The 288,358-nt window shown below is 41.7% G+C and overlaps 8 protein-coding genes and 1 long non-coding RNA gene across 17 annotated transcripts; 2 read left to right on the top strand and 7 right to left on the bottom strand.

Moving 5' to 3' along the window:
- Positions 1–52,718: 52,718 nt before the first annotated feature.
- On the bottom strand, positions 52,719–53,224 carry CARTPT (CART prepropeptide). The gene is made up of 3 exons (XM_065657399.1): positions 53,081–53,224; positions 52,914–52,997; positions 52,719–52,826 (listed from the first exon to the last, which is right to left on the bottom strand). The coding sequence occupies exons 1-3, from the start codon at positions 53,222–53,224 to the stop codon at positions 52,719–52,721; spliced, it is 336 nt and encodes a 111-aa protein (XP_065513471.1).
- A 6,662-nt stretch (positions 53,225–59,886) lies between these two features.
- Positions 59,887–95,386, bottom strand: MCCC2 (methylcrotonyl-CoA carboxylase subunit 2). The gene is made up of 17 exons (XM_065656285.1): positions 95,227–95,386; positions 90,842–90,908; positions 87,748–87,832; positions 87,416–87,517; positions 86,735–86,862; positions 84,121–84,233; positions 78,501–78,614; positions 74,632–74,696; positions 73,598–73,697; positions 72,572–72,667; positions 71,272–71,344; positions 70,992–71,068; positions 68,867–68,933; positions 68,442–68,598; positions 67,560–67,674; positions 66,205–66,290; positions 59,887–60,309 (listed from the first exon to the last, which is right to left on the bottom strand). The coding sequence occupies exons 1-17, from the start codon at positions 95,365–95,367 to the stop codon at positions 60,192–60,194; spliced, it is 1,704 nt and encodes a 567-aa protein (XP_065512357.1). The 5' UTR covers positions 95,368–95,386; the 3' UTR covers positions 59,887–60,191.
- Positions 95,387–96,172: 786 nt separating this feature from the next.
- On the bottom strand, positions 96,173–152,275 carry BDP1 (B double prime 1, subunit of RNA polymerase III transcription initiation factor IIIB). 5 transcript variants are annotated; one of them, XM_065656616.1, is made up of 42 exons: positions 152,103–152,275; positions 147,573–148,125; positions 146,821–146,924; positions 145,793–145,852; positions 145,287–145,430; positions 144,272–144,405; positions 143,182–143,276; positions 142,536–142,590; positions 141,719–141,862; positions 139,491–139,778; positions 138,985–139,159; positions 137,138–137,297; positions 134,448–134,524; positions 129,807–129,951; positions 129,564–129,640; positions 128,818–128,977; positions 128,100–128,179; positions 126,672–126,903; positions 126,001–126,188; positions 125,062–125,278; positions 124,387–124,568; positions 123,637–123,838; positions 122,011–122,126; positions 121,230–121,449; positions 120,516–120,700; positions 119,397–119,613; positions 118,151–118,368; positions 116,784–117,180; positions 113,482–113,598; positions 113,156–113,192; positions 111,257–111,340; positions 110,392–110,623; positions 108,938–109,095; positions 108,152–108,293; positions 107,382–107,568; positions 106,148–106,205; positions 104,440–104,629; positions 103,024–103,240; positions 101,246–101,288; positions 100,025–100,319; positions 98,935–99,175; positions 96,173–98,585 (listed from the first exon to the last, which is right to left on the bottom strand). In XM_065656616.1, exons 1-42 carry the CDS (start codon positions 152,273–152,275, stop codon positions 98,457–98,459), a joined length of 7,128 nt encoding a protein of 2,375 aa, XP_065512688.1. In that variant the 3' UTR covers positions 96,173–98,456. The 5 variants fall into 5 exon arrangements, with proteins under 5 accessions (XP_065512688.1, XP_065512692.1, XP_065512690.1 ...); XM_065656620.1 differs by having other exon boundaries at positions 113,500–113,598; XM_065656618.1 differs by having other exon boundaries at positions 138,985–139,156.
- A 2,231-nt stretch (positions 152,276–154,506) lies between these two features.
- LOC136001873 (small EDRK-rich factor 1) lies at positions 154,507–160,778 on the top strand. Its single transcript, XM_065656579.1, has 3 exons — positions 154,507–154,625; positions 159,643–159,751; positions 160,266–160,778. Exons 1-3 carry the CDS (start codon positions 154,619–154,621, stop codon positions 160,336–160,338), a joined length of 189 nt encoding a protein of 62 aa, XP_065512651.1. The 5' UTR covers positions 154,507–154,618; the 3' UTR covers positions 160,339–160,778.
- On the bottom strand, positions 158,930–161,835 carry LOC136001874 (uncharacterized). Its single transcript, XR_010607858.1, has 2 exons — positions 161,331–161,835; positions 158,930–159,425 (listed from the first exon to the last, which is right to left on the bottom strand). It is a non-coding gene; the product is annotated as an uncharacterized LOC136001874 (long non-coding RNA).
- A 45-nt stretch (positions 161,836–161,880) lies between these two features.
- On the top strand, positions 161,881–167,329 carry LOC136001784 (survival of motor neuron protein-like). Of its 4 annotated transcripts, none has more exons than XM_065656432.1 (9): positions 161,881–161,943; positions 162,017–162,088; positions 162,173–162,298; positions 162,590–162,763; positions 163,180–163,323; positions 164,342–164,413; positions 164,930–165,040; positions 165,943–166,023; positions 166,104–167,329. In XM_065656432.1, exons 1-8 carry the CDS (start codon positions 161,905–161,907, stop codon positions 165,997–165,999), a joined length of 795 nt encoding a protein of 264 aa, XP_065512504.1. In that variant the 5' UTR covers positions 161,881–161,904; the 3' UTR covers positions 166,000–166,023; positions 166,104–167,329. The 4 variants fall into 4 exon arrangements, with proteins under 4 accessions (XP_065512504.1, XP_065512503.1, XP_065512502.1 ...); XM_065656431.1 differs by having other exon boundaries at positions 162,590–162,790; positions 167,142–167,329; XM_065656430.1 differs by having other exon boundaries at positions 162,590–162,790.
- Positions 167,330–168,043: 714 nt separating this feature from the next.
- NAIP (NLR family apoptosis inhibitory protein) lies at positions 168,044–186,322 on the bottom strand. Its single transcript, XM_065656726.1, has 15 exons — positions 186,236–186,322; positions 184,097–184,676; positions 181,042–181,141; positions 180,479–180,560; positions 179,550–179,601; positions 178,943–179,062; positions 178,304–178,403; positions 177,925–178,000; positions 176,750–176,807; positions 172,472–174,592; positions 171,681–171,848; positions 170,492–170,653; positions 170,290–170,376; positions 169,465–169,629; positions 168,044–168,654 (listed from the first exon to the last, which is right to left on the bottom strand). The coding sequence occupies exons 2-15, from the start codon at positions 184,674–184,676 to the stop codon at positions 168,290–168,292; spliced, it is 4,236 nt and encodes a 1,411-aa protein (XP_065512798.1). The 5' UTR covers positions 186,236–186,322; the 3' UTR covers positions 168,044–168,289.
- A 1,032-nt stretch (positions 186,323–187,354) lies between these two features.
- GTF2H2 (general transcription factor IIH subunit 2) lies at positions 187,355–201,420 on the bottom strand. 2 transcript variants are annotated; one of them, XM_065656937.1, is made up of 15 exons: positions 201,149–201,420; positions 200,973–201,050; positions 199,990–200,026; positions 199,286–199,372; positions 198,452–198,502; positions 197,950–198,004; positions 196,104–196,209; positions 194,987–195,077; positions 194,742–194,829; positions 194,084–194,191; positions 192,831–192,894; positions 191,859–191,962; positions 189,813–189,915; positions 189,463–189,502; positions 187,355–189,053 (listed from the first exon to the last, which is right to left on the bottom strand). In XM_065656937.1, the coding sequence occupies exons 1-15, from the start codon at positions 201,202–201,204 to the stop codon at positions 188,934–188,936; spliced, it is 1,188 nt and encodes a 395-aa protein (XP_065513009.1). In that variant the 5' UTR covers positions 201,205–201,420; the 3' UTR covers positions 187,355–188,933. The 2 variants fall into 2 exon arrangements, with proteins under 2 accessions (XP_065513009.1, XP_065513010.1); XM_065656938.1 differs by lacking the exon at positions 189,463–189,502.
- A 6,879-nt stretch (positions 201,421–208,299) lies between these two features.
- On the bottom strand, positions 208,300–215,589 carry MARVELD2 (MARVEL domain containing 2). The gene is made up of 6 exons (XM_065657576.1): positions 214,261–215,589; positions 212,515–212,547; positions 211,249–211,385; positions 210,203–210,374; positions 209,741–209,791; positions 208,300–208,993 (listed from the first exon to the last, which is right to left on the bottom strand). Exons 1-6 carry the CDS (start codon positions 215,380–215,382, stop codon positions 208,871–208,873), a joined length of 1,638 nt encoding a protein of 545 aa, XP_065513648.1. The 5' UTR covers positions 215,383–215,589; the 3' UTR covers positions 208,300–208,870.
- Positions 215,590–288,358: the final 72,769 nt, after the last annotated feature.

Genomic DNA, 288,358 nt, shown 5'->3' with positions numbered 1-288,358 from the left:
TTAGGATGAGGATGAGGTTAACAGTGTTTTCACTGATGTGTTTTAACAGAAGCGTGTCACTCACTGACCAGTATCAGCAGCTCCACAGCTGTCCGAATGCTTTTTATACAATTGCTTGCATGGAAAGTAATGTTTTTAAAATATTTGGCATTCAAGTCACTTTCTGAAATACGTTTATAAGACAAAGTATTACTTTTGTTCTCTTAGCCATTTGGAACAAAACAACATTATGTTTTGGGAGAGCAGAGGAATGACAAATGTCAGCAATGTAGTATCTTAAATCGTATGACTTTCTCTATTAAATATGCTTTCAGTCAGAAGTTCATAAAAGCAAACCATAGGAGTGACCCTTCTGTACAAAAAAGTGCACTTCTGACAGCACAGAAATACTTGCAAACTCAGCCAGTGCTCCCACATGATAGGTGACTTTCCATGCTTTTATTGCAATTGGACAAGACCCATTTAGGAGACTGATTTTGAGAAAACCATTTTTCCTCAAATAAAAAGTGAGCATTTCTCAGAGGAAACCTCCCTTCAAAAGGGTGGATGATCCAAATATCTGATATAGACTTTAAAAAAAATATTAAAAAGAAAAAAAATTGGCCACTTATATCTCCATGCTCAAAATGGTGAGAAACTACCTGAGTACAGATTAATCATCAGTTAATGTCTTGAAGCAAATATTTTTCTTCAAAAGGACTGTAAAAGCACTGATGGTCTTTTACTCCCTATGTTGTTTCCTCTGAAGGTTTAAATCCTCCACTTGACTACAAAATTTTCTCAGAGATCTCAGAGTTCACTTATCTATGACTACACTTTCCCAGCTTTTCCTAAGCAGAGAATTTCTTCATTCGTATTCCCCAAGTACCGAGCAGCACTGTGTAGAAGTCTAACAAGTTGAAGCACTTAAATTTCAAAATTAATACAACTATTAAAAATGCCAGATTTGACCAACCATTTTTTTGACAGCAAAGCACAAAATATGCCCCAAAGACTTGGTAAAAGGCCTTTGTACACAAGTCCTCTCAGGTATGATCACAAAGATGTCTATAAATCCAATTCTGCTTTAGGCATCATGCTTAGTAGTTAAATGGAGTTTTCACAATATTAATTTGCTGTTACTTTAAGGTCCTTTTCTGTGTTCAGAGACATGCAAAGGAATTTTGTTGTAAACAGAACAAAACCCACATCTAACTCAAACAAATGACTAAATAAAAAACCTAATGCCAAACAATTCATCAAATTTAATGTGATTTTCAGGGCAATATAGGTGATTTAGACACACTACCCTTAATTGAAAAACACACTAAATGACCCCATTATTTCCAGTGTGAGTGTTTCAAGACATCTTTGAAAATCTCTCTGTCTAGTGTAATCTGAAAGTCACTACTGAACTATTTTTGTTAGGTGCTGCATAAAGGAATTTACTACTGAGAATTATAATAGAGAGTAAAAGCTAAACAAAATAACACAGGCAGCCTTACTATTGACCTATTAATCTCCATTTCTGATGCATTGCTTGTATCATTTCTACAGGACACACAAATGATATGTCACTGACTGTGTATAACTCAAAACATTAATTGACATGCAGAACAAATTCTAGCTACAAGCAAAGGAAACCAATAATGCAGGAACAACTGATCTCAATTCGTATTGGCAGAAAGTTGACTTGTTTGTCATTCTTGGGTTTGTTAAACAAAGTGAGACCAAAATATGTTTAAGAAATACTGCATGTATAGCTGGTTTACGTAAGGTATTTCTCTTGTTCGAAATTCATCCAGTCTGACCTTGTAAAATATTAAGCATCTCCTGTTGGCCCTAAAACTTCTTTTGTCCTGCAAAAATTGTTAAGGATCGAAGGTGTTCAACATCCAGCCAAAAAGCAGCAATTGTCTTTCAGCATGGGACATCATTTCACAGATTGATGAAAGCATTTCCCAGTTTTACAGAATGTGCTGTTAATAACCAAGAGATGGTGATGAGGACCGCAGTTCTGCCAAGTATACTTTCATTTCAACTGGTAGTTAAACTTTATGCATTTCCACAAGATCCATGAATGCCAGGTTACAACAAAAATATTTGGAAATAACTGACCCACTTTGTTAAATTGTGGGCCTGATCCTAATTTTGAAACATTTGATTTTATTAAACTCGACAGCAAAGGAACTGCAAAAAAAGGCTGCTGTATTGAAGTGCCCCAAGACAAAGCCTTTGGTTGGATAAAATGTACACACAGCTGAATCAAGCGCTCCCTAACAAGCCATCCAAGCTGAGAAAGAAACAAATATAGGCATTAAATTAAAAAACCAAAACCAAAACCAAACCAAACCAAAAAAACCCCACACGAAACAAAAAAACTCCGCAACTTATTCTTTATGTTATCATTTCTATTAGTAAGAAAACACATTACTGTTGCATGAACGGGAACAAAATCATCCATTTTCTTCAAGTAATTCTCATCACTTAGAAGTGGTATCTACAACACTTGAAATATATAGATCCTAATTCCGTAGTCTTTATGAAAATATTACTTATGATTCATTGACAGCTCTAGAGACTACATGAATAAATAGTTATAGGGGAACGATAAGCAGGATTTGATCTGCTTCTCCAATACAGAAATCTTTCAGACACTAGTGACAACATCCTTAGGAATATTTCCTATGGGATATGATATTAACAATAACCTTAAATCTCAGATGAACTTGACTCTAGAGAAAACAGGAAGGAAATAGAAAACCCCAAACTGAAAGTCCCTCTGATAACAAGTTATCAGATAGACGATGTTTATTATTACGAAGGGCAAACACACCAACAGATGTGCAGATAAATCTTTTCCAGAAAATTCTAAGCATAGCTTGATATGTTAAAATAATCATGTTTAAACAAGTCTTTTCTCATAGCTACTGTAAATGAAAGAACGATTATGTCCTCCAACAATATTTAAACAACTTGAAACCATATTTGTTACCCTAAAAAGCAACAAAATCTGGGTTATAAAGGAAAAATGGCAGCAAGTTAGGGTAAGGCAAGAACTACACCATGTTTTCTGTAACACAAAAACATGTGCTGTAACCCATATGTAATAGAAAACTGGGAAGATAAATACATGTATCACCCACTTCATATAATGCAGGAATGAGGACTTAAATAAGGCAGAAGAGAGACTCTGGTCTTCCTACTAGTTGCCGTGTATTATAGAAGATGAAAATCACACTAAGAGTGGGGACAACCGATACTTAAATGAGTTGTAAATATGTATTTAAAATATTCCACAGGAAAAACCTATACCCCTGGAAGCACAGAGGACTTTATTACCTCTAATTGTGTCTGGTGGTTCAGTAACACCAAAAGAAAATGACAGTAATTTTTTTGCTTGTTACTGCCAGAAGGAGTTAACTAGAAAGAACAAAAAATTGTGAGACAGCTCCATTCCTCCGTACAGAGAGTGTGCGAGCAGAGCCACACTGTGAGGAGCACGAACCACGCTCACTGTCCCCAGCTGAAGTCACCTCAGAGGGCTTGGCTGTGTCTGCTGTTTGGAAGTGTGAGTAACAGATTGCCAGTGTGGGGAACCTATTACAAAATAAAGTAGGGTTCACTCTGCATGTACCAAATTTACCCTGGAATGGGTCTCAGTCAGGTTTAGCTCAGCCCACGGTTATGGTGCGCTTACAAGAAGAAATCGATGGGTGCCCTTGTGGGCAGATAGTAGGGAAAAACTATTCCATAGAAGGCTGAAACGAGATCCCTGACCCCATTTACTCTAATTTGCAGTTTCCAAGGAAAGGACTGAAGAAGCCAGCTGTCTTTCTCACACCAAATGAATCTGCTGCTAAATGCGAGAGTCCTCCTCAGCTCCAAACTGCCCCACTTCACTCCTTCCTCTTGCTTCTCGGCTTTGCGCTCCAAAACTTGTTCAAACTTCTTTATATGCCTTTAGGATTGCATAAGGAGAAAAGCTTTAAGTGTTTTTCTCCCTGGTTTTGAAGAAAATAGTTTCTGATCTTTGTCTATCTGCTCACGGGTGTTTGTAAGCAGACAACAGGCACATTGCAAAAAAGCTGGAGTGAGAGGAACCACAGGAATATCCACTGTGGTCTTCCAGAATCACTCTGAAGGAGAGTAGCACTGTTCAGGCCTGTAAATCTCCAAAACTACAAAAATCTAATTTTCTCGTTGTGTTCTGCTTTTTATAGAAAGCTTCAAGCCTAGAAATACATTAAGAAACAAATAATCAAAATTCAGTAGCAGACAACAGCAACTTATTGAAGCCCCAATCTTGCTCACAAATGCATCCAGCAACTGCTTATCGTAGCAAGTTGCTAATACATTATAATCAATTGAGAATTAACTAATTCTTCTAATTTTTTCATCTAACCTGCAACTCATTACACCTTAAGAGCTATTGACAATACAGAACTGTGTTTACTTTTCATGTTGATCCCTAATAATGGAAGACACTGGGACACTTTGAAGACAAAACTGTGGCTAAATTGATGTGCAGTTAGAAATTTCTAATGGGGCTTTAAAATAAGAAGGAGAAGCCAGGTGGGAGGAGGAATACCTAGGTATCTAGTCTTTCCAACCAAAACAAGATCATAAGGATCATGGATGAAGAAGAAAAGATTATTTATGGCTAGTATCAGAGCTAGTGGTTTGTTAAAAAGCCAAGAAAATGAAGCGAGACAGAAAAAATAGCTTATTTGGCAACAGAGAACATGTCACAGAAACCATGAGAAATTACGAGGATAATGTTAAGTGCACATTTGTATATTTATATTGTCTTTCACATTTTCAGATCATACTTCTAGTTCCTTTCCTTTGAAAAAATTTATTCTTCAGTCAATGGGCTTTCTTATTAAACAAATTACTGTGTTGTTTCACACAGGCTTTTCTCTATTTATTAATACAAAAGAAACCCTGAATTTAATTTGTCATCAAAACTATGCTACGGTTAAACAGCGTTCATAATGGATCAGTGTACTTCTAATTGTTCCTGAACACCCACTAAAGCAAGAATGGCAAATAAAGCCACAATACTTCTCCAAATAAAAGCCTTGCTACTTTAGTTCTGCTTATCTAAGAGAAATCTGAGACTTGTATGGACTCCTTTCATCTGTGTTTAAATTAGAGCATGTGAGTGGCAACAAATATATAGGATGCAGTCAGGCTCCAGTGTTGTCTAGAAGGTTCACACAGATTTACTTTAACTAAAATAAACCATGAGCATCTTAACTAAGCATCCTTTGATTCCTAAAGTTATAACACATTGTGGACTGATTAAGCCACCAGATGCTCCTGTCTTCCAAGATTTACAAATAAAAACACTTCATAAAGGAGAAAGGTAGGTTTACTGCAATTATCTTGCATTTTTATACAGCATATTCTGACAGCCTTTTCAAACGATCTGTGAAGTCCAGCTACTCAGTTCTCATAGCTACTATGCAATGAAGATACACCAAAATATTTTCTAGGTTACAAAATGTGTCTAAGTGTCTATGATATATTCATATTTGAGATACATCTTGACTGCTATTGAATTAGTTTCTTTGTTGTAATCTTAGAGTGTCACCCACTTTTGTGTCAGACCTGGTACACTATTTGAAGCAGGTCTTGAAAGCAAGCTGGCTGATGTTTATGTATCAGACATTCATCCACCATGCACCTTTGCGAATGGAGTCCACAGTAAATAAAAGAATGGGTTTTTATTTCTTCCATACTGCAGCTGAGAATCCAAAGCTATAGAATGACTACACAGAATACAGGCAAAAGCATGTCCAAAAAGAGTATTTCAGAACAAAGTAATACCTCAATCAGTTGAAATAGATCTCAGATTTCATAAGGTCTATTGATTAGGGAAGTGGATACACTTTACCTAAGTATCAGTGATGCAGGGGCAATCCTGCTATGACAAGTAGTTCTGCTCTCCTTACACCTCTGCAATACTTTAAAAACAAAAACAAAACCATTCAAAGAATAAGAGATGCATATGTGGCATACTGATAGTTATTTCTACCACCAAACTTGGGAGTGGTTACAATCCTACAGATGTAATCTTTCCATTCAGTGATACAAGTTCTGTGAATGTTTATTTTGGCACTCACCTGTGGAAGCCACATGGACAATGAAAAATAAAATTACTTGCTCCCACAGTGGGTGTGTATATCATGAAATCTGTGGATACCGGTTAAAAGAGATTGCAAAACACTCTTTTATATTCATGTTGAAGGCTATGAGAAAGTGGTAGAAATTTTGATAATTTTTACTGTAAAATTTAAATCTTGGTGGTTTCATTATGATTGAAATTCTACTTGACACATTTACCATTACAGAAAAGTAACCACTTTCAAGAAGTTATAGAGGCAGCATTTTCAGGGGTGCTCAGGTAGTCTGTGGCTATCCCAGATAAGATTGTACAACAGCCTGTCACTGGAAGCGAGGCAACCAGTCAGCTCAATAGTATAATTAGTCCTTGAGATTAGACGTAAAATCAGGCCTTAGAAGCCATATTACTCCATTTACCATTGTAATGTCCAGCAAATTGATCCCATCTCTCAGAGTAATTGTCAAAAGTGCTGTGACCCACAGACGTAGCTCCATGCCTGACAGGTTCTGAAACCGTCAGTGCCATGTGTAGGATCTTCGCCACTCATTTTAACGCACTGTATCAGCATTTCCACATTCTCCAAAGCAAACCAAGTTGTGTTGGGCAGGGTTTGTGCATCCACATCCCTTAAAACATCTGCATACCAGTGGCAGCAGTAGCATGAAACTCCTGCTCTCCGACATCCATGTAAATATTCCTGCAGCAGCCTGCACCGCACTCTGCGCTGCAACAGTCGCTTTGGAGCAGCACTCGGCTGGGAAACTGAACTCAGGTGTGTCCGTAGGCGCCGCAGTGACCACAGTGCAAACACACCCACCAGCCCGTCTGAAAATGCCACTGCCACTGAACTAATTGACAGGCTCCACCTGAAGCAAACAGAATTGCACCCTGAAGCATATGACAACCATATTTATTATAAGCCAGGCAGCTTTCTTAAGAATGCTGGCTGCAGCACATGCACACAGTGTTCAGGCCCTGCCTTTTTCTTTTAGACTTTTAAAAACAGAGAGACAGTTTGTTAAGGCAATATCCTCGAAACTGCTATTAACAGTTTTATAAACATCTGCTTCCTTTAAGACTTTACAGAATAATCTAAATAGATACGGCACCCATATTGTCTTATAAATGGAGCCTGCTTTCCTAACAAAATTATATCATTGAAATAAAAAACCTTCCTTCACATATAATGGTGAAAGCTCACCCAGTACAATTTAAAAAATCCTATTCTGATCATTCTTATTACCTCATTCTAAAGTTTTCTTAAAGGCTCTAATCCAGAAAACACATATGCATATGGCTAGCTACATGTATGTGTGTAGTCCAATTAAATTAAATATGTGCTTAGACAATACAATTTTTAAATACTGGATCCGTAAAATGAACCCTAGAATAGCATGAATAAATACTATAGCACTAGTTCTGTTCCTGACCATCCAGGTACAGGATATTACTAGGGCATCAAATTAAAACAAAACAAAACAACCCCACAGTTTATATGATCTATATTCTTTCATGTCTACCTCTGTCTTTACCAATTATTATAGTCATACTGTACAATACCACGCCACCCTATAACTCAAAAACCTTTCTGTACCAGACAGCTCTGTTCTTACAGAGTAAAGATATGAAGAAACTCTGGGCTAATATTCTGTGCCTTTTTGCATTGAGATCTCACATTTAAAGTCCCATATTAGAATTTAAATATATAACCGTATCACTGTAGAGTAATCAATTCCACAGTCTTTGGCAAAATCCTTACTCTCTGAAGAGACAGAGTAAATGCATAGAAATAAATGTATCAGGACTTGTAAAGGTCTGCTGCCTCAGATTCCAAACAAAGATTTTAGGACAAGAGCCACAAGCATATATAGAAGGAAAACAAAGAAGAGGGAAATAATCTGTTTGATATTTCACTAAAATAAATGAAAAAATCTGAACTTGCTTTCTAATTTCTTGCTTTTTTAAGTATCATACTTTTGATATCGTGCTCCTACTAAGTTACAAAAGATTACAGAGTGAAAACAAGATTAAACAACCCTCCTGACTCAGTGCCTTTGCAGGGCTTTCAGAACGTACCTCCTAGTTTGGACATCAGTTCTCTGACTCGCTGAGCAGCAACAGGTTTTCACCCTATGTTTTTTCTGTTACACATGCCGAACTTTAATAAATATGCTATGAGGAAGTCTATGAATAAACACAAGCAACTAACGAAGCTGATCCAACGTCACTACAGCTTAGGTCTGTGAGGCTACGGAGGGGTATACGTGGTTGCAGGACTGATTCTGGTAGCTCATTCTGCCACATCTGAACATCAAACTGCTAACTGAGCTTTCCCAGCCTCTGCAACAAACCTCGGGTTTGCCTGCACAGACCTGAAGCTGTTCCCAGCCATGACGTTCTCTCCTTTCTGTGCAAACACAGAATACTTTAAATCGGCAAAGATGCTTGGAGACATCGGTTACGACGGTCTGGCCAAAGACCTGAGATCCGGCCGTTCACAGCCAGGAGCAATGAACAAATCTGAGGAACTCCTCAGCACTAATAATAAAATTTGAACCCCCCAATGCCAATCATCCAATTACAACTCAGTCTATGAGACCTGAAATTTCAGTTAGCTGCACGCCCATGTTTTTATTCAGCTCTAAATTAATTCATTACTCTTATTAAAAATATATGAGATAAGGTAGGAACCAGTCACTTATAAAGCCACAGCTATAGGAAGAAAACTTTAAAGGGAGTAAAGAAGAGAAAGGGAAATTCTAGCTCAAGCATGCAATCCTAACTGCCCTGTCTTGTCTTTTCTTTTAATACTGGCTGGCTACAACAATAATATAGCAGGTTCTCAATGAGATGAGACAATCTGAACTCTCAAACAACACTAACATATTGGTAAGAAAGAAAAGGATATTTCTAAAGCAGTGCAGATGAGGTAAAGTGATCTGACACAATACAACCTGCCCAAAGAAAAAAATTCGAAGTGTGAGTATTTTATTTCTTGTAGCAAGAGCTTTGCCTCCATGATCCTTTGCAATGCTTCAAAATCAAGCAAAAAAAAAAAAAAATATATATACACTTCATACATATTTTATATATACTTTACACATGGCCTTATATAGTTTAGAGATACACAGACATGCTATTGAGAATAATCTTGCTCATTTGTAGGCACCAAATTTTGACACTGACAAAAAGATCTGCTGTAGATGTCACAGTGGAGGGCTCCCAAGCTATTTTTCTTTTATTCATTCTTACAGACAAGCGTGTCAATAGTCTGAAATGACTATAATTTTCTCAACTGAAGAAGTTCTTTATTATTTTTTTGTCTCTTTATCAACACTCAGAATATGCAAGATAATAAGTTGTTTCAAAATAAAAAATATTACTTCTGTTTTACAAAAACTATACAAGAAACCTAGAAATCTAGTACAAACATATAGAAAGTTTTGTCTCTTTCATTTCTGTCTGATAGAGTCTGCCCAAGAACTGATATCTAGAGACTGGACAGCTCATTACTGACAATAGGCCTGGGATGGCAAACAGCTGCTGTGTTTTCTTCATGTAGGGCCAATAGAAGATGCCCCAGCTATTTGGAAATGAACCATTCCTACCAACAGCAATAAAAAAATCTTAGGGGAAAAGGAGAGCTCAACATTAATTGAAATGATGAACTGACTAGCAAATGGTCATTAATTGCTTCCAGAAAGCCTAATTCATATTCAATTAAATTCAAATGGTGCTTTTGTACTAGCTTCACAAGATAACAACAGAGTACAGTAAAATACTCCTACTTCTCTCTCCACCACCTAGAGGTATTGAATACTCTTTTTAACTATTTTTAACTGATTTGTCTCTAACAGAGTGTTGTTCTCCAAAAAGTGTGTTTTAACTATTCCTCAGATGCCTCTGATTAGAAACTTTATCTATCTCAACCTGTTTTATCAGATCCAACACCTATATTAAACAAACAGATACAATTTAGACTGACTTTTTAAAAACAGCCTTATAAATTGAATGTGCAAATGTACAATAAACTTGTAAGCCAGATAATAAATTTATTACATTCCAACTGCATACAAAATAAAGATTTTGTTTATAATAGCAGCTGGTCTTCAAATGTTCCTCTCTATACAAATTTACTTCAGTTACAGACAGTAAATAGCAATTTATAAATGCATTTTCATTGAATGCCTGTGCTTTGCATGACCTTTCCATGCCACAGTGAAACACCTCTTCTTCACTAGGAATGGCTAATACCTGACTAGACAGAGAAAAATCTCATCAAAATATGAGAGTTAATTCAGTGTCTTAAAGCAAGGGTTCCAAGGAAACAGATCTAAGCATAAAAACAATTAGGTAGAATTATACAAGACACTCACGCTGAAAATTTAGAGAACAAATAATTACTGCTCCAATCTACCAGAGATAGCTAGAGAAGGAAGATTAACTTACACTTAATTAGCTTTCATGCTTTTAATTTGAATCACATATCCTTTTCTCCTGAAAAAGGAGAGTTCTATAAGCACACAACAGTTATTCAAACATTGCAGAAGGGCAATGAAAGTTCGATTCCAATGCTGCAAAGTATCTCACCTGCTTCTGTGCAACCATCAAAATACAGAGCTAAATGCAACCCTGTGTGTTACTTCTCATGGATGTACCTTCCTGTTGATACTTTGAGGACAGAGTTGGAGGGAAGGGATAAACACCGCCAGCTGTGCAAACCCTGGGGATCCCCAGAAGGAAGAACTGCTGCATCCATGGGCAACCGTCTCCTAGATCCACTGGCCATGCCATCATTCTGCTCCTTTCTTTCTACAACATGTGAGTCCCATACAAGACAAGCTGCCACTGCATAGCCTGGCTCCATTCCCTCATTTCTGACATTGCTGCTTCCTGTAACAACATCTGCATAAAGCCCCCAAGGAGAGGCAGCCCCGAGATGCAAAGAAATTTGAACTGCTTTTAGTCTGCCAGACACTCACTGCACAGGTATGGAGGGAAAAGGGAGACTGATAAAGCATGGATACTATGCTCAGGCCTTTAAAAGCAGACAAAGTCTAACATAAGCAGAGATGGTAATTTTGTCCTATAACTTATTTGGTCAAAGGAACAGAAGAATCTTGCATGGTATCCTTCTAGGAACTCTTTTCCTGATTCAACATGAACAAGACTTCCCAAATTAGTGATACTGACAGGCTGATGGAGTCCATGCAATTAAACCAAGTGATTTGGCTCAAAATCTAGTACCATCTTTTTTTTCTCAAACCAGAGAAATTCCACAGATGTCTCCCATATTATGGTTTGCCTCACATCAGTAGAGGCCTCCTAAAACTGCCTCTGTCTGTATAACCCACATGACAATGTCGCTCAAGTAAGGGACATCTTTTCTAAACCTCAGTTTCACTTCCATACAATTCAAAAAAATCACTGACCTATCAGTCTTATTCAATCATCATTCTTATCCTGTTGCTTGCCTTCAGTGGTCATCGAGTGCAGATACAATTTCACAGTAGCCGTGAAATCTCACTATTCATATAAGGATCGAACATGACTCACTCCACCCCAGAACTTCTGTCCCTTAAGAGCACAAGGCTGGGATCTCTGTTTTAATCCAGAAAATATAAATGACCTTTTTATGACACTGTATGTCCTCACCCTAATTAACTGTGTTCTCTGACCCTAAGCTTCCTCATTGGTAAAATGAGGCCATAATACCTACCTGCTTAACGACACTTGCCAAGGACTTTGTGAGTGCAAAGTTCTAAGATCAGCCAGCAATACAGGTGAAAGAGAAACTGTTGCCTCTGATTCCAACCTTCACACTCTGGGCTCTGGAACTTATAGCAACTTAATTTTCCAAAATTGCAGAAAACCAATATTGGAATTTTACAAAGACCTGGATAATGAAAACTTAAGTAGATGGAACCATTTGATCATCAGTCCAGTACTTCACTTCAGTAACTACTCATGCCAAGCCCATATGAACAGATATTTACAAACATATACATGCACATAAACATGTATCTTTATTTCATGACATACTGTGTTGTAACTTACATATCTGTTCCATATGCAACACACCAAGAATTTATCAAACTTTAAAATAAGTAAGCACAGAGCTGGGGTTCTTCTAATAAAGTAGACCTGTGGAAATGGTAACCCACAAGTTCCTCACCGAAGCCTGTGGGGAAGCTAATAGATATTCTAGTCTTGCTTTGTTGGAGAATTTCCTCTTTTAGTGGTCAGCCTCATACACACTGTTATTACATTTGACATATCTGCAGTCTCTCATAATGCTTCTGCAGGTGTACAATGAAATATATATTTATGAAGGTTTTGTACTCTTAATGAAGAACAATCTGGTAGTTGTGAAGGAAAAATACCTGCCACTATTAATACGAATAATAGCACAGCTTATTTTGACCTCATTGAAATTCTTCACTTTTTAAGGTAAAGCAGGATAAAACCAATGAATGCTAAACACTGCAACCCTTAGAAGAGGCAAAACACTTAATGAAGAGCATTAATAAAATATGCATCTTACCAGAGTGATATCTGTAGGATTTCATCTTCACCTGAAATGACATAGGTTCTCCAGTTTTCCTCTGAACACAGAAGTAGGAGTGAAAACAGCAGAGAAGCAGCCAGCGTGCCTGCTGGCCTTGCATCCTGTTCCCCAGATAACTTATACTACCATTTCTCTCACAAAGCCCAACAGAAGATGGTTATTTTTTTGACCTCACAGAGGTCGAACCTGCTAAAGCAGGTGCTTCTTTCTTCCTTTGGGTCAGCTAGCAGCGCCTGCAAGGCTAGAGACAGAACTGCTACCCACTAAGAAAGTGCATGTCCCTCTTTAGCCATCTCTGCAGAGTAGAGCTGGCAGCTATTCCATCCATGATCTCCTAGCACTGGGGAAAGCACTGATACCTGTTCAGGGAAGCTTAGTGACCCACTTGAGGGACCAGACAAGTCCTTACGAGCCAAAACCTGGGCTGGAATCTGTCCTCCATTTCTGGCAAGAACTCATTGGTGCTTCTGCAAAGACCCTAAATTCCAGAATCCACAGGTTGCTAGTCAAGTTTGGAGAGCTTTTTTTGAGGAATTTATTTCCTACATGAAGGAAATGCTTTCATTTTAACAACTTCTGTTCTTTTATCTACGTGGCTTTCTAGGTCTTGTGATATTTTAAAGTGCTAGAAATTTTGTCTGCTTCAGGTATCCACTAAAAAAGAAAGGAAAAACTTCACTGCATTTCTTCTGCCATGCAAAATTTAGTAGTCTGACTGTTAATGGTGCTTAGCTGTTGACAAGAGAACTGCCTTGTATTCATTGAAAGAGTTGGTTGGAAAACTGGTTCTATTAGCTGTTCCCCTGGTAAGAAGCTCTTCATTTTTACTGAAAAGCAACCTTTAAGAAATCAACTGCCACTCCACAGTCTGGCAGCATGTTCATTCAAGTTTTAATACTGTTACTGTGACAATTAACCAACTGGAACATTGGTCATTGAGAGGTAGCTGGTATGTGCCTTTATCTTACAGATGAATGAGCTAATTTAGCAAAGAATGTCTCTTTTACACAGAAAGGAAGGAAGGACAAAAGAGTATCAAAGAGCCACAGTCAAACAAATATTTTACCGAAACAGATCATATGGGCTTGAGTAACTCTCATGCTCTCTGCACCTCTGCATGCACCTTCTAGATTTCCTGATGAAGATCAGGAGTTTGAAAGTTACTCACTTTCTCTTGAACTCATTTCTTTTTGGCATGTCTGCAGCCTCAGTGGTCTGTCTGAAGGTAGTGAAGAAGAGAGGTGGGTTGGGGCAAAGAAACAGGGCAGGCAAGCTGGCAGACAGGATGCTTCATGCTGTTTCTTATCACTCAAAAAGGCTTACTATTGCCTCAAATTGGACTAGCATTTCTACAGAACTCAGAATTTCTGGTATAGATTTGAGCATCTCTGCATCTTATTAATGACCTGTCTATATCATGCTTTTTATCACTCACTCTTTTTCCCAACAAACAGGAAAAAAAAAAAAAAAGTGAGATCTAAGAAAGAAGTTAATTTCCGTAAACCAAGCATTCTAAACATACAATCTCCTACACTTCTTTGCTAATTCAAAGCTTTCAAAAATCCTAAGTCAATTTTCCCTTCCCCCTGCAAATCATGGGGTTAGGTTGAAAGAGCTCATATAAGATTAAAGAAACTGTCTTTTCATTCTAAAGAAAAGCTCTCAGTAATTTTCAGTTTTCAGACCTGAATGCTTTAAGAATCCCTTAATATAGGAACACAGTTGGCTACAAAAATGGTAGAATTTTCAGGTCAAAAAAAAGATAAATGCTCTTAAAAAAACGGAATTGAAGCTCTAAACAAATAGGAATTTTTGATTCTCTGATAAAACTAATCAGATGTTCCAGACAAACGGACAATTTTAATGAAATATATCATTTAATCACATGCTGAATTTCCTATCAAATTTAAAGGGGAAGTCAGCCCTGACTAGAGAGGGTAGAAGTAGAAGAGATGGGAGCATCATGGTGCTGTTAGACGTTTTATTATATAAGCGTTCTGTACCATCCTGGGCTGCCTCCTTTCTTTCAAAGACCTGCATAAAATAAAGTCAGACTATAAGTTTGCTTTGTGTAATTTGTTGGTAAAACACCTATTTACAAACTGCCAGAAAAGAAACTGCAGAATTTTTCCCACCTCCTCTATGCTTGCCTTGAGCATGGGGCAATAACTAAAACTTATGAGTTCTGAATGAGACCCTCACCTCTGTTCTCACATTGCAATGTTGATGGGAAGGGCCAGAACAGTGTAAAACTCCCACTTTTGGCTGGCATGACAAGCTAGGTATGGCTGACCTTGTGAGTGGCTGCCCCTGGACCATCTCAGATCTTGATGCACAAGAGATGGCTTACTGCAGAGAATCCAGCCAACCAAGGGAGAGAGCTGTAATTCAAGATACCATCCCCTCCGCTGTCCTCACCCCCCAGAGGTTTCCAGATTCTACCAGGGAACTTTTTTGTCTCCGAAGCAAGTCAGCATACAGGGCATGCAGCTACCTGAGCTGAGCTGTCCCCCTCTCCTGGGCTGCTTTGTTTTGTTTCTGACAAGCGAATACAGAATTTTCTTTTTGGAGCTCCTTGCCCAGCTGCACTCCTGACTTGTTACACAACTTCAGTCAGCTCACTGAGCCCGTTTCCTACCTGCAAAACACGGGTGATGGGTGACATTTCAAACAAACGTTTGCTTCAGTGGTCATGTCCTCGAGTAAAAGCAGTTGTATGGGTGCAAAGAAGGTTGCATTAATACACACTCACCAAACCTGGAGACTGAAATTTGAGTTTTAGAGCTTTTACATACAGCAGAAAGAGCAAGAAGGAACTATGTGCAGTATTTCAATCCACACAATGTATCTCAAGATAAAAGCTTCTGTCAGTGGATTTGTAGGTGCTTCTAAAAATAAAGTGGTTTGGACAATTATGGGTTTGAACATAAGGTGGAGATACAAGGCACTCAGTTTATTGACATTTGTTGAAGGCAAATGTAGGTTTTCAGCATAAAAATAGTTATCCTTTTAATATATTCTTTTCGTCCTTTCTCATTTCATCTACAATTGTTAAGTAGCCTGAAAGCTTTCAAGTTTTGCCAGGTGGGGAGAAAGACATACAGAACTGAGAGCAGTTTTATTTTGGGGTTTCATTAAGATACACCTTAAAAACATTTGAAAGGTGGGAGAGCTATGCCGTCACGAGCTTCTGAAACAAATCCAGAAAAAAAAAAAGGCATTCCTGCTCAACAGAAATGTCAGAATAATTACTTTAAAACAAATATTTAGCTGATGTCTGCAAACCACTTTGTAATCCCTAAGGCATCATCTTATCCTATGAATCAAGAAGGACATATACCCCAAATTTTACTGCAAGATAATAAGTAGGTTTAACTGGACTAGCCATTAGTATCACAGTATGAACGGACAACATAAAGTGGAATCTGCCATCAGTTCCTGATACATCCTGATTCACTAAGGGTAAACAAAACTGTGGGAAATAAGATCAACTTGATACACCCCATTTTTCAGCCTTGTGTGGTTGTCATTGCTTTTCTCTTCTTATTCTGCAATAAGCTGAGTATACTCAACCATCTTTGCAGAAGCTAACTTCCCTTAAGATTAGAAGACTGTTTGGCATGAGCAAACACTGCCGAACAGTGCTTGGTAGTCAGCAGAGAGGTGGCAAGAGGACAGTCTGGTTTGGTGGTTTCTCCAGCTGTTCTCTTCAGTTGTTCCTACTCTCAATTATTAAAAACAAAACAAAACAAAACAAAACAACCCCAAACAAACAAAGAAAAAACCATTGCAAAAGGACACCACAGTTGCAGCCCTACCCCCATGACCAGGATATTTATGGATGTGCTGGTTTGACTGAAAGTCAGTTAATTTTCTTCATGCAGTTAGAAAGCTTTCTTTTTCATAGCTAGCATGGTCATTATTTGGACTTAGTTTGAGAACAAGAGATAACAGCCCAGCACAGAGTTAATGTTTTTAATTGCTCTGGTCTGAGAACCAAAGACATTCTGAGTATTCTGCCTACAGATGTGAGGCAGCGAGGAGGGGGGGCATGGATGGGGCAGAGCTTGACTGACATCCAGACTGATCAATGACAGTATTCCATCCCATTAGCATCATGCTCCAGATTTAAAGAGAGTCGAGATCTTCTGGTCTCACTCACATTCTCTCTTTGCTCTCTTTGTTGGAGCCAGGGGAGTTTGACTGGGGACGTGTAGTTCCGCCTTTGGCCGTTTTGCAGAGGCCTCTGGGCCTTTCTGCCTTTTTCATCTTTTCTCTCTCCGGGATCGGCTGTTGGCACCAGGTGCTGCTTCCTGGGACTGGCTGCTCGGCATGGACAGAGTTTGTGAGGAATTGCATTGAGTATCTTTTGTTATATATTCTATTTCTATTTCTGTTTCTATTATATATATATATATATATTTATTTATTTATTTACTAGTAGTGTATTAGTATTTAGTTATTTTTTTAAACTGTGTTTATCTCAATCCAGGTTTCTCCCTTTCCTTTCAATTCTCTCTCCTATTTGGGGGGTGGGAAGGGGTCAGTAAGCAGTTATCATGGTTGTACTGCTAGCTCGGGTTAAACCACGACAATAGAAAACTCCTCTAATGTTACTTCTAAGGCAAGCAACTGCTGTGTTTCTCACGAAGTTATGCTGTGTTAATCATGATTGGAAGCAGAGGAAGCCTGCTCAATACACGTGAATATTGACCACACCATGCAAAACACCTGAGCAACAGCTCCCACAGTCAGAAACGTCAGCAGTAGTTTCGAACTAGACTGAACTGGGTTGTAATGCACTGACACAGGTTAAAAGGGATTTTGCATGTGCTGGGGCGGTCTGCCCAAGCCTTGCTTGGTCATGGAGTGATTTGATGAGGGACTGCTTTTGCAGCATATACGTGATTAAGACCGGCATAACTTTACGGCTGGTAAAAAAAAAAAATCTATGGCCAGTTGTTTTGCGAAGCAAAAAGCATGGAACTAATGGCTATCCTGGGTCAGTGAAATTTCCTCTGGAAGACCACTGAACTATCTCTTACAGAAGGCATTGAGGAAAAGCAGTCCACATGTGGCATGACTGAAAATCCTCTTACCAAGGCACCTGAAGATTTTATCTCATTAGCTGCTCTGTCAGTTTTGTGGGTTTACAATTGCCTTCTTTTAATTTCAAAAGAATGTTTCAAATTGCTGTGAGAACACTGTACAAAAAAGCATGGCACTATGCAATTAACTGTACTATATACAAAGATTTGATAAGGGTACAAAACAGAATGGGAATAAAGAAAACTATATTTGCCTAACCACTGTTTTATAATAGCATGTATTGGAAGTAAATGCAGTTAAATATAGAAATTAGCATGATTTTTAATTAGCAGCACGATTCTCTTTAGTCTATGCCTGCGTACTTCTTGGAATGAAAGCTCAGAATTGACTATCTCAAATGAAAGTCTTCCTTTGAAGGGCACACTTTGATTTTTTTTTTTAGCTTTTCTGTATGGCATCTTCTAACCCAAACTTTCCAACTCAGACTGTGAGTAAAACACCAACAGAGGGAAATCATAAGGGTTCCCTTTCCATGGGTAGCAGGATACAAAACCCACCTGTCTCTCTGCTCCACTCCACAGACATTCACTAGCTTTATTCTCAAGCAGCCCAACGGATTACTTAAACAATTGTACCTAACTTTTAAAAAATTATTATTATTTTTAATCTTGCATTTTGCTGCTTCTTTTCAGCCATGACAAAGAGCTAAGTACAAAAATTTGTCCGCATTTCCCAACTGTACTGGCAGGTCTGAGGAGAAACGGTTTTTTACACGTACAAAACTTAAGACATTTGAGTTTAAAACAAACAAACGATGTGGCCACTTTTACTACCGCAAGAACTGTAGAAAGGAGCAGTGCTGTTGATATTCTACATAGGTTGCAGTATCTTGCTGGTTGCCCTAAAAGAAACTGAAAGTGGCAAAAGCTGACGAACACTCAACATTGGAGAGATTGTGCTTGAGACCTTTGCTATTTGAAATTGTACCTGTAGTTGAGAGTACGCGTGTTCTTGTGCATGTGCATGTGCACACTGCCTGTATGAGCAGTTTGTCAGCCCACTAAGGCACATCTACTCCATCGGCTGTCAGGTGCTGTCGCACAGGGTGCAACATCTGTCCCAGGTGCTGTCTCACAGGGTGCAACATCTGTCCCCAGCGCAAGCCCTGAAGCCCGAACGCCTGTTGCGGTGGCGTTTGCGCTCGCCCGCGGCCCCGAATGCCCGGGGGACCCGCCGGCGGGCAGGGGAGCGGGGGACGGGTCCGCGGCCGGGACCTGCGGGATGAAACGCGGTGCCGGTGCGGGGCTGGGTGTCGCTTCTCGGAGGACGGTGCTTTCAGGACGAGTCTCCTCCGTGGACCCCGTTTTAGCTCCACGGGAGATGTGACACGGCGCACGAGAGGTAACACCTGGGGACGCAGTGCGGCTTACGACGAAAAAGCCACCAAACCGGCCGGCGGGAGCGACCGGGGGCGGCAGGACGCGGCGGGGGACGCGGAGGAGAGCGGGGGCAGCCGGAGGGGCGGAGGCCGAGACGGGGCCCGGCAGCCCCTCGCCGGCCGGGCCGCCCGCCGCGCCCCCGCCCCGTCCCGCCCCTTCCCGCCCCAGCAGCGCGAGGCGTGTCCCCCCCGCGGCCGCGGGCAGCGCGCGGGGCCCGTGGCGGCCGCTCCCGCGCGGCGGCGGCGGCGGCGGCGGCGGCGGCAGCAGGTGTGCGGCGGCGGGGGCGGCGGCTCTCCCGGCTCTCCCGGCGCTCCCGGCCGCCGCGGCAGGTACGGACGGGGCCGCGCGGCGGGGCCGGGGCGGGCGGCGCTGCCCACGCGGGGCGACCGTTGGGCTTCCCTGAGGGGGTCGGGGCCGCGCGGAGCCGCGGCCGTGGCGGGCGGGAGCGGCCGCGCTTCCCGCGGCCACAGGCGAGCCGTGCGGGGAGCCCCGCCGTCGGGCGGCCGTGCCGGAGGCCGGTTTGGTTTGGAGGGCGAGGGGCGCGGTGTCTCCGGCGGAAGAGCGGCCCCGGCGGGCCGGTGACGGCCGAGACCCGAGCGCCCCTTGTCAGCACCCGCGGCCGGAGGCGACGCGAGTCGAGGTCTCGCTGTCCCGGGGTCACCGGGGCGATCACGGGCAGCTCCGGCGGGGCCGAGGTGCGTGGGGAAGGACGCGGGTGTCCCCGGGCCCGCCGGCGGCAACGGCACTCGGGTCACAGAATCAGAGAATGTCGGGGATTAGAAGGGACCTCGGAAGATCATCTAGTCCGATCCCCCCGCCGGAGCAGGAGCACCCAGGTGAGGTTACACAGGGGTCCCCGCCGCGGGGGTGGTTCCTTTCACCGGCCGAGAGTCAAAGCACTAAAAGTCACCTTCCTGCTAAAGAGTAATTGCGCTAACGTGAAACGGGTATTGGGTTAGCTGGGATGTGCTTCCAGGGGGAACGGTAAGGATTAAAGAATTAGTTTATCTTACACAAGGAATGGGAAAAGGGGTAAAGCCGTAGCCAGACCCTGCCGTGGTTCTCAGGTCTGGTTTAAGGTAAATGCCTTCATAGGCCAGCTATCATATTTTACGGCTAGCTGCTCATAAGACGTACTGGTTCGTCTCATACTTATGTTTAGCCCTGTGCTGATCTCTGAAGTATCTCTTCCTACAGATACTGTCAGACATAGAAGTTATTACTCACGCGAGGGCTCCTTCGTCATATTTAACCAGATCCTTTCACTCTTATGCTGAGAGGTCAGGCCACAATACAACACATTTCTGAAGGCTATGCTCTTACTAAGCAAAAATTTGTAAACAATACAAAATTTTGCTCTTCCCTGCTGTTCTTTCTCTGTATATACACTTCTTTTGGTCAATTAAGTACTTTAGTAAAAATTTTCAACATGCCTGGTTTTTTTTGTTGGTTTTTTTTTTTTTTGCAAGGCAGTAATTATTCTGTGTTAGTGTGTTTGAGACATTTTTGATACAGATTGCCACTGTCGTCTGCATCAGATGACATCTCTAATTCAGCAAAACGGTGGCAGAGACTATGGACCTGCAGCCCGTGGTTTGCTGAAATCTTTGATTTTCGTTTTCTGTATCAAGGAGGAACCCCTGAAGGCTACTGCAGTGTAATGTCATCTTCCACCTTTCCTTTGGTAGTACCTCGGTTGAAGTCCACTTAACTTAATTTTTCAGAAGACTTCTTAAAGTCAAACAGTAGCACCGAGATGTAATCGTTTGCCCTGCACGTGTGCTGAGGGACACATGGTTTTAAGAGGGGATTTATTTACAGATTATTTCAAGATAGAACTTGTACTGGTAATTAATAAAATACCTTCTCAATACATTTTTAAAAATAAAAGATTCCTGTAACTTCTGACACTGAGGAGCATCTAAGCCTATGTACAGTAGGATTATGTACAAACAGGAGAAAAAATAAATAATACTTTTATACAACCTAGCTAGCCAAAGTCTATTCTGAACAGGCATTATTTTTAACTCCTTGGTATTGGGCATCCTGACTGTAAAGCAGGTATCGTGGTTATGTGTAGCCATGGATTTTTTTTACGGCTTCCTGCATCTGGTCTGGGGAGGAGTAAAGAAAAGGTAGATAAGCAATTATGATTGTCCAGTTTCTGATTGAATCCTTGATTTAACAAAACTTTGCTTCATAGGGAATGAGCTTTACACCTTTGAAGTCAAGTGGAATTTTGCTATTGAGTGAAACAAGGTAAGTGTTGTCTTCAAGGCAGTAGTCCGCCCCTTGTAGGCAATAGCTTAACAGTGTGTAGAAAAAGAGAAATCTTTAAGTATACTTGTAGCTGTAAAAGTTGGCTACAACCTAAATGTTAAAAGGAAGTGCATTAGCATGACAATTGACTTTAGATTTTGGAAAAATCGAAGAGGCTGCTCTAAATATTTGCAGCACACTCTGGAGTTACAGAATAGTTTCTAGCCTAGGAACAGAATCAGGATTTTTGCTTTATGGTAGTGCATGTCGGTGTATTGGGATGCTCGGCCACACAGCAAAGAATGAGGCTTTGCTGTCCTGAGCTACGGGAAGGAACCCTGTTCTGGCTCAGTTTGAGCCATCCCTTGTCTTGAAGGTTCCCTTTCTTTGTGTTTGATGAAAATTATTCCAAGAAATGAAGCAAGCTGCCCTCTTTTTGGAGGCTTTTTACAACTCCAAAATCTTGTACACAGGAATGATGTTTGTTCTAGTGTGTGCAATTTTATTTATTTATTTATTTCTTGGTGCAAGAGCATTGCACGAAGGAGCTGTGAATGGAAGGAGAAAGCACAGGGCTGGAAGAAATGAAATAAATTGTATTTATCAGTAAAAAAAAAATTGTGTAAGTCCTAATTGTTGTCTTAGTTAGGCGTTCCATTTCTTGTGTTATTTCTATTTATCTCAGCAATCCATGTGGCTTTCATTGTGTCTGCTCAGGAAACCACTAGTTAAGCAGTACTACTTCTCCTTAGAAATCAATAGGGAGGGCAGTCAAGTTCCTGCCAGAACAACAAGGCGCTGCATCCCCTCCCATGATGTAAGAAGTAATGTGTCTGGAGGATGAGAGAGTTACAGGATGGGCAGAATTAAGGAATCTAAGCAATGTTTTGTTCTTGACAACTCAAACCCCACAATAAAAGTACAGTTCAGTGGAGAATAATACTGTAGGTTTGGTTGCTCTTTGAGGGGTTGAGGGAAGAAGACAAAGGAATTTGCCTATACAATATATGTGAATTTAATGTTGGGCTCAGCTCAGAATAGCTCTGGCCGTCTCTTCTGCGTCTTGGTCTTCCCTTGCTTGTTAGTGATGCTGCACAGTTGGCAAATGAACAGATGCTGTGAGAACCTTCCATCAGAGGAAGGGTTAGTGGTAGGAGGAATGTCTTTATGGGAAGGAGCTATGAAAAGTTTGAGAACAGGGCAAATGAAGGAGTAAATCTTCCTTCTCCGGATTTTGTCTTTTGCTGCCTGTTTTCAGTGTAGTAGATATATTGAGACAAGTTTTAAAAGTCAGATGCTATTTTGTTTTGGAAAAAAATAATATCTCTCTGCTGTGGCAAAAAACCAAACCAAACCAAAAAACAAAAAACAAAAATTGTGACTTGCAAAGGCAAGAACTGCTGTTAATAAATAACAGCATTTGTGGCACAGTCAGAGTCGTTTTATTCCTGCCCTGGATCTGTGCACATGCATTATAAGCCTGTATATGTGTTGGCAAGCTTGAAATTGCTACAAATTGGCTTTTTTTAACCTATTAGAGTCCCACCTTAATTTGATGAAATAATTATTCTCTATTTTTTAGATGTCACTCACCTGATTTATTTAATCAGGTTCTGGTTTTATTTAATTTTATCCGTTGTGCACCAAAGACCATCTTTAAGATTTCTTCCTAATTGTACATGTAGTACAAACATTATGTGTTTCTTCTGAGTGTCTCATAACAAGCTAATCAAATTTCACAAGACCCACCAATCTTGGGTAGATACTATGGCAGATATGGTCAGATACTGTTAGTTCTGGGTATCTTAACTGGGTCTGCAGCAAAACAGAGAGCTTCTCACACCTGTTGTTCTGTCTCTGTGTATTTCACCCTGGCTATTCAGAAAAGAAGCGGTAACAATTAGGAAGCATTTGCAAATAGTTTGAAAGAATCCCTGCTTTGCGTAGATGTAGGCTTGAGAAGGAATTCAGATTGCCAAGAGGTCTTTCAATGTCTGTACAGCAAGATATTTTTTTTCTTTCCTCCTGCTCTTACACTTAATTCACATATACCCTGCAACTTCTGCAACAAGCAGAGCAAAGTCTGTCGTTTCATGTACCATGCTTACTGATTTTCCAGAACACAGTCTTTTGAATGGACTGTACAAAGTAGAAAACTTTTGAAAAGACACTATATGAGCATATAGCTAGGAACTATTCTTAATACAAAGACAAATTTCTTTCTGAAAGTCAGTGAATTAAAAAAATAAGTTCATATTTGGAAGAAAATAGCTATCTGTTGAGATCTGGTCTGGTAAGGTACTATGCATCAGTCATTTCCACAGACTTGGTTATCAAAAGGAGTCCTCCTGACATTCAGAGGAATTGAGCCAATACCCCATGTAATAAAATACGAGAAGCAGTTGTTCTTACAAATAGTATTAACAAATTTTCAAGATAACCAGGAGGTGAAAATTACAGAGGGTAAAAAAAGTACGGCCATATTTTAAAAACTGAGTAAACGAGCAGTGAACTATTAGTCTCTGGATGCATTTTAAAGCTTCTTTGAACAAGCCAACATTGGCACTTAAAATTAGTAAAAGAGAAAAAATCAAACCCACAAGACCAGAGTTTAACATCAATATTTATACTATTTTAAGTAGACACAGTATTGATGATTACTAGTAAGATGTCTTTTTTCTTGAACTCATGACTACAACACAAAAAGGGTGTTTAGAAATCTATTAATGGAGATCCTAGGACCACCAAATCCTGGTTTAATTAACTAGTAGAATTTGAAGAGAGAGAGAGAGAAGAAAAAAAAAAGCTATTTCTTCCCATGACTGTGCACACTTCTATGATCTGCTTCAATACATGATAAAATTATTGAGAAAATTTCTATCCATTGCGGGTTTTCTAAAAACATAAAATATATGCCTAGAATGACTCTTTTGTAGGTTTCATTCTTTTATCTCAGAATTTAAATATTCCCATAATGGTAACTCCCCTAATTTCAGAAGAACCAAACAATGACTAAGTCAATATGCTTCTGTAGATTTACTCAGGTAGACTTAAAAAGAAAAGATAGCTCCACATAAGCAATTGAGTACCATGGGATTACTTTCAAAACCCATTTAGAGGCTAACATTCCCTGGCAGAGCTATGTAGGCTTTCTCCAATGGGTGCTGTTTTAGGCAAATCATTCTGTTACTGGGTGTGACAAATGAAGCAGTTAATTAACTGCTAAAACATTATTCCATTATTCTGCCAAAATTAGTCATGCTCAGAAATGCTCTGGAAAACAGTTATTGAGCATAAAAATCTTGTCATGTTTCTGAAAAAGTAAGATAAGAAGAAAAAGTAAGGTTTATTACATCACTGTGTTGGTCTTGACATCACTTGCCTCTTGGAGGTGAGTTCAGCAGGTCTTCTCCAGCAAGGACTTCCCAAGGAACCCTCCAGTAGAAATGACTGATTGTTCCCTCTGGCCTGTTGCATCGTAGACGGGATTCAGTGCATATATCCACAAGTCACACTACTTGTGTTCCTCAGAAACATGTTCTTTAGGGGCTGCTGGGTTTAACCAGTTGGAGAGAGGGATTGGTTCTTTAACTTGTTCTGCATGAAGAACCAACATATATATTTTTTTGCTAATCATGATGAACCTTTCCTTTCACTATGATTCTGCTTCAGAATTGGCAAGTTATTAAGCTATATCTATTTCCTTTAAAACCTCTATGTTTAAACAAGCAAACAAAAAACCAAAGCAAACCCCCCCACAAAACAAAACCAAAACCCAAACCAAAACAATGACAGGAACTCTACAGAAAATACAAGAAAATGCACAATTCCCACAACAATTTATGTGTCTCCAGCATATCATCACTGATTCACTTAAATTTTCAATAAACAGTCCTATCTTTACTGGCAGTATCTGAAATGTAGGTCATGGAATGAGTGGAGAGAAAGGCAATGCTGCAGTAGACATTGGACAGCTTTCTATGCAGTGAATTGAAGAGGTTTGAGGCTAAAATTGAAAAACAAAACTTCCATAGATTGGCCTGGAGCAGGATTAAACCATATTTAGAAATCGGAAATCCAGATCAACCCCAGTTAGTTTGCAAATTTATTTTCAATAAAGGTATTCTTGAAACAGTAGGGAGCTTTACTTAGTGTTTCTTAGACCTACTTAGGAACAGGCTGCCCACAGCCAGCTATTTTAAGAACATTTTAAATTGCAAGAACACATATGCAAGACATCTGCCCCTGTAACAAGTTACCCAGGAATAGTAATTAACACCTTTCTTTAAAGTGCAACAGAGAATTTTGGAGAGATAGGGTCAGAAGCAGTAAAACTAAACAGCAAAAAACACAGAATAATCTATTTCGTAACCAGATTAATTTTTAAAAAGTTGGTTGCAAAATCATTAATGAATATTGATGTGTTTTCAAATCTCAGACTCCTTATAGGACAGATAGATGTCTGTGCCATCTTTGCATTCATTTGTAACAGAATGCAGTTCTGGAAGTCCCAGTCTGTGAACCAGAAGAGGTGGCAACAATCATTTATCTGGTGGGTAGTACAAACATGATTCACGAATGCTATAGCTAATATGAAACTATCATTATGTGAAGGTAACTTGATGTATATTGTATACCAGCCTGAGGACTACACTGCAGTAGCTTTCCTGACAACTTCAGTACTTTCCTATGTTCAGGAATCAGTTTCTGGTTTCTATACTGAATGGAAAAAACAGGCTGAATAATTTGGACGATTGACAGCCTGTGAGCTGCAGAACAATTTATACCTCTTATCGATGTACCTGATTTGTATTTCCAGATTTAGTCCTTCATTTGTTAACTGGGGAGGAGCAGAAGGCCAATAACTAATGCCACTATGTGCATGCACGTCTTTTATAAATGCCTTACAGTACATTCCAAGTGAAACCCACAAGGTAGAAATAATAAAAGGCTTAGACATTCTTAACAAATTACTGTGTTCTTGGCTTTATATGTCTTTTGTTAGTTATCACAGCCTATTTGTGTGAGAGTGGTTTGGTACACATTTGATTTGCTGTTCGGACCCAGTTGAGCGCTTAGTTCAGTAGTGATACATTATGGTGTAGTTAAATATAATTTTACACACCAAAGCCACTGTCAAGTATCTCACCATGTCCTGTGGTCATTCAGCATTTTCATCCTACACCATCACATATGAAGTGGGGATTTTCTTTTTTAGGACAGCAGTAGTAACGAAGTTGTTTGGATGAACAGGACAATGTGGGTAACACTTTCATGTTGCTACAGCACATTCTAGTTTTTCCATTGTGCCTTGAGAACTGCTTCATCTGAGTCTATTTGAACAAATAAAGGAAATAGCGAAAGCTGTTTCTTTGCCAATAGGGAATATACAAGTATGTAGCTGGCTTACATTTTCACAAAACAGCATTTACCCTTGTTGCTCCACCTGAGTGTTATCTCTCATTTATACCAAACTTTGTTCCCAGCTGAAAGGAAAGATGATTATCTTGTCAGCAATGAGTAGAGAAGCTATCCATTAGATCCCCTTCACTGTGGAAGCCTGTACTAGCAGTACACAAGATACTCCTGAAAGAAAATCACACCCATTATTTTCTTTATTAAAATGAGTTTTCCAGGGACAAAGCTAAATTTAAATGAGGTTCTAAAATGCACTGTTCCTATTTAAAGGTTGTAGAATTTCCCATCATCACTGACCTCAGTTCTAGCAATTTATTTAAGATACATTTTATTGCATTTATAAGATACATTTATTGCTACACATTACCTCACTGACTTAATCAGTTCTCGCTGGAGAAAGAAAAATACTCCGAGAATCTGAGCTGCTACTTTTTTTTTTTTTCCCCTGTGAATCTGTTCATTCCCATGACATTCTAATGCCTCACAGAGTGTGCTGGAAGGACAGAATTCGCACAGGGGAGTGGAATACTGTTACCTGATTGTGGTTTCATTCATGTTCTGCCTTCCAAACATAAGCATTAGTCTGTCCTTGCTTCCAACCAGTCAGTGGCAAAACCTCATTTACACAGAAGGCTGAATTCCCAGCTGCTAAATAATTCGGGTGTTCAGAGTTTTCACGTCCAGTAAGGAGATGTTCATATAACACTGATTCAGAATTCAGATATAGAGTTGAGAAATCTAAGGACTCTGTATTCCAAAATTCTTCCTACTGTATCCATTTTTTAATCTTAAAGAGAGGCAAGAAATTTTACATAATTGTGATAAACATCTTTACCAGATTTACTGATGGCGGTCATCACTGTGTTTGATCTTCAAAAATTGCTGATTGAATTTTTTAGAAGAATATTTTTATGCCAACTTTCTTGCTTAGTCATGTGATTTACTTTACTGGTATCTCCTATACATTTGTAGTTCAATTTTGGATAACAGGTATGATGACTTTCTAGGTAAACAAAATTAAATATCTGAAAGTGTAGTATTATTTTTAACTTTTAAAAGTTGACACAATGAATGGACTTTATATACAAGTTGAAAAGTTATTTGAGGAGCTGCATCCGTCACCTGCAGTGAAGTTTAAAACCCATAGATTCAGTCCAAGTATTTTTTAATGCAAAGGCTGACATTAAGATCACAGGGATTTCTTTTATAAGTAAGGAGTATGGGAGTATTGGACTATCTGTAGCATGGGATATTTTGGCTAGTTATATGTGGTGCGTTCCAGTTCTAGCTAATTCCACTGAAATTGTTTTTCTTTCTGCCTAATTCATAAGCAATATGGTTCAAAGTTGTTCATGTTGCAGACTTTACCACTGAAACATGCAAAGTCTATTACTTAATTCAAATATTGATAAAATGTGTATTTTATTCATATCTGCATGAATATGAATGTAAGTGAATGAAGTTAAACTGAAGTTACATTTTCTTTAAACAAACTCACAGGACAGTACTTTTTAAAAGTGAATAGTTAGAAACAGACACCTAAGTAAGAGTCAGCTTATTCATTATCAGATGAGGTCAGGGGTCCTCACCTGTCCAAGTTCAGTGCTGTGTAGCTAAATGCTCAAACCCACCCAACTCATATACCTCAGTTCCTTGGTTCTGGGGCCACCTTTAAGATTGCTGATTCTCCCAGAGCTTAGAATTCAGCAAAATCTGATAAACCAGGCCTCCATGGGATGCTTCAATCTGGGATCTTCCAGATAATCTCTCATTTTGAAACTACACATTTTTCAGTACCCAGAGAAAGATAACATTTCTCAAAAGGCACAGTCTATACTATGTATCTCTGGTATTCCCACAACCACTCACAAAAAGTTAGATATTTTTAAGGACAGAAATTACAATGTAAAATAGACTAGTTCAGCTCTTGAAATAATGTCCATTCCAAAAATCAAAGGAGCTCAGACTAAAGTTTTTAAAAGCAATTCTAAATTTTCTTTAGCTTCAGCTGAATAATTATCAGAGAGATGGGTATATTCATTTATGAGGAAAGATCAGAATCATCATGCCTTAGCCAATTCCAACATGGAGATGTGAAGATATAGAAAAATTTGCACAATCAAATATATACATATATTATTTTTAAATTTCATAGATGCAAAAGCAAGACATACCTAAAAAACAAAACCCAAAGCAACAAAACAACAAAAAACCAAACCCAAACAAAACAACAAAAAAGGCACACATAGACCTAATAGGCTCAATTCAAACCCCACAGAAATTAACTGGAATCTTTTCATCAGGCTTCATAAACTGGTGAATCCTTTGAGACCATGCAGGAACATGATGTAGATCAGTCCCTGGAGTAATCTCATAGGTGTTGAGAGCAGGGGAATGAAAACAGGTTTTTTTTAAATTTAGCCTGAAGAATACCCATGGAAAACTTAGTATGGAAGAATCCTGCAATTGTTCTATTCAGTCAAATCCAATTAGAACTAATAACAGTTTATACTGCAATAAGTGAATAAATATTTCTGGATTAATGATTTATACAATTCTCTATGGCCAAGTAATGTGGTGTGAGGGAGGAATATGTATGAATCCTTTTTTTCTTCTTTTTACGTTAAGAATACCTAAGATTTCCACAACTAGTATGTTGATCAGTATGTTTTTCTGTTTCCAGCTGCTGCAGAAAACTTCTAATGCGAACTGTGATTGTAGAGTCTGATAGAAAGTGGTTGCCTGCTCATTCTTTTCATCTTCTTCCTGGTACAGAATGTTTTCAGATTTTCAGCAACCTACCAAACATTCTTTGGGAACCAAATCCACAAGAGAGCTGCCATGTCTTTGGTCTTGGTCTCTTCACAATTTGGAGCACCTCCTCATTGCTTAGTCCTTAGGATTTAGAGTGTGACTCCTCAGTAGTGTTGTGTGTGCATGTTCTTCATTTAATGGGAAAAATGTGCTTATTCTTCATTTAATGGGAAAAAATACTTTAGCCAGTGCAATAAATAAAAATTAATTAAAATGAAATTAAGTCAATTTATGAGAGACTCTTATCTTTAGAAATTTCAGGCTTATTCTGAGGAAATTAGGCATAGTCTCCCTATAATTAGTGAGAAAATATGCTGAAATGGATAATGCATGTCAGAGGCTGCCAAAATACTTGTTTTTGAAACAAAGATCCTTCAGGGAATGTCCCAAACTCCCAGTTTTATGGAACTTTAGAATTTCTTTGCAGACCTTTACATTACCAGGCCTGCATAATTACAGGGATTAACCTGTTCCCCTAAGGGTGCCTGCTCGCTCGTGATGCTTCCCTCACACACACACTGCTAACACCAATGCAGATACTGGTTCTGACAGTGGGAGCCCTATCATAGAAGCAGCTCCGAGCAGCTGCCAGCACTTTAAATATTGGTTGTCTAAACCTGCTCAGAGCAGGTCTATACACAATAAGCAGGTGATGCTGGGGGTTGGAAGGCATCTTTGCATTCTCTACTGCAAAGTTCCCAGTGAACCAGTATCAACAATGGTTACTTCTCCCTTCCTTTCTCACCTCCCAAAAGCTTAGCCTGCAATGTTCATGTAGAATTTTGCCTTTATTTCAAGATCTTCTTATATCTATGGCTTTGTTTCTGCAAGGTGCTGATTCTTCATCTGATTCAACCATTTTTGCTGTCTCTTTTCCCTGCCCCCTTGTTTAAGCATGTTTGAAAACTGTGAATCTGAACGTGGGACAGGCTTCAGTGCATCAAATGAAGTCAGCCTGTAGCCTGTTTGCTTTCCTCTCTAGCCATACTGAAGAGAAGTTGTGTACTGCTACTGAACTTTAACAGATAGAACAAATCAAGTTAGCAAATCGTTAATAGAAATGGACTGCCTGCATTCCCCCATCCACCTCTGTTTTTATCAGTTACAATTAAACTTTCTACTTAATCAGAAAATAGTTCTTTCAACAGCTGGTTTGCTTTGTGCATTTGACGGCACTTGATGTATTGCCAGGTAGTTAATCTGCTTGTCTTGTCAGCAAGTAGGCTCTATGGAGGAATCTATAAAATCTGGAAAAAACATTAATTATGTTAGATTATTTACAGATTCCTTTATTCGTTAACAATAAACTTTGTCTAAAATGAGCTGTGGCAGCAAAGGTACTTTATCAGCAGATTGTCAGAATTGCCCTGTCCTGCAAGCTACTTATGGTAGTTCTGCAAGCTTTATACAGCTCTGCTTTCAGTTTCAGCAATGGATTTTTCAAATTCTCAAATGGGACGTTAACTTCCAGCCCATTATTACTGCAAAGCATGGCCCTGCCAGTAGTTTGAACTGATTAGATTTTGGGTTATCACACCATGCCAAATCCAGACTCTTTGGGTTAGTGGCACAGCTAGGATATGCAGCTTTGAAATAATATCTCCCTTGGCCTAAATCCAGTTTAAGCTGCAGTTCATACACTGCCCTCCAAAACAACAGGCTTTGTTAGGACAGAAGTGATTGTATGAGACATCAGATTGGCAGGTCAGAGAACATCGATGTTAACACACCCTGATCTTGTCTGCTGACAGTGCTGTTTAGTTTAATTCTTGTTTATTGTATGTCATGTCAGAGTACAAAAACCCTTTAGTGATGCCAGTACACTTACATGCAAACATTCTGTGGAATCAGATTGCAAATATAGGCAGTTTTCAATTCAAAGAAGTCTTGGAAAAAACTTTTGCTTAAGCAAATGTAGAGGTATTGCAAAAGTTTAAACATAACCATGCTCATTTATAAGAGATCTATAAGGTAATGGTTGTATATCAACATACCTGCTTCAAATATTTTTATAACCTAAATTCTAAAGACAAGAAGGCATAGCAAACACAAAATAAGCAAGTAAACATGTTTTTCTGTATATCCTCAATTTTTATGAAATAAACATTTTGAACTTACAAATTGCTTCCCATTTTGAAGAACTGAAACTTTTTCCCATCCTGAGATACAGTAACTTGAATGGAAAATTCTAGTGGAATTCACTGATAATATTTCCAAATGGTCGATTTAAGAGCTTTTCCTTAAACTGGATTTTAAAATCATTCTGAGGGAACTCTTTAAAATCTATTGTCATTCACATCTTCAATTCTGCACTGTTTTCTTACAAGAGCATTGGTGGAAAAACAGACTTCCAACTGTCTAAGACAATGGCAGCTTGCATGCTAATTGTAATGTTAATTAAAGACACAAATGTTAACAAGGACAACAAAAGGTGTTCTCTTGTGGTATTTTGAAATGTGATTAAGTGCTTAGTTCTGTAATGGTTTCTATTCTATTTATGTAATATGGAAAAGTTGCCCTTCCTGTCTTCACTTCCCTTTTTGGACAGTTAAATGACTTGATCATTGATAGCATAGTAACACCTGAAGGAGGCTACGCTGTGCAACAACCACAACTTTGATACGGTTTACCAGAACACAGCTTCTTCAAGTATTATTTACAAAATATTATGCTACTAGGGTGTCTGGTAACCATGAATTCTCGTATTTTGTTAAAGATGCTGTAGCCAATGTAAATAAATAACTTCTCCTTTGCTTTTCTTATCATCTCCAAAAATCCACTAGTAATCTGAGGAAAAATAAAATGAAATAAAATTAAATTAAATAAAGAAAAAGCGCCAATGCTGATATAACATTAAGATGTCAGGTTTGAATACCGATTTTAGAAATGAAAATTAAAGGTACTGTTGACAATTCCCACAGTTGACAACATAATCTGTTCAGTAATGCATGTTTGGTGTTGTAAATGACTGACCTAGTCAACATATTCCAGATGCAGTTATCAAATGTCTTTAAACATATTAGACTCTTACATTTCAGTTGTGACATTTTGACTACTGTACAGCACCACGTACATGGTAACAGAAATATATTCAAATATCTTCTCCATCACCCCCATCTCCCTCTTGTTTAAAATAAATTAAAAATCCACAAATAAACAACCAAACAGCAGAAGTGTGGCATTGTGGGCGAAGTAAATTGCCTGAGACTGTCTCTGGTTTTGTAACGACTACCACTTTCTTCCCGAAAATCTGTCTCCTTGGCAAACTGCTGCCCAAAAATATCCCTCTGATTTGTGCAAATGGGAATAGGTTACAAGAAGGTGGCAGTGTGATTTATAAGTATAAATGAAGCTACTCTTACGTTTTTATAACAGCAAATGTTTGTGTTTTAAATCTCTTCCTCTGGCATTTTTTTTTTATTTAGGTGAATCTCAGACGAAGATTGACGAAATCCAGAAAATTAGTATTAAAAATAAAGTCACTTGAGAATACGCTTCTACTACGGTATATAGGATACAGCTCTAGATTGACCATCCTCCCTCTTGGATTTTATTGATATGTTGGTAAGGAAAGTCCTGAATACATTATTGCTTTAAGAAAAATAGTTAAGCAAGCACTGTCTATCCTCTGCAACTGTTATAGGCACAGAATTAAAAACTGGGGCCTTTGTCAGGGCTTTTTTTTTTAGATCTCATAGCCCGAGGGGTAAAAACCAACTCACATTGGATTACTGTACACTGTACTGTGAGATTGATATTCAGATGTTTTACATAACAGTGTGAAGCTTCTGCCTAAATTTTGGGTTTCTATTTCAGATCAAACAAATCACAGTAAAAGATTATACAATTCCCTTTCCAAGAAGTTCCTTTATGCAGAGCTGGAGGGGAGGCAAGATGTTGGCATAGCTGTTGACCTAAAAACCTGCTATGCCAACATATTGTCATCTTTCCTCTCTGTCTGCGGCAGAGGGAAATTCTACATTGTAATGGGCATTTGGAACAGCTTTAATCTTTATAGATAACTTGAAATGCCATTTCTGTGGCCCCACTTTTGAGTCAATGTGGCACATGTTTATTATTAGTTGTATAACTGCCGAAGGAAAGACAGAACTTGAAAGATATTTCTCTTGCTCAAACAACAAACAGCTTAACTTGCTCTGAAAAAGTTAGTGTAGAGATGCAGTAAGAAAGCAGCTGGGGAGGCCTGGGGAGGCTTTGGGGGAACAGGAAAAGAATTGAATGTTTCACTGCCTGACCTGTACATGTTTGCAGAGAGATTATGAGTTGTTGGTTAGCAGCCTGCATAGCAGTAATTCCATTTACATGATTTTTTCCCTAATTCTGATTATATAATTCGTGTACTTTTAATGTTTGTACTTAATGTTAAGAGCAATGCAGTATGGAGTTTTGAGCAATGAGAATACAGCGGTAGTCAAAAAATGAATGAGCATCCACTAAAGAAATGTTGTAGCTGCATTTCACTGATCTGTTTCCAATGCTTAAATAAGAATAAAAAACCAGTAAAACTTGATCTTGAAGAAGGTCTTGTGATCGCTGTACAGGGTACCTGAAGAAAAATGTAAATTACATGAATGATGAAATTGCTACATGTATTTATTCTACAAAAGCGGTTACTTCATAAAATTAGAGTTTTGCTTAGAGAATCTAAATCTAGAGTCTTGATCAGGAGTAGTAGTGCTACTGCCAAAAAAACCTAAAAAACCTATAAACAAAACCCAAACAAAATAAAAGCAAACAAACAAAACACAACAACAACACAAAACCAACCAACCAAACAAACCAACCCCAAACCAAAACCCAAATACATAATGAAGCAGAACTTTATTCCAGGTTGGGTACATTTGCAGTAGTCCTTTTATACTCAGAACTCTTCCTGTCACTCAAGTATTGAGTTTGACCTGTATATGAAAAAAAAGAGATAAATCTTTTATGACTAGATTGTTTCATTGTCAGACCTAACTTTGGGTTAGTATCTGCACCCACCATAACAAAAGGATTACAAGTTCAATGTTCCTATCACTTTCAGCTATCTACTATTCAATTTTATTTCTTCTCTACACTTAAGCCATATATCTTCAGTGGGAGGTCATGCAAGTAATCTATCAACTTCTCATTTTAGTATTCTAATGCACTCATGATCACATAAGGCAGCAAACTAAATATAGTTGTATAAAATTCCATCATTCTTGCAAACATTCAGAATTCTCTACTGATCCACGCTGAAGTTAATCTGGTGTATATAGAACAAGGCCTGAAGGCCAAACCATGTTACATTTACTTTCGTTCTTGACACAGGATGCAGATACAACTAAAAATTCAGCTCCCCTCCTGCCCAAAGCCTGCCACGGGTCCACAGGGCAGCTGTCATATTTCTTGTGGTAAGATGACGTCTTGCTCTCTAACAGCAAGTAGCATCCCATTATTTGAGTGCCTTGCTTGATGTTACTGGACCTTTTATCAGTGGTACTGTTCTGATAATAAAATAAATCCTACTTGATTTTCTGAAATGAAAAAATGCTGGGAGGCTATCGAGGCAATCTAATCTGTTAGAATGAATTAAAGATAAATGGAGAAAGGCGTTTGATATACGAAAACAATAATAATCTGGTCTTCATTTTAGTTGCAATCAAGTGTTCAAGTAACTGCTGTAGAGACAGTGTTTTCTCTAGCACCTCACAAGCACAGGTGACCAAATGCTCATTTCTGCAAAGTAACAACTCTTCCTTCTTAAAACTTAAAAGATAATTCGGACCTCTATATTACTGGCTTTTAAATACTGTGTTTTTCCTGGAGCTTAGTGAAATTTTCTGGAGTAGCATTGGTCTTTACTTTCAAGGGAACAAGTTTAAAGCATGTGTACACAATGTTCCAGTCCTAAGCAAATTATACCACCAGTGTGATATCTGAATGCTCACAATAGAACTGGTTCCACATTTCTCTTGCATTGCCTCAGGATCATCTTAACTCTGAAAATAACAGAGTGGGTTATACTTTGTACTTACTAATGCAAGATTTACTTGCTTATCCAATATCACAGACCTGCTGTCTGCATGTTTTCTTACTTTTTACAGAAATTCTGTCAAGTTCAGGTAAAATACACCCATTTGAAGATTGCATTATCCTAAATGTGAAGGAGGTTATTAAACAGACAGTGTACACTTTGAACTTAATAAAATTTCACTCCTGCTGTCTTCAATAGATTCAGCAGAATTTAGGCTTGGTATTTGGTCATCAAAACAAAAAATTATTATCTTTTTGGTAGTTTTCTAATGTTTAAAAGATTAAGCTTTTAAAATTTTAAGCATACATTCATTTTTCCAGCATTCATCAAAACCAAATGCTTCTCTGTTTAGAAAACACATTTTCTGTGCTTTCCACAACAGCTATGCCTTACAGGAGCAGCATACAAACCCAGCACAATGCTGTTGACTCCTGTCTTAGGCCAGGGAATTACTATCTGTATGTCTGGCAACTGCAGATTTGCAGAGAATGTACTTCCTTGCTGATGATTTTCTAGGCAATACCTTTTTGGTTTTGTTCCTAATAAGCAGTGGATGTAGAATGCAATACAAGCACCAGGAAATCCCAGTTCTTTAATAACCATCTAAATAACTGGTCCTAGCTCTTGCAAAATAAAAATTTCTGTCTAAAGGATAGTTTGCATGTCCTAAGGCAGTTTTGGTCACAATTCTTAAATGTGACATATACTCACAATATTTTTCCTTTCCCCCCTTTTCTCTAAACTTGCAAGATTTTCAAAAGTTATTTGTGCTTTTTTCAACTTCTGTTCACTAAACATGTGACACTGCAATGGTTTCTGTATTTTTTGTATCATTTTAGGTGCAGATAAAAATCTTTAACTCATAGCACCAGTTAAGAAAGTAGTTGTTTTGTTTGTTTGTTTTTTCCCCCTCTGTGTTGATTAAGAAGGAAGAAGTTGTCTTACATTTGCATACTAGTATTTCATAGATGTTTCATGGTAGGCCTTTCATTTTGAGCTTTGTTTATGATTATGTCACTGAGCTGTATAGTCTGTATTATGATAAAGTGGTGACCCTCAGAATAGTCTTGCAGTTGTGGGCAGGCAGCCTTCTTTCATTCTGAAACTGCTTCAGAGCCTTAAGTCTGTTGTGTGTCACCTCACGAACCAACAAAATTAGAATAGGTCTCAAAAAACTGCAGCCAAACCCAAAATCCCAGAAAATCACAACTCCAAATTTAAAAGCAAAAAAATAATGTAATTCCATTTGAGAATCCTCAAGTATTGAGTAATAGGTCAAAGACAGACAGGTGAGCTTTTTCTTTTCAAATTTGGAGTCACATTTAAGAAAACAAACCACTCCATGAATCAAATCCTCTTTGACCCGCAAACATGTTACTCCTACCTTGTAACTTCAAGATGTTAAAAAAGATGATTCCAGGTAAAACAACCCAGGCAAGATGTACTTGGATCTGTACTGACATGCAGACTGTAGTTTTCCTATATCCTTCATTCTGAAAAATAAGGCATTTCATCAGCAGATCATGAAGAAGTTTTGGTGTGGGTATTGACTGAATGGACTAAAGCCTTAACCAGTTAACTTGCAGTATTCATTACAAAAGACAGCATATCATATGACATTTTTGTTGATAATCTGACATTATATAATATTATACATTCCCAAAGTTTATCAGAAGATGCAGCTGTTCAGGTATTTATTTTAGCTTGTTAGGTATTTCCTTTTGTATGCTGCTTTAAACCGGATTTCATTCCAGTAAGAACAGACTGGAAACCAAAACTAGCATCTTGTGAAGCATTCAAATTTTTTTAAGGTTTGCTGGACTGGGCCAAGAAGTTCAAATTTTTTTAACATTCTGAAAAGTTTTGACTTGGGATTTCTGAAAAATTGTGTTTCAGCTGCACTGACACTTTTTGTTTCAGCTCAAATTTTACACAGTGCAATGTTTTAGTAATACACTTGTAGAGCCTAAAGATCTGAGCCTAAACAACACTGAGCTTATCCTCAACAAACTACATAGAAATAAGCATATTCTGTGAAAAGAGATGAATTATGGCAAAATCTTATTATATCTGTGCTATCATAAGAAACATACTCTCTAGAAGTGCACATTAGGTAAAGGAGAACTGGTTTACTTGTTTTGTGCATGTATAGATTTAAAATGTATGTTAAAGGTCATCTGATATGTTCAGAAGAATGATAAATGGTGCAGAAAAGAGCTGAACGAGAACAAAGAAAATGATACACGTGTTTCTTGCCAAATACAAGACTGGGCAGAATTATAAGGAAGAGGAAAGCAAGGGCCTGGGGTGAGATTCTGACCTTGCTGTTGTCAGCAAAACTACTGTTCCATCCTTGTTTAGGAAGAAGATACAGCCATGGAATTACGTTTGCTGTTAAGGAGGTCTATTTAGAACTTCTCTTTCATGATCTACAATCCTTAAAAATAGTCAGGTATTGTGCTTCACTTATCATCCTAACAGAGATTCCTTGGCACTAGCACTTGTACGCTCTCTCCCCTTTTGACACAGCAGTAGAGGGAACTTGGAGGCCTCTTTGTGTTGCCAGAGAAGGAGAGAATTCGTCCAAGAAGGAGCTGGGGAATGCAACACATAAGCACTTCACCAGGAAGACCAGTGGGGGACTTGCATTAGTCATCAAGATTCAAGAGCAATTGGCAAGCTTAGCTGCAGTGATCATGGAAATATGTAAACACAGGACAAAGGTTGTCCAAAATAGGAAAAGGGGGGTGGGAGGGTGGAGAGAGCAGGTGAGAAGGAAAAGGTAATTGTGAAATAGTAACACAAAGTATCTTCAGAAATAAGAGGAAAAGGATGCAAGAAACTTTGTATCTCCAGTGATGCCCTTACCCTCTGGGGTGAACTCTATCAGATTTAATGTGACTACATGTTGCAGAAAGCATTGATTTTATTCTCCCTTGCTACCACAATTGAGACATGCAGTGAGGTAAGAAAAGGCACAGAAAAAAGGTTTCAGTTCTTTCATACTTTTGTAATCAATCACGGCACAAATGAAAACAAACTGTTCGTTTCAGTTTGTTGTCTTGTCTGAAAAGTAGCTGTCAAAATTGATCTGGAAGACAAAGGCCTATCCTTTTCCAGGGGGAGATTATAACTCTTCTCTCATAGCACACAGATCTCCTGTGGAAGTCAAACCAAGAAATGCTCCTCAAACAAAGCACTACAGTGAAAGCTTTTAGTCAACCATTGTTTTCTTCTTACCTTGTGATTTTTTTCAGTGAATGACAAAGATTTTGTTGGCCTGTCATAATGAGTGCAGTTGAAAGTACAGAAGATGACAATGTGATGTTATACCTCAATTAGATATATCAATTTGAATCTAGGTTGGCTGTTGGTAACAGTTTTTTAAAACACTCTCTTTCATAACCAAGTCATTTCTTAGATTATTTCCAGGAGCATACACATGCTAGTACTTGAAGAATACTCAGTTTTCAATAGCTCTGTTGACAAATATTCTCCAGCATTAAGTATTTTGGATGTACTTAGAAGCAGTTTCATTCATGGCTTCTGCCAGCTCCATAAGAGCATGTCTGATCTTTAATCATTCAGGGATAAAATGCAGTATTTCTGATAGATGGTTTTTACACTGTTAACTGACTGTTATGATTAGTTACCTTTTCAAGTTGTGGGAGCTCACTTTTTATATTCATTGCTGCATTTGTGTTCTTTCAGAGCTGCAAAGTTTTCCAGTGCTGAAGTACATGCCTAACGGAAGAGTAGGTATAAGGAAAATTGACATAACTGGGTAGGAAATGGAACAAAACTGTCTACTTATTGCCATTCAAGGATGAAAAAGTAGGCTTACTTGGGAAAGACAAGACAAGATTAGTAATGGAACTGAAGAAAGTAGTTCTGTTCACCCAAGAACAAGAAGGAACTGGAGGAAAGTTGGCATGTGCAGAGGGAAACCTAATTCAAAGCTCTCTCCTTTTCCATCACCTGATGAAACTTACTTATGTCTACTGCTGACCTGTGTGCATGTGTGTATACAGAAAGGTTTAGTGATTAATGCACAGGTAGGTATGTGTGTGTGTACACAGTAGTAATTCTGAAATAGCTTGGTAAGCATCTACTTAATGTATTCTAAAATTAACATAGCACCAAGTAATTATTTAGTTAACTTTCCATCCAAAATCAGTCTTGAATCATAATACACACAAAAAAGCACAAATATCTCTTTCATTCCCTTACACAGCACAAAAAGGAGTAGCTACAATTTCTGTGAATAAAGTCAGCATTTCTTACACCCCTGTTTTACAGGCAGAAAGCTGGCAAATAAATTCATATAATTCATAAGAAATTATTGTTAAGAGCAGAAGAAATAGTTCGTGTCTATGTCTAAATGCCTCTTGTTCTCCTCAAAGTGTGCATCTGGACTAATTTTAATTAAGGCAGTACCTCTTCATGCAAAGTACTGGGTTTACTGAAGTAACCATCAGCTGGATGGTTGCTAATCTGGGCTCCTGCCTACTCACTTATACAGATATCTCATTTTCAGGCATAATATCCATAATGCACAAAATTGTTGTGATCATTGCCAGTTGCTAAACTATTCTCCAACAAAATCCCAACAAACACTATGCACACTTCACTGCTTCCATCTTCTGCTGAGTTTATAGAACAGGATGCAAGAATTCATCTGTATATTTAACAGTCGTTGGATGAACATATTCTCATAATGAGATCATAAAGCAGGTCAAAAGGGAGCAGAAAAGCTCATCCAGAATTTGGGTGGCATGAAAAGTCTCCAGTGCAGTGTTACTTCTGAGCAGCGGTGACTTTGCAAAAGCCTCATATGGGAGAGATCTGCAGCCACTTTATCCAAATGTTCAGACCTGCTGTAATGATGCTACAAGATCGCATCCTTTTTTGATACTACTGTTGTTCACTTTGGACAGGGAAAGGATGAAGAAGGATGTAAACAGTAAAGACATAATGTCTATAACTTCACTACTGTTAAGAAAGCTTATTTGAGTGACTGTGCTTTCATGCGTACTGCTTACTTAAATCGTGTCTCTTCAGTTCCCAGCATACAGCTCTTTAGGGCAGCATATTTCCCACTAGCTTTTCCATTCCAAAACTGGGACAAAGTTATTTCCAAAAGCAAAAGTCTCCACGGAGTAACCAGCACCCTCTTTCGTCCATGGTGCACAGAGGCCAAACCCTGCGCTGGTAACTCTGGATAACTCCGGAACCTCATCCACTGTTTAGTGCACTTTCCCCTGCCCCAAATCTGACACGACAGCAGGAACCTGAAGGCTCACACATGTTCCTCCAATAGCTGGCTATTGCCGAGACAGGAAAGCAGTAATTAGCACAGCTATATGTACCTCACATGTTAATTTTAACAAATACCATCAGAAACCTTTGATCTGAACAACTTTTGCCCTAGTATTTCCTTGGACCTACCACGACCTTTCCAGAAAGCATGGAAGTTTCTCAAAAAGGAGTTTTCACCTTGTCTTCAACAGAAGTCAGAACATCCTCAAGGGGCTCTGCAGATCTCCAACACTTTGTAAATTGCACAAGAAAAGGTGCAACAGCAATGAAATGACAGAAGTAGATGTAAAGCAGAACAAATACAGTTTGGTTAGGGTACAGCACTAGTATCTGAATAGAAGCATAACTGATGCAACTACCAGTGGATCAGTTCTCTTATTTCAGAAGGGAAGAGAACTGCCAGCCCCTAAATTGTCCATAAATTGAAGATTTTTTTTCTGTTCTGATTACTTCATACAGAAAATCAGAATTGCATATTGTAAACAGTTCTCTGTAGAAGCTACCGAACAGCTGTAGAGGTTAACAGAGAACTGTGTACTTTTGCAGCTTTTCAAAATCCTCCTACAGAATTATGTAGCTTGTACTGTTCCTATTGCACAGGAGTGATTCTCCAAGAATCCTCCATTATGGTCACCATTTTCTGTTTAATTCTATGCGTTTCTCAATGAACAAGGAAGTCAGGCCAAGTATTTTGCACATGCATATAACCACATTTATCAGATTTGTATTAATGCTTATCTGTGTAGATTTATGTTACCTTTCCTAGCTGAGTCTTGAATAACTTCCACTTAAGGATATTAGTAAAAACAGGTAAATTTGAATCAAATGTAAATTCACAAGGTGCAGATATAAAAAGATGCATAAGAGTGCAGTAGGTGAGTTGAATACATATTACATATATTCTAAAGAATATGAGAAGCAACAATACCGCTACAAATAAATGAGCTAATCCATCTTTGGTTTAGCAGCTTAAGAAGAGTTAGAATCACGATCTATTGGCTATAAAAAGTAGCTTGAATAACATAATACCTAGATTGTATTGGTCTTTCCTTCAGGTGAGTTTAGTACTACAGTTAAAAAAAATCTGCCCAAATGCAGAAAAATATCCCCCCCTGCTGGAGTTTGTACAGATGACTTAATTTCATGAATACAAATGAGACGTGAGGTTATAATAAAACTACATCTTGTACAGCATCCTCCATGGATATGGCACAAAAAAAGTTATAATGTCTCATTTGCCTTTATGCTTTTCATTATATTATTAATTTTAGTTGCATTTAGTTTAATACATCACTCCATTGTCATCATTAGTGTCATCTCAATGATCTCTGTTTGGCAAGGATGTGCACATTGGTCTGAAGTGTTACGGGTTTTATGGCTAAATGCAAGCAGACAACAACTGCCAATTTCATTACCCAAATTCACAAACAGAATTCAACTACACTTTAAACAATTCTGTAGATTAAAGAAGACTTTATTTTGGCATGGAAGATACGGAACAGACTTTTCAATGCTTAGTTATTGCATTTCTTAATTAACGCTGTGGGGCGGTTTCTTCAATTCCTTATAGATATTATGAAAAGGTGATAAAAAGAAAAAAAAAGTGGCAGATTTGTAAAGGACAGTTCTAAAAACGTGTTGCAAATATTCCTAAACTCACTGACTATTCTGAAGGTTAAAAAAAAAAAATAACTGAACAAATGTGTAATTGGCCTACAGATCTTTTTTGGACAAAGTAGATAAATTTCTAGATGATATGGCACAGAAGAATGTATCTGAAAATCACATGCCATTTACTAAATACTGTGGAAATTCAGTCAGCAGAAATGTACTTTGACCAGACCAGTGCACAGAGTCATGCCAGAATTCCAGCTGCAGAAGGGAGACTATCAGTGCATCTAGTGTGACCTCTAGCATGAGTAAGACTGTGGTGAGGAACAGTATGGTATAAGGTATTTTCACAGAATCAATCATTTGGGCTGGAAGGGACATTCAAAGGTCATCTAGTCCAACTCCCTGCAATGAGCAGGGACATCTCCAGCTACATCATGTTGCTCAGAGGCCCGTCCAGCCTGGTGTGGAATGTCTCCAGGGATGAGGCATCTACCACCTCTCTGGGCAAGCTGTTCAGTGTTTTACCACCCTCATTGTAAAAAACTTTCTTCCTTATATCTAGCCTAAATCTCTCCTCTTTTAGTTTAAAACTATTACCCCTTGTACTGTTGTAAGGGGTCCTGCTAAAAAGTCTGTCCCCATCTTTCTTATCGGCCCCTTTTAAGTACTGAAAGGCTGCAATAAAATCTCCCTAGAGCCTTCTTCTCCAGGCTGAACAGCCCCAACTTTCAGCCTGTCCTCACAGCAGAGCTGTTCCAGTCCCCCAACCATTTTCATGGCCTCCTCTGGCCCCTCTCCAACAGGTCCATGTCTTTTCTGTGCTGAGGGCTCCAGAGCTGGACACAGGACTCCAGGTGGGGTCTCACCAGAGCAGAGCAGAGGGGCAGAATCACCTCCCTCAACCTGCTGGCCACGCTGCTTTTGATGCAGCCCAGGATATGATTGACCTTCTGGGCTGCAAGCGCACATTGCCAGCTCATGTCCAGCTTTTCATTCAACAGTACCCCCAAGCCCTTCTTGGCAGGGCTGCTCTCAATCACTTTGTCCCCCAGCCTGTGTTGATACTGGGGATTGCCTCAACCCAGGTGGAGGACCTTGCACTTGGCCTGGTTGAACCTCATAAGGTTCACATGGCCCCACTTCTCAAGCTTGTCCATGTCCCTCTGGATGGCATCCCATCCCTCAGGCATGTCAACTGCACCACTTGGCTTGGTGTCATCCATGAAACTGCTGAGGGTGTGCTTGATCCTGTGTCATTGATGAAGATATTAAACAGTACTGGTCCCAGTATGGACCCCTGAAGGATGCCACTTGTCACTGAACTCCATCTGGACATTGAGCCATTGATCACTAACTTCTGGATGTGACCATCCAGCCAGCTCCTCATCCACCAAACAGTCCACCCATCAAATTCACACCTCTCCAATTTAGAGAGAAGGATGTTGTGGGGGACTGTGTCAAAAGTTTTATAGAAGTCCACATAGATGACATCAGTAACTCTTCCCGTGTCCACTGATGTAGTTACTTCATCACAGAAGGCCACTAGGTTGGTCAGGCAGGACTTGCCCCCAGTGAAGCCATGCTGGCTGTCTCAAATCACCTCCCTGTTCTCCATGTGCCTTAGCACAGCTTCTAGGAGCATCTGTTCCATGATCTTCCCAGGCACAGAGGTGAGGCTGACCAGTCAGTAGTTCCCGGGGTCTTCCCTTTTTCCAGTTACCAGGGATTTCATATGACTGCCACATCTCAAATTTCAAGGAGAGGCTTTGGCAACTACATCAGCCAATGCCCTCAGGACTCTGGGATGCATTTCATCAGGTCCACATATTCATTTGTCTTCTTCAGATATTCTAGAAGTGTGGTTTACTTTCTTAATTTGGAGACCAAGAGAGGTGATGACAGTTCTAGAAAACAATATTCCTTAAAGCTACTAAAGTACCATTTTTTTGCCATTAAACCAAGCCACGGGCACAAAAAAACCACCAAAGAACTTTTACAGAATCTAACATAAATTTAGAGGAACTAAGTGGATTTCTAACAAATTTTCAACATCTAGGATTTTTTCCACAGAAGTTCTTAGCCCTGATTTATATAGTTAAAAGGAAATGTTGTGTGTCATATCTAACTACCATAGTCTGTTGTTTAAAGGCAGTGCAAAATTATTTTTTTTACTGACACGGAAAAAATATGCTCGGCTATTCAGCTTCGCTCCTTCAAGTTAATCTGTAATTAGGAAATTGCTTCCGAAGTACCTACATTGTGCGCAAGTCCTCTGTTATTTAGCATAACAAATTTTGCTTTCATATGTTAAAAAGCAGTACAGAAAAACCCACAACTGGTATGTGTTAACCTGAGTAATCAAAGGATACATTCATAATGTAGTATCTTTAGAAAGGTAGTCTAAAGAACCAAAGGAAAGAAAACACATTTTGAGGGCAAGAGGTGCGATTTAACAAGGAGAAGAAGGGCTCTTTGCCAGAAAGCTTGCAGAGAGATGCCTGTCAACAGCTGGCTCTGCCCAGACTCAGGCCAAGGTTCACAGAAATCGGCAAGAGAAGAAACTGGTCCTCTTGCTAAGCAAACCCCTCACCCTAAGGGAAATAGTCCCTGTATAATGATACAGGAGGCCTTATTACGCTCTGAAGTACAGTGGCAGAAATCTAGACCCTCCGTGCTTTTAGAGCATTCAGACCAAAAACACAGTTGGTGTCTGAGATCAGGCTGGGCCATGGCACTGGTACGGCTGTGTGGACACCATTTTTCTTGGCTGAAGCCAAGATGCTGCTTAAGAGGAAGCCACACTTCCATTTCTGCCCAGCTCAGGTGGGTGGGAGACTGCGCTAGCCTTCCAGCCACTGGTACTTACCTCAGGCAGTCCCTGAAACACACCCCCATAGTTGGGTACTTAACGAACTCCCCCTGGCACAGAGGTGATGTGCTGTGCTGTGGTTCACACTCTGGCAGACCACAAGGTTTGATGCGCACCTGGCCTAAACGTCCAGAGGGCATGCTCTCAGCCCCTTGGTAGCTGCACAGAGTGTGATGTCCCTATCTGAGAGGGACAGGGGTAACTGGGCAGTTACAAGCAAATGCTGAGGAGACTGTGAAAGGTGGCTGCTGATACGGTGAGTGCTGTGCCCTGGATACGTGTTTTTCGCAAAGGGTGCAGAGCTTCCACCCACCTCAGCAGCAGCAGGGGCGTGTTGGCGTCTGGCAAAAAAGGCAGTGGGTTTCACTCCCCTGCTGCAGAGGACACTGGGCTCCTGGAAACACCAGTTGCTGCTGCAGGTAGAAACGCAAAGCAGATGGAGGTGAGGGAAGAGCAGGATGTCTTTGGTCCTGTTCACTCTTTCCTTTGATCTCAGAAGCACATTTTGATTTGCTCACCTCTAAGAAAGTCCTTTTTATTGCTTTTGTAGTCATTTCTCCTAACAAGGTAGGCAGGGGTTAGGAGGGAAACCATGTAATAACATAGCAAAACTATAATAGCAATGTGTGTGCATATGTCAATCAGCCTAATATAAAGTATAAAAACTGGATAACCAATAAAATGAACTTTTAAGAGCGCAATTGGCTTGGGCTGGCTTCAGCCCACTTATTCCTACCTAGTGACTGGGGATACCCATCTCCAGCCTCCACTGTCTTGATGGCCTCCCCTGAAATCCCTCCAGTGTGTCAATGACTTCTGTGTATGGAGGCCCAAAATGGGCACAGTATCCAGGGGAGGTGACTCACACTGAGCAGAGGGGGGTAATCCCTCCTCTCGCTCTCTGAACTGAGCCCTGTTCACAGCGCCCTGGGTGCTGCTGGCGCTCGCTGCTGCCTGGGCACGAGGGTGTTGTTCCCTGCTGCTCAGTGCCCACCAGGGCCCGTGGCCTCATCCACGGCGTACTCCCACCATGGCCAGATCCTGTGCCCGCAGTAGGGAGTTATTTCTCAACACTGAAATTAGTAGCGGAAAGGAGAACTACGGCTTACAGAAAAGCAAGCACCTGCCTTCGCTTCACACCGAACCTCACAGCGGAGACTCGGCAGGAGGCGCCAGGAGCCGCCGCGGCCGGAGCCGGGGAGGGAGCGCAGGCACTTCCTGCCGCCAGACAGATGTCCCGCCTCCTTCACGCACCTCTTCCGTCGTGATTGGCTGCCAGGCCCCAGCGGTACACCAGCACAGGAAGTCCCGCCCCGCCATGCGCAGAGAGCCGCCGTTCGGTCCGTTGCGGCTGGCCGGGCCGCCGCTGTCCTGCCCTGCGGGCGGCTGGGAACGTGAGCTGCGTCCGTGCAGGAGACAAGGTGCCTGCAGCACAGGTTTGAGCTGCCTGCAGGAGAGAGGGCTGGGGACTAGAGGCCCACTCCTGAGCTGAAACGGGTCTCACACAGGTGTGTGAGGGACTGGCGGGGGGCAGAAGGCCCCAGGTGAGGCTGCTCGGGTCCCTGAGCCCCTTTTTGTGCAGCCTTCCTTCCCAGCAAAGGAAGTCCTCACACCTTGCAGAGATCTAGATTTAAAGGTGACTTGCTGGGAGTTGTAAGGGGCCACAGATCCTCTAGCAGGCAAAGTGTAGCTGTGTGCTCCAACTGACTTTTTTGAAAAAAAAAAAAATAAATCCAGTCCCCAAAATCAAATAATCCAGCCTCCCGTTCATCACAGTGAAGCTCATCTGGATGAGAGACAGCTGCTTGTTGAGAATTTTATGCCATTACAACACTGCCACCTCTTGTTCGTCTGCAGATTTTATTTTGCTCAGCACCAATCTGTGGTGGATCCACCACCAGCACAAAGGCATAAAGCCCCCGATAATGTTAAACTGAAACCTTACAAGGAATAGCAACTGACTGGATGCAAATGTCATGTACTTCCATACAAAGTGCAAGCAGGCAGACAGCCTGGAAACAGCCACAGACATGTTGTAGCAGTATTGACTGGTACATTCACTCTTCTCTGTAACTCAAAGAATGAGGGGCCAAAGGAAAGGGAAAGAAAAAAAAAAGACAGCCAAAAATCCCAGAACACCAGCAACAGTGAAACTCACCCCAGCAGAAAATGTTAGCGGGTTTTTTCCAGGGAGTGTGAAATGTACCATGTTCATGCAACACTGTCTCCAAACTCTGAGACTTCTCCTGATGCAAATCAATTGCCGTGTCAGTATTTGCCCCAGATGCTGCCGCCCAAAGTTGTACATTTTACTGATGTTTGTTAACGGAGAGCAGCAGCTGCTCTGCCCCCGGCTCCCGCCATGGACAGCAAGTCTGTGAATTGTGTGGAAACCTCCTGCAGAAGACTTGGCTGCAGATGAGCAATGTAAGTTGATCATCTTTGAGTTTCTGATTAGGTGGTTTCTGGGAAGAGGTTCAGGTGTGAAGAAAGTGCATCACACTCTGTACTAGCAAGTACAACATGGGAAGAGCCCACAGAAAGCTGGGAGAAGGACAAACAGCACAATCCAGCTGGGCCACTTTGTCTTCCTGCTTGCCATTCAACTAGCTCATTTGGTTGGGGTTAGACTAGTGACAGAGATGGGTTTTCTGCATGGGTTCCTTGATTTCTAGCGCTATATTTCATTTTTAGTTTCTTCAGGTGGATTTAGAGATCAGTAACAAATAATACCACCTTGAATTTATATTTTTCCTGTGCTTTTTCATGATGTCTCTGTGTTTCAGCCCTGGTGTGTACAGTAGTTGAGCAGGGATGTAATGCATCTAGTCAGACCCAGGTACCTGGTGGCTGCCAGAAGCCTCGGAGCCCAGGCCCACAGCAGTGATCTGTGTTGACCAGAAGCTGCTGGTCAATTTCCTGCATAGAAAGAAGAGACCTGCCAGTCAGCCTCTTTACACATCTCTTTCCAGGTGGAGGATCCAATCAAACACAAAATTATGATCTTAAAATGGAGTTACTAGCAGGCAAGCAGATACCATTGGTTGAGACCTAATGAGCTGACACTTCGGATGCCTGGGGTTTTTTACTTCATACTCAACATATACATTATTTCTGAACCACAGGATTGAGTCCAAACTTTCTTACAGCTGTCTCTGCTGTTTAAACCCAATATGAACCCTCAAAAGCTGTAGCGCTTGTTTTGGGCGCACAGCTAGGTGCTGCGTAGGGCCCACTTTGGAAGGGTTATCATGTTCCCTCGCCCCTTCACTGCTGTTGACAAAGACAACCTTGCTTTCTGTTCTCATAGGTGCCCCAATCCAGACTTCTTTCTCCAGACTTCTAGTGTCAGCAAAGGCACAGTGTATTCCAAGAGGGCTTATTCCTGAATAGTCTTTCCATGACGTGTCGGAACCATGGCAATAGGCACTGGTCTGTCCTCAAGCTGCTTAGGGAGGCTGTCCCCCTTTCTGCTGCCTCCAAAACTGGCTTCATGTTTCATCCAGCAATTTGTTGACGAATATGTCCTTGATATTGATCTCATCACTGACCATGTACTCTGGGTAGGAGCTGCTCTGCACCATCTCTCTTTCTTTTTGGTGGGTAAAAAAGTGATACTTGCAGAACCCAGACCCTTTGCAAAGGAGATGTGAAGCTGAGACAGCTACAAGACCGTGTTAAGTTCCTGTTGAGCTGCATGGTCCTCAGCTTTGTGGTAGGACACAACTATTCCACTTGGGCCAAGAAAGCCCATCCTGGTGCGTGAGGCTCTTCCTCCCCAGGGCATTTCCTTGTGTTGAACTGCATGGTTCACTTTGAGCCATTGTCCAGGTCATTAACGATGTTAAATGCTACTGACACCAGTGTTGCCCCTGGGGTACACCACTGACAGCTGGCCCTCGGCTGTCCATCTCCCACAGCACCTGCGGGTCCATCCTCCTGGGGCTGCTGGGGGCTGGGACCATTAGGGGCTGTCCCAAAGAGTCAGGGCAGAGCCTCCCAGCCAGACCCATCCCAACCCCAGAGAGGGAGCAGGCAGGTCAGGAGGCACCAGGCACCTCCCCACGGATGGGGATGGTCCAAGGCCAGGCTGGCACATCAGCCCACAGGGTCCGTGGCTGTCCAGGACTGGACTGTGGGGAACTGGAGACCAGCACCCTATAGCATCAGTGGGGCATGGGCTGAGGGCCCCAGTCAGGGCTGAAATGGGGTACTGAGTGATGGGCAGGGCAGGGAGAAGCCCTTGGGGGGCAGGAATGGCCCTTGGGGCCCATGGTTGCCCTTGAGGACATTACAACCTCCGGTTCAAACACTGGAGACCCTGCCCAGAGGTACAGGCATTTTTCTGCCTCCAAAACACCATGACAGAGTGCGTCCAAACCCCTCAAAAGGAAAGGTGAAATCAAGAGATCTTTTAAATGAGAAACAGTGTCATATTGCTGATTTTAGAAGTGAAAAGATATGTAACTGCCAACTCTATCCTGGCTGTTATAGCAGTGTTTTCCCTCCTCATCTGCTTTTTTCAATCTTTACAGTAGAAATAACTGTAATGTAATGTAAGTGGTCACGAGCATAATCAAAATTATAAGAGCCCTGGGGCTGGTGCACACACTCTTGCAGAGAGTATTCTTATAATGACAGCATCATGCAAGTGAACCATAAATCTCAGTTTCCTAAAGTTAAGTCTTAGATTTGTAATTTTGACCTTTATTTAAACCATGTTTATAATTTTGAGTACTATGATCAGGCAAAACAAGAACCATAAAATCAACACACAAGCTGGATCATTCTGGATGTATTTCAGTCCAGTATTTCATGTTTCAGTCCAATTTTGTGTAAATAAACATTCAGTAAAAATATTACATGTTGGGATGATCTATATTGGACCCACTTCATTGAGATGGCTGTGGTCCCTGGGGCTGAGGGGACCACCAAAAAGGAAGCCTGTGCGCTCCATTCCTGAAAGCATCTTGCACCTAAACATAAGTCATTTTCATTGTAGGGACAGGGGGAAATGAAAGCCAGATGCTACAAAAAATCATTATTCATCAAGAAATCAAGAGTAAATCCCTCTACAGTGTCTCTGGGAAATACCATAAAGACATCCAGAAGCAGAGTTGCCAATTTACAAAACGTAACACGCGCCTCCAGCCCTGCGAATGCACTATCACACCTCTCCCCCGCAGGCCAGCACCCACCCACGGGCACAAAAATTACAGTCACAGCTGGTCACCACCTCTGCCTGGAAAATCCTGCTGCACCATCCCTGCTGACTTCATATCCCTTACTCTTTTTAAAGTCCTCCCTGAATAGTGTTCCCACCTTCTGTGTTGTGGCTCCTGCCCTACTTTAACACTCCCTTCCTGCCCCCACCCCTAACATACACCCCCCCCAGACTGGTGCTACCATGCCTGTGCACAGCACCTCCAGCCCTGTGGCCCCATCTGCTCTACCAGTCTTCACACTCTCTGAAAGTTTCCAGCTGCGGTTTATTTTCTTTTTCTCTGGGCTAAGAAGCGCTCATCCCTGTTCTGGATAGAAAATAAAAATAATAATTAAAAAAATAATAACAACATCAATAATAATAGTAATAATGACAATAAAACAAACAGTGTCATGTCTCTGCTTGCAGTCAGTATTTCTGTACCTGTTTCATCCAGGCATGCTCACATTCTCTTACTGTTCAGGAGTAAAGCAAGTGCCTTACAGAAATCTCTGTTGTTACAAGTCTCTGGGTTTCTCACCTAAATTTGTGCTCTCTTCAGCACCAAATATGAAGCCTGTTTGGAGGAGTGCTTTTCCCCCACATCTGCCTTGGCCCATGCAGCCCCTCATCTCCCTGCTGGTAGAAATCATCACTCATTCTGGCACAGACACCCACAGATTAATTGTGACACAGGGAGAGGTGAGAAGTTCCTTCAGTGGTCCCTCTTTTATGAGAATGAAAGGCAAAGGAGCAAAGATGATCCAGCCCACGGTGGTTGCCGCCCTGCATTGCATCCCCCAGCCTGGTCCCTGCAGGCAGGGTGAGCCCTGCCCACTCCCAAGGGAAAACCCGAGGTCCAAAGTGTCTGCACCTGTCATGGTCCTGCTGGGTGCCTGTGGGGCAGGGAGCAGCCATTGTCCAACCAACGCCAGAAGAAATGAACCTCAGTTTCCAGCCCTGTCCTGACCTGGCCGCCAGCCTGGCTAAAGCACACAGTAGCACAGGTGGTTGCAATTATTTTGGAGTAACCCTCAGCCTCTCCCTCTGAGTGCCAGGGATTCCTGTGTGTGAAATTACAACTTCTTCTGAAACACTGTCATCAGAACAGTGACTTTATTAACAGAGACAAACAAAGGATTAAAACATGTTATGAGTTTGCTGAAACACACAGTGTACCTGTGGAGGATGGACATACTTATGTACATCAGTTCATTGTAGAAACGTGAGCAATTTGGTGTAGGTGACTAGGATATCCCCTGGTAGTTTGCAACGGATCCAGACAGCTTTCTCTCCGTGGTGGCTCTGGTAAAGCAACCGATTTCCCCCCAGCCCACCCCCAGCCAGGCTAGTGCCGGACCCCTGAACGCCCCCTGGTATCTCATGCGGGCCTTCTCCAGCGCAGAGTGAGTACGGTTGGACTGAAGCCAGTGGTGCGGCTGAAACCCGCCGCCGGCTGCCCACTGCTCCCTCTGGGCTGTCCCGAGTTGGGCCCTCTCAGCTGCGGGGCAAGAAAAAGGGGGTCAGGGTGCTTTGAACACATCTGCCCCACCCCCCCCACCCCCACCCCCCCCGCAACCACCCGGGGGATCCCCTTGCGCCGGCACCTCCGGCCGGCGGCGGGCGGATGGTTGCCGCCTCGGGAAGGAGCCGGGCACCCCGGGGCATGGCACGGGGCCAGCCCCGCTCCCGGGCACGGCTCGGCACGGCTCGGTTCCGCATCGGTACAACACTGCAAGTCCCGGAATCGGCACCTCTACTTGGCAAGGCACGGGCTGGGTTTTTCCTGGACGGACAAAATCAAACAGAGGAGGAGGGGAGGGAGGGGAAGGGGCGGAGGGGAGAGAAACAAAACAGCTCCACGGATGTCGGATGTCACGGACGGCGTTACACGGGCGATGCGGGGTCTTCTCGCTGCGTTTCTCGGGCGGACGAGGCGCGAGAAGTCGCCGCCGCAGCCCCGAGCCGGCACGTCGGGGCGGGGAGACATCGGCGCCTGCGCTCCCGGCGGCGTGTCCCCGGGCGGCCCCGCTTACAGGCACTTGAGGAGGAAGGAATTGCACGAAGTCCCCCGGGGGCAGTCGCAGAGCTTCCCGATGCGGGCCCCCTTCCTCACGGCGCACTGCTCCCCGGCGTCGCACTGCGGGCAGCGGCAGGCGGTGAGGGGGGCCCCGGCGGCGGCCACCCCGTCCCGTCCCGTCGCGTCCCGCCCCGCCGAGGCACTCACCATGGGCACCTGCCCGAACTTCTTCTCGTAGTGCGGGACCCGCTTGCTCTTCAGCTTCTCCAGCACCTCCTGCAGCGCCTCAATCTGCCGAGAGACCCCAACATCCCGCGTCAGGCCGCGCCCGCCCGGGCAGCGCCCCCGACCCCGGCCCCGGCCCCCTGCCCCACCAGCTCCTTCTCCCGGGAGGCGCCGCCGCCGCCGGGCAGACCCAGGTCCCGGGCGCGGCGCGGCGGGGTCGGCCCCTGCCCGCGGGCGCCCAGCAGCAGCGCGGCCGCCACGGCGCAGAGCGCCAGCGCCCGGCAGCTCTCCATGGTGCTGCCGCCCCGCCGCCGCCGCGCCCCTTTATAGCGCCGCGCCCGCCCCGCCGTGCGTCAGCGCCCCCCGCCGCCGCGCCTCGGGCCCGCACGGATCGGCACGGCTCGGATCGGCACCGCGCGCATCGGCTCCGCTCGGCGCGGCTCAGTTCGGCTTATCACACCTCGGCACGGCTCGGCGCCTCTCTCCTCCCAGCCGCCCGGCTTTGCCCCAAAAGCTTTCCCCCGGCACGGCTCGGCCTCTGTCCAGCCCGGCTCGGCACAGGCAGCAGAGCCGCCTCTGAGACTGAAGGAGGGGAAAGCGGCCCGGCCTGCCCGCCCGCCTGGCCGCACACCCCGAGTCCTGTCCACGGGGAAGCGCTGGTTAACCCATGTTGTCCGAGAATAAGTGGGAGGCCCTTCTGTCACCCGTGGGGGTCGGGAAGGAGGAGGGAGAGGGGGGCCGGTGGACACTCATAGAAGCGAGTGGAGGTTGGGCTGTCAGGGACACCAGGTGTGGAAATCAAGGCAGGGATCTGAGAGGAGGGAGAGCTAGTAGCCCGTGGGCTTAAGAAAAGCACAATGTGGTGGGAGGAAGAGCTGGGGTGGAAGGATTAACCTGAAGGAGTCAGGTAAGGGGGGGAAGATAAAGATGGTGAGCAACCAGCTGGTGGGGATGGGATGCTTGAATGAGGACAGGTGGGACTACCAACAGGGCGGGAAGGCTCAAGGCCATGGAGAGCAAGGTAAGAATCAGCGTCAAAAGGTCAAAGTGAAAAGTAATTGCTGGTGCTTGGAGCAGAACTGTGAAAAGGTGCTTGAGGGCAAATTATTGAGCAGCTGCTTAATGAGTGTCATCCGTCCTGTGTGTGGAGTGAAGCCACCTCCTCTTGCGGAAGGAAAAAACACAGTTGCCAAAAGGAGACCTAGTACCAGCACACTCATGTGTGTTCAGACCTTCCTACTGATGCTTGGCTCTGCAAGCTCAGTGGCCTCATGTTCATTAATGCTGTGGCTGAAAAGTTCCCTGGCAGTGCCAAACCTGCCTAGGCCTCATGGCCATGGTGAGGGTAGGAGGAAGACAGGAGCCGCCTCCCCAATAAGAAAAGCAGTGGCACACCAAGGAGAGCACGCAACGTGAGGGGCAGCACTCAGCCCTCTCCAGGCTCATGCCTGTGGGCCAAGGCTGGGGCAAAATGGAGAAACTGAGCAGCAGCTTTGCTGACATGAGACATTTGGCCCTCTGGCACAATGGTTGTGAGGGCAAGGAGGCAGCAAGCAGGGTCGGCCCATGAGGATGCTCCACTCCCAGATCTTTGTGCTTGGGGGACACTGTGTTCCTGCCCTCCAGCCAGCAGCAGCAGGAGCTGGGCTCAGTCTCCCTAGGTGGAAGGAGAAGGATGAATTTGGAAAGCCAAAAAAAAGCTGTTTAAAGAAAATTAAACAGGCCCAGGAACCTATTTTTCCAAACTGGAAGGCAGTGTTTAAAGGGACCAAGAGGAGTGTGGCTTAACAAGTAATTTTCAGCAGTACCACTATGCCTGGGGCAGTAAAAATACTCTGATCTCTCTACCAAGTTGCTTGCCTCCAGAGCTGTGTGTTCACCTCTTGCTGTTACCTTCTCCCACATGCTCCTATTGATTATCACACGCAGCAAAGGTCTCGTTTGTAATTACTGTTTGGAGTAGACATCCTCTTGTGTGTTTGCACGAATCCTCCCATCTCCTCTTGCCACAGGGAAGGTTGAGATGTCGGATAGTCTGGCAGTGAACCACTCATAGTGAATCCCACATCCCAGGCTAGAGCAAAAATGCAGCTATATGAAGTACTGGAAATGATGGGCTTGTGGAGAAATAGCACAGGCTAAGAAGAATGCAGCACTTCACATGGAAAGGCAGATATATGGGCTATTCGCTTCAAAAGCAGTGTCTGTGAAGCCTGACCAAAAGTTCAAGCCATATTTTATAGTATGAGGATTACTCATGCCATGCTGAAAACACCAGAGAGATGCTCAAAAAAACCCACTGTCTTCTTTCCAACTTGCACTTCCATGTGAAAAGCTGAATTTGTTAGTTCCCCCAGTAAAATGATAATTGAATGTGGAGGCAATTACAAATTTTTGTTTCCAGAAGTCGTTATATCTGACTGGCCACAGACACCCACAGAACTGTATGTTTCTGTGCCCGCTGCTGTCTGTATCACACTGTCTCTGCAAACATCAGTCCCTTTCTCCCTGTTCAGCCATTCTTGCAGACTTTGTCTCCAGCACCCAGGGGTAGAAAAAAGGTCGTAGGATGCAGGATAGCTGAATAGTAAATAAGAGCATCAGAAGCTACCACGCGAAGGAGCAGAACAGGGTTGCAGCATGAAAACACAAAATCACTGTTACAGCTGCAGAAAGGCAGGTACTTTTTGACAACTGCACCAGTAGCTAATCATAAGACAACCAGCTATGAAATTAGGGGAGTCTGTGGGACTAGAGTTCAGCTCCACACAATCTACAAGAAATGCCATCAGACCTTGGGAATGGACATCTCTGTTGTAGCTATGCATTAATTCCAGCTTCTCAAAGTTAACTTACTTTCTCCATATAACTGTTATTGCAGATAAGGTACAAACAGGACACAGCTGATGTGCATTAACATCTGTTTATCAAAAGGACAGGTTTTTTGCTTTTCATAACCACACTGTTCCATCAAGATCAATTAATCTAATGTACTTCTAGAAGTGTGAAAATAATGGAGATGTCTGTTGATGCTGGTGTCAAAGTAATGGAGTATCCATTGAGCAGTTCTGAGGCATTTATGCATTCTAGTTTGGGCTTGACGTCTACACAGAGTTGGATGGATTTTATGACTACTAGACCACAGAGATTAGCATGAAGCATTTGTTCAAGTGCTCTACTGAATCAGAGCCATGAAAGTGGACATCTGGCTTTAAGTGATGCTTTAAGGCTTTGCTGAAAACCAGCGGGCTTTTATAAGTGCTTATTGAATTACCTTAGTTTATAAACCTCAGTTAAAAAAAAAAAGGCAAATATAATACACCATCATTGGTTTTCTGAATCAAGACATTTCTTTGGCTGAAATCTGGAACAGTGAGGAAAATCGAAGACAAATTAGGGTTCTGCCACATTTGAAGCAATAATAGAGTCTAGAGGCGTACTTGAAAGATAAGACCTGTTTCAGCAGGAGACACCAATTCATCTTGATGAGTAACAGATTGGAAAAATGCCATCTAAATAAAAGATATATTCTCACAAGAACAGCACATACACAAATGCCAACACAAACTTTGAGGCTACAAACTCCCCATTAAACTAACCCCAAAATGGGTGGAAGAGGGGAAGGAATGGGCACCCAATAGCTTATCAGAAATTACATTTACAGCCTCTCCGTTTCTGCAGGCAGAGCCATTGCAGAGGCTGCGCTTTAGCCACGTCTCATTTCAGCCTTAGAAGCAGCCATGCAAGCCTCAAAATGACTGTGTACCAGAGGCTCTGCCTTGATGTTCGCGGCACAAACTGCCACTGATTTTGGTTGATGACAGCTTTCAGTGGTTCTCCGCAGGTTCCTAGGTGCCATGACAATAAAAAAGACAATGGCAACAGGTAGGTTTTTTTTATGATCCATCCTGAATTCACTGTCTCAGCCCAGGTAATTTGAGAGGCACTCTTGGTTCCTACAGCAGTCCCCAGGGACATGATGAGCAGCTCAGGCCACCTCATTCACAGCTTCCCACTTCCTTCTATGGAGGCATTTGAAAACACCCTCAAGGCCACAGTATTGACCCTTTAAAACTCCTTGTACTCAAATGCTGACCTCTCTTAACCAGGCCACATCCACCTACCAGAGAGAGCTGGAACTTGGTAACCTTGCCTTGCCACTGCTCTGAGGCAGGAGGGAGGTGTACAGCTGAGAAATCAACCTCCACGATGAGACCAGACAGGATCAGAAAGGTCCCCTGGAAGCCTAGAGCAGTGAGTTCAAGGTCCTGGACCACCACAGCTTGTGCAGTTGATATGGCAAACCCGTACTTCCCTTGTTCCTTAACTTCCATCTTAAAAATCAGCGTCATCCTAAGTATCAGCCTTCCCAATACGTAGAGATTAATGGCTGTGAGCTGCTCCAACACTACAGTGAATAGGTGACACATTCCAGAGGTGGGTAGGATGTCTTGCAATAGTCACCCACGGCTCTAACATTGCCTCTGCTGTCAGGAATCTTGTGCCCTTGAGTGGCAGTGACCTTTTATTTAGGTTTATTTAATATTACTTTCATTAAACATCCAACTGGTAGAGTAATAGCAATGGAAGTGAGAAGGACTATGTAATGGAGTAGCGCTCCAGCACAAATATACCTACTAATGTCACCAAATGTGATAAGAGCATAGGGTCCAACTCCTCACTCCTAGTGGTCCTCAGAGAACAAAGTGTTTCAGCAAACCTCTGGGCAGCAAGAGGCCATCCCTGCCATCAGAGTGCCATCATGCACAATATGCATTGCGTACAGACAGCACCTACATAAAAAGCACAGCACATCGACCTAAGAAAGCTTTTCCAGAACAGTCTGCTATGCCGTGGGGGAGTGGTAACTGCTACTGATTCCTAAAATCATTTTTACAGCGAGGGTCCTGCTCTGCTCCCCTAGCCAGAACATGCTGATAGGATGCTAAGACCATGCTGATGAATTTCATTTGTTTAGCAAGCTTCCAAAGATAAATATTACTAAGGCAGAACATTCTTATTTATTCAGAGACATGTTTTGATTTGGCTTGCACACGTATTTAGAGGAAGAAATTTTGATAACTGTAAATAACTGCCCTTTCAGATGTAGCAAGCGATATGGAGTTATCATTCTCAGAAGCACGAATCCTCCCAAACGTATCTACTTCCATTATCTATATCCCAGAATTATGTGTGACCGTCTCCAACTCAGAATGATTTCATTACCAGTCTCATGGAAATAATATATTCAAAACAGATATATTATTCCCAAGTGACCAATTTTCTTAGCAGAAAAAGGCAGTTTTCCTCATGGTTTTGGGAGTAACAGAATGGGGAAAGCGTCCCCCATAATTTAGAGCGGAAATACAACCGGTGCCTGAAATGGTTACTCAGCTGTCCTAGGAGAAAATATAGAATGTTTCATTTTATTGGAAGTCATTAATACCAATTATTTCAGGGTCTGAAACCTTTGTTCTCCCTGGTTATATTTTATGTATACATATGTCCTGATTTTGGACAACATATTTAAAAGTAGAGTATTTTTAAAGGCATTTCAGAAGTCCAGCAACCATAAATAATGTCACTGTACTTTCAGGATAAAGAAATCCTGGGGCCATGTGCAACACTTTTACAAATTCTCACTGCAGTGAGACAAGAACAAGAATCAGTGGCCCAAAGGCACAGCTCTGTGCCTGGTTGATATTTACTACAGTATTTAAAACTATTACTATATTTAGTATACTAAGAACATACATGTGAGCACAGCAGTGAGATTACAGGTGTGCAGACCTACAGAGGTAATCTTTCTAGTGGTGCAGAACAAACCAGGTTTTGGATAGATTTCTTCTCAGCAAAATGTGAGAAAACTGGTCTTTTGGTGCAATCTAGAGGCACACCACAGACCCCACAGCTCAACATAATGCTGGGCTCTGCATTCTACATTGAAAGTTCCATTCCAAACAATTTTGTTTTCACTTTTCCATCTGCCAGGGGTCAGCAGCTAGCAGACCTTCCTTCCGCCTCCTGGCTTCAGGGGGAACTCCTCTGCCACACAAGTCTAGTCTAGGAGGACTACAGCTAGCGTCTTACCCAGGATAATTACTCCTATTAGCAACCTTTCTCCTCCCCACCAGCCAGCGCAGGAGGGTGCCTTCCCCTGAGTACATTAGCTCTTCTTGGAGTTGATTCTCAATCAAGAATACTTCTGCCATTTAGCAATCTTTTCTAATGTTTATCTGGACACCTGCAGGGCAAAACTCGATAAAACCACCTTCTCAGTCCCAGCTAGCACTGCATCGAATAGGGAGGCCGATACTCAACATGCCAGGTGTTTTGCTTCTACAAGGTGCAATATTTCTGAAGACAACAAATGAAATCACAGACACTGAATTATTGAAAAGCATCACATGGCAAACTATGATAAATAAAGAAGATTAATTAAAGCACACCAGCATCTCAACAGCCCCGGTCAGTGGGATTCAGGCACGTGCCCTGGGGTGAGGCATTGACCCATGTAGGCAGAACACCCTGTCTTTGTGAAACTAAAATGGCCAGGGTGACACAGCAAGATGTTGCAACATCTTGGCTTTGGAGCCAACCCTCATCTTGAGACGTGCTATCGGCAACCTGCAGCTCCCACAGACATCCACATAGGCTCTTCCAGAGAACGCTGTGGATCCGTCAGGTTCTCATGTTGTTCTGGCTTCAGGGAACCACACAGAAGAGCAATGTTTTTTGGATGAAAGCCAGAGAAAGGCCAAAATTTCAACAACTGTGTGAAATCTATAATTTCATGCTGTGTTGAACTCTGCCTGCCCTTACAGAACATCTCTTCTTAAAAATTATTTACTAGCAAATGTGGATTTTTTTTTAATTGCAAGAATATTTTGCATTTATGTGAGACACACAAAGAACAACTAAAAGGAGCTGATAAGAACTAAATATGTAGCTTTTTTTTCAGATTTATTTATGTAAGGATAGTATCAATAGTTTCTCATTAAACATTAAACACAGCACTAGAAGTTGCAGTTTATTCATGCAATGCAGTTTTATACAAGCACTGTGACTGATCTCAAATCAGTATCAAAATACCAAAACACTGTGTGATGATTACTCAGTGAAAATAAATAATTAGGACATTTCCACTAAAAATAGCATTGTAGAAATCTTTATTTTTAATCACCTCAACACTGCAGTTAGTTTGATCTCCAGTCCCAATTAAAATACACAGAGGTAATTCTGATGAGTGTACTTTGAAGTTTACATCCTGAAAACCCCGAATTCTGTCTTCTTCGTAGGTGCATTTAATGCTGCACTGAGACTGAGGCCCAAAACCAGTCTTGTGTCAGCTGGATCAATAATTCCATCATCCCATAATCTAGAAAAAAAAAGAAACCAAACAGTAATAACGAATTGAAACTAACATATACAGCAGGTAGATTTTCAAGCACATGAAACTGCAAATAGTTATACTAACAAGAGTGGAATACAGAGCTAAATTATACTTGAAGCCATGGAGTTAATTCACCTTAACCATCAATGCAATAGACTTGTGTATGTTATTCTGTGGAATTTGTCTTCTAGAACAAAGTATAAATTTTAGATAAATGAACAACATCAGGTCTACGTATTTTAAGTCAGATTCTTCATACGTGTTTTTAGTATGAAATTATCACCTTAAAGTGACCATTTTTGTTATTTAATATTAACATGGAAAATGATTTTTTGTCAATGACCTATCTTTTTCTGTTAAGAATGCTGGTATTTAAAGGACTATGTCACATCATTCTTTTATTCAGGTTAGTTCAGCTGTGAGATGAGAATAATATAAGTGTTTCTTCCTTCATCCTTAAAAGAGCCAAGCAAACTACAAGTATTTCCAGTATTTATTGTATTTATTTTTTCTGAAGTAAATTTCTAAACAACTGTAATATAACATCCTCCTTAAGGCAGGGCTAAAGCCAATTAAATTATGAATGAGCCAACACCAAATTCTCAAACTCACACACACTTGTGAATAGTGTCTTTGATATTCATCCAAAAATTAAAGTACTTGTGCCATCAGTTCTCAATGACAGCGCCATCTACCCCAAACAAAATCTATATCAAAACCCCCAGCAGGCCACGAAACTGTAAATATTGTATAACTACTATCTCCTCACCAGGATATTTAAAGAAAATACCACACTGCTCATTGCAACCCAAGTCTCACTTAAATAAGCATTCATTTTAATCAGGGTGTGCAAAACAAATCCACAGTATCTTTGGTTAAGAGTGATGCTCCTCCTCCATCCCATCTTTCCCTGGAAAGACTTGTTTTGCATTATTTTTTGAACTTACTTCAGTGTTGGATAATGTTTAATTATTTGTCTGTAGAAAATTTAAAAATATGAGAAAGGGTGATGAACAGGGAGCTAAGACTGACTCTACCAAGAGAAAGCATAGCCATTCCTTTCTAACTTAAGTTTCCAGCTGAGAATTTCCTATTGTTTCAAGATTAATTAAAAGAACCCCTTATTAGACAGGAAACAATGTATTTTGCGCTTTTCTCTACATACTAAACGTGCCAACCTCACTTTCAAAAGAAAGAGGACTGCAAACTGTATATAAACACATGCTGATAAGCTCAAGGTAGCAGCAGACAATTCTGTTTTCCATCTTTGCCTTATTTCACTGTTTGCTGTGAAAGTAATATTTTAATATGATTTGATGAATGTTAAGAGACTGACAACATACGCTTTTTACTTTACAACAAATACATGTATCAATCCTAGGACACACAAAGTGGAACTGCAATAAAGTACACCTGTAACAAGATGAGGCACAAGGGTTCAGACTCAGCTTAGGAGCCTGTTCTCCAACCAGCACAGAGAGGAGAAAGAAGAGACCCACCTCAGAAATAAAGTTCCGCTACAAATGTGTGTTTTCATGGTGCAGCTCCCCAAGTAGAGGAGACTGTTACCCTAAACTTTGCACAAGAGCACAGCTGAAGTACAAAAGGAGAAAGGGGTTTAGAGAAGGGAAGACTTTGCTGTTAATTGGGCAAAGTTATGCTGTTTTTTTGGGGACTGAAAACAAAAGCTTGAGTGCTGTGGCACTCACTGACCTGGCTGACCGGTTCCAATCAGCACAGAAAGTCTGGAAAGAATAACTTATTTCAAGGGAAAAAAACCTCGAACCAAACACAACCAACCAGCCAACCCAAACACACACACCCCAAACCAAAACCAAACAAAAAATCCCACAAATAAAACAAAAAAACCAAACTATAAACCCAAATTACAAATATAAGGAAATTGTAGCTCTATGTAATCTGTTCTCATTTGAGGATTCTCAGCATCTCCTTTCTAGTGGGCCAGTGAGCCATGTGTTGGAACATTCTAGCAGCCATGCTTGCGTCTCCACGGGAATGGTACTAACAGCAAATCCTGGTGCAGAAGACACACACGAATTGTCCACACCATATTCTGCAGTCTGGTTCCTGTGAACAACTCCTCTCTAATTGTAGCTTTCAATTCTAAGTAATAACTCATTAAAATATTTTGGCATATTTTAACAATACTCCATTGAAAAGAGACTCAGAGTTAAGTGCTTCTTACCATACAGCAAAACCAACTAGAAGCTTTTTTGTTCCAAGTAACCAAAGTCTCACTGAGAGTTACTTAAGAGTTGTTTGAATTATTGTGTTTTTCCTCAAGATAGTGGTTAAACTTGTTCATATAATCTAGCATGACAGAATGGCCAGGACACAATATTTCCTATACTTGCAACATCATGAAGTATTTTAAATTCCAGAGTTCAAGGCATATGCTTTTCTTCCCTTCTTCTTGTATTTAAGATCTTGGTTTAGTTTTGATGAATACAGTCAGATGAATTCGCTGAAGCAATCTCTTAGTTTTCTTACGACTGTGAAATGCACAACTGTAGAACAATCTCAAACACAGTAATATCTATTTTTACGCAAATTTGGTGGTTTTTTGACTGCTACAGGATTTTTTGCTCTGCAGATAAAGTTTTTGAAATGAACACTTGCAATTAACTTTCTTATTTAAGAAACACATTGAAACTGAATGGAAGAATTCATACTTCTTAAAAGTGTTTAATAAATCTGTTAAGGGCCTGGGGAGAGCGAGGATGAACTGAATCAAAAAGAATCACCAATGTAATATGGTCCCTTCCAAGCTGCAAATGCACAGTGACCAACACTGGAATAAACACTTTCAAAAATGAAGCACATTTTAATGGCAGATTTGTTTTTTTGTAACCACACAATTAATTTATATTGACAACCACAAAAGTTTTATGTTGGATGGAAGTCAAGCTTCTTTCATGTGGTCACCTCTGGCTTCTGCTTCTCTTTGTTTAAAGAAAACTGCATTCTCCACTGGGATGTAACATTAATAATTAAACTATCTATTAAAACTCCATTGCTAGAACATGAGTCACATCCACACTCATAAAATATTTGTGACACAGACACTATGAGTAAAAGAAATGAAGTTCCCAAAAGCAAAATGCTCATATAATTTGTTAAGATGCAAACCGCTGAAATCCTTTTAGAAACCTGTAAGCAGTCATAACTCATTAAAAAGGGTGCTGCCTAATGACTGTCGTTAATTAAGACTGCTCACTATGAAAGGTTCTAGTCAAATAATTGATTAAAGTTTGATTAGAAAATACAACTGTGGGGAACAGTACTGACATCCTGTACATATAACAAATTATAATTTATAAGCAAAATTATATAAGCAGAGTAAATAGGGATATTTGCTTGTATTTTAGGATCATTAGGGCATTTTTCTTCTCTTTCATTATTACGGCTAAAAGCTTGATTCAAAGCCTAATGTAGTCAACTGGAAGGGTCACATGAATCTCAATGAACATCAAGGTTGAGGCAGACTGGTCCCCTTGTCCTATCAAGCAGACAGCGAGAGGAAGCCTCTGAACTGGCTGAAGCAATACAGACAGCAGTCTTTCTGTCCATCCGTCATTCTTGCCTCTCGGTAACGCAAAGCTGTTTATTGGAATTTTCTTGTTGGTCTTTTTGGTGAAGGGATCTAGTCAGCATCTGACAAAACCAGAGCTGTCCAGATTCAGTTTCAATACAGCACCCTGACACTTGGTCGATGGTCAATTGTTTTTTTGGTTTTTTTTTTTACCATGCCTGAGACCAGACAGGAAGCATCCTTTAGAGCAGAGACAACAGGTTACTTCTCCCTGACCTACAACGAATGCTTGCCAATAAGCAGCTGCTGATGTAGGCTGACAAATGGGCTGGCTCCAAGGTGCAAGGTAGCTACATCCCTCCCTCAAGTACACTGCTTGCTGCAAAGACTGTAACCCTGCTTTCATCTCTTTGTTTCTGCTTGGGCAGCCTACTCCAGGGTAATTAAAACTTTTGAGCTATCAGTCTGAGATCTTGCTTAGGAATTAGCAGTAAATGAAGGAACAAGGCACGCGCATGATAATATTGGCAGGAAGGCATGACATCAGGGCAGAAAACATATGAATATCTACCGATATACCCAATTATCTCTACAGGACAGCAGAGAGCAATTAAGAGCTCCTAGACAATGCAGACTGCACCTACATGGATTGAAGAGAGACAGAAAGCAGCCTGGACTGTCTTGACCTGATTCAGTCAAACGCTGTTCTCACAAGCACTCCTGTGTGGAAAGGGGCATTTTGCCTTCATTACTTTTAGCATTGCTTTTTAGCAATGAACCTCAGCAGGATTTCAGCTCTGACATCTGGCTTCATGTCTCAGCTGTGCTTATTAGCTTGAGTGCAGCATCACATTGAACCCAACCCCAGCCAGCTCGCATCTGCGCACGTCCACTACCCCAACACAAAACAGAGTAAAAGCTACCATTATCCTCCTTCGAATCATGATAAACAATTCACAAAGGAGCTCACTGATGCTATGCTGCTGGTGTTACTGCTGTAACAGAATTGTCACACCTGAGATTAACCAGGTATCAAGTTAGACAAAAAGGCCCCCAAGCTCCTTCTCTTATTGGCACCTCTGTGACTCTGACAGAGTATCTTGCACCCATCTGTTCACATAGTTTCTGCCCATGATGCCCACACCAAATTTCATCATATCCCAACCACTCTGCACTCAGTTTGCTTCCAGACTTCCCAGCTTGCAGGTAAGAAAACCATCAGTAATTCCAATTCAGCTACACAAAAACATACATACAGCAGACTCCATAGCTGTATGAGACTAATATTCTTCCTGCAAAATGAGAAGCCATAGAGGCACACCTCTATGCTATCCTCTACCATCATTAGCAGGTGAGAGTCTGAAGAATTAGCTTTTGGACACTGCAAGCAGAAAGATGTGCAGGAAGATTAGTACAGACAGGATGAAACTGATGCAGAGTAACAATCAGAGGCCATGAAAGCCTCCAAGGTAGTTTCCAGAGGTAACACTCCAGGATGCCACCTTGCTTCACTAGCCTAACTAGTTCCTGGGCATTTACTAATATTCCATAAACCTGAGCACAAATTGCTGCAAAAGACTTATCAACAAACATTAATATGCTGCACCCATCAGATAATGTCCTTCCCAAATTGCTGTCATCCAACACACCATGTACCAAGATCATAACTAGAGATTTGCAAATGGCTTAAGGTCTCTCTGAAAGTTGTGCCAGGGGAGGTTTAGATTGGATATTAGGAAAAAATTCTTCACGGAAAGGGTTGTCAGTCATTGGAACAGGCTGCCCAAGGAAGTGGTGGAGTCACCATCGGTGGAGGTGTTTAAAAGAAATTTGACGAGGTTCTCAGGGACGTGGTTTAGTGCTGGGGTTAGGTTAGGTTATGGTTGGACTCCATGATCTTAAGGGTCTCTTCCAACCAAAATTATTCTATGATTCTGTTCTATGAAACTTCTTTACCACTGGCCTCTTCCATTTGCAGAATCCCACTAAAATGACTTATTCTGAACACACGTGCCTCAACTATAAAACTTACCCTGAACTTACCCAGAATAAAATACACAGAATATAAACTCCACGCTGCCGTATCATTACTTATGGAACTAGCAGAGTAATTCCTGCAAGTGCATGCCTTCTGAAACAGTACATGCCACCACGTCTCAGAGACAAGACAGGCAAAACATTCATTTGAAGCTCATTGTGTTGTAGTGCTGCACATCAAACACTATCTTTCTTCCACATTGCTTTGTTCTGCTGTTCTTCAATACTGATATTTAGATGTTATCTCCTGTGATTACAATTAAGTTTTGGAAAAGTCATTTATATGTTACCTTGCACTGGAATAATAGGGATTTCCTTCTTCCTCAAACCTCCTAATGATTGGCTCCTTCAAAGCGGCTTCATCTGCCTCTGATAACTAAAAACCAAACAAATAAACAAACACAGAACAGGTATTTGTTAATATTTTCTTCCATAATGACAGCAGTGCTTTATATGCAGCATCAAACTAGAAGAAACTGTCTAAATGACCTCCCCAAAGTTTTTCCCCCTTTCTACACACAATTATCAATTTAGTGTATTTGACAATGAAATACCACTTTTCAACATGGGTAGGTGGGAAAAGGAGAGTAAAAATGTACTTAACTAAGTATAAGAATAATTGAGGATTAGCATCTGAAAAACTACTGAAGCTCCTGTAGTGAATAAACCCCATTCTGAGTTGCTTTTGGGCAAGATTTTTTAACAAAACAAGTCTGTGCTATTCTAACACTGGGTTTCTCTATGATCCAGAGAGGTCACCACCATAATTCAGAAAATTTTCAAGTTTCTAGCACATCTTACTGACATTAACTACAATTATTTTTCTCAAACTTCTTTTGGGGTATCATTCTGTCCATCTTAGCAATCTGGGAAACTAAGACAGAGGGAGATGAGGGTGAATATATTCTATCCACAGAAAGTCCAAGTAAAGTGTAGAAAAAAGAACTGTTGAGATAACATGTGCATGCAACTCCATTATTCTGAATAACTACTCATAATAAACACAAGCAATTTGAAGACATCACAATAAAACCACTTCTTACGGGACCAAGGCATCAGTATAACTCTAAACCACATAATTTAAAAAACACAGCAGAGTGTACAGAGAAACTGGAAAAGATTATTAAACAAAATACCACTAATTTTCAATTAAAATATTGAAATGAGCCGAAATCTTTTCCAAGCCTCTACAGACTTCTGCTGTTTTAAGTTTCATAATTCTCAGTCACTGGATAATTTGAAGATCAGCTTTCTATAGAACTGCCTACTTCAAAAATAATTGGAAAGACTTTTTATTTTTGCATATTTCTCCTCATACTACCAAACCAGTGAGGATCCCTGGCGGCTCGTCTTGGGCAGAACTAATGATCTGGTGCACAAAATACAAAGAGATGATGATATGAGAAATACTCCTCTTTTTAAGAAAAGGTAAGAAATGTCATGAATGATCTTCACATTTAGAAGATGTAAACAATAACGTTTCACAACTGCTTCACGTTTGTCAATGCACCAGGTGGCATGTGGAGAACCACAATGCATTGTGTCTCTCCCTTTGTAATATCCTTTCCTAGCTCATGAAGTGTGCAACTCCAGGGAAAAAGTAAATTATAATGACTTTACTGCAAATGAAAGAAGACAGATGTACCTGTTGTCCTTCCCTTGCTTTTTGGTCCTTAGCTATTGTAGCTAGAACAGTTGCAGCTTGTTCCCCTCCCATCACCGATATGCGAGCATTTGGCCACACATAAAGAAATCTTGGACTGAAGAAATATATATTAAATATTAAGACATTGCCTTATTTCCTAGTAAAGCACTAATTCTTACTCAGCTAAGAATTCATTTTTATGCATGACAATCTTACAATGTATTGGTTTCTAAAGAATGCAAATTAACATATTGAAATGCTTGCAGTATTGTATTTGAAAACGTGAAAATTCTGCTCATTTCCTATATTCAAGCACCTTATAAGATATTTCTCTCTTTCTTGAGTCTCTTTATCCCCCACTCCCTCAGCCCCACCCAGAACTTTTCGCTTTAAAAATATCACCAACAACTTCAGTTGTATCAGGGACCTTGAAAATGAGAAAAACATTTATGTGAGTCATGTCCAAAGGGTCAAAAAATAAATCCTCAAGGGTTCTGAAAACATTACTCATAAAAACAGGCTCAAAGTGAATAAGGATTTTTTACAGAAGCCAGTACTCTTCATATGAATGAGAATAAAGGACCAGCCCATACTACCTAATGATGGTTTAGGACTGTAAAATTTCTCCTCTGAGAGCAAAAATGGGAGAAAAGCATGTCAGCACATTTACATGTTAGAAGATCTCATTCGTCACCTAATTCAAGTTTAATCACGAGCCTATCAACCCCTACAGGTTTGTCAGGTTATTTCCTTATGACCATATTCATTCTGTTTTCCAAACAGCACAACTTCTGCAAGAATTTAGTTTTTCAGAGTGGTACTTCAAGTTTATGTTCTCTTAACTTAGCCTTATCTCCTGTCATAATTTGAAGTAACACTTACCTATATGCTCTTCCACACATCCCATAGTTTCCAGCTCCATAAGAACCACCAATAATCACTGTTATTTTAGGTACATTGGCACAAGCTACAGCAGTTACCATCTTAGCACCATCTTTTGCTATCCCTCCAGCTTCGTATTCTCTACCAACCATGAAACCTAAAGAATTACAACAAAAAAAGGCTCACTAACTTTGTATTATTATGCTGTGATACATGTCACACTATGTGCCTATAGCACATGCAGAAAAAAACAAAGAACAAATCACAAGGCAAGGCCTTCGCCAGCTGCTGACAGGCTGATTTCAGAACAGCCTGAAGATGTGGGCAAAACAAAGCACACAAGATGATGTCTAAAAGTTACAGCCTCAACAGTCAACAGCAAAGCCTACAACATAACGAAACTTCAAAATATTGAGCTTATTCACCTGTAATATTCTGCAAAAACACAATGGGAATATTTCTCTGGCAACACAACTGGATGAAATGTGTACCCTGTGGAGATGAAAGGAAAAAAAAAGAGTAAGCCATTAAAAGTTAGATCAGTGAAGCTACCACTATCCACACTCTTGAGTCTGTAACAAGTCTCCTTCCACTGAAGCCCATGGGAGTATTTGCACCATGAAATGCGGTGCTACTGCTTCATCCAAAGTCAACTGCAAAACACACACTCATTCTAGCAGAAAAAAAATTCCAAAATGTGTGAGTCCAAGAGTAAAGCAGAAATTATATCATTAAAAGCATTCCTGCTGATACTGAAAAGCTTAACTGTTTTGACTCAGCCAATATATAGTTAAACCACAGACAGCTCCGTTTCACAGTGCAGTGTCTGACATCGAGTTCTGTAAGACTGTGTCACAGAAATTAAGACAGCAAAACAGAAAAAAAAATCTCCCCATCTCCTGTACAAAATAAAATTATTCTCTGAAACTGGAAAAGGCCCACATACATTATTTGCTCATGGCCCTGCTGATTGCTGTAACGCCCTTTCCTTTTTCTGAGGGCAGATGCCCTCTCCCCATGCTCTAGAAAAAGACAATTTTCATGGCAAAGATACAAACAGTAGATTCTAAGCTTCTGTTTCAACTCTAAATCTAAAAAGCTCCTCAGGTTATTTACACACTGCAGGCAAAAAAAAAAAGGTATGTAGCTGAGCAACTGACAAAATCCTCCAACCTCTTCGCAACACAAACCCAGCAACATTTACAAGAAGGAAAAAGGGAAAAATCATAAACCAATCTTCAGCTGGCTTTTTCAGAGAAGCACTCAAAAAGTATAGTGATGATCATGCGAAAAAGATGTTTCACAATTCATTACAAAAATGCAAAAGAAAACGAAGGAATACTGTCAGATTATGATGCTTACAGAAGCAACACCATGGACAAAGGTCTCTCTAGAAGTGAAACAAGTGAAACTTGATGATCTCCTTTTACGGTACTGATCTGACAGTGGAAGTCATCAGAGGAATATTCCTTAGATATGTTTTGATTGGTAGGAAAAAAGTTGCAGCACTAAAATACCAAAAGTATTAGAAATACGGAAGGAGTTAATTTCAACTTGGAAATAACTGTGTTAAAACAAATGCTAGCCGAAAACAATATCACTTACTGCAGTGCTCCAAGTTGAAAGGATTCCTTCAGTACATGAAACTCTATTTTGTGTATTATTTTATTACAGCTCTAAATCAAGTAAAATTACTTCCTTTCTCCAAATCTCCCATCAAGGCTTCCTTTTTCCTATAGATTTTCAATACCAATTTCCTCATCGTTAGTTTGAGGAGCCTAGAACAAGGCTCTGCCAGAACAAAACTACCATACATAACTGCTATTACAAAAACTTCAACTGACAGTAGTTTCTTTAAAAAAAATAAGGAACCAAACCAAACAACATATAACAAGGTAAGTAACCACTCTGCCATACCCAGAAACTCTTCATCACCAGCAATCCCCAAAGCCTGATCTGTAAAGCACTATTAACTTCTAATGAAATCACAATATTCTATCGAAGATGCCCTTTAATTCACAATACGTATTTAAGTTCACGGAATTTATGAGACTGCATGTTTTCACTCATTAAGCCAGGAGCTGCCGTGGCAAACTATGAAAATTAAATCTCTGGTAAACCAATGAACTCAGTACTGGAATCCAGGTTTGAAATTATCCAGTTATTACAAAAATAACGATGTGATTTATTGTAGTACTTAAGAGCTGAGAGGTTAGCAATTTTGACTTATAGAGTATTTTATGCAATCAGCATGGACTTTTCTTGTAACAGCTGTAAGTTTCAGCATATACTATTTCAACTGTGTTGTAGTCACACAAGTTCAAATGCTGTTTGTCTAACTGTATCTTCCTATTGACCTATCTACTTCATATCAGAAAAATCTACAGAACACTGTTTCTAAAATACGGTCAATTATTTTTACAGCTTAATAAGCTACTTCATATTTACATGAAAAATGTGAAGCCAGTCCTCTTTCATTATTCGAAAAAGTTTCTCATTTCGAGAGCAAGCTGTTCACCTAAGAACAAAAGAAGCTAATAATCTATTTACCTTTTTTGCTGACTCTGAGAAAAGAACTCCATTGTTTCCAATAATTCCTACTGGATAACCAAATATTCTTGCAAATCCTGAAGGAGAAAGATAAGATAAATTTGTAGATTTTCACGTACGTTTATCTTATAGCATATAAAGGTATCACTTTCTCTTGGTAACAGATACTGCTATGCTTTTGAAGAGAAATGTTATTAAAAATATCAATGGGTGAGCCAAACAGAACGAATCTAACTATAAAAACCAGTGGGAACATATACAGAATTGTATTTTCAAATACCTGTAATTAAAGTATCCCCATACAAGGCTTTGAATTCATCAAATTTACTTCCATCTACAATTCTAGCGATGACCTTCAGAAAAAAACAGAAAAACAAAATGAAAATCCTAATCTTTCATAGCTTTTATTTTTTTTAGAAAGAAAGACTGTGCTAACATGCTAACATACAGCTTAAAAATAAATGCTTTCCATCTAGTGAAAATCAAGCATCCCACCATATTAATAGGTTGCATGGCAGGCAAAGTCCATTTACTTTTTAAAGTGTGATTTACCTACGTGTTTATTAAAAAAAAGAATTTCAAGATTAAGAATATTCTAATCAAACAGTTTAAATTATACAGGAACAAAGTTTTCCTGATTCATTAAACTTCAAAGAAAAACTTCTACCTCTGGTTATATTAAACATTAATTAATAGGCTCATATTTATAAAGAGAAAAACACATACAGCCATGAGTCACTTTCTTAGAAGTAAGTTTATTTTCAGCTTTGCTTAAATTTATGACATACAAAGATAACAAAGATGTGATCTGAGGTTTCTCTGATATGCAAAGGAGCCATTTTATAAAAATATAGACCCATAGCTAGCAAGACTTTTGCCAGAAGATATTTACTTCAACTTTAAAAGAACATAAATCCAACCTATTACAACTTTCAAGACAGTAGCGTGATACTTGATAAAAGTGTTCATCTTTTTCGCCCTTAATGCAAAACAAATCCTACTAATTTCTAACAAAGTAGTTTAAGAAAGATACATACTAAGACTCTTCCTAAAATAAATACTTGGTTGGTAGTGAAAAGGGCTCTGAATATGGGATATACGCAAAATATGACAAAGGATGGGGTCTTGGATGAAGGTACAGAGGCAAACAATTGCACTAGACCTGCAGTAGAGTACAACAGTCTCTATATGTGGCTAGGAGAGCACTGAATTGTTTGGGGTGCTTATACTCCATAAATCTCTAAATATTTGATATTTACTTTCACAGGATTAACAGAAAATTGTCCTATCACTCGGCAAGTCTATCTCCCAGCAGCTTTTTCAGAATGCTGTCAAACTCTCATCCTTGCTCATCCTTCTTAAAAGTATAACCAAAAAGCATTACATTTTCAACACGTCATTGCCATTGCAATGGATCCACTGGACAAAAATACAAAATAATGCAGTACAAGATTTTATGAAACTTAAATATTTGCTAGATACCCCAAATCAGATTTCTGTAGACAAATTATGACAATATAAAGAGTGATTTCCTACAAGGAAATTGTATGGGCATGCATATCTTGCATTTAGACTCATACCTCTTTGACATCAAAGTTTCTTTTGAGCTGGTCACCAACTATTCCATATATTTCATCAGCAGGAAATAAAGGCTCTTCTGATGGTTCTACAGTCACCTGTAGCAATTTAACAAAATAATTTACACAATAAAGGAATTATTAGTCTACACTGTGAGTTAGAAAACAGAACAACAATTAATTTGCCTACTGCATTAAGCACAGTCTTCTCTTCACCAACCACATCAAAATGCCTACACTGGCTTGTCCTCATTTTGCATAAAGATCAAGTTTCTTAAACTGAGGGTTGATAACACTTTCTCACTTACTGTTATCTTTGCTTCTACTTCTGCATTTACTTCTATACAGGCTCCACTTCTTTCACATTATCAAAAATTAAGCATGTTCTCCCCTCTGCCTACTTTCCCCATGCCCTATTAGGCAGGTAGTACTCTGAGAAGATAATGAAGATTTCTGCCATGCAACTGAATGCAACATCTTGCCTTCCTGCAGCTGCTGAGCTTTAATCTTCAATTCAGCCTCCCATGTCTCCTGCCAAAAAGAGTTAAAGCCAATTCCTCCCGCATATGCTATCCATCCTGTTTTCTACAAGGAATTTTTAAATCAATACAACACAATGACATGACTTTGGTCTATCTTCTCAGTTTTATACCTTTAATTACTAAATATAGAAAATGTGTTTTCAATTAGTAGGTGTCTAATTTTAAGTCCATGGGAATGATCATGTGGGCTCTAAATTAAAATTAACCCAGTCTTGCAAGGTGCTTATCTTAAAGCGCAATTCTGTGATTCTGAAGCATTGTTGTAGTTGCTTCACTCTTGCATGTAATCCCTGTAATTTTATAAGGAATAATGCAGTATGAATATAATTTCAGAACCAAAACATTAGAGAAATCTTTAAGGACAAAATCCATAACTTCCATTTTCAAAGTGTCTAAAGTCAGAGACAAAAAATGCATTGTATAAATCAGGTGAAGAAAAGCATTCCTAATTTAAACAACGCAGTTTTTTCAGGTTCTATGCACTTACATCTACTTTCTTTTGGAGATTTAAACGTCTTACTGCTTTCCTTGCTAGATGAAGTGCATGATCGTCATCCAAAGCATAATGATCTGTTACACCAGATTTTCTGTATATAAATAACAATAGCAATAATAAGACTAAAAAAAAAATCTGACAACAAAAATTTGAAGGTTTAAAAACTTTTAAGACTTAATTTAAAAGTTTTACATTTATCTTTAAAATATCAACACCACAATACAGCTCTCCATGTTTTGTTATGAAATTACTTTTAAACTAAAACTCACACCTGAACTTTTCTTTGAAAGAGCACATTCAGGTTTTCAGACATGACATAAAATAGCAACTTTAGGAAGTAAAAAATCTAAATGAGAATATAAAAGACACCAAGCATTGTTCAGATGGAAACTAAAATTCATTTGAAATTATAAAAACCAGTATGTTTAGAAAAACATGATAAACTGCCCTTAAGAATAATTCTTTATTCATGTTAATTGAAGTAAAAATTAAGCATTTATTGTACAGTAATACCTAACTTATTGTACAGTAATACCTAATTTTGTTTACTATTCTTTTCATCTGTGAACTAGAAAGTGCATAGAATTCTTTGTTTTCATAACAAGTATTCTCTTAAGAAAAACTAGATACTTTGATCTTGTTTGCAGTAACTTCTGATTGACAGTAAGAAAGATACAATCTGCAAAATACGTTATCTTTCTCCATGTGTATTATTCTATTAAGACTCAGTATTAAATAGTACAGAAAACTCCTCCATATATGTGATGCTGCAGTACATTAGCTACGTATTTCAAAGTAGTAAATGAAGGAAACAAGATCCAAACTAGAATAATATAAGGTAACTATGCAACTCTAACAATAAAATGATTCATCAGAACCAGATAAGGACACAAAAAAACTTAATTTTCAAATTCTAAACACAGTTTTAAAAAAATATAAGATAAATTTAAAAAATAAAATAAAATACACCCTACTAAAGTCTAAAGGGTGGAAGAAATTAACTCTGGAAAAATATTTCTTTAAACCTGCAGTGAAGATCTGCCCCTCCAAGGTCTTCTGCTGATACTTCTTCACCTGTTGCAGCTTTAACCTACCACAAGAAAATGAAAATGAGCTTTAGAGTTGACAGTTGTCTTGCACTAATATTTATACTGGCTTAGTTATAGTGATAAAAGAGATATTTGAAAAATGCTTCTTCATCAATAATATATCCTCAGTTACTCTCCCTCAGGGCATTTAAATTGTGACAACACAGAATCTTGTCAAAATTACTTAACTTCTCGGACTTGGTATCTTTATACATAGTTTTTATTGAGTCTTTAAGAGTCTTCACTTACTCTTATATTTATTGCTGTGTCCATTATTAGTGTGAGTATACTTACATACCCTTTAGGTTTATGAATATGCATTTTCACAACAAAAATTTTTAGCAGCCAACAAGCAATTTCAAACGTGATACTTTCCTTCATTGTTTCAAACAAACCTCAGTTGAAATGCTTTGAGATGCTTTGACTTCGCTTTCTCTACACAAAACTCTTCTAATCCTAACCCTAAATGTTACCACTGCTGTGACACTTTTCTTCTTACTATTGAGATCCACCTGTTCACAAAGTCATTACTCCTCACATTTCTAAAATGAAGGCCAAAGAAACTTGCACTTTAGACTTTGGACTGTACTGAAACTCACTTTTTTTGGTGTACGCATCCCAAGACTAATTATAACAAACATCAGAGATTTTCTTTCACTTCCTCAGGATGTTTTGTTTTAGGCTGGTGAGAGATAAAATCCAATCCAATTTTTTTCATATACGAAAGACATTTTGGGGAAGAGAGCATACTCAACAATGGCTACAATATCTGCTACAACATGGAATGGAACTTTCTATGGGAGTCTGAAGTAATTTTGATGCTTACAGAAAGGCAAGCAAAATGTTTTCAGTGAGAATATGAAAAGCTCTACTGAACAGAAAAGCCGACAGGTAGTGATATTAAAGTTTGAAGTATACGCACAAAGATACGGATCATTACATCTGCAGGTTGCTAAGGAACAAACTAAATCAGAGGATAGTTGTGAAATCTTCCTCTGGAAGCGGTGAGAAGTTTTCATCCTTTCTAACCTCATGACATTCTTGCAGTCTCTGACTTGCCCAGCCAAGTCTTTCTCTGAGACCTGACCAAGGCCACCCTTTGTCAGCTGCCTACCCTGGCAAAAGTCTCCTGTGCTACATCTCAGTGATACACATGTATGACCTAAATTCCCTTGCAATGTTAAACAATTACCATTCTCTTAGAACAAGAGAGTTTGGTTCCCTTTTCTTCAGCTTTCTAGCCAGCTTCCTTGGTAGCACTGGGTGTTCACTGCCTTATTTTGTACGTGCTTAATGCTGGAGCTTGAAAGAAACTGGCTTTGAGTAAGCCCTCCAGAACACATTACTCAGTGCACCCAAGGCGTTTCCCAGAGTCTGATGAACCTTCCCAGCTCTAACACAGCTCCAGGCAGAATCACGCAAGGTACATAGCACTCCCCAGCACTCTTGCCAATGGAAATGCCATGTCAGAAGAGCTGAGTTTGCTCAGGTCTTTCAGATTTACTAACTGAGCTTCTGCAACGAGTTACTCTGAACTTGAGCAAGACCCAGAGGTAGTACCTCCACTTTATATGCCACAGGCTCTGAGCTAGTGAACTGTGCTGGACCTAGAAAGAGTTTGTACTTAAGACAGTTCAGGTGTTCCTGCAACCAGGGCAATTATTTGTAACACAATGACCAAGCTAGTAACAGTCTGATGTAAAAGTTTCTTTCACTATACTAATTTCCTTCCTCAATAAAAAGATTAATGAATCACCCAGTGTTACTGACTCAACTGATACTATTCTCAAACTAATATCTTCATTCATATTTATGTCACTTTTCACCAAGAAACTCCTAATATCTAAATTATAGTGACGAATTTACAGAAAATTGCTTAATTTTGAGAGAGGATTTGTCTTTGTTTACCTATAAACAACAAGCTGAAAAAGACTAATACAAGATAAAAAGGAACAGAGACCTAGGAAAAACATTTGGAACAACTACTGCCAAAGAAATTCCCAGAGACAAAGAACTTCTAGAATTTTAAATTCTAATGAGCAATAAATAAATCGGCATTAAATTACATAGTTGCTATTAATTATTTAATCTGCTTTTGCTGATTACTTTGTTCTTCCTGTCAACTTGGAAAGCCTCCACTGAAATAATAAAATACTTCGAGCTAAACAAGTTATCTTATTATGGTAGAAAACAAAGTATCTTTGTACTTATAGGTGTGTGTCACTGCAGCTTTCAACATGCCAGTTACATTATGAATTTATTTAAGATGTTCTGGAACAGTAATTAGCATTTACCAGCCATAAGAAAGTATGTCTGTGTAAGTGAGGGGACTTTTTTTTTTTTTTTCCCAAGCTGCACAAGAATTTAAAATCCATCTATAGATGGACCTTCGGAAGACAAAAAAAGGATATAAAATGCTATATTCACTTCTAGCATCAAGATGACACAGTGGGGAAAAAAACCCCCAACACTATAAAGGAAAAGAACAAAATGCAAAAACAAACGGTGGAAATGAGAGCAGTGCTATACAAGCAAACACTAAATGATATCACAGGATAAGTTTTTCATGCTTTTAAGGAAATTAATGCAATCACGCCTTAGGAACTGGTCAACAAAAAAATCTGCAGTGGTTGTCTTCCTACAGTTTATGGGACCTGCTACATTTTCCCAGTATCTTAAGTGGTGGAAAGAAGTGACTTCCAGCAGACATCTCCTCCTCCGTTGCTACAGGAACGGCGTGGAGCAGTGTCTTCTTTAACCATGTTGTTACAGGGCAATTTCTCCATTTAGGCCTGGTCAAGTTGGAAAGACTTAATAGAAACACTTGATTTGCACTTGGCTTTGTCACAGGAGGCATGCCTAAAAGTTCCCAATAGACTCTAAGCAAAACAGAGCCGACATACTGCCTCAGACCAGTTTGTTCAATGAGACAAATATCTGACTGCTTCAAAAAAGTTTATCCAGTCAGACTTCACTGAGACCAAAATAGTTGTGCTGGGTACTGCCTTATCTGTTAGCTCTAACGCTAACATAACATCTACTACTGGAAATTCCTTTCTTCTCATAAAGCTTGTGTGAAGTAAAATAATCTCTGTCAGCAAAGATTATTATTTGTATTGGTATAAAACTGAGCCTACGCTAGGACATAAACTGGTATAGATTTTTTTTTTTTAAATAAAGCCCTCTCCAGCACTCCCTTTCCTGTTGAAGCCAAGAAACTTTAATTTTGAAACTGTCATATACTGCAATATTTTGCACAGTCACAAATTCCACTGAGTTCCACAATAAAGCAAGTTTTAATTCAGAGGAGTTCTTCACATTCGTTTCCTTAGAAACAATTTCCTTGCTAAGAAAGTAAGAGAATGATTACTAACTCCATCATAAGTGCATCTCCTTTGTCTGTAAACTGACATTAAAAAACAGCAGATCAGTCCTGCTTCTAAAGTTCTGTAATCTTGACTCTGAGATATAATATACATGCTTGCCTTTTTTTAAAATTTCATATCAAACCTAGAGACTACATAATTGAATACAGAAAGCATTTCTGTCATTCAAAATGTGCACAGCAATCTGAAAGGAGTAATAAAAACACCTTAAGAAAAGTCTGGTTTACACATACACCTCTAACAGACAGAAAAGATTTAATTTAGGATATAAAAATTCAGATATGCTTAAAAACTGCAAACTAATCTACTGAATATCTGGAAATATCTCACCAAGAAACATCTCAATAGTTTAAGCTGTAGAATTGTCAGCAGCACAATTTTTTGGAGAAGCTATGTTACTAGAAATTTCCGTAGCCTTACCAGTGGTGGACCTCCCAAGAATATTGTTCCCTGTTTGCCAACAATAATACTTTCATCAGCCATCGCAGGCACGTATGCTCCTCCTGCTGTACAGGATCCCATTACTACTGCTATCTATTGGGAAAACAAAAACCACAAGCTAATTAACTGTCCATCCCTTAAAATGAGCAAATGCACATGCTACTATTATATATTGTACTGATTTTAATACAAGTTCTGGGAGAACACTGCAAAATTATTTTGCCTAACAGAGCGAACATTTAATTTATGTTTTAGCTTTTCTTCAGAAGAATAGGGAATCTCTCTAGTTTTCAACAGTCTTAAACTATGATCACCAGGCCACCCTGCAGGAAAATTCATATATGAAGTACCACGTGCTACAAATGTCAAATGCTTGAAGAGGTGCATGTTCTACCATTAAATTTGTTTTTACTGAAGAATGGTAAAAGGTTGAAACCTAGAGGCTGTTCCTGGTATTTACCCTTAAGTCAGAGATTCAGTTGTTGCTTACTGACATAATTTCACCAATGTTAACATCCTCTGAAGAAAATTCCTCACATCTACCAGTGTGTAACTTCAGTTCTTCGATGGATCAACTAATTAATGCTGCTCCTTCAAGGCATGTTGATTATCTCATTGTAGACCTTAGCATGAATAATCTCTGCTTTATCCTTTTGCCTAATTTTGAGATTAACATTTACCCAATGAACATTTTCTACCAGTAGTACTTTGATGACACTTTTACAAAACCAACTTGACCCCAGATATGATGAATACTGTAGCAGTATATGATCATGAAAGTGAAGTTTCTCATTTAACTTCTCCTTCAGGGGAGCTCCTCCAAAGACTCGTTCAAAAACCCTTGTAAAGCAGAAGAAATTGAATACTCATATGGAACAGGCAGACAATAAGAAACACTTTCACAATCATATAAAAATTTAAAACAAAAAATAATATTACCTTTTGTTAACTTTGTTTGGAAATATTTCTAAAGTGACATGAAGAAGTGTTATGTTTCAAATGATAATTTAATGTTTGCTCTTAAAAGAAAACAGCACACAGAAATAAAACTTACAAATGACATTACCTGGATCTAAAGCAGCAGTAAATGAACTATGTCAGCCTGCTACCATTAAATCAAACGGCTTTTTCAGCAAACAGTTTTCAGTATGCTAAAAGTCACATGATTAATTTGCAGTATTTCAGTTGTGCATTTAATAAACACCTCCTGGTAAATACAAATAAAGCAAGCCTCTAGAAATGGGAGAAACTTGGGGGAAAAGTTACTTTTTCCAATACATAAATTGGAATATGTACATATTGGAAAAACCAAAATCTGTCAAATAGCACAACCTCAAATTCCAAACTGGTCTGCTACCTCCTGACTTCATTCTCTGAACTATTGCACAGGAAATTACTTAAGAGTGCAATAAAAATGAACAGTTCTGAATGCACACACAGTACTTCATGCCCACTGATCAGTTCACCATTGTATCCATGCAGCATATGAGTGTGAGAGAGCTTAGGAAGCAGCTAATGAGAAGCTAATCACAGCTTTCTGATTCAGAGCGATACAGACATCAGTGCAATTTAAGGCTGCAGTAGGAGTATAATTAATTAGTCACAGGTAAAAGTGGAGGTGGAAATTAAAAGCACCATAGGCAACTGGAAAAAAAAAAAAAGGCAAAAAACCAAAAAGCAAGCACTTTAGGGGTAAAATTGAGAAGGGCTGGTGAACTGATGAAACAGACCTTCAGGCAGGCCACAGCGAAGAACAGCAGTTAGAAAACAAACAGCATCCAGTCTTCAATGACAGAAGAATTAACCAGGATGGATATCAGAGGGAGCATAATCTCCTAACATCATTTCCTAATGAAACATTCTCTCAGACAGGGAAGATGATTCTAGCTACCAAAGTCTGTTAGCACAGAATCAATAGCAGATTTACAACTGTTAATAGTGCCTTTTTGAAATGAAACAAAGGATAGAAACACCTCCCAAACAAAAAATATCCACATTACATCCCATAACGAAGGAAACACTTCAGTAAAACATTTTTCCCAGTCTTCCATAAATATTTTAAATTAAACTTTCACCTGTTTAATACCAAGAAAATTAAACTTTCATTAGTGTCATACCAAACAGAAATGTGTTTTATTAAAAGGCAAATCTTTCTTACACTTACGTTTTTTACTGTATACTAGTACAATGCTACTCTTAATACAACACTACATGGTAACCAAAATAAAAACAAGTTCAGCTTTATAAGGAACTTTACAAATACGTTAAAGTTGTTTCAAAATATTCAGGAAAACACCAGCATGACTTTAGGGCCTGGCGTTTCTAGAAACATCAGTAACTTTAGTCTTGCTAACTAGGTTTACGTATTCATCTTTGGCATAACATATAAAGCCCACTGCTGCCATACCAGATAATGATTGGGGTCTCTAGCAAAAATAAGGTTTACCAAAACTTTCCCCCAAAATAAAATTCAGTAAAACAGCCCTCTGACTGTCTCCTTTGACAGCTGGTGTTCCACAAAAATGCTGGGACCAATTTTATCCACACATATAAATCTAAAGTACAACCCAGAACTATGAGTGACTCTAAAGGATGGCCAGCTTGTAAACTGTTTTTCTTTCTTAAATGTTTTTCTTCTAACTAATAGTACCTTTCCCCCGGAGATATAGCTATTCACTGCAATTGCTCCACTTTTATTGCTGGAAACAAAAGAACTGCAGAAGCTAAATTATATCAGACTTTCTAAGGAGATTTAGTGTGGTGTTGGAATCTTTTGCCTTGAATTTCTCTGGATGCAACGGATTTTAGGATTCTTTGGTAGAGGAAAAGATGGTTGAAGACTTGAAGTCCGTCTTGCTTCCAAAATGTCCCCAAAAGCTTTCAAGGTAACAAATGTAGTTTCCTCAGAAATCAAGCAAAGCCAGTAACTGCCATGTTAGGAGGAGTCAGAAGGAATACCATATCCTTGACTAGCGCCTCTGCTTCACACAGAAAGGAACTATTAACTTCTACTTCCTCCTTTTGAACTGGGAGATTCAAACAAGCACAGCTTCTCACAAAGAACAAATAAAAATGGTTCCAGCCCAATAATGCCTCTCAATGACAGATCACAGAATCACAGAATGTGAGGGACTGGAAGGGACCTCAAAAGATCATCTAGTCCAATCCCCCTGCCGGAGCAGGAACACCTAGGTGAGGTTACACAGGAAGGTGTCCAGGCGGGTTTTGAATGTCTCCAGAGAAGGAGACTCCACAACCTCCCTGGGCAGCCTGTTCCAGTGTTCTGTCACCCTGACTGAGAAGAAGTTTCTTCTCGAATTTAAGTGGAACCTCTTGTGTTCCAGTTTGCACCCATTACCCCTTGTCTTACCATTGGTTGTCACTGAGAAGAGCCTGGCTCCATCCTCCTGACACTCACCCTTTACATATTTCTAAACACTAATGAGGTGACCCCTCAGTCTCCTCTTCTCCAAGCTAAAGAGACCCAGCTCCCTCAGCCTTTCCTCATAAGGGAGATGCTCCACTCCCTTCATCATCTTTGTGGCCCTGCGCTGGACTCTCTCCAGCAGTTCCCTGTCCTTCTGGAACTGAGAGGCCCAGAAATGGACACAATATTCCACATGTGGTCTCACCAGGGCAGAGTAGAGGGGAAGGAGAACCTCTCTTGACCTACTAACCAATCCCTTCTAATCCACCCCAGGATGCCACTGGCCTTCCTGGCCACAAGGGCACAGTGCTGGCTCATGGTCATCCTGCTGTCCACCAGGACCCCCAGGTCCCTTTCCCCTACACTGCTCTCTAACAGGTCATTCCCCAACTTATACTGGAACCTGCGGTTGTTCCTGCCCAGATGCAAGACTCTACATTTCCCCTTGTTATATTTCATTGAATTTTTCCCCGCCCAACTCTCCAGCCTGTCTAGGTCTCTTTGGATGGCAGCACAGCCTTCTGGCATATCAGCCACTCCTCCCAGTTTGGTGTAATCAGCAAACTTGCTGATAGTACACTCTATTCCCTCAAGATGTTGGTAAGAATGAAGAAAATAAAGTCCTGTTTCCACTTTACATTAACGAAGAGTTTAACAGTCATGTATGTCAAAACAATATGGTGGTGAAATACTTCCGTGACAGTACTCAGATGAAACAGCAAGTTAGCTAAACATTTACTCTGCTTGAGGTTCCAACATCTATTTCTAAGCCTAATGTTCTAAAACAATTTCTCTTCTCAGGTGGAATATCCTGAAAATTTCCTTCACCTTCTTTCTTCCAGCCAATATGAAGTAATAGGCATTGAACTGACAACTGCACCTATGAGCAGGCTCTTGAAAATAAGGTAATTTAGTAAAAACACTAGCTCTCTGCTCAGCAGTTAAAAAAAATCAAAGATGTTAGGAACTACTGGAAAAGGAATAGAAAACAGAATAATGTATACATTATGCTGTTACATATATATCTCCATCATTAGTTGACATATTGAGTAGTGCAGTCTGGCTCCTTCATCTCAAAAAGACATAACAAGACCTGGGGAAAGATTTACAAAAGATAAAGTAGGGCCATCAAAGGTATGGAACACTTTCTGTAGGAAGAACAGCTAAGCAGGCTTGAATTCTTTGGCCTGCAAAGGGCAGTGAGAGGCAGGTATATGAGAGGGCTACACAACCATACAAAGAGGCTGGGAGACGACTGACTAGATAGCAACTCTGTAGGAATGATCTGGTCATAGGCTTTCCTGGAGCGTTCCTTTATTTGGAAAAGGTTATCTTCAAAGACCATGGACTCATCCACACTCTCTGGCAGCCTCTCACAAGCACCTGCCAACAATTCCCCTAACAAGTCCAAGACTACTCTCCTGAAGTCCAGGGTCTTCATCCTGCCACCTGCCTTCCTCACCTCTATTGGGACTTTCACAGCAGACTAGGCTGCCACCAGCAATCTTATCCTCAAACAGTTTGACATTCTTCATGAGTAACAGATCCAGAAGTGCACCTCCCCTAGCACACCACCTGCGTCAACACACTGACCCCAACGCACTCCTGAAATACCCATGACACAAAACCACTTTTAAATCCAGGAACTGTGACTAACAGTAATTCTACGCATCATTAATACATTAGAAAAGAACCTGATTGTTAGGATAGTTTTGTCATATAGCACATCAGTGTATAAAACAGATCTAAAAATATATGCATATCGCTGTTAGTAGAAAGTATGTCTCATTTACTAGCCATCATCAAAGGGGTCCTCACCTTTACAGTGTTGATGCAGAATAACCAACTGTTCCAAGAGATTTCCTAGTGCTTCTTCACATGGCCCTACATACCATGTTGTCAAGTCCCTTTTCCTCCCACTCCAAAACAGGAGCAGGTAGGTCATGTAATTAACACTAAGGCCAAGAAAGAAGACAGCTTCTTCAAGACTGTAATGGCTTTTTGTGGACAGTTGTTGTGTTTACAGTGCCTCAAATCCCCAGACTGGGCCATCAGGTCAGCACAACACAGCGTGGCCAAAAACAAAGCATGGGCAGGAGCCCTGAAACCAGATAAAGGCAGCAACCATAAAACCTAATTAGTACATTTCATTCTTAGGTAAAAGCAAATTACCTGTGGAATTCCTTGTGAGGACATGATTGCTTGATTATAGAAAATACGGCCAAAATGATCTCGATCTGGAAATACTTCTGCTTGCCGAGGTAAATTTGCTCCTCCTGAATCAACTAGAGTGAATGAAAATATTATAGCATGTCTTTGAACAGTGTTAATATAGTTGAGTTCTTGGTAAAGTATCTGCACGTTACTTAGAATATATAGCAGTTACCATGATTAATTCTATATGTATTTCCATGAATCTAGGCATATTAGAATATTCTTCTTGGAAAAAAAAAAAAAGACAAATAGTAACACCTCTCTCCCAAATAACATCGCTCCCAATCATTCTAATGGAAAATAAATTCAGATGTGCTTAGAGATGCAATCATACCTCCCTGTACAAACTTCTAAGCTCATCTTACCACAAAACATTTAAACTAAGAACACTTTCAATGTACAAGTTTCACCCAATTCTTTTATTGCAATTCTGTTACAAGCTACAGAAAAGTGTGAGACTGACCACCGAGTTCAAGGAGTATAGTATGTGTACTTTCATACCTTGATTATACAGACATACTGAAGACCTTACACTATCTTCAGGAACCTTCATTTATTATGTTTCCTTGCCTTGTGATGTGCCCTTGAGCTTACAGATCTGCAGCTACTTCTCCACTCCCAAATAATGAAAATACATCACGTAGTAAGACTCCAAGGAAGGACAGAAGACTAGAAGGAAATGCACAGGGAGGCCAAGCATCTCTGAGAACTCTGGAGCCTGCTAATTACTTTTTACCCACAAGCAACAATCCACACGCACATTTTCATGTTGCACAACTGCAGCCAGTGAAGCCTTACACGCAGCTTTACAGTGAAGCAGGGTTTGATTCTTTCCCTCACCCTTGCAGAACCGCTCTTCCAAACCAGAATCAACTCCAGCACCAACCCGGTCAACACACCAGTGTTGTGGAACGGGCCATCCCTGAACATAAAAGAAAACGCCCAAACCAGTGATGGACTCAATGACAAATGGCACCAGGTCTCCACATAAGAATTAACCCCAAGGCAGCTTGCACTGTGGGAAAAGGCAGTGCAAATGGCATGAAAATTACATGGTCAGCAAAGTGCTGACTGACTACAAAGCACTCCCTCTTGATCACACAACTGAAATGAACTGAAACAAGCCCAGGTACAGAAACTGCAAAGGTAAAATAACTCACCAGGTTAGAGTGACAAGCAGTATATATATGGGGACTACACATCTAAAAGGTGGAATAAAACCCCCAAACTTCCGTTTCAAAGGCATACTCTATGTCCCACAGTTCCGTAAGACGTTAAAACAGTAGAATTACACATAATTGCTCACTGACAGCTCACTAAAAATGAGTTGTCTGAAGAGAGAGAAGTGGCTGATAATTCAGACTCAAAAAATCATACTCTAGTTTTGCAAGCAGCAAAACTAAGTTTCTTCTCTTTTCTATGAGTAGGCCAAAATTTAGCCTTCCCCTTGCCTCCAAGACTCTTTCCACTGCAGTATAGCAATCTCACAAAGTCCCCACCCACCCTGTTCCTGCATCCACCCCACCAATACTTTAAAGTTCACACTTCCCCTAATCTTTCTTTCAATATTCTTTGCATGCTTGGCCTGCCAGCAGGGCAAGGAATTACCAACACTTACAGTGGCCAGGAGCCACATTTATGTTGACTGTTTAACTAGTACAAGCATCCCGACTGGCAAACCAGCTGCTATGTAAGCTACTAAGCCAAGCAGAACAGGCCGGGGCTAAACCACTCTATTTTTTAAATGGAGACAGTAATAGGGTCTTTCTCCTCTGACGCAAAATCCACAGGAATACACACTCTCTGTCAAACTGGCTAATGGTTTCAGAAGTTATTAGATTGGGAACTGAGACTAAAAGACATACATCGGCAGAAAGCTCTTGTATTTGTACAAAACCAGGCTAAGAAAATACTACCCGTAATATACTAAAGACATTTGACACTCTGATCTTACACTTTAACAAAAGTATACCTAAGTAAAACTTATATGAAGGTTTGGCTAAATACTGATGTAATAGACTAAACTCAAAATGCAAAATAATACACAATGCAATTTCTGCTTCAGTAAAATTCATCCCAAATTGTAAAGATCTGTTGGTCCAAACTATTCTTGACACTTTTGGCACTGAGACTTTTTTTATCTCTTTGGTATGTTATCTCAAACAACTACGCGCTCCACCTGCAGAGTAACTTCCTGGTTTTTAACTGTAATTTGAATTAAGACTGACATTATAGGATGGACTGCTCAAGCATGACAGAAGGGAAAGGGATAAGAAAGAAGGGATACTGTGGCATAGTTACATTTGTATCTTATGAACTCAGCCCTATAGGAGGGCAGAAGATAGTGCTGAGAATGGGTACCCTCCGGTTAAAACTTGTCACCAACCTGTAGAGGTAACACAGTATTGATGAAAATACATTTGAATATATGTGTCTAGAATACATACCTGCTTAGTCAAATGTAGGGACACATCAGTTTCAAGAACATTTATCTAAAGAAGCAGTCTCTTACCTAAGAGATCCTGAACTCTCCTTAACAAAGAACATTTGCTATTTCTGCAATGGGACTTACCCAAATATATGCAAGGGAGATGATTTTGCATTGCAATTTCTTGAGCACGTAAATGTTTCTTAACAGTGATGGGATAATAGGTACCACCTTTGACGGTTGCATCATTAGCAACAATCAAGCATTCCACCCTAAAAACGAAGCAAGTTTATGAGAGAGGAAACCACTTCTAATGAGTAAGTATGTTTGTTGGATAAGAACTACAACATGCCAAGGATTCTCAAAAGGAGGAGGAGCCCTCCTCCCCTGCATTCCCTCAAATGCACGTTGTAACAGCAGCCTCAACACTATGACATCCTGTTTCCCAGTTCCTTAACTCCCTAAAATAATATTGAATTTCAACAATAGTCCTGGAGGTACTTCTAGTGAGCAAAAGTAATCCTTAGCCTAGAACACTGCCCTGTTTTTTGAGAACTGTCTTACTGATGCCAAATGTTCTTCCTTCACTGGACGTCAGAAACTCTATGAGTGTTCTGTTTTAATACGGGATATGCTAACGAAAAAAAATGTAAAACCACTTCCTTACAGCTAACACTGAACAAATTAAGATACCAACTTCGTTGATTTTCTGGGCGTCACAAATGAAACACTAAAAATGCTAATAGCTTAATACTGGAAACTGAACAAAATTATACCTTCTTCCTTTTCATATCATCAATAATGCAGACCACTGGAATCTCTCACCCAGATACTCGTCCAATGCCTGTGATAATGCCTCCTGCCGGTACCTCTTCATTACCGTACAACTGGTAACCTGCAAACTGGGAGAACTCCAAGAACGGAGACCTGAATAATGACAAACACAATTTTAGAAAGGAAATGGCCACATTAACCATTGAATCTCACTTAAAAGGTTAATTCTTTTTTTGAGAGATGAGTATTTCAAAGAACACTTCTGTAAAATTTCAACTGTGTTACACATCAGTTTTTATGGAAACTAAAGAGAAAACAAGCCTGTTGAAATGCTTAACTGCAAAAGAGAACCTAAAGTGTTTCCAAAAAAAGAAAGTACCTACCCGGGATCAATAAGCCTATCAATTCTCTCTCTGGGTAACAGCTTTCCTCTTGATGTATGAAGCTTACGAGCTTTTTCTCCACCTCCTGTGACACGGTAGTAAATTGTTAGATTTACTAAGGACACAAATAAATAAATCATCACTTATATTAAAACTCAAATGAGTTCACAGTTCTTGAAGTATCGACCTTAATAATTTAATAAATAATGGCTTCCACTTCAAACAGATTTAAGGTATTGATAAAAATTATTGCTTTTCTGAATTTACTCTATTTCCCCCCTCATTTTTTATAGTTAGTCTTGAGGTAAAGATTTTAATAAATAAAATTGTCTGAAACTTTCCCCACTGCTTGGCAATGAACAGAAGGGCTAAAAACACAAACATACAGACAAAAGCAAAGCATAAGGATCTATAAAAAATACTATTCCCCAAAATTGGTTCAAAATAGCTGTGCTGAATCCAATTCTGAAAGATCCAATACAATTTAGATTCATTTCCTTAGACCACTCCACAACTGTAAGCAGAGTTCAGACACACAGCATTTAATATCAAGTTTATCTTTGCCTCATTTCAACCCTTTATTTGAGGTCATCCTAAATCATATATTTTGCTCTCTAGAGCTTTGTGTCACTCAATAATTAAGATTTGTTGACACACCTCAGCCTCTTTATAACAACAGCTTATACAAACATTGTCTCTATGTAGACAGATCACTGATCCACCTCATCACTCTGAAATTGTCTCCCCCATCCAAAATAAAGAAGGTGTGATTTTGCTAACATTTCTCCTGGGACTTCAAGATTTCTTTGTCAGCCAAGCATCAGTGAAACGGAGCTTTTAAGCCTACCTTTCAAGCCCTTTCTCTCACCTCCTTCCTTGATCACTACACACATCATTTCCTATCTGTTAGGCACGACAGAAAGCCCACTATTTATTTCTGATTCAGCCTGTTCATCAGGTCTGTATATCCAGCCAAAGTCGCAATCTTGTAAATTCTTTCTGTCCAAGTTTCTTAAGATACAACCTCTCACATCCACCCACAGAGCTCACACTCTCATCCAAGTTCTCAACATCCCACATTATAACCACAACATTTTCCCTGACCTCCATCTTCCCTTTCTCATTCACACCAAGTGACGCTGCAAAAGTCGTTTTGCAACCCTGTGATATTTGTTAGCTCTGTGCGCTCCCCCTCTTCACACACTAATTTAAATGCTTGCCCTCCAGGCCCCGTAGCCATTCTATTGGACATTTCTTGCCCAAGATCAAGACGTTTGCTTTACCCTACGCTAGTCTCCATTCTGTACACTGAGAAGCAGCATCCCTGACAATGAAACCAACTTGGAGGCATTTAATTTGAAATCCCAACTTTAATTTCTCCTTTACAGTAATGTCTATAAAAACTTCACTGTGACTGCTGATGTCCTATGATTGCTGCCAGTCACGGAGACTAAAAGTATCTCAGTTGCTTCTTGTGCTTGCTATCAGAAATCCATCTGTTGCAATTCATCATAGCCCGTAAATTCTTTGGGGCAGGGACCATCTTCCTGTTTCACAGCCAAGGATTACTCAGAACAGGATATGGGTTCACAAAAGCCCTACTCACTGAAGTAACAAATAAAGAATGAAGCTTTCATTACAAAGACAAGAGCTCAAGAGGTTTCATTACTCAAGCAAGAGCTCAGCCTCTGAGAGACGGCTCTTAACAAATAATAAAAAGATGTTGCACTTATTCTTCAAAAATATTCAACATAAGTACCTGATTCTCACATATCTAAATGACAGGCAAAGTAATCTCAATCGACGCAACTCACAACAGTGTATTAACATCCTGGTAGAGCTCCCTGAAAGGGAGGAAAGATGAGGGCCATGTTCTTGTGCTGTTACCATGTAATAGGCAAGAACAGGAAAATGTGCAGCAGTGAAGACAGCCGTCAACTTTAGTTCATGTGCCACACCGGGAAGTGCTGAAAAGTCACTACATCCATAAAGGACACAGGTAGCCCATGGGTTTCAGCATCTCCTCAGGAAATCCTGGAGTTTTATTTCACAGCAAGCAAGCAAAAACACTAAGCACAAAATATTAACTGTGCTCCGTTCCAAAGTTGTAAAAGAAAGTGCATTACATAAGAAACAGTGTATGAACAGACAAATGGTATCATGATCGACATAAGAAGAGGAGAATTAAAATTGCACAGTTAAGCATTTATAAACCATTTTCATTTTATTTGCCCCATTAATTATAGTCAGCTGTAATTAATTCAGGTAGTCTTACAAGTCAAAAAGATGAAATACAGATTTCAGTCTTTTAAACTATTACAGACTTGCTTTTGTTTGCCAGCAAAACTACAACTAGGGTCTTTGAAAATCCTCTTTGCAAGTGAAGAGACTAACATGCAACTTGAACAGAAACACATTTGCCAAACCAATTTGTTATAACAGCAAGCAGCAGTGGATGAAGCAAGGAAGCAAGTGAAGTGGAAAGTGTATCAGTAAAAGCCTTTTAGTAATAATCCTATCTATTTTTAAAAATATTGCCGTTAGAAATATGCATTCAACTGATTACTTAACTGGTTAAAAATTAACTGACTCTAAATATCCAGTTTTTACTATCTACCAGCTTACTTTTTGCCTCTCTGGCAATGAAATTAATCTTCTGTTTGACTAAATCAGCCTTGCTCTCATTTGTGTCTACTTTCAGTGATTGACGGATTTGCCTGCATTAGGATATTACCCTGATATTCAACTGGCAAACAAATAAATATGTTAACACACTAGATACTGTGGTAAACAAAGACATGTTAATGGTATGGAGATTTTTCTTAGCTAGCCCGAGTTACTTACAAAAAAAATTGATTTTGAACCAAGTTAGCTTGGATGCAAACCTTTTAAGATTTTCAGGTGACAGATAGTAAATCTAGATTTAAACAGAGGAGCTAAAATTTCAATACAACTACTACAATCCAGCAAATAAGTTGTACCTAAATGAAACGATTAATGAACGTACAGCTATAGGGGAAAATAATCCAAAGAACAAAACTGTTTATTGGACCAAATTAAACAAGTGTTCTGAAATCTAGACTATCACACTTACCTGATCTGATTTTTTCTGCTTGCTCTTGGAGTTTGGTTACCAGTGCTTTCATTCGTTCATAGTTTTCCTAAGTGGGGTATAAACCAGCATTTTAAGTTTAACCAAGAGTGACAGCGTTATTTTTTAATAAACACACACAGAAAGTAAAAGATTTTTTTATCTTCCAAATTTCATTTTACCTTATTAAATATTGGGTCTGTATTGTCTTTAAAGTAATAACATCTTTACCTATGTATTTGCTTTCCTCAGGCATCCCAAAGCATTTAAAAAACATGCTTCATAAAAACTCTTGAGTGTGTTAGGATTGTAAAAGACTAGTTCCAAATTTAGTAAACAAAACCGGAATTAGTCGTAACAGCTGAAGTGCTATTTTTCAGGTTTTGTTAATTTTTTGTTACAGGTTTGTTTGTTTTTTAAATCTAATTTTGTAAAAAACATCATGTGGATTCAAATTAAGTGCTGCTATATCTCTTGCAACAAGAGATGAATGACCTACAACAAACTAGTTTTGGTAAATACTTTTTACATTCTTGTTGTTTAGGTAGAATGTAAAGATAAAACAAAGCTTTAAAAAACCCAAGAAGTCTGGTCTTCCTGCCCATATGCCTCTTAGAAAAACAAAGACTCTTCGTTTTGAATATGAGTGACCCAGTATTGAGTTCACCATTTCTGTCAGAATTATCCAAAACTCTGTGTGCTCATTACAGCAGGTTTTTGTTGTAGTTGTTGTTGGTTTGGGGTTTTTTTACCATTTCTTAGGAATTAAAAGGTATTAGTCAAGCTTAATTATTAGGTTTTTTGTTTGGTTTTTGTTTGTTTGTTTTTCCATACACAGTACGATGTTACCTCTTTGAAAAGTGTAACTGTAATAAAACAGCATAACTGCTGCATAAGAAAATCATACTGCCTTGTCTAATTTTCATTCAGAAGATGTTAGCCTATTTTGACAGAAAAAACAACTGCTGACTATATTTGGATTTGAACACCCAGAACTAAGGTTTCTCCTACAAGCAACGAGTGTCGCAGTCATGTTTGTTCAGCCTCTCTTAGTCACTGAAAGGCACCAAGATGCAAAGCAGGAAGAAAATAAAACCACAGGCATCTCTCAAACTGTTTTAGCTGAGTAGTAAGCCGCCCAAAAGAACACATTTCTCTCCCCTTCGTAATTGCTACAAATAGATTAAAAATACTCTACTGAAAGGTAAAAAACTTATCAGGTGAAAACAGGACTCAGCAATTTTATCAGCTCATACGGATAAACACGTAGGGCCAGCATTTAGAGGTTGCCCAGCACGAGCAAGGTGACATGGTGAAGGACCAAGTCCAACCCCTGTGTCTCTGTGGCTTCTGGGAAGGATTCCTCATGTTCTAACAAAGTCTCCGCTGCATTGCGGCTCACAGCCTGCGCCTGCTTGGATTTTGTACCACCCCATCCCTAGCCAAAACCTAACACATCCCAAGGTACCAACCTCGGTTAATGAAATCTCTCTGATGCGTGGTGCCACCCTGCAGCCCCTCACTCCTGAGGACGCAGGAGGTCACCAGACTTCTGCACCTCCTCCCCTCCTTGTGAGGTTATATCAGTATGCCCACCACATTATTCCCTTCCCAGCCTATTTCTTTTGGTGCCTTAATCCTCCTCTCCCTGCCCCACCCACAGCACAGCTCCAACACCTACCTCTACAGATGTGTTCCTTCCTCCTAACCTGTGAAATCGCACTGCAATGACCTACTGGCAGTTTTACCACTGTCACAGCATCTTGGAAAGCAAGAACGAAACAACCCACATCTTGTCAATTTGGTTCCATTGTTCCTAGGAGAGACTATGTCGTACCTACAGCCACACGTAGGACTGAAAAAACAAAATCTGCTTCTAATCCTTTCCAAAAGACTCTGTTTACAAGTTAACATTTTTGCCCTGTGAAAAATTTGTAAAGCAGCCATTGTAATTTCATACTTTTAAAAATTCTGCAGTTGTCACAATGCCAGATTTATTTTATGTGTGTGTTCAGTTTGTCCAGCTGATTCATTTCGCAGCGTTACACAGAATATTTTCGGTGTTTCTCCCTGTTCAGTCAGCCTGTTCTCCCTAAATACACTCACCTTTTGCACACAGGACTGAGCTTTAAACCTCATCTTTAACATTGGAAAAAAAGCAGATAAAAATGGCAGAAGATATTAAAAGGGGCACAGCAATCATACTCATGGGCTTGTTTATTAGATTCTGAATTAACTCACCGTAGCTACTTTAGCTGCTCTACATGAAAAACTGTGAAAGGACTTTTTAGATAATTATAAAAACATTGTACTCAAATATCTGAGTTGCTTAAACTCAATTTCTATCCTTATTTTTCATGCCTTGAACCAGAATGCAACATCATTATACTTCACAAAGGAAAAGCAAAGATGCCTTGAATATTATTGTAGGTTTTGAATACACAGAGAAAAGGTTCCTCTCAGAACCAAACATGGTAGTTCTACCATAAAAGTGTGGGTTCTTCGTTAATTAATGAAAAAAAGGACAGTGAAGTGATTCCAAGTTCTTTCTGGAAACTCGCCCTTGCATCTGTAAGTTCTATAAAATTCTGCGGTTAATGAGGGTTTCCATAAACTTTAAAGCAAATTAAGAGGCAAACCCTACAGCTTTACCTACAGTAATCCTACAGTTACTGCACGAGCTAACTGAACTACTGCTACACTAGCAATGCGGCTGTAAGAGCTAATCCTTGGAATCTTTACACAGAATTTCCTTTATTTCCCAGAATTTAGATTCACTTATTTTTAAATTACATTTTAACCTGTCTGGTTTGAAAGACAGTTTACATTATAAAGGCCAGGCTGTCTAGCCGAATTCACAGCCAGAAATGCAAACATCAGCTACAGAAGGCAAGACCTTCATCACGTACTGTTATGCCTTCATGTGTTTGCATTGTTATTTCCTGTATTACTTTTACTTCAGATGGTTAAGTGCCTCACAGTCGGAACCTCAGCTCTTTGTGTCTGTAAAGCACTACGTGCATTTGCAGTGCTCTATAAATTATTCCTACCAAGTCCTAATACAATTAGCTACTTTACCAAGCCTTGCTTTTGAGACTGAAAGGTACACACATACAAATGCAAATCCAGCTAACAGCCTAGCTGAGTAAACACATCTATTTTTCTTGGTATGCAAAATATGAATATGCACACACATATATATACACAAGCTTTGTATGCATGTGCATACATACCTATATATATACACACAGATACTGAAATTTCACAGAAGTTTCAGTCACCTAACTTCTGCCCCGAAATTTAGTTTCTGTAAAATCAAACACAGAACCAAAAGAACTATTTTTGAGAATATATGTTGTTGCTTCACCTGCTGTTCTTGGAACAAATTTGAAACCAAATGCATGCCCTCCTACCAGCTTTGGTCCACACCTAAAGAACTATGTTTTTATCAGCCTCACTGTAAACATGGTTTCTATCTTGAATATGATGTTACCAATGCCCCGTTAAAAACAGAACAATTTACACCACATACAACTACCGCTCATTTCATTAAGACAACTGAATTCCACCTATCCCTCCTCCTCCTCCTCCAAAGATGATTCTTTCCGCTGCTGTCCTGGTTTCTGGACGCATGCCCATGACTTTGTAGAACTGTTCTGCCTGTCTTCAACTCAGGAAGCAATTTGCAAACCCAAGAAAATTTCCGACTTAGAAATCATCAACCCACAACCTCCCTGTCTCCACTTCATTAGTAGGGTATCGATCTGCTCTTCAATGCCGAAAACGCAGCAATGGCTGGCACTCCGATTAAAAAACGTAAAAAAATCCATAATGAGGCAGACAATGGTACAAACCCATGTTCTTCCTATATGGTCCCTCTGCGCCCAGCCTGAAGGGAACAAACACAACTTGGCCTTTCAGAAGGGTGCAAGGGGGACAACACTGTCAGCCCGGGCCCGCTCGCAGCGCGGACACCGCAGGGCGCTCGGTGCCGCTCGGTCCTTCCACTCAGAGCCCGGACCCCGAGTGCTGTTTTTTCGCTCTCCCGCGGACGGCCCCGGGAGTGCACCCCGGGCCCCGCAGGCCGCACCTCACGGGTGGGGCCTGCCCTCAACAACCGGCAGGTTTGTCTCGGCGGAGGCTTGCAGGCGGCCGAGCGGCGGGCCGGGGCAGGCGGGGGCTGTCGGCACCGCCCCGGCGGGCAGGGGTGGGCAGGGCCCCGCCGCGGCCTGGCTACGGGATGACCAGCCCCTGACTCCCGCGGCTCCCCGGGGCTCGGCACCGCTGTCCCCAGTCCCGCCGGGCGGGGAGGCGGCCCCGGACGCCGGAGTCTGTCCTCCGCGGCCGGCGGCCCATCGGGCGGACGGAGCCGGGCCGGCCCGGCCTACCTGGTAGAGGGCGGAGCCCGCGTCGGGCCGGGACCCCACCGCCGCCACCGCCTCGCCGCGGTACGAACGGGCGGGCGGGGCGGCGGCCGCGCGGCGCAGCAGCCGCCACGGCGGGAGCAGTAGGCGCGGGCCCAGCAGCATGGCGGCCCAGCCCAGCCGAGCCCGGGCCCGCCGCCGCCGCCACTCCCCCCGCCGCAGCCAATGGGCAGAGCGGGGCCCCGGGGCCGGGCCGCGCTGCCGCGTCCGTGCCCGCGCCCCGCGGTGTCCGCCTGGCGCGCCGGTCCCGCCAGCCGCGTCCTGGCGCTCGTCGGGCGGCTGCTTTGGGAGCTGGGCTAGGAAAAGGCAAAGGCCTTTCTCGTTACGGGTCGGCGTCAGCGCCGCCCGACCGCGGGCTCTGCCCCGTCCCCGCAGCCGCGGGTGCAAGAGGACGGTGCAGAACTCCCGGCCAGGGAGACTTGTCAGCACGCTTCGCCTTTCAGATCACAAGTGCAACCCATTGCCGTTCTTACACACGGCGGCCTTTGTCATTAACCGCAAAACTGCTGAGATGCTACAGTAATAGTGGCGGATTTCTTCTTTTTTTTTTTTTTTTAAAAATCCTAAGCTCTTTGCTTGAGAGTTGCTTCCCCGTTTGAAAGCTCTGCTATTTTTCAGTATTCCAGTTTTATCTTGTTTTCAAACAAGGCTATAGTACTTACAGAAAGCTAGCACTGGGAAGCCAGATACCAAGTAAGTTAATCTCTATTCTAAAACAAAACCAAAACCACACAAACAACCAACAACGCCCGTTACAGCGCACTCACTCAGCAGCCACCGCACCCGCACACCTCTACGCATCCAGCGTTGCAGCCGAGCTCCAGCCCTTCATTTAGACCACTTTTAAAATTTCTATACCTATGAGCATTTTAAAAAATGCAACTGATATTCTAAGAAATGGAAACGCAGGTAATATAAAATAATTTATTAACATAATTTACATACAGAATATGACTAGTTTGAAATGGAAAGCTTACGTGCAATGATACAGGGTGTCTGACTAAGCAAAGCAGCCTTCTACTAAATCTTTGTGAAAATGCTAAACTAATAGGCATTCAAATTTCATCGATCTTTTCTTGCATCCTTCACCATTACAAAGCTTTCATACACAGAACACAAAGTTTTCTTATCTCTGTTCAAATTAATGTTCCTTAAAAAAAGCCTCTAACAAAGTGCACGTGATTTACTCCAGGGAAAAAATGTGTAGCCCCAATTAACAAGGTAGATAAGGCACCTTAGATCTTAGTAATGAAGTATTTTTTTTCCCTTGTAATATGAATGCAAGTTAAAATGTATGCAACTAAATGTAGAATGGTTATCACCTCAGAAAGTACTTAGGGATATTATTTTATAGCCACTCCCCACAAATTTATTTTTAGGCTCTATCAGTGCAAATTATTTAAACATGCCACATGTATCAGGAACTAAACACTTGCATACATAAAATAATATCTACAAGATATACAATACATGGAGCTTTATGTATAGATTAATCTATTTCATAATGTTTACAGTAAGACAATATTTAGATGAACATTTCAAGTTAAATGGGATTAGGCAAAGCACAAGACACTGAACAGAAACTGGTGGTGTGGTTTGGTTTTGGTGGTGTTTCGTGGGAGGTTTTTGGGGGGGTGTGGGGGGAAGGGGCTGACTATGCTTTCAAGGAAGTTACTTTACACTGGGACTGTTAGTCTCTTTTCCACCCCCTCAAAAAGATATGCTGCTAATGACACTCGATTGACAGAGACCTGCTAACATAGCAATGTGCAGTAAGAGTAGCTTTTCTGTGTATTTTTCCTTATTGACAAAATTCTAAAGGCTCCTTCAGAAGCCTTGCCAATAACTTCTGAAAAGGCAGTCTCAAACTTCATCAAGTATTTCAGAATTAACTAGATACTCATATGAAAATATTTGCCAGTAAATTATTACCCAGTCGAAAGGTGAAGACAGATTTCTTGAGAGCATAACAATACCATTTAAACATCAGTTTTACTTTCATAATAAATCGTTTGCTTTGAAAAGGTACCTGCTGGATGGAATTAAGTAACAGGAGGAGAAAAAATTAAGACTATTTAAATCTACACACTCATTTCTGTGTAAGAAGGAGTTTCAGAATATTGAATCTTTCAGTGACCACCTGACTTTGAGACCACATGAACCTTGTTACCTCATCAAGACAATCTTCTTGATAACGCAAGTAAAAAATTAGACTAAAATCTAAAACTACGCAAGCATTTCATTGCGAGTGCAACTAGACATGCAACATGATGAAAACCATTCAAATTCAACTGCTCCAAAGTAGCCAAGCCTCGAAGCAACCATATGGTATAGGCATGGTTTGAATCCATCTCTTTGTGCTACTTTGCACTAGGTAAAACAAGATATACAAACACCTACATGTAAAACCAAAGAAAAGAAGTGGTATATATCCCCTTGTTTTCAAATTTAGATGGACATTAGCACTTAGATGAGGACTCATTAGCCTCTTCTTCCCACTCCAACAGGACAGCTGCAAAGATTAACATTGTGTAGCATCTTTTAGTAAATTGTGTTTTTCCAGTTTTCTCAATACATTTTTAAGGAATTAAAACCAGGTTAGGATCTTTAATTTATGTAATTAAAAACTCTTACAAAAATACATAATTTGGAGATACTAATAAAAATACCTGCAGTGCTGAACATACATATGTATTTACTACACAACTTCCAGTATTTGCATCCTGATCTATAGAGATTACACTATACATGAAAAGTCCATTTCTCCTTCTAACACACTAACATAACACACTTCACAAAAAGAAGTAAAGAACTTTTACAGCCAGTACCACAAGCTTTAGCGTTACAATTCAATGGGAAACTTGTCACAAGATTAAGCATTTCTTCATTGCACTTTTCTGGAAGACAGTCATACATCCAACATCAGTGTCCAAACAAGTGGAACTGTAAGCCAGCAGCCACTGGTGTGGTCCAATGACATCAGTGTCACAGTTTAGATTATGTCAACATTTCAACATTGTCAACATATCCAGGCTACTTCAGAAGGAATCCATTTCATTTCTATGAAATTTATTAACAACAGCTTGGCTGACATAAGTGTGGCATAATGAACATCAGAACAAATCAGAACTTTAAAAAAATACTATCTTCTTGTTGCAATATAGCCTCAGATCCTTGTTTTTTATAAAGCAATGTTATTCTGAATCATCTACTTCCATAAAGATGTCGCTGAAAAAATACTCAGAGATTCTAGTTGGCTCCTCTTCTTTCTCTTGATCTTTAGCACAAAGGGGTGGCTTCTCAGATGGCTTGTTACTTGGAACCTAATAGAAAAAGAAAAGGCTGCTCTTAACAGTCTTAATCTGTTTTGTGTGTGAGTGTATGTGTATATGTGTGCATATACATATGCACTTGAGCTTCCAATTTAGATAGGAAGTTTAGATAAAAAATTCAGTTTACTGGAAATGGGAAACAAATAGATACATGTGCAGAGAAAACACAACTTCGTTCCCTTATACGTTTCCTAGACATGCACAAGTCAGGATTTATTAACTGGAGCAGATAGGTTTCTCAAACATTAACACTACATGTCCACCTATGCCCTCCTGAAACAATTAAATCAGTGTTCTTCACATCTCAAAAATGCAAGGGCATTCAAATGTAAATACATACCATAACTGCAGCATCAGCAGCTACATTCTCACACTCCACAGATGATGATGTGCTTGTAGAGGGAAGGGAACAAGATTCCCTATCAACCTTAGTGGATGGAGTGGGTTTTTTTAGACTTCGCTTTGGAGTCACAATCCGAGGTTTTTGGATCTTTCCTCTATTTCCTTTGGTATCTTCTGCAGATTCAGAACTACTTTTTTTGCAAATTAAAGATAAAAATCCCAATGGTTTTCGTCCACCCCTGTTCAAAACACACACAGTCAGGATGTCACAGGATTGCTCCATAAAAGGAAGCTTTAAATAATATTACAGGAGTCCAATTCATTGTACAGGAAACAAACAGATGTTTCTGAGATCTAAGAAAATTCTAAGAATAAAATCCCAAAAAGTAATTCTGATAAAGGCTTTTGTATTACTGAATAGTCTGGTACTCTTGACAATCTCCAACACTGAGAACAGGTACAAATAACCAGTTCTGATACTCACACAAGCAAAATGAAAGAGTAAATTACAGGATCAGAAAAGACCAGTGGAGCACCACAATCAAAATCAGTGAGCGCAAGAGCAATAAAGAGTCAAACAATTAAACATTACAGAAAGGTATATGAGAAAAAAACACAGATCAATAGATAAGAGGAATATCTTCTAAATTGTCAAGATTGAAACTCCTTTGGGGAAATGACACATCTTAAGTTAGTCCTAAAAATCCAGTGTGCTGAGTACTATACCAGTAACAAATCTTATTGGCAGAAGGACAAAAATCAAACAACAATTATCTTAAGTCCGTATCATAGGCAACAGATGTCTGCCTCACAAGAGGCATCTGTCAGTGTCTAAACAGACATACCATACATCAGTAGTGTCCTTTAGTCAATCTGCTCATTTAATGAATAAAATAATTCAAATTACAAAGCAGTCAGTTTGATCCTTTCTAATTGCTGAAGAGGACAGACACCGTAACTCAGCCATGTAGGTCACAAACAACAGTACTGCCATTCTTGTAAGACTAAGTGGAAAACAGATATACAAACTTCAATACGGAAACAAGGTCTTTACAGAAAAGGCTGACAAAACATTGTTGCATAAATACCTGAGTAATGGAGCTTTTGAAGATGATGCTAGGCTTCCAGTATGTTCTAACTGTCCAGATTCATGCACATCCCCCTGCTTTCCTTCTCCACTCATTTCTGCTTTTCTGTTAGATGTTAAACTAGACATCGCGTCCTCCTCCTGTGTGCACGCTGAATTCTCAAGTGGTGCTTTCCCTAAAGACTCCAAAGTCTCAAGTGGTCTTCTCTCAGCCAGTGGTGACATAGACTCAGAAACCAACACAGAGGGAAGTACTTCTTCCTTTGCTGAAGCATCTGTTTTTTGAAAAAGATTGTCTGTAAAAGGAATTGAGAGTCATTTAAGGACTTCAGTTACTTTACTTCAATGAAAACACAACAGCCCAAAAGCGGAATGTGATGTTATAGAACCAGAATGTCCTGACTTGGAAGGGACCCACAAGGATCATCCGAGTCCGACTCCTTGTCCTTACATAGGACAACCCCAAAATTCACACCATGTGTCTAAGGGCGTTGCCCAATGTTAAGATGGCTTGTACCACTATAACAGAAGGGCTGAATTTTTGTTCAATTTTTTTTTGTCATTTTACTTTTTGAAGTCACCACTCCATGATTTACTTTTAGTCTGTAAGATCTTACAGCTAATACGAGGAAAAGCAGGTAAAGTGTGGTTTTACAGTACCCTCCTCATCCATCATTTACAACACACCATAGAACTTAGTCAAGTCATCTAGCTGTTTAAGCTACTAGAGTTTTTCTTAAAAGTACTTTTTCAGGACCAAAAAGTAGTTCTCTTTGATTCTTCAGAGGCGGATTAAGCTTTCGAACAATTACGTATTTTTTTAAGACAAATACAATAAAATATATTATTTTGGCATAGACTAGTTAAAATGCCAGTTCATACATTTGGCTATTAGCACTCTCCAAGAGGTGGAAATATTTGCTTAAGAGAAGGTATAATGTTTAGTCCAAAAACCTGCCCAAATTTCACAAATAGACTAGCTACAGCAATATTTTTAGAACCATTATTAAATTAACAGCCAGTTATGTAATCCAACACATCTAGTTTATAGCAGAAAACATGGTATGGAAGTATTAGGATATTACCAGGAAAATTTTTTTCTATTTTTATGTTAGATAGCCTCAGACAGGACTATTCAGCACAATGACAACCAGTATTAAACTGTCATGTATTAAGCATTTACATTCATTATACTTTGTTTTACAAGTTTAAGTTTACCTACCAGAAGCTATCTTTGGAGTATTTGTGGATTTAACTGAACCACCCTGTATTTAAAAAAAGAAAAAAAGAAATTATCTCTCTCAATATAGAAGAGACAATTAAAGTTGATAAAGTCACAGAATCACAGAATATGACGGATTGGAAGGGACCTCAAAAGATCATCTAGTCCAATTCCCCTGCTGGAGCAGGAACACCCAGATGAGGTTACACAGGAAGGCGTCCAGGCGGGTTTTGAATGTCTCCAGAGAAGGAGACTCCACAACGCCCCTGGGCAGCCTGTTCCAGTGTTCTGTCACCCTCACTGAGAAGAAGTTTCTTCTCATATTTAAGTGGAACCTCTCGTGTTCCAGTTTGCATCCATTACCCCTTGTCTTACCATTGGTTGTCACTGAGAAGAGCCTGGCTCCATCCTCCTGACACTCACCCTTTACGTATTTCTAAACACTAATGAGGTCACCCCTCAGTCTCCTCTTCTCCAAGCTAAAGAGACCCAGCTCCCTCAGCCTTTCCTCATACGGAAGATGCTCCACTCCCTTCATCATCTTTGTGGCTCTGCGCTGGACTCTCTCCAGCAGTTCCCTGTCCTTTTTGAACTGAGAGGCCCAGAAAGGGACACAATATTCCAGATGTAGTCTCACCAGCGCAGAGTAGAGGGGAAGGAGAACCTCTCTCAACCTACTAACCACCTCCTTCTAATCCACCCCAGGATGCCATTGGCCTTCTTGGCCACAAGGGCACAGTGCTGGCTCATGGTCATCCTGCTGTCCACCAGGACCCCCAGGGCCCTTTCCCCTACACTGCTCTCTAACAGGTCATTCCCCAACTTATACTGGAACCTGGGGGAACCTCCTGCCCAGATGCAAGACTCCACATTTTCCCTTGTTATATTTCATTAAATTTTTCCCTGCCCAATTCTCCAGCCTGTCCAGATCTCGCTGGATGGCAGCACAGCCTTGTGGCTTGTCAGCCACTCCTCCCAGTTTGGTGTAATCAGCAAACTTGCTGATAGTACACTCTATTCCCTCACACGTGTACAGTTCTAAGAACAGAAGTGATATAGAAGACAACATCTTCAGTACAGTATAATTCATCACTTATCTCCTCAGCAGGCTTTTCCAGGTGTTCTTATGACAAATGACTCAAGACAAGGATGTCAAGATGAGAGATCAAAGAAGGAAGAGGATTGTTATGCAGTCCTTCCTAGAAAAGCTCTACACTACACAATCTTAGCCTACTCACAAAAATCAGTGGTAGTCACTGCCACAAGCTTGGTCATAAAGCATAGAGGGAAGCTGGAAACAGGCTGGCCAGTTTTTATTCAAAGCTGGTTCTTTTAAACTAATACTCCATACGTTAAAAAATGGTAGGAACATATCTAATAACCTCATGTAACAGAGACCATGAGGAATCATAACATTGTACAGTGAACCTAAACCATCTGCTAATCATCCAATATATATCCAGACTTTCCCCTCCTGCAATGTCATTGCCAGAAAGGCCGTGGTGAAAGAAGCAAATAATAAATATTATCAGTTTGCCTACTAAGAATCCTAATAAAAAATACCGGAGAGCCTACAGATTCTCCAGAAAATTCATACTAACTCAACAGCCCCAAAACTGTTGCAGAATTCAAAATAAAAAGCAATCTATGGGTGTCGATTTTCATTTTAAGTTGTACAGACAGTACATTTTTCAGCAAACGACACCATTAAACAATAAACATAATTAAAATGCCTCAACACTATGCCTAAAGAATCACTTACCAAATTACAGTCTTACCTGACATGTGGTTTCCAAGTTACTTTCCACTACAACAGTAGACAGAGTTTTCTTGGCAGAAGGAAAATCATTCCCTTCAAGCTCAGCAGCTGACCTTTTCTGAGTTGTCTGCAAATTTGGAGCAGGCTGTACTGATGGACTCTCTAATTGTTTGGCTTCCATACTGCTGTTTAAAGGTGCAGCAAATTCATCAGCTGCAGTTGTCAAGGATCCAATGCTGTTTATATATAAAGTTGTTATTGTGACTGTACAAGAAACCAAACTTTATTTTGTATAACATTTATGTATTAAAATGACAGATAGATCTATGGTGATACTCTTTCTTGCTTAATGTCGATATGAACTTCAAATATGCTATTTACTACCAAAAAATATTTTGCTGTGCTATCTTGAGTTAGAGAATTGAGGTTTTCTAGTCAGAATTGAATCTAGTTACCTTAGAGGCTGTTCTATTTGCACTCCACTTGATATTTTCATAAAATGTAAAAATACGACAACTGATTAACTGCCCTAGAAAATCCTAAAGTTCAGTATTACTTCTATGTGCAGTTGGGTTTTTTCCTCCCAAACTGACCAGGAGATTTAGTTCAACTGTAATGCTGAAAAAACAATTTTGTTACATTGCATTGAGTACTTCTTGTAAAAGAAACTCAATCCCCTTTGTACTGCAGTACTGCAAAACAGCTATTATTCTCTTCAGTAATTAATTTGTTTGCTTTTTCAGATCTTCTACCTTTTGAACATGACACAAACTCAAGAGAACGGTATCTGAATTTATGTCCACTGTTTATTGTGTTCTCTCTACACTAAAAATTTGGAAAAGCAATTAATAACTAATTTACAGAACTGCTAAACTACTGTAAAAATGCAAAAATGCTTAGATTTTTCATTTTAAGTACTTCTCATTCTAAGTATCCAAGGTAGAATAGACTCAAGCTGGACAAATGACTGCTACTAAAAAGGAAGACTTGCTCTAAAGCAGGGATGTCAAACTCATTTTCACTGGGGGCCGCATCAGCCTTGCAGTTGCCTTCAAAGGGCCAAATGTAATTTTAGGACTGTATAAATGTAAGAGTATATACGGTCCTAAAATTACATTCAGCCCTCTGAAGGCAACCGTGAGACTGATGCAGCCCCCAGTGAAAATTAATTTGATGCCCCTGCTCTAAAGGATAAATCCGAATTAAGGCTGACACCAAAATCCCAGCTAACTGAAACGCTAGCTTAAAACCACTGATGAGATCTTTCTCAAGTCTGGTTAGAGCCCTTTTCACTTTCTTAATTCTCTGACCAGTCTGCCAAAATTATTTCCTCTTGGATTTCTTCTTTTGAGAAGTTCTAATCTGTTATGTACATTCAGGGAATAATCAAGGTTCACAAGAAGTGTTTCACTTCGTTCAAAAATAAAGCATTTACCTTTCCACTTCAGTCACACTTGCTTCGCTTGCATTTATTGGGCTGATAAGTATTGGGGCTGGTAGTAATGGTTCTGAGGCTTGCTCCAGCAAAGCAGATATATCAAACTCTTTTGAGTCAGCTGGGATTTCCACCAACGTTAAAATGAATGTCTGTTCCTCCTCTGGACATCTATGATCATTGTTCGCTACTATAATTTTTTCAGGGAAATATAGAAATAACAAAAATCTGTTATTTGCATTTGAAATTACGCAGTTCTCTCCCTCACATAATTAAATTTTAGGCATTCATTTCTGCATGGAAAAAGGCATTGAGGATATTCTTGAGACAATATGCTTCCTTTCTTCTTAGATGGGATACGCATTGTCACCCCCTGGAGCCTATCCATTGCAGTGGAGTCCTGATTACCACTCAGAATGAAGAATATTAAAAATGCCTAGTAGCAATGGAGCCTTTTAAATGGGTGTTCTACTATTAAAAACCATTTGCAGTTTAATTAAACTTGTGTAATGGTGGTCAAATGGCCATTTGTCTTTAATTGCAACTGTCAGGTATCAAGAGTTATTTCTTTAAATGGCAGGTGTCTGCTGTTTTGACGGTAAACATAAGGATTTTTCCCCTCACTGCGGACTTGCAGAAGAGGACCTGAGAAATATAGTCTTGAATTTAATAAATGAAAAATATAAATAATTTAGTCAAACGGGCATTAACAGATAACTGCCAACTGCCATTCATTAGAATGAATTTAAGGAGAACATTTGCGAAGTTTTCAAAAGATGGAAAACAACAGTGCTGTTCCATTACTTAAGGCAGCTCTCATTCTTAATGATGTAAAGCTGCTGTTATTCCAACCCTAACCCACTTTTGTTCTTTATCTAATTAAAGATGATTTAAGATGCTCTGTCCCAAGATTATTGGGAGCGCAACAACAGATGTCTAAGTAGAAGTATTGGCCCTTTCTTTTGCACATGCTCAGGAGTTACAACTTTGGATGGCTGTTTCTGTGTAAAGTAAGTATTCTGGGCTTCTGACACACCGATTTTCCCGTACCTTGGACAAGTATTGGTCACAAACCAGCTCTGTTGCAATTTGTTTTAGGGAAAAGCAGCCATCATCTTTATACCTTTCATGACATCTAATCAGTTAGGAGTTAATCTGCTGACTCACTACAGCTAAAGAAAGTCTGGTTGTCTTCCTTTTTCTCTTCCCCTCTTCTCCCTTCTCCCCCGCTTCACACTTGGGACAGTCCAGCCCTCCCACTCTCACAGATCCGAGACTGGCATTCACTTGACAACTTTATCAGCCACTGTAGCTCACTAAGCCAGTGGAAAACTACACATTCTCTCCCTTTGTCATATTCGACTTTTGAAGGATGACTCAGAGGCTCATAAAGGTCTCTAACAAGTGCTAAACCTAGCACGAGAGAAGCGCCAGGAGCTCATAGCAGGGAGGAGAGAGCAAGTTTCCCTTCCACTGATATTGAACCAGGTGCCATTCAAAAAGTTCCAAAGTCTAATTTGTGTTAATGAAATGTAATAAGAGGCTAGGGAGGGCCATGGTACTGTGCTGTGTGTCATTATTTTTGTTACTGAAATAGACTGATTAATCATGTCAATGAAAACATTTTAATTTTTTTTATTCATCTTTGCCTAACCGCAAGATACACAAGTGTTGGCTTTTGCTAACTTAGAACATTAGCACATTATACCTGAAGTCTCTTCTGTGCTGCTTACACATTGTTGAGAATCCTGAGCACAAGCTTCCTTCTAGAAATAACACATTTGAAATAAAACAAGTTAATAAATCTGAGAAATAACTCTAGAAAACAGGAAAGAAACAAAGCATGTCAAATGCTGAAGAGTCAAAAAAAATTTAATGACATCATCATAATTGCATTTTGTCAGCTTTTTCTTCTAGCTGTTCTAGGTTGAAGGATATTAGCCTGACATGGACAGGAAACACTTGGGTAATATAAAATTTATATGCAGCTTGTTGTCTGTATCGATGGTATGTCAAAATAAATTTATACTTCCTACAGCACAACTCTGTCAGAGATGACTCACACAATAAATTGTTCAGTGGCATTAAGAACACAAATTCCCCCAACCATTACAAAACCACTGAGTGGCAAAGAAAAACATCAAGCTCTGCAACTCATCTATCCCTTCCCTTTTATGGCATAGACCTTGGATAAACTCCATGGCATGTTGCCTTTTCTCACACTTTCTGCCAGTCCTATAAGAGCCAAATCATTCTTGTACCTTGTTCTAAGTGGAGAAACAAGCTACTACACATCAGCTCTTCCCCTGTAACTGCATGTACATTGATCTCAGGCAATACCAGAAAACCTGAGGGAACTGAGAATAAACCTTTCTCTCATGAAGAAATAAGATACTTCTCATTTAGACTAGAAGAGGGATACACAAAGCACCACAAAGAACTGGGTGTGAAAAACATACTGTTTCTCCACGATCATACACATGTAAAACTCTTAATTAAGTTTTGAAATAAACAGAAAAGATCATAGCAAAGGATGAAGTTTGTTTTAAACAAAGCAAATGAAGATGACAATGAAAATGCTGTGCCCAGCAGTGACATTTCAACTTAATATTATTTTAAACAAATGTAACAGTAAGAGGCCAGACTGAATAAATACTTTAGTCCTGGGTAACATCTTCCATCAAAACTCTTTAAAAAATTGCTCAAAATTTTGCTAATATATATATAACTTATTGCTGAAATGCTATAAACTGAGGCTTGCAAAGATTAAGTTTGCGTGAAAGATTAAGTTTGGTTATGCCTTTGCAAAAACAAAAGTTTCCTTCACTGGCTGAAGTATCAGGTCTTTAAAATGGGTGAGTACATTTGCACTGAAACCCTCTTCCTTCACAGAATTTCAGAAACTGGGCACTTCTAGACTGTTATTAAATTAAGTTCTTTACCTGAGTAAGGTTGATTGTGCATATATTGTGCTCAGGAGGACAAGGATTTGGCTCAGCAAGTCCATCCACAGAACTTTGATTTGGATGATTCTCTACTCCAAGGTGAGATTTTCCAGGTTTTGGTGATGCAGTTACAGGTCTTAAATCTCCTGAATTTTCACAAGCCTCTCTAGTATTGTTTTCTGTTCTGTAAGGTATATATATAGTTAATTTGAAACCAACTGAAGACACTCTGTGCATGGGGTAAATTCTGTACAATTATTTATTTAATATGACGCTTACGTAGTTACAGAGAAACAGGATACCAGTTTAAAAACAATATCATTCTACTAAACAAAATGCATAATCTTTGAACACGTCTACACAAAGTATTTCAGGAAAAAGCTCCCTAACACCACTGATTGACACTTTACTACTAAAAGCATGACCAAGCAGATCGCCTTACAAGCTCATTAACATTTCTAAATTGGTCAAGTCCTTAACATTCCTTTCAGAAACAGTTTCATGAGAGACAGTTAAGCACCACGGTGGTTATTAAGTTCTGAAACAGCAAATATAAGTTAATGTTTACCTCCAAAAGCTGTAGGACAACATGCAAGAGAGACAAACCTTAAAAATAAATGTCTAAACTGTACACTCATGTGCATAAACACACACAATATCTGTAAGCCCACTGTTTCCATCACAGATGCATACTACACATGCACTTCAGCTGTGTATTTTAAGAGATTTTAAGAATAAACACAGTATTAACTGATGATTCTTCCTACCTCTCAGTTTTGTCTACTTGCTTGATAAGTTCTGTACTTGTAGTTGTGACATCATGAAAAACTGAAGAATCACCTGCAGCTGGTCTGACCAGTTCTAGTTCCACCTTCTGCATTTCTGCAGTACCTCTCAGGGTTGTTGACTCTAAGATATATAAGAATAAAAAGTATTTTTAGTGTGTGTGTGTGTATGTGTATATACATATGCATATTACTTTTACATATAAACTTTCATATATTAAAATGTGTATCTATGGTATATGTGTATATATAAACATACTACAAAATTATTAACAATTCTGCAGTATACTTACTTCTTATATAAATGAGACATATACACATATCTCATCTTGCCTTCGGTATGTTGTGCATTTTGCAAGTGATATGGAGTTTGGAGACCACCTTTTTTTCTAACTGCGTTAAGAATATAGAAACAATTCTGTATGTTTCCCCTTCTGTTTTTAACAGAAGGGAAAGACTAATAATAGAAGAAAGTACATTGTATTGTACTGTATTTCTGTGTCAGTCCAGTAATTTAAGGACTTTCCAGGTAATTTAAGACCTGCACAAAAAATCTGCTATCCAGATTTCATTTAATTTTATACTGAAAGGTACACTTATGTATAAAACTATACCATAAATGCATACCCTCTGTCACAGTGGTGATGCATCATTTGTGAATAGTAATAGAAAGTGAAGGCTACTTTCAGCTTAGTTTCATTTCATAAAGAGATGTGAAAACATCAGAATAAACCATTTTCAGAAGCCTAGGATAAGAAACGGGCTTACCACTTTGAACTTGCTCTGGTTGTTCCACAAGTATGTTTGTATTAAGTGACTTCTGAATTATGTTTTCATTGGATCTCAATACTGACAAGTCAGGCTCAGGCCTCAGGAGCCTGCTGCTTGTCAGTCTCATACTATTCACCGTAGGCAAAGAGCTATCACTGCAAGTAAAAACAAAAAATGCCATCAATATAGTTCTCAATTTTTGACAGTTGTGATGTTAAATTAGTACTTCCAGCAAAGATCACTGTGCAGAGGAGAGATAAGAGATATGGAGTAGATGAGATGATGAAGAGCTGTAATACAGGCTGCAGCTGGCAGAGGAGACAGAAGACTATTTCACAGAACAAAAAATAAATATCATCTCAGAATCGGAACTGGCAGGCATACTGCAAACTAGGATGTTCCCTACCTACAGCAAAAAATGAATAATTGAAATATTTTTAAAACATGAGAAGATCAGAAATCTAACATTGATCACATGGTAGTAAGTTCTGGTTAATAATATAATAAAAGAACCACTTGACTGAAAGTAAAATATCTTTGATTATCATTTTTCAGAGGAGTATAATCTGATAGTTTAAGTAATCAACAAGTTAAATAGGTTTTCAAATAATACAACATGATGACCAGCAGATTTTTTCTGCGAAGGTGTTTAATCAAGCTGTTTCAACATTCACAAGTGCTTGAAGAAAATAAAAAACATCAAGCATTAAAAAAAAACCACAGAAGATGAACTGGTTCCTTGACATTCCTTTGCTCTAAGTCTTTGATCTACATCCCACAGCAACAGTGACACTTAAGCAATTTGCCTGATGCTGATTAGCTGTAAAGTACTTTGGGAAAATAAGCTTGGTTATTAGCAGGGATCCACACCAACTAAGTTCAAATATTCTCTTCTTGCCCACCAGGGTAAACCTAATTTCAGGAATGAAGAACAAGGTCTATATCCCCAAAATTACTCTTCTCTTCAGTGATCAATGACAGAACCCAAAGGAATGGCAGGAAGATGTGCCAGGGGAGGTTTAGGTTGGACATTAGGAAAAGGTTCTTCCCCCAGAGGCTGGTGGACACTGGAACAGGCTCCCCAGGGAGGTGTCACGGCCCCAAGCCTGGCGGTGTTCAAGAAGAGACTGGACAATGCCCTCAGACACATGGTGTGAACTGTGGGGTTGTCCTATGCAGGGACAGGAGCTGGACTTGATGATCTTTGTGGGTCCTTTCCAGCTCAGGACATTCTACGATTCTATGATTCAAAATCATATACCAACACCTCATAAAAGTCGTAAGAAAGAGACAAGAGGGGTTTCCAGATTACATATCAAATTACATAAACTGAGAAACCTTCACTAAAGCAAGACTACTTGCAATTCCACAAAAACGCCAGAAAGAATGTAGCAAAAGTAAGCAGTGTCAGAGGATCTCTCTCCCTAAAGAAAATTAAGTAGTAATTTAACCTGGTATCTGTAGTATTTTTCTCAGAATATTCTTCGACACCTATTCTTGTGCCAGTGCTTTGATCTTCTACATGAATGTTGCTTCCATCTTCAGAAGGGATCAATTCCTTGGTAGAAGTGTCTGAAGAAAGTAAATACTGACTAGGTGTTCTATTTTGTCTGGAGTAGGCACGGGTTACAAGGTTACTGGCTGTATCCAGCTCATCTTGAGCAGGTAATGTTTGTGTCCATTCTGGTTAGAACAATAAACAGAATAGAAAAGCGTAACTTAAGACTCATGTTTGGAATGTAAATAGAGCTATTTTACAGATGTCAACTTCAAACCTCATTTTAAAAGTCTACATTCTCCAAAGATGCAAATTTAAATTCCAGGTAAATGCAGTCATAAGATCACACTTTTGATAGTAAGAATGCAGAAACTAACAACCAACCAACGAAAGCAGACAAAAAATTCTAAATAAAAGTCTACCAAAAACTAGACTAAAAACAGAGAATTTCAGGTTGCAGCTAGTTAGGTTGGAAAAGCTATGTTTCAGGTTAAAGGTATTAAAAGACTGCTGATAGTTATGGTCATTTAGGCCTGATTCCTTTCTTTTGTCCAATTTATGTGACCAGATTAATTCTCACAGGTCTCAAACAACTTTCTAGCATAGTGATGCAGTTGGCAGTATCCAGTAAGGTGCCTTACTTTTTCCCAGCCAACCTGCATTGCCTAGTCTCAACATGCATTACAAATTAACAGGTCTAAAAGCATAAAAGACTCTTGAAAGCAGCTTGTGGAAAAGCTTTGCAGCCACTGCTCCATCTCTCCTTGGGTGGGCCCAAAAAGCAGAAGCAAGGCTTTGTCCCACAAATCAGATCTTACCTTCGCTGCTTGTTTTTAACTGGAACATTGGATCACCCATTGCGAGTAAAGTCATGGCAGCTTCAGTGCTTCCATCATTAATTCCTGTAAAGTTGTTCACACATATTAAAAATCACAAGCACGTTAACCAGAAACCCATTTATCCATATTCAAAAAGCATTTGAAACTACCAATCAATATAGTGAAGTATGTATTTTAAAAATTTTTGCCATTCATGGATAAAGACGCTTGTAGACAGACAGCAATTCTCATTCACTAAATTCAAACTATTGTTAAAAACACTGATCAGCAACATTATTCCCTTTAACGGTGTACTGGGTACAGGTGGCAAGGTTCTGGCAGCAAGGGGGCTGCCCTGCACACAGTAGTTTCCAGCTGACCCACCACAAGACACAGCTGATCCTCTCAGCCAAGATAGTGGCACCTTTGGGAAACATATTTAGGAAAGGGAAAAATGTTGCATAGCAGTGAAGAGTGAGTGAAAAAGTGTCATAAACAACCCTGCAAACACCAAGGTCGGTAAGGAAGGAGAGGGAGAAGGTGCTCCATGCTTGGGAGTAGAGATTCCCCTGCAACCTGTGGAGACCTTGATGGAGCAGGTAAATATTCTCTGAAGAAACTGCACCCAGTAGAGGATCCATGGTCGGGCAGACTTATCCTGAAGGACTATACCCCATAGGAAGGACCACACAGTGGAGCAGTTTGTGAAGGACTGTATCCCATGGGAAGGGCCCCACGCTGGAGCAAGGAAAGAACGTGAGCACATAGAAGTACCAGAGATGAAGCGTTAGGAACTGACTGCAATTCCCATCCCTCTGCACCACTTGAGGGGAGGTGGCAGAGGAGTGTGGGAAATGAGGGTGTGATGTTGAGCCTAAGAAGGCACAGAGGGGAAGGTATTTTAGGTTTTGTCTTTGTTTCTCACCATCCTACTCTTATTTTATTCAGCAATAGATTAGATTAGTTGGGAAGTGATCTTGTCTTTATCTCAACCCATGAGATTTTCCATTTTATTTTTACCCCTCATCCTGTTGAGGCAGAGGAGTGGCAGAGCGGCTGCGTGGGCATCTTGCAGCTGGCCAAAGTCAACTCACCACAAATGGAAAAGAAGGAGGTAACAGTTTAATCACAGAAATCCATAACCTGTAAGGTTGACCCATACCCCATTTTAGACTCCTGATCCCTAATCTCTACGCTGAACATATCCCTTTGCCTGTCACTAACTGATTATATCAAACAAAACATTTCCATCCTCCAAAGCTATTGTACTGAAATAAATCAAAAGAACAAAGTAGACTTGCCCTCCTTCAACTAAGACAGTATCCCACTCAATTTCCAGTGATTCCTAGGAAAATGTATTGAGAATGTATCTAAATTTAAAAGTGAAAGGTATTCTAAAAATTATTTGATCTGCAAGAGATTGTAACATACCTCACATGGAAAGAATATTTGCCCCTGGAAGACTGTGATCACAGTGTAACACATACTATTTTAATAGTTTAGCCTATTAAAGTCAGAGACCACAGACATGACAAAGCTATGAATCTGCCCACTCTTTGTATTACTCAGTCACACATCAAATAAGCCGCAAGTAACACCTGCAAAATTTCCTCTTCTCATGGTACAACTAACTACAGCATGGGAAAGTGATAGGTGGGACACACAAAAGGCACATTCTGACCCTGGGAAACAGAACCTTGCAGTGCTTTGTTGCCCTACTTGTTAGAAAACAGTAAGAAAAATGGTTTAAATCTCATCCAAGACACAAAAGCATCCAATCTCTCATGAGCAGGCTTTTAAATAAGATGCACAAACCTCCAAACTTCCAGCAAGAATACCTACATATTGGTAGCAATTTAAGGATAGGGAAAGATGTCAACAAGATTGTTTCATATCTACCTTTGTCTACCTCTGGATTTTCATGTACAGTTGTTTCCTGAAATAAAAAGAAAAACAATATCAAAGTTCTATATAAAATGAGTCCATAATTTTAATGTTTACAGGTAAATTCTCTGCCTAAAGCTTACCATAGCTTTGAAAGGTTATTTTAAAGGCTGACAATATCTACTTACATTGTTTTCTCATAGCTGTGTCCCTCATATCTGTGTGGGATGGGTAAGAGTCTATTAAGCTATACTGTTACAAGCAGACATGGCAACCAGACACTGTTCAAGTGGCTTTATATGTGCTATGAAATAAACAAACAAAAAAAGAGACATTCTTACAGCTGCTGAGGTGCTTACTATTTCCTCCCTCTGTACCACTGGCTGGACAGAAGCATGAGAGAGACTTTGAACATCAGTAGCCACCTGCACATCTGGTATATTCAGAGGTATTTCCAGCTGTAAAAATAATTGGAAAAGGCTTTTAGCTCATAAGCCTCAAAACAAAATCTGTCAAATGCAAATTTTTATAAACAATATATACTTATGAGATCTTGAACATTTAGTGGGATCTTTCCCAAAAATCAAGTGTTATACTATATACCTTCAGATTTAAGGTGGTAGTAGTTGTATGAACTGGAGGCAGAAATGAACTGACCGGAAGCATCAGACAACCTAAGACTTTGTCTCTAGTTGCTTTTTACTCCATCAAACTAAGTTATGTGGCTAAGATCTTTCACAGTGGCCGTCTATCTCAAATGCATTTTGTTAGTTTTCACACTTTTTTCTGCCTTTTAAGTCCTTACAAAAGAAAAAACAGGTCAGCCTTTTTCCGAAGTAAGACTAGGGAACACACCCCACCCCTCCAAGACACCCATCTACCATTTTACCCATAATTTGTTTTTTCTTCTTTAATATCATCTTTTCACTGAGAACTTCAGACATCTGACATTTTCAGAAACATTAACTTGAAATTTGGCAGAAAGGTTACAATATTTCCAGTGAATTTCTTATGAAAAACACTCCACAATCTGGTGGCTTCCAATGGCTTGCATTTTCACAGATACTTTCCACTGAGCTATTTAAATTTTACAACAGCTGAGTCCTCAAGTATCTAATCATATCCTTTACTAGTCCCCATGGCTCCCGTGTGCTAAACAAGGGAACTTGTTGTTGTGGTTTAACCTGAGCTAGCAATCATAACCACTTTACCTGCTCGCTCACGCCCCATCCTGACACCCAAATAGGGGAGAGAATCAAAAAGGGAGAAACATGTGGATTGAGATAAACGTAGTTTAATAAAATAACAACATAATACTAATATACCACTACTACTGTACATATATATAGTGGAAAATAGAATCTTAAGTAAAAGATACTCAATGCAATTTTTCATGAATTCCATCTGCACCGAGCACCCAGTCCCAGGAAGAGAGAGAACCCTGGTGCTGAACAGTCGATCCGGGGAGAAAAGAGAAAAAAGGCAGAAAGGCCCAAAGGTTGACTGCAAAACAGCAGAATGGCAAAAGGAGGAACTACAGGAACCCTGGAATGGAACTCAGCCAAAATGGAGCAGAACCAGAATAGGTGTCCATCTCTCTAGCCAGAAAACCCGACTCTCCTTACATATGAAGAATGACAGTAATGGCACGGAATATTCTCATTGTTCAGTCTGGATGTCAGTTGAGGTCTGCCTCACCTGTGTGCCCCTTTCTAGCTGCCTCGCATTTGGAGGCACATCACTGAGATAAGACAGGTTAGAAGGGATAAAAAAAAAAAAGCAAAGTCGTTATGTTGAATGGAAAAAAACAGAAAAACATCTACATCTTTGAGCACAATTCCTTTCAAGGCCTTGAACAGAGTTCACTGTTAACAAACCCCAACACTTCCCTGATGACAAAAAAAAGTATGCCATTGCCTTTCTAGTGACTGGTCTATGCAGATATATCAAGTCTTGCTACAGTCTTACAGTCTTAGGTTTTATTCTAAAAACACAGGCCTGCACTCTAGGCTTAAAGTTTCCAACTCTACAAATGGTCCTTGTAAGATCCAAAACACACACTTTTTGAAAAAAATTGACAAATATGTAGATAGTCTTCTCACTGACAGCAACAGGGACTGAGGCCCATGGATCTGCCCATGACAGAGCAGGAACATCCATGCAACCCACGGAGGACCCAGGCTGGAGCACGGGCAAGGAGTGGAGTCCATGGCAACAAACTCTACAGCCTGAACCAAAGGGACAAAGCCTGGAGGTTTCAATGGATATAAGTTTAAACTTTTTTTTTTAACCCATTATTTAAGATATATGCTACAGTAAGTACTACAGTAAGAACAACATGAATTGAGGGAAGACAAGCCTTATAAGAAACCAGGCAAGTGCAGTGGTGACCAACTTGAGCTGGCTTTGGTGCCCAAAAACTCAACACAACATGCTGCCTCTCCTAGGCAACCGCATAAGATGTGTAGCCCAAGGCATGGACTAAATAACTGAAAGAACATCTGATGGACATTTTAAGGAGGTGGCTCACAGACCAAGGGATTATCCATGTATATACCACAGGACAGCAAGAGAAATTGGGGTTAATAAGGATGTAACGGATAGTGCAGAACCTCAGCATGACATGAATGGTATGAAATAAAGAATGATGATTGTACTGGGCATGGCTGGGAGGAAGTTAATTTTCTTCATAGCAGCCCACACGGTGCTGTGTTTTGGATTTATGACTACAACAGTGTTGGTAACGCATCAGTGTTTTTGCTCTTGCTGAACAGTGCTTGCACAATGTCAAAGCTTCTGGTTTTGTACTCTTTGGCCCAGCAAGTAAGCTAGGGGTAGGCAAGAGGGAGGGAGAACACACAGCTGAGACAGCTGACCCAAGATGAACAAAGGGATATTCTGTATCATATAGTGGTGTGCTCAGCAATAAAAGCTTGGGGAAAGCAGGAGGAAAAGGAGGTCATTTGTGACCATGGCATTTGTCTTCCAGAGTAACTCTCCACTCGCAGGTCACTTCCTGGAAACCAAGGCATTAGCCTGTGTAAAAGTAGTGAATAAATTCCTTATTTTGTTTTGCTTTCAAATGCAGCTTTTGCTTCACCTGTTGAACTGTCCTTAAATCAATCCATAAGTCTTCTTACCTTCTCTTTATTTTCGCCTCATCCCACAGGAGAAGGGAGTGAGCAAGCAGCTGTGTCTGTGCCTGGCTGCTTGTCAGGGTCAGCCCAACACACAGTTAAAAGTTCATTGGTAATGGGGACACCACATACAGAAATATCTCCCTCATTTCCTTATTTCGTAACATTCAAATGTAAAACTGAAATGCTCTATTTGACTCATCTCCAGCCTCAAAACATGTAGTGAGCATGGTAGTCTCTGCCCACATTCAATCCCAATAAACAAACTAGTGAGCACCCTGCAGAACTATGCACAGTTTGTAAACATAACTGGACCTTAGACTGACATACTATTTTGTTCAAAACCAAGTACAGGGGCCAAGTAGCATCCCTGCTGCTCTTAACACCATTCTTAACAAACTAAACTAAACTGGGATAAAACCCAAGTAGTTGGAGAAGAAATTAGAATAAAAGTTGTTTAAACAATCAAAACGAAAGTACATAGGAAGAAACTAACTACATGATACCTCTTCCATGGTTTCCTCTATCTCAACAGGAACAGGTTTTGGAGATTGAAGACCTATAGGAACAAACACTGGAGCTTTGTTTATTTCCTCTGGTGTGAAGCATTCTTCTTCATCATCAGGCTCAAAATCATCTGCCTCCTCCTCTTCCTCCTCCTCCTCCTGAGAAGTCCGGAGAGTCACCAAAGTTGTCTTTGAACTTCTGTGCTCCTTCCTAGGTTTCCTTCTACGTGTAGTTTTCAAACTTTTGCCTCTAGTAACACTCAGTTTAACTTCTTGCCTTTGGTTCCCCTTCTCACTGCAATCAGTCTCATATTCAGAGGCAGAAGAAGCAGCAGTTGTTAGCTCTGAGACATGTTTTGACAGCGCTATTCGTTTTGATGACCTTCTGGACTGTTTCCTAAAGTACAGGACAAAGCATGTTTAAAAAACAATGTACATTCCAAAAAAGCTAGTACTACAAGTCAAAACAAATTAAATGAATAAAAAAGGATCCGTGCAAGCAAAAATACAATCTATTTACTTCCTAACGTATAGTGACAAAAATGCATCCACATAACACTTAATCAGAAATCCTAATTACTTCATTAAATAAAATAAATAAATGCACAAAGTACTGACTGTAAATGAGTATTAAGCAGTTCCAGAGTTTTTGAAAGCTGCACAATTAAATTTACAAAACACGGAATTCTTTGATTAGAAAAGGGCTAATTAATTTTCATTTTGAGGGACATGGAAATCATGTGCCTTTTATGTCACAGGAACATTTCCAATTCTCTTTTGCTAAAGCTATACTAGGAGCTCCAAATGATAATACTCTAGTTGATCAGACTAGTGTCTAGAAACTAGAACTGTTTGATGATAACTAATTATCTCCTCCACTTACTCAGACAGCAATTTCTTCAGTAATCGGCTGCTTACTGGTTCCCTCAAAATGATGGGCATGACCATTTCAGGTACCAAAAGTAATGCCACACTTCCTCCCAAAAACATGCTCCTTAGTAAACTCTGGGGAGGGGCAAACAAATAGCAGCAGAGGACACTTCCAGCATGGAGTTTCTGTTTAGGCATAACAGTATGGGTACTTCAAGTCCTCCCCTTCAAAATCAGGAATTCCTGTTGAAACTAAAGGTGGACTCTGGGTTGGGTTGGTAGAAGTGCTGTCTGTGTTCATTTTATGACAGTGCAGGCAGAGTAAGAGACATAGTGATATCTGCATGCATCTGGTAGAGTTCAGGTTGAAGACACAAGGATTGACATCCTGCATGTGCTCACATAACACACTGTAGAACTATGTCTAGTAATCATGGTTTTAAAATGAAAGCCAAAACCAATCAGTTGAGCTTACAAACCAAAATTAGTTGGTTTACCTTGTGAGAATGCCTGAATTTTTTTCCTGAGAAGCAGAAAGCTGAGAATCATCTTCTTGTTCTACTTGACTCTCACTCTCTGATGGTATCTCTGGAGACTGAAGTCTACTACCCTGCCTTATTCTTTTACAAGATGTTTCTTCAACAGAATCTGTAAAATTGTATTTTCCTGTAGCCTCAGAGAAGGATGCAGCTTCCACTATGTTACTGGAGTTTTGCTGAACAGAGAAGACAATTACTACCATATTAAGTGCCAAACATTTTAAATGGTTTCAGTGACAGATTTAAAAAACTAAGTTTGACGAAACATGTCCAGTTGTTCTCTCTGACATCTTAGTGCATTTTTTCCCATTTTCATTAATTTCGGACTCTATAGTAGTAATGTCATTAGATGGCATGATCTATGATGCCTCAGTTCCCAGTGCTGCTGCTAGTTAGTAGACCAAGGCCATGCTCAACTTATTAAGAGCACCAATCCTTCAGAAGCTGGAAAAATAAATAATTTTCTAAAATTACCTATTAATTTAAATGACAATTCGAGGGAAGGGAAATTCTTTTTCTTTTGCCCTCAGAACAAATTAGGAAGAAAAAACTACCATAGTTTACAGAACTGCATTAAGATATTATTCAAAACACACAGACACAAAAGCATATCTCAGAACATAAAAAACATCAAGAAGCACAGTTCTGTCAACTATGGATGCTTGGCTAAAATAATATGTTAACTGAAAGACTTTAGTGATCCATCTCGAAAAAGAGGAATACCAGATAAACTTGATTCAGGTATTGCAACTGTAGACAGAGAAGGAACTGGTCTGGAATAAGTTAGGCCTGTTGAGCGAATTTAAGCAGAAGAAGGTCTGAACTCTGTTCACATGCATTTCAACTTATAAGTATACTTATATGGATTTTAGGTAGTATCTAGTACTACATAGCTGCTTTCATTTCTGTTGTTTAATGAATAACAGATGTTAAATGGTAACAGTGTTGGCATGTATTTATGGTAATGTAGACTTCTGGCCATATAAACTGTAAAACTTAAGACAATAGTGTACATTAGACATTTCCAGTTTTTAGATTCTAAGTCCATTTATTCAGCATCATGTCCAATAGTGAATAAAAAAAAAAAAAAATTACATTAGCCTTTCACAGTCCTATACTGGATTTCTGTGCCATCTATGGTTCTAAGAATTTAAGCACCAGAATTGAGGCATAAATTGGTTTGAAACACATGATCAGCACTTACCATTGATACACTTGCTTTCTCTAACACCAAACACACTTCCGCATTTCTATTCTCAGAATTGTCCTCTTCTCTGTTTTCACATTCTTCAGGATAACCTCTTTTTATAGTAACTCTCATTAGGTTTTGCCTTGGGTTCCGGAGGGGTTCCTTTGCTTGATGCAAAGGTTTTGTATCACTCTGTTTACTTTCTTCTCCAGAACTTAATTTATCATGGGACCTACAAAAATATTTTTCATCTTTTACTTCTCAGGAACTACAAAATACACTCTACAAGTATGGTAGCCCTGCTTGAGCAAGGGTGTTGGACCAGATGACCTCCAGAGGACTCTTCCAACCTCAGCCATGTGATTCTGTGAAATTCTGTCATCACAGAAGCCAAGAAGACTGTAAGGCAAGGCTCTTGTCTTGTCAGCACACAGGCTCTGGGATATGATTTCAACGTAAGTTACGGAAGAGATTTTAACCAAAGGCTCAGAGACAGATGGGAATCAGAACCTAATTTTAGAAAACAGCAAAAGTAAATTGATTTGAGGCTGCTTTGTATCACTTAAGATTGAGCAAAAGGTAGCTTATAACATAACCCAGAATCATTACAAGAAAATTGCTCTATCTGCCTCATATTGAACATACATAAAAATCACCGCCTCCACCAAAGAACAAGGACACTGCATGAATTTCTCCTGCTGGAAGGAGAAAGTGAAGAGATGCAGAATACGTCTACAGCAGCAAGCTCGTTTTATGTTGCTCTACCTGTCACTTCTCAATTATAAGTCAGCGCAAATAACATCGCTCAGTCTTCCTTTCAAGGGGCTACATTCATTGTGCAGTGTACCCTAAGAATGTTTTACTGAAAAATTCGGACAGCTCAACTCTGATTAATCACTTCTACTCTTGCCTGCAAAATACCTTCTAAAAAGGAAAACAGCCTTGAGAAAAAAGGCTGTTAAAAAGTCTTGCCTTACCTAAGGGTGCCACCTAGTGACCTTCACAGCATGTAGCATATAACAACCAGTACACCTCAGAGTCCACACTTCAAAAAGCAAGTACTGTATGAAAGCAACTAGACAAACATACAAAGTTTTTAAAGAGCTTTTATACTTTGTCAACAGGGAACTTTACCTTTCTGTGGTATCCTGAATGCTTCCTATAGCACCTGTAGACGGACGTTCTTGTTCTCCCTTGCTGTGGCAGTTAGGTGATTTTTTAGAGGAACAGCGTGTTTCTGGCTTTTTACTTTTTGGATTTGTGTCTAGATTGTCATTCTTGGCCAAATTTCCCACAAGCAACAATACTTCCATGTCATCCTTAGATTTGAGAAGAAAAAAACCAACAGTATTAGCACAAAATAGCCTGTAAAATAAAGCACTGCAAATTATGATCAAGATGTTAAGCTGAGACAAAACTTTGCTTTAAAACTTTCAAGTAGTTTATGGTACCCATCACTGTTCCTTTAGAGGAGATATTTATCTAATAAAAACAGATACTCTAACCAGTATAGTCTTTTATGAGTAACCACCAAGGAGTTCAGAAGAAAGCCAGGAACAAAAATATGGCATGCAGGTGACTATTCATGTACCATGAACACAACTGAAATTTCAATGTTTAAGTGAACTCTTTAGATTTGTTAACAGAAGTCTAGATATTATCAATGTTTCATTAACAGAATTTTAAAAGACCCCGTATTACGGTGCAAATATTAAACAAGAACGTAATTCTTATTAGTCCAAAATTAATTTATGTGTTTTAAACAGCTCATTATAATGTCTTAAAAACAGCTGGTGCAGAATCACACATCAGAAAGTATAGTCAGAAATATCTGAATAGAATTCTCACTTTTGAGGAAAGATGCTCCTCAGATTCTTCTGCCACAGGAAGATTCTCTCCTTTATTTGCTTCTTCCTCAACTGGAGCAGCAAGTTTTTGTGGCACTGGAGATTCTTTTTCACTATATGCTCTCTTTAGGTTTGGTCTAGTTCTCCGAGACCCATTCTTTATGAATTCTCCTGGTTTCAGAGCACCCAGCTTGGCTTCTTGGGAAGTGGATTTTTCAGCACTAATTAATTTAAAAGTAAACAAACAAACAAAAGATGTCACTATGTATTTCTTATTTTGGACTTTTATGGTTAACATGTGAGAAGAAGTAACAAGATTTCTTCTTCAAGACATTTTAAACATCAAGAAAATTGTGTTGACAACCATACCAACATCAAAGTATCTGCAGTCTAATACATGTTTAAGATCTTATTTTAACAAAAGCAGTAAAATATAACAGCACACTGGGATCAATGAGAGACAGACCTCCGACATTTTGCAAAATTTGTATCTGTTACAGGTATGATCACTCTATATGCAAATACAAACAAAACAAATGCTTGGTCAAAAAGAGCTATGAGCTCACACAGATCAAGTATATACCAGATAGACAACGACAAGTAGTTCAGATCAGCTAAAAACGTGCTCTGAAAACACGGGAAGAAGCTGCCTGTAGGCTTCGAAAATTAAACATTAGGGAAAGACAGATAAAAGGAACAAAAGAATTGATACTTGCAAAGGTGTCTCATTATGTACCAGATGAAAGCATTTCAAATGCAGTTTTGCTAAACTCTAACCTCACCTGCTTTGTTCACACAATATGTTTTCAGAAATACGAGGCACCTGAGGTGCCTCTTGCTGTTCGTGTTCCTCATTGCTCAGCACATCTGCTTGACACATTACAGCTTCATTTTCACCCTTTAATTTGCAATAAAAAAAGCACAAAGAAAAGGAGAATCAAGCAAGTTTTTAAAATAGAAGTGTATTTTATGAAACAACATAAACTACAGATCTCTGTGCTATTTTCCCAATCTAAGTCAAGAAAAGATTCATATTATATTTATTAAGAGTAATCTTACTGAGCACATAATTCAATTTATAGGCAAGCAGGAACAGAAGGATTTTCAGTCCTTGGCTACCTAGAGTTAGGCCTTTAAATACTATATGCACCCAAGCATCATAGGTAACACTTTTCTATTTAGCATTCAATCAACTCTCTATTACATAGAGCACTACGGAAACAAAATACTTCAGCAAATGGAAAAACCTTTGAAAACTGGACATGACGGAGCACAGCACAGACACATCCAAGCCACAATAACATACTCTCAGATTCAGAAAAGCTGATTAGTTTTACTTCTGTATTTGCCACACTGGTTCCATAAATAAGTTGCTCAAACACATTCCTCAGTGCCCCAGGTCTGTGACAGCTTTTTTAGTACAGAGGAGCATCATATTTGCTGTGGTTCTACAGATTTGCACAATACAGAGCAGATACATGTGCATAGTCCACAGGCCACAGGTCTAGAATAGCCAAAGCTCAACTGTAAGCAATTATCTCAGCTGGAGCAGGGAGGACATTGTGTCACGGAGGGGGAGATCATGGATGTGGTGCACTCACGTTCCTCCCTCAGAACGCAGCACACAGGTACTCCAAACTAGCTCTATGCAGGTGCAATAACAAAACCAGTCATAACCACCCCAAAAAGTGAGTCACTCTTACAAAGCTTAGCTATGTTTGAGATCTAAGGCAAGTATACACAGAGGCAACTCATGCCTACATCCATGACATGAGTCATGATAAGCAACCCACAAAACGGTTATAGAGAGTTCAACACACTATAATGGCTTTCAAGGATTTCAATACCTTTTACAGTGCTTAGTAGAATGTCTGTGAGGATACACAGTGTAGGTGAACGACTAAATTTTATCATAAAGGAGTTTCAGGCACTGTAGTGGTGAAGTCGAAGCTTACCAACTTAATAAGACCTTTTTTTTTTTTAACAGAAAAATAGCTATCCTCTGCCTTCTCCTGATACTCTACACTAGATTCTTCAACACAGACTTGATTCACCCAAATAGAAAAAACAAGTAAAAAAAGCTAAGCTTTATGTCTTGCGACATAAACCATGTTTTTGTCCTAGAGTTTATCTTAAATGTGAAAATAATCCTTTCTTTATATCATACAAACCAATCAAAATCAGATCCTCTTTTTCCAGAACACATTAACAGTACAGGTTGTAGACTTCAATGATATCATACCAGCAATACCTCAACATATCAGGGTTTTGGGGATTTTTTTTCACCTAGTATAGTGTCTCAGTTTCAGGAAATGCAACTTAAATGTTCTAATTTAACTTTATAAAATAGAACTAGCAATTTGGAACCATACTTTTGAAGGCAGAGCACTTACTCTTATTAGACTTACCATGACAGTATTGGCAGACCCATCTTTCTGCAATGCCAACCGCTCTGCTTCAGGCTTTTTCCCTCTCTCATTTTCTGACATTTGTAATTCCTTCTTTCCAACAGCTCCTCCCAAGTTTGGCTTGTACCTCTGGAATCTGCTCTGCAGTAACTGGACAGGTTGAAGAGGTGTTTGTTTACTTTCTTCTTCAGTGGTATTTTTGCTATCAATGTTAAGTCAGACAGAAAAAAAATAAATCCAAAACCTAATACAAAAGCATGTCAATAACAAACACAGGTTCATTATATTTACATACGAACACCAACTGAGTTTTTAAAAGAAACCACGCAAACATAAAGTTCTGCTGAGTTTAAGTTACGAACACAAAATACTGCTTCAGCAAAAATTTCAAAGCACAGGTCTCCTAACTATTTCCACAACTAGAGACATTAACTTACTGTCTGCTTATTACTATAAAACCAATGCAATTTTCACATGGTTTCTTTGATAAGCAAACTAGCATTCCTCTGCTTACAGAAATGAATCTATTGTTTCAGACGATGACACAGTTGTAAAATGAATGCTCATTAATGCTTAGGATAGAAGTAACTGGAATTTTAGTATAAATGGTGTCAAAACTATGAGAACTAAGATTTTGTTCAGTATTTTTATTAGGTTTTCTTCGCCAGTTAGCAGTACGTTGGCACAATGATTTCCTTTTAAAATACCTTCATTGATATAGTCAAGAAACAAAAGCAGCTAAGCCCTTACCCCGCATTAGCAGTTGAGGTGTCACCTTGGTTAATTTCAGGCAGACAAAGTTCACCATCCTCTGATCTCGAAAGTGTATTTGAGGACTTACAACTTGGCCTTTCAAAAACCTCTTGAGAACCAAATGACTTCTCTTTTCCTACAGCTTCTGATGGTTGCAGGACTTCACGTTTTCCTGCTGTCTGAAAAATGTAAACACAAGAACCAGAAAAAGTCATGATACTAAACCAAAAGGAGACATGATGATATTCACAGAGTTTGGTACTAATCACTCTCTGAAGTGTTTCCCGCAAAAACCCCTTTGTAACTGATCACTAATAATTTCCAAGTTTTTCCAGGACAACATACATTTTTTTTCTTTTAAACAAAATAGCTTGAAATCCAGATTTCTTTTTTGCCATCTTCCATTAATACTTTTCTTTCTTCACTGTCCATTCTACAAGGCCTTCTCTGGTCAGAAAGGTGTGTGGACTCATAAGAAGGGATACAGAATGAATGTAATCTTTTTCTCCTCACATACAACCAAGTAAAAAGTACAGGAGTTTTCATGTAGAAAACCTTAGCTTTTGAAAAAATTGTTTCAAAAAATATTAACTTGTATTTTTTAAATCATCAGTATTTCGTTTCACAAACCCAAAAGCTCAAATATAACTGAAAAAAAAAAGAAAGCCTTACATCTGTATCAGGAAGGATGTGACATTCACTGTCACAGTGTGTCAAACTTTCTTCCTTGTTGGTGTCTTTCTGTGATAGACCTTTATTATTTACATCCAGCACTTCCTTTCTACTAGTTGCCATTCTTAAATTTGGCTTTGGTCTCTGGAATCTACTCCTCAGTAGCCGACCTGATGATACAACACTTTTTTCCTCTTCGTTCCGAGGACCAGATTCCCTGCAAAAACAAACAAAAGAACAACTGAAGGCACGGGACAACACAAGTTTTCCAGGTCATGCACGACATACTTGTATGTGGCTCTCTTCAATACAATAGCCACGTATAAAAATCCTTAGCTTTCTTAGAGCAATAACAAAGTTACTGACATTGCCAGAAAAGATTCAACAAAAGCACACTGAACACCACCAAAACCCTATGAATCTTATAAATAGGTGAGTAAAGGTAAGTTTAAAAAAGATGCCGTTTCAAAATGACTGCCACTTCCAGTCACACTTTGAGAGGAATGCCAACATTTTACAAATGCCTTTGCCTAATCATGTTTTAAACTATCCAGTAGATTTACAGTACAGTTGGGATTTTAAAGGACATTTTAATAGGAAACCAAGTCCCATACTCCAGGATTTACATAAGCACATGGGGATGCACTGTTAGAACCAATATGGGGAAGAGAACCACAGAAACTGAGCATCAGAAAAATGTATTTGTTTGAAAGCCAGGCTCACAGACTAAAGGTCAAATTAACATCCAACAGCATTTAAGTTTATTGCTTTTGAGCTCTTGGGTTTTTGTTTGTTTAAGTCTAATACTGTCTTGATTAAACTTCTCATTATAGATATAAAACTTGGTTTTAGTGCTGCAGTTGAACGTAAAAGTGTAGAATGCCTACAGATACTGATGGTTTTGAACCATCCTTTCTCCCTGTTTAGATATAACCTTACCCTTTATTGAAATCTGAAACCTGTTTCAAGGTATCTGACAATCCCTTTTCACTTTCATAGCTTTCTGCTTCTGAGGACTTTTCCTGGGAACAACGCCTTGTATGTATTGAGCTCATCTCAGAATCTGAAGTAACACGCCCTTCTAACATCACGTTGCATGGCTGAGTGTCTTCATGAACCGTCACATCCTAGAAGGAATAAAAGTTTCACTCAAGATAAAATATTTGCTTGATCTCTCTTTCAGAGGAATAAAACTTTATTTTAGTATCTCTTACAAAAACAGTCAAAAAGTTCTCTCTTGCTTCCTGGGTCCTACTAGTATCAGTATATACTTTAAAAGTAAAAATGTTATTTTTCAATATACTATCTGAAGTGTTCTCTTTTCTAAGAGGCCTTTTTTCTCTGCACTTCTCTTTTCAGCTCTGGTGTCACAAATAACACAACAAAGCGAGATATAACCCCAGCTATCCATGGAAAACAGAACCCAAGTGCAAGGAAAACTCCCTGGAAGGAGGAAACTCCCTAACAATTCAGTTTATTCTGAAAGAATAAACAAAGCATACAGAGGCTATGCTTACAAATTATGTGGTATGTACCTAGATCTTTTTTACTAATGGCTTCTACTCAGGCCTCAGCAAAAGTGTGCCTACGCAACTGCTCAAGAAACTTACATTTTTGAGACATGGATCATTGTTTTCATCCCTATGATGTAGCACAATTTTTTCTTCTTCTCTGCTTTCAGTTTTCTCCTCCTCAGGATCTTTTTCATCTCTCAGGTCTTTTTGCCTTGCAACAGTTCTTCCTAGATTTGGTTTTGGTCTCTGCACTCTGCCTCTCTTTAGAGGTGTTGGTTTCAGCACACTTTGTTTACTGTCTTCTTGTAAACCAGCTGTTTCATTAGACCTAGAAAAATACACAAGATCTGTAAGTACCTACCACATCTGAAAGCTGGAGGAGCCTTGGAGAAGTGATTCTTCTATTTTTTTTTTCGGTAACAGTTATTAACATACACTTAACTAAAATGGAGCTATGCATTACTGACTTCATGAAACAATAAAGTCAGAAGTGTATCTGCTAGAGACTGAAAAAGTACCTGACAAATTTAAACTTATATTTGCCCTGTTATTTTTCTTTTTCCACTGGAGACAGGATACCATACTAGACAGACCTCTTTCTGACCCATAATGGCTCTTCTTGTATTCCTATCTGGTCTAGAGGCAGATGGACCTAATTTAATGAAGGGTTAAAAAACACAAACATTCAGAAAATGCATAAATAACTTCATAATCTTACTAATGGAAAAATATCAGATGCACATCATTACAACTGTCAGATGCTTCTATGCCTTTTTACCCTAAGCACTAAGTTACATAGCATGTTAATGACAGAAATAACTGCTTAAATATTTTTCTGCCATATTATCAAACCCAGTTTACCTCCCTCCATCCTCTTCAGCTATCCCCCTTTAAAAACAGAAGCAGGGGGAGGGTCATAGTTGCTTTCGTTTGTTGCATTTTTTGAGGGGGGGTGGGGCGGGGTTGGCTTTTTTAGTTGTGTTTTGGTTTGGTTTTTGGGTTTGTGTTTTGTTTGTTTTTTACAGTGTCTCCTGTAAAACATATTCCTCCTTTCACACTACAGCTGCCATTTCTCTGCTGAAGAGAAATACAAGAAACACTTCTTAGTTAACATGTGAATTAAATTGTCCATGTATTGGAATTTTTTCTCCTAATGCCAGATACCTAACACTTAACTACAATTTAAGAACAAATACTTGTCCCTATTGCTTAAATGCTTAACCACTGAAACTGATGCATTTCAGCATTGGAGCTAGTGAAGAAGGCTTGTTTTATTTTTTAAGGGACTAACTTTTCAGGTTTTTTGCCTTTATCATAACTGACATCTCATTCAAAAGCACTGCTTTAAAACCAAAAATGTTTAATCTATTTGTTTCATGCGTTAAAAAAAGATTATTTTCTTCCCTCAATTTCTGTCTCACTACAGAACTTTCTTCAGAAACTTCTATAATTACCAATTATGTAATAATACCAGAAGTGTCAAATTGCTGGAGGCACATGCCTTCTCATTTTTTACATACTTACTGAGACACTGTCTCCAGGATATTATCTTTTTCTGCAGCTTCTCCACTGGTAGCATCAGACCTACTACTTTGGTCAGTATTCTGAATAGAAATTAGAACATTAAGACATTAACTCTCTCATATTTATAAAGTACAGCATAACCTAACAGACCAGGTAACTGTCCATAACAGGATACAAAATGGATTGCTTTGACAGACATAGACAATTAGAGGGTACATTTCACATACAGAGTGCTTCAAAAAGATGGACCCAATTTGACATCACTATATCTCTGCAACCACGAACTGTCCATGAATGAAACTCTTACCACTAGAAAGGGCAAGTCATAGTTTCAAGTGACTACTGCAAGATGACGCTCCCAGTGCACAAACAGCCCCTCGCCTCAGTCATTTGAAATATACTACTTTGAAATTTGGTCCGTCTTTTTGAAACACCCTGTAGTCAGAAAAGTGTGGTAAAATCTAGGTCAAACAAGTAAAGCTGTATTTGCTGTAGGACATTAAAGACTACTGGCATCTACTATTTGAGTGACAAGCTCCCAGCTTAGCTGAAGCCTCTAAACAATATCACACTGTCACTGCAGGTTAAGTAAGTGGCTGATTCCTAGTTAAGCTCAGGGGGAAAAAAAGGACAGGAAAAAAGGAAGAGAACATTGCTGTTGCATCCAGCACCTTTTTAGCTAATGCATTATCACTAGTTACCTTACTCTATTAAATACCTTTTCGGTTTCTCCCTTAGGCTCTGGATGGGGCATTTTATCATTTCCTGCATCTTTTTCAGGCTCTTCTTTCCTTCCAGACGCTCTTGTAACATTAGGCTTAAATCTCTGTCGACATCCTCTAACTATTGCCTTTGCAATTACAGTTTTTTCAGGTTCTCTGCACAAAGGATCCACAACAGTTACATTTACTTCATAGTATTCAAGCCTATGTAATATTCAGTGACTTGCACAGCTTTCTTTACTGGAAATGGGTTGTCTTCGGAAGGATTTGCACAAACTTATGCAAGTTTCTTCACATAAGAACCAAACTTTATTTAGTTCTATAGAGCGTGGAAACTCAATTTATCTATCTATTAAAAATATATGAAGTTATCACACAGGTGAGGAACCTAACTTGACTGCATACCATAGCTACTTCTGCAAGAGTCAGAAGCAGAGCCATCAGCTGGCAACTGAGGGTGGGAGGAAGGCAAAGCCATAGTTATCACTTCCCTTCCCTGCCCCTCTCAGATTCCAAGCATAGTTGGTACTTCATAACATAACACTTTCCTCAGTTTCCCAGAAAAGACGCACATACCTTCTACCATAGTACCACTTGATATCATCCAAGAAAACACGAAAGTAAAATTTAAGATTTGTATTAAAATTCCACAATTACTATTGCATTTTTATAACAGTACTATATAGAATAAATTAACAATCAGTTAATTCCAGGAGACTGGAAATGTGATCTCAATACTTACTCAGATTTAGTATCCAAATCCATGTTCTCTAGTTCTGTGGCTTCACTTCTGTTTCTTCTACTGTCTTCCTCAGAGCGCTGGAATTGAAGCAAGGAATATTAATCTTGGACATGTGTGCAGACACCTCAGCAACAGTGCTCAGAATACTACTTGTGGGACTGTAGCTGGTCCCCAGTATCAACATTGATCAAAACAGATATATGATCAAGAGCACAGCATATTAAGCAACATTCCTCTTCTGACCTTTTCATCTGCATTCACAAGGTTCGGTGAGGAAGTTTTGGCCTCCATTTTCTCTTGGGTTGCTGCTTCTCTCCTTCTGGATGATCTCACTAAATTTGGTTTAGGTCTTTGCAAGCGTCCACTGACTGCTGGCTTTTCAGTTTTCCTTCAGATATAAAAAGAGGTGGTCTATATTATTATCAAAGAGAAACTTTAAGTCTTACATGGTCCAAGATGCACTTCAAGAGCACCATAGAATGCATGGGTAATGCAGCCAAGGCAGCTACTCCAGCCCCCACACTGGGCAAGGCAGCTGCTGCCGCTAGTCCAGCCCCAGCGACAGGCAAAGCAGCTACTCCTGCACTGGGCACTGTAGCTACTCCAGCCCCAGCAACAGGCACTGCCACTACTCCTGCACCAGCAATGGGCACCACAATTATTCCACCCCACACCCCAGCCATTTCTGCTGCTTCAACCTCAACAATAGGCACTGCAACAATATCAATTTTGGTGACCATCACTTCGGTGACTCAACAGCCTGTTACATGCGCTGTGACTACCCAGACTCTGGAAATGAATCAGGCAGATGATGAGCCTGTATCAGCATCACTTGCTCCCATAAAGAAAGTCACAAGAAAGACTACTCGCACAGTGTACGAGGGGACATTATCATCATCACAAGCAGGAGAACAAGAGATCCTTTTCTCAAAGTGAGCTGTGAGATATGCAAAAATATTTTGGTCATAATGGAGGTGAGAACATTGTAACCTGGCTGCTCCAATGCTGGGATAACAGAACCAGTGGTCTGGAACTAGAGGGTAAGGAAGCCAGGCAGCTGGGATCTCTGTTGAGGGATGTGGCCACTGACAGCACAATTACAACAGAGAAAGACTCCTCCAGCCTCTGGAGCCAACTCCTGGCAGCTGTGAAGGTGAAATAGCCCTTCCTGGAAGATGTTGCTTGTTACCCAGGGTAGTGGACCACTATGTAGAGAGGTATCCAGTTCCTAAGAGAATTAGCCATGCAGTAGATAATTTAATTTGGACTAAACAGTCAGGAGTGGACAGATCCAGATAGAAACATTTGTACATGACCCACGTGGCAGAAGTTTGCACAAAGCGCACCACTGGCATATGCTAGGTCATTAGCCGGAATGAGCTGGACAAATGCAGGTATACAGAAGATGAATGATGTGGCTGACCAACTTCAGGACTTGGAGGACAATCTTGATACCTCTCTACAGGCCTGTATCTCAGCTGTGGAGAAACTGTCTGAAAAATCTTACAACTGGCTTTGAAAATGTTTGAAAAGCTGTTACGGGAAATCAAAGAACTCAGAGAAGACAGGTTCCACTCACCACCTGTACAAAACAATATTTCAGCTATTAAGAGTAGGTGTTTCCAATCTCAAGAAAGAGCACATAAAACGTCCACAAAATGGGGTGCTCAGTGGTTTTTCCTGTGTGACCATGGAGAAGACATGAGGAGGTGGGATGGAAAACCTAACTCAGTACTTCAGGAATGAGTATGTGAGTTGAAAATAAAAACTCCTAGGAAAATTGCTGCTCCAGTTTCCAGAAGGGGTAGGAGAGATTCTGCTCCTCTTAAAGGATCTTCTAGCTCATACCCGCAGAAGGTGCATCACACAAATTCATTCATCAGTGCACATTAGAGGGGCCCTGACTCCAGCAGGAGGAGGAAAAAAAAAACAAGCTTACTGGACTGTGCAGATTCAATGGGCTAGTATAACAGACCCCAGGAGTATAGAGCTTTGGTAGGCACTGGTGCTCCTATCAAACTACAAAGAAACAAAACCCATCAGTACTTCTGGAGTGACTGAGGGATCCCAGGAGCTGACTGTAGTAGAGCCTGAAATGAGCCTAACTGGGAAAGACTGGCAAAAACACCCACTGTGACTGGGTCAGATGCTCTGTGCATCCTTGTCATAGACTACCTCACATGACTACCTGCACATGAAGAATATGTTAGCGAAGACAGCCTGGGTTACTCCTGCCTCAGACAAAGGCAAACCCATCCATGGGATTGTTTTTGCCTACAGACCTGGAAGCACTTGGGGGGTAACACTGAAGGATAGAGAAGTTCGATGTGTACACCTCAGAGGGATTTGATTCTTGATGAGAATACTCAGTATTGTAGTGCATGATGTTAATTGCTACATAATAATATATGCCATACTAACAGTGTTCAATAACTGTTTTTCAGATCAGTGCAGTGGTGATGAAATCAGAGCTGTTTCCAACAAGTGGTACCTTGCAACTTCTTCCACAATGAAATCTTTAACCCACAAACCACAGGCAGGAACTGCACAAGGCACACCACCTTTCCTGCCCTGGGAGACTTATGATAAATGATACTCGAAGTCATGAATTTAATGAACATTTCAAAACAATGGCCCATGGATTAAGGGAATGATGAATGATACCTGTGTGTATATTTGTACGTATGTATATTGAAGTAGTAGTAGTAATTACAGTGTAGTGGTAAGGCCTAAGCATGATATAAAAGGTACAGAGTAAGGGGTGGAAGATGTTGGTTAGACTGAAAGCAAATTTATTTCCTTCATCCAGTTAGAAACTTTTCTTCCTTGTAGCTAGCACAGTCATTGTTTGGATTTAGTTTGAGAATAAGAAGATAACACCCTAGGACAGAGTTAAAGTTTCTCTTCAAGTAACTTCACAATGTCTTTTAGCTGGAACAAAGAAAATGTAAGAGCTTATTGTTATCTTAGTTGTCTGGAAGCCAAGATCTTTTCTGAGCTCTCTGGCTCCAGGTGTGAGGCAGTGAGGAAGGAGGGCATGGACAGGGCAGACCTTGACTGACATCCAGACTGATCAACGAGAATATTCCATGTCATTAGCATTATGCTTCATATTTAAGGAAAGGTGGACTTTCCAGCTGGGAAGACAGGAATGGAGACCAGTTCCTCTTCTGCTCTGTTTCAGCTGAATTCTGCTTGGGAGTTCTCTTAGTTCAGCCTTTTGCCATTCTGCCATTTTGCAGTTGCCCTCTGGGCCTTTCTGCCTTTTCAGGATTTTGCCCCTCTTCCCCCAGGGAAGGGTGTTCTCTCTCTCTTCCTGGGACTGGGTGCTCAGTGAGGATGGAGTTCGAGGAACTGCATTGAGTATCTTTTAATTTATGTTCTATTTCCATTTTGTATATATTATTCTTAGTACTAGTACATTAGAGTTATTTTGTTATTTTATTAAACTGTGTTTATCCCTGTCCAAGAGTTTCTCCCCTATTTGGGGGCCAGGGGTGCAGTGGGGAGTAAGGACGCAGCTATCACGGTCTAGATTACTAGTTCGGGTTAAACCACAACAACAACAAACTGAAAAAAAATTATACTACATCTTTCTGATATTAGAAGATACACTACTACCAAATGCAAGGAGTCTCAAATAAGCCTTAACAACTTGGCTGGGTTTCAGTGGAATCTAATGAAAATATTTGATGGAAGCATTTCTTGCTGTTAAATAAATAGGAATACTACTTCTTCTGGGGATTCACAATGGACAGTGTGAATAGGTTTACTAATTTCAATAGAAACAAGGGAAAACTGCTCCAAAGTAGAGCAGATTTGCTTTATATACAAAATTTTGCATCTGCCTCTCCTGTCCCTCCCCTACCTTTCAAAGCTATCTCACTCACAGAATTATAAACTGCTGTCTTCAGACATCTTGTCCTACTACCAACATCCACACATTATTGAAGAATGGGGTACATACATCAAGCTCTGTGTCCTTAACCACTGCAGTAGCGTGTCCTCGGATTCACACACTGACAGAGCCCTACCGCTTATCAATAATCTTCAGATTGGGAACTACTACCTTTTCTTATATTCTTCCTTAGAACAGGACAAATAAAGCTTTGACAGTCTTTACTGTAAGAGGAAGATGCCCTTCAATAAGCAAAAGACAGAAGCATGAAAAGCAATTTAGCATTAACTAGTAGCTCATCCTCATATCACCTTTAAAAAAATGATATCATGGAATAGGAAGTCACTGATCACACAAAAATGGAAACTTTAGGCACAAACTTGTTCAAACACCACTGCTTGGTTACAGCAATAACTGTAAGAAATAGTCACGAAGATTAACTTCATAAAGGAGCACAGGTAAGGCAGAGACACTTTGGAGTATCTTCTAGAGAGGTGTCTCAACTTAGACTCTTGCACTGAGTTCCAAAGAGCAGCAGTTTCCAATTAGGAAGGTATGAATATACCATACACATGATGTGTACAGCTAGTAAGCACTGATGGACAACTGTGAATTTCAGAAAATACAGTGAGGTCCTTTTATTAAAAAAAATAATAATAATCAACTTTCACAACCAAGGTTCACACACAAAATGGCAGAACTTCTTCACAGAAATCTCTCATTCTTGCTCACTGTAGAGAGGCTAGGTTTTTTTTCTAAGCTTAGTTAAGTCTTTGTCCTCATTCCCATGTAATATTTTAAATCTTAGTCAACGCATTGCTCCTCAGTGATCAACATTTCTATCAAAAAAACTTCACTGATTATGGAAAAAAATTATCATGATCTACTGCCTAGTCCAACCTACTACAGTCAGTCAGAATTATATCCAAATAAGGAAATGCAGGTTTAGCTCAAGAACCACTGCAAGGTAAAATATTTCTACTTACATGATTTCAGATTGAGAATCACTGTCTGACGCACTCTGCTTTTCAACTGGTCTATGTAAGTTATGCATGTCTTTGTTCTGAGTAAGGAAAAAAGAATATTGTAGAATACATGACAAGTGAAGAACAACTCTTTGCTGTAAAGAAAAGAAAAGCAGAAACAAGAACAAGATTCACAAAATGGCTAGGGTTGGAAGAAACCTCTGCAGGTTACCTGGTCCAACACCCTTGCTCCAGCAGGGCTACCTAGAGCTGGTTGCCCAAAATCATGTCCAGGGAGCTTTTGGATATCTCAAAGGACAGAGACTCCATCGTCCCTCTGGGCAACCTGTGCCAGTGTCAGTCACCCTCACAGTGAACAAGTGTTGCCTGATATTCAAAGGGAACCTCCTGTGTTTCAGTCTCTGCACATTGCTTCTGGTCCTGTTACTGGGCACCACTGGAAAGAGCCTGGCTCTGTCTACCTTACACTTTCCCTTTAGTTATTTATATAGATATTGAAGAGACACCCCTGAGCCTTCTCTTCTCTAGCCCAAACAGTCACAAGTCTTTCAGCCTTTCATCAAAGGACAGATATTCAGTCCCTTCACCATCTTCATGGCCCTTCAACAGGTTACCTCCAGTGTGTCCATGTGTCTCATACCGAGAAGCCCAGAACTGGTCACGGTACTCCAGACGTGGCCTCACCAGTGCTGAATAGTATGGAAGGATCATCTCCCTCAGCCTACTGGCAATGCTTCTCCTAATGCAGCCCAGGATACCATTAGCCTTTTTTGCAGCGAAGGCGCATTGCTGGCTCATGTTCAACTTGGTGTCCACCAGGATCCCCAGGTTCCTTCTCTGCCCAACTGCTTTCCAGTTGGGTGGCCCCCAGCATATACTGATGCCTGGAGTTGTTCCTCCCCAGGTGCATGACTTTGCACTTTCCTTTGTCCAACTTCATGAGGTTCCTGTCAGCCCATTTATTTGTTTTTTAACTGGATGAAGCTGATAACAGATTCTTTGAGCAGTATCAGCTACCATTTCTTTCCAGGTCTAGCATTTAAATAATTTTCCCAGCAAGCTCTGACCATCACTCTGAAAATGAAAAATTAATTTAACAACCTAGCAAACTAATCTCAGTTACTGCAAAGATTCTATGCAATCTAGTTAGTGAATTAAGGTTAAAATCTACTGCATAAAAACCATTATTTCTCTACTTGATTTACCTCTTTAATAATACTAATAGAACAATGTTTCACATCACTGGTTGGTTGACTATTTCTAGTTTTAGATCAGTGATTATGTTCACATACTTTCAAAGTACATTAACCACAGCAGGCCAAGAGAATTAGAACTGACATAAAAGGTCTTTCAAAATTACCAGTTTCAGAGATTATTATGCCTTTTTCTAATGTCAAACAGCCATAATTAATCAGCCAGAGAGTTAGTTACTCAGACTACTGACACCACTATAATTGGCTGGTGCATATAGCACACTGCTCTGTCCAGTTCATTGATTTTTATAAATATTATTCCAACTAATATCAGGAGATTGCATGCTTACAACATTTTCAGCTACAGGCATTTAGTACCTGCAAAGATCTTAAGCAGCTGATTTTCCATTAAAATGAAGACAATACTTTAGGTAACAGAATCTAAAATAAAGGACAAAGGACAAATAATTTCCCATCACATTCAGGAAACACCAAACACTTAGAATTTCCTAATCTCTCACCACAAACTTTAGCCGCAAGATCATTCTTCATCTTAGAAAGCACAAGAGAAAGTAATTCATTCCCCCTCAGCACAAGTCTTTGAACACAATATGATATTAAGTTTCAAAAATGACAATGATGCAAGGATGATAGAAGGAATGGAACTTCATATGAGGAGAAATGTAAGATTAGGAGTCTTCAGCTTGAAAACAATATTGCTGGAGAGAGAAAAGTGCTATTATAAAGAAGAAAAGATGAACAGGAACATAACAATGGAAGTACAGCATATACTAAACTGCCAGGCATCAGGCTTAAAACAATCCAAAGAATACACTTTTAAAATCAAGTGAATAATTACAGGAATGAATTCTTTGCTGTAGTACCCAATTCATGACAAAGGTACAGATAAATGCAAAAAAGCAGCAAGATAAATTCATGAATAAGAGATGTATCAAGGTCTTCAAAGCAGCCAGACGCAATCTCAGGAAGCTTCTGAACTGCTGGACCCGATTAGAACTTTCCTGAAGAAGGATCAATGAATTTTGGTCCAATTTCTTATATCTTTCCTGAAACACCTCATGGCAGCCAGTACCAGTTTACAAGGGTTTACGCTGGTTCCCACTCTGAGGCACTGCAAACAACCCAGTGCTCATCCTGCTCAAATCAGTTTCCAACATAGCACTAGGAAGTGTAGGCCAGCAAAATCTTGCTTGAAGGTTTTACTGTTGGTATTGTACTGCTTCAATTTTGAATAAATCGTTCAGCTGTTTAAATTGTCTATTAGACAGTATGCACAGTATACTGTTTGAATAAAATTTAGTATAACAGACAACCCATTAAAGCCAGCCAAATTGATAGCAGGCTTGTTGCCTGTTTTCCACTTACTGGTAAAAACAGAAAAAAAAAATCAAATGAAAAATGGCTTTGATTTACAAAAGTACTTTTAATGGTCAAGAGGAAGATCTTCAGATGTAAGAGTTATTTAAATAAAAATACCTTTGTTTCTCTAGTTTCTCCAGATTGCCTGTCTTCGCTTCTAATCTTTGAAACTTGCAACTCTGAAATCTGGCTTTCCTGTGATGTATCATCTCTAATATCTAGGGTTCTCAGTTTAGCAGATTCCATTTCTAGTATAACGTCAATGCTATCTTCAAAGCTGAAATCAGTAAAAGCAAGCAAAAACTTTATATTAGTGTATTTTAATTAAAAAGTGTTATTGTTTAGAGACAGATCAAGTTGCACAGAAAAATTATGCAATTTTGACATTAAATGTGTTTCAGAGAATCTAACAAATTTTAGCGATATTTGCAGGATATGAGCTTTAAAACAATTTTTGTACTTCTGAAATGCTATTACAAGACGACATTAAAATTCCATCTGAATATTCTAGACTAGATAGTTTTTAAAACAGACTTTAATAACATAAACACTGTATGCAGAAGCATTCTTTTCCCCACCAGTCTACTGTAACAATCTATGTTGAGTTTGAAGACAAATGCTATTCTGTCATATGCTTCCAATGAGGTATTAAAGCACATAAAAGTTTCTGGGAATCTGTATGAAATAACAAAGGATTACAATAGAGGTAAATATAACGATTAACATGGGAAATTCTGAAGTAGCACTAACAGCTTCATAATGTCCTTTTAGGTTTACCACTTTCTCATATAAGAAACTTAATAAAACAAACATTCATTTTCTTTCTAGTAAAAGAATGCCTAACATTGAAACCAAAAGCTTGCCCCCCACCCAGGTTCTGCACAAATACAGTTCAAGCAACTCTCCTTTCACACAAGAACTACCTTATTAAAAATAGATATAAATTCCAAGTGTATAGCAACACTACTTAGCAACATTCTCAAGCAGTGCTTTGAGAGAAATATTAGGAGTTAGGATAAGCCAATAGTCTTCATAAACACCCAAAACAAGAAGTGAAAGCAGTTTTGGATGGCATTTTAGTATTAATGTAAATCCATTTTGCAGGGACAGTCCATCAGGCTAGAGAATATGTTGACAGTATGAATTAATGTTACAGAATAGACTGCCTTAGCTTACTGAATTCTTTGGTATACTGCTTCTTATAGAACTTGTTTAGAAGCGCTTATATAGAATTTGCTTAGCATGAGTAAGTTCACTTAGACTGCAAGCTGTGAAGTTTTGAACTCTCTGCCTCGTTAAGCAAAAAAGGCCTCACAGTCAGTTCAAGCATGTAGGTAAAGGAAGCTTTTGATCATCAGCAAGAACTGCATCCCTGGAGATAAGGAACAGAACACATATACAAGACGACAAACAGAAGAATGTTTTGGTTTTTGTCAAGGACTTACTTTTCTCCCTAGCTGCAGGTACAAAATAACAACTGAAGGTCTAGTCTGATCAGTAAAAGGCAAACAACTAGCAGCAGAGATAACAAACATCCCATCTGACAAAAATGAAGGGATCCAATGAAGAACGGGGAGACTTCAGACTCTAATTTCACAATTGGCCTGAACTGATGCATGAGGGATGGGAAGCTTAGCTTGTAAGGGTATCATTGCGCAAGGTTTCCTTAGCTTCCTTAGTTCCCTCTACTGGAGGCATCCAGCTGGAGCTGCTCTATGCTGTATCTTGCAAATAAATTATTTATTTAGGAAGAATTCCTGGAATCCACGCTTGAGTTTCTGCACCAGCAAATTAAAACTTCCTTAACATTAAAAACAGCTTACTAAAACACAGGACAGTCCTCAGAAACAAAAAACCTGCCCATTCTGTGCCAGTTAGCGTGATGGTAAGCATGAATAAATAAAACCAATACTAAAATTTTAAACTATTTTTATTTTGCCTAAACTTTCCATTGTAAACATTACCTGCATAAGCTGACATCACTTTGTCTCTCCCTTGTGCCATCCACTGGTAAACAGGATTCTGATCTCACTTCCTTTGTAACAGCAGTCTCATCTTTTCCTTCAATAATGCTATCCAATTCTTCTCTACAGGGAGTATGATCATCATTGTTTGCACCACATACCACTTTTTTTTCTGCTAATGAATAAGAATTAGATCAATTTGGACATTCTAGGCAACATCTTAGAATTCCATTGCTCACATCCTAGTTACAGTGAAGCAAGAGTTAATTTAAGACAAAAAATGCCAGTGGAAAATGCCTAAGTATTAAGATATAAGAGCACTGTTCTCAGCTAAAATATAATGTTTAGATTTAGTATGAAAGCTGATTTTGAAAGGCATTGTTCCATAACCTCCCCAGGCAGATCAATGATATAAAGCAAAACCCAAGTTCTCATTTTTAAGTTTTCAATGTCTCTGTATAAAATCTGCATTTGAACATTTGAATGGGAGCATTTTTGCTTCTTACTTTTCTTAGAGGATTTCCCTTCTTCAGCAATTTTTGAAGGGACAGCCACTTCTTCTGGAAGAGTCTCAGCTTCCTGTTCAAGTTCATCTTTTCTCTTCTTCTTTCTCTTCTTTTTTGCTAATACTGGCTCTAATGCAACCTGTTCTTCTGTCTGTTCAGCAATGTCCAAAGATTCCTCATTTTCTTTCTCAGCCATCACAGCATCTGCTTCTGTTTCTGCATCAGAAATTCTGGCTTCCTGAAGATCATCTTGATCATTAGCAGCTTCTGGGCTGGCAGCTTTTGCTACTGAGACAATATGGTTCCTGGTTTATAGACTGATGGATTGTTAGGAACCGTAAATTGCAAAGATATTTCCACTAGCAACATCTTGTGAATTCATATATCACTGCCAATATACTGCCAGCCATATGAGCAGGACCATGACTTGACAGAAAAGCTTCAGCATAGATTAACTTCAACACTAAATGCAAAAAACACATTCTGTACATGGGACAAGACTCCACCATGGTAAAGTCAACATAGCATGCAAAGCTAGCTTAGTAAGCATTCTTGCTCCTATACTACTTAGCAGGTTACACAGTCACTTTTGGATTCAGGAAAAACAGGCATTGCTATTTACATAAGAAAGTTTAATTACTGTTTAGCTAAAAATTCCTAAGTTCTTTTCTGCGTTTAAAGAGTTCCTAAAATTCTCCTCCCCTTGTCAGAACATTTTATCATCATCTTGTATTTATGCAGAACATCAATCACCAACAACCTTTCTGTGTCTTTTTTATTATTCTTATATTAACTTCTTCCTCTGTAATTCAAAAACACAAAATGCAAGAGAAGCATACTCTCATTGTTTGACATATAAAGTACCTTTAATCTACCATTAAAGTCTAAGAACAGAATTTCTATATGTAGCTGTAAGTCCCATTAGATAGAACATTTTACCTAACCAAATCTGAAATCAAGGCTATAGAAAAGCAGCAACTATGTCTATTTTAAAAATTAAACTGCAATGTTGCTTCCTAGCTAGCATCCTCTTCAAAAAGGTTGTTCACTCGTTTGTTCCACGATATCAGTCACAAGAAAATGGGTTCTTGTGGAACAAACGAGTGAACAACCCCACAGAACTAGCAGTGAATTTATGAAATAGTGTCAGCATAACTGTTTTTAACTTAAGCACATCTGTGAAAGGTCCTTTCACAGGTATTGAGGTAATAAGACACTATATGGTGATGAAGAGTAATTAAACAATCTTTATCCTTCATTTGGAACAGACCAGAAAACTAAACCAACTTCTACAAAACTCCTTGAAAAGAATCACACCCTTCAGACTTCAGGAATCAAACAATAATCAAAGGAGAAACAGAAACCTTAAAAGGAAAGGGTTTTAAATGTAAAAAAAAAAAAAAAATTAAAAAGAGCTTGCCAAAAACATGGTTTTGGCCAAAGTATCTTAAAAGTGAATTCATTAGCAACTCACAAAGATATCTATCAACTGTTACATTAGGATATCCCATTTCAAATACCAGTGCTTCAGATAATTGTTGGGGAATGGCTACGGGAAAAGGGGCATGGGTCCAGTGATCTGCTGTATCAGGAAAGCTTGTTCTAGTCAGCATGAGTAGGCCTTGGTAGGCCTCGGTGAGCAAGAGTCAGAAACTGCTGATGGAAAAGTACTGACCGAGGGTAATCTGGGTTATTTATGGGCAAAGAGGAGTTTCAGTAAACGATCTTGAGGGACCAGCTCTGGGAAGAAGAGGAGCTTGCATACCAGAGAAACCGCAAAGGGGGTTGGGCTACTTAGGTATTCTCTCCAATTATTGAATGACTAGTAGGCATAATTATCTAAGGGACTATATAAGTGTGTGCAACTTATTAATAAACTGAAGTATGCTTTATCACTCATACTGAGTCGGCTGCATTTCTTCCTCCGCCTTCTCAGGTCTGAATCCTTGGTGGGGTTCTTCCCCGCAGATAATGGAAAAGCACTAATCTCAGTGCGGTCTCACATTCTTGCCCAGAGAAAACACACCTCAGGAAACCAGCTGCTAGCAATGATTACCATCCCACACATCAGTAAACTACACCTGAAACAGTTGTGCTATAAAGCCAGGATCCTCTTGCTCTGTCTGGAACAGGGAAGAAAAAGATTCCCCATGTGATTTTTTCCTCTATTAGCAACACATTACTGATCACTGCTCTGTAATGTTCTCTCAAGCGTTCTTTTAAAGTACCTTTTGGCTTCTTCTGAGGCCTTGATGACTTTTTTCCCTTTGGCTTCTGGCTTTTAACAGTCTTTTGCTTCCTCTTTTCCTCATCTGCTAACACCTTCTCAAGCAGCTGGGCAAAGAATTCAAAATCAAAGGGACGCTTTTCTTCTATCAGATTAAAACAAAGAAATAGAAAAGATTTCAAAGTTGATAATTTTTCCAAGTTTTTGTTTTGTAAAATAATCAGTGGTACATGTTATGGTATTAAAAAGCAAAGATTATGTAATTTTAAACAGAGAATTATTTTTGAAAATACTTTCTGTAGGGACTAGAATTGATGTATCTATGGATTACAGTAGCTTGATTAAAAAAACAAACAAAAAAGTAGTAAAAAGCCTACAGTACTTAGTAGTTTAGAAAATTTAAGAAACAAAAACCAAATTGTACCATAGTATCAAATAATGCATTAACATGCTGCTCTAGGACTCATGTAGCTCATTCAAATAACACGAAGTCTTTATGATTCTCAATGCAGTTTACAAAAAGTAACTGTCCTAGAATTTCCTACAAATCAGAATAATGTTCTACTGAATACATATAGGAAAGTTTATGTTAATTTCATTTATCAGGCATATAGAAAAGCCAGAAATTAAACCTAATGATCTTTACTGTGAACCATGCTTGTTATATAAACCTAAAACTCACCAGCTTCTGAACTCATCCATGAGCAAAAACTTTCTTATAGTTAATTCAAGCAAGGCAAAGCATAAAAACTACTACAAAAAAAGATTATTAGCATTTAACAATTCATTGTAGCGTGGCGTAGATTTACTTTACTTACTGAAAGCTTTGTCTATCCTCCATCCATTAGCTTTTTCCTCACGTTTGAACTTGTTCTAAAACCAAAGGTATATTTGTCTTTTTCAGTAAGCAAGAAATGCAACAATATATTGTACAAAATGATAGATCAAGATAAGCCTTCTTCAATGCAACAAAACTTTCTACTAACTAAAGTTGTTAGAAGTAACAAGCATATTCATGGAACACAAGTTGGTAATTAACTTTTAAATATAAAATCTGTCACTAATACATAACACCAGTCGTAATTACTTTCAAAATGTTTGTCCTCACTTGCAATCTAACAAGCGTTTGAAGTATCGAATATTTTCCTAGCTGTATACAATGAAAGAAGCTACACAAAAGACCCTCAACAAACATCAACTTGTGCTTATCAGCATTCTTCAATTAAAAAAAAAAATCAAGACAAACTGTGTCTAGGTATGCTAGATTTACTAGATATTTTGAATGGAATTCAACCCAGCATACTAATGTTTCAGATACTTACTACCCCTTGGAAATAGGTATTAAAAAAGCATTGCTACAGAGCCAATTAGCATGAAAATTACCAATACTAACAGAGGAACCACAGGAATAGCAAATGAGAAATACAAAAATGAAAACAGATGTTTAATTGCTTTAATTTTTACCTTAATTTCTGCTCTGGCTCTATGAGGAAATAGTCGTCCAATCAAAGAGAAGTCTGTTCCTACCATACTGATAGCTAAAAAGAACATGTCTGTTTCTGGAGGGGAAAAAAAAAGTATACACACACTTTAGATAGCAAGAAGGATGGTTAACTAAATAATTAAGTAAAAATACCTTTTCTCAAGCTTAATGCAATGAGAGAGAGAGAGAACTTTTAGGTTACCCACTGGGGCTGCAAGTTCAGCTGAGCTGCAGTTGTGTGTTATTTTACCTAACTATTGCTAATAACATTTGCTGAATTACATATTTATTAACAAAAAGAACTGTCTAATCTATTATAAAACTGTGGAATGTGAAATACATTTTGTAAAGCTAGTAAATCAAAGCTAACCAACTCCAAGTTGTCGATGTTAACTTTTATCATGAATACAACCACCAAGAGAACTCAGCATGTGTAAAAATACCACCTCCATTGTTATTTATTAAGAGGAAAACTGTGTACTCTAAAAGAAGCACAGTAAATTCTGAAGCTAATTTTTCCATCTCCGGTTGTAAAAAAACATTTCCAGTTGTAGAAAGTCTTGCACAGTGTTGTTGGCCCAGAGATAGTAATAAATTCATAGGAGGCATAATAAAAAAATAACAACCCACTCACTCATAAAAACAGAGCTGTCTATGTGCACTGAAATCAGCCCACATAAAGATGGCTTATATAATTTATTTCTGCCCATGCTGGAAGAACCGAGTAAAAAAGTGCTAACTGTTCCATATAGAGCTCAAATATCTGGACATCAGAATCCAAAACTATTCTTTTGTTAAGGCAGACAAGCACTTTCATAGCATCTGAAAGTCCATGACAGAAAAAATTCACAGGTAGCCTGCATATCATAAGGCACTAGATTTTTTTAAACATGCCAGTTTTCACAGTAAACATCACAGCTCTTGTTTGTTGTAAAAGTTTGGAGGGCTGAGACTACGTCACATGTAAGTAGATCCATTTACTCCACTAGAAACAAAGATTAAGTACAAAGCACAGATGGAAAACCAAGGTATTTCTGCAGACTCAAAACTTGAAACCAAAAATATGCTCACCTTTATTTGACCATGGTTTTGTGTAAAAACTTTTCCTGAAGCTGGAATATGTAGTTGTAGAGCCACGCTCAAAGATGGGATCATTTTCTTCTACAACACATGGACCTTTTGTTCTTAGAACTTCTACAGTTAAACTGGAAGAGTAAACACACAAAGAGACTTATCTGAAAATATTGATAACAAGGCACACAGTAGATGTTTATAAACCAGCTATTCAGATTTTTCCTGCCACAAGTCAGTTTGTACTGGGTATAAGGTTTAAAAATTACATTAACATGTATTTTAGTGGGAGAATGCAGCAAGAAATTATTATCCTACTCAGCCTGTGCAAGTAAATTTGCTTTTCCTTTTTTATAAGACGTACTACAGACAGACATAATTAAATATCTTTAAAAAAAGTCTTTGTAACATTCAAGAAAATTATTTTGCAAAACCACAGAAGCCTCTCCATATCCTTCGAGAGTACTTTCAAATTCTTTTACCAGAACTGGTCTAGGCTTACACAACTGCTCTAAATCTCACGGTAATAATACATTTGGGGAACTCAATAATTTGATAATCTAATACTTTCAAAAAGCCATATTCAAAGGAAGGTTACTGAAAACATTGACAACTGAATAAAGCAGCAACATGCAAGATGCAAAGCTGGAGCAAACTATACTGACAACTGAATAACAGGCAGACACATGCAACTGTAAGAAACAAAGAAGTTAACTAAATAGAAGACATTTGGAAGTTTGACAAATATTCAGTATTCACTCACTGTAATAAAATACAACATCTTCCTCTCTATCTCCAAGATTATTTCTCGTAGAGAAAGTTCGCAACTCCTGAGATGCAGATAACTGCTGCTCTTTTGCCACGTATTTCCACTACTTCCTAAGTCAGGATAGCTCAACTATCAACACACAAAAACACTGACATTTGCCCCTGTCCAAAGTAACTGTTCTGTATTCATAAACTAAGCAGCAATGTAGTGAGTCAGTATCTATGAGTCAGGAACAGAACTTGTTACCTTTCTTCGTCCAGAATAATTGAACCATCTTCTGCTACTTTCACACGAGGAACTAGAAGTGGACCATCCTGACTCTCCTCCCCATTTTCTGCTTCTTCCTCCTCATCTTCCTCTTCATGATCAGGAGTACTTTTCTCCTCCTGTCTACAGTTTTAAGAGACCAAACAAAAATATTACTTTTGATAGTGTTTGAATTGCTGCTCTGTATGCCAGACCTTCAACAATTTAATGAACCACTCAGCAATGTAATCCACCAGCGAGTCAGTATATAAACTCTGGAATCTGCTTTTCATTCTATTGCAAAATTGATGAATCTAAAAATATATTGAAAGCAAAATGCTTTTAAACCACCTTCCCCTCCCACATTATAATTCATTATAAATAAAGGCTGTGATATTGAAACAGTTTAAAAAAAAAACCCCTACACTGTTAGTATTACCACACAAACATGGGTTTTGCCAACATCAGAAAACTTTACTATAACTACTTCCATCACCAAGACTTACTCTTTCATTTGACCAAGTGCAGAACTTTTTTCTGGTCTCTTTTCTTCTGCCAATGAAGACCTAGAATTTTAGAAAAACCTAGAGATTAATATTTGTACAGATACATTTCTGCTTCATTCCACAAAGCTTGCTTACAGTGGATACTGGACAAAGAAACAAAAGCTTTTATTCAATTCTTTATGCTACCTCTAGACTTAGGTCTAACTGAACAACCACCACTGCTTAATATTTTTTTTTTATAAGCAAGGACAATAAAGACATATTTCAAGCACTAATCCACTGTAAGGGCACAGGGAATGTAAGAGCATCTGGTTTATTACCTACTTAAGCATACAAGAAAAAATAAGAAAGAATGTGATAAATAAAACACACAAGCACACAAACATTAACAAGCATGCCAGAACAGACAACAACAGAAAACTCATCTGCTATTGAGAAGAACAGGACTTGGATATTTGTATGTATGTTTATGTGATTGGTTCTGGTAGTTGCAGGCAAAGGCCCTGCTCTCTGTGGTAGTCTGTGCAGTCACCTGCATTGGTGTTCCCTGTGTACTGCCACCTCTGGGATGCTCACTCAGCCTTGTTACTGGCAAGGGAACAGTAGCAGCTACATCCATCCAGCTGCAATGGTGAGACCTCCTGGGTCTTGCAGTGTGTTGTGCACTTCAGCACCCAGGAAAGAGAAATGCTTAGCTTCTTGTAGTCCTCTAGATTTGGTAGGTAGTCATAACTAAAAATTTAACAGGAGCTAGTAAAACAAAAAGATTTTCTATTATTCTGCATTAGTATAGAGCTAAACCAACACTGGGGACAGGCTCACACTTTTGTATTTCAACAAGTACACTAATATCCATTTTAATTTCTGTATGAAGATCAAGTAGATGTCAAAAGGTCTAGAAGCTTTTTTTTTAACATTGAAACAATACTGCATCTGTGCTAATACTTCAGATTTAAGAATTCTCTTTTTCATAATTACTAAATGGGTAGAAAAAGAATCTAAGGAGAGAGAAAAATAGTCACACTTACTTCATAGGATTGTTTTCTGGCAGATAGTATATCAGGTCTCTCATAGTCATTTTAGAACGATCTGGTGGAGAATGTCCTTCAATTATGGGAGGCCTGTGTTTCAACTGTTTCCATATAAAAATAAGAAAATTCCTTAAATTCACTCTGAAAGTACTTTATACTTCACAAATGAATATTTTTATTGGTTTATGAAGTACCCTCTTTGAGCAGTTTTGTTGTTTCCCATTCCTGCCCGCAACAACTGAAATGAGTTTATCTTAAAAGTGCCCCTTTGTCAGAAACACCACAGACCCTTAAGCGACTCACCCTCTCAGAGAAGCTCAATACTTGGCACAAGTAAAAGTGAAAAGTTATTCAAAAAAAAATCACAGAACTCAGCCAACAATCAAGTTGAAAAGATATAAGAAATCCCGAATCCCAAGCCTCTTACATCATACTTCCCCACTGTATTAGCAAGTGTGAAAATTTTAAAATTGGAATGTTGACACAAGCAGGCCTCATGTCAAAAAGGTTTGTGGGTCTAATCAAATGAAAAGATATACAATTTCTTGTGAAATCTATATTATGAGGGAACATAGTGCTACTACTGATTATAAACAGGCTAAACCCATTCAAAGCTATGAAATATCACAGACTACTAGCAGTAAGCAGCTGATGATCACCAGAAAGCACCACTGCAAAGAGATAACATATGTTAGGTGAATCACATCTTTGCCCTTCACCGATCAGCACTGCTCAACCCAGACACCTACCATCCGCTCTTTCCTCAGCTCTTCTTTAAGCATTTCTCTTAACTTCCGAGCTTTGAGGATCCTTTCACGGTCAGAACACATTCGTTTCTCTTTCACGGGAACAGGTTTCGTAGGTAGCTTTTCCTCTTGCGTTCCTGATCTTTCCTGTGTTGGTCTCTCCTTCAGTGGGGAAGGTACATTCTTTTGTGAGGTATCATCATTTTTTTGAGCAGCTAAACCTGCAGTTTGCTCTTTGTTCACTGATTTTTTTAGTGGGGAAAACTGTGGCACTTGTGGCACAGGGGTTTTCTTTTCAGGCAGCATGGGAGACTTCAAAGAGCTTTCAACATTACTCTTTTCTGATGGAGAGGAATCCTTCTTAAGTGAAACACTGCCATCAGGAGGTTGTGATGTTCGCCTCTGTGGTTTTGATGCAGAACACTGTGCAGATGAAGGTCCAGCTCTGGGTTTGACAAGATTGGGCATGGTAGAGATCCGTTTTCTTCTCTGCGTAGGCATCTCTGCAGGTTTACTAGCTTCTCCAGCATCATTTGAGCTATTAGCCTTGTCATCACTGGAAAATTTAAAGGAGTATTCTGAAATACTTCACAGTGACAGATTTGTAACTTATTTCCAAGACAGATATATGCACCAATCAGTATAACCATACTGCTACAGAAAAATACAGTTACATACAAGAAGCCACACTAGAACCAACCTGTAGCTGGTACTTCCTCATAAACGAAGCAGCTATAAGAACTGGTGTCTTATTTTCTAATATTAATTACTATTTATTAATGTTACTGTTACAAGCTAGCCATTCAATAATCCTAAACGAAGATGTTCCTTCCTTACTCCACTCTTTTTTAGAAGGCTCTCTACTTTCAACTGACATCATCTTAATACAATAAAGTGTTATAAAAAATAACCCACATAACACAGGTGAAATATTCAAAACATTTTAATAGAACTACATGCAACAAGCAGTTTGGTATTTTTTATTACAATCAGTCTGAACATTTCTACTATGTCTGCAACTAGAAGATATGTAAACTGAATTCCAAAAAAACCTCCGCAGCAAAACTGGCTGCTGTTATTCTACTGCTCACGATTTATCAGAAGTAGTCTTTCAGAAGCAACAACTTTTAGCTTCCCTGGAAAGCTTCCTATTTAAGTATTTTTTCCATCCCTTACACAGAAATCATTCTCAAAGTGCAAACAAAATTGCCAGCTATTATATCTTTCTAAATCTGCAGACTATTCTGGTGTTTGGCTCCTTGGCTGTTGCTCACAGTAAGACTGCAGCAGAATTACAACTGAGTCATAAAGAGGGTTTTTAATTTTACATTGGAACTATGCCTTGTTTCAACCACACCCATGTCTCACTTGCCCATCTTCAAAACCAGTCCTTTTGAAGGAACAGAAGAAAAGCACAAGCATACAGTAAAACCTTTCCAAATCCACTCCAGCTACTATCTGTGACTCAGGCAAACGCAGATGTTGCTTTTGTATTTAACAGCCCCAGTAGACTTTTCTGAATTGGTTTGTCCCACACTGCAAGTCCATATGTTACTTTCCTCCCCACCCCCCACCCCAGAACATCCCTCAGCAAAGTGTTCAGCAGTTTTACTACATGGTGCCTGTCTGTGTGTTTTGAATGAGATCCATTCAACATCCTCTGTTTTTTGTATAGCAAGAGACAGTGGAAACTAATTCTTCATTCATCTTCTCCATACCACCTGTGTTCTGTGGATTTTTTAATCAGAGTGCCATGCCAGATTTCTGAATAGTTAAATATAATTATGCAAAACTGTTTAAAAAACCCACAACAAAACTATGATCCTATGCTCAGGGAATTTTCACTTCCCTAATAATCCACAAAACCCATTCAGTATTTAGAAAACAAAACAAAGGAATATAACTGACACTATAGATGCAGGTTTAAGGAGCTACGAAGGAATGACTGAGGCTGGAAGGATAAACATGCAAGACATTTTCACATTTGCCTTTACTTTTCTTGCGGATGACACAAACACATTGTGCTGTATGTCTCCAACTACTGCACTCATGAAATCAAATTGTTTGACTTCCCTCAAATCCACTCTTCCTGAATCTTCAGAGACATCCAGGCAGCCAGTCTTTAAAAACCTAAAGAAACAGCTCTCCAATAAGCTAATACTGCCTATACTGCAATAAATCCCTAGGCCTGCACTCTCTCCTATTTGGTTGCTACATGCCTTCAAAAGCATCAATAACTTTAAGAAGCAGCTATTCAGTGGAATTTAGGGTGACAAAACAGGGGCAAGAAGGGAGCAGCTCCCACTTTTACTGCTTCCTCCCAGGACTAAAACTTCCCCCAAGTCTCCCAGCAGTTTTATATTGGATACTACTGCCTTCTTCCTTCAGCTGAGTGGTGGAACTCGCTACAGCACTCCAGCGGTCCACCTGTCTCTCCTTGTAAGTGCGTGGTTTTGCAGACTTGCACTTCTTCCTAGCCACATCCCACACATTTCAGTGTGTTGGCAAACTGATGAGGTTTGTACACCATATTCAATGTGAACAACTTCCACCACAGTCTTAGATTTCTTAAAAGTGTTTTGCGTTTTCTTTAAAACAGTAGGATGTAGTTTTGTGGATAGTTTCTGCATTTTTTAAGGAAAATATTTTCTGAGCCTGTTACTCATATTGCAAAGGTCTAATTTTCAAGCCAGGTGGTGTTCAATTCCTTAGAATTCAATTCCTTAGAATATTGTCCCCTTCAAAACAGCATTGGTGCCCAGTTTTGAAACTTAGAATTAGATTACACTGAAGCACCCATTAAATTACAAACACAAAAATCTTAAACAAATCTGCTGAATTGGCAACAGGATAATATCATTGAAAAACAGCAACGATATCTTAATTTAAGAAAAAAAGTATTGGATAACAAAAGATGAAGCAACCTGATCTCTGTAACAAACAAATTTTATAAATAAAATCTGAAAGCAAAAGCATCCTTACAGCACACTGCAAAACAAGTTCAAGTTGAAAAGGTATAAGATACAAGTTGAATAAAAGAATGTGTTTACTGAAGATGTGCTGTGCCAACTAGTCTGATACCTGAATTTCTAGTCACAGGAAACAGAGGACTGTAAGAAGATCTTGTATTATGCCATAAAGAACAAGTTTCAACTAAAAGACTGGAGGTACTAACACAAGATGCAAAAGCAAATTGCTGAAAGAAATAAGAAAGTTGTTCTGAAGACCAATTATTAAACTGGAGAAATGTCCTAAAGAACTGGTTAGTACTGCTTTTGGTGCAGATAGGGTTAATTTTCTTCACAGTAACTCATATAGTGCTATTTTCAGATTTTTGACCAAAACCACACATTTCAGCTGTTGCTTAGCAGTGCTCACACAGTGTCAAGGCCTTTCCTCATGCTGCCCCACCAGCCAGCAGGCTGGGGATGCATAAGAAGTTGGGTGGTGACACAGCTGGGGCAGCTGACCCCAGGTGACCAAAGGGATATTCCATAGTACCTGGTGTCATGATCAGCAATAAAGAGCTGGGGAAAGAAGGAAGACCATTTGGAGTGGTGGTGTTTGTCTTCCCAAGTAACCACTACATGCATGAAACCCAGCTTTCCTGGAGATGGCTCAACACCTGACCGACCATGGAAACTACTGAATGAATTTCTGATCTTTGCTTGCACACACATCTTTTCTTTTGCTTACTAAACTGTCTTTATCTCAAACCATGAGTTTTTGCACTTTTGCCCTTCTGATTCTCCAGCCATCCCACCACAGTGAGGGGAGAGAACTGCTGTGTGGAGCTTAGGGGTCAGCCAAGGTTAACTCACAACAGGGAAACCCTGAAGGATTGATCCTAGGACCAACATTACCATGCATTTCCATTGCGATTAAGAGCATTTAAAAAATTAAACAAATAAAAAAAAAAACAGCCAGAAAGTTCTCCCTCACTAATGTATGAAGACGTGAACACACAACAGGAAGCACTGTAAGAATCCGATATCAAAATAATTCAGTTATGGAGTGCTATACATAGCAAAGTGGAGATCCTTGCTGCTGCAGTGCCAAGAAGACTGAGTATGGGACCACAACAGGCCCCTCCTTTGCAGTCTTAACTTATATATTATTTCAAGCACCTGCAGTGCAACCGCAGTAAAGAAATGCAGGTTCTGCTGAGGTTGCAAATGCGCCAGACACCCAGAAGTCGTTGTCCAATTGCCACCCACACACACAGCCGTCACCATGCACCGACTGGAGGGCAGTGCAGCACCTCAATTTCAGAAGGTCTTCAAGACGAGACTCCGAACCACAGCAGGGACAACCAGGGGACCGGCTGTGACAACAAGCGTTACTGCAGAGCCTGGCACCACCACACCCCAGAGGCTTCAGAAGGGCGGCAGTGGCGGGTCCTCCTCTCCTCCCCAGGCCCATCCCACTCCCGGGGATCCACGGCCGGGCGGTGGCAGCTGCTCAGGCAAGATCCCCTCGGTGAAGCCGCGCAGCGCGGCCCACCCTCCTCCCCACAGCCCCGCCGGAACTCACCTCTCGGCCCGCCGCGCGGCCGGCGAGCTCTCGGCCGCCGCTCCCGCCGCATCCTCTGCTCTGCCAGAGGCCGGGGAGCCCGAGCCCTGCGGCTCCGGTTCGGCCGCGCCTCCGGCGGCCCTGCCCGCGGGCCGCACGTTGGGCCGCACGTTGAGGCGGGCCCGGCGGAACATGGCGCCCGCGGCACCCCCCGCGCGCTCGGCGTCAGCGGCGCGCGGTCCGGTAACGCCGCGAGCTCGGCGCCTCACAGCATGTCACCCGCCGGCGCGCCGCATAGCGTCATCAGCGCGCGGCGGCAGGAAGGGGAGGGGCCAGAAGGGGCACCGCCCGCCGGCGGGGAAGTGGGAGCGGTGGGGGCGGAGCCCGTGCGGGAAAATCGGCGGGAGCGAACGCGGCACCGGAGCTGCGCTTAACAGCCCCGGCCCTCCCAAGCCTTTTGTTTTTTGTTTTATTTTCCCCGTAATTCCGACAGCTTGTGAACAGCTTTCCAGGTGTTAGTTTCGCCCACGGTGATGAATTTTAAAAAAGGAGACTCGTGTGGTTGGAAAGTGTCTCCCGTGGGAGCGCTGGGGCAGCGTTAAAGCATCTTGGGACAGGAACAGTAGAATTGTAGAACCACAGAACAGTTTCGGTTGGAAGGGACCTTCAAAGGTCATCCAGTCCAACCCCCCTGCAATGAGCAGGGACATCTCCAACTAGATCAGGTTGCTCAGAGCCCCGTCCAGCCTGGCCTGGGATGTCTCCAGGGATGGGGCATCTACCACCTCTCTGGGCAACCTGGGCCAGTGTTTCACCATCCTCATTGTAAAAAATTTCTTCCTCATGTCCAGCCTGAATATCCCCTTTGTTTTAGAAACATCACCCCTTGTCCTAATGTAAATGTCCTGCTAAAAAGTCTGTCCCCATCATTCTTATCTGCCCCTTTTAAGTACTGAAAGGCCACAATAATGTCTCCCCGGAGCCTTCTCCAGGCTGAACAACCCCAACTCTCTCAGCCTGTCCTCACAGCAGAGCTGTTCCAGTCTCTGATCATTTTTGTGGCCTCCTCTGGCCTCTCTCCAACAGGACCATGTCTTTCCTGTACTGACGGCTCCAGAGCTGGACACAGGACTCCAGGTCCTGTGTCTAACCAGAGCAGAGCAGAGGGGCAGAATCACCTCCCTCAACCAGCTGCTTTTGATGCAACCCAGGATACGACTGGCCTCCTGGGCTGCAAACGCACATTGCCAGCTCATGTCCAATCTTTCATCCAGCAGTGCCCCCAAGTCCTTCTCCACAGGGCTGCTCTCAATCCCTTAATCTCCCAGCCTGTACTGGTACTGAGGGTTGCACCGGTACGCTTCTGCCCTCGGTACACAAAGCTAGGGAAGGCAAGTAGTGCCCAACGTGTTTGTTGCTAGATTTATTTGTTTGTTTTTTTAACGTTCCTTGAGAACTGTAACTGACAATGATCTGTAGCGATTTATTTTTCCGTTTGGTTGTTGATCAAGAGCCACGTACTCTTATACAAGGGTGTTTCGAAAGCTATTTTCTGTTCAGTCGTACAAATAACAGCTGCCTTTGAAATCTTCTGCTGCTGATCAGATCTCCGCCAGCTCGTTCTGCAGCCGCTGCTCCTCGCTCCTGCACCCACCACACCAGCCCTGCTGACCACAGCTCTTCCACCTCTCATGTCGCAGGAGCTTGACTCTCCTACAAAAAAAGGTGTCTGAAGTGAGACCTTATCACTGTCTATAACTACCTGAAAGGTTGTAGCATAGAGGGTGTTGGTCCCAGTTCTCCCAAGTAACGAGTGATAGGATGAGAGGAAACCGCCTCAAGTTGCACTAGGGGAGGTTCAGATGGGATATTGGGAAACATTTTTTCTCAGAAAGGGTTGTCAGGCGTTGGAACAGTCTGCCCAGGGAAGTGGTGGAGTCACCATCCCTGCAGGTGTTTGAAAGACGTGTAGATAAGGTTCTTAGGGACACGGTTTAGTGCCAGATTCGGGCTATGGTTGGACTCCACGATCTTAATGGTCTCTTCCAACGAAAACGATTCGAGGATTCCACAACTCACGGTGCCCTGACACCGCGCCCACCCCGCAGCCGCCCTGGCGCTTCCCCACGGGAGCAACGGGGCCGTGGTGCCACACTCCGCGGTGCCACACTCCGCGGTGCCAGGCTGCCGACACAGCCCCAGCAGCCGCCGCCTCCCTGCGCGCCCTCCCAGCGCCGGCGGCCGGAAGGGAAGTGACGCCCCCGCCCCTCAGCGGCCGCCGCGCCTGCAGCTGGCCACGCCCCTAGCCTCCCGGCGGCAGCGCGCAGTGCGCTGATTGGGCCCGGCCGTTGGGCGAGGTACCGCCTCCCGCGCGCCGCAATGACGTCGTGCGCCAGCGAGGTTTTATAAAGGGCAGAGGGGCGGGTGGGACGGCAGGCGGTTGTGGCAGTTGGAGGGGCCGGTGGTTGTGTGGCGGCGGCGGCGGTGGCAGCAGCAGCAGCAGCAGCAGCGACGCTGCACGGCCTGAGCGTTTCGCGATGACCCGTGAGTACCGGCCGGCCTCAGGGGGGCGGCTCGGGGGCCCTGCTGGGGAACGAAGCGGACGGTAGCCGGTCGGCTCCAGGCCTGCGGAGAAGTGCGGCCTCAGCGCGACGCCGAGGGCGGCCCAGCGGTCGGTGCGGGGCGAGGGTCTCCGTCCTTGTCGACTTGGCGTCCCCGTGGCGAAATCCTGCGGCGAGTGCGTGGGCGCTGGGGCTGAGGCCTCACACATCCTGCCGCCTGGGCTGGGGGCAAAAACACCCTCAGCCCGTTCTGTGGCGTAGCTGTGTTGGGAGGCGGGGAGCAGGAAGAAGGATGGTGATCTGCTGGAATAACAGTAACGCTCAGTTGCAGCCCTGGCTGCCGTCCAGACTGTTAATAAAGGGCTTTTATATCCCTGCCGAATGCTTAATGCTGTGTTGCTTAAATGGTGTTTTTTAAGGCTATCATTGAAAGGGCAATAGGACTTGCGAATCATCACCTTATTCAGATGTAATGTTGGTATATCTGCTCTAAAATGGCGGAGAGCTGGGAACCAAACCTAGAGTACTCCAGCTTGCCTGACTAGTGTGGTTGCTGTTTTGGCTTGTGCATATTATACCTGGCAATACAGAAACTGCCCATGTTTAATTGAGCAGGTGCTTTTACATTCACACTTAAAAATACATAACTTTGAAGCCACTGTACAGCTGGAAGTGCAACTGCTCAAGGCCTGGATCATAAACAGTTTGTGCACAGAGCAGACCTTGAATGTGAGGAAGAGGCAGGTTTGTGGCTTTGGTTGATTTTTTTTTTGTCTGTTCTGCGTGATATTACAATAAATGTAGCTAAAGGTTAGAGCATCCAGAACATGTGCATAGTCGAATAATAGCCCTGTGGTTTCAAATGGACATGTAGCAAAATAGAGTAAGGATGGATTGCTTATGAACAACTGCTTACTGTGGCTCTGAGATCATAAATTCGTGGTACTTGTTGCACTGCCAAATTTCAGGGTAGCTGAAAACTGTATAGATTTGTGAAGATAGTGATGACTAAGAGAATTGAAGAGGGTTTTTTTGTTGTTTGTCTTCCATTATTGCTTTGTACTTGCATCAAACTGCTCAGTTTACTTTTGCATTCTATTTTTGGGACATAGTGGCAGGCACTTTTCTTCTGCTTCAAGTTCTGACTTGTGATTAGATCCTTTGCTGCTCAGAAAGAACTCCAGGGATGATGACCTCAATAGCCAGTCCTTACTGCCGTTCTCTTTGACCTCTTTACAACAGAGATGATTACTGCTTACTCCAGTTTGAACTAAGGCATATGTCTTGCAGAGGTGGGCAAGGATGGACATGCTCAAGCACGAAGGATGTACTGTGTTTATATGGTAGTTTATGCTTGAATTTCATACTACAGGAAGCTGAATTGTCTTCTGGCAGGACGTGGACCACACTTCACAGAAGATTTAGTTTGAGGTTACAGAATGTAGAAAACAGCACCATCTCCCTTGGAGCTAGGGATACTCATTCAGCATCCAGGTGAAGTACAGAGGCCAAACAGTCCTTGGCAATGTTTACTTGGAAGCAGGGATGGTACAAGTAAGTTTATTTTCAAATAGTTGTTTGACTCTGTCTGCCTTGTGTGCATACTGAGTTGCTCTATGTTTCTACCTGCTCTACTTTGCTGTGTGGGAGTGGCAGCCAAGCTTTTCAGTGATGCCGTTCAGTTTACATTCTTACCCTGTGTATGGAATAACTCTACTCTGCAGACACCCTGCACAGTGTTTGCTTAGAAAGGAAGAAAGTGCATAAAATTAAAGGTGGAGGGTAACTGCTATGTGAATTCTACCTATAGCAATATGTTTTGACTTCCTGCCTCTTTCTTTGTGATAAAAGAAGATACTTAATTTCTTTAAGCACCACAGAAGAGCTCTTTCATTGCTGCTAACTTGTTCATACAACATTCACGCCTCCTGAGTACCACAAAACTCAAGAACCATTTATAGCTTGGAATGTGTCATCTGCTCATGAGTCATCAAGTTCTAATCAACACCAGTACTGCCAGAGATAGCTGTTTTGCTTCAGTTTCTAAACAAGTAGTAGCCTTTCTTCTACATGGACTTGAGGGACAGGATGTCACTGAATGCTAGTGAGGAGCATGGAGCAGGAGTTTTCTTTGCCTTTTTAAAAGGTGTTACTTGGTGTCCTGTCACAGATGAAATATGTCTTCCAAGGTAAGAGCAGCCCTCAGGAAGCAGCAGTCATAATACACTGTTTTCATTTGGATTTCTGGCACCTCGTGCCAGACGTTTAACTTGCTGGTGTGCAGAATGCACAGAACCTCTGCTTCTGCAGGGTTGCTCTTGTCTACTTGTTGCTGTGGCAGGTACCTTTATCAGCTCAGAAGTGGGGCGAGTATGAAGCTGTGAATCATATCAACAGGTTGCTGTGTAAAATTGATCTGGTCCTAAACTGCTTCCATATACCTGAAATTACAGACACCTGAACATGGGAGAGATCTGTCTCTGGGGTTGAAAGATGACACAGATAGTCTTAAAACTGGAGAGAGTCTGAAAAGAGGCACAACAGAAGTTGTGGGGAGATGGAGCTTTCAGTTTTGAGCATAGAAAAATGTGATCATGTTTGTTCAACAGCACAAGTGATTACACATAATGTATCTGGAACACTTTGAGTCTAAAAGAAGCAGGGCAAGAAGAAATACCAAGCAAGCAAACCTGCTCTGGCAGGTTTGAACAGACTAGAACCGCCACAACGATGTGGATACTAAGGAGAGCTTGTCAGATAATGCAGAAGAATTTGTCATTGTGGTGACTGTGCCCATTGCCTGGAAGACCCTATGTAGATGGAGAGTTGCACCTGCTCTGAGCAACAGGTGTGTTGTGCTGGTTTTGATGTCATGCCCTCAGGAATGTTGTCTGATCAAAAAGATTGCATGCTTTACCTGCCTGCAGTTCAGGGGGTTGGTAGTCCTAAGGAAAGTTGTCTGTCCCCTGAAGAGGTGTCCTTAACTGCCAAGTTAAAGGAACACGTACATAGAGAAACTCATAAAATGGGGAAGATTGAAAGATACAGATGTTGGTTTACAATTAAATCTAAAAACCATGCATGGGAAAGCTATGAACAGAAGCCCATAACAGTGCATGGAAGGAACCTTCCTGAATGTTTTGTCTGCTAATTCTTTCAATAGCATGAAAATACTCTCGCATGTCAGCAGCGTTAGGGTTGTCTCGCCTGTGTTGGGACATATGCAGGCACCTGTTTGGGGGGAGTGGTAAGTTCTTTTACTCTGGACAAAGTGTCTTGATGAGGAACTGGAGTTTTGGTTGTATATTAACTTCAGCTTTGTCAGACCCGCTTCTTTTGCAAGGGGCTCTGTGGTATATGGTGAGTAAACAAAATCTTGGGCTGAAGCTCCATAGCTACTATAGCCTCATACTTTGTACATGTCAGCTGCCTTGGCGCAAAAATGAATTAAACCTATATACAGCTGCTTGTGTACTAGGTGTTCTTTGCCTTCATGGTTCCCACAGTAAGGCATCTTCAGTATTTTATAGCTGAGCTTCTGGGGTATGAGCACCCCATAATACATTATAAATCCTAAGTTAAGTAGTTTTGGGGACTTTATCCAGCAAAAAGTAAAGCCCAAGTTTCTATATGTATTAAGTACACTGGTCACCTTCTCAGTGGCACCTGCAGAAGTGTATTCTTTCTACAAATACATGTAAAGACCCTAACTGCTATTACTAAGTATGAACAAGACTTTAAAAGTTCATGGTACATGACTGTGGGATGTGATGGAAACCGTCAGTGATTTTGCATGACAGCACTATCATAGAATCGTAGAATGTCCTGAGTTGGAAGGGACCCACAAGGATCATCGAGTCCAGCTCTCGTCCCTGCATAGGACCACACCATATGTGTGAGGGTGTTGTCCAGTTTCTTGAATATTGGCATGCTGAAAGCAGTCAATATTGACTGACTGAAAGCAGGTGGATGTTTCTAGATTCCAAATACTTGCAGCTATTTGCTTTTTGATTTCTTAGAGGGCCATAGGAAGAGCTGAAGGAAGTTTATAAACTCTCTCAGGCTATCCTCATTTTAATGCTGTTCTTTCAGTCTAAAATTAATTTGTAAACTATATTGGGTCCTGGAACCTGTTTGAGATAGAGAGGATGGCTCATCCTTTGGATGAGTTACTTTTGTCATTTTGCCTGGGCTATGGGAAACTGCGTTGTGTTTCTGGAAGGGATGTGCGGCAATGAGGAATAACGCACACCAGGATACAAACAAGGATGCACACAGAGGCAGAGATCGTGTTCAGGAAGGAGGGCAGAGCCAGAAAGCTGAGCTAGGCTGAGGCCCTCTTTATTAGCCATTGACTATTTATAGGTTTTACAGATATGGGCCTGGACTAAGAGGTTAAATGAGATTTTTTTCAATAATTGTTATTGCAAACACACCACACTTGTGTCTGTTTCAATCACGTTCCCACTCATTCACAGACCAGGCCCAACAACATTCACGCATCACATGTACTTAGAGGCGGTTATCCAACCTGAGATACCATTCTCACGAGTCTGGGCTATCACTCTTTACAATTATGAAAAACATCCTTCAGTACAATCTGTCCAAGGCCCTTTATATTTTGACTAGTTGCTGTGATCTAAGTGTGTTAGTATTATTTCTTCTTTGACTGTCTGGATAGTTGTTAGTATTGATCTTCCTTTATCGTCCAGGTGGCTGGAACCGCACGTCTTGCTTTCCCACAGGATGTTCAAATGGATTTTGGTGATCTCTTGGACATGACCTGTAGAAATGTAAATGCGAGAACTAACAGGCTTTCATGCCTTCTATTGTGCACTGGAAGGGGCAACTGTGATGGAAGATTCTTCCAACTACAGAAGATACTGCCATACCAAGGCTACAGATTGAGCCAAACCTTACCACCTTTATAATAGACTTTTACATAAGCAAACTGTGTAAAAAGTGGGTAGCACATGTATAAACTGTATCTTATCTTACAGGTGGGAACCAGCGTGAACTTGCCCGCCAAAAGAACCTCAAGAAGACTCAGGAGATCCTCAAAGGGAAGAGAAAAGAGGATAGCTTGTCTGCCTCTCAGAGAAAACAGAGGTAAGATCTAGTACAAGTGTGTGAAATGATTGGGCAAAATAGGAAGGGAAAATGGGTCAGAAAGAGTCCAGTGTCTTCGCCGAAACAGTATTTAAGTACTTCGCCGTGATTCACGGTCCATTCACATGCTAGACCATGAATCATGGATGTAGGTTTTAGTGTATCTGCTCGTAAGACCTGTAAAGCTTTTATTTCTTTTGAGCAGCTTGTTGTCTGGTTCAAACAGGAAAAGACAGTGTAACACTTTCTTGAAGATGTTTGATCCATTGTGTCCTTTACTTCTAAAACTAACACAATTATGTAAGGTCTACTAATAAGTAATTTGTTTACCTCATCAGGTACTGTGCTGAAAAAAACAGGATAATAGAAACAGTGTGCTAATGGCTGGGAAGTTTTACACTAATCTTTTCCCTTCTTGAAAGCGGGGTTGCTAAAGGGCAAAAATGAGCTGGAGGAGACTCTACTTAGAGAAACAGTGAGTCAGTGTCTGAAATCCAACTGTTTTTCTTCACAGAGACTCCGAAATCATGCAGCAAAAACAAAAAGCGGCTAATGAAAGGAAGTCTCTGCAGGCAGGAGCAAAATAAGCTGCCTGTATGGAGAAGATAGACTACATCGATGAAGCAGAAGAGCCTGGAAGATCATTCATAAAAGTGTCTGGCATCTGGCCATTAAATGATTAAAAGTCTGTCTTACAGAGTTGTTCAACTAGTGTTAGTTTATTTTCTAGTTAGAATAGACTTAGTTTTCTGGAGTGCTATTCAAAACTGACTACACTTTTCTGCATGCATATAAATAAAAATACCAAGCAATAGCTTTACTCCAGCATTTGCTGGTTTTATGTAATGGTTCCAGTAACAACGAATTTCTGAATCTACAGTTAGACCAGATTTTCTTGTCTTAATTCATGAAGCACAGCTTAATTCAGAATGGAACACACTTGTAAAATGTGCTTAACCTTACAGAGGTCTAAACTGTAAATCTCATTTAAAATTATTTTTACAATAAAATGTTGCATGAAATCCTGTCTAATCTGAAATGGTTATGCTTTATAATCAGTTCACAGAGTCATAGAATGCTTTGGGTTGGAAGAGACCTTAAAGATCATGTAGTTCAAACCCCCTCCCTGGCCATGGGCAGGACACCTTCCACTAGACCAGGCTGCTCAAAGCCCTGTCCAGCCTGGCCTTGAACACCTCCAGAGATGGGGCATCCACAGCTTCTCTGGGCAGCCTGTTCAGTGCCTCACCACCCTCATGGAGAAGAAGGTAATTCCTAAGAAGTTAGCAAGAACACAAATAATAGAATTGTGGAGAAATGCCCTGTAAGTATGTAAGTATAATAATATAAATAAAATTTATAATATAAGAAATGTGTACTATAAGCAATATAATAGCAGTGGTAAGTCTGCACTGTAGAAAAAAATGCCTATGGAATTGCAGACTTTATTGATGTACATAACTGGGAATCTGCTACTGACACTAAATTCAGGAAGAAGTGTCAGGCTTGAAGTTAATGACTTGCAGATCTAAGCAGATCTTGAAGTTGCTGCATCACTAAAATGATTTAAAAATCCTACCTTGAGTAGCCTCAGGAATAAAGCTCTGCAGGAGAGAACACAGCGCTCCCTTCACAGACGTGCTTGAGCGTGCTGAACACCGACTGAGGTGAAAGCTGGTTTAAACCCCTGGGAGGAGAGTACTTCAAAGCCTTTGCCCGTACAAGCTCTAAAGCATCCAAGCATGTTTACTGTGAACTGGCCCCTGGCACCGCTTGAGGAGAGTTTGAAGGAAAACGCGGCAGGTTTTGGCAATGTGACACCTGCGGCTGGTGAGCAACGAAGCGGAATTTTTCGCTCGGTCCCGGCTCCCGCTCTCGTTTGCCGGGGTCTTCGAGGCGAGTGCCCCGGGTCAGGTAACCTCCGACGGGACTGCAGCGCCTCCGGCCTGAGGCGCCTCGCGGCCTTTCCCACACGGTGCCGCGGGACGGCGCCGGGCGCGGCGGCCGGGCGGATCTCCACGGGGCGCCGCTCCCTCCCCGCAGCCCGAGCGCCGCGGCCCCGCCGCCGCTCCCTCCGTCACCGCTCTCTGCGGCGCGCCGGAAGTGACGATGCTGCGCGTGCGCAGCAGGCGGCCGCGCGGCGGCGGGGCGGCATGGCGGATGGGGTGCTGTTCCGAAGGGGCACCGGGCAGGTGAGCGCCGAGCGGGCCGGGGGGCGGGAGCGGGGCTGTGGAGCGGCGGTAACGCGGTCTGTGGCCTCCGCAGAGCGATGACTCGGACGTGTGGGACGACACGGCGCTCATCAAGGCGTACGACAAGGCGGTGGCCTCCTTCAAGGTACGGGGGGCGGCCCGGGTGGAGCTGGGCCGGGCTGAGGGCGCTGCGTCGTCTTTCATTGTTTTCGTCCCTTCTCTCCCGAAGAATGCTTTAAAGAACGGAGAGTGTTCGGAGCCTTCGGACAAACCGGAGCAGCGCCTGGGGATGAAGAGAAAAAACAATAAAAAGAACAGAAATAGAAGGAAGAGCAACGCAGCGCCTTTGAAACAGGTCACCTCGCCTGTAGATGCTAGTGGTGCTCGTGCTGCGTGTTGTACTTCTCTGTGGTGCTCAAAAGTAGCATTTTCATCGGCTTGGGAGTAATATACTGGGATGGGCGGTGGTACTGTTATAAACCTTATTTATAGGTTACATTGAACAATTTCATTAAATACAGAGGGAAACCTTTCTGGGTGGGAGTCGTCTTTCTCTTGGTTGGGACAAAAAGTGGTTTAGAAAAAGGTGTATTTGTCTCTAGTTATTGGTGTTGGTATTTACTTGCCTCTCGTGTTTCTGTCGCAGTGGAAAGTTGGTGAAAGCTGCAGTGCTGTTTGGTCTGAGGATGGTAATGTGTACCTAGCAACTATCGCCTCCATCAACCAGAAGAGAGGCACGTGTGTTGTTACTTACACAGGATACGGAAATCAGGAGGAGCAGAACCTGTGTGATCTACTACCTCCAGCCAGTGATGAAACAGTAAATGGGATGGGAAATTCTGGGGAGGTGAGGGACACTTCTTGATTTTTCTGAAAAGTGGGAGAATCAACTTTTTTTTGTATTTCTGATACTACTGTGGTGTTCAGAGTGAGAATCGATACCTGATTCCATTATGAACAGACACAAGCTGATGGAGGGAGTGAAGGTGTCCCCTTGCTTATTGAACACAGCATGGAAGAAAGGGAGGGGACAACAAGAAATTAATGAGTGAAAGATAACATAGCTAAAATGGTGAGCAGATAGGATTATGAGGTTATAAGATCTTTCCAGAGTAGAACTGGGAGGGCTGGAGAGTGGGAAGGATGTGGATGGTGCTTTCCAAGCTTTTTCACACTAAAATTGCTTGCTGGAAGCTTCTGTTTAGTGCATCTCGTAAAAATGTTTTGATCTCCTAGAATGAAAATGAGACTCCATATTCAACAGATGAAAGTGAAAAATCTTCCCAGTCACCTCGAAACAAAACCAACTACACGAAAACAAGATTTTCCCCTCAAAACCCACATTTTCCCACACCACCAGCAGCCCCAGGCCTGGGAAGGGTAAGGTCAGCCTTATCTGAAATAATTAATATACCACTGGTAAGCCTGGTATTATTGTAAATTTATAAGACAATAGGATCATATTCATCATTGCCTAGAAACCAATTAACATTTTGAGAGTGGATTTGCAGATATGCATGTTAGAATCTGATAGTATGTTATTTTATAATAATGTGGCCACAGTGTAGCCCTTTTGCAGTGCTGCTGTGTAGTTAAGAAAGCCTCTGCCCTACCCAACACTTGCTTTGCAACTGCCTTGTAACTTAAAAGGGGGATGTTGTTCTCTGGACTGGATAATGTTGTTAATGGTGGCACTGTTGATGTTTTAAGATTGCACTTTTTCTAGTCAATTGATAATGTTTCACTGCATGGGACATTGAAGGCAGCAGAAGTGATGTCCAAATATCATAGAAGGTTTGAGCTGTAGCTTCCCTATTGAATTATGAGGGCTGGGGTATTGATATACTCTTCAGTTTTTCTGTTGAGTAGGAGTCTAAATAATAGTGCAGTTGAACACAGCATTGTGTTTTCTAAATATTGCTGTTAGTGCAAGATACTTTGTTAGATTTTCTTTTATCTTTTTTGGTTCATCTCAATAGATTTGTATCTAAGCTCATTTTAAAGACAGTCACAAGCATAATGGAATTTAATCAGCACGTGCCCCCAGCCACACAGGAGCAAATTATCCATTGCTTGTGAGCAATACTAGATAAGTTTCTTAACGTGAGAATGCAACCACTGACTTCTGTTTAGACAAAAACTTTATAAAATGATTGTATTAACTAGAACCCTGTTTCTGCACTGTTTACATCAGTGACATGTTTAATGTAACCTTTAGTTTTCCAGTCATGGAATGCCCCACAGAAATAGCTACTGTGTGTTGCTACTGCAATTTCATTAAATTGCTGGGATGTGTTGTCTTTAGTTTAAGGTTTGTGAATTGCTTCAGATCTATTGAATAAAATCCTAATGCCTGAAATTTCTCTTTTATTTGCACCATTCAATTTTTTCATTGTAGCCTGGATCAAAATTCAGGGCACCTCCATCGTTTTTGTCCTGCTGGCCCCCACCCTTCCCAGCAGGACCACCGGTAAGTGATGGGAGAATGAGGAAGAAAGTATTGAGTATGAGTATTGAGGATCTGAAGTTTTCTGACTGAATGTGCACACCACCTGTGTTTTTAGAACATGTTGCTGTGTTATTAGTGTCTGTGTACACGTTCAGTTACAAATATTGCAGTAATCTAATGCACAAGGTCTGTTCTGCACTCATTTTTGTGACATTAAAGCTGTTGGAAAGAATATCAAGAGAAAAATTATTTTAAGAAACTGCACCTTCCATTTGATTAACAGCATTTCACTGATGCAGATAAATATTTTCCCCTAGTAAACTTTTTGTGTGTAGCGAAGCTACAGGAATTGTATTTCTCACAGACTTCGGAAATTACATATTTTCAGAAAGTATAATCACATTTGGCTCATTTTACAGAAGGCATTGAGGATATGTGCCTGTTTTTCATTTTTATATTTTGGTCTTTTAAATTGGTTGCTGTCTAACCTGGGATATAGCCTATTGAAACACAGACATTTCCTTTGTGATTTCTTAGCTGATTCCTCCTCCACCACCCATGAGGCCAGACTCTCCAGAGGATGATGAAGCACTGGGGAGTATGTTGATAGCCTGGTACATGAGTGGTTATCACACTGGGTATTACCTGGTACGTGCCACTTTTCTCCTGAAATGTCTTTGTAATTTTGCTTTTGTGTTGCTGCTGCTGTTTTCAGCAAGAAGTTAGGCAGGGGAGACTGCTTTTTAGATCTCTTGTTCTAGTTTATGATAGCTAAATTTAACAGTATTTTGTATTGTATAAGTATTCTTGTCCTTGAGTAGGAGTCACGTGAGCTACCATATATGTATAGTCAATGTTGGTTTAGTTCGTGGTTCCATTGGAGAGGTCTCATTAGGTACTTTTACAGCCAGTATTTTACAGCCATTCTGAAACAACTGGTTCTGTCTTTGTAGGCAGGTGGAGTGAGTCTGAATATGTTTGTTGTTCAGTAGTCTTCTATGTATTTTCTTTGACTATGAGTGGTAGTATCACATTTAGGATCAGATTTGGCATTTTTGCAGAGACCAGTCATCAATAGTTGTTTCAGGTGATGGTGAAGGTCCAGCAGGAGCTGTCAGCATAGTTGTGAAAAATCTGTGACATGGGGTATTGGTTTCTGTTTTCCTTTGTACACTTATGAAGAAAGATTACAGGACTAATTAAACTCTTTGCATCAGGTAAGTTGAAAAGAGGGGATTTTTTTAATCTTCAGAATACTAGTTTCGGGATTTCTTGCTTCAGATTATAATTATGGATTGTTTTAATTTACTTTTAATTGAACAAGAAATATAAATTTGAAACTATTCTGCAGAGACACTGATTATAAAGAAGACAGGTAGTTTGACTTTTATCCTGTTTAAACCACATACTCTGATTTCCCCAAAGAGTTAAAAGCTATTCTTGATTTATAAAGGACTAAAAAAAAAGGTCAAAAATGTTTTTGTTCTACGATGAAAGCTTTTTATTTCCATGTTAGTAAAAACAAGACTTTGCTAAATTGTATCCCATAGGGTTTAAAACAAAGTCGAATGGAAGCAGCACTGGAGAGAGAAATGCACGCAAAATAACATCCCTCATTATTTTGAAGGAGTGTAAGTATTGTAATTTTGTGCTACATGAAGATACAGTGTTGCTTGGCAAATTTTTTTGAAACCACTGTTCATTTTTCAAGCTCTCAACAAGTTTGGAATTCTGTGAAAAAACTGAGCTTCGGGACTTCCATCCACTCTTATGGCTCTCCACAAAGACTACTTCTCCCAGTATTAATCCCTCCTTTGCATAGCAGCCGTGGAAGAGTATTTTCTTGGCTGGAGTGAAAGAAACTATTTTATTGCTCTGATGGAGGGGTTTAACTACAGCATCTCTCTACATGGGGATTAACAGCGCATCTTATTTGAATTAAGAGTTACGTTGTTCATTTATTGGGCTATTTTGAAAAGAAAAGGTTGTTAAGTGAAATGCAGTTTTTGCATCTGTGTACACATCTTCAGAAGCAAATGCTGCTTTATGCAGGTGAGGTAGCAGGATGTATAGCTAAATGTTTTTAGGACAAGATCAACATTTCAGTTTGATAATGTTGAGCAATTCTGTTCTCATTATTTCAGTGCTTGTGCTTTTATTTTAAATCCTTTGTTTAGAATTCTCGAATATATTGTTCAGTTCCTTATAGAACAAAACTATATTCTCTTGGGGATTTGTTTTTTTTATTTTCTGTGACAATGTGTAATTTTTGTGCAGTTGAGTAATTCTTGTTTGTTTAAAAGCAAAAAGTTCTTGTATACTAATTCTTGCTTCTTTTTTGAAGTCAGGTACAAATCTTTCCAAGTGAGAGGTGTATATCACTTATGCACTGATGGTTGATGGTGAAGATCAGAATTTTATTATGACAATTAATCTTTACAGTTTCATAACATTGAGCTGTCCCTAATAACAAGTAAACAAATAACTTGAGACCGGTAATTATATGTGCAGTAAAAGGAACTGTTTCTTAAAGACCTCTAGTCAAATGTATCTAGAAAGCACTGCAGCAATAAAACATTTTTACTTCCCTGAAATTGTTATAAATCTTTTTACCACGTGATACATCTAAGTCTTTTAACCCAACATGATAAGATTTCATTTGTCTCTTATTTTAACACCTCTTGTATTCCTCAGACTTTTTGTTTGAATGATAACACCAGAACTAGTAATTATGGTATTTTTTTTCTAGGAGACAGCTCTGGCAGTAATGTATGTTAGAGTGGCCACTGGTGACAATGGCCTGGAGGACGGTATACCATCGTGTTAAGAGATATCTTAGGAGTCTGATTAAAATCCTGAATATGACTGCTGGATTCAGAAAACCTCATTTCTTGTTTCAAATGCTTGTTAATAAAGCTCTACTTTTCAAACTTTGAATTGAGGGCTGTGGTTTGGAGTGGTATTTATTTTTAGCTTCTGTAGAAGTCTGCCTCTTGGAAGAATGGCTGAAATACACCAGACGGTTTTGCTGTGTGGCCTTAGTTTCTGAGTACCATTACTAAAAGCAAATTAGAAAAAGCAGACTCGAAACCCTTCAACACTTACAGTCCTAACTATTGGGGAATCGAGGCTGCAGCCACAAAACTAGACAGTAATTCAGTTATTGCCAGAGTTTGCTTTTCAGGGAAACTAGTCTTTGCTGCATTCAGTTTGTTTTTCCACTGTGGTCAAGTGTCAGAAAAGCAGTTTTCCTGCAAATAACTGAGCAAAAAGAGAAAGACATAATCTTAACTTCCCTAACCCACTTCAAAGGCTTTTTCTTAACTGTCTAGCTGAAGCAAGATTGCTTGCAGTGATGCACGCACCTTCTAAATAGCTGTTCAGCAAGTGTTCATTGCTAAAAAGGTGCAACTGCCGTCTGCCTCAAGCAACTAGTCCTGAGTTAGTAACTGGCATTATGTTACTAAAAGGGACCTTTATCAGTTTTTAACACTAGTAAGATCTAACATTCAATATTATTTTTATGCATCGTGACTGTGAAGGGTTTTATGATTTTTATTTCATAAATGATTCGTGTAATTAATTTGCAAGCAAAACAACTGAATGTAAATAATTTATTTAAAGTAGGCTTTAAGCAAAATTTTACACTCTTCTTTGGAAGAGATCGCGTAGGTACTATCTATAACCATATTTGCAAAGGAAGCCAGGTTTTTAGGGTTATGTTAATCCTATGTTCTGTTTCTTGATCCTTTTACATTAACCTTACCCTGCTGTAGAAGAGACTGCCATGTTTGACTGTGGTAAAAATCTTTATATCTTTATTTTCAATGCAGGTGTATAATTCATAATACAAGAAAGAAGAGAAAAAACCCCAAACCCTAACACTTTCAAACTTTCCTAGTCTTGAAAAATTGGTGAAAAAGGCAAGACCCATTGCCAAAATAATTTTAAACTCCTAGATTGGGGATGCTGCTCCTTCATGGTATCAAACATTTTAAGGTCTTGTGCATCAAGGAGCCAACCTAGCATTTGTATTGTCACAAGACCAGGCAACCGAGAAACACACTGGACAAATGCTGTCACTGTTGGTGCACTGGCTTTGATCTGATGTGTGAACAAACGGCTAATGTCCAGCTCTTGTAAAGCAGGCATGTTATTAAGTGTTCTGAAGAAGTTTCTCCAACCAGTTTCTGTGACACTGTGATTTACTGACAGTGAGAGCTTTTCAAGCTTCTGGAAACCTCCGCAGTTTGCAACCTTTGCTGTAAAAATAAACAGATGTCAGTAAGGATTTAAAGATGCTCCAAACCCATATGAAATGTAAATGAAAATACAGTGAAGCCGAGGCATTGTACATTAAAACAAAGGTTTTGCTATTAGGTTGAGAAAAGTAGAACTTTGAACTCCACACATTTAGGCATTTTAATACCTCAGACTGGGGAGACTGATAAAATAGACAATATTTTACCAGGCACATTAGTGCCTAGTAAAATAAGATACCAGTGTGTTTATGAATGTTTGAATAGCGCTCTTAGAGAACAAATAGAGCAGCTTCTGCAACCACTTGAGGTCAAACACCAGACCAGCTTTGAATAGATGCAAGACACTGAGTTCAACAATCTCTTCTGTGCCTGTGTCCCATCATATTAACATACATGCTTCAGTCCTGCCTTACAGTCAGCCTATTTGCAAGATGTGACTATTGTCATCAAGTCACTAGATATACTAAAATGTATGTCAAAAATAAAGAAGATGCTATGACACACAGCATTTGCTTACAGAATAAGACATTTTCCCTAGCCTATATCTGAGATTGTAGTTTTAAGCCAATACTAAATTAGTCTCAGATTCAATAAATATTTTGGTAATACACTGTTCTAACAGCTATGGCGTATAAGCTAATATAACTAGCAACAAAGTTACGAAGCTCTATTTTAAGTCAGTCTTTTTTCCCACTATTATTTTTCTTGTAATTTACATTGCTTTGCAGAAAACAAGGGGAATTGAGGAGGCAGTATCTTCTCTACTCATAAATGATATTTCATGTTTTAAGTTCTCCCCTTTAAACTCACCTATTTCTAACAGACTGTCATCATCCATATGTAGGGCAAATGAGAAGCACCTGAGGTGCAGTAGGTGTAGACACTGCTGAACAATCAGTTTGCCTGCAGATGTGATTCCCTTCCCTGCAGGAATGATGAGCTCTTCCAGGTTAAGAAGAACACCTAAATTGTATGCTGCAGAGACAAGATGACTTTTAAGATAAACAAGTATATATTTCCTAGATCTTGTCATGCCAATGAGTGACAGCAGCAGAGCCAAGGAAAAAAAAATATTCTGGGCAGTAGGTTACTATCCTTTCCTCAGGTTGGCCCCTGCTGTTGTTGTAAAGGTCATTTCCCTCTGTACCTCAATAGCTTGAAAATGTTATCAACAGAAAGGGCAGAACTACTTCTCCAGAAAGGGTCTAAGAGGTCCCATGTGTTCTCTAGAGAGAAAAGGGATCTTCCATGTTGCCACACTCGAGGGACCCCCAGGAAATAAAAATAAATTACAGTAATTCTCCCTTCCACAAATGCAAGCCATTTCAACCTTTCCCTGTTCCCTATAGACATGGCTTTTGTGGGAGAACCATCTTGTCTTTCAGAAGTGCTGAATACCTCTGATTTCATCGTTTAGCACAGCCAGCCACCTCACCCCTCTCAAGACATGAATGTGTGTCCTTCATCACAAACTGCTTTGTGAGACCTGATCTAACTTTCTAGTTCTAGATACTCTACATATCTCAGATGGCATTTAAGCAGTTCAAGTTATTTCTTAAGGTCTCCAAATGAACCTGAAGCAAAATAATTCTGTCAAATGCAACAAATGAGATCAGTTGAAAGATATGCACAAACCAAAGATTTCACAAGCTTCCTTGTCTTCAAAATGTTGTTTTGCAAGATCCAGCACTTTGAGAGAGACAAAATTGGGCAAAGCAGCAGCTAGGAGGAAAGAAAAAAAAAGTATACATTGTCATTCTTTGAATTTAAAATTAACAGTTTCAATTATTAAGTTTTAAAAAGTAAGTTTTCTGTATTAAAAAAAAAAAAATCCTACCTAAGGAAAGCAAATCTTTATCTCTCAAAAATAATCCAGTTAGCTTGAGTTCTATTAATTTCTTGCATGAAGAAATTGCTTCCAGAAGGGATTCAGGATTGAAGTAGCTTGAGCAGTCCAAGTGAAAAACAGAGAGGTCTTGAAAGTTCTTAATACATTCAACTACAAAACAAAGTGTTGCAACACTGGAGATTCATTGTACAGTGAACAAAGGTCTAAAATCAACAGGTTTCTCCTAATTCCACCTGTGAACTTCATTGTAGAGGGAACCATCTTCTAGCACAACAAAAGCAACTGAGACATGTAAAAATATGAATGGGAGCAGCAGCTTGATTCCTCTGTTTAAATGTTAAAATCAGATGGCTTGTGTTTTATTTTAGAACTAGAATCACGAAGGATCATTCTGGCCTTAAAATGCAAGCAAGTTCTGCTATAGATTAATTTCTGGTTTCTTTCGCATCTGAAAAATTCTGTAATTTTTCAATATTTAATAGGGCTGAAACTCTTATAACACCTTCCCCCTGAAGTTACTAGTTTTAGGCACGTTGTAAAACCCTATCCAATGGCCAGATATTGGGGGTACAGTATACTGAATGTTGTTGGTTTGTACTGTATGTTTATATTGAAGAAGAGCTGGGTAATCATTATCATAACATACGAAAGACTGGTTATCTAGGGTCCCTGGACTGAGAAGTAAGCTTCTTCCTAGAATAAGGCATCTAAAACGTCAGTCGCAACCCGCTCGTTGACCCGTCAGAGCAACTATGCACATGATCTGGACTCAGTTGCCAATTGTCCTCCCTTTCTTCTTCCTCCCAGCAGGCTGAGAGTGGTGAGAGGGAAAATACTGACTCTGGGAAAACAAAGAGCTCCCTCCTCCGTACTAACTTACAGAGGTCAGCAAAGTTACAGCTCTGAAAGGTTCACACAATCACAGAATCACAGAATGTTAGGGATTGGAAGGGACCTCAAAAGATCATCTAGTCCAATCCCCCTGCCAGAGCAGGAACACTTAGGTTCAGATCCTCTTTTTTGTTGGGGTGGCAAACTCAGTGTAGGAGCTGTAGAGCAGAAGCAATGCGAAGACAACTCAGAGATGCTACATGCCCGTTAAAGAAAAAATTAAAACTGCTCAGTATTAACAATTGATAGTGGAATACAGTACCTACAATTTTGAAGTGCACCTTACCCAGCCTAGAGTTGCTTTCAAACTTCATGCTGCTCATCAACAATTTCTTCATGTTACAGAGATTTTTGAAGCCATCAGGTACTCTATCAAATACATTGCCGTTCTCACATTGACTCACTGACAGTTCCTCCAGGCAGATGAATTTGTCCAAATTTGAAAAAAGTAGTTCTGTGATGAATCCAGACAAACGTACAATTAATCTGGGTTGATCTGCTTAGGCCCTCTTTTCTTCTGACTATTTGCCAAGGTTTTTCTAGCTGAACTGCACTACCTCACATCCTAACATCTTTGGCTTCCCTTCTTTTGACTGCTGCTTCCTGTCCTTCTTGTACCATTGCCCTTCCTGCCAATCCATCCTTCACTGAGGCTTCTGCTGCTTGCAGCCTGAGCACACGCCTGGCGAGATCCCATAAATGCACCTGTACTGCTCAATATTCTTCTATTTTGCGAGCTCAGCACAGACCCATTCAAATTGCTCCAAGCAGAAAAATGCACATCCCTTGGTGCCTGCTAGCTGGTCCTCCATACTGCACAGTCCTCTGCTGAAGTGCAGTTATGCCTCTGTGCTGACGTACCCCTTTTAGATTAAATACTGCCATAGACTGAAATTAGAGGCCAGGAGGGAAATCTGTTAATGTATAACGGCTGCCTATCCCCTGAAATGTGTATGGTAGAAGACAGCTTTATTATTCATGGGTATGGAGCTGTTCGGTTGTCAGGCACCAAGGGGAGAGGAAGAAAACTAAACTCTAGAGAATAATTACATTATGACAAAATTCACTGTGCTGTACCTGGTATTTCTTTTTCATTTATCTCAAGACATTCCACAAAAGACATTGAGAGAAGTAATTCTTGCTCTGTTATGCTCAAGTTAAGATGACGTAGACTACATTTTTTAAAATGTTCCTTGTACTGTTCGATAGCAGGTCGGATAACTTCTATGAATCCAGGACTGTTATTCAGCTCAAGTTCAATACAATCCGCAACGGAAAACAGTGTCATCAAATTTCTGAGGTCAGCTTCCTGAAAGGAACTAATGTGGCTGAACGTGCATTTTAAAAGTGGCATCTTCCTTGTTGTGAGTAGGAAAGTACGTACAATGGAGTCTGGTAGATGTCTTTGCCTCAGTGAAAAGAATCTATGAATTTCTTCTTCTTCTTCTTTCTGTTTTTGTGCCACGTCATTAAAACATGGAAAGGCAGGAGCATAATCCCTGTCAACTGTTGGTCTCTCCAGTGAAGAATAGCAAGCACCTATTTCAGCCATCCTAAATTCTTGTTTGTGGTCACTTCCTAGTATTGTAACCTGAAAACTACTGGGCAGAGACAGTGATTCTGGGTAATCCCGGAAAAATCTCAACTCACAGTTTCTGAGTGGTGAAAATGAAGTTAACAAAATATCTTTGCCTCTTAGAAACTGAAAAATGATTGGGGCACACACAGAGACGGTATTACTCTTATAAACTATAGAAACAGCGAAGTCCAGTAAGTGCTGAATGAAAACTGAAAGAAGCAGTTTTGGATCAAGAAAACTTAAATGGTCAATAAAGAGCATTCTCTCTGGAAGGTCTGCATGGTGCTGAAGATGTTCATCATTTTCTGACTGGCTTTCCAATGACTCCTTGCAGTCAATCAGTTTAAATAAATGGGATATAATTTGGGGGACTGCTTTGGAAGAAAAGCTGCAGGCGTAATGCAATAAGAAATTATAGCGCCCAGCGACTTTTCTAAATGTGTTGACTTGCTGCAAGTACTGCAGCCCTCGGTCCAGCTTTTCTTTTTCATCAGAAACCAGGAGCTCACTCAGTCTTCTCCCTGCAAGAAACTCCTGGAACAAGGGGTGAAAGAATTTATAAACTGGATGAAGCCTTTGGGCAGTAAATTTGCTTAGTAAACCCAGCCTAACAGCTTCATCTCCATCAACTCCTGCTTCAGACAGATCATATTCAGTGAAGTCAAAGGATGGCTTAAAAAGACCAGTTAAGGCAAGCTCACCACATGAGGAAAACATAGCCAGTACATGTTCCCGTTCTTCATTGTATTTTAGTAAGTGATAGAGCAGATAGGCTTTAAAAATAGCCTCATCACTGATTACGTTACCCTTTGGGTGCTGCACCCAATAAGCAGCAAGAGACACCATAAAAAGTGGTGTCTTTAGAATGGTCTGCATAGACTTTTTCATCTCCATCCGAAAGATAAGCCGCTCCACGAGGTCAATATTGTAGGAGAACAATTTCTTGAGTACATACAGAATGCTGGACAGAGGGAACTCTGCAATGCTTAAAGTTGTGGTTGCATATTTGCGAATTTCTCTCGTCCTGTTAGTACGGGCAGCAACAACCAAACAATGCTGGTAGAGGTGGTTCCTTTGTATAAGTTCTTCTACAACGTGGGGCACTGAATTAATCTCGCTGTAGTCATCCAAAAGAAATAAGACCTGGTTTTTCAGTGGCTGAATTACATGTCTTAGAGTTGTTTCTGTTAATGGTCCCACAAATCCTACTGGTTGATTGCATATAATCTCAGCCATGCTCTGATCTGATCCTGCATAAGTCAGGGAGAGATAAAATACAAACTTAAACCTGCTCAGAATGGGGCAGCAGCCTGAGGCCCAAAGAAGAGCTATTTTCCTGAGCAAAGCTGTTTTTCCACTTCCCGTTTCACCTTCCAGCACAATGGTGGAGTTAAGGTTCACAAGGATATCATGAAGAAAGAATTGCTGTATTGGTTGATCATTAATATCCTTCGAGACAACTGATAGGTCCCCATAGAGTAATTTCAAGTCAATGGCCAAATGGTTTGAGTTCCCAAAGGAAAACAGTTTTCTGAAACTCTTATCGTTGTAAGCCTCTCTAAGTTGTTCGGTCAAGTTCCTCGCTTCTTGAAGATGCTGGCTTTCAAAAAGTGTCATGTCTGCAAAAAGGATGACATCAGATAATAAAACCTAGTGAACAGCTGATTCTATACACAAAAGTCAAATATAGTCAGATATGCATTAAACTGGGCTAATAAGAACCTGAGATTTTGTAGATAATGGAAAAAAACTGGTATCGCTGCTTCTGGATAAACTAAGTTGCCAAAGTTTCGCTTTGTCCTACTTTGTCAGATTTGCACCCATCTGGTTTAATGTGGGGTTAGTTTCTGTGTAGCAAGTGACCAGGTGATAAACTTGAGCTAAAAAGCTTTGCTTGACCTGACTTAGCTTTTTGCAGACACACACTGCTATCTCAGTGCAATGATCCCTAGCCTTCCATGGTCTGAAAAGAATAATTAGCTTAGATGCAGTGTTGTGTCAATAAGCAACTGAACTGCCAGCCTTGCAAGCAGGCTCAGAGAATCATAGAATGTCCCGAGTTGTAAGGGACCCACAAGGATCATCAAGTCCAGCTCCTGTCCCTGCATGTGACAACCCCACAGTTCACACCATGTGTCTGAGGGTGTTGTCCAGTCTCTTCTTGAACACCGCCAGGCTTGGGGCCGTGACACCTCCCTGGGGAGCCTGTTCCAGTGTCCACCAGCCTCTGGGGGAAGAACCTTTTCCTAATGTCCAGCCTGAACCTCCCCTGGCACATCTTCCTGCCATCCCCTTGGGTTCTGTCACTGGTCGCCAGAGAGAAGAGATCAGAGATTAAGACACATTCGGTTGGCACCATGAAGACAAAGTAGTGTTAAAATCTGACCTAAACATCCTTTCTGGACCCACAGAAAGCTTCCTACAGAGCCACACAGTGTCTGCACCATGCCCTCTAGAGCTATTGCTTTGCCAGGGTTTCCAAGTTCTGGTACAGAGCATTGATTGTGGATAGAGCCAGCTCTGTTGTCTGGCCATGGTACAGTTTATCCACAAGACGGATAATTCACCCCAAAAGAAATGTGGGAGGGCTGTACTTTGGTATTTCTGAACAGCTGAAATAGAGTACATGTACATTTACATCAATGTAATTATATAGATATGCAGCGTATGTATTGCCAAAAACCTACACAGAAATCTGTTATCTCAAATGAAGTGGTACCATTTTATTCTTTGCATATTCAAGAACCATGCAATGAAGCCCAGAAATGCTCACTGGCTCTTCCCACTCTTCACCAGAGAGCTGCTTTTCTGAATGATTTCAGACAAGATAGAGTATACTTAGCTGCAGCCTGAGGAATTAGGACTTCCTACCAGAAACAGCCTCAGCCATTTCAGTAAAACGGAGATGTACATGTTGGTGAATATAAAGAATGAACAAGCATCTTCATTGATAAACTGTCAACTATGACTTTTATTGTTCTCTCCACCATTTCAGTACTATGAGGTTTAAAACTATTATTGTGCCTTCAGAGCTCTAAAATGTGGTTTTAGTGCCTCAAAACATTACAAAATGCCTTGATCTGATACATGTATCCCAAATAATTTTGGCATTTCTGGGTGGCAGTAATAGCCATTTTTGGAATAACAGAAGGCTGCTAAAGAAAGTGCCTGGGCAGTACCACTATACCAAATTTACTTTTGTGTTTTCAGCGCTATGCTTGCACATCAGTACTGTTCTGCAACAACTGAGTGCAAACTCATTGTGTATGAACTCTTCCCTTCAGAAATACACACACACGTATAAAAAAACCATTCCCTTGAAATGGTCATAGTATTTGGAAAAAGGAAGCATCAGAAGCAAAAGATAATAAGAGGTTATCCCAGCTTAGTTTCTTCTGTGTCTAAAAGCATATATGTATAATACATAATATGCAGCTGATATATGTTTGCAATTTTCCAAAACATGAATGAAAAATAACTTACTATTTTGTCACAAAATAATTTAGTTTGCTTATATGCCTCATCTGCACACAAGTGACTTTCACCTGCCAAGAGATTGGTTTATATTCACAGATTACAAAAGTAAGCAGTAGCTGACATGCTGTCTACTGTTTGTTGTCCATATTTATGGACAATTCATAAATCCTAACTCAGTCTCCACTCCAATAAAATTCTTATCTGACTAAATAAGGGCCAAATCCAGTAAATCATTAGCAATCCTCTCAAACTAAAACGTAAATTCAGAACCACCATAAGTGAGGCTGCGCAGTACTTACCAGCTCCTACAGAAGGTAGATTTGCTTTTTCTTCAAGATTTCCTTTGCAGGCAGTTTGCTAGAATAAAAATAAATCCAGTTATACTCCCTTAAATATTTATTATTTAGTTCAAATGAAGTTGCTTAGGTACCAGCAAGCACCAGCAGCTACAAGGGCGATTTACAACAGATGCAGTGCTAGCTCTATGTTTTTCAGTACGAGCAAAATTCTTTTACTCTGCCCAGAAGCTGGACCTCAGCCATAACGCGCCTCTGTCTTTATTTCTCTTTCTCATCCCGATAAGCTTCTTCCACCCCAGGGTTTTGCTGCCTGTCTGCCAAGGATGCGAGGCCCAGCTCTGATGTGACACTGATGCACACCCTTGGCACAGACTGCCGGGGGAAAGCTGTGAGACAGTCGGTGGAGACGCAGGGCAGGTACCGCTACAGGCGGAGGGGGTCAGGTGAGACAGGGTGGCTGATGGTGGGGCGGTGGGGACGCTGCCGCATCCAGCCCAGCAGGGGCCATTCCTTAGCCTGAGCAGGGCGATGAGCATCCTAATGCTCAGCCTCAGAGCTTGTAACATCCCGTCTGTCTTTTGTAGGAGTTAGCAAACAAATAGTCGCTTTGTGCTTCTCGGCTGTGTATACCCTCAAGGCGCCTGAACAAAACAACCCAAGAGAGGAGCTGTGAGACCTCCCGCAATAACACGTCCTGCAGAAAACCTCTCCACTAGCTTCCTGAAGTCCCACAAATTGGGACATGGCTTCCCCTGTCCCCACCCCTCTGTGACAGCCCTGCGGTTCCCCCAGCACCCCGAACTCACCAGCAAAGGGTGATCGCTGTTAATTACCGAAAAGCTGACTGCCAGTACTTGCCCTGCAGCGATTCTTCCTCCACAAGCTGGGTCAATGCCCGCAGGCAGGCAGCCTCTCTTTGCGGGTACCTGTTTGAACACCCCAGGGACCGGAGCCGCGGGGCTCGCAAACGCTTTGCGGACCACACCGGCTCGGCGCACGTACCCATCCCCGTTCTGCAGCCTCTGGCACCTTGGAAAGGTTGTGGGGATGAAGAACCGCAATAAGCTGCCTTAGCTGCTCGTCCTGTGCGCACACACGCAGAGGCTCCCTGCGGCTGGAGCTGCGGAGCACAAAACCTGCTTCACTAACAGCAAATACTGCAGTCAAGTGCAAACCTGTGCAGATCGTGATGTCGATGGGCTCTCTGGTTGCTCTTCCAGTGACTTCCCAAGTATTTCCATGCAGTTGGAACTAGAACGGTGTTTTCAAAAGGCACAGAAGTTAGTGCAATGCGTTGCTTCAATTGCTTACATTTGGCAGAAAGGTTGAACTATTTCACAAACATTCCTTTTTTTGGGAAACTTTTACTGTATTTCTACATTTAAACGTTAATTTTTAAAAGTGTTTTCACAGAGGCACAATGTCCTGTACACTCAAGAAACATATCGGTTTTTATGTGGATCTAAATTAGTATTTTTAAAAAACCAACAGCAAAAATGTATGGCAACTTTCATCACACAGCAGGAAATTGTCTGAAGATACTCTGCCACTCACTCAGGGAACCATTTTGCGTGTCCTTCCATAGGATCATCACCTTCTTCCCATTTGCATAAGCAGCCTGCACAGTTGAAGCACTGTGCTATATCACCTTGTCCTGCAAGCAAGAAATTATGCACCTCAAAAATGGTCGTGTACATATTTTTTTTCCTTCCTAATATGTCAACAGCATAAAAACTGCAACAATGCAGTTGTTTCATGAGTTTACTTCAATGGCCTCTGTCTGTTACTGGAATTACATGTTTATAAAATCACAGATAATAAAAATTAAATCAAGTAAAATAAAATGCCACAGAATTGAGAGATGTGCCGTTATTGTCCTTTTAGTAACACCAGGCAAACAAATATATGAGTGCCCAGATAAATGCTTTCTCCTTTCTAAAAACATCGTCCTTGCAACTCTTTGCTCTGGCTTTCACCTCAGACAGAGTCATTCCATTTCAATGCCCTTGCTCTGGCTTTTGAAAAAGCCATTCTGACTTTGCAGTTGCATTACTTTCTTTATGAAAGCTAAAGCAAGACTTTAATTAGGTACTGGGACCATCTCAAACCTCTGTCGCACTTGCATTGGGAGTGGGTGGTAAGTGGATCTTTTATTTGCCCTATGTGTATATAGCTAACAAACTCGGTTCAAACCTGTGTAGAAAAACCCAGCTTTAGCAAGAGCAGTGGCTTCCACAGGGGCTTCTGCTGGCCAAGTTTTAAAAGAGTCCAGCCGAACTCCTTCATCCTCAAAGATGTTCAAGACGACATCACCTTTTCAACCAAAGATATTTTATTAGTTAGGAAAGCTTTAGACTTCTACCAGATTCTCCAAAGCAGGGGCAGAACTAGATTGTAAATATCTCAGGATTACAGCAAAGCAAAATTACTACCACAGAACCGTATCTTTCAGACAATTACAAATGTATATTCTCGGTTTACAGTACAGATTAAAATCTGTTTCCCTTTCAAAGCCTTTACGTTTCATTTATTTTTCACCTCTCCCTTACACAGGCAAATGCAAGAGAGATCGACCTGCTTTAGCAGCACATTTTGTACTTGGCTTCTATAGAGAACAAACTTTCACTTGTGCTAAAAATTTCAGAAATACAGAACCAATAATCTTTCACACATAATATGCTCCACGAAGACAGAAAAGCCACAGTCTGGGACAGCTTCCATTGTTAATGGTAATGCACATAAAAATACAAAGGCATTAGTTTCTAATAGCAGGTAATGGTCAGTATATTTTATTTTTTACCTGTTGCAGTAGGTAAATTCTCCTTGACAAAAGAAGCAGTGAAATGCTTCCCCTAAGTGGAAAATTTAAAATTAATACTTATTTCTATTATGCATTCTATTCTTGTTTCACTCTTCATCTAAACAATAGAAATTGCTGTAATATATAAACAGGGCTGGTACTAAGTATCAATATTTTAAATTCTTTCAGTTTGAGAATTTTCTGAAGCAGAATTGACTAATCACAGGTTGCTACTAATGAGAAGAAATGGTTCTCCTCAGACAGTAGCAGGTCTAAAGAAAGATGGCACCAATGCTCTTCAGATATCTGAGGTGGTGTTTTCCAAGCAATACTTGCAGTCCTCTCATCTTACATCAACTAACAGGTTTAGCTACCAGTTTTTTTGAGATTTTTGAGGCACGGGGGTTTTAATAATGAAAGACCTTATATATATTATATTTTTTCTGATGAAAGTAAGTCCCCCAAACAAAGATAAAGCCGTACAAGAAGAGCCGGCAGGGTAGGGTTCACCTAACCTGACTACAACCACACAAAAGTTCTTAGTTTACAATACCCACCTACAATCTTCCTAATAATCAAGAAATATATGTAGGTGCCATGAGGAGTTAATTAATCCATCTGCCTTTGAGTAGGACAAATGCCAATTAGGGGCATGTTGTTTTTCATCAATGGACTACCTAGGCTTAGGCAAGGAGCTTGGAAGCACACACCAAAATAAACTTACATGAAACAAATTCTACCTAGAGTGCATAGTGTTAATTACATATGCAATTATACAGCTGCATTTAATTATTTATTTATTTTAGTTCTAGGAGAAAGAGGGTGGAAATCAGGATCAAGGCCTTCTTTGCCTATCTTCAAGTCCCAGATAGTTCCTCCTTGGCATGTATTCCATGATAAAGGAAGATTGAAATAGATTATAAGATTACCACCACTCCAACAAATCCAGTGTAGGTTTCAATGTACTTTTTAATTTCCTCACTTGATTTCTTACTTTGAAGGAATTCACACCTATAAAAAAAGCCCAAAAAACCAAAAACCAAACGTTATTCCTAAGCATTAATTACAATTAAAATTCTGGAGGCAGTGTTTCAGTTATTAAGAGGTGCATATTCAGGGTTTTCCACAACAGGAAGATAATGAAACAAAGGCAAAGTTTTTGGTGCCGTCAGCATTGTTTATGCAGCATAGTGACTATCTGAGAGAATCATCAGGTGTTTATGCTCAATGAAAAGCTCATGGGAGATCTCTATAAAGTATGTAAACCAATATATGTCATTATAAGGTTAGGGGTAACAGACTTGTACTGTTCAGTTATCAGAAATAAAGATGTGCTGAAATCAATTGTCTGGAAATAACAGCCTTGAAGACAAAAATGTGGAGGATTTTTTGTTTGCTTTCCAGCATAATTGCTGAGGAAAAAAAGGTATATCAAAACAAATCACTATTTTTGTACATATAGAAATATTTATAGGACCGTCGGTCAACTTACTCAGGAAACCATTTAGCATGTTCTCTCCAAGGATCATCACCATCTTCCCAGTTTCCCAGACATCCACCACAAGCAAAACACTGCACCACATCTTTCTTGCCTGCACATGGAGAGTTACAGATCTCATTCCAAAATTTGTAGCTAAGGGAAGCCTTTGCAACTGAAACTAAAAATGTTTACAAAACTGCTTAGATTTCCATTCAATTTCAGTTGGGTCAGCCTGAGTCTAAACTTGATGCAGATTGAAGACTGAAAATATAAGGCAGATCTTTCAATCAACATAAAACTTCAGAAATATCTGATAAGTTGTACAGGCTTAATAGAAAAAGCCTTTTTTTTTTTTTTTCTTTAAAAGAATTTGCATTCTAGCTAGTTAGTTAATTTGTAAAAGCAAAGTAAAAGAATAATTCTACAAACCAATGGAATAAGATGGGACAACTAGCATTTCTGTCCCTAAATTAACCCCTAAATTAACATAACATAGTCAGCATAGATGTGACAGATGAAAGACAGGCCAGTGAAATGTTGTAATGTTAGTATATAAAATATTCAGGGAAAATTGAGTTAACAGTGCTAAAAGGAAAAGGGATACTAGATCTTAATGATTTCTTAGAACAAAACCAAAATAACCAACAAAGAGAAAAGATTTTCAACAGACTGGAACTTCAGGCTTCTATTGGAGTAATTCAGTTCTTGATCCATATCATCACCCAGCCAACCAGGACAACCCAACTGAGTAGGTAACTGTGGCAGTTGCGCATCCCCCTGAGATCTGGAGCCTTCAATGGGGCCGTTGATGGCTCTTTAGCACCTTTTGTGCCCCACTGCGCCTGTCCCCACGTACACACCTGGGGTGGTACCAATGTGCTGACAGTCACATCCTCCCCTACCCCGGGGCAGGGCGACTTCACCTCCACCAGCTGGTGGGGCAGGAGGGGTGGGACCCTCCGTCAATTGACAGGGTCCTTAACGGGACCCTGAGTCACTTGACAGGGTCGTTAGCAGAGGAGGTGCCCAAGAGTAGCTGCAAAGCTTCTGGACCATGTTGTAATGCCCACAGCCAGATCTGACCAGGCTTTAAAACAGGGTCCCTGCCGAAGGCGCCCTTGGGAGTGGTCTTCTCGGAGCAGCGGGTCTGTGAACTGGAGCCCTCCTCTTAGACTGGGAGGCCATCTAAGGAGACTTCCCGGGATTGAGAGTGCCTCACCTCCTCGTTTGGGTGAGTGTTTATTTACTGGATATACCCTTGAATGAGTCCTCGCCTAACCCAGGCAAGTGTGAGTTCTTGCCTAAGTCAGGCGAGTGATTATTTCTTGTGGGTACCCTGGAGTCAGAGGGCTCTGCTTTTGTTTCTTGTGAGTGTGTGCATGCACGCTGTGGATCCTCATTATTCTTATGTTGCTGTACTCCAATAATCTCCTCAACTGATAGCCGAACCTGTATTTTATGTTGTCGGAGTGCTAACTAATTGTATAAACGCTGTTTCTAGTTGGCTTATTGGCTGCACTTTTCTGGCTAGAATAAAGTCTGTTTTGGAACTTGTTGTCTGCCTAAACCTGACTTTGGGGTGTCTCCATGACAGTAACGCTCAAAGAAATGAGAGAGGAACTGTGAGCAAGAAATAGAATTATACCCAGTGACTCTGGTTATCTGCCAAGTGAACTCGCACAGATATCACCTTGAGAGGCAAAGTGCAGATGACTTGTTTTTTTGGAGGCTACCAAGCACAATCTCATGGGGCGGCTGGTTAGCAAGTCTACAAGATGACGTGACTTGGTATTGAGAAATGCACTGAGATGAGCTCAAAGCCTCATAGTGGAAGTGTCACTGTGTGACCATGATTGCAATTTACTTAGATGCAACATCCCCCCCCAGAAACAGGGAACCTACTAAGGCCGTGTAAAACTTCAGAAACAGGAACTATGTAAAGGTAAGGAAGCTGAAATGGCTGACTAAATAAAACCAACCAACGAACAAAAACCAAAACAAAACAAAAACCAACCCCCCTCCAAACTCTCTTACAAGAATTTGAGAGTTTTCTGAAAGATGTTTTACTCAAAGTGCAAGACTAGCATGTGCTATTAGAAAAGACTTACGAAAAGTTACAGGAAAGGAGTATGACTGATAGAAAAATAAATCAGGTTACAAGAATTAAGAAGGTATCATTCAAAAAGCTGAAGCTTTTGCGTAAAGAAAACAGAAGACTCAAAAGCTCTAGCAGATGAATTGTGAAAATAAAATCAGGCAGGTTGGAAAAAACCAAAACCAAAACAAACAAGCAAACAAAACCCATCACAACAAAAACCCACCAAGAGTAACAACCTAGAGGAATCTAAACCTTCTTCCAGACAGTAGGAACAAAAAGCCAGTGAAGAGAGCTGGTAAAGTCAACTGCTCATTAGGCTGTAAAAGAACCATTCAAAGGGGACAATGGAATTGCAGAGGACTTCAAGTGACATTCTCTGCAATATTTGCATTAGTGTTCACTGCAGAAGAATTCAGGGAGATTGCCATTGTCTAAACCAGGGGTGGGGGGCAGGATACCTGTGGATATGGCAGAAGGTAGATCCAAAATCAAAACAATTATGCAATAGATTATGGCTAAGTGGGAAAAACATAATGCTGATATTTAAAAAGCAGTCTCCACCTTTGGGGGAGAGGGAGAGACATCAGATTCCTAAATCTGACATCTGTTACAGACAAATAAGCAGAAAAAAAGTATAATTATGCCACTGTACAAACTCACGATTAACCCACATCTCGAACGGTGCATGTGATTAAGGTCACAACTCAAAAATACTGTATTAGAACAGAAAAAGGTGCAAGGAACAGCAGCAAGGATGATAAAAAATGTGGAACATCTTCCACATGAGGAACAGTTGCGTTGCCTATCTTCTTCAGCCTGGGCAAGGAAGCATTCATAAGGGATACAATACATGATACAATTTTGAGTGGCATGAAAAAAAAAAAGTTATACCCATTCAAGTATTGTAAGTACACTCGCACAGTTTCATAAACCAAACCAGAAATCCCCCCAAGCATCATGTCCAATTACCTGTAAAGAAAAACCCAGCTCTGGCAAGTGAATCGGGCTTTGTTCCTCTGGCATAGAATGGCCATCCACCAAAGGACTGCAGCCTCGCCTCCTCCATGCTGTACCTGTCACCGTGCTCTGCTGGGTTCTCCTCCAACTTCTGAACGCGTATGTCGTACTTTGAAATATTACCCACCTCTTTGCCCAGGATGAATTCACAAGTGGAAGAAAATTTCTTATGCTGTTCATATGGGGTACATCGAAGCTTCATGGCAAATAAAACTAACCCACAGCAAAAACACTGCACGCTGGACTGAACACACGTGTGATAAAACCCAGCAGCTGCCATTTCTGTCAAAGACCATGATGCATGAGATTTATAGGACAAGAAGGACTTTAACCTATTTTGTTCATTTCTCATGGTAGAGTTGTAACTCTTTGGCAGCTGTTTACGGAGTTCTTGGAATTCTGCCTCCTTGTCTTCAATAAACTTCTGAAAATCAAAGGTTGCATCTGGGAAATGAGCTAGCAATGCAGAAGGATTCAGCTCATGTATTTCATTGTCATTTGTCTCCACTGTAGGGTCCTCTTTGTAAGACATCTGAAAAAACAAGGAAGATTACCAAATTATATTACCCACATCTTCCAGATAACATGCAGTCATCACCTCCATTACCTTAATAAGATGGTTTCTACAGATTATAAACATTTGATTTCACCTTACCAAGAAGAGATAAGGTAACTGTAGAGTTGCTATAAACAAGTGTGTTATTAAACCTGACCAGCCAAATTGAGACTTCTGCAAACTCTGATTGACCACTGCACTTACAATTACAACAGCAAGTATCCTGAAGGTTTTACAACCAAAACGGAGGGAAAGAAGAGACATAAACGGGACAGATTTGGGCAAGATGACACAGCCTAAGGGCTTCATCCAGTAGCTTAAAAACCTAGAATGGCCTCAGTAAACCGACATGACTCTGCCATCTCACTTCTTCCGTGACTGAATGTTGCTAGCATATTTTGAATTTCTCTTTAAATTACGAAAAAAATAGGTGGCAAATCATACAATGCTGAACGGAAGATGGGAAATAGAAGTGAGAAAAAGAAAAAAACCCAAAGTCAGCAATTGTTTTATTGCAGTGTTTTTAAATTTCGTCTGTTCTCAGCAGAAGTAGTGACTAGCAGGAATTGCATAATCCTTCCTTAAAGGGAACTGGGATTTCATCATCACAAAATGAAATTAATTTGTCAGTGAAATTTATTGCCAAACTCACACTGCCAATATTTCTCCCTAATAAAGTGGTTTCATTAAATGTTCGGTATTCACACTAGTCATCTCAAATATAGCTTCGAGTAGAAGCAACAACTTTTTGTTGTTGTTAATACCGTAGTAAGACAACTGTATGAAATATTTTGCTATGGGATGGTTCAGAAAGCAGCAAGTCTACAGTTCAGCTCCATATAGCCAAATTTTGCTGCCCCCACCTATAAAGAGCTTTTCTTCATTTTCTCAAATAACTGAGGGATTTTAGGAGATTTACAACATTCACCAAACAAATTTATCCTTCAGAAAGTGATTCTAAATCCAGAAACTCCAACCTGTTGTTTTTACTCTTTTTCACTGGCTATAAAAATCACATTCCCCTCTCATAGGAAAATGTGTGCTCAACAATTTAAGTCCTTTCAAATCCCTAGGCAAAAAGTGCTACAAGTGTTGTAAAAGTCTTCAATTTCTATTATATTTTGAAAAATTACTTTCATGAATTGCATTATGGTCACTGTATTTATTTTTCCTAAATATAGAAACGACTTTCATTCAAATTCAATGACTTCTAAAATAAAATTAATCTACTGTCATTCCTTCCACTGGGAGTGTGCACAACCCAGTAATGCTTCAGAGTTAGTACTTTATGGCATTTTTTCATCCATAAATTACATCACAATCTCAAGTTAAAACTGTTCCTCATATTGTATGAGGAAGACCAGAATGCCATGTAAGTTCTTCAGGAGTTATAGTTGTTATGCAAAATGAAAATCAGACATTTCTTTTATTTTCAGCTCTTCCAGTCTTGGAAGTTAAGTTACAACCATTAATACAGATGGTAAATTTATTCCTGCAAGGAAAGTATAAAGTGGAAAGAAAGCAAAGGCACTGACCTTTCCGAAATCCCCTTCACCCCACACGGCAGCGCGCTCTCCAGTCTCTGTGCCTTTCAGCCTCGAACTTCTTGCCACAGTCGTGTCCTCAACCCCACCACAGGATGCTCGTGTCTTTTCGTCTCTTCCCTCAACACTTTACATCTAAACTGTATTAGGCAACATCTTCGGGAAGTACGAGAGTTTCTCACAGGCCTGCTCATAACCTCACTGATTGACTAATCTTGTGGCGGATCCAGTAAATAAGAAAACAGAATGAGAATCAAGCAGGCTGTAACTTCCCACAAGCAAAGGGGACTTGAGATCCAGTGAATCCCAGTCAAAGAGTACAGGTGAAGGAAGCATTTCCTCCATGCTGCTTTAAATACAAAGGCCACATCTGAAATTCTTTATATACCACAGAAATGTTGCCCTGATAGCAATTTTTTCAGACCTAGTTTGAACTGCCCTTCCTATCCAACAAGAAGGGTGGAAAAGTACAAGCCAAATTGTTACTCAGACCACAAGCAGATAATGGAGTATATGGCTACAACTTCCAAGTATGTGATTTTGGTATCTAGCAAGAGAAAAAGCTGGGACAGGTTTAAAGTGTTTTGACAAAACCACTTTTTCCATTTGGATATGCTGGTTGTGAAGTTAAAATTATTATCAGAAGACATCGTATCAAGATGCTGTCACCAGTATCAGAATATCTAAGAGCCAGATGATTAGGGCATTCCTTTGGCATGGAATGGCCTACTAGACCATATCAAACCCCATGAATATATCCTTTTTCTGCTAGTTTTTAGGACACCCTTACAGTAACAGGCACTGCAATCACCTGATAGCACAAAGGGCTTACAGGCATTGACTTGGCACAAAATGATACACAGATGCTGCATCATTTTCCTGCCAACACAGTAGATTTACTACATTCTAGCCAGCCTGCAGGCATAAATAATAGAAAAAGCGCAGGAGCTACATTAACAATTACAAATTTGCATATTTAAAGGACTTGAAATGAAAACTGCATGTGAAAACTGAAAAGTAGCATGTATTGTTTGCATGTGGTGAGGGTGAAAAACAGGCGACTAACTTAAGATATGGGTTGCTTTTTTTATTTGCACTTTTAATATTCAGTGGTTAGGTCAGATTATTGCTGTTCCTAATCTGACAACGAAGCTCACAATTTTAAAAATTAAGTCAGATACATCATCGACTGAGTTACTCTGGATGTCTTACAAACGTCACAAGATGACTTCAGAAAAGTAGATGTGACATACTGCTTTAGACACGGCACCATGACAACTGCCTCTTATTGAGGTGTAGCATGTTACATTTGCACAAGTTCAAACTGCAATCACACTTAGAACAGACTCTGTAAAACAGCAGAGTGTTTTGCATTCGTCTCAATTTCCATTCTTCAACATTCAGACAAAGACCCATGTCTCCCCTTCTCCCCCCACCCTATTGTCTGTTTCTCTAAAGGTTTAGCCAAGGAGAGCCCCAGAATCAAAACAGCATCACTGTCTTCAATGCTGTGACCATCAAACAATAGTTTGTACAAACTCAGGGCTTAAAGCTTTGCAATATATTGCCTTTCAGTAACCTTACACTCCTACAAGAAAGAGAAACTTACACCCCACAACTACAGACACAGCAGTAATAGAATTTGGCTAGTTTTGAGTTGTACCATTAAAACCTAAAATGTTTTTTCAGCTGCCTTCTTGTGGATGTAGTTGACTATCCGATTACAGCTTTCAGTGTAACGTGGAGTTTATAAGAAATATCCTTTTACAAACCTGTATCCAACCACTTTCTCCATCCTGACTAATAACACGGGGTCCGTTTAGGTTTGTTTTGGGCTGTTTCAGGCTCATTCAGAACCCTGTTCCTCCCGAGGCCTTTGGTCCCTTCACCTAAACTCCTCAACATTCTTAGTTGAGCTTGATTAATGTTTCTTCAGCGTCACAGAGCAGAGGGCACTTTGCTTTTCTGCAGGGCAGGAGGGCTCTCTGAGGAAGAGGCTGAATTCCTTAAAAACCTCTCCCTTGTGCCCTGTAGGAATCCAGAGCATTAAGAATCTATATAGTGTAGAATTGGGAAAAAAAAACCTGTACACTTTGCTCAGCTCTCTGTTCTGCTCACCTGGACTCAAACATTTGAGTTGAGCTGTATTTGAGTTGCCTTACTGAAGGTCAAGGTGAACAGCCACAGTACTTCAAATTAATATTTGAAGTGTCCCCCAACTAACTGCTCAAAAACATCTTTGTTATATTCTTACCAAAAAATATTTTGATTGATAGAAGTCTTCCATCCACCAAGACAAGAGCTTATAACAATTAGTATATAAAATAGATTTTTGGAGCTTCTTTTCTGAACAAATAACAAAAAAAGATGAATCACCACTTTATCATACAAACCGGTTTTATAACTTTCACATTTACAAATATACATGTTACTCAGAAAAAGCCAGAGTTTTCCAGACAAGAGCAAAGAAAATAAATCAGATACAGATAATTCAAGAATATATTAACAGTAACAAAACCATTAATACATTAGGTAAAAATTAAAGTTTGCTCCAAGCCAGTGTTCATCCTTCTATAATTATCTCAGTCCTTCTTGATTTGAGGTGCCTCAGTGAAAGCTATTGCTGAATAAAAAAAATAGATGTATGCAAGAATTACACAGATATGACAATTTCTAAAAAGACATGTCATCATACAGATACAGGAGCAGGGTGCTCATGAATACAGCCAGGACAGCAGTGCAGAGAATCATGAACAAACAAATCACACTCCACGCAAAATGCATTCTGACACACTTTACATATGTAAACCTGTGTGGAAAAGACAGAAAAACAAGTCAAATGAGGAAGATTTATCACCATTATAGTACTACAGTAGGGCAACATTTGTGTCTTCAAGGCAGTGTAAACTGACTGTATTGCTAACATCACAGAAATCCCACTGAATTAAAGTTTCTAACAGCAAGTGGCTGAGCTCGAGCCACTGTAGATGCTCCCAAATGGCTGAGCGGAAGCTTATTTACGCAACTCTCTAGGAAATCTCTTCCCAGACTTTTATAGACTTTGCACTGTAAGAGGCATGACTCCGTAACAGAGAACTCTAGTTAACCATGACATAAAATTCCACAAATAATTTTCCGGTCTTCAGCAGACCATACTAAAGGATCACCTACTTCTGACATCCCTCAATGCGAATTCCAGTGCAGTTCAACATACTTACGTTTTGATCTTTCATTTCTCCCTGGCAGCCTTGACAATACCTAAAAGCAAAATTGTGTATTTTAACTGAAAAAAACTAATCAAGATTGTGTAAAACAGTATCTAAAAAGCATCTCATACGTCCTAACAGTTTATGGCAATTATTTCAGCTATTCAACTGAACACACAGGACAACTGTTAATGGGAGCTACAAACATTTTGTATTGCCAGAGGGGCCCAAAAATGCCCAAATTTTCAACAGTGCCTCCAGCAGCAGAGAAGCTGCTGCCAGCTATTCTTACTTCCATGACTACAAAAAAATAATTACAGGGTCCACAAGTACACTCATTGTCACAAATATAATTTGCATACCGTTCCCCCTGATATTCTTCCAGAGGAACTTCCTGGAAGGCATCCAAAGGAAACAAGTGATGGTAAGACCGAGCCAGGTGAGGTGCAGACACTAACGTAAGACCTGCAAATAAAGAGACACCAAAAGTATTACAAGAGAGGACTTACTGAAAAGCTTGTCTCGTAAACAAAGCAAAAAGGGTTTTTTTTTAATTTCTCAGTAGTTCAGAGCTTTTAAGAATTAAAAACCATAAAATTATTCGTTAGCTTCCATAATCCAAACCTATAATACTTACCACAATTAAATCCAAATATGAATTGAAGAAAAAGCAAATTGCCAAAGTTTCTAACTCAGTCTTTAGAAGTACCTTTACAATGCACAGCTGTAAAGTCAGCAAGTTTTTCATCCTCTTGCCATAACCAAAATGTAACAGTAGAAGAGTCTTCTGATTAAATCTAAATGCACAACTCCTCTTTGGCATCAACGGTTCTGCTGTTTCACATCATCAGTTAAACTGGTGCCCAACTACAAAGCTCTACTGCAGCCTGCTGTAATGCTGCTGCAGACACACCACAGCCCTGCTTCCACTAACATAAGTCTGCTGCTTTTGTCTGGGACAGAGCTAATTTTGTTCGTAGCAGCTAGTATGGGACTATATTTTGGATTTGTGCAGGAAACAGTGTTCAGAACACAGGGATGTTTTAGCTATTGCTGAGCAGTGCTTACATAGAGCCAAGGCCTTTTCAGCTCTGCACATCACCCCACCAGCGAGCAGGCTGGGAGTGCACAAGAAGTTGGGAGAGGACACAGCCATTACAGCTGACCCCAACTGACCAAAGAGATATTCCATACCATGTGACATCATGCTCAACATATAAATCTGGAGGAAGAAGAAGGAAGGAGGAAGAAGACATTTGGAGTTATTGCATCTATCTTCTGAAGTAACTGTTACATGTGATGGAACTCTGCTTTTCTAGAGATGGCTGCTGACGGGAAGTAGCAAATAAATCCCTCGCTTTGCTTGGCCTGTGCTTGGCTTTTGCTTTACCTATTAAACTCTTTATCTCAACCCACGAGTTTTCTCACTTTTAGCCTTCTGATTCTCTTCCCCATCCCACCCGGGAGGAGTGTGTGAGTGGCTGTGGGGTGCTTAGTTGCTGCCTGGGGTTAAATTACGACAACAGGCTAGTGTTAGCTGGGGTATGGGCTGGCACAAACTTCTTCATTGCTCACTCACATGCAATGTAAGCTTCTGAGCTCTTGTTCTGCTGACAGCTGCGGACAATCTGTTGCTGATATGCAGGATTTCTCCAGTTACACTACTACCTTGCTGAAAACAAAACTCATGCTGATGTGAAAACCTTGACATGAAACTTGGACAAGGCAAAACAAAACTAGAAGTATTTAATTATCTTGCCAAATACACGCATCTTGATCACATTTTAGTCACATGCCTGTACAAGCTAACAGGACAGCTGTTGCTCACATAATACAATAAAAAATGCTAATACTCCCTCCCGCCTTCATTAAGGGGAGGGAGATTGCACAGTCCATTAACATTTGCAAGACCAAAGGGCTTTCATCTACCACACTAGAGCCTCTCACGTGTCACTGTTTAGACTGCCGTTGGGTTCAACTTTGAAACCTTTCCTTCACATCCTCCCAGAGGTGAGAGGGTACGTTTACTTCAAAGTACTCTATTTTTACTTTTACTTCATAGCACTATATTTTCATGGTCTTGCACTGAGGAGCCTGAAACAGTGATGTGCCTGTTAAACCAGGATTTTTGAGGAAATTACTACCATTTATATGTAAATCACCCTTCTTCCCTGCTTTGCTTTAGGGGTTTTAGTTTATAACATTATACTAGGGAACATGATACAGCTTTACTGTTACAGGCATAGCCCTGGAAGTCCCTCGTATGAAGCTGATATCCTAGAACACAGAAATGCAGGCTTCTTTAAGCAGAGCTAGCTTCTAATTCCTCAGTATAGCTGAATTTTTCTACCCTTTAACTGTCTCATACTAACATGTAATTAATACGCTCACCTTTTCTGGCTACTCACCACAGATTTTGCATTCCACAGGAAGCTCAGAGTATTTGGCTCTGCACTGGGGACAGAAATATCCACCCAGTGTAAGACCCGGCTCACTATTGCTTTCCAACTGCCTAGAGGAGAGAGAGACAATTTAAAATCGAAGAGATAACACCATAATACTACATAACTACAAATACTACACGGTCCTCAAAATAAATAGTTTAAAAAGTACCAGTGGCTTCCATGCAACAGTTGTGTGTGTATGGAAGTGTCAGAAAACAACTGAGAGGGTGAGATATCAGTAAACAGATTTTCCCACATAAACAGAACAAAGGCTAAATTTTCCCACATAAATAAGCCAATTCATCTTTAGAAAATAATGTTATGAAAGATAACAGCATTAGTATTTCTACGGATACACAAATATTCTGTATTGACTTTAAGATCCACAGTAGTACTTATTCTTTCAAACAGCAGACACTGTTTTCTTCTGAAACTCAGACTCCCCTTTCATCCTTGAAAACTATGATTCCTTTCAGTAAGAAGAGCACTGGTAGGCTAATCAAACAAGGCCTCTATTTTAAACTTTCCTTTAAAGTCACATCAGTGACTAAGAATACTTTATTCCAGGTAATACCCTTCATCCTCATAATTATAGCAATAAAAATACTTGAATCAAGAAATGCAAGTAAAATCAGCAGTAATTACTTTAACATCCTGAAGAACCCTTGTGTTCTAATCACTGCACAACATTACTAAAAGCCATTTACTACCTTCAAAAAAATGTAAATATAAATTTTAAAAAGCACATTTACCAGAGTAACTATGGACACATACTGGATGTGCAAACAGGAATAAAATTTCTACTAAGAAGTCACAGACTTTACTTTTTTTTCCATTTTATTTTGCAATATTTCCACTGTAAAGCATATTTTCTTAGTTTGACTAATTATCATTGAATTGCGATCAGCTCATTGAATTCCAATCAACTCTACTTACGCCATGCTAAAGGATGGCTTTGCATCTTGATCAGATAGAGAAGCAATAGTATGCTGAGGAAAACCTGAAGAGAAAAACATCTCAGATTACCAATTTTAAACATGCAAGTAATCTTTCACTTTCTTACTTCAACGAAGAAGTTCAAAGATTATTCCAAACATTAAGACCTATCTCTCTTTTTGTTCATTTGTTATTACAGAAGTAATATACTCTTAACTAGGTATCAAATTCTTCATAAATGTCTCTACCTACAACCACGACCAAATCCCTCAACTGAAAAAAAACCTTTTCATAGACTTCACGTTAACTGAAGCTCGCTGGAACCTCATTTTTGAAGGACAGCTAAAAAGAAAATGATGTGCAATGGCAGGAAAGCAGAAAGAGCACTACAAGAATATACACTTAAACAATGGTTTCTGATGAAGGGGAAAATATTTTTATACGCAGACACCAAGCGTACATTCACCTTTCAGGTACAGCATATGAGAGATGGACTATAGCACTTCACAGAGGCTGTAACAGACACCATTCTTTCCACTACATATCTTTTACAGTGCGTGTGAAGTGGGCAGTTAATTTATCCAACTGCTGCTCAGGCTTTACCTTTAACAAGTAAATCTCTTCAGTGTATAAACGAACACATAAAAATACATATGTTCTTATCTGCAAAAACAGGTGGATGAAAATGAGAAGTCAATGCTCTAATTCATGGCATTAAGAGTTCCTATTCTGGTTTAACTCCAGTCTTAAATTTACTGAGAAGTACATCAGGAGAAGAAAAGGTACAAAATCAATTTGTTGAAAGAACACCACAACAGTCCTCCTAGCAAACATACTCTATATGGCCCAACAGATAGCTCTTACAGGCAATTAAGCTTCTAACAGTTGCCTTCTGCAGGGAAAAAAACCAGGAACAAACAAAATAGTTTTTCAACCTTAATTTCTAAATATTACATCTATAACAATTACTGTAAAAGCAATATCTCTCCACTTTATTGTTCCCAACTGCAGTTAAGTAATTTGTCTCATTTGTTTTAATTCTTAACTTAATAGCTGACTACTTTGCAGGAACAACATCCAGAAAATGTATATCTATTTAGCAAAATAAAAGTTAAAATTTTTTAAAAAGCAATTGTGCAATGTCTTTATTATGCTTCTAACTATTTTTATGGATTTAACACAGAAGAAGCAAAGAAAGAAAACGACAACATTCACAAATGTTGTGCTAACACTTTAACAAAACCATATCCTACCCATTCGAATAAGGGAGCACTCAGAATTTGAACTGGCAGGTGGAGGACTAACATGATGCATCAGCAGTTCCTTATAGTGACTTTCATCTAAAATAACGTGGTATGTTCCTGTCACAAAGAAAGAGATGCCTTACTCTCAGATTATGAGCAGATAAAAAAAAATACATACTCTCCAAGACAAAAAACAACTTAGGTTAACAAAAAAAAAATGCAGCCAACTCTGTTCCTAAATAAGAGTCATGTTAATGCTACTGAAAATGACAAGCTTTAAAATAAACAACACCAGAATGTTTAATTAGATATGAAGGCCCACAGCTTTTTCTCCAACAATTCACTGTAGAAATGATATTGTAAAAGTTACCACTGTAGAAATTAACATGTTGCATTAATTATGTTCCACATCACATAGCTTTATATGTGGAACACTAGGTTTTAAAATAAATGTATTTCTTCTCTCTAGAGATGCAGCTACAAGCTGATAAGTTCACTAAATAATTTGTATTTTGGAGATTTGGGAAACCGTTAAATTTTCTGCCAGCACAACAGAATATTCATCCTTAAACATAAAAGTGCATTAAAGAATAAATGACAAATCAGTTATTTAAGTTCTATTTTAAAAACTACTGAACTTCTGAACTACTGAATTTCAGATACATACCACCAGTTTCTCGGGCAAGTACTGTACAAACTCGAACTTCAGCACTTAGGCCGATGACAGACACTCTGATCTTAACCGCTTTTAAACACTTCAAATGGAAAGAGAAAGCATGCTTAAATTCATAGGCTGAACAGTAAAGCGTTCAAAGTTTTAAATGACATTTAATTGGCAATGATGCTGCAACTGTTTTTAGTCTAATAGCTTGGATATTCAATACAGTAGTCAAATTTCACTTCTGTACGTACCTTAATTAGATCATAGATGTTGGCTGGATCACATGTCGTCAGACTGCTGAAGACTATCAAAACCTCTCTGCTTGTATGTCCTGGCATGTGCCTAAAGAAAGTACACGGTTAATTTACTTCTGTACACTAAGCTACTTACGTGTTAAATTTTCCAAGAAGTCTATGGTACTAAAATCAGAAGATTATATGATATGAAGCCCCCTACAAATTATAAAAGACTGTGGTGAGATCCTTCTCTGACCACCAGAATTTCACCTTCCAAAAGCCAAACCTTTCCAGTATCTAAAATACAGTACTTGATTGTGTAGTGGTTATTTGATTGTTTTCTCTGAAGTTTAAGTTATCCCTGTACCTCATCTGTACTTTCATGGGTAAAATTCACCTTCAAACTAACAACATTGCAGTAAGTCTTCCTGACTTCTTAAACTAAAAATCCCTAATCACTTTATAGGTGTAAATCCATTACTTTTAACTACTGCCTTTTAGTTCTTAATGGAAAACTCTCTTCCAACTAGTCATTCACATGACTTTTTAATGACTGACTACTAGCTTTGTTCTGTCCGTGTTTCTACCTCTAACTATTTGTTAAAGCAGGCTTCCACAAATGTTAATTCCATCTCAACACCTCACATAGCAAAAACATTTTTTAATCTATTCTACTCCCAAATTTACCTTTCTAAAGTATGCCAAAACTTCCCACCAGATTACTGTGATTCAGTGCTGCTTATTTTCCTGTTCTTTCATCATTATTAGCCCCTAATTCTGCCCTCTCTCATACCTTAACTCTCTAGTAAAAAATAATTCCAAGGTCTTTCATCACCATATTCATACACAACAAAAAATCATCTACTTAGTTTTAAAATATTTTTGCTTTTTATAAGCAGGACACCTCTAAATAGGAGCATCTTGTGTTAGCAAATGAACTTCTGCACTACTAGTACATTCAACTTCTTAACAGTTTGTATTGAAAGAGGATCTAAAGCTGCCTTTTAAAGACTCAGATCAGCATGATGCAAGATGCTACTTGTAAAAAAATAGTGTCTCTGCCCCTCCAAAAATTCACAATCAGTATTATGCTAATTATGGAAAACGAAAAAAACTCCATGTAAATACTAACTTTAAAGTCTGCATGGCCAAGTTGAGGGCATTATATAGAGATGGCTCTCCACTGCAGGTCATATCTGCCGCTTTCTTCAGAGCAGTTATGTGCTTTTTCGAGTTACCTGTAAGTGAAAAAAAAAAAAAAAACAATTCACCTGAAATAACAAGTTAAAAGAATTGAACTATTTAAACTATATATTTAATGAAGTGCACTTGTACAACAATAGTTTTCAAACTGTGACTTGTAACTATATGTTTCTACTTAGAAATTGACCTCTTGATGAGAATGTAGAAAACAACAGAACAATACGTCAGCAGAAAGATATTTACTCAACAGGCAACTAATTGTTAGAAACCATAAAAAGTGAAAAATAATAAAATCACTGTTGCATATCATTAAGTGCTTAACGTGAATCAGAAGTATCTCACAAAGTGTTTCAGCAGAAATAGAGTTTAGTTTCTTCTATTATTCTCAAAGTACTGTTCACGGATTGATTGATCCTCAAATTCCTTAATAAATTTGCTTCAGTTTTAATGGTGAATAAAGAGAAAAAATTAAGACTTCATTCTGAAGCCACACAGATTGCTAGTGACAGAAGGCAGGAACGAAAGAAAACTTAGTTCTTAACACTTGGTCATATCTCACAGAACACACAGTTGTCATAAAAGGCAAAATTAATGAACAAGGTGAGAAATTAACTATAGAGGAAACAAAACATATTTTAGTTGCAATGTGGATAAGACTTGATTACAAACAAGCATGCAATGACAATTCTAGATCAAAACAGATCAATATAAAGACACTGGTTTCAGTATTATTCAATATATTCATCAATGACTTGGATGAGGGAATAGAGTGTACTATCAGCAAGTTTGCTGATGACACCAAACTGGGAGGAGTGGCTGACACACCAGAAGGCTGTGCTGCCATCCAGAGAGACCTGGACAGGCTGGAGAGTTGGGCGGGGGAAAATTTAATGAAATATAACAAGGGAAAGCATAGAGTCTTGCATCTGGGCAGGAACAACCCCAGGTTCCAGTACAGGTTGGGGAATGACCTATTAGAGAGCAGTGTAGGGGAAAGGGCCCTGGGGGTCCTGGTGGACAGCAGGATGACCATGAGCCAGCACTGTGCCCTTGTGGCCAGAAAGGCCAATGGCATCCTGAGGTGGATTAGAAGCGGGGTGGTTAGTAGGTCGAGAGAGGTTCTCCTTCCCCTCTACTCTGCCCTGGTGAGACCTCATCTGGAATAATGTGTCCAGTTCTGGGCCCCTCAGTTCAAGAAGGACAGGGAGAGAGTCCAGCGCAGGGCCACAAAGATGACTAAGGGAGTGGAGCATCTGCCTTATGAGGAAAGGCTGAGGGAGCTGGGGCTCTTGAGCTTGGAGAAGAGGAGACTGAGGGGTGACCTCATTAATGTTTATAAATAAGTAAAGGGTGAGTGTCAGGAGGATGGAGCCAGACTCTTCTCGGTGACAACCAATGGTAAGACAAGGGGTAATGGGTTCAAACTGGAACACAGGAGGTTCCACTTAAATTTGAGAAGAAACTTCTTCTCAGTGAGGGTGACAGAACACTGGAACAGGCTGCCCAGGGAGGTTGTGGAGTCTCCTTCTCTGCAGACATTCGAAACCCGCCTGGACACCTTCCTGTGTAACCTCATCTGGGTGTTCCTGTTCCGGCAGGTGGATTGGACTAGATGATCTTTTGAGGTCCCTTCCAATCCCTCACATTCTGTGATAACTTACAATAACTTAACTTTTAAATCTCACTTTCAGCAGTGTCATCCAAGTAGACTACATCAATGCAAGAGATTAAAACAGATCTCCAATTAAAAAAACAACAACATACTACCTCCTTACCTGAAAGTTCTGTCATTTTTTCAGCTCTTTTACTCTTGGTTACAATTAAGCCAATCTGGAGAATGAAAAAAAAAAAAGGCAAAACTTTTCTCATCAAGTCTAAAAATAAGCTGATTTACATCTTTGCTATATTTTGCCTAATACTTCTTTATGGATTGGAATTACTTAACTATACAAACGTTCTTGTAACAACAGCAGTACAACACTATGCGTCACTTAACATACATTCCTGTATCTCATGTACTTTTGCCACACGGTACAAAAATAAACCTTCTAAAATTCTAAATGCCTGAAAAAAATTATATAAGCAAGTCTTCTGCATTAGAATTTACGTTTAGGAAAAAGGGAATAGATGGGTCCTTATTTTCATTAGGCAGAAACAAGATGAGGAAGGGATGGGAAGGAATACATCAATTGAAAACAGTTTACTTGGTAGTGTTAAAAATAACACCAACTTTTAAAATAGTTTTCAGTTACTTGTTTCTTGCATGGTTATACATACCTGACTGATAGGATTTTGGTCAAAGTACTCTTCAACAAAATATTCCAATAACTATAAAGAAAAGACTGTTAAAAACTAAAATGGTTTTATTCCACATGCATTAAGTAGGTGGTACTTGGAAAATATCGAGTATTATTTAAAAAAAAAAGTTAGGAAAAAAAAAGGGAGAACGAGCCCTTCCCTACCACTGCAATGTAAATTTTAGAAAGTAGCCAGATTTTACTTTATTCACTTCATCTATTAACGTTCTATATTACTGTTGGTTCAAATGGAGTTTTAAGATACACCAAAAAGCACTAATCCATACAAAATCATCAAAACCCTGCACTTCTAATGCTTAACGTTATTAGGGAAGATCATATAGTACCAAATGTACAGTTCAAGTCCTCCACAGTCTGAAGCAGCAGTCCAATTCAACTCCCATCTAGCATTCACTCAAACCAGAATTCATCAAAACACAACTGTATAGAAAGAACAAGTCTAGATGTGTAATGAAAGCATCTGTTGTTTTTCCAACCCTTATTAAGGGCAACAGTTTAGCTTAATTTGCACATACTTTTCATAACGTGTCTTTCCACAGTATGTCCTTACAAAGTGTTTTTACTGTACAGAAGTACTCATGCAAGGCAAACTAATGTCACACAGATTTTACTATTCAAAAAACAGAAAAGGTACAGACTGGCAACAGAAACAAGGGAAAAAAAGCAGGGATGAGAGACGAGGCTATGCAAGTAATCTAGTCACAGGAGACTGCCATTCTTTTAAACACAAAATGGAACTGGCTTTCAGAGAAAACAGGGATTAATAAGAGAAAACTTTTGAGTACAGAAATACCTTCAAAGTGCAAGTAAGTCTGTTCGGTTTTAAATCTTGATCCTCCATAGTTCTTGATCCATCAACAACCACATAAAGGTGACGCATCTGCATTATCACCATAAGTGATAGTCACAGAACAGATATTTAAATTAACTATTCATTATTCCATTGACTTAAAAAATTAAGAATGTTTGAGAGAAGAAGTAGTTAAACATGGAGAATTCAGTACACTGAGCTATGCAATCAACCCCAACTGAAAAAGTAATGCATTTTTCTCGCTTCTCCTTCAAAATGCAAAAAAAATACTATCTCAAAAAATGCACACTATTCTTTTCCTCTCATGATAAGCTACAAAATATGCACAGTTTGCACCTGCATCTCTTCATCTGAAGAACTCAGGGTTGTATAAAGTTGTTATTTACAACTCATTTAAATTATGCCCATTTTTCACAAGAAGAAAAATTGACTGTGCAAGCAGGTGCGATCTGACTGCTGTTGCAAAACACACCCTGATACAGCAAATACGCCAAACATCCACTTTTGGATACTCACGCTTTGCATCCCACACTGTCAATGAACAAAGAATGTTTTAAAAAACAAAACAAAAAAACGTTGGCGGAAAATGCAAGCTTTGGTCTTGAGCACATTGTCAGATTAGGCACACCACCTCTGTTCAAGTAGTTTTGGACTCCGGACAGACAAGGGTTAAGACACTAACATACCATTCCAAGTCGAACTTGTCCATGGTGTTCATAGAGTCTAATAAAACACAAAAGGATTTAAGTAAGATGCAAATGAATGGATGGTTCCTAAAACAACAGTCTCAAAGAAATCCAATACTAGACTTCTGGCAAATATGAAGCAATAACAAACCAGAGACACCATATACACAGAAAAAAAAGACAATTCAATCACAAACAGATTTCATGCCTCTCAGAAAACAAACAAAAACTATTTCTTACTACCAGTTTAACAGAACTTTACATTTTTATCCGAATTTGAATATTTTAACACAATCTGATGTAAAACAAATCTAGATTTTACCTAGCAACTTTTCTGACAATTTGAAATACAAATCAGGTGCCATGATACCAAAACGTAGCTTCAAGCATGACTTGTATGCTAAAAAAATGTTAGATGATTTTCTCCAAGCAGTGCAAATTGCAATTGCAGCGTTTTGCACCATGCTGCATCAGATGAAGACCCCAGCTCTTCAGCTGGCATACATCTGGGGTACTTGGCCTGTGTATGCTCAGTCTTAACATTAAGTATAAAAATACATTTTACTATATTTTCTAGCACAATTAACAAGTGGTAGGCAAGATGCATGCATCAGGAGCTCTGAAGGGATAAGAACACAGAAATACAGGGCATTTCAAAGAGATGGACGCAACTTCAAAGCAGTATATTTCATAATGGTGACATGTTACAATCACACAAAAATTTCCAAACAGTTTAATGAGTAACCGAGCAGCAATAATTTAAAGGTACATGGCCCATCCTTTCAAGCAGTAAGAGTTTTGTTGATGGGGGGTTTGTGGTTGCAGAGATAGAGGGTTTTCAAATTGGGTCCACCTTTTCGAAGCGATATATGCCAGGTGTGCCGACACGCCTGCGCAACCTACAGAAGCCAGTTTCAGAACTATTAAGTCCTTAGAACTGACCAAACCAGTGTTATTGGCAGGGCCGGCGCAACACATAATACCTTTTCCTCTTTGCCTTGAAGAGAATGTCCTCGATGGTCGCCTTCAGCGATCCGGACTCATCTTCTTTAAGAATCTCCCTACGCAAAACAGGTTGTTATTGAGCAGAAGGTAGATTTTTCTCGTTTTTCACCAATAAGGTGCGGAGGGAAAAGGGAAAGAAAAGAGGAAGATCTACCATGTTCTCTCGTAGCCTCCCTCCCAGCGCTTGGTCCGCTCGGGCTCGTCATCCATCTCGGGTTCGCTCTGCCGCGGCGAGGCCGCCGGCGGCCGCGCTCCTCACCACACCGACAGCCGCCGCCCCGGCCGGGGAGCCTCGACGCCCGCCGGAACGGCAGCCCCGTCACGGAGCCGCACGGCGCGCCAAGGGGCTGTGAGGCGGCACCGCGCCGCCGGTGACCGGGAGGGCCGAGGAACCCCGACCCGCGCTCCGGCAGTGCCCCCCGCGCCCGCCCGGAAACGTCCGCCCGGAAACGCCCGCCCTCCGCCGCCTCGGTGCGCCGCACACCCGCCCGGCTGCCGCCCGCGCCGCGGAGCGATGGTTCCGGGGAGGAGCGGCGGCCGGCGCCGTGCTCCCGCAGCGCGGAGCGAGGCCGGGCCGGGCCGGGCCTGCCGGGTGTGAGTCGCCCGAGGCCGCGCCCGCCCAGCGCCACACGGGCCCGCGGGCGGCGGCGAAGCCGAGCGGCCTCAGCAGCGCCTGTGAGCGGGTGACCCTCGGCACCTGGGGCTGAGGGAGACGTTGCGGCCGCTGCAGCTAGATACGGGATATTCTTCATGAAGCCATCAAAGCACTCCGATTGTTGAAAGGATGGTGGCACAACAAAACCGCGCCGTGGGTACGCCGCCAGTGTGGCCGTGGAGCCGGCCCTAAGTTTCTGTCAGGTCAAGCTGGCCCTCACTCATCTCTGAGGGACCAGTCAGCACGATTAAGCCACCATCTGTTTTTACATCGCATTTCTGTAATTAACTGGAGTAATTTCAGTATTAACAGAAGAATCCATGAACCTGTGTAGTAAAGGTTAGAGCGACCTAGTGATTCCTGTTGCTAGTTAAATGAGATGGCGGATGGCTCATGTCATTGATAAGGATGTTCTGAGTCTATTTTGAGGAAACCAGATGTACCGAAACACAGGAACAGGAACAGATAAATCGTGGGCTGAAGGACAAGAAGATGACCAAATGGGGGAGATCATAGAAACGTCAGCCAAAGCCAGAAGGACAGTGATTTTTTTCTACAAGGACCCCCGAGTTCAGATGAAGGACAAACTGAGGAAGATGAGAGCCTTCATCCTGACGACTACCAGATGGGCAGAGAAGACCCTAACACCAAGACAGAGCATGCGTATCTATTAGTATGAATATGTATTAGTAGGTGGGATAATTCCCAAAAACAGAGAATTGTAACAACAAAAGGGAGGGTATATAATGACCACTAAAAACTTTGTCAGGTGTGCGTGTAGGTGGAACGCAGATTCCCCACGCACCCAGCGCTGCTTTGCTTATCTCTACTACAATAAACTTCTCTTGAGCATAGACTCTCTCTGTGTCGAGTAAGTTTATCTATCACACCTAGAAAAAGACCATTATTTACAGATGCTGTAGCAATGAATTTTAATGCGTAATTATGCTCATCAATTACTTAATGACAATAACTACCTGTTATGCCAGTAGCAAAACCACTGCTTTAACTCTGTTCTAGGATATGGAACCTGGAATTCATTCATTGCTGCGAAGTTTAAGGTGTATTTTCTGTGATTTTAATGTGCTCACGGGAGCAAACTTAGTAGTGGAGTAATACAAGTTTTTGCAAACGTGCAGAATAACCTCACCATATTCAGAACCACCTCTTTCAGGCTGGGATCTTGTTTCACTGTGACAGATTTCTTTGGGGATTGATTTTAATAAACTACCACTACAAAGCTGTGAACAGTTAACTGGCAATGGCACTTAAAAAGTGGGTTGGGGTGCTTCATATTCTACTGAGTGTGCTAACTGCTCTGACCAATAGAAATGTAGTTTTTCACTAAATGTTGTGTATGTTCAATTTTTCAGATATCTTCAAGCATATAATTTATTTCTAAAGGCAGCCAGAAAGATATAAAAAGGATGCTTGTTCATACCCATCAGCTCTTGGCATTGCAGATTACAGCAGAGAGATTTTGAAATATTGATTAATGTAGTAGAGTGGTTCCCAGTCAAGATACTGTGCTGGATGAGTTCTAATCATACATGCCAATTTGACTTTGAAAAAGTTTACTTTTGGTCTATAAAACAGTACAAGTCTAGACTAGAAGATGGTGCAATGTAGGGATTTCCTAGAGATGGAAACTTCCTGAAGCTACAGCTTTTAACTTTCACTTGCTTCTCAAAATAGGGCAACAGGCTATTTCATTTGCACACATAAACCTCTGACACTAAAACAAAGCATCAAGAAGCAAACCAGTCACAGTTTTAACAGCCAGTAGAAATACTGGGGTTTTGGCTGATATGTAGGTCTGGGAGAGGCTTTTATGTTCTCTCTAAAGAAGAAATCTGAAGCACCTGTAATAGTGATTATCTTCGTATGCAGGCAGAAAACAGGTCATGCTTCTCACACTGAAAATGCACTGTTACATTTATAGATGTTAACTTATCACCTTTCACAACTACTGTATTAAAGATTATACAACTACATTTAACTATATAACAGTAACTTTCTTCTATTACCCTTAGTTTGTTATGTCCAGAAACTGATGAACAAGTCTGCAGTAATATCATACCGGTTGATACCAAAGCAAGCATAGCACGATCCCTACATTCTGGACTTTACAACACCAACTAGTTCACATTGTTAAACCTAGAGGATGATATGTTTAAATAGAAGAAAAGCATTTTCAGTTGTATGGATTAATGTCAGAGTACTTGAGAAGAAGACATGGTGATAAATTCTTGCCACAGGATGGATTTGCCTTCATGAGAATGGGGCAGCAGGGAAAAAACACAAGTACAAGAGCAGAAGGGAACAGAGGGACAGATTTGTTAGCAGAACAAACTTGCTATTAGAAAATCTGGATCAGAACTATGAAACGTTCAAAACTACAAAGATCTGAAATCTGCTGTGAAAAAAAAAAATTATTTACATTTAATTTACACATGCCCATATGTAATTTTTGTATATCTCCAGAACAGAATACTACACACAGTGGCAGGAAAAGAAAATTACTATAACTATTCAATTATAGGTAGAGAGGAAAAAACCCAATGACATCTACAGAGTGAACTATTTTAGGAATAGTAAGGATTAAGCAGTCTTTCAGGATGAAAGAATATATGATAGCCATTTTACATGTTCTGGTAATTTCACAAGGTCTTTATATCTAAACAGGATTACAGTGCAGATTCTAGAACTGTATGAGAACTGTATGAATGTCTGAAATTATTTATTTTGTTAGGGTGAAAATTACACGTAGTTTTAAAAGCTTGCAAATGTTTGCTTTCCCACAATGCAAGAAAAAAAAAAATGCAGTTATGCAAAAGTGTACTCTTTCATGTGCAGAAAGAGTTTGAGATCCTTTCAGATTAACATCAAAATACAAAAAGAGGTAACAAATTAGTTTCGGGTATTTTGATATTATGTGATTATGTTTTGCTTCTACCTAAAATAATTCCTAGCAGCACTGTTCCATCTCATGTCACCAAGAGCTTCCATTTCTTAAGCATCACAGTGAGGATAGCTCAATAAAGCTGGAGACAGTTTTAGCTGATTTCTCTGCAGAGCAATCATAACTTTCCGGGATACAGTGGCAGTGTGCCAAGGCTGTGTCTGACCACTTCAATTACAGGAAAGTTACCGAGCATCCGTTTCTAAGGGGTGTCACTCTGCATCCAAGTAAGACAATAAATGTGGAAGAAAACATTTAAACGTTAGTAACATTTCCTTAAATAGGAGTGGGGAAAAACCACTTCTGTATCCTTCAGCCAGTTGCATTTATCAGGAGCAATTTATAAATATAGAGGATATAGAGGAGAAATTAATTAGCTTTCAATTAAACCATACCTGGGAAAAACGCAAGATATTTTGAAGGAAAACAATGAAAACTACTGAGGATGGAAAAAGGGGAATTCTTTAGTTTAAGTAGTCAAGATTTGCTTCTAGGAACAGAAATAAAGTTGCAGTTTGATCTACTCCCATTAGATCACATGCCGTCCTTTCTTAAGAAGGAAATAGTCCAATTTATAAAACATCAAAACAGAAAAATGTCTGCAAGCTGATAGTTTTAATAGAAGAAGAGAGAAATGAGACTTTTTTCAGAATAGGGATATTTTTTATTGTCAAGGCCACAAATTTTAATGCTGGACAGAAATGCAGGATATATAGTCATTTTGTAGATTGTGATTGTCCAAATGCTTCAAACCCCACCACTATTTTGAGATTCATAAACTAAATACTGGATAGCTGCTTCTACAATTTCAAATCAATTAGGTTTTTCATTGCTACAAGTACTTTTAGTTGATACACTGTCATGAAAGCTACTCCACCCTACTATGCAATACAAACTTTTGGTTACATGTGAGGCGCTGCTTTATCTGCCCTGCAAAAATATACAGATTAGTAAAGAGTATGCAGATGTTGCCATAGTTATCTTGATCAAGAATATCCAGCTGTTTGTCAAGACCAAACCATCCCCCCTTTTATTGATCTATTCAAGATCAGTTTGAAAACTATTATATTTCTGGAAACTGTAAGTCTCTTGGACTTCCCTTTGTAGAATGTGGAGCCAGGCAGGCATTTTCTAGGAGGACTGAAGGATAAAAGTTCCTGTTATACACACTCAGTGTCAGAGGACAGGCTGTAATTGAAAGTGGATGCTGTATGCCCTCTGATGTAGGGCAATATTACTTGGTAAGATTCAAATAAATGTTAACTACCTTCTGCTAAAACCCTGTCATGAGTAAGACTGCACAGCAGCCTGTTTACACATACATGCAACCATGCAGACTCACAGAGCTGAGACTAGAGAGACCAAGGTGACAATCACCTAAAAACTTTAGTTTTGTCTGAAGTATACCTTTTAGTTTTCAAGGATACCAACAGACCACTTCCCCCAATAGTTCTGATTGTAACTAATTCTCACTGAGTTTCTTCCTAATTTCTGTCCTGCATTTGACTGGCTTCAACTCCCAGCCGTTAATTGTTATTTCGTTAATCTCAGTTTCTCCAAGAGATAAAAATGTTTCTTAGACTAGTGCTTTTTCTTTGGCATGTTCTGAGACCTTTTCAGTCCTCCATTGACAGGTTAGAGTGAAACAAACTCACCAACTGTATGCACCAAAAGCAGTGCTGAGGTCCGTAACAGATCCAGGACTGAGCAAGTAATTTACCGTAATGGTCACGATGTGTTATCCTGCTGGACTTAAGCTGCGAAGGTAAATGCCTTCTTCTGGAGCTCCATGCTCAGTATGCCCCACTGCCATGCGCTGCATCAATCCTATTTGAAACCCAAAAGGCTGGCAAAAGGAAGTATTCCTACGCATCTTCTCTCCCCCACTTTTAGAAAATCCACTGAGCCACAGCTGTGGCACCTTGCTGGGAAATGTGGAGCGATCCACACACAGCTGTCTCTGCTTGGTTTATTTCCTCCTTCCAGGCACAGGCATGGTGTCTGCTTTTCCCAACCCACTTGTGGGAACTTCACGGGAAAGGAAAAACGTGATGGTTCTGCAGAGGCTATACAGGTGCAGTCCGAGGGCCCAGGAGCCAGCTTCTCAGAGACTGAAACTCAGACCACTGTCAAAAAAAGCCTGGAGCTGGACACTGTCCTGCAGGAGGAAGACCTACTAAGGGTGCAGACTGTGAATCTTCTAAAGAAAATATCAGAGTCAGCTTCTTTTTAGCACTTTATAAACATCAGCTGATCCTTCAGCTTGCATTAATCTTCTTCTCCTGGTACTGATGCAAGGCCCAGAACTGTCACTGAGCAAAAATGAGAAACCCGTGTGTACAGTGAGAGGCTTAGCTTGCAGGGATTTGGACAAGGACCTCTCTTACAAAGAAAAGTTTAACAAGTATACAGCACAGCAGGTATAAAACACTTGTCCGAGGTCCTTTATAAGGTAGAGAGGTTTCCTCTTCCTTGAAAACAATAGAAACCTGAACCAGAAAGGGAGAGGCACCTGAAAAGAGAGGGAGAACAAGGGATAGCACTGACTGTCATCTCATTTCAGGCTGACGAAAATATTGAGACACTTTCCAGATAGATGAGACTGAAGGCTTTCAAACGAAGAGCTGCCAAGTTTTCAAGTTCTCTCAGTGTTCCCATGGTGTCTTGAGTTATTTACTTCATCCACTAAAACTCTTGGAATTAAGTGGCTGATAAAATTGGAATGTCAACTCTATAAATACAAAAGTGGGTTTGTAGCCATCAGGATTGCAGTGTGAATGGTAAGGGCTCAAAATCAGAAGGCACAGAACTGCCAGAGCGATGTATATTAGTACATTTCCAGTACTGAAGAACAGAGGTGGTACTACCAACACTGTTCTAAACTGGAAACAGCTTTCCTGATGTCTTGTCTTTAAGGTAAATGTTGAAAACTTTCCTTTAAAGAAAAAATGATTGCTAAGAAAAATTTGAAATAACCTTAATCAGAGCACCTTTTTTAACAAAATGCCTTTATAAGAAATAGAACCAAATGGCTACACTGGTGTTTTTTGGTTTCATTTTGTTTTGGGTGTTTTTTGAAATGACAATATATTTTGGAACAGACAAATTGCAGTTGCAGAAAACCGTACAAAGAAACTATCAGTGTTTCTAAAAATTTTAGTAAGTAGAAAAAGTAAGGATGTGAAAAAGGATACAAAGAGAAAATTTACTGCCTTATGAAAACATTTGCATATACAAACATATCCCCCAATACAGAATATAAAAATGTATATTGAATTTATGCAGATATGCTCTGGAAAGCCTGTCTATTAAAACATTTTACCTGGCATTATAAAAGATACTAATAATTTATACTTTGAATGAGAATTAATTTTACCATACTTATTCTCTGAATGCCAAGTTCACGAACAGCTGCTGCCTAGACAAACTGTCCTGTTACTTGCTGATGAAGAATAAAGTATTTTACCTTTAAACCCATGGATTCTTACTAAGTTGACCCAGAAAACGTATGTAGAGCATACTGTCCTCGAGCAACACCAATGGAACAATAAGCATGAGTCTCATCCTGTACCTCTGTTCCATTAGGGCCATGTAAAAAATTCTTGTATCACCTCTAACGAGGGGAAGAAAAAACAAAACCAAAACCAAAACCCAAACCCCAACACCACCCACCCTCTCCACCCCCTGCCCAGTTATTTTGCATCTCTTGTTGGGTGAAATTGCAGATAATTTCTGACATACAGCAGAGCATTTGGAAGTACAATACAAAAAGTCTTATTAAACTAGTTTTTGACTTGCCAAAACTATTCAATATAATTAAACCCTGCACCAAATCCCAGCCAGAAAGAACGGGTCAGCTCTTTCTGATACTATTCTCACCTATAAAATCTGAAATTGTTAATGACATTTCTGTGCAAACTTTTGATGTGGTATTTGGAACTGCTTTCTCTGATGTACTTTGCAATTTTGCAAATACAGTACTTTGAAATAAAGTATCTGTATTTAAGAGGCCAGGTTGTGTACTGTCTAATAAAAGCAGAATATTAGCACAGGTTTTCTAAACTTATCCGATAACTTCATTACATTGGTTTAAAATTGGATCTGCATACAAAACCTACCAGTAATGTACAACATCTAGGTAAGTGACAAAGTGTTTAAGCAATCCCCATAGGTGTACTGTTCTGAGAGTAAATAAATAGTTTAAAATATGCATATCGATTTACAAAATAGAAAATAGTATCCCCAAAGTGAAGGCACAGCTAAGTTTCTATTTCTACATTCCAATTCATAACTTTATCATAGTCCTGAATTCGTTGTTTTATGTGAGAAAGCTTATTCTTTAGGTATTCACAACGCTCCTTTTTCTCCAGAAATGCAGGATCCTGCCAAAAATACAAACATCTTTACATTAGTATATTACACTTTCAGACTCTTCCAAGAATAGTCTATCATCAATTATGTTCTTGATTAAGGACAGCATGTAAATATTCTCCAAAATCACACTATTTTTCCCTGGCCACAATTTCTCATTTCCTGCTTCCTCGTCCTTCATGAAAGGCTGGAAGAAGATTTTCTGCTTTTATATGCTGTAGTTACTTAGTAAACAGAGCAGTTTTTAAACATGAATCTGCAAACATAAATGACGTCATACTAAGTAATTTAGATTTTATAAATGTGTTGTGGTATGTCCAGTAAGTCCCTCTCCTCAAAAAAACAATGAAGTTTAACTAACATGGACATAAAATTTCAATTCCATGAAAAAAATAGGGGTTGTAATTTGTTGTTTTTAATGGAACACACGTTCCATTTACTGCCCTCGTTTAAAAATGAGTGAAACCTCTTGGATTACACTGAAAATTACTTTTGAGAGTCTTGCAAAGTTCTGTGCCACAAAGAAAATACAAAACTTATTTTCAAGACTATGTTTTCTGTTGTTAACTTATCTGTTGGCCATGTCAATCAGTGAATACAAATGAACTACATCCCAAAAAATAACCAGTCTTCTCCATGCAGAATGCTAAGAGATGAGACTGTCTCAGAAGATGAACCTTGCATCAGACATGTTGACTATTCACACTCTCCTAGCTATTCATTAGATTCACTAGCAGTGTAAAGCTGAAAACACTCACATTTTTCTTCTTCCTGTATTCTTGCAGAACTTTTGATATCCTTTCCTGTTCCTAATGAGAGAGACCACACATTTTTAACCACCTTGAACGTGCTTCTTGATCTTCATGTAAATTCTACAAGATACTCATCAGAAGTAAAACTCTCATTTTATCAATCCATTCTGGTTGTAAAATTTTAGTTGTGAATCTTGTACTTGAGAAATAGTAAAAGTACAATAACTGTAACTTGCCCAAACTTGAAAGCTACTAGCATGAAAAAGCCCCAAACCAACCAGAAAAAGATGTCTACAACTTAATTGCAACTTAGTATCCATGATCAAACAAGAAACAAGGTATTTGGGGAAACTTTCTCTCCCACCAAGTCACTGCCAGCATTACAGGACGTTATGCCCTAGATAAAGACAGTCAGAAACCGCCTAATATCACAGCTGTTTTCCATGACCCCATTTCACAGGTACTTACATATATGCTTTCAGGATGGTGGGGAAGCTGTCTCATCAATGCATCCAGCTCATCAAACTTTTTCAATACAGCATGAACTTCCACCGACAGTTCTTTATACTCAGCAAACTGATCATTGAATACTGCTTTGTATCGGTCTCGCATTTCATTTGTTTGAATTGCTGGGTATTTCCTTAAAAAAAAAAAGTTTCCAAGGACTAGTTTTAGAGATAGGACTTCAAAAAACACATGAACCATTCACCTTGATAGTGTATTTCTGTGTTGTTTGCTAATCCCATAACCTGCTGGAATTTGCATGTAGGTAAAGCGTTGGTTTAAATCACAGAATCACACAATGACAGAAAGGTTGAGGTTGGAGGGGACATCCAGAGGTCATCTGGTCCAGCAACCCTGCTCAAGCAGGGCCACCTAGAGCTGGTTGCCCAGGACCATGTCCAGGCAGCTTTTGAATATCCGCAAGGATGGAGACTCCATAATCTCGCTGGGCAACCTGTGCTAACCCTCAGAGTAAAAAAGATTTTAATAATATTCCAGTGGAAGCTCCTGTGTTTTCAGTTTGTGTCCTAGTCTGTGGTAAACAGTATAAAAATGAATTTATAATATTATACTTTTCACTATAGAAAGGCCTACCCTTTAAAAGGGAGTATGTTATAGATTTAGCACTTAGAAAGTACACGAGTAGTCAAATTTCAGGGTCTAAAAAGGCAAGTGATTTCCCATATATTTTACTATTTTCTTAATTGTGTGGTGGTCTCCTGTTCCTTTGGCAGTTTTTGTATTTGCTAGATTATGACATTCTACTTTAGCATTTGAGGTTTGGGTAGGTTTCTTAAAAATTTAAGATTTCTTTATTTGTATTACTAGTGCTATGCCATTGATACCAGCCCCCATCCTCTCTATTTTTAACATTAAATTAATAAAGAATTATGAGTTCCCATAACACATGCATGGCAGAGAAACCATGAGCGTATATATGGAAATGATGGGTCAAAACCATCATTCAAGTATTCTCCATTAAGTTTGTTCATCGAAGTCAAGTCACTTACGCTAAGTAGTCTGGCATCACTATGGGTTTAGGAATGTGGCCTGCAGGTATATGACCATTAAGGAGCTCTGGTTTTCTTTCCACTGATTTAAGCTGCCTGTAACTGACCTCTTCTCTTGGTCTGTCAACACTTTCATACTGTTTTAAAAGAAAAGAAAATAGTTCTTAATGAAGTCAGTTTGACTTAAGATACAATATACATAAACCACAAAATACCCAGCTCATTTGGATACAAATATACAAGTACTGAGCAGCAGTAGAAGCAAATCATAGGTATTTCTTAGAACCCTTATTGTAATTAGAAAATTAGTAAAGAGTTACAGTAATGTTTCTCATACAGTACCCAGTTTCAGTTTGTCCTAGCAGTGGTACCAGTGACAGGTAAATACCTCTTGGGGCTTGGAATGCCTGTATGTCTTAAAAAAATAGTTCAAAGAAGTTTCCTTGGATATTCATCTAATTTGTGAATGAACATGAATCACTCAGTTCTCTGGAGTTCCCTTTCCCCCTTGCTTCCTATTGCACAATTTATCCCTTGATCCAGAAATAAAAGCACGTGGAGTCTTGTAGGAAAACATAAAAAAGGATCCTGATCCAGTACTGAAGCAACAGAGAAATTCAAGGTATCAAACAGGTGACATTTAAGGCTGAAATAAATACACCATAAATTATTTGAGAATCATTAACATCTGCTGTTAAGATCCTATACAATCTTTGCAGTGTATGCAACCACATCTTTGTGTGTGGCAGAAGCACTAAAACTGCTGATATGTCAAAAGTGTTAAGGAGGTCTTTGGAGGAGCCTCAGAGACACAGGAACAACCCAACTCATGGAGCACCTACCACTGTGCTCTCATGTGCTCTCCTCCAAAGTCAGTAGAAAGCCAGAAGGAAATAGAGTCTCTGAAACCTACAATGCAACAGATGACTTGTGGTTCCAACCATGTCTGCCCAGCTCTGTGACAAATGCTACAGAACTTGTCATTTCATGAAAGAGAGTATGAGCACAGACAGAGGCAGTCATCAGATTTGCTATTTACAGGAAATGTTATAACCTAGCCTAACTAGTAGTAACTTTACAAGCTTCTTCCAAATCTTCTAAGTATCTTCCTAATCTTCTGTTGTCTGGACTACGTTAAAGAATTAAACCTAATCTCTTCCAAGCCAAATAAGTAAATAAATTGATGGGTTGATCAAAACAGTCACAAGAAAAATAGCAACCATTTGGAAATATCAGTAAACAGAAGAATAAATTCCTATTTCCTACCTTCTTTTCTGGAAAGGAGGACTGCGTTTTCATCTATCAAAAATGGAAAGAGCCGTAAGTTTTATTTTCAGCACAAATAATATGCACAGACTCTTAAAACCTAAACTTTTTCAAAATCATGCTGTTCAATGAATGACATTTATATTTAGGCATGAAGAAATTTAGCATAAGGAATATTTTCCGATCAATGAATTTGAAGACTGTTTAAGAACTGTGGAAAGAAAACAACCACCCAAAACCCAGAACAACAACAGGATCTGCCAGAGCATAGCTGTAAGGAACAGCTTTCAGGAAATACTCCATCTGCTTCCCAGTCTCCTTTATTATTTCACATTCCAGGCTGTATTATCTCACGGACATGGTGCAGCCCAGTTCACTCCCTAGAGAACACAACAGCACACTGATCAGTTGCTCAACCAGAAGCTGTTTTGCACAGCACTCTTCAGAGCCTAACCTGTCCTATAAAAGTATTCCTTTTAGGAATATTCAAGTAACTGCAATAAAAGAATACGGATAGTAACAGGGAAGAGTGATTGAACACCTTTTGGACAATTCCAGCAATCACCTCATTCTTGCAGGACATGTTAAAAGTTGGTTAAATACTTGTATCAAAGAGCTGCAATGTGTGGCGTCTCGGTTTTATGCAAGATGGTGGAATGGAAACCACTGTTACATGAAAATTCTGCAAATCAGACTGCAGTCACAGAGCCGAGGAAATGCATGTTTAAATGTGCTCTCTCCTACTAAAATCACTTAAATGTTGACCCCTCCGTAAGTCGGGCTTATGTAGGCTTCACATACGTTATTTTTTGTGCTATATTAAGTGTTATTAATTTTTTAAAGGTTTTTTTGGTGGTGTTTTCACATGAAGGAGGTTTAACACAAATGACTTTGAATTCTTTAGTTGAGAGTGATAAGTTTCTACTAGTTAGTTACTAGTCATTAACCAGGTGAGTATCAAATGCTTCTAGTAAGGGCAAGGCTAGCAGCAATGCAAAATACTTGATGTGAAAAAGATGAAGTTGACTGAAATCCAAGACACCACGATGTAGCAAACTCTGTTGTTACTATTATTTTCTGATAACTATTGTAAATAAAGCCAGAAAGACATAAAGAAGTAGCTTGCAGTTTTGCTTGCATAGTAACAATAAGTATTTCATGTTCTTATGGTCAATGACACTAGCAGTTGATGTGCTGAAAGTGCAGTCTTCAAATAAATGCTAGGTGGCTTTAAACCTAATCCCACTGAACAGGTACCTTGTTCATTTCTTCCTTTGTTTGGAAAATACACACCAGGAAGTAGTTCATCAGCTGATGCAGGAAGAGAGCTAAGAATTACAAAGAGAACACAACCTGCTTCTCACCGAAGTGAATTAAAAGAAAAAAAAGTCCAAGAATTTGGATCAGACATCTTAAAAACGCCTTTCATTTGGCAATCTCAAATACTGTTAGGACTGGTGAAAGTTGTCCCTTACAGGCTAGGGACCTGTGGCTGCCCTGGGAAGTGGTGCAGTCGCCATCCCTGGAGGGGTTTAAAAGATGTATAAATGAGGCTCTTAGGGACATGGCTTAGTGCCAGAGTTTGGTTATGGTCGGACTCGATGACCTTAAGTGTGTCTTTCAACCAAAACAATGCTATGGTTTTATAAGACACTGGATATAACTCTGTCTATGGCACGGAAAGATCTTACAGCTGCTCCCTACCGCACCATACCCAGCAGATACCAAATGTAACTAACGACTTACCTCCTGTTCCATCAACTGCCTGTGCTTCCTGGCTTCTTCATGCCTCCACAGCTTCAGAGACACCATAGCACTAATTAGATAGATGATCATGGTGACAAACAAGAAGATGATGGCTGCGGTCTGACCTCCCTCCACACGGCAAAAAGATGCATTTATCGGCGTCTTAAACAACTGGTAATAGCAGAGCCCGCCTCGGTTGGTATCGTTTACATACACTACGGCAGCCGACATGTACAGGATGAACAAGGCCACATTAATTCCGAACTCAGTCAGAGGCCACCAGTTGGAATCGAGGAGGATCGTCCGGTAGTACATCGACATGCCCAGCACCAGCAGCACTATCGTGACGATCCACGCCATTCCCGCCACCACCAGGACAAAAGGCGTTTTGGGTCCGCTGTAGGAATAGCCTCCATAGGCGCTGCCGGACCCATAGCCGTAGGGCTGCGAGTACCCGAACATGTTGTACCACTCGTTATCCTTGTGCACGTAGGCCGTGACGCAGGCGAAGACGGCGGCGCCCAGCAGCAGCTCCGCCACGCCGAGGATCCTGAGCAGGCCGGCCCAGGACTTCATGTAGGCGTACCGCTGGTTGTAGGCCTGCACCCGCTCGCTGTACGTCTGCCCGGTGGCAGCGCGGCGCTCCAGCGAGCTGAAGGGGTCCCCGGGCAGCATGGCTTCGGCCTCCTTCCGCGAGTTGTAGCTCCCGCCCGATCCTCCGTACGGATCCTTGTAGGAGCCGGGCACCGACCTGGGCTTCGGCTGCAGGGGGGCCGGGGAGGTTGGCGGCGAGCATTCGACCCCGTCGGAGATGTACCTGATGTCGGAGGCCGTGCTGTCCCAGCTGGAGCCGTGGTTGCGCCTCCCTTTGAAGAAGTTCTTCCAGGAGTCCGGGATGAACCGCCGCACCGGCTTGAGCTCGGCCGGCCCGCTCGGGCCGGGGCTGCCCTGCCCGGGGCCGGCGTCGGGGCCGAAGGGCGGCTGCAGCGGGAGCGGGGGCGGCGGCAAGGGGGCGGCGGCCCCCGGCCCCGCGTCCGGCGGGAGCGGCGAGCCGGGGCCGGCCCCGCGGGGCGCCAGGGGCCGGCCGGGCTGCCCGCCCTCCGAGCCGGCGCTCCTCGACATGGCCGGCGCTCGGCCCGGCCTCAGGCGCTCCCCGGCCGCGCTCGGCCGGCTCTCATCCACCCGACGGCAGGAAGCTGCCGCAGAGCCCAAAGGGCGGCCGGCGCCCGGCGGAGGAAAAGGGGCGATCCCGCCGGAGAGTGCGTGAGGGGCCCGTCCCGGGAACAGGCTCCGCGGCTGCCCCGCTCCCCCCGCACCTGCACCTGCGCCGCCCCGCCCCGGCGGCCTCACCTGCGGCGGCCGAGCGGCCTTCGCCCGCGGAGGCGGGAGCTTCCGGCCGCGGAACCCCGGCGGGCGCGGCCGGGGCCGGACGGCGCGGCGGGAGCGGCCGCTCTCCCGCCCGGGGCAGCGCGGCTGCGGGGCGGCGCCGGGCGGGGCGCCGGGGCCCCGCGGTATCGGTAGGTGACTCATGAGAGGGACGGGCCCGGGAGCATCCCGGGCACAGCGAAACTCTGAAGTGTTGAGCAGCCCGTTGGGAGAAAGGAAGGACGCTTCTCTTGTGCCGGTTACCGAACGGGGTTGTTTTTTCCCACAGCTGCGGTTTAAGGAGGAAACCAGCACGCTGCACCGCTAACTTCTACAGAATGCAAAGGACGCGAGTGCCTCTGCTTATTATATTTTTCCCCTGGTAAACTATGGAAGTGTTTCCAAAAGTGGCGTCCAAAATAATCTGTCATGCAACACGTACTGAAATTATATTTAAAAAAATATTTTATTTGTATTTTATGCTCACATAAAATATCTGTGGCGGAGTACGAAACAGGATTAATGCAGTAGGAGTTTTATTCACATCGCCAGTATGGGATATCAAACTTTGTACATATACAGTACCTCTTTCTGAAGGTTCAAACTTCCAAATAGCAGGCTTTTTTAACGTGTAAATTTTAATGAAACCTTCAAATGCTGACAACTTATCAAATGTAGACTCAAGAAACATGCTGTACAAATGTAAAGTAAATAAAAATGTGTTAGATAAAAAACCAGTGACGCTACCTATCTTCAGTCTTTTTCTAATTCATATTAGTTTTAATTTATCGTTACCTCTTTTCATAAATATGGGTAACTCTCCTGGCTCAGAACAGGCAGGGCATAGCTTGTGATTTAGTATTCAGCTCAGCTCTGATCCTGCAAAGCTAAGGGGTAGCTGAGGAATCTTGTCTTGATGCTGACTTGGCCTTCTAGCCCACCTACATTGCTGAAGGAGTAATTCTGTGCAGAGTATGCCCTCTTAGCAAAGGTCTTTGTAGTATACTGATCTGCTCTGGTGAGTTAGTGGTTGATGTTTTGTTGTATTCAGTCTCTACCCTATTCCTTTATTTTTAATTCCTCTTCCTCCATGACTGCTTGAGCTGGAGCAGGCAGGGTCTGACTGCAAGGCTGTTTGTTTCCACTGCTGGGAGTCGGAAGGAATCCATCCCATTCGTTCTGCTTTTCTGCATCTGTACAGCCCTCTCTGTACCATTCACATCAGCAAGGTCCCCATCGTAACTAACAAATAATTCTGAGATGCCAGGATCTTTATCAGTAAGTGTTTCAAACTTTAACACATAAAATTATCATACCAATGATATGTTACCACAGAAAAAAAAGTTTCCTGCTCTCTCGGCACAGAAGCTTCAGTATAAAGGGCTGCTCACACACTGCACAAATCTCTCCACTGATGCTCAACAGCTTTCAAGCTTTCTGGCAGTAACTACCTCTATTTACCACCATTAATCCAAGCCATTTGCATTATTTTCATACATCACTACAATCAGTATTACATTTTATGGCTCTGCTGGTCATTCCATTGTAAGTATTTGTGCTCAGAACTCAACATTACATAACCTACATGAGAACCCACAGAATATGTCGAAGTTCCTCTCAGCTAAAGCTTGAGATGGTACACACCCAACTTATTAACACAGATACAAAAGGTTTACCAGTATTTCACTGTATGCTATGGACACAATTAATTGCATAAAGAAGCCTACAATTAATTTGTGAAGTTATAAACGTTTTGGCTTAGACTAGGGAGATTGCAAAGGAACAAGCCAGTCTGGGATACCTTCCTTTCTTCCTGACTAGCAACCCGAATGGTGTTTAATACATCTGTTGGGGAACGGGGTGGTTCTTGGGTAACACAGCCTTCATCTTACCAGATGGTATTTCATAGTTAAACTCAGACAGCAATAGTACAGTGACAAATATGAAATACATCGTCAGATGCCCTGACAACTCTTTCTCCTGGCTAAGAAATGTTAGTCTTATTTCAGTTAACTGTGATCACAATCCCTTATTAGAAAATACCATCATAATTCAACTTCTTCTTCAATTTCAGAGGTACTAAGATTATAGAAATGTAAGTCAGGCTTTTACTGATACAAATGATCCCTATGGTTCAGAAGGCTCACTAGAGTCACAGGATAGTCTATAAGTCTACAAGTAGAGCACTACAGTCTCTCGACTAAAAAAACCTAGTATTTTTTCAGCATTCTAACATCTAAGACAGAGGCACTTCGGTAGTTGTAGTTTTATAAAAAACTTAATTCTAAACAAAGTTGTACTCTAAGTAGTTTGATAGGCAAAAATTCCACAAAATAAAAATCAGTGCTTCTATCTGATTTCCGAAGAAGCACTCGTGAAAATATTTTTGAAGTTCCATAGGTGTACACCTGCTTCAAATGAAAGAGGAATAATTTCTCACAATAACTTCTTTATTACACCTCTCACTAACACTACATGTAAATACAGAATGTTCTATCACAGTTCCAGATTAAAGCTTTTCTTCATGATAATCCATGGGCAAAGCAAACAACACTCTTTCCTTTCAATTTTATTCTCACTTAAATCTTTTCATTTGCTAAACCAAAGATTTTATCCAGATCATGCACAGGACAAACAGACCTGTGCCTAGGACAGAGAACTAAAATTTGATGCAATGGAAGACAGGCTAAACAAGGGTTAAAACCAAGATTGTAGTTAAAATGTTGCTACTGACATTGTAATTCTAAGCAGATTTGAAATAAAAAAAGTTTTAAGAGCCAAGATATAAAATTTTAAGGCTGTAAGGCAAAAAGTCACATTACAGACATACACTAAAGATGTATGAAAGGATTATTTTCCTTAATTTATTAAGAAAGAAGGTATTCTTAAAGAAAGTACATATCAAGTTTACCTCGAAAACTGTCGTTTCAGTGGTAGCTTCCCAACATCTGGGACAAAAGCAATCTGAGCTGAGAAAAATAATCACCAGCATCACATGGGGTAGATCACAAAGCACATAGAATGGAAGATATTGGAAAATACATAATTAATACATTTAGTTAAGTGCTCATGTATATATTTGCATTATGTGGAATGCCAAAACAGTTTACACATATTTGAAGTGTTTATCACATTACTATAATGTATTTACAGATGGACTCCACAGAATAATAAATTCCTACTGTCCATCAACTCAATTAGGTAGAGTTATTACTACATAATACACACAATTAATGAGTCCAAAGTGTAAAGTTTTATTAATACATAAAGCCTTTTATTAGAAGTAATTAACCCAGCATAGGTGAGCCAGCTTCCTGAACAGTGATTTTTTGATTACATACCATACATGGTAACCACCTGCTACTGCATTGCCTCATGTTACACACATATCTTAAGTGCACTGCAAACTTTGGTTTTGTTTACTTTATGTGGGAAAGGCTTTTTAAAACCTTTTGAGTCTGTTGATATTACTTTAAAGGGATCAGTAAAGAAAGAAGATCTAGTTAATATAGTCTACAGGATTTCCAGAAGGCTTCTCACCAAGTCCCCTAAAGGCTTTTAAAAGAAACCTTAAGCCTTAAAAGAAGCATTAAGCCTAAAAGATTGATTTAACAGTAAAGTCTGATAAATGGTGAAGGGGAGTATGAGTTAATAGTTAACCTGTGCAATGGAGAGAAGTCACCAATACATTTCTGCAGAGATTAGTGCTGGGACCTGGGCTACTTGGTACATTCTTAAATGTAACCCTGTGAAAAAAGGTGGCGAACAGTGAAACTAGAAACTTTGCTGATGATGCTGTTAGACAGGCTAGTAAGGCTGTGAGCTGTCAGAAGAACTGTGCCAGGGTTTTATGAGACTGAAAGACAGGGCAATAACAGGGTGAAATTCAACATACATGGACACCCGAAATCCATGCAGTACGAAAAAGCATTTAAAAGATTGTGACACGAGCACTCTGACTTACATATTTATAAAGCATCACATATGCCCCACTTCTGTTAAGACAGGTACTTGCTTAATTCTTTCAGTTAAATAAGTTTTAAAAATGTTCTTGGTGTTGTTTCAGAGGTAACAGGAGAGCTTAAATCTTGTTTATGTGACTAGAGGCATATTTATGTACCAGCTATATGCACACACCATATGTGGGTTTTTTTAGTTAGGCAAAAGGATAGATAGTATTGACATTTTGAGTTACAAAAATGTATCATTATGCTTATTGATTAAAAAAAAGAAAAGTTGAAGAGTTACACTGATCTTACCTTGGTTTCTCATTCTGTTTCCTGACATGGCAAGATAAAGAAATAGCTCCATCTGAAGGCGCTGTGGTGGTAAACAGAAGCTTGAAAAGAGATGTTGCAGCGAGACAGTTTTCTTGATACTGTAAGACTTGGGGAGGGGGAGAGGATGATACCAAAACATAAGTAAAAAACACCTGCTAAACCATAATTAATGTATATATTCTGTACTATAAAAAGCAGCATGATGACTTTAATGACAACTACATACAAGCTATCGAAGAATGAGTCCAGAAAAGAGATAAGCAGTTAGAGTTAACATATACAGGTCATAAAATGGTGAATTCCTTCACTTTTGCCTTCACTGGATATTAAAGGTTCCTGATAATTTTTATCCTTTGATTATAGATTTCACCATCAATGAGGCCAACGTGATTTTTTTTTTTTGCTAGACTCTGCAAGAGTGTTGATTGTAATGTTAAAAACTGCCAAGAGCTTCAGTATCTCATGAATGAGCTATTTCTGATAACCACATAAAACACAATAGCAGTATTTTTAAAAACTTACACAACATTTTAAAGTGGCTTAATCTGCACTAGCTTAAACTTACTTTTAGTAATACTTTGCAGTGTTTCAGCATGAATTTTGTCTTCCTGAACGTGAGATTAAGACTCTCCCAGAAGTATGGAGAGAGACTAACTTGGACAGAGTGAGCAGACTTCGTCAGAGGCCCACAATTTATTTTTCCATTAAAGGAACAATACAAATGTACCTCCTATATTTTCCAGAAGTAGCTTTTAGTAAAATAAGATATTCGACAAGTTTAGCATTGCATGCAAATCTCATCTGTACTAGTCACTTCTCTAAGAGATCTAAGTGTAATACCTTCCTCAAAACATCAAGCATTTACCTTTTTTCTTGTTAAGGAACCGCTAGAGCTCATATAAATGCCAGAACCTCATTCCTCCTTGGCAGTAGGCAAAGGCCGTGGATGCATTTGAATGTATCACCCCTTGGGTAGCCACAGATGCAGGGTATTTTTCTGTGTCAAGTTGTGACAAAGATAGAAATCTGACATTGTATGAACTCAAGGTATCCATACAGTGTGTCTCTTTTGAAGTAAACCACACTCTTACCTGCAGTGTCACAACAGGCCCAGAAGATATTCAGGTTACTGTGGAAAGCAACTGAATGAAAAAGCTAGATCAAGTCCTTTGGGGGAATGGCATACAGTCTCTGATACAGTTTTAGCGTAAAATTGTTCTACTTAAAAATATTTTGTGGAATACTTTACAAACACTATGACCCACTGTAATAAAATGGTGACAGAAGTTGGGCAAAAGCTGTACACAAATGGTCTTCATCTCTCCCACCTTTGATGTTGTTTTGTATTTGTTAACAATTCACTATTGTTCACCTATACTCTATTAGATGTTTGTAGCAATGTGGCTTGTAAGAAAATAATTGCCTTCTACTATTCATGAACACTTAGAGAAAAACCTAGAAGTTCAATTTCAGAGTACAAAAAAATGTATATATGCATAAAAAATGTCATTTACATTCCTAGGCACCGTTCCTACAAAGGACACCAGCAGTACTCAAATATTAATTGGCTCTCACAACATAGTCTACACCAGCAAAGAAATCTACATAGTTCTGGCAAAGGCATAGATTAAACATGTTTGCAGACATACATAATTTTCCCACAACATCCTATTAAAAATACAAACAATCAAACAAATAAAAAATAAACCTTTTTTTTTTTTTTTAAATAATTTCAGATTCTACACACTATGGAAGGAAACGCACCTGACAAAAGTTAGGATACATTTAGATGGTAAGGAAGCTGGTGTTCATAACCTGCAAAGTGATGCTCCTATACAAGAGGGAGGTTGGTTTCTTGCCAGAGAAAGATAGTGGTGGGGTGGAGGGGCAGAAGCCATTGCTGCCTTCATCTTTCTAATGGGTGGTAAGAGAAAGGTGAGCTCAGATTCCTCCCGACAACAAAGAGCAGAAGGATAAGAGGCAACAGTCAAAGGTCGCAGCAAGGGAAATTCCACCGTCTACTGTGTGTTGGTCAGAGAGACAGAGAATGTGTGTCAGAATTAGAATATAGTTCATAGAATCACCGAACAGTTCGGGCTGGAAGGGACCTTAAAAATCATGTCGTTCCACCCCCCCTGGCCATAGGCAGGACACCTTCCACTAGACCAGGCTCCTCAAAGTGCCGTCCAGCCTGGACTTGAACACTTCCAGGGATGGGGCATCCACGGCTTCTCTGGGCAGCCTGTTCAGTGCCTCACCACCCTCATGGGGAAGAATTTCTTCCTAAAATCTAACCTAAATCTTCCCTCTTTCAGTTTAAAGCCATTATCCCTTGTCCTATCACTACACTACCTGATAAGAAGTGTGTCCCCAGCTTTCCTGTAGGTCCCCTTCAGGTACTGAAAGGCCACAATAAGGTTTCCCCAGAACCTTTCCTTCTTCAGGCTGCACAACCCCAACTCTCTCAGCCTGTCCTCACAGGAGAGCTGTTCCAGCCTCTGGTCATCTTCACAGCCCTTCTCTGGAGCAAGACCAGAGATGTGTAACTGCATGAATAGCAACTTTCATGTACATTGAACAGGATTTTTAGCAACTACTGACTACCAATAAATAGGTTACATCATTTTCAGTTCCCAAGTCACTCTTGATGGAGACATAAGTACTTAATCATACAGTCAATATTATGTAGTCAACAACATGTATTTTGTTACATTATGCTTTATACAATAAAATTAATCTACTTGTTTTCATATCCCCTCTTCTATTTCTCCTCAAGTGATTTTGGAACTGATAATGTGAATTGTTACCTAAACATGGACAGCCCATAGTATTATGGATCCTGATTTTGCTGAGTGCAGATAGTACTACAGTATGATAAATATCAAATTCTTATCAATCATAGTTTTTAAATGTTAAAAACCAGCACTGTGGCCACACACAAGGAGCAGATAGGAAGTAAATTTACAGATCCTGAGTGCATAAAAGACTGAATTTTCACTAGTGGGAAGGTGGAAAGTATTTTGGAGAGGTGGAAAGGGAGACAGGGTGGCAAAGAGGTGGAAGAGCCTTTCGGCCCATGAAAGAGTCCGCACATACCTCTTAAAGGGAATCGAGGAGAAGAGACAAAAATAGAGGGAGGAAAAGGCAGCAGAAGGAATCAGACCCATGCACGCAAATTGGGAAGCAGCAGCTGAGAGTCTGCATGGCTGTTTTTGTAACCTTTGGGAATATGAGGAATACAGAACATAACCAGACAGCTGTGTGTAATTCTGCATGAAAATCAAATTTTGCTTTTGTACAAGGCAACAAATGTAGTGGCTATCTAGCCAGCTCTGTGTGTGTGACAGCACATGAACCCAGTACAACTAGACTTATCCGATTTTATTATATACATGTAGTCGATCTTTAATGAAGCATATGTTATTACCTAATGGATGTATACAGCTGCAATCTCATTTAACACAAACTTTCATTACTATATTTACATTGTTAATAGTGTCCAATCTATTAGCATTCTCATTGAGAGGGAAGAATGAGTCAAAGCCTTCTTACTTTTGCAGTAAATATTTTCCCTAGAACATGGAAATACAGACAGAAGCATCTTTACCTCCTTGAATTTGCTGTTCTCCTGAAGTATCAAATTTGTTTTCCTTTCTTGCTGTAGCTACTGCTGCTGCTTCACAGTTGAGAGTGAAGCTCCCTTTCTTCCTTGACCAAAAGTCATTCTCCAATGAGCAGTCCATCAAGAAAAGCAGCAATTCAATCAGGAGAAAGAACATGATTTTTTTTTTTTAATGTTTTCTATTTAGTACTAACAATGTTCTAAATTGGGAGGAGGGAGGAAAAAAGAAGAAATGTAATGGACATAATGGATTTTATAAACAGAAGCACGAAGAGAAAATTTGTTTATTATGAAAGCAACTCCATGACTTAAGTTAGCTTCCTTCATTCCGCTTTTGCAGCTTAAGTCAAAGCTAAGGTACTGAGTATTCTTTGAGTAATAAATACCTGTTCTGAAAGAAGCTGGCATTCTTGCTTACTCATTCTAGCTCTGATGTGTGTACAGCTTCCCTTTCTTAAAAAAAATTTCTTTATAATAAATTGCAAATACAAATATCTATAAATCCAATTTCAGTTACATTGTGTTCAGTTATCAGTTTCCCATCTATTTGCATCTATACATATTATCTATGCATATTATACATCTGTATAATGTCCTCACTGAAATATAAGAAGGCAAAGAAAACCTTTCACTCCAAGGTGTGAACTCTAAGGAATAAAACTCTTATTTACTTTAATACTCAAACTTTAAACTCACAATTTTATTTAGCGTCAGGTGAATGTTCTTTATCAAACTAAGGAAACTTAGGCTTTATGTGTTTATTTGTCTCTTCTACCATCATTACCATGGATCCATTTTATCCATTAATACTGCCAAAGTGAATATATCACTTGTGCTACACACTCACAAACACACACACAAATGAAAGAAATTACATATATGTAAAAACTAATACTATATTCTGATGGCACTCGGGAGATCAGCATCAATATGAGGTCTCTCCAAAATTTACAAAATATCACCGACTACCAATCTGTTTTCTAACTGAAACATCTGAACAGCTGAACAATTTCTACTCAGCACGGCCATCTCTTCTCATTAATCTCTGTTAAAAAATGTGAGACAGGAGTGTTTGGTGCAATATGGTTTGAGTGTCCATTTCCTTAGATTATCATGTTTATGATAAAATATTGTTCTGACAAAGGCACAAGGCAATAACATAATAATAATCCAATGGTTAACTTTACAAATAAGATCAGCTGTTACATATCAGATGTTTAGTCAGGAATGTAACATCAAGAAAAGCGTGAGTTCACCAAGAACAGAAGTGTGACTCTAATCCCATCAACTGGCATTTATAAACTGAAATTCAAAAGGTTGTTTTCTACATCATTTAAGTGCTTCCTGTTTATTAACATATCAAGAAGCTTAAAACTTCCTTTCCTTCCCTGGTGTGGCAGATGCACTTCCACCTTCCTCCTTCCCCAAAAGCAACAGAAACTTCTAGGCCAATAGACCACTATGGACAGACATGGCCTTTGGCCAATGGGTTGCCTTGATTGAGAGAAGTTTCTGGACCCTTACCATAAATGACCACAGCTCAGATTCAACTAGGGTATAAATAGAGACCACTGGAGATCCCTATTGAGTTGGTCTTCCTTGGAGCCATGGGACTGCAGTTGAAGACTGTTCTTAGACTGGCCATCTAAGGAACATCCCCGGGGAACTGAGACACCTTTCTGACCTGGTAACCGATCTGGGTACCCTTGAAAGTCCTCACTTCAACACAGACTGGGAAGATGTGTATTTCGAATCATCACACTAGAGTTTTGGGATCTAATCCCCTTGAGTTTGTGATGTGATCCCCTTGAGTTTGAGTTGGCTGTGTAGTAATTGAACTCTGAGCTGGTATCCGAACCTGTGTTTTATAATCTTGTTGGAGTGCTGAATAATTTTGGATAAACCCCATTTGTAGTTGGTTTTCTGCTAAGCAGTTCTGGTTAGAAAAATACTATTTGGAGCTTTTTGCCTGCCTAAATTGACTTTTGGAGTGCCTCTGCGGCACCTGGTAATTTGCTGTTCTTGCACACCATACCCAGGGCTGGCTTATCACCTGTTTGATGCTGATTTGAACCATTTGTTTTGAACAGGAGTGCATGCAAGCTATGCGGGTACAGCACAAGAAAACCTTATTATCTGACTTACCAGCCTTGATGCTAAAGAAAGACGGATGAATGGTTCTTGTGCTGTCTGACAGCCCTGTGTATAGGTAGATGTATGCATATACACACACAAACCAATAAATTTGCACAATGTCAGGATCCTGTTTTATTTTGGCAAGACTGGAACAGATTTAATTTTTGCTGAACAGCAGCACCACCATGCAATATATGTAATGCATTGGTTTATATGCAGCATATTAATGCTGCACTTAACAGAGCTACTGTGCAGCTGGTGGGATTCATGCTGGTCACAGGAGCTGCAGTCCCTCTCCCAAACCATCACGTTCAGTTACTTTAGCTTTACCCCATTTCATTTGCACTCCCACTTGAAACGCAGACAGATCATCCAATGATCAATCAGCCCTCAAATGCCCAGTCCAAGAAGATGAACTGGTCTCCAAATACGGTCCTTCTGGTTTGTTTTGGAAGGACTGCTTCTGCCATTATGGGTACACCTGGAATACTGTGTTCAGTTTTGGTCCCTGCTATACAAAAGAGATGTGGATGAGCTGGAGAGGGTGCAGAGAAAGGCCACAAAGATGATCAAAGGAGTGGGAAGCTGCCATGAGGAAAGTCTGAGGGAACTGGGCTTGTTGAGCCTTGAGAAAATGAAGTTTAGGGGAGACCTCATCACCATGTTCTGGTATTTAAAGGGTAGCTGTAAAGAAGATGGAATAATGTCTCAGTTGGAATAATCTCTCCAAGGAAGTGCTGGATTCCCCAACATGAGACACTTTTAAGGTTCAGCTGGACAGGGTGCTGGGCCATCTTGTCTAGACCGTGCTTTTGCCAAGAAAAGTTGGACCAGATGATCCTTGAAGTCTCTTCCAACCTGGTATTCTCTGATTCTATTATAATTCTGAACATGATTAAAAATACGTTAGGAGTTAGGCTAATCTGTCTTCCTTTCTGGGTCTGAGCAGAAATACAGCAGAAATACAACCCTTATGTGTCATCAATGAGATGATGCAATAGGATTTTTGAAGTTAAGAAATGATGCCAGCATAGGTTCCAAGAAATAGATGAGGAGACTCTACACAGACCTGTAGCAGAATAACAGGAATAAAAGTTTGTAAATGCGTATCGGTATTGCTTGGGGAGACAGTGATTTTGTCCCAGATCTGAAACAAAGTCCTATGTTACTACAATCCACTCTGTGTGAGTTGTATTTTTGCAAACACAGCACAACAACGCAGTGTGCTTCCAGAAAGAATTAAGGTAATTTCCCCTTCCTTCAGATGCCAGATTTTATAAGATCACAACTTTCTAAACAGGGAAATCCAATCAAACTGACATTATGTCATTCCCTCAGTCCTGGCTGGGGCTATACTTTATTTTTTTAAACACTGAGTAGGGAACTGTTCTGTAGAGGACAGAAAACTCAATATTACATCTTTTTCACAGCACAATATTTATTGTGTATGTTTCAACAATTTGGGTCATTAGACTTTTGACATGTTGGGCCACCAGTGTGTGGTGGGAAACAAACTGGATAGTTTTCACTGCCAGGAAATGTCCTCCACGGACAGCTCAACTCCCAGCAGATCAGCTCCTGTGCTTGGACCAGCATATGACATTAGACCATTTTCAGTTTATTATGTTACTATACCCAGCTGGAAACTGCGATGGCTGAAGACCTGGCTGTGAGTTGAACACCTTCCTCCAGGTGGACCAAGTCCCACCAGGGCAGGCAGGGTGATGGGATGGGGTGACAGTAGCACCGCATGCTGATTTCTGCCTGCCACCACACAGCCACTACAGCCGTAAGCGAACCCAGCTGAAGCTCAGCCGTACGCAGCATTTGGCACGTCCTGACATGCACCTACCCTAACAAAACAGCCAGTGTTGCCTGTACCCTGTAAGACAAAAAATTAAAATCTCCATGCAGAGAAATATTCGACTTTGCTTCAAAGACCAATTTGAGCACAGGCAAGTTCACCAGGGCCCTCAGAAAAATCTTGCTGCTCATGATTTTATTAGGGTCTCCTTGCATAACTCGCTTCCAGCCTTCCTGCTTCTTTCATTCATTTAATCCGGCCCATGCCCACATATGTCACCCAGTATCAGAAACTCCAGGAACTTGGGTGATTATTTTAATAATACTTACAACTCATGGAAGGCTGCCATGGATGCGCTACCTAATGTTAAAGTGTAAATATTTTTCCTTTGTGTATTTTGCATCTCCTCTACTTTCATTTTGCCACCTCAACCATCTGGCCTTCTACACACACAGAGCTCTTCAGCTTTATGGTCCCAAAATAAAACCCTGCACACATAGGTATCATTCTGTATGTGCATTGCGCAGACAACGCTTTTGCATTTTATATTATATTAATCGCTGAAGTTCATGAGGTTGCTCTTCCATTATGGCTGTAGTTTTTCCTGCTCAAAGACATACAAGTCTTCTTTCTCGTTAGGTCTTTCTCTCTCTATTTTTTTAGCAGTCTCCATGATGAGTCTGTTCTGATTCTGTTTATAAAGAGAACCAAAAGAACCAAACTTTGTGCCTAAGATTACCATTCATTTTTTTGCTTAAGTTTTGAGGTCTGATCTCACCAAGTGCATTATAGTGTAACACACGCCTAGCCATCACCTTTTTTGATATTAAAACTGCAAGTTACCCACCTAAAGTTGTCACAAAATTAAAACCACATTCTGCTGTGCTAGTTCTACAGCAGTAATTGCACTTGCATACCATCTATGTTGCTGTTCATTTTCATGGTGAAGGGGAAATTCAAACTGTATGTTCTCAGCAGTGATACTATCTGGAGGGGAGGGCAAGAAGGCCCAGCTGCAGAAGGGGCTGAACTAGTCAGAAGCGGGGTTGCCAGAGACAGAAAGACTCCTTGCAAGGGAATGAAGTTTCCCTTGGTGATAAGAAACAGCCAGAGCATTGTCTTGTGGCCATCCTGGAATGGGAGCACTCAGAGGCCACTTTTGGGTCGCAGAGGTCAGCTGGGGCATGGACCCAGGGCTGGGCGGAGGTGGCCCATGCTAGGGCTCTTGGGATGGGTGCTGGTGCAAGTGTACGTAAGGTAATCAGCTCCTGATGCATCTTTTCAGACACCATGTAGTACTGCTTCTGGTGGCAGGACTCTGCCCAACAAATTGTTCATTACATTTTTGCTTTATATTTAAGCACAATCATGAGTGTAATTAGCACCAAGGGGTACCATGAAATTGCATAACACAACACAACAGATGTTTGCTGCCTGCAACCAAGGCTGAGCATAGTCCTAATCAGGTGTGATTTCCTAATTAGGGACTAAGGGAGATAACAAATGTAACTCCTTGCTTACACCAGGTCAGGCTCAATTACCACGAGTGAATATAACTGGCTTGCATGCAGCACCAGCAGACTTGGAGAGTGGAGAGGGACCTGGCACTGTGGATGAGTGCCAGCGAGAGTTGAAGAACTGGAGCAAAAGGTCTGTTTGGGCTTCTCCTGGCTGTGGGGGCAGGATCCAGCAGGGTGGGAGACCTTGACCCAGCACTGGTCACCGATCACCTGGGTCCTCCCTGCAAACCCCGGCGTCGCACAGGGACGGGCAGCTCCCAGCTGGGGGTGGTGATATGCGGCCATGGGCAGTCCACGCTGACTGGTGCCACCACGCTCCCCCTCGCAGGAGACCTGTGCACAGTGTCAGAGGTGGGGACATGACACAGTCACAGACATGTGTGGCAGGTGACCAAGCTGGGGTGGAAAGGGAAACGTTGAAGCAAACCCAATGCAAAATATGTTCTTTTTTCTCCTGCGGTTGTGCACATACAGGGTGGAAGGCCGGCTGGCACATCACCAGGTGGTGGAGGGTGATGTCAGCAAGCAACAGACTGTGACATCATGGAGGCACGGACTGTGACCTCGCGTCCCTCGCTGCTTATCTCCGGGCGCCGGCAGAGCCTGGCTCAGCCTGGCTCGTGCCCGGACTCCTGCCGAGCAGCCTGCGAGGTGTGGACGTCAGAGCGAGGCTTCTCGTGGTGCTGGCTGGTGCTGTGGGGCTGCTGGCGGCAGCTCTCGCTCCCATCCCAGAGCCATCCCCGTGTTTCCCCGGCCCTGCCTGCTTCAGGCAGCCGGGCACCGCGGCACACACTTGCCGCAGCGGAGGTGAGCTGTGCGGGGAAACGTCCCCCGGGCTGGCTGTGGGGTGGGCGATGGGGCTCGCGGGGCCGGGAGGGTGTCCTTCTCCAGGGGCCTGGGCATTCCTTCCTCTCCTCCCCTCCCCTCCACGGGACGGCCCATGACCGTGGCCTCTCTCCTTTGGCAGTGCTCAACATCTTTGGCGGCACCGGCGCTGGCCAGGGGAAGCAGCTGCTCCTCCTCAGCTCTCCCCTACCCGCTGCGCAGCACAACCATGGCCACCGAGACAGCGTGGAGCTGCCCCATCTGCCGCGATGCTCAGAAGGCCGCCGCCTTCGTGCAGCCCTGCCAGCACCAGTTCTGCCTGGGCTGCATCCTGCGCTGGGCTAAGAGGACATCTACCTGCCCGCTCTGCAGAGGCCAGATGCAAGAGATCAGGTTTTCTGTGCGGGGAGATGACTACCTGTGTGTCACCATGTCCCCTGCACAGCCAGCCCTGGCCAGCATCCCGGCAAGCGCGGCTCCCAGCCGCCCGGTCAGCAGCAGCCGCTCTGGCCCCGCGGGGCCCCCTCTGTTCTTTGTGACGGGGACGCCGTTCCCGGAAGAGCAGGGGGCTGTGGAGACGGAGGACACGGCTGCCCTGGACGGGCTCCTGCCCCAGCTGTGGGCAGCGCTTTTCCGGCGACACCAGCAGCTCCTGGAGCCCGTGCTGCCCTGGCTGAGCCTGGAGCTGGACGCCATCTATGAGGAGCAGTGGTGGCTGGCAGCGGCAACGCAGAGGCTCATCCTGTACGCCCTGTGCTGCCACGGGCTGGACGAGGAGGCCCTGGTCCGGCGGATGGAGCCCCACCTCCGGGAAGATGCAGCACCGCTGGTCCGTGGCCTCATGCAGGTCATCGTGCAGCGGTGCAGCGAGGAGGCCTGGAGGCTGCTGTGCTCCTACGGGGCCCAGGAGGACAACTACGGGCGCGCAGCCAGTCCCAGCCCCCCCAGCTCCCGGGTGGGGACTCCAGACCCCAGGCTGGCCCCCACCAGCCCTGCGGGCTCCGACGTGGAGGACGAAGCCAGCACGTCGGAGGCCGCCCTGCGCAGGCCTCCCAGCTGCCTTCCATCTGCGCCCGGCCCTGCGCAGCAGGAGCAGCCCCAGGAGGAGCCGGGGCAGGCGGGGGCAGGTCCCTCTGCCCAGGGCTGCAGCCGCAGCCCCTCCGCTGCCGGCCGGGGCAGGGACCGCTCGCCCGGGGGGCCCCGGCGCCCCCCAAAGAGGAGGAACCCCGGCCCCCAGGACTCTCCTCAGCCCCGCAAGAGGCGGCCCCATCGGCGGCACTAGCGGGGCTGCAGCTTCCCTTAGTGGAAGAAAAAGCCAATAAACTTCTGTTGCCCTGACACAGTCTCCAGGTGCTGATTTCTACCCCATCTCTCGGTGCTGTTGCACTCGAGTACCCTGAGTGGCGGTCATCCATAGAGGTGAAACATCTGCTTCTGTCTCAGGGGCACAGAGCAGAAGAGAGTGTTTGCAAGAGTCTCGGTGGCGAGGTATAGCTAACAAACTTAGGAGCAGACAGCACTTGAGTAGGAAATAGCACATCTGCAAGGCATGAGGAGCACCCCAAAAGCACAGACCAAGCAGAGAACCTTGAAACACCCTGCTCCTGAACACACCCCTTTGGAAGGGAAAAAAAGAGAGGAATTTGTTGCAGAAGCATATGTCTTCTTCAGAACAGAAGCGTGTGTCCACTTGTGAATGTGCCTGTTTGACAGTGTCCAGAAAGAAAAATGACAACAGGTAGGAAAAATATCCTCAGCCTGTTCATTCTGTCTTCTCTGATATGCCGTGTGGCTTGGGCCACACTTTGCAGAGTTGGAGAAAGACCAAAGAGACGCCAAAGGAAAAACAGATGAAAATGCAAGGTGTTTTTTTTTAAAGCATACTTTCCTAACTGAACTCTAGCGAGACGGACGAACAAGTACTGTGGCAGTATGCTGAGATCAGGCTTGTGAGAAACTGCAGAAGTCGATGAGCGTGAGAACAAGTGCTGGGACTGCGTGCTACGTGACAGCACCAAGGACAGAAGAATAGTGTGCGATAGACAAAAAAGTGTTTATGGCAGTAACTTTGGTGGGAACACAAAATGCATTGCTTATGTAATGACTAACTAAGCAAATCAGCAAATGAAGTCTAAATGCAAGCCTGAGTTTGTAATAAATGTCTCTCATTGCACCTTACTGAGAGTCCGTGCCTCATTCGCTACAAATGGCACCCCAACAGGGACTTTCAGCGCGGCTGTAAAGAAAACAGCCAAACAGGCTGTAAACCCCAACAGGCTGTAAAGAAAACGAAGCCCAATTGAACCAGGAAGCAGGAAGCGCAGTGCACCCATCACCAAAGAAAGGTGAGCGATTGAGAACCATGGGAGGGAAGATATCTGTAGAGCAAAGGTGAAGCCTAGATCTTCTTCAGCGTTTGTCACGAAGGCAAAATCGGGATGTATCAGGAGTCCGATTAGTGACTTTAGCAGAATGGATTGCTGATCATGTCCCGGACTTTCCTACAACTGCTACATTTCCCTCGGAGGCATGGCATCAAGTCGGACGAATATTATATGAACCGGCAGTGACCCAAGATAATGCTGCTTGCGAACATTTGTCTACTTGGGGGAAAATTGTTACTACTTTAAAAGTGGCTCAGAAGGAAGTAGCTGCACAGGTAGCAACTAACCGTGAACCTTCTGCTCCTCCCTTGCCAGGGAAGGAGTGGGATCCTGTAGATATATCGGGCAAAAATGCACTAACCATGGATGCAGTGGAGGAGAAAGGGCTGGCTGATAATGAAGCCCCTGCTTGTATGCTACAGTGAACGCTTTTGACAAATGATGGTTTGTGGGAGTTCCCCGACAACCCCCTTGATCCTGGCCCGATGGACGTGGAGTGAGAGCCTGATTTGTTCCCCCCAGATGATACTTTCCAACTGCAAGTGCACACTAATTTAACCACGTGGGATAAAAGCAGAGAAGAGGCTTCAAAAGCAGGTGAGTGGAAAGCGGTCACAGCATGCCCTGTGGTCTATCATGAACCGCAACCTTCAGGCTTTCAACAGCTATCGTATGAAGTTGTAAAGGAATTACAGATATTAGTTAAAGAAAATGGGATTACTACCTCGTTTGTTGTGAAGTTTTTAGAAGCGTTAAGCTCCTCCTACATACTTACTCTACATGATTGGCGTTCTTTGTTGAAAATGATCTGAACCGCTACTCAATATACTGTATGGCTATGTGATTTTCGGGAGAACTGTACTATAGAATCTGTTCATAATGCATAGCATCAAAGAGGGACTGGTTAGAGTCATTTAGCTGGGGAATGTGCGCATGCTTTGCCGGAGAAAAGAGGTGCATATCCCAGAGATATATATGGTGTAATAGCAAAATTAGCAATGAAAGTGATTCAGAAATTACCAGAGGCTGCGAAGACCCCTCGGGATCACTAGAAATCTCTTTAATGCATTAACTAAGCAGTAGAAACAAATGAATATGCAATAGGTGCATGTAATAAATGCCGAGAAGTGCGAATCAAGTGCACACTCGATTAGAGGAGCAATCCTGCGAGGGTCCGGCACGCTGTAAGTGCCTGCTTTTCAACACTTTCAAAACAGTGTGAGTCTTTTTTTGCCGACGATTCGGTATCGGTACCTGTAGAATCCCTTCTTGTTATTTTTTGCATCCCTTGCCAAGTTCAGCTCCAGCTGTGCCTTGGCCTTCCTGACCCCATCCCTGCACAACCGGGCAGTGTCCCTGTGCTCTTCCCAGGTATCTGTCCCTGCTGCCACCGCCTGTGCATGTCCTTCTTGCCCTTCACATTGGCCAGCAGGTCTCAACTCAGCCATGCCAGCCTCTTGCCTTCCTTAACCCGATTTCTTACGCCTGGGGAATGAAAGCTCTTGTGCTCTGTGGAAAGCATCCTTAAAGATCTGCCAGCTCTGTTCTGTTGCCTTGTCCCTGAGGGCAGTTTCCCAGGGTGTCCTGTTGACTAACTCACTGAAGAGCCGAAGTGGGGTTTCCTAAAAACTCAGGGTGCTGACTTTATGCCTGTCCTGTATTCCTCAGGACTGTGAACTCCAGGAGCGCATGATCACTGCTCAGCCCTCCCTTGTGCTGTCAGAGGTGGAATGGTGCCCGTGTGTAAGGCAGATGGGTTTTTCCCAGCCATGCTGACCCTGCCTTAACATCCATCGCCTTGTACTGAGTCTGGTTGCGACGGAGCTGATTTTTATCCCAGTAGCCTGTACAGTGCAGTGGTTTGCATCTGCAGCTAAAAGAGTGTTGACGATACACCATTGTTTCAGCTACTGCTGAACAATACTTAGAGAGCATCAAGCTGTCTGTTTCTCCCTCTGCCCCCTCAAGCTGAGGGATGGGCAAGACCTTGGGAGGGGACAGAGCCAAGAAAGCCAACCTGAGTTGACCAAAAGATTCTCAGGGAATCTTACTAAGTAGTCCCCTGAGTAACCTGAGGTCTGCTCTGCTCATATCCAGAGTTGAGGTCTTGCAGTCTCTTTTCCTCCCATTAGCACTGGCTGCCAAGGGGAAAGGCCCTGTTGGATGGAAGCCGGAGCGACGTGGCCTGCAACTACTGGATGCAGCGCCGCTGCACGCAGCCGCTGGCAGGGCCGCAGCTGAAGCACGGGGGTCACCGCCTGTCTGCCGTGTGCTCCCCATTCCTCCTGCTGTCCCCCCATTGGCAGCAGCCGTGGCTCTCTGAGCAGGAGAGGGACCCCATTCCTCCGGGCAGCCTGCAAGCGCAGGCTCTGTCCAGGCTGGAGCAGAGGCCCACTCTTGGTATTTCCCCTTCCTGAGCTGTAGTTGCCTCCTGGGGCTGGATGCTGGATCCACATGGGGGCTGGATGCCTGAGCCCTGTGCTGGAGCCCACGCGGTGTGGCTGTCCATTGCTGTGTGCCCACCCGTGGTGCCCGCACGTGTGTGTGAGCGTCTGCAGGTGCCGGCTGGGAGCACACGTGCAGCCTGGCTCCTGCTTGATCCTGGGCTGGGAAGCTGAGGCGGCCGGATGGGCAAGGAACAGGCAAAGCCCACAGGGAGATGCCAACACGCGAGGCCCACACTGGCTCCTGCTCATGCGCTAAGAGTGGGTGCTGTGAGTGATGCCCTGTTCCCTCAGAGGCTGCAGCTGGACCCCAAATCAGCTCCTGGCACCCGCCTCAGGGAGGTGATGGCCACTTCTCAATGGGCAGCGTTGGCGGTGTCACCGTGATGTCACTGTGGGTGTGTGACATGGGCGCCCTGACGGGTATAAAAGGGGCTGCTCCTGGAGGTGGGGAAGCATCCGGAGGAGAACTTCGGTGCTGCTGGGCAGGAGTCTGGAGAGTAGTTTCCAAGGACCTGTCCTGTGTCCACTGTGCAGTGGAAGGCTCTGGGCATCCCTGACTGTGCACGTGTGTGGCCGTGTCTTCTGCGTGAGAGATCGCGGCTGCGCCTGTGCTTGGGAAGTGTCCCCGCACGTGTCCGTGCTCAACAGTGCCCACGGCCGTGCCCCTCACACCTTGCGGATTCCCAACACACAAGTGCAGGCGTGGAGATGGACATGCTGGAGGAAGAAATGTGCGTGCTCCAGGAGTGCCTGGCTCAGTGTTCTGCTGAGTCTCAAATGCAAAGGGGGATGCTGCGGCGTCTGGTAGGTGTGGAGTTGTCCTCTTGGCCCCGCGGGCTGGGACCATGAGACCTGAGCCCCTGACCCCTCCTTTCCCCACGCAGGCGAAGAAGCAGGAGCAGCTGAAGGAAAGCATCGCGCAGCTGAGCACAGAGGTCAGTGTCCTCTCCTCTGCCCGTGTCCCCCGAGCTGCAGTGGCTGGGGCTGTGTCAGGGGCTCAGTGCCTCTGTGCGACTCCTCTTCCCAGACTTCTGTCGTGGTGGAATGTTTTGAGAACTGCCGCCAGGAGTGCCAGCAGCTGGAGAGTCTGCTGGGCCAATGTAAGGTGAGTTCCCATAATCACAGACTGGTTGAGCTTGGAAGGGACCTCTGGAGATCATGTTGTCTCACCTCGTGGCCCTGCTCAAGCAGGCTCACCTAGAGCCAGTTGCTCAGGACCATGTCCAGACGTGGACTGCGTCCGGAGTTGGGCGTGGGGGTCCCTGTGTCTGCCCACAGCGCCTGCAGGGCTGGGAAGGAGAGGGGACATGAGGGCAAAGGCGGTGCCCAAAGCGGGCTGGGAGGGGATAATGGCGAGGGGAGCGCACTGGTGGGAGTGTCCCGCTGCCCTGATGGCTGCTCCTCATCCCCTCCTCTCCCGCAGGAGCAGTGCAAGGCTATACAGGCAGCTGCAAGAAAGCAAGAAGAGGCGCAGCAGGTAGAGGGGAGAAGGAGGCTCGAGTGGGCACGGCCCTGGGACTGGAAGGGCCAGGGGTGTCCTGGTGCCAGCCCAGCCGCCCACATGATGCACCCATTGTTTAGCAGATGGAAAAGCTCTATGCCAAGGCTGGGGCCTTTCTGCAGCGGGAGACAGAGGTAATGCCGAAAGGGCTGGGGGAAAGGGGGTGGGTGCCCACAGGTCTTGGGGTGGGCGGTTGGTGGAGGGCCGCAGCAGGCTCGGGCACTCGCAACCTTTCCTTCCTTCTCCCAGGCACTGTGGCGGGAAATAAGCAGCCTTGAAGAGGAGATGGAGAAGATAGAGGCCTGGTGAGTTGGGCCCCTGGCCCCACACGGGTCTCCAGGATGTCTCTGCAGCACCCACAGTGACAGGGCTGCCGGTGCTGGTGCAGGCAATGGAGTGGGGGGAACGTGCAGCACGCGGTGTGACAGGGGAGCCCAATCCCTGCCTGGGGTGGTGTGTGTTTGGAAGGGGACCCGTTGCATGGCCACGGAGCTCTGTAAGTCATCCAACCAAGCCCTGTTGCCTGCAGCCAGCTGCAGAGGAAGAAGGAGGCCGAGACACCGCGGACTGCACGTCCAGAGCTGGTGGAAGAACAGCTGGTAAGGGGGAGAGCCTGTGCCAGCCCCTGCCCCCCTGCCAGCGTGGGTCTCCCTGGGGAGAGGGGTCCATGGAGGTCACAGCCACACATGGGCTACGCTCCTGCGCAAGGCGGGGGCCAGGGGCACCGTGCAACTCCAGCTGTCCCCACTATGCACCAGTGCTTGACAAGTGTCCTTGTCTTCTGTTGACCTGCAGGAGAGGGACTTGCTGGCGAGGAGACGCGGCTTCATGTACTGGCTGCAGTGAGTGTCCCCACTGCGTCCCCTGTGCCCCGGCCCCGCTCCTGGGCAGTGGCTGGGATGGGCTGGACACCTGCTGCAGCCGGTGGGGCTCACACGCCAGGCTGCTGGCAAGCTGCTGGCCGGCTGTGGGCTTTGCAGCTGAGAAGTGCTCAGCATCACTTTTCCCTGGGCCAGGGTGTTTTCCCAGGCTTGCAGAGTCTCATGCCCCAGCCTGCCCCAGGGAGCAATGAGAAATGGCTGGGGAGGAGGTCTGTGGGGCTCCTGGAAGGGGCCCCTCCACCCCATACCAAGAGGGGCTTGCGACGCATCCATCCTGCCCTGTCTCCCATGCCTCTTCTGCCCCGCAGGACACTCTGTTTCCTCTTTGCCAGCCCCAAGCTGGCTGTCATCTTCATTCTTGCTGCCGCGGTGCTCTACGCCTTCTGGAGTGGCCTCGAGCTCTTCTACTACCTCCTGTTGCACGCACTGTGGGAGGAGACGTACAACAACATGGCCTATGCTGTGGGAAGGATCCTCCCTGTGGTCAGCGAGGGGCTGCTGCCCCTTTGACCACTTTCCCCAATAAAGACTTTTTGGTCTCTACCACCATTTGCACGTGTCTGGCCGTTACCTGTGCATGAGAGAGCGTGACTGCACCTGCACTTGGGAAGCATCCCCACACGTGTCCGTGCCCGACAGTGCCCACGGCCGTGCCCCTCACGCCTTGCAGACTCTGGACGCGCAAGTGCAGGCACAGAGATGGACGTGCTGGAGGGAGAAACGTGCGTGCTCCAGCAGTGCCTGGCTCAGTGTTCTGCTGAGTCTCAAATGCAAAGGGGGATGCTGCGGCATCCTGGTAGATGTGGAGTTGTCCTCTTGTCCCCGCGGGCTGGGACCATGAGACCTGAGCCCCTGACCCCTCCTTTCCCCCGATAAGAGGAACAGAACTCTTTTAGAAACCCCTAGGCATAATGGAGCAAGACTGGGCCTAAGGTAGCAAGACTAGGCATAATGTACCAGAAACCTAACAGAGAAACAACAGCTCTATAGAGACTGGACACGAGGCAAGGAGAGATGTCCTTGGCTTGCGAGCTGGGAAAGCAGAATATTCCACCAAATGAAGAAAGAGCTACATGACTTTTGCTGAGTAGCAGTACAAAATGACTATATGCTTGCTCAAGAAATCAGGTCACCAGGTGGGCACCAGGCTGCGAAGACCACCAAGGACCTCAAGAGACCTCTGATGAAGAATCTCGAATACCAGAGATGGACTTCTGGGAAAGGGGAGGGCAGTTATAGAAATAATTTCTGTTTAATGCATTAACTAAGCAGTAGAAATAAATGAATATGCAATAGGCATGTGTAAGAAATACCAAGAAGTGTGAATCACATGCACACTCTACTAGAGGAGCAATCCTGTGAGCGTCCGGTGCGCTGTAAGAAAAGTGCCGGCTTTTTAACACTTTCAAAACAGTGTTAAGGAGTCTTTTTGCCAACTTTTTGGTATTGTTTTCTGGCAACCCACTTGGGACAATCTGCCTGTCTTCCCGTGGATCCCAGGATCTCTGGAACCTTATGCCAGCACCAGGCAATTCCTTTAGGGAAGCACAGATCGTCATTCCAGCTCAGGACGTGGGTAAGACCCCATCAATAGAGATAAGGCACTTTTCTTCGTTGGTTCGGTTTGGATACAGCCTTCATGAGATGTGTGGTGACCCCAGCATTGTAGGTGGATTAGTTCACCAGCACCTTGGGTCTTTGCATTTTGGTAAGTTTGGTAACTTTAAAAAAAAAAAAAGAAGAAAGAGAAAAATGAGAAAACAGTAAATAAAAGGAAAAACCAAGACAACAGTAATTTGGTAAAGGTACCTGTAGTGATTTTGTTGTTTGTGCCTTAGTAATTGTATTGTTGTTTGTGTCTTTAGTGATTGTTGTTGTTGTTGTTGCTTGTGTCTTGTGTGATTTTATAGTCTAATACTTTTGGTTAACCAATTTTCTGTTATTGTGATTGTAAAATCCATAGTGGACAATCGGCTGGAGGGATTTGGAAGAAATCCCCACCTCAGTTGTAATTTGTGACATTGGAAAAGGATTGAATCCCTGGGGAACAGCAACCAGCGAGAATCTGATTGAATATTGTAATCAACGGTGGCCACTGTAAAACAGTGTTAAGGAGTCTGTTTGCTGACTTTTTGGTATTGTTTTCTGGCAACCCAGTTAGGACAATCTGCCTGTCTTCCCGTGGATCCCAGGATCTCTGGAACCTTATGCCAGCACCAGGCAATTCCTTTAGGGAAGCACAGATCGTCATTCCAGCTCAGGACATGGGTAAAACCCCACCCATAGGGATAAAGCACTTTGTTTGATTTTGTTTGGTTTGGTTTGGATACTACCTAGGTGAGCCATGTGGTGACCCCAGCCTTGTAAGTGGGTTAGTATATTCTGTGGAATTCGGTGTATCAGTGCTTATGACCCAAGTGAGACATGTGGAACTTGTCTGCCTCTTGGGGGGGACACCAGCACCCCAACTGGGTCTTTGCATTTTGGTAAGTTTGGTAACTTAAAAAAAAAAAAAAAGAAAGAAAGAGAAAAATGAGAAAACAGTAAATAAAATAGAAAAATGAGAAAACAGTAATTTGGTAAGGGTACCTTTAGGGATTCTTTCCTCAGTGAAGGACAGAAATGGAAAACAGCTTATGGATTACACCTCTCATATGTCATGGCAGCTGTAGAGCTCTTGGAGACATCACTTTGTATAGTAGCTGTGCTTTCCTGGGGCTTTCCCACCGGTTCTTAAACATGTCTCCAAAAGGTGAAAAATGACACAGAACTAGAAAGGGAGGAGCAAAGAGAAAGAAGCAGGAGAGAGGGACATAGAGAAGGAGAGAGCACTGAGACTTGCAAGTAGAAGTGCTCTTAGGCTTCCTATTGTAAGGATACCTTTAGACCATTCCCCAGGATATAAGAAATGGCAAAAAGAGAGATCACCCCCTTTGTTGTGCTTGGTGAGCTTGGCATTTGTCTCACACCTCTGAAACATCCCTGGCTTCAATGGATCCCAGCTAGATTTGTACCCACACCGGCAAAGAGATCACAAATGCTCCGGACCCATCCTCTGTGATGACGAACGGCAAAACGTAGTCTAGCAGTGGCTGCACCTGATTTGAAGGATTCTGGATGCATTTTGAGCCAAGCTCAACATTCCCCAGACGACCTGCCTGAGCATTTTACTTGAGGTCTTTAATGACACCTCTGGGAAACCTTCTGCAGAAAGTCAAGAAGCTGCTGAGGTGAAGAGGAGGAGAGGTTTGGTTTCGTTATGGGTGCAGATAGCTGGGCATCCCTGCTCACACAGAGCCTTTGATCCACAGTACCTTTCTCCAATTGCCAAGCCTGATAAACTACTCATGAAATACTATGAGCCCTGCCCTGACAGACAACGTGTCCTCTGTGGTTTTGTCCTCTCTATCTATCAGCCTCCTTCTCTCTTTTTTCCCTTCTCTTCACACGTCTCATTCAAGAGCTCATTTCCTCTGAGACACATCTCAGCAAACACGTTTGGCCTTCCCAGCTCTCCTGCCACGCTGCAGACAGCAGCTAACAGAGGCTTAAATCCCCCTTGCACTTCTTTCTGCGAGCGTCTCCTGGCCGTGCCCATGATGTTGTATTTTTCTGTTGGTAGAGAAGTTGTGTTCCCAACACAACCGCACCTTTTAGGCTCAGGTTCTCCCAGGTCTGTTGTTGAACAGGGAAAAGAACCACACTTCTCCTGAAGTCAAAACCTTGCAGGGGTCCTGTGCCCGAAATTTTGCTTATGTGCGCATCTTTCCATGATCTGTCCATTCTCAACATTGCCTTGGAATGGGATGAGAGCAACAGAAGCCTGTCATGAAGTCACTGAGTTAAGGACTACCTCACTAAAAAGTTGGTGTGCTGGAAGATAGAGCTAATAGTAGACAAGGAAACTTAAAGGACTTCAAATATGATTGCTTTGGCTTTTCACATAGTCCACAGAAAATGTAGGATTTGTAGAGTTCATACACATTTTAATAATTCAAAGCATTGTGTAGCTGGAAGGATCAGGAAGGGACTTGCATTTTGTCAGAGGTGACAGAGGCGTAAATGATTGAAGCTTGTGAGCACAGTACTCTTCTAATTCTGAAGTCTTCAAGCAGTTAGGACAACTTTTCAACAGAACAGTGTGAGACAGGAGGAGAAGACAAGCACAGCCTCAGACTTGGCCTTATGGGACCATTTGTAAATTTTCAATTGGACTTTCTTCAGATGATCTAGATGCTGGAATTTTGCGTATGTCCTTGTTATTTTAGACATGTTCTCTGCATGGAGGCCTGTCCTTCTAAACGTGCAGATGAAACACTGGTTGCCAAAAAAGCCTGCAGAGACAACACGTTCTTAAGTTTAGTGTTCCCCTAGAGCAAGAGAGCAACGAGGCAACCCATTCTACTGGGTAAGAATGCAGCCCTGCAACTAGAACCAGAGTGGGGTTGTGCCTATCACCACCAATCCAGTGAGGCTGCAGACAGGAAAAACCCTGCGTTTGAGACCAAATGGCAAAAAACTTGTGCAGAGACTGCCTGAAATGTCTGCATGTGTTGCCTCTCCAATTGATGAAGGCAAGAAGGATTGTGAATGGCAAATATGGGCCGTCACCCCCCAGGATGTGAATGGGCAGACCCAGGTGGCTGACTTTAGCACCCTTGACTCTGACACAGTCAAACTTGGAAATAACAGATAATGATCTTCCAAAAGGAAAAGAAGAGCCTGGACTAATGAGTGGAAATGATTATAAAAGCCAGAGGTAGGAACAGCTGACGAGACGGCACGGCCTATGCGGTGATCGACCCTGGGCACCCCAAAGTCACGAGCAGGGAGTCTGCAGCCCTTCAGCCACCCAGGCACTACGATTCCTCCCTGCAAACCCCGGCGTCGCACAGGGACAGGCAGCTCCCAGCTGGGGGTGGTGATATGCGGCCATGGGCAGTCCACGCTGACTGGTGCCACCACACTCCCCCTCACAGGAGACCTGTGCACAGTGTCAGAGGCGGGGACATGACACAGTCACAGACACGTGTGGCAGGTGACCAAGCTGGGGTGGAAAGGGAAACGTTGAAGCAAAACCAATGCAAAATATGTTCTTTTTTCTCCTGCGGTTGTGCACATACAGGGCGGAAGGCCGGCTGGCACATCACCAGGTGGTGGAGGGTGATGTCAGCAAGCAACAGACTGTGACATCATGGAGGCACGGACTGTGACCTCGCGTCCCTCGCTGCTTATCTCCGGGCGCCGGCAGAGCCTGGCTCAGCCTGGCTCGTGCCCGGACTCCTGCCGAGCAGCCTGCGAGGTGTGGACGTCAGAGCGAGGCTTCTCGTGGTGCTGGCTGGTGCTGTGGGGCTGCTGGCGGCAGCTCTCGCTCCCATCCCAGAGCCATCCCCGTGTTTCCCCGGCCCTGCCTGCTTCAGGCAGCCGGGCACCGCGGCACACACTTGCCGCAGCGGAGGTGAGCTGTGCGGGGAAACGTCCCCCGGGCTGGCTGTGGGGTGGGCGATGGGGCTCGCGGGGCCGGGAGGGTGTCCTTCTCCAGGGGCCTGGGCATTCCTTCCTCTCCTCCCCTCCCCTCCACGGGACGGCCCATGACCGTGGCCTCTCTCCTCTGGCAGTGCTCAACACCTTTGGCGGCACCGGCGCTGGCCAGGGGAAGCAGCTGCTCCTCCTCAGCTCTCCCCTACCCGCTGCGCAGCACAACCATGGCCACCGAGACAGCGTGGAGCTGCCCCATCTGCCGCGATGCTCAGAAGGCCACCGCCTTCGTGCAGCCCTGCCAGCACCAGTTCTGCCTGGGCTGCATCCTGCGCTGGGCTAAGAGGACATCTACCTGCCCGCTCTGCAGAGGCCAGATGCAAGAGATCAAGTTTTCTGTGCGGGGAGATGACTACCTGTGTGTCAGCATGTCCCCTGCACAGCCAGCCCTGGCCAGCATCCCGGCAAGCGCGGCTCCCAGCCGCCCGGTCAGCAGCAGCCGCTCTGGCCCCGCGGGGCCCCCTCTGTTCTTTGTGACGGGGACGCCCTTCCTGGAAGAGCAGGGGGCTGTGGAGACGGAGGACACGGCTGCCCTGGATGGGCTCCTGCCCCAGGTGTGGGCAGCGCTTTTCCGGCGACACCAGCAGCTCCTGGAGCCCGTGCTGCCCTGGCTGAGCCTGGAGCTGGACGCCATCTATGAGGAGCAGTGGTGGCTGGCAGCGGCAAGGCAGAGGCTCATCCTGTACGCCCTGTGCTGCCACGGGCTGGACGAGGAGGCCCTGGTCCGGCGGATGGAGCCCCACCTCCAGGAAGATGCAGCACCGCTGGTCCGTGGCCTCATGCAGGTCATCGTGCAGCGGTGCAGCGAGGAGGCCTGGAGGCTGCTGTGCTCCTACGGGGCCCAGGAGGACGACTACGGGCGCGCAGCCAGCCCCAGCCCCCCAGCTCCCGCGTGGGGACTCCAGACCCCAGGCTGGCCCCCACCAGCCCTGCGGGCTCCGACGTGGAGGACGAAGCCAGCACGTCGGAGGCCGCCCTGCGCAGGCCTCCCAGCTGCCTTCCATCTGCGCCCGGCCCTGCGCAGCAGGAGCAGCCCCAGGAGGAGCCGGGGCAGGCGGGGGCAGGTCCCTCTGCCCAGGGCTGCAGCCGCAGCCCCTCCGCTGCCGGCCGGGGCAGGGACCGCTCGCCCGGGGGGCCCCGGCGCCCCCCAAAGAGGAGGAACCCTGGCCCCCAGGACTCTCCTCAGCCCCGCAAGAGGCGGCCCCGTCGGCGGCACTAGCGGGGCTGCAGCTTCCCTTAGTGGAAGAAAAAGCCAATAAACTTCTGTTGCCCTGACACAGTCTCCAGGTGCTGATTTCTACCCCATCTCCCGGTGCTGTTGCACTCGAGTACCCTGAGTGGTGGTCATCCATAGAGGTGAAACATCTGCTTCTGTCTCAGGGGCACAGAGCAGAAAATAGTATTAGCAAGAGTCTGGGTGGCAAGATATAACTAGCAAATTTAGCAGCAGACAGCACTTGAATAGGAAACAGCACATCTGCAAGGCATGAGGAGTCACCCCAAAAGCACAGATCAAGCAGAGGGCCTTGAAACACCCTGCTCCTGAGCACACCTTTTTGGAGGGGAAAAAAAAGAGAGAAAAGTTTCTACTTTGTTTTCGCAGAGGGGTGACCTCAAATCAAGAGGAAGGGAATGCTTTTGGCAGAGGAAGAACTTTGTTAACATCATCCTCTATTTACAGGCAAACCCATCCTCACCCTCCCTTGGCGCCCCGAACTGCCTGGGAAACAACTTCTTGCTGTGTTTTGGGGGATGCAGGAATGATTGGTTTCAGCATCAGGAAGACTCAGGTCAGAGTTTCTTCCACAAATTTCTTTAAGAAGACCAAGCAGGGAATCTCGAAACACCCTGCTCCTGAGGACACTTCTTCAGTTTCTTCTGCCTCGGCCAATACCAGTCTCTCTGCATCATGACAGGGGCACAGACTACAAAAGTGCTGGCAGCACCAGCAACTGCATAAATCACCTATTATTTACATCCTGCTGGACATCACAGCTTCCCTGCTCTTAATTCATTCCCAAAACACCTCCAGCTTTTGACAGGTGCCTTTTCTGAACCATCACTGCCTCAGTCATTGCCCGCTGCACAGTGGGTAAACTGAGAGCTACAGCCACTGTGCCCCATCCTGCAGCTCTCATTTCCCAGATGAACATCAAAGCTTGTGAGAAAAAGGGTGAGTGAAGACATTTCCAGGATAAAATACAAAATCATGCATTTCATAAACATTGTCTTTTGAGTAAGAGGGGTGTGGGAGAAGCAGAAGAGTTCTGCTGACAGCAAAATATTCCAAAATATATTAAGCTTTGAATGCTATTTAATTGCAGAAAGACAAAACTGAGATTTTATTTCAGTACAAAATGTCTCATGAGGCCCATGGTGTGATGGAACATGCCCCCCCTCATCCTTAAGAAACCACTGTGAAAACTAAAGAGATATGTTTGTTAAAGACAGAACATTCTTCCACCATACCATGTGGACCCCCTGAAAATGGGTGGGAAAATCAAATATTTGAGGCAGAATATGTGTGTGGTAAATGTCTGGCAACTTGGATCGTTGGTGTTGAGATTAGTAAGGTTGGTGGGGTTTGGGTTTGGTTTTTTTTTAGTCCCTATAGCACTGTCTTAGACGACAGTTTAATTGCATGGTGTATGACCAATCTGATTCTAAGAGAGCACACCTGGTAAAGAAGTTTCAGTCTGCAGTAATTTCTTCCTTTACTCCAATGCTGTCAGGACTTCCTTGTATCTCACTGCTGAGGAAACTGGTAATTACAAGTTCATCTGAATTCACCTGTAAAAGCCATTGAACACAGTCATTTATGCCTAGGAACCCAGCAGATAAATGCAGCTATTGGCAGGTGTCACTAACGTGATACAAGAGGAGTGATCCTTGGGCAGCTTTCCATTCCTCATATGGCAAGAAAAGTTTATGCTTGGAGTATTGCAGAGACCAAGATAATATAAAAGCAAAATGATTCAGGAAAATATTTTTTGTACTAAATGGATGTTCTGTGTTCTTAATGTGGTGTATTTATTAGTCATTACATCGGTTGAGAGTGGTCTAGTGAGGTAATCCTTGTTTCAAACAACAAGGTTGAAACCAGTACAACCAGTCGGGAGAAATGGAATGAACATGATGGAAGTAGGGCAAAACGTAGCTTTTTGGACAAGAACAATTTTTTCATGTCCAAAACTATTCCCATTCAAAATCACCATTAGGAGTTAAAATGTGAAGAAATACCTGTAGCTCAAAATACAGTGAAGTAGACTTACCACAGTGTGAATAAGAAAACGAATTCTGACCATTTATCTGTAGTGTTAGCCTTTATAATTTTTGTTATAGACCCTCTTCACAATACCTATAACAGCATTTTGGAAAAAAAGTATTCCCTGTGAAAATGCCTGGGCAAGATGCTTCAGCAATTTCAAATTCTGGTTACTATTTGTATATAGAAAGTGCATTAAAGTTGACTCCTCCTTACAAAAAATTCTAGTTTCAATGAGTCAAGAATGACTATCGAATGACTAAAATCAACAACCAGAATCTAACTTCAAGTTCCTGATTTTTACATGAAATTATCCTTCATTAATCTGCAATGATAAAAATTGCAATAATGCCATCCCTTGTTATCTGCACTAATAATGTTGCACTAGAATTATCCTTTATGGTTCTACTGCCAGTTTCACCGTCAGACCAATCCCTTGGACCAAGAACTGGGCGGGTGTCATGAGTGCAGAACTCAACCCAAGGACTCTACCTGGTTCCGTCCAGAATTCGGAGCAGCTCTGTGTTCAGGATACTTGGGGCTGTGGGGCTCCCCAACCTGCAAGGTCTGGGGGATGGTCAGTCCAACACTGTACATGAAGGCATCTGGGCCTGGAGCTCAGTGCTAGCAGGGGACACTGAACAATCCCCATGAAGAAAAACACCTTTCTCATGATAAATTATTATTTTTCTTGTCACATACAGGCTATTCCCTTGGTCAACCCCTATAAGTGGTAGAGTGGCAACGCTGAACAGGGCCTGCGGGGCTTGTCGGGTGTTGGCAGGGTCAGCAACTCCACACAGAAACAGCACCGGGAGCCCCAGGGCTGCCCCAACCCTGTCATGCTGAGTGCTGTGTCAGGACCTTTACATGGTGGTGTCCCTTTTTTACAAATTTATCATGTTTCCCATTGCTCAGCTGAGCAGGATCTGTCCATGGGTGCAAAGTCCTATTCTGTGTCTCCCCTACCACATCCCAGGATCTTCACCCTGGGGGAACACATGGCAGAAGTTGTGAAAGGACCCTCTCCACATTACCCAGGATGGCTGGAGAGGATCATTCCCACACATGTGCATGCTTTCAGACTGTCTGTATGAAACTCCCTGAATAGCAATCTCAGGCTCTAGTGGTCTAATTTAAACACATATTTATTATGAATGGAAAATAAAAGGATGAAGTGAAATCAGTTTGCACTTCATACCTTGTAGCGAATGAGGCACGGACTCTCAGTAAGGCGCAATGAGAGACATTTATTACAAACTCAGGTTTGCATTTATACTTGCTATGGTACTTGCTCAAGCATTTGCTCATTTGCTTAGTCAGTCATTATATAAGAAATGTATTTTGTGTTCCCACCAAAGTTACTGCCATAAACACTATTCTTCTGTTCTTGGTGTTGTCACGTAGCACGCAGTTCCAGCGCTTGTTCTTACGCTCGTCAACTTCTGTAGTTTCTCACAGGTCTGATCTCAGCATACTGCCACATTTCCCCCTTCTTTATTTAATAATTGCATAGCCATAGCAGCATGTAATTGTACAGCTATTACACAATTGAAGCTTTTTTCAATCATTCGTTGTACACAAGATAAGACACATGGTATACAAATCATAATAATTAACAACACTCCACATATAAACATTCTAAGCACCGGGTTAAAGAAAGGCTGTGTTTCACAGTTCCCTGTGGCACCAATAACTGTTACAGAATCATTACTTAATTTTCCCTGCGTAGTGTATAACACAGAATAATGAGCTCCTATGTCAACTAAGAAGTCTATTTCCCCATTCCCCAAGTCAGGATCTATATTAGTATATTTTTGAGCTGTCTCTTTAAGCTGGTTTAAAAACTCAGTGGGAGATTCCTTACGATCCTATTTAATCTCAAAAAGTTTTGGCGTATTCATAGCTTTAGACGTAGCATGTCTAAAGCCGTATAAAATCCACTGTCAATACCGATTCAGCCTTTTCCTCGATATAAGGATATTAGGATCCCATCCTGGATCGGCAGAGGGACAATTTTGATCTAATGTTCCCTATATATTCCCTGCCAATATCTGTTCTTCAATAAACCTTTTACCAGTTTTCACAACCATCTGTCTCTCAGTACTATAGAACTGAGAACTATAGATGTTAATATCTTTCCAGTCTGGATCTTGAGTCTTTATTATCATTTCGAACGCCTTTTTCCTGCCACCAGACTAAAATCTTCTGCTCTCTGACACATCCACTCTGCCTTCTCTGCTACACATTCTCTGTACCTCCTCACATTCTCTATACTTTCTCCGCTACACATTCTGAATCCATTCCTTTTCATGCCAATTCTGCTGCCTGTACCTGTTCTGCCACCTGATCAAAGCCACCACTAGGGCTGTTGACTCCCCCTTCCCTCCCTTCAGCCAGGGCTAATCATTTTATCTAAATCACCTTTATTCTCAGGCAAATGTTTGGAACATGTCTGCCCTATACAACAGTTTCAGTTTCTTTGCCTGATTATCCTTTTCAAGGGTCAAAACAAATGGATCTGAAGGGGATAAATATAATGTATATGTGACATTATGTATTGTGTAATACGCATTATGTAATAGGCAATATACGATTTAAAATATACATCTTATGATATATTACGTGTAATGCATTACTATGCTACACATTGCAAAGTACACCCACCTAGATCTGTGCAGCATATTAATATTATTTACAGTGGCTACCGTTGATTACAATATTCAATCAGATTCTCGCTGGTTGCTGTTCCCCAGGGATTCAATCCTTTTCCAATGTCACAAATTACAACTGAGGTGGGGATTTCTTCCAAATCCCTCCAGCCGATTGTCCACTATGGATTTTACAATCACAATAACAGAAAATTGGTTAACCAAAAGTATTAGACTATAAAATCACACAAGACACAAGCAACAACAACAACAACAATCACTAAAGACACAAACAACAATACAATTACTAAGGCACAAACAACAAAATCACTACAGGTACCTTTACCAAATTACTGTTGTCTTGGTTTTTCCTTTTATTTACTGTTTTCTCATTTTTCTCTTTCTTCTTTTTTTTTTTTTAAAGTTACCAAACTTACCAAAATGCAAAGACCCAAGGTGCTGGTGAACTAATCCACCTACAATGCTGGGGTCACCACACATCTCATGAAGGCTGTATCCAAACCGAACCAACGAAGAAAAGTGCCTTATCTCTATTGATGGGGTCTTACCCACGTCCTGAGCTGGAATGACGATCTGTGCTTCCCTAAAGGAATTGCCTGGTGCTGGCATAAGGTTCCAGAGATCCTGGGATCCACGGGAAGACAGGCAGATTGTCCCAAGTGGGTTGCCAGAAAACAATACCAAAAAGTTGGCAAAAAGACTCCTTAACACTGTTTTGAAAGTGTTAAAAAGCCGGCACTTTTCTTACAGCGCACCGGACGCTCACAGGATTGCTCCTCTAGTAGAGTGTGCATGTGATTCACACTTCTTGGTATTTCTTACACATGCCTATTGCATATTCATTTATTTCTACTGCTTAGTTAATGCATTAAACAGAAATTATTTCTATAACTGCCCTCCCCTTTCCCAGAAGTCCATCTCTGGTATTCGAGATTCTTCATCAGAGGTCTCTTGAGGTCCTTGGTGGTCTTCGCAGCCTGGTGCCCACCTGGTGACCTGATTTCTTGAGCAAGCATATAGTCATTTTGTACTGCTACTCAGCAAAAGTCATGTAGCTCTTTCTTCATTTGGTGGAATATTCTGCTTTCCCAGCTCGCAAGCCAAGGACATCTCTCCTTGCCTCGTGTCCAGTCTCTATAGAGCTGTTGTTTCTCTGTTAGGTTTCTGGTACATTATGCCTAGTCTTGCTACCTTAGGCCCAGTCTTGCTCCATTATGCCTAGGGGTTTCTAAAAGAGTTCTGTTCCTCTTATCGGGGGAAAGGAGGGGTCAGGGGCTCAGGTCTCATGGTCCCAGCCCGCGGGGACAAGAGGACAACTCCACATCTACCAGGATGCCGCAGCATCCCCCTTTGCATTTGAGACTCAGCAGAACACTGAGCCAGGCACTGCTGGAGCACGCACGTTTCTCCCTCCAGCACGTCCATCTCTGTGCCTGCACTTGCGCGTCCAGAGTCTGCAAGGCGTGAGGGGCACGGCCGTGGGCACTGTCGGGCACGGACACGTGTGGGGATGCTTCCCAAGTGCAGGTGCAGTCACGCTCTCTCATGCACAGGTAACGGCCAGACACGTGCAAATGGTGGTAGAGACCAAAAAGTCTTTATTGGGGAAAGTGGTCAAAGGGGCAGCAGCCCCTCGCTGACCACAGGGAGGATCCTTCCCACAGCATAGGCCATGTTGTTGTACGTCTCCTCCCACAGTGCGTGCAACAGGAGGTAGTAGAAGAGCTCGAGGCCACTCCAGGAGGCGTAGAGCACCGCGGCAGCAAGAATGAAGATGACAGCCAGCTTGGGGCTGGCAAAGAGGAAACAGAGTGTCCTGCGGGCAGAAGAGGCATGGGAGACAGGGCAGGATGGATGCCTCGCAAGCCCCTCTTGATATGGGGTGGAGGGGCCCCTTCCAGGAGCCCCACAGACCTCCTCCCCAGCCATTTCTCATTGCTCCCTGGGGCAGGCTGGGGCATGAGACTCTGCAAGCCTGGGAAAACACCCTGGCCCAGGGAAAAGTGATGCTGAGCACTTCTCAGCTGCAAAGCCCACAGCCGGCCAGCAGCTTGCCAGCAGCCTGGCGTGTGAGCCCCACCGGCTGCAGCAGGTGTCCAGCCCATCCCAGCCACTGCCCAGGAGCGGGGCCGGGGCACAGGGGACGCAGTGGGGACACTCACTGCAGCCAGTACATGAAGCCGCGTCTCCTCGCCAGCAAGTCCCTCTCCTGCAGGTCAACAGAAGACAAGGACACTTGTCAAGCACTGGTGCATAGTGGGGACAGCTGGAGTTGCACGGTGCCCCTGGCCCCCGCCTTGCGCAGGAGCGTAGCCCATGTGTGGCTGTGACCTCCATGGACCCCTCTCCCCAGGGAGACCCACGCTGGCCGGGGGGCAGGGGCTGGCACAGGCTCTCCCCCTTACCAGCTGTTCTTCCACCAGCTCTGGACGTGCAGTCCGCGATGTCTCGGCCTCCTTCTTCCTCTGCAGCTGGCTGCAGGCAACAGGGCTTGGTTGGATGACTTACAGAGCTCCGTGGCCATGCAACGGGTCCCCTTCCAAACACACACCACCCCAGGCAGGGATTGGGCTCCCCTGTCACACCGCGTGCTGCACGTTCCCCCCACTCCATTGCCTGCACCAGCACTGGCAGCCCTGTCACTGTGGGTGCTGCAGAGACATCCTGGAGACCCGTGTGGGGCCAGGGGCCCAACTCACCAGGCCTCTATCTTCTCCATCTCCTCTTCAAGGCTGCTTATTTCCCGCCACAGCGCCTGGGAGAAGGAAGGAAAGGTTGCGAGTGCCCGAGCCTGCTGCGGCCCTCCACCAACCGCCCACCCCAAGACCTGTGGGCACCCACCCCCTTTCCCCCAGCCCTTTCGGCATTACCTCTGTCTCCCGCTGCAGAAAGGCCCCAGCCTTGGCATAGAGCTTTTCCATCTGCTAAACAATGGGTGCATCATGTGGGCGGCTGGGCTGGCACCAGGACACCCCTGGCCCTTCCAGTCCCAGGGCCGTGCCCACTCGAGCCTCCTTCTCCCCTCTACCTGCTGCGCCTCTTCTTGCTTTCTTGCAGCTGCCTGTATAGCCTTGCACTGCTCCTGCGGGAGAGGAGGGGATGAGGAGCAGCCATCAGGGCAGCGGGACACTCCCACCAGTGCGCTCCCCTCGCCATTATCCCCTCCCAGCCCGCTTTGGGCACCGCCTTTGCCCTCATGTCCCCTCTCCTTCCCAGCCCTGCAGGCGCTGTGGGCAGACACAGGGACCCCCACGCCCAACTCCGGACGCAGTCCACGTCTGGACATGGTCCTGAGCAACTGGCTCTAGGTGAGCCTGCTTGAGCAGGGCCACGAGGTGAGACAACATGATCTCCAGAGGTCCCTTCCAAGCTCAACCAGTCTGTGATTATGGGAACTCACCTTACATTGGCCCAGCAGACTCTCCAGCTGCTGGCACTCCTGGCGGCAGTTCTCAAAACATTCCACCACGACAGAAGTCTGGGAAGAGGAGCCGCACAGAGGCACTGAGCCCCTGACACAGCCCCAGCCACTGCAGCTCGGGGGACACGGGCAGAGGAGAGGACACTGACCTCTGTGCTCAGCTGCGCGATGCTTTCCTTCAGCTGCTCCTGCTTCTTCACCTGCGTGGGGAAAGGAGGGGTCAGGGGCTCAGGTCTCATGGTCCCAGCCCGCGGGGCCAAGAGGACAACTCCACACCTACCAGACGCCGCAGCATCCCCCTTTGCATTTGAGACTCAGCAGAACACTGAGCCAGGCACTCCTGGAGCACGCACATTTCTTCCTCCAGCATGTCCATCTCCACGCCTGCACTTGTGTGTTGGGAATCCGCAAGGTGTGAGGGGCACGGCCGTGGGCACTGTTGAGCACGGACACGTGCGGGGACACTTCCCAAGCACAGGCGCAGCCGCGATCTCTCACGCAGAAGACACGGCCACACACGTGCACGGTCAGAGATGCCCAGAGCCTTCCACTGCACAGTGGACACAGGACAGGTCCTTGGAAACTACTCTCCAGACTCCTGCCCAGCAGCACCGAAGTTCTCCTCCGGATGCTTCCCCACCTCCAGGAGCAGCCCCTTTTATACCCGTCAGGGCGCCCATGTCACACACCCACAGTGACATCACGGTGACACCGCCAACGCTGCCCATTGAGACGTGGCCATCACCTCCCTGAGGTGGGTGCCAGGAGCTGATTTGGGGTCCAGCTGCAGCCTCTGAGGGAACAGGGCATCACTCACAGCACCCACTCTTAGCGCATGAGCAGGAGCCAGTGTGGGCCCCGCGTGTTGGCATCTCCCTGTGGGCTTTGCCTGTTCCTTGCCCATCCGGCCGCCTCAGCTTCCCAGCCCAGGATCAAGCAGGAGCCAGGCTGCACGTGTGCTCCCAGCCGGCACCTGCAGACGCTCACACACACGTGCGGGCACCACGGGTGGGCACACAGCAATGGACAGCCACACCGCGTGGGCTCCAGCACAGGGCTCAGGCATCCAGCCCCCATGTGGATCCAGCATCCAGCCCCAGGAGGCAACTACAGCTCAGGAAGGGGAAAAACCAAGAGTGGGCCTCTGCTCCAGCCTGGACAGAGCCTGCGCTTGCAGGCTGCCCGGAGGAATGGGGTCCCTCTCCTGCTCAGAGAGCCACGGCTGCTGCCAATGGGGGGACAGCAGGAGGAATGGGGAGAACACGGCAGACAGGCGGTGACCCCCGTGCTTCAGCTGCGGCCCTGCCAGTGGCTGCGTGCAGCGGCGCTGCATCCAGTAGTTGCAGGCCACGTCGCTCCGGCTTCCATCCAACAGGGCCTTTCCCCTTGGCAGCCAGTGCTAATGGGAGGAAAAGAGACTGCAAGACCTCAACTCTGGATATGAGCAGAGCAGACCTCAGGTTACTCAGGGGACTACTTAGTAAGATTCCCTGAGAATCTTTTGGTCAACTCAGGTTGGCTTTCTTGGCTCTGTCCCCTCCCAAGGTCTTGCCCATCCCTCAGCTTGAGGGGGCAGAGGGAGAAACAGACAGCTTGATGCTCTCTAAGTATTGTTCAGCAGTAGCTGAAACAATGGTGTATCGTCAATGCTCTTTTAGCTGCAGATGCAAACCACAGCACTGTACAGGCTACTGGGATAAAAATCAGCTCCGTCGCAACCAGACTCAGTACAAGGCGATGGATGTTAAGGCAGGGTCAGCATGGCTGGGAAAAACCCATCTGCCTTACACACGGGCACCATTCCACCTCTGACAGCACAAGGGAGGGCTGAGCAGTGATCATGCGCTCCTGGAGTTCACAGTCCTGAGGAATACAGGACAGGCATAAAGTCAGCACCCTGAGTTTTTAGGAAACCCCACTTCGGCTCTTCAGTGAGTTAGTCAACAGGACACCCTGGGAAACTGCCCTCAGGGACAAGGCAACAGAACAGAGCTGGCAGATCTTTAAGGATGCTTTCCACAGAGCACAAGAGCTTTCATTCCCCAGGTGTAAGAAATCGGGTTAAGGAAGGCAAGAGGCTGGCATGGCTGAGTTGAGACCTGCTGGCCAATGTGAAGGGCAAGAAGGACATGCACAGGCGGTGGCAGCAGGGACAGATACCTGGGAAGAGCACAGGGACACTGCCCGGTTGTGCAGGGATGGGGTCAGGAAGGCCAAGGCACAGCTGGAGCTGAACTTGGCAAGGGATGCAAAAAATAACAAGAAGGGATTCTACAGGTACCGATACCGAATTGTCGGCAAAAAAAGACTCACACTGTTTTGAAAGTGTTGAAAAGCAGGCACTTACAGCGTGCCGGACCCTCGCAGGATTGCTCCTCTAATCGAGTGTGCACTTGATTTGCACTTCTCGGCATTTATTACATGCACCTATTGCATATTCATTTGTTTCTACTGCTTAGTTAATGCATTAAAGAGATTTCTAGTGATCCCGAGGGGTCTTCGCAGCCTCTGGTAATTTCCGAATCACTTTCATTGCTAATTTTGCTATTACACCATATATATCTCTGGGATATGCACCTCTTTTCTCCGGCAAAGCATGCTCACATTCCCCAGCTAAATGACTCTAACCAGTCCCTCTTTGATGCTATGCATTATGAACAGATTCTATAGTACAGTTCTCCCGAAAATCACATAGCCATACAGTATATTGAGTAGCGGTTCAGATCATTTTCAACAAAGAACGCCAATCATGTGAAGTAAGTATGTAGGAGGAGCTTAACGCTTCTAAAAACTTCACAACAAACGAGGTAGTAATCCCATTTTCTTTAACTAATATCTGTAAATCCTTTACAACTTCATACGATAGCTGTTGAAAGCCTGAAGGTTGCGGTTCATGATAGACCACAGGGCATGCTGTGACCGCTTTCCACTCACCTGCTTTTGAAGCCTCTTCTCTGCTTTTATCCCACGTGGTTAAATTAGTGTGCACTTGCAGTTGGAAAGTATCATCTGGGGGGAACAAATCAGGCTCTCACTCCGCGTCCATCGGGCCAGGATCAAGGGGGTTGTCGGGGAACTCCCACAAACCACCATTTGTCAAAAGCGTTCACTGTAGCATACAAGCAGGGGCTTCATTATCAGCCAGCCCTTTCTCCTCCACTGCATCCATGGTTAGTGCATTTTTGCCCGATATATCTACAGGATCCCCCTCCTTCCCTGGCAAGGGAGGAGCAGAAGGTTCACGGTTAGTTGCTACCTGTGCAGCTACTTCCTTCTGAGCCACTTTTAAAGTAGTAACAATTTTCCCCCAAGTAGACAAATGTTCACAAGCAGCATTATCTCGGGTCACTGCCGGTTCATATAATTTTCGTCCGACTTGATGCCATGCCTCCGAGGGAAATGTAGCAGTTGTAGGAAAGTCCGGGACATGATCAGCAATCCATTCTGCTAAAGTCACTAATCGGACTCCTGATACGTCCCGATTTTGCCTTCGTGACAAACGCTGAAGAAGATCTAGGCTTCACCTTTGCTCTACAGATATCTTCCCTCCCATGGTTCTCAATCGCTCATCTTTCTTTGGTGATGGGTGCACTGCGCTTCCTGCTTCCTGGTTCAATTGGGCTTTGTTTTCTTTACAGCCTGTTGGGGTTTACAGCCTGTTTGGCTGTTTTCTTTACAGCAGCGCTGAAAGTCCCTGTTGGGGTGCCATTTGTAGCGAATGAGGCACAGACTCTCAGTAAGGTGCAATGAGAGACATTTATTACAAACTCAGGCTTGCATTTAGACTTCATTTGCTGATTTGCTTAGTTAGTCATTACATAAGCAATGCATTTTGTGTTCCCACCAAAGTTACTGCCATAAACACTTTTTTGTCTATCGCACACTATTCTTCTGTCCTTGGTGCTGTCACGTAGCACGCAGTCCCAGCACTTGTTCTCACGCTCATCGACTTCTGCAGTTTCTCACAAGCCTGATCTCAGCATACTGCCACAGTACTTGTTCGTCCATCTCGCTAGAGTTCAGTTAGGAAAGTATGCTTTAAAAAAAAACACCTTGCATTTTCATCTGTTTTTCCTTTGGCGTCTCTTTGGTCTTTCTCCAACTCTGCAAAGTGTGGCCCAAGCCACACGGCATATCAGAGAAGACAGAATGAACAGGCTGAGGATATTTTTCCTACCTGTTGTCATTTTTCTTTCTGGACACTGTTAAACAGGCACATTCACAAGTGGACACACGCTTCTGTTCTGAAGAAGACATATGCTTCTGCAACAAATTCCTCTCTTTTTTTCCCTTCCAAAGGGGTGTGCTCAGGAGCAGGGTGTTTCAAGGTTCTCTGCTTGGTCTGTGCTTTTGGGGTGCTCCTCATGCCTTGCAGATGTGCTGTTTCCTACTCAAGTGCTGTCTGCTCCTAAGTTTGTTAGCTATACCTCGCCACCGAGACTCTTGCAAACACTTTCTTCTGCTCTGTGCCCCTGAGACAGAAGCAGATGTTTCACCTCTATGGATGACCGCCACTCAGGGTACTCGAGTGCAACAGCACCAAGAGATGGGGTAGAAATCAGCACCTGGAGACTGTGTCAGGGCAACAGAAGTTTATTGGCTTTTTCTTCCACTAAGGGAAGCTGCAGCCCCGCTAGTGCCGCCGACGGGGCCGCCTCTTGCGGGGCTGAGGAGAGTCCTGGGGGCCGGGGTTCCTCCTCTTTGGGGGGCGCCGGGGCCCCCCGGGCGAGCGGTCCCTGCCCCGGCCGGCAGCGGAGGGGCTGCGGCTGCAGCCCTGGGCAGAGGGACCTGCCCCCGCCTGCCCCGGCTCCTCCTGGGGCTGCTCCTGCTGCGCAGGGCCGGGCGCAGATGGAAGGCAGCTGGGAGGCCTGCGCAGGGCGGCCTCCGACGTGCTGGCTTCGTCCTCCACGTCGGAGCCCGCAGGGCTGGTGGGGGCCAGCCTGGGGTCTGGAGTCCCCACGCGGGAGCTGGGGGGCTGGGGCTGGCTGCGCGCCCGTAGTCGTCCTCCTGGGCCCCGTAGGAGCACAGCAGCCTCCAGGCCTCCTCGCTGCACCGCTGCACGATGACCTGCATGAGGCCACGGACCAGCGGTGCTGCATCTTCCTGGAGGTGGGGCTCCATCCGCCGGACCAGGGCCTCCTCGTCCAGCCCGTGGCAGCACAGGGCGTACAGGATGAGCCTCTGCCTTGCCGCTGCCAGCCACCACTGCTCCTCATAGATGGCGTCCAGCTCCAGGCTCAGCCAGGGCAGCACGGGCTCCAGGAGCTGCTGGTGTCGCCGGAAAAGCGCTGCCCACACCTGGGGCAGGAGCCCATCCAGGGCAGCCGTGTCCTCCGTCTCCACAGCCCCCTGCTCTTCCGGGAACGGCGTCCCCGTCACAAAGAACAGAGGGGGCCCCGCGGGGCCAGAGCGGCTGCTGCTGACCGGGCGGCTGGGAGCCGCGCTTGCCGGGATGCTGGCCAGGGCTGGCTGTGCAGGGGACATGGTGACACACAGGTAGTCATCTCCCCGCACAGAAAACCTGATCTCTTGCATCTGGCCTCTGCAGAGCGGGCAGGTAGATGTCCTCTTAGCCCAGCGCAGGATGCAGCCCAGGCAGAACTGGTGCTGGCAGGGCTGCACGAAGGCGGTGGCCTTCTGAGCATCGCGGCAGATGGGGCAGCTCCACGCTGTCTCGGTGGCCATGGTTGTGCTGCACAGCGGGTAGGGGAGAGCTGAGGAGGAGCAGCTGCTTCCCCTGGCCAGCGCCGGTGCCGCCAAAGGTGTTGAGCACTGCCAAAGGAGAGAGGCCACGGTCATGGGCCGTCCCGTGGAGGGGAGGGGAGGAGAGGAAGGAATGCCCAGGCCCCTGGAGAAGGACACCCTCCCGGCCCCGCGAGCCCCATCGCCCACCCCACAGCCAGCCCGGGGGACGTTTCCCCGCACAGCTCACCTCCGCTGCGGCAAGTGTGTGCCGCGGTGCCCGGCTGCCTGAAGCAGGCAGGGCCGGGGAAACACGGGGATGGCTCTGGGATGGGAGCGAGAGCTGCCGCCAGCAGCCCCACAGCACCAGCCAGCACCACGAGAAGCCTCGCTCTGACGTCCACACCTCGCAGGCTGCTCGGCAGGAGTCCAGGCACGAGCCAGGCTGAGCCAGGCTCTGCCGGCGCCCGGAGATAAGCAGCGAGGGACGCGAGGTCACAGTCCGTGCCTCCATGATGTCACAGTCTGTTGCTTGCTGACATCACCCTCCACCACCTGGTGATGTGCCAGCCAGCCTTCCGCCCTGTATGTGCACAACCGCAGGAGAAAAAAGAACATATTTTGCATTGGGTTTACTTCAACGCTTCCCTTTCCACCCCAGCTTGGTCACCTGCCACACGTGTCTGTGACTGTGTCATGTCCCCGCCTCTGACACGGTGCACAGGTCTCCTGCGAGGGGGAGCGTGGTGGCACCAGTCAGCGTGGACTGCCCATGGCCGCATATCACCACCCCCAGCTGGGAGCTGCCCGTCCCTGTGCGACGCCGGGGTTTGCAGGGAGGAATCGTAGTGCCTGGGTGGCTGAAGGGCTGCAGACTCCCTGCTCGTGACTTTGGGGTGCCCAGGGTCGATCACCGCATAGGCCGTGCCGTCTCGTCAGCTGTTACTACCTCTGGCTTTTATAATCATTTCCACTCATTAGTCCAGGCTCTTCTTTTCCTTTTGGAAGATCATTATCTGTTATTTCCAAGTTTGACTGTGTCAGAGTCAAGGGTGCTAAAGTCAGCCACCTGGGTCTGCCCATTCACATCCTGGGGGGTGACGGCCCATATTTGCCATTCACAATCCTTCTTGCCTTCATCAATTGGAGAGGCAACACATGCAGACATTTCAGGCAGTCTCTGCACAAGTTTTTTGCCATTTGGTTTTAAACGCAGGGTTTTTCCTGTCTGCAGCCTCACTGGATTGGTGGTGATAGGCACAACCCCACTCTGGTTCTAGTTGCAGGGCTGCATTCTTGCCCAGTAGAATGGGTTGCCTCGTTGCTCTCTGGCTCTAGGGGAACACTAAACTTGAGAACGTGTTGTCCCTGCAGGCTTTTTTGGCAACCACTATTTCATCTGCATGTTTAGAAGGACAGGCCTCCATGCAGAGAACATGTCTAAAATAACAAGGACATATGCAAAATTCCAGCATCTAGATCATCTGAAGAAAGTCCAATTGAAAATTTACAAATGGTCCCATAAGGCCAAGTCTGAGGCTGTGCTTGTCTTCTCCTCCTGTCTCACACTGTTCTGTTGAAAAGTTGTCCTAACTGCGTGAAGACTTCAGAATTAGAAGAGTATTGTACTCACAAGCTTCAATCATTTACGCCTCTGTCACCTCTGACAAAATGCAAGTCCTTTCCTGATCCTTCCAGCTACACAATGCTTTGAATTAATAAAAATGTGTATGAACTCTGCAAATCCTACATTTTCTGTGGACTGTGTGAAAAGCCAAAGCAATCATATTTGAAGTCCTTTAAGTTTCCTTGTCTACTATTAGCTCTATCTTCTATGAGATAGTCCTTAACTCAGTGACTTCATGACAGGCTTCTGTTGCTCTCATCCCATTCCAAGGCAATGTTGAGAATGGACAGATCATGGAAAGACACGCACACAAGCAAAATTTCGGGCAAAGGACCGCTGCAAAGTTTTGACTTCAGGAGAAGTGTGGTTCTTTTGCCTGTTCAACAACAGACCTGGGAGAACCTGAGCCTAAAAGGTGCGGTTGTGTTGGGAACACAACTTCTCTACCAACACAAAAATACAACATCATGGGCACGGTCAGGAGACACTCGCAGAAAGAAGTGCAAGGGGGATTTAAGCCTCTGTTAGCTGCTGTCTGCAGCGTGGCAGGAGAGCTGGGAAGGCCAAACGTGTTTGCTGAGATGTGTCTCAGAGGAAATGAGCTCTTGAATGAGACGTGTGAAGAGAAGGGAAAAAAGAGAGAAGGAGGCTGATTGATAGAGAGGACAAAACCACAGAGGACACGTTGTCTGTCAGGGCAGGGCTCATAGTATTTCATGAGTAGTTTATCAGGCTTGGCAATTGGAGAAAGGTACTGTGGATCAAAGGCTCTGTGTGAGCAGGGATGCCCAGCTATCTGCACCCATAACGAAACCAGACCTCTCCTCCTCTTCAGCTCAGCAGCTCCTTGACTTTCTGCAGAAGGTTTCCCAGAGGTGTCATTAAAGACCTCAAGTAAAATGCTCAGGCAGGTCATCTGGGGAATGTTGGGCTTGGCTCAAAATGCATCTAGAATCCTTCAAATCAGGTGCAGCCACTGCTAGACTACGTCTTTGCCGTTCGTCATCACAGAGGATGGGTCCGGAGCATCTGTGATCTCTTTGCCGGTGTGGGTACAAATCTAGCTGGGATCCATTGAAGCCAGTGATGTTTCAGAGGTGTGAGACAAATGCCAAGCTCACCAAGCACAATGAAGGGGGTGATCTCTCTTTTTGCCATTTCTTATATCCTGGGGAATGGTCTAAAGGTATCCTTACAATACAAAGTCTAAGAGTGCTTCTGCTTGCAAGGTTCAGTGCTCTCTCCTTCTCTATGTCCCTCTCTCCCACTTCTTTCTCTTTGTTCCTCCCTTTCTAGTTCTGTGCCATTTTTCACAGTGTTTTTTGAGCACTTTCCAGAAAAACAACTGGGCAGAGGAAAGTTCCTTGTGAACATAACAATCTTTGCCTTTTCTCATGTATCTGTTTTGAAAAGAATTCTGCCTTGGAGAAAGATTCCGTACTTTATGAGGACTGTGTCTGATACATATGAAAATGATCACCAGTTTCAAGAATGTTAATCCAGTGATGAGGAGGAAACTAGATTGAATTTCAAGGCAATATGGGTTGCGTGATATCACTGGCATTTCCTGCTGTGATCTGAACCAAGACTGAAGATCCTGTCACCATTGAGCACAGCAAAAGGATTTCTCTTTTACCAAAGGCATGTTTGATAACCTTTGGCTCTAGGGTTTCTTTATACCAGCCATGCTGCTGGCCCGCGGGCCATGCACATTCTGCCTTCATCTTCTCCAGCATTTCCTAACACGGTTTCATCAGGCATTCATGCTTTCGGACCTTGATTGAATGTATTTATAGGCTGCTGTTTTACAGAAACACCTTTTGGAGAAACGTCTAAGAAGTGGTGGGAAACTCCAGGAAAGCACAGCTATTATACAAAGCAATGACTCCAAGAGCTCTACAGCTGTGATGACACAAGAGCGGTGTACTCCATAAGCTGTTTTCCATTTTTGTCCCTCATTTCTCTATCATGAGCCTGCAGGGTATACAAGGGAGATCAACCTCCTCTGTATCTAGAAGACAGCACCCACAGAATCCTGAGTGTGTCGAAAGAGGTGGCAGGTGTGAGCTTTCCATCAAGGGGCATCAGATCGACCAGTGCCAGGCAGCAGGAAATTTGTCTGGAGCAGGTACCTGCCATGGGTCTGTTTCAGTCTGAGATGAGCCTCTCGAAAAAGCCCAGAGCTGACTACTGAAATCAGAGTCACAGCCTGGAGCAAAGATTTTCATCCAAACTTTCTCTCTAGTTCCACCACGGCAAATCTGATGTTATTTTATCAGCGTTTGACAGAGAAAGAATTCATGATGTTTGTTCTTTCTCTCTTTTGTCCAGAGGCTAACTAGGGCAACCCTAGGAAGCAGTTTTATCATCTCCTTTCTACTGGGCTCCACACCATGAAAAAGGACAAATTTATGCTGCTTTTGTGACATCACTTTACAGCATGTGATTTTTTTAAATGGGTCTTTCAAATTTATGGTATGGCTTCCCTCTGTCAGATCATCACTCATCATCACTCTTCCCTGATGATCACTCGTGACATTTTGGTGGTTTAAAATCAGCCTGTTGTATCGTAAAATTCCAAAAGCAACAGAATATGGAAGTTTTGGAGTCAAGGGATCCCCAAACCAGAGATGAATTTCTTGGTGCAGTGTCACGTCCCACTCAGAAGTATGGGTGCGGGGAGAAGTGACTCGGGTGCGTCTGTCCCCTTGGTTAGAAAAGAGTACACACAATACTTAAGGTCTGTCAACAAAAAGTTTTTATTTTGCAGTTTGGCCTAATCGGCAAATGATTTGGTGGCCGAAGGATTTATGTTAGGTTCAACTGTTAAACATAAAAACTTTGTGGCACATCTGGAGCTGTCAAGGAAGGAAGGAAGGAAGGGAGGAAGGAAGGAAGGGAGGAAGGAAGGAAGGGAGGAAGGAAGGGAGGAAAGGAGGAAGGGAGGGAGGGAGGAAGGAAGGAAGGGAGGGAGGAAGGAAGGGAGGAACGGAGGAAGGGAGGAAGGGAGGAAGGAAGGAAGGGAGGAAGGGAGGAAGGGAGGAAGGAAGGGAAGAAGGAAGGGAGGGAGGGAGGGAGGGAGGGAGGGAGGGAGGAAGGAAGGAAGGAGGGAAGGAAGGAAGGAAGGAGGGAAGGAAGGAAGGAAGGAAGGAAGGAAGGAAGGAAGGAAGGAAGGAAGGAAGGAAGGAAGGAAGGAAGGAAGGAAGGAAGGAAGGAAGGAAGGAAGGAAGGAAGGAAGGAAGGAAGGAAGGAAGGAAGGAAGGAAAAAGTGCACAGCATGTGCACAGCTGGCAGAACAGCTGGCAGAAGGCCCTGGGGGCTGTGACACCAGCAGCCCAGGCACGGGGGCTCCAGTGGGCCAGCAAGGCACAGCCTGCGACCCAGGGCTGGGGAAGACACAACCGTGACTGCAGGGCACAACAGACCTGAACAAGCTTTAGTTTCCACACTTAGAATGAAGCCCTGCCCCGACAGAGAATTAGACGTCCTCTAGCCAATGCAGCACTTTAATGCAGCTGATACCCACTGTGCTTGGAAAACTGTAACCGGGGGTTTCATTTTGGGCCAGGGAGCTGCTGTATCTCTAACAAGTGTGGACAGGAATGTGCTTCTACTGGCATCAGCTAGAGCTCTACTTTGACATGGAAAAATTTATTATGCTAACACTTAGCTTTTGTAGACTGTAGCCAGAGGAAAATAGACTCAGCTGACAAATAAACAGTTTGTTCTCTTTCTTGTCCTAAATATTCAGCAGAGACAGAAAGCATCATTTATACGCAACACGATCAGTCAGCCTTGAGAAATGCTATTGTTCTCACAAATCCAAGAGTGTTTAGAGAACTGTGTTTGTATTCTTACACCCTTTGTACACATGTGACCTTTCCTGCTTTTGCAGTGTAACAGCAATATGAGGAAGCATTGAGAGCACTGCAAGAAAAGTTGTCTCCTTACATTTCCTAAAAACTCACGTGAACTTCTATGCTAAAAAGGTGAGAGGGCAAAAAAATGGATAAACGTGAAAATTGTGATGACTGAACAAATTATTTTTCCACAGAAAATGTTGCTGATAATTTAGAAAGAGAAAGTATTGAAGTGAAAGGTACATGGCTACCCTCTCCCTTCTCACTCCCTGCTCCCTCCCCATCCAGCAAAAAGCTAAGGCAGCGTCTCAGGACTCAACCAGGAACTCAGAGATGAGTTGTGCACAGCACCACACTGCACAAATATTTATTTAGTTTCCTTGTTTCCAGATTTTCTTATTCCCCTGCTCGTCAGCATTGTGGGAAGTCAGAGAGAAGTCAGTGTCACAGCAATAAAAATACACTGGGCATCAGCTGCTCACTGATCGTGGTAGAAGCTGACAACAAGAGAGGTACTTGAAGCAAAAGACTGGCAAATGCCTTTAGTAAAGACCATGCTAGTTAACTGAGAAGGATGCTAAAAATCATGAAAATTTGTTTGGTGCGGTGTGTGGGAAGGAGTTCTTCCCTCTTACAATGCAGCACTGCATTACAGGACTGCACACCCTGCCTGGGGAGCCACTGCTCTGGTACACAGGAGAATTGTAAGAGCACCATCTGAAGGGCAGTTTATATTAACACAGCAACGCCGGCAAAAAGATGCTTCTTCTGTGCTTCTTTTTCTCCTCAAATTATTTTGATGTGCAGCCACATACACAACTATTCAGTTCAAAACTAAAATAAATTATCTCAATTATGTTATCTGTGCAAGTTTTAAGACCAAGTTTTTCCTTGTGTTTGTTTGTAAAACTGTAACCCTTACATTTTCAGCGTTTGTCTCCTCAACCAGCCTGATGCCTTTTCTTCAAGTCTGAAGGAATTACTGGGCCCTTTGAAATGTTTTCTGGTTTAGGAGGAAGAAAGTCTTTACCCAAAACATGTTTTCGTAGATTTCCAATCTTAACAAGGGTACTCTTCTGAAAGCTGATTTTGGAATACTCTGCCTCAGTTGGCTCATGGGGAGGACAGGGAGCAAAACCACCTGCATACCAACGCAGAGGAAACAGACAGAATCTAGGTTTTCTCCTTTTCGTCAGATAATTCCTATACTATTTGAAAACAATGAATCGACAAAGTTACCTGATGATACTATAATGTTCTCCCTCAAAATATGGATTTTAAAATGTCATTGACCTGTGATGTGCTGGGCATTACTCAGTGCTTACATGTCAAAGTCATTCATAGCTTGATGGGCACAGACGGCTGCATACAGAACACAGTGGAAACATCACCAGTGCCGCTACTTCCCATTAATATCAGTAATAAGCTCTTACATGGAAATACTGTTATCGTTTTAGACATCCCTGTCTCTAACAGGATGTAGCAGGAACAGGGGACTTACAAATCATCACAAGCTTTGGAAAGTCCTTAGTTTCGGGCCATGTAGAAAAAACAGGGAATATTTATTCTGTCACAATTCAAATTAGACATGTAACTGAAAAAAGGGATTCAGGTACTTCTGCCAGTTAATATATTTATTTTGTCTTGTACTCTTGGTGATTTGGATGGAATGATTGCCCAGAACATGTCATAGATTCGGTGGACTTTATGCATTTATACGCATAAAGTGACCATCCACTGTTGCAGATTTGTTAGTATAACAAGAGAAGCCTTCGGGTTTGGGGGCACAAGTCATAGTGCTGAGTAAGGTGATTTATAATAGGCCTCTCCAAAAATATCAGTTCTGTATGTCCCTTTGAGATACCTGGTATTCTTGGTCAGAGTTGAAACATCAGTCTTATCCAATACAATATTTTCCATGGCCCTACATTTTTCTTCATGCTGCCAGACAATTACAATTTTGGTATTTGTTGAAAAAAATCAATCATAACATAATGTTACCCCATAAAATCCCATCCCCCACATATCATCTTGAGAAGATCTTTTTTTTCTGATAGTACAGCATTTGGCAAATAAAGTAATATTGGAAATACAATTTATCTTATTTATATCTCACATTCATCTTAATAAGAATTGTTAAATTACCAGATCTGAAGTTTTCTTTATCCGAACCATATTTAGGGCTTATATAACATTGAAGGTTTCTTTTAATCCAGTCTGATTTACAAACATAATATTAGTATTTCTCAATTCCTGTCTTCTCTTAACAGTAAGCTGTCGGGTTTGTTGTGTTTTGGTTGGTTGTTGTTGTTCTGGTTGGTTGGATTTGGTTTGGTTTTCATATATATATTATTATTTATTTTGACCAAGAAAAAATTAAAAATATTTTTGTTGTAAGCACAAAAGGCATTTTCCTCAGTTCAATGAATAAAATCCTTTGAATATTTGTAAGAAACCAGTATTGACAGATGTGAAATTCTGAATGTGTAACATTTTGGGAGAGAAGGAAGGGAGAGAAAGTATTTTCTAGAAATATCTCTGTGTAAATATATTTCTTGGCTCAGCAGAGAATTTATTTTAAAACCAATAGCCACTGGAAGAGTAAGTAATACGCACTCCTAATGCTGATTATGCAAACATCACATTTTAAAAAAAACTTTTTCCACTGTTGAAATAGCCTTTGGTGGTGTGACGGGAAAAAGCCCTCAACTGTGTATCTTGATAGACAGGATTCGGACATCAGGCACAGCTTTACTTGCACTGAAATAAAGAGCTGTTTGCCTACTGTGCTTGCTTGTCACCTACACAGCTAGAGAAGCTACTGCCTGGCAAGCTTAGCAGTACTGTAAAATATGGCACTTTTGTCCACAGGTCAACAGTGGTGTATTTAATGAAAACTTGCAGGCCACTGGTGAACTCTGTTATTGTTTCTCAAGGAAGCAGACTTAAACCTACTGACTTGCTGGGCTAATGATTTTGGTAGAAAATCTTAAAAGCACATCCAACTTTGCTTCACATACATAATTCTTGTATTCTGTAGTCTTAATACACTCCTGCATTAGACAAATTACTTTTTTTCCCCTTTTTACTAGCTTTATTTGCTGGGGAGTCTTTGGGCTAGTGTTTTTAAAAATAGCTTTTTGGAAAGATGCCTGTAAACCCACTAGGTCATCGGAACAGAGAATTTAATCTGGCCAGGATATCAAAGACAACATGACAGGCTTCTTTAAAAGTAAATACGTAACAAAAAGAAGACTACAGAAAAAGTGGGCCCACAACCACCTTTTCATGTGTAGATTTATTTAGGAAAAAACAACTCATTTTCCTTATTCTACATATGCATCTTTCGTGATGCAAAATTTTAATTGGAATTTATGGCCAAAAGTATTTCCTTATTTTTCCTTATTTTGCTTATTCAGATTATGATGTGAGCAAGTAAGTATAAATTTTTTCCCTAGATAAGATATCACAGAAGTCATTAAGGTCAGCAAGTTCTTTAGGCAGATATTTTCTGGCTCCATGAATATTCTAGCGTGAAGTGACGTCAATTAAATTCCATTTTTATTTGGTCTCTGTGATAAGCTATGAGATAAGATCTCAGTAGGAAATGTGGAAAAACTTTATATTCACCTGCATGTACAAAGTTTTACTCTCTTGGTTAACTGGTCAGCACTGGTTGCTGCTTCTGTAAAGCTCAGTAGCAACTCGAATGTCATTTATACATGGATGATGGTCCTTTTGAAAACGACAATGCAAAATCCTCCACAAACTAAACAGAAAAAATAATTCCCCTTCTTCCATACATTTTCTGTGTCCTTCCCAGATATAAACTACAGGTTAAACACAGAAGCAACATCATGTTAAGTAGAAAATTGTTTCCCAGGGAATCCCTTCTTTCCATAGGTAGTAAGCATACCTACAAAAGTAACATATTAGGAAAGTGCTGTATTTTAAATCGTAAGTACAAGGTTATTCTTTGTGTCATTATAATAGATACTAGTGATATTTTATGCTTACTTCACACTAAAAGTATTTTAGGTGCAACACTTAAGAAAAAAGGTTAATAGAAATATTTACCGTACTTCCTAAACCATATATTGTGCTCTTTGCTCAAAGTTCTCAAGCTGTGATGAAACAGAAGGGTGTGCAGGCAGCAGATGGACTATTTCCTGAAATTGCCTCGTCATCCAGATAAAAAAGGGTATGAGCTGTTCCTCCTAAACTAGCTGTGCCACAGGCACAGCTGCACTGCATACCCCTTGGGGGCAGGCAGGCAATTGCCCCAGCTCATCTTCAGTGTTCCTTGGATTCCTCTGGCCATCCAGCCCAGCTACATGCTACATTGGCTGTGAACCCCACACACTTCTCCTTTTCTGTGAGAAATTATTTTCTCATTATGTCTGAGCTGAATGTGTTGTTCTCACAACTCTGTAAAAGGTTCACTATTTGTTTGACTAGGACGACTAAAGGGGGAGTAACAACCTTGCCTGACCCATCGGTGGTTAGAAGCCCCTCTGAACCTCAGTGATTGTTAAGGAAGCAGATCTACAGGAAGCCCAAACAGTTTTGGTTCTAAAGCCAGTGAAATTGTTTGGTTTCCCCATCAGTTTTCGAATTTGAGAGCAATCTAGAAGACTGCTAAATAAACTGGCAAGCACGGGAGCCAGACCCACTACAGAAGTTTAATCATATTCACATGAGAATTAGCCGAAACCTGGCAACTTGCCACCATACATCTGCTTGTGTATTTTATTAATCTTTTTGCATATCCACATGTTTGTCGGAGATTAATAGAAGTTATCCATTTGCTACTTTGTACTCTAGCTTTCTTCATAAAAACACTGTGTATGCCAATTAAAAAGCAATGTGAAAAAAGGCTTATGCCCATTTCCTTTCCTCCTTTGAGATGGTCCTGAAAACCCATCTGTTCTGGGAAGCACTCCACCTGTGAGCGGATGCCTCCCTGGCTTGTGCTTCATTTGCTTGTGTGCCTTAAACTGGAAGTTCTTCGGGCAGCAGGTCTGCTAACCACGTAGGATGCTTCCTTTGTTGGAGATGGCTGTGTTAACACTAATAGCACTACTAGCACTGTCTTGCTCTGTGTCAGAGAGGAGATGGCAACATGCTGTGAAACAGCCAGATAGCCTGCTCCACTATGCTTCTCATAATGTGACTTTGCAGCAATCAAATCGCAGCACTCATGCCCCTGCGATGCCAGTGGTGAATCGCAATCATGACACCAGTGATGGTAATGACAGTATCTGGAATTATTTTTTTCTTCTGTAACAGAAACCAGTAGCAATTAATTTGGCAGTTTCTTACTGAGTAGTTTAAGTTGTCCCCGCACCTTACTTGGGCAGGGTAATGCCGTAAGTGCACTGCTTTTCTCAACACGAGGTAGCTTAGTTGTTAGAAAACAGGGGGAAACGTCACAAGGGACTAAGTCCTGTGCTTGTTGAAGTGAAAGAAAAAACCCTACTGGTTTTAATGAAGGAGGATAAAGCCCATGGAATGCAACCTACAACTTTGAAACAAATTCATTAATAACAGGCATTCAGCTGTTTCTCCTCAGACCTGCATGCTTTTTATACATCAGAATTATTCTCAGCAATGTGACAGGGGAAAGTGTCAAGACTTTTATTTTGATTATAATGTTGGAATTTTTTGGACATCAGTAGCAGTTCTTACCAATCTGTACGATCTTCCAGTGCTTTGGTTATAGCTTTGATTATGGCATCACCTAATGAAACATGTTCTTTGACTGTGTTTCCTGCAGCACGTAGGAAAAGTAACAGCCAGCCTGAGGTGGCAAGAGAATCTTAACAGAGGAAATACACAATATTTAAAACAAATAATTTATTAAATTAACATTTTAAACAAGGGAGCAATACTGTATCAAAGCATGAAGTAGGTTTCTGTGGGACAAACCCAAAGGAATATATTGCATGTATGGAAGTGGCTAAAGAACATAGCTGTTTACAAGAGAGATCAGAGGTATTACCACAGTCATCTAATCAGATTCCCCATTAAATAAGGCAAACAATTTCACCCCATCAAATTAAATCCTTAATTACAGAGTGACACTGCAGACAATTCAATGTCTCTGTTGACAGCAACTAAGGAAGATTTAGCAGTCACTCAGTGTTGTATAACCCTGCTAAGAACAGTACTTGTGATTCTGTGATTCCCAACAAGCTATTTAACCTTCTGATGACAGCTGTCTGCTTCAGACAACTGGCTGTTTCCTCTTGGAATAGGCCATAAACTAAAAGGATTGTAACTACTTTACAGATTGCAGGCCAACTGGATTATCTTTTGATAAATCCCAACATGTTCCATCCATTTCCATCACACCACTGAGGCTCTTGGTGACCACACAGTTGCTGACAGTATAGCAGTACTATTTGAGAAACACACTTTGCAACCACTTACGCATCTCCTTCTGTACTAGCCGAGGCTTGCCTGAGAAAGGTACAAGCTTATGACCCTTGTGCTGCTCACAGATAAACTTTCTCTGCTTATCTTTTTAACTGTGAAAGCCTCATGTCTTCAGAAGCAGTATCAGCTTGGGCTCAGCATCATGCTGATCTAACCCTTCTACGCCTTGCCAGAATGCTGCCTGCTAGAACTGGGGTTTGGGCTGTTGAGCGGCTCCTCTTGCAGACTCCAGTCCAGGCTACTGCTTGTGCTCTCCTGCAGGTAGGTCCTGTTTTAGAAATACTGGGTACACACAGTCACAGCTTCACACACGTCCTTGTCAGCCTTCTTGATCCCATCAAGAACAATCTACTGAGCATGTACAATGTGTGGCATCCTCATTTCTCCCACACCTCATTTCTTCCGCACACCTCTCCCCTACTACATAAGACAAAAGTGCTGTTGGCATTTTGCATAGGCTGTGCATTCCAGGCTAACGCGCACCGTCCTGTCTGTGGAGCTTCAGTGCACACCATGCAGAATTTCTGGTGCAGTTTATTCCTATAACTTACTGTACAAAACTCATTCTTACACGCTTGGGAAGCCATGGGTAGTGGGCACCCAAGCACTGCAAAATGAAATTAATCACTGCTCTGAAAATTTCCATCCTTCTCTCTCATAAACAGCTGCACCATGAACCTGACTAAAAGATTCACTCCCAATAACACGACGCATGGTTTTAGTGAGCTAAAGGAAGAGCTGCCCATGAGGGACAGCTGGAAGTCTGCCGCCTCCTATGGACAACGGGAGGTGGGACAGAGACGGAGGCAGCCACGCCAGGACTCTGCAGAGGACCAGGAGGACCAGCAGCACCTGGGAACATCTGTGCAGGGCCATGGCACTTGCAGCCACCCATCTAATGGCCTCACTGTTGAGAGGACTCTACATTCGATAAAACTAAAGAATCACCACCTTTATAGCCCAGCTGCTGTTTCAGAGATCATTGTAGCTAATAATGTTTTGTTCTGACTTTGAACTAGACTTTTAAGGAGCTTATTTAGAAACACAGAAGTTCACACCTAACCACACAGAATTTCACTTGATGGCTTCATAAGAAGTCCCTTCTGTGTTCAGGTAAGCGGACTACACGAGTACTATTCCAGAAATGTGTTCTCCAAACAGATTAATACTTTCAAATTATCTAGAACTATGTCACCCTACCAGTAGTGCAGCCTCTGCTGATAAGTTGCACCTGATGACTGGGATAATAGTCTATCACTTTTCCAGAAGACATTAAACTATACTTATACTGAGAGTAAAAGTGGATTTTTTGCCTGCTTATTTCCCAGCTATGTTTACCTTCTGTGTTAAGAAAATGGTGCTCTCCTCTCTGCCAGCAAACTTGCTGCTCTCCACTGTGACATTCAGTACCTCACTTTTTAATACTCGACAGTCATGAGATTTATTGGAAAATATGTTAGACAAATTATTTCAGGAACACTACACTCTCTATCAACTAGTAAATTTACTCTATGTCAATTACACTTGCTGAACATTTGGGAACGTTATATGGCACTGGATACTTTTGAAATTTTTATCCAAGACTTGGGGACTGAAGAAATACAAGCTCTGGGTATCTCAAAGCTGCCTTTATTTTCATAAATATTTCCTGATTTTTCATGGCAGGTAAGTTTCTTGTGATAGGTTAGATTACCTTTTAGGTACTCCCATGCATCTGTGCAAAGAAGGGTGTAAAGGCCACCTCATTCAAACATGGACTGCTCATAGTTATCTTGCATGCAGCTTATGACCCCACAAGGAGGAACGTAGAAGAAAATCAAACACAACTTACAGCCCAGAGTTGTTTCCTTGGATACAACATACTCTGATTTATAAGCCATATCATTAAAACTATGATCATTTTAGCCTCTTTTCACCCCTTTCACATGCTTCTCCAAATTACAAACCTAAGATTATGTGTTTATCTCAATGTGTGGCAGTGAAACACCAGTCTGGTTAAAAGGACAGCCATTTGAGATGAGTTCATTTGTTTGTGCTGGTAAGTAGAGGGAAAAAGACATGTTTTGAGTTTCTGTCATCTGACTGAACATATAACTTTCCTTTACTCTGCTGGGAGTGCCATGACTACATCAAACAGGAAAATCTGACTTTTGCTTTTCTGAAGAATCAATCTCAAAATTCTTTGTTTTGGCTTGTAAACCTGTCATCCCTGGAGAGTCTGTGTGATATTGTAAAATGATAGTGTGTTACACATCCAAAAATGGGACTTAGGGCTGCATGTGCGTGCCATTCTGAACACCTGCCACCTAATAACAACCAGTTGTGTATCAAAAAAAAAAAAGACATGAAAGTATTGAGAAACATTTCCCACATTCTTCAAAGAGTTTAGCAGAGAAATGAGTTTTTAAACTTGATTTGAACTTTGTCCAGGTTTTGAAGAGGGCAGTTCTTTGTCTGTGACGTCTGAGTTGGGGATCCTGGAAGAGCTCCTTTGCTGTCAAAATGCAGCTGGAATTAAATTGCCTCTGCACTAGGGAGGACCTAGCATCAGTACCATTAAGATTCTGGCTAATTATATAATCATATAGCTCTTAAATGCAGCCAAGTGTCATACTGAGTCAAGTTGCAAGTTTACATGTACAAGATGAGTGTGTTCAAGCCTTTAATCAGATTACTGGCAGTGATCATTCCAGCCTTTCTAGTTCATTTTCAATTATCTTAATTTATTTACGTGTCTAGCTACACTATTTGTCCTATGTGAGGCCTAGGCATTCAGAAATTAAGGGTTTTTTCTTTTGTCGTGTTAATTTGAACCTAGTAATAATACCTGCCAACTGGTGGGGGTATGAAACAGTAAGTTGAAATCACCTCCCAGCTTCTCTGCAGTTGAGGAGTTGTGGGATGGATGCACTATGCCATGGATAGCAAGCACAAAGATACACTGCTTCTGCTTTTATTTTTCCCTATCAAGGTACCTATACTTCTTTCTCTGTCTGTCTCCCAGTCTCTTGTTCTATTTCCACTTTCACTTTCCCCAACACTATTTTTTCTCTTATTTGCCTGACCTCCCCTCTCAATTTCCCTTCTGTTTATTACACAATTATGTCTAATATATATGGCCGGTACTATAAAATGTAGGTTAATAATGCAACAGAATAAAACTGTCACTCAGACAAACAGCTACTTTCATTCTATTTTAAATAACAACTCATGACAAAAAACTTCAATTTTCACATTCTTTCTATAAGAAGATAAAGCACCACCAAAACATAAAAAAATCTGTACACATTTAAAAAAATGTCTAAGGGAGTTGTTTGTCAAAAGGTTTTTCATGTCTTGAGTAAGCTTTTACGATAGTCCCAGAACTTTCTTTGCCTCTTTCATGTATGACTAGCAGACAGGTGATGGGAGCATATGATAGAGAACCAGGCTTCTTATGGAATGTAAGGGTGGCCTGAGCTCACTTCTTGAGGCACTTTGAATGGTGTAGAAGACTTGAATGGCTGCCTTAAATTAGACACTTAATGAAAAGAGGATGCAGCCCACCTTTCTTCCCAAAAGATTATTTAGACAAAGTGCGCAGATGAGGACCTGGCAAAAGTAAATTTGTTAGGAAGGAAATTGTTGAGGAGGTTCAACTAAGAGTCTTTTTTGGTGGTTGTGACTCTGCATGTGGCTACACTGCAAAAGTGCTGATTGTTCTTTGGTGTTTCCTTTAAAAAGTGACAGTGCATTTAGCCTGAAGAGAAACTGAAGTTCTGCAAGAACAGCTGCTGCAGCAAGTAAGTTCTTGACATGTTTCCTGCTTGCCATGTGTGCTCTGTCACTTCTGCCATCTGATGGAGACAATATGGAAATGATGCTGGTTTTGACTGTTCTAACCATACTTATATGACCTTTGTATACTCTGAACACTCACTTCTTGAAAACTTGGCTACTGATGTAAAATTGTTTAGAAAGAACAGTTGCAAGCATTATTCTCCTTCTTCAGTTGCGCAGCCTAAGACTTAATAGCTATGATCAAATTAAAAAGAATTTCACCCCAACTAAAGTCCATAGCACTGTTTGCATACTTTCTTGGAGCTTCCTGAATGTTAAATCCAGATGTGTATATTCTGCTTCCTGTTTGTGTATAGAGTCTTTTCTTAACCTAATCGTAAAAAGAGTATCTTCTTAAGGGACGCACATCCCTTCTCATGTGAAATTCCCTTGACATCTTTCCTCTTTATTCCAGTGATCAGAACTCTCAGGAATTAATGAAGTAATGGGTTTAGTAAGGAGATATAATTTCCTTCTGGCACAATAGATCATATCGATTTCTAAATAAATAATAGCTTTTGATTACTACGTGAGTGGAGGCTAGTTGTACTTAGATTCTGATTCTTCCTGTAAATATGCTGTATGACAAACTTCCAGTCCTTTGTTCAGTTTAAAGGATCAATTCATTAATCACAATACTTAAATCCTCTAGGGTGATGCCACTAAGAGACATATTGGTACATGGTGCTCTGACTCTCTAACATGCCATTCTTGTCTGAATGAACAAAAAGTTCTACTACTGACTGTTCATGTAAAGACGGCAGGTACCTTCAGTTCTAAACATCAAATAATAACAATTTTGGTCCACCATGTTTCTGAAATTGTAACAAATGGAAACTTACTGAGTGCTTAAATTGCCATCTTGTAAATTTAGCCTTCAAATGCTTATTTGATGACTAATACATCTCACAGAAGAGGAATGGGGAATGGAAGAAAATGCATTTATAGATTATAGCAATCAGTGCCGTTATTTCTGTATTCGAGTCTTTCAGTTGTGACAAATTCTGTAATAAGGCTACATATTGGGTTTCGCATTTGAGTCCCTGGTTTGTCTTAAAGATACAAAAAAACTGGTGTAGCGTGCCCAGCTAATAACAAAAAAAAATCTAGATCAAATTGATCATAGCTTATACTTGCTACATTTACATTATGCTTTTGGTAGCAGAACTCCATTTGTTTTTGGGTTTGATCCTACCAAAATAATCAAGGATTTTGCTATCAATTTCAACAGCAGTAGGACCAAATCTTTAGTGGCCTGAAAAAGCCCACCAGGAGAATAATCAGCTTTTCAATCTTCCCAAATTTTTCTTTTCTTTTCTTTTCTTTTCTTTTCTTTTCTTTTCTTTTCTTTTCTTTTCTTTTCTTTTCTTTTCTTTTCTTTTCTTTTCTTTTCTTTTCTTTTCTCTTCTCTTCTCTTCTCTTCTCTTCTCTTCTCTTCTCTTCTCTTCTCTTCTCTTCTTTTCTTCTTTTCTTTTCTTTTCTTTTTCCTTTCCTTTCCTTTCCTTTCCTTTCCTTTCCTTTCCTTTCCTTTCCTTTCCTTTCCTTTCCTTTCCTTTCCTTTCCTTTCCTTTCCTTTCCTTTCCTTTCCTTTCCTTTCCTTTCCTTTCCTTTCCTTTCCTTTCCTTTCCTTTCCTTTCCTTTCCTTTCCTTTCCTTTCCTTTCCTTTCCTTCTTTCCTTTTTCCTTTTCCTTTCCTTTTTACTTTTTCTTTTCCTTTTTCTTTTTCCTTTTCCTTTTCCTTTTCCATTTCCTTTTCCCTTTTCCTTTTCCTTTTCCCTTTTCCTTTTCCTTTCCTTTCCCTTCCCCTTCTCTTTCCCCTTCCCCTTCCCATTCCCCTCTCCTCTCTCCTCCTCTCCCCTCCTCTCCCCTCCTCTCCTCTCCCCTCCTTTCCCCTCCTTTCCCCTCCTCTCCCCTCCTCTCCTCTCATCTTGTCTTCTTTTTTCTCTTTTTTTAAATTAAGTTCTTTTCATTTGGCAACAAATACTGTGGCACATAACATTGCTCCAGTCCCACTCCCCTAGACATTTGCTGAAAAACTTGGAAGACACTAATTTTGTTGAGCCAGAATCTGCAAGAATTTGTCAGTGTGCTAAATGTGAGCTGTCACCAAAAACATTCTATCCACCGAATAAATTGCTGGCTCAAAACATGTTACATTCTATTGTGGGTATGATAAAATAATGTTTTTCTTGAACATGGTGATGCAATTAAAAACACAGTTAAAAAGGGGAGTTTACAAATGATAATAACAATTTCACAATCACTGTAGAAGTGAAATAACTAATAAAAAAGTCAAAGAAACAATCCAAAGTACTTACGCTGTTTCTTACTTCAGCAATTGCTTTTGAAACACAAAATGCTCATAAATAAAATTCTGTGACAATGCTCTGACTCCAGGTATTTTTTTACCTTCAGTTGAGTGTTTACAGTAAGGTTTTATTGACTTCCTCTTCTAAACAACTATCATAAAAATGTTTAAGGAATGACGATATTTAACCAAATTAACTTCCTAAGCATGTTTTTTGAGGGTATACCAACAGGTTAAATATTTACTACCTAGATTCCCAGTGAGAAGAATTGCAGTACTTCACGATAAGAAATACAGTTTATATAACTTATTTGTGACCTTCTCATTTGCCACAGGAATCCATATAATCTTCTCCACTGCCAGGCATGATACCATCATAGGAACAAGGGCAGTGCTATCTTAAGAAACATAAATTGGAATGATAATTTGGAATACTCTTTATATTAAAATAAATTGATGCTCCGAACTACACTGTAGTAAATTTGTAGATGACAAACAAGACTAAATTCCTGTTGCCTTTGTCATACACAGAACTGAGAGTAAAATATCTCATCCCTTCCCTGAAAAGATCAGACTCAGTACTAAATGACTAGTAACATAAGAGTAAGTACATGTGGGATTTCAGTCTATAGGAACTCTGACCTAAAAGAAGTAAACTAACTTACAACCTCAGGAAAAATCAATCAACACCACACCCTGGTTTTTGTTGTCTGGCAAGGGTCTTTCAGCCATTAGACTGATTTTTGTTTATAGACTTAAAGACTGGATTTCAAATAATCAGCTTTCCTGTGGATTTCACATGGGGCACTTGGCTATACAATCTATTTATTAGATCCTCACAACAGGAAAACATCTACTGTTAAATATGTCAACTACCCTGTCTAATGTTTTTAATTATTTAAAGGTTAAGGAAGTCAAAATTTCTCTACAGCTCTGGGAACATAATCAACAATGCTGAAGGACCTAACATAATGTTAAGTACATCACCAAAGGTTAAATGTTCAGTTTGGATTCATCGTCCCATTTGAATGAATATCAAATCAGAGCAAGATGATGATTTGTAATCCCCCTCCACCCACCAAGAGGGAAAAAAAAAAAAAAAAGGAAAAAAAGAAAAATATCTTCATATATGTATAATACTACAGATTTAGCAACACTATGTATGGAAAGCTGCAAACTTTTGAACTTCAGCTCATGATGTTTCAAGTAATGAAGGACTGCAGGTTCTTTTTGCCTTTGGGAAGAACAGGTGGCTGCATCATTGCAACTTGATTTTGCAGCTGTCCAGGCAAAGAAGATCTCTGTCAGCATGAATTCCAGTTTTCATACAGTGCCTGGCATTTAGCAGCAGGAATTTTAAGACAAATTTTGTAGGTCTTTTTGTAAGTGGAAGCTGGCAAACTCTTTTTAATAGTAGAAGTAACAAGCACTTTGGCTTCTGATTATTAATATCACTTTAAGTGAGAAAGTGAAATACTGACAGGAAGCGTTTCTAAGTGCAACATTCAAAGAAGGGAGTAACCATGAAGAAGTCCCTGGCTGTTGATCACTGCTCCACCCAGAAAGCCGACACGGTTTATGAAGTTTCAGTAAAATAAATAAACTTGCACACCTTGAACCTACTAGAGAACAGAATACGTACGTTTCACAGAAGAATAGGCAAAAGTTGCAGGAATCCACGTGACCTAGCTTTGAGAGACTGTATTTGCACAAATCAAAACAAAACCTGAAATATAGGGTAACTATTTACAGTTTTAAATAGTATTCAAGGAAAAACAGGGGAGTATGTAGTAATCGACTGAAAAAAAAATAACATTAAGGATAGAAAAAAGAATGAAAATGGAAATAATTGCAAAAAATTGAAATATTGATGATTTATATTAAAAAGACGGTGACGTAAATTTTTCAAGATTTTATGTACATATTTTGAAATATTTCTACTGATAATTAATTATTCAGTACTCTGTATGTGGGAGTGTGGATCTGGTTTTGTTTCAAAGGCTTGTCTTCCATTTGCAACAACTACGAAGATCTATTTTCTGTTTCATAAAAGCAGTTGCAATTCAAGAGAGAAACTTCAAGAGACTATAGGCACATATGATGAGAAGCTCAACATTATTTCAGCGTCACAGAACACTGGTAGCATGTTCAGTGTGGTTTATCCAAGCAAGTGATATAGCTATGAGAGCTGAATTCAATTGTGCTTCTCCCTCTGCTTGCCCACTGTAGGAATCTGACTTCACCACAGTGGAAAAAGAATATCTATGGGACTACTCATGTACAAAAGCTCTTGCAAATTCAGGCTTTACCAATGTAGTAGCAGTTCAGAAGCAAAGTTCGGATTGATCTATATTGCGTAAAATTACTATAATTAATAATATTGGCTATTTGATCATCGTAACAATCATATTCATCCTATTCATCATATTCATCATCATAAATAATGCCTGAAATATACCTGTAGTCCCATGCATAGGCTTGGAGCCTATGACTCTGTGAGAAGCCCAAAGGAATTTAGTGGAGCTGTATAAACAGACAGGAAATAAACCATACTGAGGAGCACTGAAGCTCATCATATGCTAGCACGAAGAAGAAAAAGGCCCTTTCATTACTAAAAGAACTCAGTGACAGTCGTTTTGTTAGGAAAGAATTTCTGGAGCAAAATAATGTTGTCTTGAGGTACATATGGACACCTCAATTCTTATTTGCCTGAGCCTATAAATGTCCTTAGAGAAAATACTGAGTAGGAAGGTGAAAAACTTTACCAAAAAGACATTAACTCCTATAACCAAGCCAGTAGCAAGGGAGTGAGTTCTGTTATTCTAGTTCTGTGTAGCTTAAGTAAGTCAGATACCTCAGAAATACATACGGCTGAAAGAAAAAAGTTTTCTGTTCCTTATAGGTTTTCTTAAAAGTGACTTGTCTCCTACTGCCCTGGTGGCTCTTTCTCTTGATGGTATAATTCACACCAAATGAAGACAGCTTTTATTTTAACGCATAAAGAAGAACTCAAATGAAGTGTGGAAAACAAGAGTACTAACAAAAATGTGATCCTATCATATTTTTTCTCTCCCATTTCTGCACTAAATGGAGCAGATACTGGTCCATAATAGCCAGGTGTTTTCAGGTAAAGGGCATCTGCCTTTTACAGGCATGCAGACCTATTCTTTATCAAATTTACCCTCTTAAAATTCATCTTAATTCAGGCTACAAACAGGTGAGTTGCAGTCTTGAGTAGTAATACATATCCACGAAGGGAAAAAAAGATTGGAACCTTTCTCCATATTCAAATACCATCAAAAACAGCTACTCGTTTTTTTCTCAAGTTGTTCCTAAGTAATGTCTGTATACCAATATACTGTCATAACACAGAGAAGCTCAGCAGAAACGTTGAGTCAGAAATGACACCTTTATTTACAGCAAAACTAGTGGATTAAAGAAAAAAATTTCTTCCAACAATCTTATACAGCGTTGTTTTCAGGAGATATCCCAGTCACAAGTATGATAAACGTTAGCAATTACATCACATGTGCAACTCAAGAACATACAGTCAGAACTTTATCTATGGCTCTTTAATGAGCTTTGCATAGGAACGCCTTTTCTTCAGCACAGTGTCTCGGTAGTTTCAACAGTCTTCTGTTCAGACATAATGATCTGAATGCAGAGAACTCACTGAGGCACAGAACACTCGCAAAAACTTTAGAAGCATCATGATAGATCTGTTGCTTCTCTGTTATTAAAGGCTTTCCAGATAAACATTTCCACTGTACAGACTCACAAGAAGACTCAAACACTGCAAAAGAAATTCTCCTGGATATGTTGCATTCTGAAGGTGGCAGAGGACAAGGAATTCTGAACATCTTACAAGCTTCTGTTTCATGTGCTCCTGCTTTTGTTTGTTCTCTGTTATGCTTATTATTTTGTTCTTTCTTTTGTAACTGGAAACAATTACTAAAACTCTTTTTTAGCATTTTCCACTAATAGAAAATTCACAGTAGTGCTTGCTTACTCATGTCAGACTTGGAAGCAGCAACTTGTTAACTACAGAACATTTGCTGCGTTACTCAAACAGCCTAATGCAGCGTCTCATGCAGTGTTAGAAAGTCACAGCCTGCCTAATAATCACCGTTTAGAGATGGTGCTGAAAGACACTGCTTTTGGAGCTCAAGCCGTGTAAGTATGCTAGTATCACCTCTTTTCTGGGCTAATCAAGTTGACAATGCAACCCCATTGTACCTGGTACCAGAGTTCCCTTCAGTATATTTGCATAGCACTGCACTGTGTCCTATAGACAGACAGCCCACAGGAGCTAGCCTTAGCACAAGGATAGTATTTACCAGCCTTTGCTTTTCCATAAAATGTTGTGATACTATAAGAAAGAGAAATACTCTGGAACTCTGTTCTTGTACAGTTACAAAGGAATGTGTCTGGAAAAAAACATGTGGGCTTGGCTTCTACATCCAGCAGAGGAGGCTTCTCAGGGTTTAGAGCTCCTGTTCAGCTAGGGAATAAACCCACATTTTCTTAACCTGTTACTAAGAAGAGATTTCTGAAAAGAGTGCACTGTAACTTCCGTGTAACTTTCTGCACATGCAAAAGGCAGATGCAATATCTTGTTTTGAAATACTAAGACATCATACTAATAAATGAGTAATGCACTTCTGAATACTCTTAGAAACTGAATTTTCTCATCCCTAGTGATGTATGTGAGCACAGCACTTCAAAAGCAGGATATTATCAGTAAAATGGCACCGAAACCCATTGGAAATGCACTGCACCTCATGGTTGAATTCGAAGACATGGATCCCGAGTTCATTTTTCTCTACAGATGAGATACTCTTTAAAAGGAAAAACATAAACCAGCTCGGAAAGACTGAAGAACAAACGGTTCTTTATCAGAGGGTAGAATCCCAAGCATGAGAGAAGGTATCTCTCTGCATGGAAGACGTTGCACTGGCATTAGATTTCCCTGAAAGATGATCTTGCTCTGCTGTACAATGAACTGGGAGTTTTATACTCTTTTGTCAGAGAAACCTGAGGCATGCACTCAGGCCAGAGTGTACTTTGATTCAGTATGTCAAAGAGAAGGCATAGCTTTGGGAAAGAGAAAGACACAAAAGCCAGCAGAAGTGTGCAGGGTGCATGTTACAGTCTAGTAGCTGCATTCTTATTTGTTTGTATGGAATTTTCATTTTGCAAGTTGCTTCAGATATGAAGCAGGTCTCATACTCCAACAACAGAGCTTATTGTAAATTAATAAGTGTATCATTAGTAAACATGTAGAATCTTTATAAATGCAATCTCACTTTAAACCTGACGCTTCTTTAAAAGAGGGAGTTCAAATCATCCTTTTAATCTAAAATGACATTTCTACTGTCACCTCAATGTTATTTTAAACACACGAAACTAGAAGACTAGTCAATAAAAACATTCAGACAACACTCATTCTAACATTTTACTAATTTCTTCCCCTCCTTGAAGATTTTGCACCAGTTTGTTTCTATATCCTCTAAGCAGTAAAATCAACATGAAAATAAAACACTGTTTTAGAATTTCGCTGTGACTGTTCTTCCTAGATTAGATCACTTTAGATACATGCCTGAACTGGGACACAGAACCAATGTCATCTAGTTTTTGACAGCTTGGAAAGCTCAACACTGCTCAGTTTTCAAGTGAACATGTGGCAAAAGTTAATTTAATTAATTAACTGCCAGAACTTTGCATGTTTTCTATTTGGCAGTGCTGGCATTTTAACTCACCCAGATGCCTCTCTCACTTTCAGAAAAGTTTTTACAATCTCCTTTCTCTTACATGCAATTTCCTGGCTTAGATTATCTAATCGTCTTCAAAAAAGAAAAAAACAGGAAATAATGGCAACACTCAGACTGGAAGTCCTGCCTAGATGTTGTCAGCACCACATACACGTGCTCTGCAGCCTCATAGTTACAAAAACAACCAAAGAAATCCAGCTTGTCCCAGAACGGTTCACTAACTAGGACAAATGCAAGGGTATATGGGTGGCTAAGAGAACATAGTCGTGGATAAGAAATCCAGAAATACTGAATTTATTTGTAAACTTGACTGGACTGCAGAAAGTAGTTCAGGGAGGACGCAGTTTTTCCTATTTCGTTGGATCCAGAAAAGTGCACCTGTTCCATTCAGAATAATAACATAAACGGTACAAAGACTGCAGTTTTGTTCTAAGGAAGATGACTGATTTGCCACCTTGTAAACAAATGTTGTCTGAATTACCATGGCACATGTGAGCATCTGTATGAAGAGGTCTCTGATTTCTAGATCATAGCTTAGTGACTAGTCCCACTCAGTTATCTCAAAAGCATGTATGTGGAGCAGAAAAAAAAAAAAAAAAAAAGGAAATGAGCAATCAGTGCTTTGATACAAAAGACTTATACTGTTCTGAAAGCAGTCATCAGAAATCCCTACTGAAAAATATCTGCTTCCTTAAAAGCACTCAGACCTTCTCTCCTACCTTTGTTTTCAGCAAACAAAATGCAGGAAAATTCAAGCTTAGTGTTGACATGCTGATAAGCCACAGCTAACATCTCCTCGACAGTATGTAAGAATATAAGAAATTTATGATATCTGCAACTACTGCACAGAAAAGAGAAACTGCTCTTGAATATTCAGACAAATATGAGACCAATAAGTTTTAATTTCCTGTGAAGTGCACCCTTAATAAGCATGCTTAATATTATTTTAATATATATCCTTTTAAATTATTTTCATAAGCTGATCAAATCAGTAGAATTGGAAAACTGGGTTTGGTTGGTTGGTTTTAATATAACCTTGCATACTTTTCAAAGACGTGGTAGGAGAGGAGCATGGGAGAGGGAAGGAAATTGCTTGTTTTAATCAAGAGAAGAAATAGAACTCTTTGTAGTTCTATGCATTTCTAGAAACAAAACCCTCTCCAAATTAACATATCACAGAAGTGACAGTCTTGAAACTGCACATTGAGTTTTAATTCCTGCATAAATTGTGATCTAGAGGAAGGCTTTTGATGCAAAGGGCTTTGTTACTCACTGCTACTCAGAAGGCTGTAAATTGCTCCTTACTTTCCTTCAAAAAATTGTCCATGGTTACTTGTTACATAAAACCAAAGGAACATATAAATGAAATTACTAATGTGGGTCTAAAATACCATCTGTGCATGATGGTGGACTCTGTATGCTGAACTTACTCAGTAGCTCAGATCAGCACTGACTCATGGATTAAGAGACATAAAAAATTACTTTGACATTCTCATCGCATTCCTCTGTTAGAGACAACTGGAACTCAACATAAGTGTCCTGCAGTGACTGCACACTCTAAACTGCCATCCTTATGAAAATGCTTTGACAATGTGAAGTTGCAATAAAAATGTTAAATGTTCTGCATTGGCATAATGATCCAGCTGCAACTACTGATGGTTGCAGCAAAATTCATCCTGGACTTGTGCACCACTGACTCTCAGTAGCATGAACTTGTTCTGGCTCAGATATGGCACACAATTACACTTCTCCCCACACAGTCAGGTGTAGTCAGGAATGCAAACTGTTGAGGGATGAAAGGTAAAAAACTCATCAGCATAAAGCTAATTCATATACATTGTCTGAAGGAGCCTGAACGAGCAAAGTGAATTTATACCAGACGATCACTCTGTCACAGTGCTTTTGATCTGCAACTCTGAGTCTTAATACTGACTTCAGTGTACTGTCAATACGTATCAACACTTGTCAATACAGCATTGTCCTGGAGAAACTGGCTGCTCATGGCTTGGATGGCTGTACTCTTTGCTAGATAAAAAAACTAGCTGGATGGCCAGGCCCAAAGAGTTGTGGTGAACAGAGTCAAATCCAGTTGGTGTCGAGTCATGAGTGGTGTTCCCCAGGGCTCAGTGTTGGGGCCAGTTCTCTTCAATCTTTATCAGTGACCAGGACAAGGCGATGAAGTGCACCCTCAGTAAGTTTGCAGATGACACCAAGTTGGGTGGGAGTGTTGATCTGCTGGAGGGTAGGAAGGCCATAAAGAGGGATCTGGACCAGCTGGATTGATGGTCTGAGGCCAATTGTATGAGGTTCAATAAGGCCAAGTGCCGGGTCCTGCACTTGGGACAAAACAACCCCATGCAGAGCTACAGGCTCGGGGAAGAGTGGCTGAAAATCTGCCTGAGAGTGTTGATAGACAGCCGGCTGAACATGAGCCAGCAGTGTGCCCAGGTGGCCAGAAAGGCCAACAGCATCCTGGCTTGTATCAGGAATAGTGTGGCCAGCAGGACTAGGGAAGTGATTGTCGCCCTGTACTCATCACTGGTGAGGCTGCACCTAAAGTACCATGTTCAGTTTTGGGCTTCTCTACAAGAAGGGTGCTGAAGGGTGCACACTGAGGTGCTGAAGCATGGTCAAAGAAGAGCAACAAAGCTGGTGGAGAGTCTGGAGCACAAGTCTTATGAGGAACACCTGAGGGAGCTGGGGCTGTTTAGCCTGGAGAAAAGGAGGCTGAGGGGAGACCTTGTCGATCTCTACAACTACCTGAAAGGAGATTGTAGCATGGAGGGTGTTGGTCTCTTCTTCCGAGTAACAAGTGATAGGACAAGAAGACAAGAGGAAATGGCCTCAAGTTGTGCCAGGGAAGGTTCGGATTGGATATTTGGAAAAAATCCTTCATGGAAAGGGTTATCAAGCATTGGACCAGGCTGCCCAGGGAAGCAGTTAAGTGACTATCCCTGGAGGTGTTTAAAAGACATGTAGATGTGGTGCTGAGGGACATGGTTTAGGGGTGGACTTGGCAGTGTTATGTTTACAGTTGGACTTAATGATACTGGTGGTCTTTTCCAACCTAAATGATTTCCAACCTATGTTTTCAGTCACCCATTTATAAAACTAAATAAGTTGAGAGAGTATTTCTCTCATCTCAGATATTGTGTAGAAGAAATACATAGGTTGTGAGATGCTTTAATATTTTGAAGCAATGAGTATAAATGTCCTCTACACAAACATCATCATCAATCCCATCGAAGAGTGATTCTATGAATGAGAAAAATTTGTTGGACTAGCAGTTATGGTTGCAGATTTCCTGCGGTTACCTTGCTAGATCATACGATGTGAGTTACTTAAAGCGTTAGCTTGGGATTCAGTGTGGGGCAATCTACCAAAATGACAATTGCAAAATTTGGACTGTAAGGATCTCTCTACTACCACAGCTAGACACAACTTTTATCAGGCTGGTTTTAATATATCTGTGCAGGATGCAGCTGTCAGACCCCAGGGCACTCACACTACCACTCTGGCAGTGTGAGGAGAAGAAAACGGTCATTGAGATTCATAACATGTTATTTACTGACAGTTTTATTATATCATAAAGCACTGTTACTGAGTGCATGCATGAGTGGAAAAAAACTTTAAGGTACCTGTCTGGTTCAGCACAAAGGAGGGAACTCTCCTACTTTAGATGCTTTTTTGCAGGAAGAAGCAGCAGAGGTTCAGTGTGCTCTTCTTTTTGGGCCTGGGACTTGGTGAGTCCTGTTTGCCACATATAACCACTGTCACTGCTGTCTGCAACTCTTAAAATTTCCTTTGCAAGAGTTCTGCAAGACAGTACAGTCTTGCCGCTTGAGATGAAACATAATGTGAAACAGTCCACCTTAAAGACCTGAAAGGAAATTTTGAGAAGCCCTGACTGTATTAGCTTATTCTCCATCATCTTGCAAATACACATATCACCATAAGCTAGTTAATGCTACAGATTTTGAATACATTAAGAAAGCATCATCCACTCTAAAGATTTAAAGCTGAGCCAGATGACACATCTGGCTGTGGTGTATATGAGCCACTGTGGTACTGGCGGGAAAAGCAGAAATTGAAGCATCAGGGGATAAAACCTGAAGCTAGTTTCCCAGAGATATCTCTTGCACCTCTGACCTAGGGAAGATGTCATCATTTAAGTGATATGAATACTGCGCATGGATATGAGTAAATATGTGATGTAGTTGCTCTGCTATCATTTGTTATAAATACCATGGCAGATAAATGCCAGAGTGAGGTAAGGACCTTGAACACAATGGAACAAAATTGAAGTAGCACACTGAAATGCTACGTGATTTCTCTTCTTTAACACATGCACACGTATAGTAGCTCCTTCTGCATTTGGAATTCAATGTAGATGAGTCAGCATGTCCAGTATCAGTAATTACAGCTTTAAATGCACAGCTATTATGCATTCATCTTGTGTAGCTTGGGATCAGTCTATTCTACCAGGAATAAAGAGGTCCTAAGCAGATGCTAAGGGTTTGTAACCATTCTTGAGCGGCGAGTAGGCGCAGCCACCTGCGCAGCCTTGGGTCACGCAGCCGGAGCGCAGCCCCAGCACTCTGCTCCCTGGGAAGAGATCAGGCCCCTGCAGAAGAGACGTTCACCTCAACACAGCGGTGTTGTGGATGACGTCCTCCCAGCCCGCCGTCTTCTTCAGCAGGAAATCTTCGCACATTTGTTGTCCCAGCTTCCCTTCCACATTCATTCATCTGCACTAATTTACAGCCTTCCTTACTGTCCTGTTCTGCAGGCCTCACGGAGGTTTTGATGAGGACAGCCCTTCAGGACCCCTCACAGCTCTTGTCTCTTGCCGCTCACCCACCCTGGGCCCCCACGGTGCCCCAAACACCCTCCTGTGCCCAGAGTGCCTGCAAACAGGATCACAGAATCATGGAATGGTCGGAGTTGGGATCGGAAGGGATCTCTGGAGATCACCTAGTCCAACCCACCTGCTAAAGCAGGTCCTCCAGAGCAGGTCACACACACACAGGAAGGTGTCCAGGCGGGTCTTGAATGTCTCCAGAGAAGGAGACTCCACAACCTCCCTGGGCAGCCTGGTCCAGGCTCTGGCACCCTCACAGTAAAGAAGTTTCTCCTCATATTCAGATGGAACCTCCTGTGCTTCAGTCTGTGCCTGCTGCCCCTCATCCTGTTGGCGGGCACCACTGAAAAGGGTCTGGTCCCATCTCTTGACATCTTGAGTTATTTATAAACATCGATGAGATCACCTCGCAGCTTTTCATCTCCAGGCTGAACAGACCCAGCTCCCTCAGCCTTTCCTCACAAGAAAGATGCTCCAGACATCTTTGCAGCCCGCCGCTGGGCTCCCTCCAGCAAACGCGGGGCACAAGGCGGCAAACGAGGAGCGGCAGCAAGGGCCAGGGGGACGGGGCCCGCGGGTGGGAAGGTGGAAACCCGCGCAGGGCGAGCGCCGGGGCACTCCCTGCGCCTCGGCCCCGGGGGCGGGAGAGCGGGAGGAGCCGGCCCGGGGGCGGGGCCTGGGCCGCCGCGCCGCCTCACGCCGCCCCGCCTCGGGCCGCCACACACCGGCGCTGGAGGTGAGCGGGTGGCCGTGCTGCCGCCCGGGCGGGGCGGCGGCGGCAGCGCGGGGCTCCGCTTCGGTGTCGGGCGGCTCGGCGGGGCGCCGGAGGCGGGAGGGAGGCCTCCCGTGGCGGGGGGACGCCTCGCTGGAGGCCCTCGCAGCTGGCGGCGGGCACGTCCGTGCGTGCGGTGCCGGGTTTTTCTTACCTTGTTCCCCCCCCCACCCCCGCCCCGGTGGGTAGGGCGGTCTCGCCGCGTGGGGGCTTCGGCGTGTGCCGTCGGGGTTTCCTCCGGTTTTATTTTGGCGGCTGTTCGGTTTTCCCCGCGGCGGGGGGAGCTCTGCGGGGGCGGCGGGCTGGGCGCGGCGGGCGGGGGTCGCCCCGAGCTGGGCTGGGGCAGGGGCTGAGCTGGGCCGGGCGCGGCTGGTGCCGGTCCCCGCTGGGGAGCCCCGTCTGCACCCGAGGCCGTGCCGGCCGCTGCCCGAAGGGCTGACAGAAAACGCTTCTCCTTTCTGGGCTGTTTGTGTTTGTTTGGGGGCGGATTTTTCCTGCGAACTTCCACGGACTTTCAAGTCTCTTAATCGTGGGGTTGTAGCTTTTTAAGTAAAAAAAAAAAAACAAAACCAAACAACAGCAACAACGGGAAAAAAAAAAAAAAAAAAGAACAGAAAAACCCCCAAACCAGCAGCGTGTGAGGGAGCTGCGAGGGGTACGTCCCTGCGAGCCTTAGGCACAGGCTGTTCCAGGCTCGGTCGGGCAGCTCAGGCGAGCGCAGCCCATGCGGGGTCCGCGCTGCCCCCGGGGCCGGGCCGCTTCTGCCCGAGATGCGGGTTTTGCTGCACAGCAGGAAACTCTTTGAATAGTAAAACTTAACCTCTCGGTACCATAAAGCGGCTTTCCTAAAGTAAGAATGTTTCAAAGCACTTCTTCGGCTATCAGAGGTTATTTTAATTTTATTTTTTTCCCCCCTTCCTTTTCTTTTTCATGCTGCTGCTTGAAAATGGAGCTATGGTGTGCACTGTTGCTTTAGGAAAACTTTGTGCGGATGTTATGTTAGGTCTCCCAAAGGAAATGTAAATATACTTGTTTCATGTTGATTCTAAAAGGATATTGCTTAAGGTGAAGGAACGGTGGGTTTTTTCCTTCTGTTTTGTTAGAGAATTATGTATTTATGTAAATGTTATGAGCTAACATTTGGATAACATGGTGTGGAGGAGGTCTGGGATCAAAATTAAAACCACAGAAACTCTTCTTAAAATGAACCTAACATAAGGCGCGAGAAGCATTGGCAGTTCAGGAGTTAGCGAATGTATGTTGTAGCACTCACTGTGTTTTCTGTGTCTCAACATAAATT

Source organism: Caloenas nicobarica, chromosome Z (genome assembly GCF_036013445.1).
Source record: "Caloenas nicobarica isolate bCalNic1 chromosome Z, bCalNic1.hap1, whole genome shotgun sequence".
NCBI lineage: Eukaryota > Metazoa > Chordata > Aves > Columbiformes > Columbidae > Caloenas > Caloenas nicobarica.
This window is presented reverse-complemented; position numbering and strand designations above follow the sequence as displayed.

Coding starts and splice junctions, on each gene's coding strand:
- MCCC2 (XM_065656285.1), bottom strand. CDS start 95,367: ATGCTGCTGGGCCCGCGCCTACTGCTCCCGCCGTGGCGGCTGCTGCGC. Junction 86,863..87,415: donor GGCATTGGACGAGTATCTGG/GTGAGAGATTCC, acceptor CTTCGTTTTTAG/GGTGGAATGCTTGATTGTTG. Junction 66,291..67,559: donor AAGCAAGGGAAGGACAACAG/GTACATCTGTCT, acceptor TTTGGTTTTTAG/TTATCAGAGGCAGATGAAGC.
- MARVELD2 (XM_065657576.1), bottom strand. CDS start 215,382: ATGTCGAGGAGCGCCGGCTCGGAGGGCGGGCAGCCCGGCCGGCCCCTG. Junction 211,386..212,514: donor CCTCCTTTCCAGAAAAGAAG/GTAGGAAATAGG, acceptor CTTTTAAAACAG/TATGAAAGTGTTGACAGACC. Junction 209,792..210,202: donor ACCATCCTGAAAGCATATAT/GTAAGTACCTGT, acceptor CTCTCTCATTAG/GAACAGGAAAGGATATCAAA.
- LOC136001784 (XM_065656429.1), top strand. CDS start 161,905: ATGGCGGATGGGGTGCTGTTCCGAAGGGGCACCGGGCAG. Junction 162,089..162,172: donor AGGCGGTGGCCTCCTTCAAG/GTACGGGGGGCG, acceptor TCTCTCCCGAAG/AATGCTTTAAAGAACGGAGA. Junction 162,791..163,179: donor GGATGGGAAATTCTGGGGAG/GTGAGGGACACT, acceptor TTGATCTCCTAG/AATGAAAATGAGACTCCATA.
- LOC136001873 (XM_065656579.1), top strand. Junction 159,752..160,265: donor GCCTCTCAGAGAAAACAGAG/GTAAGATCTAGT, acceptor TTTTCTTCACAG/AGACTCCGAAATCATGCAGC.
- BDP1 (XM_065656616.1), bottom strand. CDS start 152,275: ATGTTCCGCCGGGCCCGCCTCAACGTGCGGCCCAACGTGCGGCCCGCG. Junction 137,298..138,984: donor AGTGATGTCAGCTTATGCAG/GTAATGTTTACA, acceptor TACTGATTTCAG/CTTTGAAGATAGCATTGACG. Junction 122,127..123,636: donor GGTCTGCCAATACTGTCATG/GTAAGTCTAATA, acceptor TGCAAATTAAAG/GGTGAAAATGAAGCTGTAAT.
- GTF2H2 (XM_065656937.1), bottom strand. CDS start 201,204: ATGGATGACGAGCCCGAGCGGACCAAGCGCTGGGAGGGAGGCTACGAG. Junction 200,027..200,972: donor TTCAAGGCAAAGAGGAAAAG/GTATTATGTGTT, acceptor GTGTTTTATTAG/ACTCTATGAACACCATGGAC. Junction 195,078..196,103: donor TTGGCCATGCAGACTTTAAA/GTTAGTATTTAC, acceptor TACTTTCTTTAG/GCACATGCCAGGACATACAA.
- NAIP (XM_065656726.1), bottom strand. CDS start 184,676: ATGTCTTACAAAGAGGACCCTACAGTGGAGACAAATGACAATGAAATA. Junction 180,561..181,041: donor CATGCTAAATGGTTTCCTGA/GTAAGTTGACCG, acceptor CTTTTTTTATAG/GTGTGAATTCCTTCAAAGTA. Junction 179,602..180,478: donor CTGGATTTGTTGGAGTGGTG/GTAATCTTATAA, acceptor TTTTCCACTTAG/GGGAAGCATTTCACTGCTTC.
- CARTPT (XM_065657399.1), bottom strand. CDS start 53,224: ATGGAGAGCTGCCGGGCGCTGGCGCTCTGCGCCGTGGCGGCCGCGCTG. Junction 52,998..53,080: donor CCTCCCGGGAGAAGGAGCTG/GTGGGGCAGGGG, acceptor GTCTCTCGGCAG/ATTGAGGCGCTGCAGGAGGT. Junction 52,827..52,913: donor AGTTCGGGCAGGTGCCCATG/GTGAGTGCCTCG, acceptor CGCTGCCCGCAG/TGCGACGCCGGGGAGCAGTG.